The following is a 279,748-nucleotide window of genomic DNA, read 5'->3' on the forward strand; positions in this document are numbered from 1 at the left end:
TAAATTAATGCATTACAGTGATTATACTTTATTTCATTTCCCCACACCTTTCCCTGGCACTAGTGCCACCACTGTGTGATTACTTCTGCATTAGTGAGCCTTACCTGATCCCCTGGGTTCAAATGACGGTAAGGGTAAAGGAAAGGGCAGAGTGATGTAGACATGGGAAGGGCAAAGCATTGAACTGCACCTTCCAGTAAAGCTACCTGTAGTTAATGTTAGATTTCACAATATCTATACTTGTGAGTAGCAATGTAAACTAACATACCAGATACTGACCAAATCAAGTGCTGTAGGAAAAAGAGTATAACTAAATTTTCATAAAATAAAATAAGGTAAATGTCTAACAATTTTTATTTTCTTAGGCAGTACTTCAAACCAACAGAATATTTTCTAGAAAAGACCTCCACACCCTCCTCAGTTTAAAAAGCTTTAAACTTTCACCTCTCTCTTCAGGAACACTTCCTAATACGATTCTTCCACCTTCTTGATGCAGCTAGAATTCCATTTCATACACACACTGAATTCCATACATCCCATACAAGGGGATTTGATGTTGCCATGCACCCTGTCATGTTCTGTGCATTGCTTTCAAGACTATTCTAGAACTGATGTTTTCTTTTTTTCCCTGTATTTAAGATATGATATATGAAGAAACTGAGGGCAGAATCAAGATCGAATACCTTAACCAATCAGCCACTAATATTTACCATAGGAAAACTTGAATTACTTTTTTTCAGCCTGGAAGCTTTAGAAAAGTTGGGTGTCATGTGTGTCCATTCACTCTTCAGAGTTTCTGCAGAAAAACGCTAACCACAACACATGTAAGCATTATGGAATTTAAAGTGCTATTGGAATCATCACAAAATCCAATCTTTGTGGGATGAACACTAGCACGATTAAATCAATTCCAGCAGAATTAGATGTTTTGTAAGTATATGATAAAGTAGATGAGTTAAATCCAGTGTTATTTTCTCATAGGATTGTGACAGTTACAACCTTTCTCTTATCATGAGCATCCCACACACATTCATAAAAAGGATACCATCCTTGTCTGCAATAGTTTATAGCTAGTCAAACCGGCACAGTGAGAATAAAGAGATTATAGACATAAACAGCTGTGGAAATAGAAGTCTACATTTAGTTAGCCTGGGGAGAGTTAATACACACCATGAAATACTGTCATTCCAATTATTTTAGATAAGAAATTAAACCACTATTAAGGCACAGACCCATATGAAAAAGAAAATCAAATAAAGATGCAGCTGTGATATGAGTCAATAGCAGAGGTGGGCAATGGTATACAAAGAAGTTGGATGAGCAAGTCAGGCAACAGCTAAAAATCAAGAGACCTGCAGGTGTGAGATGCTACTGCTGACTCAGCATTCTGCTTCCCCACATTTAAGGTCTCGGATCCAAAGAGCAAATCCCAACAAAGCCTACAATGTGATAGTGATCTCACCTCAGGCAAAGATGTTTAAGCATAATGAAAACAACTGTTTGTGGGAGGGGAGGAAAAATACCAACATGAAATTTCTGTTAAGAGATGGTGGGACCTAATTCTGCTTAACAAGTTTCCAATAAATATTTTATACTTCTATGCATCACATCACATACCACCAGAGACCAAGCCCAGGATATCTCCTATGTCTGGAACAGAGGGGCTGTCCCTGTGAATTAAGCGAGAAATGTAGCCTGTTGGATGAAGCACTACAGATTGGCACATTGCTTCTTGATTTGGGCACATATCCGAATCTGCTTTTGATCAGACTCTGTCATGTCTTTCTGCCTCAGCAATTTGAAGGCATAAGGCTATCCTTTCTTCTGAGAAGACCTAAATTATGTGGTTTGAAGATTATTTTGCTGCCTAGAAGATGTCATGGGATTACTGTTTTACTCAGGCCTCAAACTGGTTTTCCAAGTTTCTGTTCACACAATTCTGTATGACTACAGTTATTTTCATTAGCTGTATACACTACATTTTTCATAAAATAGATCCCATTCGCCATTTAAAAGCTATTACAACCGTTTAAGGAGTTGAATGAAAATTGCATTATTTATCCCCTAATACTAATCTCTTAGCACAGAACTCACCAACCACTAACTTTATTCAACTGTCCAAGAAAATAGGAGAAAATAACAGTCTAGAAGCTGTAATTTTAACCTGAACTCAAAAAACATGAGCTAGTTTCATCCTCTGTCACAGAGATCTAGTAAGACTTTAAACAAGTCATTTAAGTCACCTGCCTCAGCTGTCTTTCAGAATGATAAATTACTTTCTAGCAGTACTGATAAGGCAAAAGTATGTCTATGTAAGCTGACTATTTAGTACAGTCACCATTTCTCTTCCTAATACCCTGCATGACAGATATTATCATAGCACAGCAGTCCATCTTTCAAAATAGATCCTCCAAAACTCTAAGATCCTCATAAAAGACACCTGAACTTATTACACAGTAGTGTCTGAGAAATTTTCAGAAAAGTGCTTAGAGTGAAAGAGCCATTCAAATATTTGTATTATGCAACTGAAAGATATGCTGGTAACTGATATACTGGACTGCTTAGATGTGATTCTGGGTACCCTGTTCTGAGTGTCTCTGATGGAGCAGGGTTTGGAGCAGATGGACCCAGAGGTCTCTGTCAACATCAGCCATTCCATGATTCTGTAATTACTCTACAAGCGGAACAAGTATATATGTATGTATGTATGTATGTATGTATGTATATATATATAAACTATTAAAATCTCTGCTGCTAGATACATGAAAAAAGGAGAAAAAAAATTTACATTTGTGAATGAAGTTTTGTATTTTCCCAAACTGTACATAAATAGATAATTCTTCAGTATATTTTCTTTAAAAAACAGACATAATTTGCTATTGTGAGACTCCCTGGCTGTATGAAGCAAAGCTCTTCTCATGAGCTGTGAACATGAGCCTAAGCTCAGTAGGACAAGACTTCTTCTGAAAGAGAGGCCCTTTTTCTTTGCATCAGATGGCAATGCAGAAGATGAGTGGTAAAAACAGAACAGTTTTATTTCTTTTTTTTTTTTTTCTAGCACACTGAATGAGACAGATCTATCTATCTATCTCTCTGAAGTGGTAAGGAGGTGGGAAGAAGAAACATGTTCATTTTTTCTAGATACATAACATTAAGTGCTCACTTTGATAACTCATTGAAAACCTCTCTCTACCTTGGCAGCCAACTGCAATGACACAGTTTGAAGGCACACATAATTCTGTAGCACCTTACATACTTGGAACAATTAGTTTGAGGTATTTTCTCAATAGAAACTTCAATGCTTGAATGAAACATTGAAAAAAAGTCTTAATATCTTCAGAAAATAAACTTTTTTTTTCAGTAACCTAGTGACTTCAGTTGATAATCCCAAACGTCTTCTTTAGATAAAGACAAGTTACTCATAAGTATTTGTGATTAGAGTGATAAAACCACAGGAAGAGATGTATAACAAAGCTAAAATGATTAGATTCAAAGCCTCATGAAAATAATCAGAACATCTCTTGACTTCAGAAGTTTTTCAAGTAGGCCTAATTAAGCTTAAACTTTGTGAAGACAGGTAAAAATGAGGATGGCCAAGATCTTACTGAGTTGCAACACAGATGTTAGGTTTTCAATTATATTTTCAGTTCTTAAGGAATTTGATAAATTCCTCATTGCTAGGAACTATCAATACCATAGAATCATAGAATGATTTGGATTGGAAGGGACCTTTAAGAGCATCTAGTTCCAACCCCCTGCTATAGGCAGAGACACCTCCATCTTGATCAGGTTGTTCAAAGCCCTATCCACCCTGGCCTTCAATGCCTCCAGGGAGATATGGGGCAATTCAGAAAGATGGTACAATGTAGAGACATCATAGCCTTAAAAGCAGACTTCAGGAAAGATTGCTTGAGAAATTTTCTACTTTATACACAATTTACATTATTTAGGGACAAGTATGAACCAGACAATTTTCAAGGAAATAAATGTAAGTGCTTTACTATTCATAGCTTTTAAGAATTAATGGGCTACTATTTGCACAGTTAAGTATTCTTCTCTTTAGTCACCTTTTTCCTGGTTTGAATCTCTCATGCTGCAATTTTAAACAATTAAACAAACAAACAAACAAACAAAAATATTAAACAATCTTTTGTCTATCTAAAGTGAACAAGGGAAACAGACACTGGCCTCCTCTTTGAAGCAGGCTGGTATCACCACTCAGTATTCTCTCTACATACAACACACGCTACCTATATTTAGCAACTATTTTTATTTCCTAGATCTCTGCTCCATGTTTTCACATCTTTCTTGAAACACCATATCTGAGAACAAAGGAAAGTAGCCCAGCCCAGAGCCTACTGACATAATGGAGTTGCTACAAAATGTGCTTTTAACAATTATATAACAATGCTAAGTTCAACTTGTGAATCTGGTATAATCTCTAGATCAGTATATGCAATTTCTATTTGAACAGTTCCTTATTCTATATTTGCACTTAAGGGCACTACATATATTGCACTTGCATTTATTAAAAATTTAACTTCTTTCAGGATGTTTTTTTCCAGGCTAATTCTTCACTGAACCTGCAAACGGCATCTCAGATCACCTGCATTTAGTGTTACCTACAAATTTAGTAGAAATATCAAAAGGTGGATTCTTAAGTCCTTCAAATACAACAGTGACAAATTTTACTTTAGAAAGTACTCTCCTCCTTCACAGCAGTACTTGTTTCAGATACGGTTCTGACTATGCATTCCATAGGCCGAGGACAGATTTTAACAGGTATGTTTCCCTTTCTCTCTTCCTAGATATAGATTTATGACTGAGCAATGCTCCATTTTATGTTACTGATACAAGCATTAAATTCTAACCTGGATATTTTTAAATTATAGCAAATTTATTTCAACATATCAACATTATTTTCCATTCTGAGTCATCATCAATTACCTGAAGAATTACCCAGGTTATCTATAATAGCATGATTTCATGGTATTTTTTTTTAGATGAATTGCTTATTTTTAAATATTAGTAATGTATTTGAAATGAATATAAATACATTTCTGTTCATAAACTCATGTATTTCTGTTCATGAACTCTATGAAACTGATGTTAAGAGAAGTCAGTTATAACAAAACTATGTAGTCTTTTTTTCCTTTAGAGAACTGCAAAACCAACAGGATTTTAACTCAAGTTACAAGGAAACATAGCTATTCCACTGCCTACAGGAGGGCTACCCTGTTGTTCCCAGAGAGTAATGAAAACATAATGAATTAAACAAAAAAATGAAACACCGATGAGAAGAGGACAGAGTTCAAAAAAAGTGCACATTTCCTTTGTTCACGGGAAGATCTACTGTGCATTCATAGATGTAGCCATGAAAAACAGACTTCACTTACTATTTAATTTGCTTTTTATAAAACAAGGAGCACTTCTTGGTAGTAAGCACCTCAATTTTGGGAAATTATTATGTAGCTTACATATTTCAGAAGAAGAGGAAAACACACCTCAGAGCAGTTATCAATTATATAACATAATATACACATAAAAACTGCTAAAAACAGAGCTCCCCAGATAAAAGGTATATTTAGCTAAAATATTCTTGGGAAGTTGAATGTTGCATTGTATATTGTCTATGTATTAGGAGATTTACTAAAATCCTCAAAGGGACTGTGCTATGACAGAAAAACAGCTGTATGACAGGTATTTTACTAAACTTCCAAGTGTAGACAAATTTAAAGAAGAAACTTATTTTGGACACGTTAATCTGTCTCAATTTTTATATTGATAAGAAAAATGTATTTCATAGTATTTATTTTGTGCTAAACATTGACTTTCACAGCCAGCTTCGTGGACTGTGACTTTCTTGCTACAACTGCTACTCAATGCAATTGCATAAACTGACTCATTTTCAGAGAGCAGTGGGACTAGAAGCTATCCTCATAGGTTTTAGTCCCTAGGCACAAAAACTCTTCCACTCTTATTGGCATTAAGGAATGCTTTGTTTCTGGATTTTAGTAGAACTCAAGGATGAGCTGAACTCAAAACTATTTCAACCTAGGTATTTCTCAGCATGCACAAAAGCAGAGCTATGAGATGTTGAACTCATCATAAGCACTGAGCAGCTCTCTAACGTTTACAATGGAAGCTTCTTACAATCTCTGACATGAGCTGGGGAACTTGTATTGGAATGGGCGGTGAAGTTCCACTGCTGTGCTTTTTCTGTTCCTATCCCAGCAAAACAGCTGAATTTCCCCTAAATCATTGCTGATTTCCCAGTACTTCTGAGTCCCGTAATGCTCCTTTTGGCTTGCCAAGGGCAAGAACAATTTCACAATCTCTGATGTTGACTCAGCAGATGTCAAACTAGATGACACTATAGCATAAAAAGATTCCCCTATCCTTTTTTTCCCAATTATGCTCTGAACAAATCTAAATGCAAGTTAATTGTTAGAATTCTGAACACTGAAGACTAAAATTGCCCAGTGAGTGGCAACTAACGCGATAGATCCAAGAGCTCTTAGCCCTACTGACTCTTCTGTTACGTCTTAATGACAGATATCACAAGAATATATTAGTCTTTTTTTTCACCGAGTTAAGCATAATGCAAGTCACAACCATAACTTTAAAACTACACATAGTGAATTTTGAACATTAGTCAGAAATAAAGACCTTTCCTTAAAGATCTCATGCATCTGCAAATCATAGAATCACAGAATCGCAAAAAGCCATCCAGCCTGGCCTTGAATGCCTCCAGGGTAGGGGCATCCACAACTTCACTGAGCAACCTGTTCCAGTTTCTCACCACCCACAGTAAAAAATTTCTTCCTAATATCTAAATCTACCCTCTTCCAGTTTAAAGTCATTTCTCCTTGTCGTGTCACTACATGCCCTTATAAAAAGTCCATCCCCAAAATCATATGATGAAATTACTAGTTGTAGAAGAATGATGCTGTCTCACTGTCATGTATTAAGAGATGTGATTCTGCTCCTGAATGCCAAGAAACACTGCAGTTTCCCCAACCAGTTTCCATCTACTAATGCCTGTTACTACCACATTTTAAGTAAATCTGCAACTACAGCCTAACTAGTTTCTGTACAGCAGAGGATTATACAATAAAGAAGACAGCAGAAGTTATCTGTCCATTTTCTGCTGTGTGCTGTGATTCCTGTAGCATCCATTCTACCATGATCTTCCAATGTGGTTGAGGTTCCTTCAGGAACTGTCTGTCTCTCAGTGACAGCTGTAATCAGAGAAATCCACTTTGATTGCTATGTTGTTGTAAAGGTGTTGTAAGGGTTTCAGAGCTGAATATACTCTGCATTTTAGATAATCTAGCACCAGTTTTATTTGTTGCAAAAGTGCAGCCAGTGGACTAAAAGCAGGACTAAAAATTGCCCATATCTGACTATGTTATCTTTCTCCACAAATGGTCAGTCAAAATGAGAGAAGCAACAAGCTGTCAAGAGTGGTATCCAGTTATGGAACCAGATTCTCCATGAGAAAATTTTGATAATGATATTAAAATTGATTTTTTTCCACCTTGATTATGACTAAAATCCCAGTTGGTTACTTGCATATGTATAATAAACTACCATAGATAATGTATGTAAGTCACCAGCATGATAATACGGATGTAAATCTGTAACAGTCCCAGCAAAGGGCACAAGGATGAAAATTCATTTAATATGTTACATCTTTGTCCTCTCAGATGCTTTGCTTTCAGAGCAAAAAATAAATATAGGGCTAGTTCTCTATAGTATACAGACACAGAGTGTGATCCAAATACTTTCCATGCTGAGTACAGCTCCCTAAAGCTGTCAGTAAGAAATGCTGAGCAAGGAATTGTCTGAAGACAACATCTTCTGGTGATGGACATAGAGAATCTAAGCTGCAGGAATCTAAAATATAGCGTTCCTACTTTGTAGGCAAATATTTTAGCTACTAAGGGGAAGCAGTAAGTGAAACTAGTAGTGCTTGTTACCTTGCTGTGAATTTCAAGCTACCACATCTACTGTTTTCTATGTAGTACGCTGAGTAGCTTTCACCTGCTCATTCTCTTGTGCTGTATCAATCTCATTTGGGATGTGGGAGATGCTAGTCCAAGTCTTTGGACCTTAATTAGTTTTATACACTTATTGCTTCAGATACAGGCCATTTAGAGCATACCACAAGGCAGAACCACCATCAGTTAGGGAATACTTATGTTCAGTAGAGAAGTATCAAAGCTGTTTAAGCAAGTATGGTATAAGAATCAATAAGAATGACTTTTTCAAGCTGCATCAGGGGAAGTTTAGACTGGATATTAGGAAAAGATTTGTCATCAAAAGAGAGGTTGAGTATTACAACAGGCTCTCCAAGACAGCAGTTATGACACTTAGTATGCTGGAGTTCAAGGAGGGTTTGGGCAACACTCTCAGAAATATGGTTTGAATTTTGGGTGGTCCTGTGTGGAGCTGGGAGCTGGACTCAATGATCCATGTTGGCTATCATCCCACTTGGGATATTCTGTGATTCTATGATTTTTAATTTTAGCTTTGAACTTTGCTGTTTGAAGCTTCTCCAAGCCACTTGGAATACACTCAGACATTACTGGAGATTTTTCAAGACATATTATGGATCTGTAATTTTTTATTGAAATCTGAAACATTGATAGAAATTCACATGCAAGTATACCTTAGTCCACAGAGACAAAAATCTTATGATAACACCAGTCATCACATACAGGTTTTTACTTCTAATAATGATTTTGGCTAACCAGGCTGATCACTCCTCCTCTGACAATGTTAACTTGCAGGAAGAACAACAAAAACTTTGGTAGCTATATCATTTAGGAACCAGTTAGCAACACACAGATTATATTCCAAACAGAGAGTAGTATCCCTTTCAGATCATACATACAATCATTAGAAAGCATAAATATAATTCCTTGATTCAATTTTTATTAATCTTTAAAAAAAATCACTGCTGGCCAACATAAATCTAGCATCTACAATCTCAATTTAATAATGACAGTCTGAAAACTTTTAATAGCATTTTTATTAACAAGTGATCTTGACAATTTCAATGAAGAAACTAATGGGAAACTTAGTATAACATCTTTATAGAAGCTAAAACAAATTAACACACTCTGTAAATAAAAATTGAAAGGGGTTTTTAATTCTATTAGTATTTTCTATCCTATCTAGGTACAGAACTTATCTTATACCCTTAAGAATCTCAAGGGAACTCACAAGCATCACTTTTGCCTATAGTCCTTCACGTTCTCAAAGGGAAGAAGTTCTTTTCAGAAGACAACAAAATCATACATCTCTGTAAGTAATTTTCCTACAATTCTGTATATCAAGGCAGAAGAAACAAGGGAATTGGCAGAATTTCCATTTTAAAATATTCCCCTTTAGATGAGAGTCACTCTGTCCTTATCTACATTAACTTCTAAACTAACATCTAACAGAACTAGATTGAATCATAAAATTTGGGTTGTGCACATAGACATTTATACATTGTGTGCGTGGAAACATACACTGCAGCAACACCCCTTCTTCAACCTCAGGCTAATAGGAACATAATAAGAATATGCACCCAGGTCCCTGCAGTGTTAGAGGAGAGCCATTTGCTGGAAATTTGAGCTCAGTATTTGCCTTTGAGAAGGAGAAACCTACAAAAATGGATCGGACTTCATTAACAAGCTTAGAATAACAAACATAGAAGTGGATGAAACAGGACAAAGCTCCTCAGGGTTCAAAGGAAAAGTATCTCACTTTTCATGCATCTCTTCATAGCTAGTGATAACATCAGGTTAACACATTCACTGAAACCTTCTGCCTAAGGGACTGGTGCTACTGAAGTGTCTAAATGGGTGTATTTTAGTAGAGTCCACTCTGTTCTAGCAACTGTTAACATTCAAGATATTCAAGAAAAAAAAAAAACCTTTTCAGTACGTCTAGGCTCCTCCCCACTTTCTCTGATCTCTTGAAGTCCTGAAACCTGGTGTTTCAAGTAGGATCTGTTATTAGAATCTTCTTGGGACATGAAAAACAAAACAAAACAAAAAATAAGATCAGAAATATATTATTATTTCCTGCTGACTATAACACCTGGAGCTTTTAGACTTCCCAAAAATATCCTCAAATACCTTGTTTACTTTAGAGTTCCCCCTAACTCCCACACAAAGCAAATAGTAAGACTTATCTTTCTGTCAAGACTTTTGTTGCTGTTGTTGTTAGATAACCTCTCTGTAGGTGTGCCAAATAACTCAGTTATCTGATCCTTCTCCAGACACATGCATAAATGTTCATTAAACTCATGGGTTAACTATAAACATTTTCTCCGCTAATGAAGGATAACATAAGGTTGACTTTACATCTGCTCAAATACAGCTTTATTAAACAAAAAAAAACCACTTCAACTAGACCATCTTCCTTACAAATAAGATCTTTTTTCTTTTCTTCAAGAGAAAAAAGAAAACAAATGAGATTTTAACATAGTACTTGATACACTGCAAGCTAGGAAATTCTTAGTTCAGCTAAGAAAGATGGGATCATTCTGAGAAACATATGGAAATAGTTAGAAGGAGAACAGTAAGTTATGTGAATGGAAGATGTCAGGCTGGAGGGAAGTTCTTAGTAAACATTGCAGAGGACAGTTTTAGTCTTGGTCCATTAATATTTCCATTCATGATCCTGATACCAAAAGCAGCAGTGTGGTTATGGAACTTTTGAAGATGAGAACATTACAGAAAAAGAAATGAGTAATCATGATTACTGGAATAATTGCAAAGTACTTCTTTTTGGGACCCATGAGCATTTCTGCTTTATCTTTAGAATCTCGTGGATGAAAATGGTTAAAAAAAAAAAAAGTAGATTAGTGAACCTCAGAGGAATTAGGCCATGAGAGACAAATATATTCTTAAAAAAAAAAAAGGTGTAGTGCGTAGTATAGTCATTGATCTAGTTTAAAAAGGCCCCATATATAATTAAGCAGATCATGATCAAGTGAGATGAAATCAAATTTGAGAAGATCTGAGCAAGAACTACGAGAATGAAGAAGTAAAGCAATATTTTATTTTATAACAGAAAGCTTTGATCTGTTTTGCTATCACATGGCAGGCTGAGGGACAGTTGTACAATTTGCCGGGTGAATAATTGGCTGGATGGTCAGGCTCAAAGAGTCATAGTGAACTGAGTTAATCTAGCTGTCAGCTGGTTCACCATGGGTTTTCCCAGGGCTCAGTACTGAGATCAGTTTTGTTTAACATTTTTGACAATGATCTAGTGACTGGGAAGTGGTTGTTTCATCATCCACTGGTGAGACTGCAGCTAAAATCCTGTGTTCAGGTTTGGGTCCCTCAGTGTCAGAAGGACATTGGGTTGCTCAAGCATGTGTAGAAAAGGGAATGAATTTGGTGAAGAGACTAGAAAAAAAACTTTGAGGAGAAGCCTGGGGAGTTGAGATTGTTTAGTCTGGTGAAAAAGAGGCTGAGAGGAGACCTAATCACTCTCTACAACTATGTGAAAAGAGGTTACAGCAAGGAGAATGTTAGCCTCTTTTCTAGAGTGACAAGTGATAGGATGTGAGGAAATGGCCTCACGATGTGTCAGAGGACGTTTAGCTTGGATGTCAGGCAGAATTTCTCCATGTTAAGAGCGATCAGACATTGGAACAGGCTTCCAGTGAAGTGGAGGAATCCCCATCTCTAGAGGTATTTAAGTTACATGTAGTTATGGCACCAAGGAACACAGATTAGTGACGGGACTTGGTGATCTCAAAGGTCATTTCCAACCTGCGGTCCTATATTACTTCTTTCTATAATTACAACAAAGAATAAACATGGTAAAAGATAGTGTCTTTTCAGCTATTGGATGATGCTGTAGGAAGCAAAATTGTACCTAAAGCAACACTATGAACATATGAAAATATCCAGTAGTTCTAGAGGATGGAGTTTGTGAGTTTACAAGTGAGATTAGGCACTACTGCCTGAAAAAGAAAGGTAACAAATGTATTGACATAATAATCTTTTCCAGTCTTATTAGAAGAAGAATTTGTTACAGTAGCACATTGATGAGCATAGTTTTGGAGTGAGTATGAACTGTATGAACTGGAGACTGTGGGCAGTTTCAGCCTAGCAATAAGAGTATTGTTACTTTTTTTCACTTCATCAAATTCTGCAGGCCATAGAGTTAGAAATTACAGTATTTATTTATTTATTAAATATTTATATTTCCACTATTCACAAAAATATGCTGTGAATATGAAACTGAGTTTTGACAAATGTTTAAGAAGTGCAAAGACCACAAATCGTGTACAGGAGCTATAAACTACAACCGATTTGAACTGTTGTATTTTCACAGTTGAACTGTGTAAACAAGGCGGCTGCGAATGATTTAGTAATGAGATCACGTGGACAACAAACAGAGAAGTATCATCTTCTCAAAAGCAGTTTCTGGCAAGAGGTGGGTTGTGCTGAAGTAATGGTATTTTTGTGACCAGTGTTAACGGTTGTTTCCATTGGAGTTATTGCTGACTTGAAGGTGTGTTTACAGACAGCTCTCCTTGAAACCAGGTACATGCATTGTGCATTTGTATACATATTAGTGTACTGTCACAGTATGTATGGAAAGATTACTCCAGATAAGCATACAAGAACTGCTTCTGAGATAAACCCACTAGTGTACTTGAAGGATACCATTTTCTTTTAGTAACCGAGCTTGCAGTTTCTCAAAAATTTTTCAGGATGGAGGTGCCTTAGCTACACACACAAGCAAGTACTATGGCAGAATATGGGTGTTCCCAGCTGTTGTATTTTATTTCCTTGGCCCACATTCCTTTAACCCTTTCTGCTCTCTCTTCTCATTATCCACCTCTGTGGGAGCATTCCTCCCACTGGCCCACACACACACACCAGGCAGTCAGGCCATGAACATGCCAGGTGTCACAAGAGATCCCTGGGCAATGCCAGCATGCTTGGGGTGGCTGCCTCAGGCATCAGCTCCTCCAAGCTGATGCAGATCCCCTTTTCGCAGCAAAAGCGGCCTGCACTCCTACACCACAGCGTGGGTACTGTGCTGAATAAAACCAGCCCCCTTTTAGCACATGTTGTGAAATATCTATTGTAAACGTGTAACCCGGAGTCCTCCTCCAATAACCCCAGAATGACTTCGGTTGAAAGGAACCTCTGGGCCCTCCCTGTCCCTAAGGCTGACCCTGCCTGCAGAAGCCCTACGTAAAGCAGTGACGGCGCGCACCGGTCTCTGCAGGCCGTGCCCGTGCTGGGCCGGCCCCGCTGGAGGGCAGAGCACGAAGGGAAAGGCGGCGCTGAGCGGAGCGAGGGGCGGGCACTGCCGGGGCCGCGTCCCTGGCGTGTGAGCATGCTGCGCCGGTAGGAGGGCTTCCTCGGCCGGGCCGGGGGAGGTTCGCTCTGAACTTAGGGACGGGAAGAGAGAACGCTGCCGGAAGCGGCGGAGCGGCGGCTCAGGGAGCCCCGCGGGCAGCATGTAGCTGGGTGACAGCACGCAGACAGCCGCCGCTTGCTTCCTCAGCCCTCGGTTCCTCCGCCTGCCGTCGCGGCTCCCCGTCGGCCGGCCGCCCGCCCGCCCGCAGCTGCCATGGGGCTGCCCACGCTGGAGTTCAGCGACTCGTACTTGGACAGCCCGGATTTCAGGGAGCGCCTGAAGTGTCACGAGATCGAACTGGAGAGGACCAACAAGTTCATCAAGGAGCTCATCAAGGACGGCAGCCTCCTCATCGGGGCCCTGCGGAGTGAGTGGGGCGGCGGGGCCGGGGGCGGGCAGGGCAAGACCTTCTTTTGTTTCAATGGGCGCCGGGAGCGGGCTCCCCTGCCGGCGGACGGGGAAAGAAAAGCTCTGTCCCAACTTTCTGCCCCGCTTCGCCTCTCCGGGGCCGGGTGAGCGGCGGGGACGGCCCCGGAGCTGCAGCTGGGCGCTCGGCCGCGCCCTGCGCGGAGTGGAGCGTGGCTGCCGGGGCCGGGCCGGCAGTTCGCGTTCCCTCGTTCGTCCTTCGTGTCAAAAGCGCGGCTCTTAAGAATGAAGGATTTAGCATTTGGCCGTTTTTACCGTGCGGGTAAAACGAAGAGAGAATTATTTTCGCTAGCCGGCGGTATCGCCGTTTCTCGCGTCTCCCGCAGGCGAGCAGAGGATGAGCGCTTCCATCCTTGCGAAGCTCCGAGTGGTGAGCGCTGGGCGTCCCGTGCTGGGGAAGCGGCTCTGGCGATTTGAAGAGAGTGAAAAAGAGAGCCGAGGGCTGCGGGAGCACTGCTGGGCTCGGCAGAACTGCTCTGCTTTGGCTGGTGCCGCCTACTTCTCGGTTTTTCATCTCTTTCATCTGTTGCCCGGAGCTTTCCTTCACGTAGACCGGCGGCTTGCAGATGCTTGTGGTGTGAGACGTGAAGTTCGAGGGAAAAGAAGTTACTTTAAGTAATCCTTAGAGTATTTGCCACATTGATACATTATGCCACTTTTGTGGCAAAGAGTAGCACCGCTGCCAAGGAACAGGTGTTGCTTCTGTCTCATTAGCTCAAGGGGAAATATAAGGGATGCAAACCTGGAGTCTGAACCCCATATCTGTCTCCCTGCCTTGACCAGGAGGTGAGGATTTTGTTAGACCAGCCGGAGGATTGAGTATTAATTGTATTAACTGTGAGGTGTTGCAGTTAAATAAAGCAACTGCTGGCTTTTTGAGACATTTCTCATAGAAGTGCACGTTTCCGGATTTGTCCCCTTTTTTTAGGGAGTAGCTGGATACATGTCTTAACATCTTATATAAATTTGAAGTTTATATTAAATTCAATAAATTCCTGTATCCATGCCCAGAGAATAGGATGTGATAGATTACACAGAAAATCTCTGTGTCTGAATACATGTATATTTCTATATGTATAAAAACAGAAACTCAGTGGTACCTTTTTTCCTACCAGAGCAGAAAAAAAAAGTTTGATTGTTAGGTTTTCTTTAAGCTATAAAGCTTTCTCCATCCAGCACGAAGATTGAGTTTGTTTAAAGTGGTTAATGTGTTTGTTTAATAAAAATTGACTCCTACAAACCTGGTTCTGCAGGGTAGTGCATACCAGGAGTAAGGGCAGAGGAGGATACTGCGTGGGTACTCTTTTGGCCCTGGAGATTGGCTGCTTCTTTTATTGATGTTTGATCTGGAACACCTTTCTTAAGGTGTCAAAGAGAATACTGAAGGATGAGTTTTCTTTATGAGAAGTAGTTTAGACCTTGATTTTGAACAGAATTTTCCCATTATCTTTGTGAAGATGACTTGAAAATCCTTGCTAGATTCAGACTTCTAACAATTCAGTCCCTCTTCAAGGACAAGTGCTATTTCTTTTTCACATAATTAATACTTAACCTCCAGGTTCCCTCAGCTTCAAAAGTTTTTAAGTCAAATGTTACAGTGGTTGACACAATGCTTGTTTTCTATATACAACTTTAAAAAGCTGTTTTGTAGCCTATCATGTCTTTCAGCCTTAAGAAAAAAGAAAAATAAAATCTGTTCTTGTGTAGTATTTTTCCCCTCTTATTCACTTCAAATCCCTTAGTTTCTTGATCACACATTCTACAGAAAGCTGCCTCTATTCCTGTGTTAGGACAACTGAGAAAATACCTGGATTTTTCTCAGTAAAATAGAAATCCTTTCTTTATACTGTACAGGCTCCATGCAGATGCTGTGCAGTGTTGTGTAAGTATCACTATCCTAGGATTTCTAAAGTATAGAACCTTTGACTCATTAAAATGCACTGTCTGTTCCTACCTTAGCATCAAAATCAGTGGAGTGTAAAATACTGTAATTTTAAAATATTTTAAATCATTTTATTTATTTATTACTATTTTTAAATCTAATTGAATAGTGTGGTAAATATTTGATTTCAGTGCTGAACTCTTGTCCTTTGGTCCTTATGATTTAATAACCCACAAGTCTTGAAGAACAGCAAGTATTTACCATGGTTTATCTCTTTAGGTGATGGAGGATTTTTCCTTTACATATCATTTTGGAGGATCAATTCTGTTAGGGGGAAAAATTCAAATTCCCCTGGAGGTTTAGTGGAAATGAGTTTTGGAATATTTCCTTCCTAGTCATGCTTAAGAAAGAGACAGTGAAGCTTACTTAATGCAGTTAGAAAATAACATAATCTCTAAAGTCGTCTGAATGTAAGATATTAATTGAATCTTTGATATAGGCACAGCTTTTCATAATTAAACTTCTATATTAAATAACAATTTGCAGGATATTAATTTGCTCACAAATCAATACCTAAACAATGACAGTAAAAATGTCAAGTTGAAAACTATGTGATGAGATGACATAAATTGAAGGTAGAACAAATATGCTTACTGTAGCTTGCAAATGTTTTACATTTTAATTGATGGAGTGATCCCAAGATGAGGTCACATTCTATCTTAATGTGGTTCTGCTACATTCATTCTGGAGAATCCTTCTTTCCAAAGGAAATCCTGGAGCACGGACTCATAGCGTTCTCTCTGAAGAGGCAGTTGACTGTTATGAGAATAATTAATGTTAGGGATGATGTCAAATCCTTAGCATCTTTTCCCTAAGGTATTTTGCACTGTCTCCTCATCTTTCTAAGTATCTGAAACTTCTGGGGAGTACTGTAGATCAGCATGGATTGTATGCTTTAAGTTACTTAGGTGTTAACTTCGCATTTGTGTTGCCATTGTGCTTACTTGATCCTTATCCTACCATTTATATTTGCAGTGATAGACTACATTTATTTTAACATGAACTGAGGTGTTCAATATACTGGTCTTTCTTGAAAAATTCATTCTATGCATATAAGATTGCGTATGCTGTCTTAGAAAATTATGTTTCTACAGAGACTTAACCTTTGTATGTAGGTGCAATTATGTAGGATCGTATATTTTCATTTGATGCATCTGTGGGAGGGTTTTCTTGTCTTGAACTAACAAGTTAAGAGAAAAAAAAACGAAGAGTAAAAAAAAAAAAACAAAAACCATGCACCAAAACCCACCAAAAAACCATGCACCAAAACCCACCAACACACTTTTTAGAAAAAGCAGTCTTGTCACTACAATTGACCTTCTTAATTATTGTTAACAGTTACCTAGCTGTTGATTTTGTAATTTCTTTGTGCATCTAATTTAAAAGATCTTTCAGAGGCATATTTAAACTGCTTATGCTTAAAAGCTTAATATAGGGAAACCTGTCTGTAGCTGGACTCATGAATCAAAACTGATTTTTTTTGCTTTTCATTGTTTTTTGCTCATTTTCAGTTAAAATTCAAATTTGTTTTTCTTGTCCATTCATACCCTTAGGATACTTTGGAATTTCATTCCTTATCATTAATTGCCTTTAAAAAAAATGTAGTCTAGTCTGGAGGGTTAACGTGTAGATCATATAGAACGTTTTGTTACATATATGCTTTTACTTTCTATAATAAGGCCAAGTGTTCTGACAGAGTTTTAATGAGTGTTGTATGAAACAGTCCAAAAAAGTAGCATGTGTTTTGTTCAGGTGATCTCATGGCTTATGCAGAAGCTTTCAGTTTTACTCTCTGGCCTTCTTTCTCCATTGTAAATGCTATTTTAGCCATGACTTTGTGAATTCAAGATTTGAACTGTGCAAGTTTTACTTTAAACTGTCAAAATTTCAGTGTATCTGTGGTTCATTTAAGTAAATGCAGTACCTTCTAAAATCTTTTAGATGGTAATGAAGAGCTCTAATGTAGGATAAGTAAGATTTAACAGATATCGTTAGAAATTCATGACTACTAGCAGTCTTTATTTTTTGGAGTTGTCCCATTTTTACAAGGAGAATTAGTAACTTGATGTTCACTGTTTTATTGTACTATATAACACATAGAGGAACAGGGACAAGGTGCAAATATGTTCTTTTTCCCCTTTTTATCAGTGCTTTTATATAAGTTCCACACAGAAAAGATTATCTTGCTAAGCTGTTTGGACATATGGTCTTCAGGAATGTCATAAACCTAACTATAAAAGTGCAGTGATGAGCTTCTCTGTATATACTGAAACCTTTGGGCTCAACTGCTTAAAAAAAAAATGGGGACAAAATTATGGCATAAAAACCTATGATCTTGTTATCTATCTTGGGAATTTTTTTCATGTTAAAAAAATCCTTTGTATCTTTCCAGAGAGATGCATTTTCCCAGATATCTTGGCCTCACATGTTTTCATGTGATTACATCTTTAAAATGTCTTTTCCAGATCCCAAATGGAGCAAGAGTGAGTTCATTGAACAATAACCACTGAATTTCGGTAGCAGTCTTTCTCATTCATTAATTCCAGTTCTAAGCAAAGTGACCGATGCTTCATATTCCTTATGAGATATTGTGGTGGTGAACATGGACTATAAAAGTATTGCTTCCTCCTGAGAATTTGAAACATGACTCACACCACCTTTGCAAATGGAGTACATTATGGAATGCTTAAGTCGCTCTCCCTAGTAAAATTTGGTGAGGCAGGGCACAACAGTTTACATTTTTTTAGTCTCTAAATAAGTGATTAATTCCCTTCCAAATGGAGGAAGAAGTTTCCTGCTAAGAAGTTAAAACTTGGTAATTCATGTTTATGTTTTGAAGTCATTTGCTCCCCCACAGTTCTGCTTTTTGCACTGTCCTGCTCAGCTCCTGCTGCTGTTTCAATATGGTCCACAGACGGTGGGTGTAATTCTTGAAAACCATGTCATTAGTGTTCAGACTTTCTTGCAAAGATACCACCAATAAGCTGGTTCTTGGCCAGAGAAAGAGCTTAGTTGCTTTCTCAAGTGTTTAAAGCAGCTGCAGTCTGTATTGCATTATATCATCTTTAACAAATATATATGGAGAAAGCAAGCACTGGCATGTAGTGGTCTGTTATTTTCTGTCCATCATATGATGTTTAATTTTGAAGCAAGGGTGCCTGCAAGGGAATTCCCATGCTATCAGTAACCACTACTGTGTTAATAAAGCCCTTAAGTGACTCAGCATGGGTGTTCTTGTGCCTTAAAACTAAAGCAAGTATTCTTTAGAGAGGCCTTGTAATTGAATGATGTCAGGTTACCAGAGGAGCAGTTTGGAATTTCAAGTGCCATATGAAATGATGTCTGTGCTATAAGAAAATTCTGTACAATTTTTTTTCTTTTTAAACTAGCATTTTCAAGCTTTTAGAGTGATATTTGAAAAGAGCAAGTTTAATTTGTTTCTTAATGGTCCAGTTGGCTTTTTGTCTATGACTTTTTTCTATTGCTGTGAATAAAAGTAATATATTCTATTAATAAGAAGCCATCTGCTTCATGAATATTGTCTTTACTACAATGGAAAATATGATGCTGTGGTCACTGAAATTATATAGATCTCTTGGGATTTCGTGGGCAGAAGTGCTACAGCAACTTGCAATTTCCTGTAATAGTAAATAACTTAGCATTTGTCCCCTGTCAAAAATATAAAGGACAATTCAGTCCTTTTTACTGAAATGGTACGTGAAGCATTGCTTTTATATTTTGTTCTGTAGTCTCAAAACTGCCATTATAACTACATTTCGAATATGGGGAACTTAGGCATTTAGGAGTGTGGATTTCTTTGTTGTTAAATTCAATCTCCTGCTAGTGTTATATCAAGTAATCTGAACTTGTCAAACTCCATTTAAAAAGTACTTTTTTTCCTTACTGTTTCTGCTAAAAGACTGTTCTAAAACCTTGTTACTCTTGAGGGCTGAGTAACTTAATAAAAATAAATGTAATCTGGAAATTCTAACTTGTTTATTCTCATTTTGTTTTCACTCAACCCTTCTGCACTGCTGTTTATTTGTATTTTCCTGTGGAATAATCATATCCTTTGCTAGACTGAACAAATTGTTCCTGTCCTCTCTGCTAAGAGTTTCTCTTGTTTCTTGGTCATTTTAGTAGTTCTTTTCTAAATCTGTTTGAAATTACTTACGAATGTGCAGGGGAGTAGAAGAAAAAAAAATAGAAGAAGCAAAAATAGTATAGTAATGTATACAGGTTTGATTCATCTTTTTAACTGTATTCTGTGAAATTTCAGTTAATGAATTGATATCATTGTTTATGGTCTTCTGGAGCTATAAATTCCTCAAACATGATGAAAGGTGAAAGAGTTTTGGGATGTTATAAGCAGTACCAATAAAGTAAAAATTAAACTTAAGAGACATGACCTCACCTTCTTCACTATTAATATGAGATGGGAGTACTGTTGGGTAGTAAGCTAACCTCCCTTTGATTCCCTTTGAAGTGCAAATAACTTTCATTAGAAAGATAACATATTTCACAGCACATTATTAACCCTGAGCTATGTTACAGTATGGTTTTCCAAGTCAGTCACGTTATCAGCTTAAATTGGTTCTCTGTCCTGAATTATGCAAACTTATCTTTCACAGGACATCAGAAGCAGCAACATGTTGCAGTAGTGTTTTTCTTAGTATAATTCAAGCATGGGAAAAGTGTGTGGAAATTCTGCACGCATTCCGTAGTCTTATCTCCTTTTAGTCTAATATTCAAGCAGGATACAAGGTGTCACAACATTGTATATCAGATATTTTGCTATGGTGTTGTATATTTGATATTTTTCGAAGAGCTTAAAGGAGTGAGGTTTGCGTGTCAGGTGTGTTATACTGTCTGCAATGGTACTTCTGTTCACTATAAGATAAAAGTGAAATTAGGTTATCTCCAGTAGGATTATTCTTCTGTAAAAGAGCGTGTAAGACAAATAAGCATAATGGGGACTGGGGAGGAGAAACCAACCAAATAACAGGTAGAAATAAGAAGCTTCAATGTTGTTCTTATAGAATTACAGGGATAAATAGGACTCTTTGTTATTGTTTGTGCTTTAGGTAAATCTTCCTTTTTCCCTTTGGTTTCCTGTAGTTGAGGATGCAGTGAAGTTTGTTCATATATCTTTTTGCCTCCAGTCAATAGCACAGATAGTCATCACTGATCAAATTTAATTTCCACATTTGCTGTTGTTTCTACTAGTTTTACTTAAAGTAAATCTGTAATGTGTGTAATCAAAGCCGTTTTCCTTAGCTGTGCATTTGAGCTTAGGTCCCGTGGAGCCACAATCAGTCCTGCTGATATTGTTTCATGAACACTGAAGAAGTGATTTACTTACTTTTCTCATTAAAGTTCTTACGCATGAGATGGAAAATTCAGGCATATTCTGTTTCAAAAACAGGTCAGAAGTGCTGAGCAAAGTTTGGAATTTAGAATCCTGTCTTCTAAGGGCATGTCTGTAAGTCAAAAGGGGATTTTTGCTTGAACTCTTACAGTAGACAGCTGAAATAGTGTTCATTCGTTAGGTATCTGTTTCTTGATAAATTTTGCCCTTTGTTTTCTCTCAACACACTTATACAACTACATATTTCTTTGATATCTGTGAACCATGTGTTTAAACAGCTCATATGCCTTATCATTTTGCTGAGGATCAGGCCATCTCGATTGGGCTGATAACAGAAGGCAAGAGGATGTTTGGAAGAAACAGGAGCTGCAGTATTTCTGCCCTTCTTCGTTAGAGCAGGAGGCAATCAATTAAGTAAGGATGGCTCTTCCTGTGCCATTCTGTAACATTGAGAATGGAGATTCAGGCAGTTTCCCCTGTTAGCTGTGTCATGCGGTATATAAATCCCTTCACCTGACCTATCTGTCTTCTCTTTATCTCTTGCCCAGCTTCCTCCAGAAAATAGCAACAGCTTGAAAAAAAAAACAGCCCAACAAACCACCCCAAGTACAGAATAATATAATTGCAGGGTTTGGGAGGGACTTCAAGAGATCACTGAGTCCAAACCCCATGCTAAAGCAGGTACCCTGCAATAGATCGCACTGATAGGAGTCCAGCCTTGTCTTGAACGTCCCCATAGGAGATTTCATAATCTCTCTGGGTAACCTGTTCCAGTGCTCTGTCACCCTTACCATACAAAAGTTCTTCCACATGTTAGTATGGAACCTCCTGTGTTCAAGTTTTAGGCCGTCACTCCTTGTCCTATCACTACACACTACCAAGAAGAGCCTGGCCTCATCCATTGGTATCCCACCTCCCCTTTAGGAATTTATAAACATTTATCAGATCCCCTCTGAGTCTTCTCCTCCCCAGGCTGAACAGACCCAGGTTACTCAGTCTTTCTTCATATGGGAGATGCTCCAGGCCCTTAATAACCTTAGTGACCTTTCCCTGGACTCCTCTCAGGAGATCCCTGTTCTTTTTTGAACTGAGAAGCCAAGAACTGGACATTCTAAATTTGGCCTCATCAGTACAGAGGGGGAAGATCACCTCCCTTGACTTGCCAGCCATGCTCTCTTTAATGCACCCCAGGCTACCTTAGCCACAAGGGGACACTGCTGGCTCATGGCCAACTACCAGGATCCCAGGTCCTTCTTTGCAGAGCTCCTCTCCAGCAGGTCATCCCCTAACCTGTACTGATGCATGTGGTTATTCCTCCCCAGGTGCATGACTCTACACTTGATCTTGTTAAACCTCATCTGGTTTCTTCCTGCCCAGCTCTCCAGTCTGTCCGAGTCTTGTTGAATGATAGCACAACCATCTGGTGTGTCATCCACTCCTCCCAGCTTTGTATCATCAGCACACTTGCTGCAGGTGGACTCTATCCCTTCATCCAGGTTGCTGATGAAACTGTTGAACAAGGCCAGAACCAGAACTGAACCCTGGGGAACACTGCTAGTTACAGGCCTCTAACTGGACTCTGCACTGCTGATGACAACTGCTTTCTTATGTGTAAATTGGAGCAATGTGGATTTGAGGGATAGCCAGTGTGGTGGATAAGGAATTGGTTGGAAGGCCACAGACAGGGGGTTGTGGTGAATGGCACTTACATTTAGGTGGAGGACGCTGATGAGTGGTGTCCCCCAGGGGTCTGTCTTGGGAACGGTGCTCTTCAACATCTTCATCAGTGATACTGATGATGTTCTCAAGTGCATCCTCAGCAAATTTGTTGCTGACACCAAGCTGAGTGGTGCAGTTGACAAGTTAGAAGGGATGCTATCTGGAGGGACATCGACAAACTTGAAAGGTGGGCCTGTAGGAACCTAATGAGGTGCAACCAAGAGAAGTACAAGGTTTTGCAATTGGTTTAGAGTAATCCCAGGTATGCGTACAGACTGGGAGAACTTAAGAATAGCACTGTGGAGAAGGACCTGGGGGTCCTGGTGGAAAAGAAACTGAACGTGAGCCAGCTGTCCACTTTTGCAGCTCAAAATGCCAATTGTATCCTGGGCTCCTTCAGAAGAGAGGTGGCCAGCAGAGACAGGGAGGTGATTGTCCCTGTGTGCTCTGCCCTCATGAGGCCCCATTGGGAGTTCTAATTCCAGGTCAGGGGCACCTGATTCAGGAGAGATTTGGAATTGTTGGAGAGGGTCCCGAGCAGGGCCACGAGGGTGATCAGTTCTGGTGCACCTCCTATGAAGACAGACTGAGGAAGCTCAACCTGTTCATCCTGGAGAAGAGAAGGCTGCAGAGACCTCACTGCAGTCTTCCAGTATGTAAAAGAGGGTTATAAACAGGAGGAGAATCAACTTTTTATAAGGGTAGACAGTGACAGGACCAGGAGGAATGGTTTTAGGCTCAAGGAGGGAAGGTTTAGATTGGATGTAGGGGAAGTTCTTCACAGACACAGTAGTGAGGTGGTGGAACATGCTGCCCAGAGAGGCTATGGATGCTCCATCCCTGGAAGTATTTGAGACCAGGTTAGATGGGACCCTGGGCAGCCTGGTTTAGTACCAGATCTGGAGGTTGGTGACCCTGCCTGTAGCATGGGGATTGGAATTTGGTGATCCTTTGGGTCCCTTCCAACCCAAGCAATTCTATGATTCTATGACAGCCCTCTGAGCTCTGCCAGTCAGACAGTTCTCAATCCACTTCATCACCCACTCATCTATCCCACAATTTCTAAATTTCATAACAAGAATTCTGTGGGAGATGGTGTCAAACATCTTGCTGAAATCAAGATTCACAACATCCACTGCTCTTTCCCCATTTACCTAACCAGTGATGACATAGAAGGCTACCAGGTTGATCAAGCATGACTTCCCCTTGGTGAATCCATGTAGACTACTCCTGAAAACCTTCTTCTCTTCCAATTGATTTGAGATGGCACCTGGAACAAGTTATTAATCACCTTTCCAGGGCCAGAGGTTAGGCTGACTGTTGGATCATTCTTTTTGTTTCTTTAAGATGGTTATATATTTCCTTACTTCTGATAGCATATTCTTTGATTTGATTAATTTATCAGTCTTGTATACCGCAAATTCCCTTGTTATAGGCTTCTTTGTTTTTGTTTTTCTTCCATTTAATTTTATGCTAAATGGGCAAGGGATTACTTAAGGTATTTTGTCAGACAGGTTTTTTTCAAGTTACATATTCATGAAACTTATTATGCAGTAACTTTGATTATTTATTTATTTATTTATTCTGTATTTCCTCTTCTAACACTTTAATCTCTACCCTCTCTCTCTCCCATGAGGAACTGTGATGAGTGGTTAAGCTGTCCAGGAGTTGTCCCAGAATTTCCATAATGAGGTTATTATAGATCATCCTTCTAAAGTTGCATTTTTATGTATAATTTTGAGGTGCAGTTTTTATCCAGGTCTATTGCTAACCAAGCAAACTTTAAACCTCCAGAGTCTTTTAAACCTCCTGTTTCTTTTTCTGCTCTCAGACCTTGTTTCCACCCACTCTTGTCCTGTAAGTGCTATTGGCATTGCTGTTTATTCAGCTTTGTGCTCCACTGGATCAGAGTAATAAGCTAACTGCTAATCAGGATAATTTTTCATGCATCCCAGTTCTCTGACTTGGTTCATTATACATGTGTATGGAAGTGCTCATGCTGGCAGAGAACAGGGAACCTGGAATTTGAAGCAACTACAGAAGTTGGTGAGTAGGGGAAGAACAGTGACTTGGCATGAAAATATTATCTGGTGGCAGTGACAACTTGCTTGCACTTCAGATTACAACCAGAGTTAGTGTACAAGTTACCAGTGACAGCAAACGTTTGTTTGTGTGGCACATCTGTCATATCTTCTGTAATACTTTTTGGGGGGGGGGGAAGGACTGTAGAAGCGTGACTTTAGAGCTTTGTTCTCCTCCCAGACAGGACTCTTCCAGTGATAGTATGCTGAAGTGCATTCAGTTACTTGTTATATCAGTACTGAATTACAGCAACAGGTTTGTGAATCAAGGAAATATATCCTAATATCCAATCTTTAAGTACATGCATTTAATACATCCTAGATAGAGATTTATGAGTCTAGAACAAGTTCCTCATGCATTCACAATGCTTATTAAACTAACTGCAGTGTTTCTTGTAGTTTTACCATCAGACTTGAATTGTATGCTGAAACTGTAAAACTCTGTAGTAGTAACTATTACTTTCAGTAACAATGTGTGCATGTGGTTAATAGAAATATGTAAAATACATTAAAAATAGAAATAAAGATAGTACTGATGAAAATGCCTAAATCTTCTGGATTGCCATTTTTCAGATGTGATTGAGATCATTTACTCATTGAACTTGAGATATTAATACCTGAACTCCTGCACAGAGATAGCTGGTCTTTTAGATCAGTTTGGTTCCTTCTATCATTACAAAGTCAGATTTTCAGTCTACCATCGAGTCTTCAAGTTTACATTACTTGAAGGTATGTAGAACTTGGAGATTTGGGGAGAATGAACCTTGAAGAAATTTTATAGTTCAATACTCATACATTATGATGCTTTCAAGAGAGACCTTAGGTGATTCTTTCTGGTACTCTCCTTACTTAGTGTCATTGTTGTGGTTTAAAAAGATGTTTTGCTGTAACAACCATCTTGTTTCCCCTTCCCTATTACGAAGCTAAACAATTGAAGATATCGTTACTACCTTTATTTCCATACCTACAGACGCTAAATAAATATGTTCAAGTTGCTATGCTACAACCATGTAAAGATAGCAAAACTAACATTTTTGAAAGTTCTTCATTTGCTGGAAAAGTTGTGTTACAAGTTTACCTTGTTAGCCTACTGATATACAGGTTGTTTGAAATACTTCAAACTTCACGTTCTAAGATGTTTTAAACATCTTAAAAATTCTCATATTTCATGTATGTATGTTATTTTTTCTTTTGCTACCATTACTGATTTAATCTGGAGATAGACAAGGTGATCTAAAAACTAAGAAGCACATCTCAAAACAACATGTTCTATGCACAGATGTAAATCTTGTCATTAGACATCATGAAGTTTTGTCACAACATGGTTGACTTTTTGCTATGTGGACATAGAACTCCTGCATCTTCATGCTCTTAAAATCCTAAGGTTATATGAGAGACTCAAATTATTTCATTAAATGAAGAGGGGTGTAGGCATAGAAGTACATTTCCTGCTTATGCAGCCAATAGAACGGTTTGGGTTGAAATGGACATTTAAGGATCACCTATTTCCAGCCCCCTTCTGTGTGCTCTCCACCAGATCAGGCTGCCCAGGGCCCCATCCAACCTGAATCTCCCTTTGAATTTAAAACCATTCCCACTTGTCCTGGTGCTATCTGCGTGTGTAAAATGTTGGTCCCTCTCCTGCTTATAAGCTCACTCCCAAAGTGTTGGAAGGCCATAATGAGGCCTTCACTTAGCCTTCTCTTAAGCAGGCTGAACAAGCCAGGCTTCATCAATCTTTCTACATAGGAGAGGTGCTCCCACCCTTTGATCATCTTTGTGGCCATCCTCTGGACCCACTCCAGCAGCTTCACGTCTCTCCTGAGCTGGGGGCCTTGGCCTGGGTGCAGTATTCCAGATGGGGTCTCATGAAGACAGAATAGAGAGGGCCAATCACCTGCTTTGCTCTTTCTTCTATCTCTCTTGATGCAGCCTAGGATACAGTTGGCCTTCCAGGTTGCATACATGCACTGCTGGATCAGGTCAAGCTTTCATCCACCAGAGCTCCCAAGTGCTTTTCTGCCTGTGACTTTATATTTATCCTTAGAGTATGGAACTGAAGATAAAAACATGAATGCTTAAGTCATTTGTTTAAAAACTTAAAAAAAAACTTTTTTAAAAACTTTTTTTGTTCACTTCACTGGGAAGAGAAAAAAAATACAAGTTTTAATAAAAAATTCTTCCTTTCTCATCCTTTTTCCTGTTTTTCCCAAGGGATGAGTTCTAGGTGGATTCTCTGGTGCTAGTAAATCTAATCCACAAATTTTAGAATCCCCTCTTAGTTCTTTTAGTTATCTTAGTTCTCCTTTACTTGAATCCTTTGGTTCAGAACAAACTGAAAAATTTCTGATTTTTCTTATACGCATTGATAACTATATATAATGTGACTATTTCTCTTAAGTGTTTTCTGTTTGAAATTGAAAGATGGCAGATTAGAGATCTGATGGTTCTTAGTTTATTTACATTGCTATGGCCTAGCAATGATGCAATTACTTGTTCTGTTTATTTAGTTCTTTTGCTCTTTAATACACATCCCTAACCAACCTGGAGTGGTAATCATTGTAAATTTTCAAAAATAACAGTGCCGATCATGTCTTTTCTTTTTATTTTTTTCTTCCCCAGCTTTCTGACAGTTTCCAAATCATTTGGCAGTAAAATACGCATTATACTCGGTGTCAAAATTCCTGGAGTCACTGGCAATCCAGAGCCTCTTCGACTTGTTTTCTATGCATGGCTCCAATTTTCAGTACACCTCATGACTTCAAGACTATTGCACAATAAAGCACCGTGAGCAATGTGTTGCTGGATAAAAAGCCAGACTTGCAGTATTTTCTTGAACATTTAAGGTACCCCAAAGAATTTCATGCTGTTTTGAAAGACCTTTCTCCAGTTCCTTTGTAAACTGAAGTGGCACTTAGACAACATTAATATCAATGGAATAAAACACATAATGGCAGTGGGTTTTTTTTCAGTGAACTATAGTTTGTTAATGCTGTTAGTAGTACTGTTCACGGTAGGAATGTTGTTTTTTATTTATTTTTAATTTCTAAATGTTAGGTGATTTGAATCTCAGTATTTTTCCTCCTTTGGGTAATACAGAGGGTTGTCAGTGCAATGCATAGGGATATGGACTGTGAGGGTCTGTAGTTGTGGGTTGAAGTTTGTCTGTATCAAATTCCATGTCTGGATTCTTGGCAAATATCACAAATTAACAATTGTTGTATGTCCAGTGATTACTTTCTTCATTATTCAGTAAGATAAAGAGTATGGTTTTGGAGGATTTATCTTCTTTAGCTTCTGCTTCTCTCTGTCTACACAGATAGCAATTTAAGTATGGCCTGTCTTTTACTGTATGCTTGTATTTATGGGGCAGTTATGTATTATGAGACATTTCATTTCTGTGTCAGTTCCCACATATGACTTTAGTTTAGAGTTTAGGAAAAAAAAAGTGACTATCTATAAAAGCATTAAATAATGTTTTTTAAAGTTTCTTGAATTTGTTTTTATTTCTGGTACTGTTTAAAAAGATATATATATATTTTCATTCTGGTAGGGAATCAAAACAGATGGATATTTTTCTTGTACTTTTTTTTTTTTTTTTAAGTATAACAGCAAAGGAGGAGCTCAGCAAATTTATATGAAACTCAGAACTTATCATGGTGTTGTATGCTGTTCTGTGCAGTAGAAAATTTGTCATACTGTTTGATTTAACTTAATTGAAAGTTAAGTTGGCTTTTTTAATATGACCTGTAGACACTCCTGTAATTCCAGATTTGTTACAATGTAAGGATTTTATTTGTGTCTCTTTGCATTTTTACTATTTGAGAGAGCCAGAGCTCCTGTGTGGAATTTCATCGCTCCAAAAGCTGATTTCTGCTTCTGAAAGGATGTCAAACATAACAAATTAACAAACCAAAACCTTGGACTGATAAGAAGCAACAATTCTACTGCAAAACATGAATATTTCCCTACGTAACATATTATTCACTCAACAAATAAATCCTTATTTTTATCTAAGTTTTCATTCCAGGGAGACTGTTTTACTTAAACATGGCTACATTTTTCCGAGGAGCCATGCACCATGCCTTAGACCTTCAGAACAAAACTGGCCAGTTGATGACCCACGCTGAAATATGTCAAAGGAGGAGGACTTCTCCATTACAGTAGAATTCAGCTACAGCTCCCTTAAGTGTCTTTAAATAGCCCTGTTTCAGGATGGTGTTTCGCTAACCTGCTTTTGAAACCAACTGTTCCGTTGGACTCCATGGCAGTCCATGAGAATGAGCAATGACTTTTGTGATTTAAGTATGCACTGCAAGGAGATAAGGTCTTTTGTCCTATTCCAAATGCTCATACAGTGTCCTATACTTAGTTATTTTGTCTGGTGAAAGCAATGTTTGCTCTATGAGGGAAGAAGTAGCTTTTCCTTATGTGTTCTTCATGGAAACTATACCCTTTTTGATAATGTGTATTTTTGTTAACATTTCTAATGTATACCATATTGCTGTGTGGATGTAATTGAGTAATTTTTTCATGACTTTTTTTTTTTTTATTAAATAGAGGTCCAAAGATGGATTATTTGGCATGAAAGCAAAATGTTAGTAGTGATAATGCAGAAGATCAACTAAACCTAGCTGTCATTAAAGGAAACTGCAAACAATTCAAGTCTTTGAGCACTGACAGTTGCAGCAGTGGTCTATTGGGCTCATTCTGTCAGATGCCAGCTCACTCAGTGTTGTCACAAGATCACAGAATTGTAGGGGTTGGAACTTCTAGAGACCACTGAGTCTACAGTTTCCACGGGTAGATATCTAGGAGGATCTTGAATATCCCCAGAGAAGGGGACTTCACAACCTCTCTGGGTAGCCTGTTTCAGTACTCCATCACTCTTACAGTAAATTCTTCCTCGCATTAGTATAGAACTTCTTGTATTCTAGTTTGTGCCCGTTGCCCCTCATTCTGCTGTTGCTCACAACTGAAAAGACTCTGCCCCCTTGACTTGACTTGCACACTTCAGATGTGTATAAACAGTAATGAGATCCCCTCTCAGCCTTTTCTTCTACAGACTGAAGAATTCCAGATCTCAGCCTGTCCTCATATGGGAGATGCTGCAGGCCCTTCTCTTTGAGCCCTCTCCAGGATTCTTTCTAGGAGATCCCTGCTTTTTCTGAACTGAGGAGCTCCGAACTGGACGCAGTATTACAAATTTGGCCTCACGGGGAAGAATGGAGAGAGAGGATTATCTCTCTCAATCTGCTGACCGCATTCTTTTTAATACTCCCCAGGATATCATTGGCCTTGGCCACACTGCTCGCTTGTGGCGAACCTATTGTACCTGTTGTCTTCTAGGATCCCTAAGTCATTTTCTGCAGAGCTCCATTCCAGCAGGTCAGCCCCTAACCTGTACCGATACATGCAGTTATTCCTCTCCAGGTGCAAGACTCTATGCCAGGCCTTGTTGAAACTCATCACGTTCCTCTTTGCCCAACTCTTCAGTCTGCCCAGGTCTTGTTGAAGGCTAGCACAGCCTCCTGGTGTCAGCTACACACTTTCTCTTCCACTTTTTGAGTCATCTTGGTGTAGGTATCTGCAACTATTTGAAAGGATAACATCAAAAATGGCTTTTGAGCTATTATTCTATGTTGTTTGAGGGATTTTCTTATTTGCAATCCTCAGGTGTGGTCGTTTCTTGTTAAACTGAAAGTTGCTGAAGGGGCAGGCTGCTCCATTTCTGAATTATTCAGATTAAGGTAGTAAAAATGGTTCCTGTGAACAGGTGTTGACTAAGCACGTATGTTCTAAAGAAGTAACACATCCAAGCATAGAAAACTTACTTTATCTCCTTATTTGTATATCAGTGAGATTTTCGGACTTATGTAATTTCTTCCAGAAGTCACAGAGAGAAACAGTAGTAGTGCTAGCATTTGAAAATGAAGAGATGTTTGAAAGGATGATGTGGGAGGTGTTCAGCAGGAGAGGAGATTCTGTGGTGCTTCTAAGCTAGCCAGAAATTGTCAGCCCAGATTCAGTCGTCAGGGTTCCATGGGCAGGGAAAAGGAAGAAGCATTGTGCTTTGAGCTTGTTCTTGAGATTTGTTCTTTTCAAAATGTACTCATGAGGAAGAACTATACAAATTATACCTTTTCAGAATCTGGTACTATTAGGAACTGAGTAGCATTGCTCATTTGTTTATCTTTTAAGATGTGAAATTTCATGGAAAAAACAAACAAACAAAAAACAGTCCGTGTAACATTGTGAAAACTCATTATGATAGTATGGACATATTTCTATCAAGTTCAAATTTTAACTTAGATTCACAATTGTCTGTATTATGAAATTGTTCTCTTGTGCGTGCAGGTGGCTGCAATGCTTGATTTAATGATCAAATGCTTTTTTTAGAGGCCAAGTCATAAATAATTCTTCTTTCCATCGCTTTTTAATGCAGACTATGTAGTGTGCCTCAGATATATGAGTTTGTTACAGCAGTCTTCATCTTATACTTTACTTCCAGTTAGTGTTGGGTGCATCGTTTTGTTATTGTACAGTTCTTACTGAAGGGAAAAGCTCTATCTTGTATTTTTCATTCTGTCTCTCGTTAGCTTGAGTGCTATCTGTGTTGCATAGCCTTCTGCTTTTAATTTTAAAATAACCTGTGTCGGTGATAAGTTTTATCTGGTGGAGGTTTAGCAGGGCCTTTCGCAGCCATGCAGACGATAGTGAAGAGGAAGTGTTCAGATAACTGTATTGTTTTGAGTTATTGCACTACATGTACTGTTATTTAATTTTTCTTGCAGTAGTCATTCACAAATACATTTGAAAATTATCACAACTTCAAACTAAAATCCTCCAGAAGCCAAAACTGTCTAAAGCTGTCCTGCTTTCCTTCTCTGCAGGAAGATAATGAAACCAGGATCTGACTTCAGTGCACACCCAGAAATTTGTTCTGACGTTTTTCTTTTATTCAGTAGCTAAAACCCATTAATTTTAAATTCACTTCTTTAGGTATATTTTTCAGAAGCTAAGTACAGACTTGTGAAATTCTGTATAATCTGTTAGCCACTGGGAAACTCAGTTCAAGGGTTCTTAAACTGAAAACTTTACTCAGTTTTGTTACTAAGGCAGAGTTTTTGAGGGTTGTTAGAGGATTGTTTTTCTTAGAGAGAAGATTCATTTTTCATGTTGAAATAGGAGGAAAAAATAAAAGCAGCCCGAATGTCATAAAATTTGGTACTGTTAGTCACTCTTTTTATTTGTTTTGAGTTAATTTGTGCTTTTTTATTTTTTTCCTAACAACTGTGTACGTTTCTTGGTGTCCTCCAAAACCAACAGGAAAATGATGTGCAATGAGGATATGTCATCCTTTGTATCACTTCTCTATTACATGCTATTTATGAATTACTACTCTCCACACTAATCATTAGCACAGTCTTACCCAGGTTGTAATTAATGTTGTACAGTTAAATATTTAACTTTCTCATCCAACCATTACAAAAAGTGAGAGCAGTACACACAAGATTAATTTTTGTATTTATCTTGAGGGTATGATATCAAAGTTAGCCTCCTCTTCTCCAGGCTGAGCAGTTCCAGCTCCCTCAGTCTGTCCTCACCAGAGAGGTGCTTCAGTCCCTTCATCATCTCGGTGGCCCCTCACTGGGCTCTTCCAGTGGAAAGGAAGGGTCACCTCCCTCAGTCTGCTGAAGATACTGTGCATGATGCAGCCAAGAACACCATTAGCCTTTTTAGCAGTGAGCACACATCACAAATGAAGGGGTTAAAAATAAATAAATTATATTTAATATGTTTAATGCTATATGTTTTTCCTCAAGCAGCAGATGTTTTAATGTGTTCTGTTTACTTATGTCAGTTAAGATGGGATGAATGCTTTAGGAAGATGTTTTACTTGTCTTCTTGTGCACTCTCCTGAGTAATGCAAAAAATTGTAGGCTGTTCATTGATTAATATTTACTTCTGTGTTTTGCTGAGGTTGGAACAACATTGCAATAGATGTACAGAGCACACTGAAAGAAGCAGCCCTTGCAGTTAAGCATTTCACATGCTGCATTTGGGGAGTAAGCTCCAAAGGCTAGACTATCACATTTGCCCTATAACTTCAGTTCATATTGCTCATTGGAAGCCATAAATATTTCCTGGAGTAAATGAACAATTTTTTCCCCTACAGAGAATTCTAGTTATGTTTTCAGACAAACTGATGACTTCAAAATTGCATCCCATTACAAAACTGTTTTATAATCTTGCTGAGGTTTCCCACTTTTTCTGATGAAAGTTGTAACTTCATGAAAGTATTCACACCTGTATTAAATTGAGGATAAAGAGGTTAGTATATTAAGGACTGCTGGGCTTTTGAAACTGGATCTGCAAATTCTTTAAGGTGCTTTTCACTGAGGATAGGGAGAGGAGAGTGTGCTATAATGAAAATCCAACCTATCAGTGAGCTGTGAGCCACGCAAACCTTATGCTACAAGCACAGGGTGTTACAGCATGCTGAAGGGAAAATAACTTTATGGTGACAACAGGGAAATTTTGCAGCCACTCTTTGGATAAAAGGTACAGTCTTAGGGTTAAATTTTGGATTTTACTCTATGGATAACTTAATAACAAATAACTGGTCCAGGCTCAGAGTATTGCTGTGTTATTGTTTTTTTCTTATGTTCTCCCAATGACCTGTTGACTTACTGAAGCTTTTCACTATATGTATGAACAAGATGGGTAGATATTCTCCCAGAGCACCATTATCAGCTATTCCAGTTTCATTTTGTGCATGGCAAGAAGTAACTTTTCCCTGGGAGAAAACCTGTCCAGGCTTCCTCTGGAACTAGTGTGCAACAAAAGGAATACTCACCTTTCTTCTTGATTGGTGAGATTAAGCTGTGATGAGCTTACAGAGTGAAATCTTACAGGTAGTGGGAATTACTATGATTTTGAGAAATAGGATTTTTGCATATTTCTGTGTTAAAGCTATTAAAATGTAAACCATTCCAATTAGTAAACATAAGAGTTAAATTGTGAAATCCTTAATTGTTCTGTCCTTTTTTCTAATTGTCTTTTTATTATAATAATAATAATATATTTTTTTAAGATACTTGAACTACATGTTACCAAGTGACTGTTAAGTAAGCTTGTTTGTGTGTGTTGTGTTCTTAAGTAAATGGATCAAAACCAGTTTTTTTGTTTGTTTTATTTTCTTCTTAATGAAGTTAGAGGATTCTTTTCTCTATTTAATGTAACACTTATTTTTTTAATATTATGTTCCTTTGGAAGAAACGAAGTTACATCTTTCATGTGGACAGGGAGGTGTGAGGAGCTGCATTCTTTCCAGCTCTGGTTAGTGTCTCCTGCTCTGAAGGAATGGCATGTGGAGCAGTGGGCATGAAGCAGGGGTCCCTGAGGGCCTGCCTAATCACCAGAGTGCTGTGTGGCCTTGGGCAATCTTGCTTTCAGCATCTCCATCTGTTAAATAGGGCAATGATGGTGTGTGTTACGTAGAAATACATTTATTTTGCTGTTTTATAGACTTGGCTTGCATGAAGGATGAGATAATTCTGTATTCGTTACAGGATTTGAATGGTATGCAGTAAGCAATACAGGAAGAAGAGGATTGAGGAATACTGAACTGTGAGGAAAGAAACAAGCACTGATTAGCTTTTCATTTGATGACTACCCTCATGCTGAAAGCTAAGTTAGGAAAAGTTTTGAAGGAAGAGGGTAAAGAAAATACATATACGTAAGCACTGCAGGTTGCAGGAGTGAAGCTGGGTGGGCAGTGTTCTCTAGCAGCCTTTTGAATGCTTGCTTCATCACCTAAATCAGCTTTTGTCACCTATTTATTTACTACTTACACATCTATTTTTTCTGCTTAAAATTTTGCTCTATAGAAGATTAGCAACCAAGCATCTGCTGAAGGATTACAAGCTTATAACATAACTAAAGGAATAGCAGTGCACTTCTCTGTGTTTGGAACAGTTAAAGATGATACATCCTCCATCTATCCATCATCAGTTACCCCCTCAAGATCATCTTCCACAGTTCAGCCAGCAAGATGTAACATCTTCACAATCCTTAGTGTCACAGCATTAACATAGCTTCTCCTCCTTTGTTGTTGTCTTTGGTTAAAGGAAGTGAACCCTGCATAGAAACAGTGGAAGAACACTTAACCATAGTGGGGAGTTGATTCAGCCATGGTCTCTTCCTGGGTTGGTGGAGATCAGCTGGTGGGGTCCTGAGTCCACTCAGTGTATTGCAACACATGTGTACAAATCTTCCTATGAAGAGTATAAGAACAGCCACGTTGGGTCAGGCCCGAGGTTTATCTGGCCTTATATCCTGTCTCTAAATATGAGTAAGTGCTGTGCTGTGATTTATATTTTTTTTTTCTCTCACACACAGCACTGATGCCTAGAGTAGGGTATAAGACAAGGGAAGAATGCTGTGATACTTCCTCTGCCTCCAGTGGTTTGCGGCTTGAAGATTTCCTGAGCAAGAGGTTATGCCTTTAATAGCTCTCCATGGATTTTTCTTCTGTGAACTTCTTTAGTCCTTTCTTGAACCCACATACATTTGTAATATCCACAGTATCTGGTGGCAGAGAGTTTGGTGATTTAGCTACACGTTTTACAAAAAGCATCTTCATATTGTTTGAGCTCCCTTTTTGCTTTATGAAGTAGCCTTTTGTTTTTACTTTTAAGAGATGGCCACCGTTGCTGTACTGCTTCTAATTTTGTTTTAAACTCTTACAACTCCTCAGCTGTCTTTTTCATCTTGTAATTGTTACTTCATTTCTTTAAGATTTTCCTACCATTTTTTACCCTTGTCACATATCCCTGCTGGGATGGTGTCAAGGAGGAAGACCAAACATATGCATAATGTTCAAATGCAGTCCTGTTGTGGATTGTGGCATTATGATATATATATTCTTTTTTTCCAATTTAAAATAATTATTTATGTTTTATTTGCTTTTTAACCAGACTTGATTATAAAGTAGTGAAACACTTGAGTTGTTATTTAGATGATTTAATGACAGAATCTCACTTGTGAGTGATAGGAGATAGCTCAGAACTCATTATGAATGCCATAATGTAAACAGTACTGGCACTAATGGATACTGAGATTATTAATTAAAGGCTATCTCTCTACCAGAATGGTAACAAGAGGATGTTGTCATATGTTCCTAAATCTTTTAATGACAGGAAAGCAGAACAAAATCCCAGAGAATAAAAACAAATAAATTAATTAAAAAATCCTACAAAAGAGATACGTAAATGCATAGCTGGTGGTTCTTAGAAGAGATTTGACTGGACAGACTTTGGCAGAAAAGGTCATTAAAGCTCTTTGTTTTGTTTGAGAAGTAGAAAATTTCAGTGAAGTGCATGTGAGAGATGCTTCTTTTTCCTGTGAAATATGAAGAACGTATTCCTTGAAATATTATTGTGCTTAGATGATTCTTGTACTTTATGGGGTTTCTTCCTTGCTCTCTATGACTGAATGCAGTTAAAACTGGAAAGTATGCAAGATACAGAAAGTATTTCCGAGCTGCAAAGGAAATAGCATCCATGCAAATTGAAGTAAACTGCAGACTTCTTGGGAACGCTTGATTCCTGTGCTCTACACACAGGAGCTTGTGCAATGAGACAGATTCGTGGATGTGCATTTCGTTGTTTAAAGAACCATGTTTGGTTTGGCTGTTTTTCCCCCGTTACTAAAATGCAGGGTTTTTTGGTAACTGATTTTTACAGTTACAATACTATGAATGAGTTTAAATTCTCACTAACTTATCTTTAAGGCTATTAAGTACTGTCATGACTCTCACCTTTGCTCTTCTCTGAATACTTTTCAGATATGAAAGGTAGAAGACAGCTTTAACAAGAGCATTTAACTTGTCTGCTGTATAAATCTGATGTTTCACTACTTAGTGAAAAGTAGCTAACTAGTGAGCCATTCCCTGTTGGAGTGCAAGAAACTTCTTCAGGCCGAGTTTGATGGAGACATTTAGTGCTATTTCAATTCACTGATCAATTGGTTTCTCAGCTCTGTCTTTCCAGTATGGAAGTGCGTATCTGAGAGTGTAAACAAACACTGCTTACACCCATGTGTGTTTTTGCAGAAAATAAATACGTGCTGTTATCTGCAGTACTCAAGTTCATGTGGCTGCGATATTAGTTGTCTGATCAAAGGGATCTAATCAAGTGTTGTATTCCTCAGTTCCAAGAGCTCAAAAGAATTTCATACAGAAAGTGTTTCATTTCCTTTAAAGTGAAGTGGTAGTATTTTTTCTTTAATGAGCTAAATATACACATTTTTTTTTTTTTTTTCCCTCTCTTCCTCCTTCTCTTCTTTCAAAATGTTTTACTTTGTTGCCCAAGTGCAGAAGACTTTGCCAGGAAGAAGGGTGAGCAAAGCTTCTGTTTCCCATGACCCTCGGCTCTCATGTTGTTCCAAGAGCTTGCTGCTCTCAAATGCCTTGATAAGTGCTTTCATGCCTCCAGCCCTCCCCCGCCGGCCCCGGCCCATGCTGCTGATGTTCCTTCCAGCAGCTGTCTTTTCAGAACTGGAGGAATCTACCCAGTGCAAGAATCATGGCACGTACAAGTAGTTAATTGGAGACATTTTTGCTGCTATAAATCTGTACATTGATGGGGTGATTGCTGCTGTGATATATTCTTGGTTTTCCTGGAAGCAGTTTGAATACAGCTCCATGCTCGTACTAGAACATGGCAAATCTATTTTATTTTCATTTTTATTTTTCTCCTGAATGTGCATTTAGTAGGGAAGATTCATCCATGTTGAAGGAGATGCAAATGGTAGAAGTAGGCTCACCTGTGTACTAAGGTTCCTTCTGAATGTGTTACAGCAGCTTTAAGTATATGATGAAACTGTATTATCATATACTGCTTTGTTTTTTTGTTTTCTATAAATAGACATAGACATTTTTTTAAATTTCTTTCTCATTTTGTTGTCAGATCAAGAACAGAGAAAGCTCTGTATTTTAAAATACTACTGAAATCAGACTCTGAAAGTAGATGCACCCATATCTTGCATTGTGCTTGGGATCTGGGAATTCCCATGTTTTTTCTGGCAGCCCTGGGGTTGCTAGACAGGAAGTCACTTTCAGCTTTTTCAGCCTCTGGGAGCATCTGGTCTTAGTTTCTGGGCTTTTTTTTTTTTTTTTTCTTTTTTTTTTTTTTAACTTGGTGATACTTGTCTGCCTGCTTGCATTCTCTGGGATGTGCCAGGAATGAGAAATGACAGCAGCAAGCCCGATAAAAACCATGCTTCGAGGAAAGAGACTGGGGGAAAGAAAAAGCTGGGCCGCTGCTCCAGCTCACTGGGAAAGGCTGACACTGCTCTGGGAAATAAACAAACATCTGTGGGGTGGAGGAAGAATGTGGAAGATCATAAAAGAGCGTGTAAAATCCCCAGAAGGAGCAAGAGAAAGTATGTTGAGGGTCAAAGCAGAACTGCAGTGAAGAAAGTTTAAGAACCTGGGTAGAAAACTACACAGAAGTTCATGTAAAATGATGTGGAAGAAAATATGAAAAAATTACAACAACAAAATTACAGGGCAAAAAAATTAACAACTTCTAGCCTTTTTCAGCCTTTGAGATTTTTAGTATGGTCCTGCTGCTTCAGGTTGTGTGTCTTTCAAATAATTGTTGAAATAAAATGGCAATTAATTGTATTTTAAAAAAAAAGAGAGAAAAGAAGTATGCAGTACATGAGCAGCTCTGAGTTGCGTTAAATTAATTAATCTGCTGTTGCACAAAGCTCTTATCCAGTATTAGCATCAATATCATTTTGTACCATAAGAACTGGTTTATGAACAGAGGATCTGCTTATAATGTGAATAGAGGTTCTGTGATGTGGGTCAGCTGCATCTTGGGGTCACCACAGCCGGGCTCTTCTAGCCTGCATAGTGAGAGGCTGTCAAACTGCAGCTCTCTGGAATGCATAGCAACATGTATAGGAAGGCAGTGTGAAGTGTGTATATAACTTTTCCACTGAAGTGAGCAGTGTGAATGTTAGATAAACCTGTAAACAATAAGGAGGGTCAGGGGCAGTTATTTACTATGTGCTATAAGCAGATAAAGCTTCTTTTCAGGAATGTTTCATGTCACGCTTTCCAGAGTGCTTAAACAGTTGGGCTCAGGAGTTGAGATCCTCTGATATAGAGCTATGGAAAATAGTTCTAACAGTGGGTGCAAGGGAAATACTGACTAGGTGCCAATTTTCTGTAATTTTGGAGCGGAAAGAATGGGGGTGTTCTTATATTCAGGAAAGACTTTACGTACATGAATACACAGTATCAAAAAATAATAATTATTTTTCTCTCACATACATGACTCTGCAAATATTGGAGTCTGTCCTGTGGCTCTTGGACGAGAAGTTCATTGAGTGAAAATGCAAAGTTGGCCTTGTATAGAAGTGTTTTGTTGGAGTGTAATTTAGAAAAATGTAGTAGAACTCCAGCAATATTACTAGTTTGTGCCCTACAGCCAATCTTTATAATTTAAGAACTAAATTGAAGCCAAATACATTCTGAAACTTCTGGTCATATTTGTGGAAAATATGCAGAAAATTACAATTGGTAGTGAAGGACAATTTTGACAATTTTCTGCTTTGAAAGTTATGATTAGTCACTTGTAAAGGTTTTATTGTTGTATTAACTCTGTGGATTTGGTTTTAGGCCTGGAAGGCTCAGAGTCCCATAATTCCCTGCGTAGTCACTTTGTTTTCTAATCAAATACTGCAGTGTTGTTGAACATTCAGTCATATGAACAAAAGTATTGGGAGATAAGGGAATTTGTAGAAGTGAAGTAATGAGAATTAAAATGCAAGGAGGAGGGAATATTGAAATGAGACAGAATTACATCACTTAATATGGCGAAACTGTCAAGCTCCATTTAAGCCTAAACTTTCGAGAAGCAGATTTGCAGAATGTACTGCATGGAGTCCTGTGGATTAGTGCTCACAGTACATGCTCACTAAAAGCAAAGGATTTTTGTTATGTTTTCTTTTTTTCATGTTTTTAACTGTGGCAAGTCTGAACAGTTAGTTGTATTGCCTTTATGGTTTTCATGTACCAAACTAAAATTCTTTCTGTTCTTCTACTTAGATGAATAAGGTTAGCTTTCTACATTTACAGACATGCAGAACTAGGGTGGGAATAATAGAAAGATGCATGGAGCATGGCCAATTTTGTCTTTTGACACCTTAAAATTGTTTGAATGAAAAGTTATACTGCTGGGGCATTTTAGTGTGATTTTATTAAGAGCGCGTATTTTAGTACAGCGTAAATGCAGCCAAAAATTATTCTGCCTCGTTAAACATCAGTGTTTTGTTCTTGGGGTGTCTTCACAAATGTGTTAGATTTAGCACTTCACCAGAAGAGAAATGTTAAGGAAGATTCCAAGTGCTTTGAAAGCCTCTAGCATAAGTAAGCTGGGTTTAAAATGTAGTAAATAGGTATAAATTGTTTTGGAGATACAGACTTTTCAGTAGGTCTTGCATCACAGTATTAAGAAAGTGGGGATTTTGTTGCGTTTGATCAAGGGGATTTCTCAGTGTTCAATAGAATGAGAATGTAAATTGTGCACTTTTCTCATGGAAATACGCATGAATAAGATGACACTGAAAAATTTTGAACTGAAGTAGTGCTTTATTTAACCCTGGAGGAATGCAGCAATGCATGGATTATGTGTTGACATAGTCTGCTGATGTCTTTTCCCTGAAGATGATGAGAAAGAAATTAGCTTCCCTGAAGTTAAAGAGCAAAACGTTGAGCCTAAGGTAGAAAAAGCAACACGGGATTGTTGGGCTGGAGGGCTGTTTATTTTAGTTGCATTGCCTTGTTCCATGAATAGTACTTTGGCAAATAACCTAAAAACCAGTGAAGATGGCAAAAAGAGGGGATAAAGAGTTCATTGACAGCAACAACAAAACTCTGTGTCAGTGCAGAGCAATGGCCCTTGTGCTGCGAAACCTTTGGCTCTGGTTGCTGTGCTCTGTATCCCATTGTGGTATTTTCTTGTGGCTTCTTTAGAAAGCATTATGGCCAGTGGCCAGTGTGATCTCCATGTGCCCTGCAGAGAGGCTCTCTGCAGTGCCAGCCTGCCCCAGCTTTGGCTGAATTAAATGCTTCTGCAGAAATTTGGAAAAAATGCAATTCCCCATAAGAGGATTGTTGTCTGTGGTTTTTTTTTGTTGTTTGTTTGTTTGTTTTTGTTTTTTTTTTTTTTCCTATGACAGTCAGAAAAGTTTGATCTGAAAATTAATTTGACTCAGCTATGAAAAATAACAAATGTATGTATGTGCATGGAAGTGTAAATAAATTCATCAAATTCACTTCTCAGAATAGAAGTGCCGCGGGCAATACCCCAAGCACTGGGAAAGACTCCAGTGATGGAAGTCACATAAAACTGAAGATGGCAGAAGCTATTTCAGCTGGTTTTATGGATTTATGTTTGTATTTTAAAGGAAGGTTAGCTTGCATTTGAATATGTATTTTAACTGTAGGTGATATGGGCATGCCTGGTGGTACTGTTGAGATGCTTTATTAAGCTGTGCTTACCTGTTCAGGCAGCAAAACCCAGAATTCTTTTAACACACACAGCTGAGTGAATTAATTGCATTTCTGAGATATGTGACAACATCTTTGTGCCAAGAACTGCTTCCTTGGGTGAATTTACAGCTCCTTTACATGTCCCCTTGTTTGGGCTGACCTGCGGTCATATGTATGAAATGGGAAATTTTTTCTGTATGTGATATTTACTTTGGCTGTTGGTTTTCATAAGTTCATAAGTTCATAAGGTTGGAAAGGACCTATAAGATCATCTAGTCCAACCATCCTCCTATCACTATCTCTACCCAACTACTAAATTAAGTCCTTTAGCACCTCATCTAAACGCTTCTTGAACAGCGCTAGGGATGGTGCCTCAACCACCTCCCTAGGCAGGCCATTCCAGTGCCTGACCACTCTTTCAGAAAAGAAATGCTTCCTCAGGTCTAATCTAAATCTTCCCTGGCGCAACTTGTGGCCATTCCCTCTCGTCCTGTCATTACTTATCAGGGAGAAGAGGCCTACCCCCTCCTCACCACAACCCCCCTTCAGGAAGTGGTAGAGTGCAATAAGGTCTCCTCTGAGCCTCCTCTTCTCCAGACTAAACAATCCCAGCTCCCTCAGCCGCTCCTCATAAGACTTGTGCTCCAGACCCCTCACCAGTTTTGTTGCCCTTCTCTGAACACGCTCCAGGGCCTCAATGTCCTTCTTGTAGTGAGGGGCCCAAAACTGAACACAGTACTCGAGGTGCGGTCGTACCAGAGCTGAGTACAGGGGGATGATCACCCCCCTGCTCCTGCTGGCTACACTATTTCTAATACAGGCCAGGATGCTGTTGGCCTTCTTAGCCACCTGGGCACACTGCCGGCTCATGTTGAGCCGAGCATCAACCAACACCCCCAGGTCCTTTTCCTCTCTACATTCTTCAAGCCATTCTGCCCCAAGCCTATAGCATTGCATGGGGTTATTGTGGCCAAAGTGCAGGACCCGGCACTTGGTCTTATTGAACCTCATCCCATTTTGCTCAGCCCAGCTGTTCAGCCTATCCAAATCCCTCTGAAGGGCCTCCCTACCCTCAGGCAGTTTGACACATCCTCCCAGCTTGGTGTCATCTGCAAACTTACTGAGGGTACACTCAATTCCCTCGTCTAGGTCATCAATAAAGATATTAAACAAGATGGGCCCCAAAACTGACCCTTGGGGGACACCACTCGTTACAGGACGCCAGCTGGACTTAACTCCATTAACCACTACCCTCTGGGCACGGCCCTCCAGCCAGTTCTCCACCCAGAGAAGAGTGAACCTGTCCACACCACGGGCTGCCAGTTTCCTTAGGAGAATACTGTGGGAGACCGTGTCAAAGGCCTTGCTGAAGTCCAGGTAGACTACATCAGCAGCCTTTCCCTCATCTACCTGTCTGGTCACCCAGTCATAGAAGGAGATGAGGTTGGACAAGCACGACCTGCCCCTGGTGAACCCGTGCTGGCTGGGTCTGATCCCTTTATTGCCATGCACGTGTCGTGTGATCTCCCTCAATATCATCTGTTCCATAACTTTCCCTGATACCGAGGTCAGGCTGACAGGCCTGTAGTTCCCCGGGTCTTCCTTACGGCCTTTCTTGAAGATGGGAGTCACATCGGCAAGCCTCCAATCTTGTGGGACCTCTCCAGATAACCAGGAATGCTGATAGATGGCAGAAAGTGGCTCGGCAATCACCTCTGCTAGCTAAAATTTTCATTGTTTTTTTTTAGTTTTAAAGCAATAGTGAACTATGAAGAGAGGAAAGAGGTGGGGAAAAAATGCATTTTAATGCTATTTTCTGAATTAAGATCAACAGCTATGAAGATGGAATTTCTAATGAGAAAGCCCTCAAGGCAGGAAAGAATGGGAAATATAATGGTGATAGACACAAACTTATATGATCACTGCTTTTAACTGCTTAATCATTCATACTGCCTAAATATAACCATGCTGCCAGCTGCTGTGTTTGCAGCCTGTGATGTGGAAGAAGTTGTCCCACTGTGACTTGTTCTAGTTACAATCAAATTGACTGTAGCAAACACAGAAGATGTTGAAGTTCAGTGCTTCTCAGTGGGGTGTTCTTGTTCCTCCAGCTTATTTCTGGCTGTTGATATAGCTTGCCTCCTTGAAGTTCTGTCTTGTATAAAGAAACAAAACCAAGGCAATTCCCGGTCCATCTGCACAATAAAAAAAGCATATCACAAAGTCTTTAAGGATTCATATATCTCACAACTATTTTCTTGTATAAATAGTGTTTTAAAATTTTGTATTTGTAATACTGCCCCTCCCCCCCCCTTTTTTTTTATTTTAATGAATACATAAATGTTTCCTTGCTCATGTCTTTTGGTGTGGTAAGAATGCTGCAAATCATGCTCATAGCTGCTGCTTCACAATAACAATGTCTCTATTATAAATCTGCTTTTTCAAGTGTTTAGATAACTTAGCCAGAATAATTGTTTCTAGGATGGGAATTGCTTATGGAATAAATCAAGAAAATGAATATGTCTGTTAAGCAATTAAAAAAAAAAAAAGTGATTCATTCATTTTTGGTTTCTGAGAAGGAGTGAAAGTCAGTGACCTCAGTAAATGTCTCTCTGTATTTTATCATGCCATTCTATCAAGTATACCAGCAATATCATCCAGTTTCTGCTGCTTCTTTCACATACTGCAGTTGCTTGGTGTTCTGTTTTATCTGTTTGTTCTGTTGAGGTTCTATTTAACCTCTATGTCAGTGTGTGCCAAATGAGAGAGCTGATAAAGAGTGGTCACCCAGTGCTTCTTCAGTCCTACCTAGCAGAGGAAACAAAGCCTAAAGGCTTGAAACACTGAAGGTAGCTCTGCTTGATCTCCATTCCAGCCTTCTGCCCCAAAGCGCAGCTGATTGCTGACTTGCCCCCGATACCCCACTTCTCAGCCATGGCCCCTTTTCTTCCGCTGCTTTGGGAGTGCAACAGCAATAACTGACTTCGTGTTGGGTCACCAGAGCTGCTGCTGTTATTACGTTAGCCAGTGTCAGCTCTTTGAAGTCCAGATTGCTGCATTCCTGCCTACGCTCAAGAGTTGACTTGGCCATCTTTAATCTTCTTGTTAGGTTTCAGCTGCTATTTCTCTTTATTAACCTGGTGAGAGACACTGAGTTTTTCCAGGATGATTGACATTAGTCAGGAGGAATTATGGTTATTGGAATTTCATTTCCTAAGGAAATCATCTTTGTAAGTAAACAAGTGAAGAGACTTAGCCCCTTGGTATGTGTGCTCAGAACATTTTGTTGTAGGCTGTTACTTGGGTAGGAACACGGGCTCTTTGTAAGCCCACCAAGCCTCTGCTCTTGGAGCTTTTTGGTCTCCTGTGTGGAGGTCATGAACTTGCTACTGTTCTTCCAGCTGACAGACTGGTAAAGCCAGCCGACCTTCACACCTCAACCAAAAGAAAATCTGTGTGCTTACCACCTTGTAGAAATCTTTTCAAGTTTTGTTATCTGTGGAACTTAACCTTTGTTGTGAAGGGCTGTGCCACAACTCAAACACTCAATCTTTCACCTTTGAGGTAATGGTATCCAGCATTTCATCGCTTTGTTGCAATGTTATCCCTTCTTCCTCAAGGCTTTGGGCAAGAATTTAGTATTTTAGCAAATCTAGGGTAAGAAAGTTGGAGAACAATTATAGCATGCAAGTAACAATATTTTAGCTTTATCTTACTATTCCCAGCATGTCAAGTTTTAACTGAAGCCAGAAGAAGTTATTAATAATAACTGTTATTTAGACAATAAATTATCTAAAACCTAAAATATTATAGTTCAAATTAGGTCCTCCTTTTTTTGGCAATTTGAAACTAAGTAAATCTTAAATGAACCTGACTTTTAGTGTAATGCCTTTTTTTCCTATCCTTTTGTTGTTGTTGTTGTTGTTAAATATGCATTAAGAAGGTTGATCAAAAGTATGATTGTCAAATTCCGGAAGAAGTGATTTGCAGTAGAGAAATGTGTTTCCAGCCTTCTCTGTGACTTTCCTGAATAAGTGATGGCATCTACTATTCTTTTATTAGTGTTGTCATAGAAACACAGAATCATCAAAGTTGGAAAAGACCTAACAAAGTCATCCAATCCAACCATCTATCCATCACCAGTAGTTCTCACTAAACCACGTCCCTCAACAAAACTTCTAAATGTTCCTTGAACACCTCTAGGGTTGGTGACTCCACCACTTCCCTGGTCAGCCCATTCCAGAGACTGACCACTCTTTTGGAGAAGTATTATTTCCTAAAATCCAGCCTGAATTGCTCCTGGCACAACTTGAGGCCATAATGGTACTGATATTTTGTATTATATATCTATATGTCTGTATTTAATAGAGCTCTTGTATTACCTTCATGTGGTTAAGCTGTAATTATCCTTTCTCTGTTTCCAGCCACACTGTATGTGTTCCTTTGAGCACTTTTCAGTATAACCTCTGAACAAACTCCACAATCTCCCCTGGTTGGTTGGCTGGCTTGATTCAGCTCTGCCAGAAGAGGCAGCTCCTCCTCAGTTGCCTCCTCCCCTAAACGTATTGGAGTGCAAATGGCTGCTCCAGACTACATACATCACTGCTCACTTGATAACAGTCCTTCTCTGTGACTGGGGAGCACAGGGCACATGAGGTGGGTGAATACTGCTGGAAAAGGAATGTGAAGAGTAGCTGAAAGTTGTCCCTGTTCTGGAAGGTCCGGGCCACCGGAGCTGAAGGTGCCATTTAGAAAATGACCCCTGCCGTAACCAAGGGATATTGGAGTGTATTTTTATTCTTTCCCTGGCATCCAGGGTACATGCACTGAGTGCCTGTAGAAGAGCAAAGGCAACAACACTTACATTATCATGGAGACTTTTGAGTGGCTGTCCTTCCCTTGATGATAGACTTGTAGTGTCAGTTATTGCCAGTCAATAAAGCTGATGAGGCTTTTGTAGTAACTTGGAAGATCAGCAGACTTTGCTCTAAAGAGATTTCTATCCTCAACTAAGTGAAAAATTCTAGTTAATGTGTAGTAGAAAAAAGGGGGAGATGGCTACTAAGATCTATGTACTAGAAGATGAGAAAGAGTGACTCCTGTAATGCTATACAGCTTGCAGGTCATAAAAAGCTGATTTCTACAGTGTGGTGATTGACATTTCTACATCCACAAGGAGAGGATGTATTGAGATTTCTCAGTGACATTAAGACTTGGGGATGTACGGTTATAAATGACATCTTGTAAAGCTGGAAAAGGTCTGTGCTCTATTCATTTTTTTCACGGTATTATTTGCCTGTCCTGAATTGAAGAGGCAACTGATCTAAAATCAGATTTAACTCAATTTTGAATTCTTGGATCTGTGACAGACAACCTGCTTACTTCCCAGCCTGTCCTTTTGCTGGGACCAGATGAATAGGTAATAGGTCAAAATGGTGATGCGTCTAAGAAAGGAGCTGATAAATAGAACTATAATTGCACTGCTTGGTCCAGTTTGGTAGCTCATCTGCTGTGTTGAGCTTTTGAGTGCTTACAGAACAAATCCTATTGCTGCCCCTCGGAAGCTGGCTAAGTAAGTCAGTAATTATCTGCAGAATAATATGTTTAATGTCTACAGGCAGAATGAACTTTGTACAAAATCTCTAAACAAAGTATTATAAGAAACTTCTGTCCATGGAACTTAATTTCTTCTTTCCAGTGCTTAACAGCTCTACCCTTAGTACAGTATCGTCAGAAATTTTCAACCTATTAGTACAGGTCTCATTTGGAGCCAGAAATCTCCTACTAATATAATTTTGGATGATTTGAGCAAGTTATCTAATGAGCCATGTAATTTTTAATACATTTTTCTTAGCTGATATTTTAAAGTCGGATTAAATGTGTTTTCTTCAGGTTCAAAACACAGACGAGCATTAACACTCTGATCTACTGACACTGTGAAAGATCAGCAGCTGTACATGACTAATCTCATATATAAAATGGAGACTCCACCTTGTTTATTTTTACTATTTGTTTTCCTTTCCCTTGGCCCTTGTTCCAGTGAGTATTGTACAGAAAGGAGAGTGACAGGGGAGAGTCCTTTCTATGAACATTTAGTAGATTATCCAGAGGAAATAAATCTGCATTCATATTAGTGATACTTCTATACTTTCATGGAAGAGCTAGCAATACAACTATGGTCCTTTAAAATCAGAGCAACATGTTGCATATCAACTAAAGTTTAGGCCTAACAGCTGTAGAATAGTTACTTACTTAGATATCAGAGATACTGTATTTGCATAAAACACGGAGTGGTTAAGCTCTTCAGAAGGATTTATTTTGTTTTCTTCTAAAGTAATAGTAGGAAACACTTTGTGTTTAGGTTCTGAATTCTTAATGCAGTGCATAATAAAATTTTCATGTACAGTAGGAATATGTTCAGTAAGGATGCAGTAATTTAATTCTACATGGCTCTTAATGGAAAATGTGATATATTTGCCAAGATGTCAGAAAACTATAGGTGAATTTGCATGGTAACTAATTCTATTACCAGTATTAGTATGTGTCTCTCATGAATAAAAACAGGATTTATGTAGGAAGTGGTGGAATGCAGATTTAAGGAAGCTTAATCAAAGCAACATATTTTATCAAAAGAAAATATGAAAACTGTTTCTTTTATTCCATGCCTAGAAATGATTCTATCTTCGAGATGCAGTTGGAATGTATATATATAAAGGAAATATATATTAAATTTGCTGTGCTTTGACTTTCAAATACTGTAAATAATTACTAAGCAATTCTTACAGCTCCCAATTTTCTTTTAAAGGAAAGATTTTTTCTAAATTTTAGAAAGAAACAATCAACTAGGACAGATATTTAAAAGTTTATGTGGTAATTTTATGTTCAATTGTTTCTTATCTTTGCAATTTTAAATATTCATGTTGGTTGAAGGAGAGGGAACACCTGTCCTTATAAGGGGTGAGAATTCTTTCCTTTATTCTGTCCTGTTTGTCAGTAAGATTCAGCTTTTGTTTACCCATTTCTATACATCCTAGCTATTTATCTGATATAACTATACATGGACAGATGCACTCTGTAGAATCATAGAATCTCCAAGGTTGGAAAAGACCTCAAAGTCCGACTGTCCACCTATCACCAGTATTTCCCACTAAACCATGTCCCTTAGTACCACATCTACACATTTCTTGAGCACTCTAACACCTCTCTGGGCAGCCCTTTCCAGTTCCTAACCACTCTTTCTGAGAATAAATTTTTCCTAACTTCCAGCCTGAACTCCCTGTAGTGCAACTTGAAGCCATTCCCTCTCATCCTATCACTAGCTGTGTGATAGAAGAGTCTGACCCTCAGCTCACCACAACCTCCTCTCAGGTAGTTGTAGAGAGCAATAAGGTCTTCTCTGAACTTCCTCTTCTCCAGACTGAACAACCCCAGTTCCCTCAGCCGCTCCTCATAAGACTTGTGCTCCAGACCCCTCATCAGCTTTGCTGCCCTTCTCAGGACACCCTCCAGGGCCTTGATATCTTTCTTGTAGTGAAAAGCCCAAAACTGAACAGAGTACTTGAGGTGGTGCCTCACCAGTTCTGAGTACAGGAGGACCATCTCATTCCTGCTCCTGCTGGCTGCACTATTTCTGATATAAGTCAGGATGCCATTGGCATTTTTGGATGCCTGGGCACACTGCTGGCCCACGTTCAGCCAAGCATTGACCAACACCCCCTGGTCCATATCTTTCATGCAGAAAACTGCATGTAAAATAGTTTAATAGAAGCCTTAGGTCAGAGAATGGTTTTTGGCTCTCTGCTGTCTGCCAGCCAGTGTCAGCAGACTGAGAGCAAATACAGGGGCAGGGCAAAATCCTGATAGGAACTGTAACCTTTGGTAATGATTACCTTCAATTACAGAATAATCTTTGCAGTCATCTTATTGCATGGATTCTGATTTGAAAGGATTTAGAAAGGTTTTCAACTTTTATTTTGTTTAGGATAGTGGCATGTTTTTTTTCTTTTGTTGGAGGTATTTAAATCTGAGCAGTCAGTATGTGCATATATCTTGATTTCAGACATTAGGCCAGTATCTACATTTATACACTATATTTTATTCATGCAAGAATAAAATATAGCCTTCCAGTTTTGCCTCAGCTTTGAGAGTATTGGTGCAGCTTAAAGAGTATTTTACAGCTTTCTAAGAATGTTGTATTAAGGTTGGCAGGGACCCTGGGTCCATCTGGCCCAAGCCCTGCTTCAGCAGGGACACTCAGAACAGGATGCCCAGGACCACATCCAAGCAGCTTTGAAAGATTTCCTAGGAGGGATACATAGTGCTCTTAGAACAGAGTTGGTGACTTGTTTTTTGTTTGTATCTTAACCTCACCATGTCTTTTGAATAGATTTAATGGATATCAGACACTTAATTGTAAATTTTTCTGGCTTCCAAACAGATACCATATATATGACCTCAAGAACATGGATGATTTTTGCTGCTTGTCTGGGCTCCTCTAGGCTGATAATGTCAAGTCTTGACTGCGTTTGTTACCACATTCATTTCTGCATTTGCCATTAGCACACCTGATGAATGAATAAACAGGTTTATGTGGTTAACATGATATTCTGTTTATGAATGTTATTTGGTAGAATGTATAGAGTTCTACTGAATTTTTATGCTATGAGGTTTGGGTTATTTTGGTATTTCATCGAATGTTAATCATCTTAATTCATATCTTATTCATCATTTTATTCATCTTAATTCATCTCTTTTTCTTTTTTACCTTTTTATTTATTTTTTTACAAAATGTTTTGTGTAATATTATACAACCTTGGTGTATTAGAATAGTGAAAATGTAATTTTTGGTAATGTCATGTAAAAGAAGATGTAATTTTTGTTTCAATCTCTGAACTAATCTTGTAGTATTTAAAAAAATGGTAGTCTATTTACATCTGTGATATACCACTAGACACTGATTTTTATAGTGTTTTTCAAGAATTCTAACAGTTCTTCATTTATCAACAAAATATATGTATTTGTCTACAAAATCTGGCATCTAGCATCTTTCTGGGTTATGTCAAGTGATTTGATTTTAAATGGTGATAGGAATTTTTAAATTAAGTTTTACTGTGCAAAAAAGTGTTACAAGAAAGGAAAGTTTGTAAACAAGATAAATTAAGCATTGCTCCAGTGATGTTGTGGTGAAGTAACACTGGTTTTCTTTTTTCTTATTCTTTCTCTTGAATTTTAGATTTATCTATGGCAGTGCAAAAATTTTCACAGTCCTTACAAGATTTCCAGTTTGAGTGTATTGGAGATGCTGAAACTGATGATGAAATTAACATTGGTAAGTATCTCCTGCAATACTTTATAAATATTATTGTTACAGTGGAGCAATCTACTATTTAATGGTGCATATAACCAAAAATGAAAAGTCTCATTAAGTGAAAACCATGCAGGTATGTAAAAGTACATGACAAAAGAACAAAACACCAACCTATGTATTCATGATATAGCTCAATTTTGTAGTTTGAAGAATTCAACATGAGTTTGTCAACTGAGTCAGCTGCGAATCTTCTAAATCCTGCTGCTGTTTTTAATTTACAGTTGTCTGGGATATGAAAATGTATGAAAGTTTCCCATGAGCTAACCTCGGTCTTCAAGAAACACTTAAGTACCTAGTAAGATGGAGGAAGTGTTTAAGGATCTAAAAACAGGAATATGTTCTTTACAACTTGTGCATTCCTAAGTATATAGTTGTCTGTGTTTTTGCCAGTAAAATTTACTAGCTGCTTAATGTTCTGTCTCTGCACACCCAGAACTTCTGCACTCGCAAAACTGAACAGCTCAGCTTGTCTTGAAAGTAAGTCTCTTAACTATCTTCAAAATATTCTTTCTTCAGCAGACTAAAGACCTAGTCCTAAGTCTGGCATTCAGAAATCCCACTGCTTTTTATTCCAGAGCATTGCTGTAGTTACTGCAATGCTTTTGGTCAGCTGGAGAGTTCTAACTTCTGTTGGTTAGAAACCTCTATACTGATCCATCTTCAAAATGCCCACATTCCATATTGTTAGTCTTAGATACCTTTTTCATCCCATGTGTGTCTCAAAACAAATTGTTAAAGAGTTGCTTCTAAAAATAAGTAATTTGTCAGTACAATAGGGAGCACGGGTTTAAAAATATAAAATAAAAAATAAGAGAAATCTTAACAGTGTTTTGGGGAAACATAAATGTATTTGCTCACTTACTGATGAGCTTAAATTTGGAAGTTAAAAACTATTTTTTGTTTACATTAAATATTTAATTTATGATTTCATACAAACCGATTTCTAAAATAGTGGTCCATAATACTGCAGTACACATTTGGAAATTGCTAGGAAAGTAAAGTACAAAACAGGTGAGATTTAGTATTAGAATTTAGTAGTTTAGTGGGTTATTGCTCTGTTGATTTTTAAATCATTCAAAAAAGTAGAACATTTTTGACCAGGACCACGAAGCACTGTATTCTAATTTACTAAATACAGTACTTTGTCCTCTGATTTCTTTCTTTTCTGAAAAGACTCACACGTATGCATTTGTTTTTTTATTGTCAGTCTATGTATTATTTCTAGTCTGCTAAAGTTAGCTTGTAGATATTTTATGCATTTAAACTAAATCAACAGCAACTCAGTTGTAGGTCTTAGATTTGGTTCATTTTTAGTTTTTTTAAAGACATCAATTTTGCATTTAAAATGAGGTGATTGGGGGCAAGGAAGGCTCATTTTACTTGTAGTCTAAATGTAGAAAAGACATTTTATTGTTTAGACATTAAACAGACATTTAAAACTGTTTAGAAAAAAGCAGAGTTCATGAAGCTTGACAGCTGATTTATTTCACTTGGAGCTTCAAAGAAAGGATTTCTAGCTTCTAAGGCAACCACTGCCTGATGGATTGTTGTGTGCATCAAAGAAGCTTATAAGAGTAAAAGGTAAACTGACAGGAATCAAATACAAGTCTAACTGAACGTGACTGATACTGTATGTTTTTATAGGGTAACTCTCAATTTTTGATCTCCCTGGAGCAGTGACCTAGAATTTGTTCATATCTTTAACACATCCCAACGAGCTCGATGTCATTTGTTTTTTTATTTTTATTTTTTGTTTGTTTGTTTTTTGTTTTTGGTGTTATTTTCTATCATCAAAGACAGCTTTGTATAGAATAATCCTGCTCTCTGTGATTCCTTCTGCCTTCACCTCCTGTAAGAAAATCTATGACTGTGAATGCTGCTGGGAAGTTTTACTTCAGTTTCCAATGATACTGTAACTTGATGAGTTTTGTACAAAAATACTATCTATGTAGGAAATACATTCCAAAGATTTAAAAACACATTTCTGTTTCAAGTATAGTATTAGAAATGCATGATAATATTACTTCCTGAATAAAGCTTCTCACGATTTTAAGTTACTTCTGTTTTCAAGAGTGAAGCATGAGGGCATACAGTTTAGCAATTAAATTGTAATTAATACTGGAACTGAGTTAATGGCTCTGTGGAATTCTTTTTTTTAAGTGAAAGCAGAGTTGAAGGTCCCTGGTTCATAGCTAAGAACATTCAGTATATACATAATTGTGATAGCATTTCTCATATTTATTTTTCATCCATTTAATATTTAATCCAGCTGTGCTATTTATTTTTTCTTCTAATTCTCATCTTTGGTTTCTAATTTTTATATTTTTTTAATATTTATTTACAGATGTTTAGCTATTTGATTGAAGTGATGCTCTTCTTTGACAGAAATGTGTCTATGGATGTATAATGCATTTTATGTATTGTTTCTACCTTATTGAAAGTTACCAATATTAATCTACTCAGCCAATTTCAGATGTCCAAGCTAGAATCAGATATTTTATGCACATCTTGTAAGCTGTTCTGATTTCCTTTAGTTAGCAGGCTGGCTTCTTTCTCAATTTCCTGTTTTTTTTACTTTCTTTATGTTCACATTAAAAAAAAAAAAAATCTGTACAATAAAGAGTTTTCTCAAATCTTCAGATATCTGCACGCAAATACAGTTTGCAATTAAAAAAATAAATTGCTAGCAATTATCATCAGTGTTATTTCTTCCCCTGTTTCGAAATGCACATGGCAGCATGTGATCCCCTGTGTTTTAAAGGTCACATTACTGATTAATGGAACGTGAATATTAGCTTCAATGAAGTGTGATTCAGCCAAGCATTATTTTTTTTGTGAGGTTGAAATCTGTGCAGAAAGTGGCATCTTAGCACTAAAATCATTAATCATTAGCACTATAAAGAGGACTTAATACAGTTCAATCTTACACAGGAGAGTTTTTCATCTTACAAACTGTGCATCCCTCTGTATTCAGTAATGAATGGCAGTATCAAGTCTTGCCTGATAAAGATGTATTGTAATGCACACAGTTTCTGCTTGATGTGCAACTAGAGAATACATTGACAGTTTTGTGCAGAAAAAGTGGGTTTTTTTATGCTTTTAGGTAACCTAGACTCACACAGATAAGTGCAAAAACTGTGTTTAATGATCAAGTGTCTTTCTTTTTTTTTTTTTTTCATTTTTCACTGTGCATGCATAAATAAAGCTCCTCCTTTCCTCATAGTATTCAACTTATGTCACATAATTTCCTGTGCGAAAATCTCCCTATTCTTATGTTCCTTTCCTCTCTTTGAAATTTGGATTGTCGCTGATACATACAAAAATAATTAATAATTGAGTAGAATTCTGTCATTGCTCTGTCTTGATTCTTTAACAAGATCTTGTATATTTTGTATTATGATTTATCAGAAATCAGTAAGATCTGATATCAGCAAGGTAAGACTGTGCACTTTGGAGTAAAAGGAAACCAAGACAAATAAATACACTGTTTTTTTGTATGTTTAGGCCTTCCACTGACTCTTCAGGGTAAAGCTAAACCTCAACCATGACAGTGGATACCATTTTTCTTTAATTTCTGTTTTATGTGAATGTGTACTATTTAGGAAAAAGCACTGTGCTGTGTGGCCACTGATTTTGATATATATTATTTTTTACTTGAAGACAAAAATATTTTCACAGGTTTATATTATGAAAAATGTTTCAGATAGCATCAGCTGCTCAGCTGATCCTGTCTTAGATGATGCTAATAGCTGATGCTATCCTATCCTTAAGGTAGGATCATGATGGTCTGTAAAATTCTTTTTTTTAATTAAGGAATAAGGAACTGGTCAGAAGTTCTGAAAATTGCTATTCCTTATGGAAACTAAAATGTACTGGGGAGGAAAGACATTTTAAAAATAAAAAGAACAAAATAAAAGAAAGAAGGAAACCTTTAACAACAGGTATTTGTTAGACTCCACTGATTTGGTCTTAAGGCTGTCTTGTTTTGAGTTAAGCAACCATGCCAGGAGCTCAGTTTTTGTTTTGCTTTTACTGGGCATTCAATACAGAGCTTGTCAGCAGACAAGCATCCAGTCATCTGAATCAGCAAATAGATCTGCATTCAATAATTGGTGTCTAGAAGTAACAAAAAAAAAGTTCAGTATGTTTCCCTCCTCCCATTTCTTAAAGCTGTGTGAAAGGTTATTGATATTTAGACCTGCCAAACTGCAGTTCTGATGGTACAAAGTGTACATCCAGTTAAAACAGAAAAAAAAAAAAAGAGAATTTATAGAATTTATAGGGGCTTTAGGCTAACCTAAAGTGCGTGAAAGCAAACACTGACAAATCAATCTCTGGACATTGCAATCTTCTCATTATGATGTGATCTCTTTTGGAACTACTTAGAGCTCATGAGGACCTTCAGAAAGCTTAATGAATGCTCTCCAGATAGTCAGAATTTTAAGCCACTGTATTTCCATTCATAGATTCATAGGTTCATTAGGTTGGAAAGGACCTACAAGATCATCTAGTCCAACCATCCTCCTGTCACTATCCCTACCCAACTACTAAATCAAATCCCTTAGCACCTCATCTAAACGCTTCTTGAACAGCGCTAGGGCTGGTGCCTCAACCACCTCCCTAGGCAGGCCATTCCAGTGCCTGACCACTCTTTCAGAAAAAAAATGTTTCCTCAGGTCTAATCTAAATCTTCCCCGGCGCAACTTGTGGCCATTCCCTCTCGTCCTGTCATTATTTATCAGGGAGAAGAGGCCCACCCCCTCCTCACCACAACCCCCCTTCAGGAAGTGGTAGAGTGCAATAAGGTCTCCTCTGAGCCTCCTCTTCTCCAGACTGAACAATCCCAGCTCCCTCAGCCGCTCCTCATAAGACTTGTGCTCCAGACCCCTCACCAGTTTTGTTGTCCTTCTCTGAACATGCTCCAGGGCCTCAATGTCCTTCTTGTAGTGAGGGGCCCAAAACTGAACACAGTACTCGAGGTGCGGCCGTACCAGAGCTGAGTACAGGGGGATGATCACCTCCCTGCTCCTTCTGGCTACACTATTTCTAATACAGGCCAGGATGCCGTTGGCCTTCTTGGCCACCTGGGCACACTGCCGGCTCATGTTGAGCCGAGCATCAACCAACACCCCCAGGTCCTTTTCCTCTCTACATTCTTCAAGCCATTCTACCCCAAGCCTATAGCATTGCATGGGGTTATTGTGGCCAAAGTGCAGGACCCGGCACTTGGTCTTATTGAACCTCATCCCATTGAGCTCAGCCCAGCTGTTCAGCCTATCCAAATCCCTCTGAAGGGCCTCCCTACCCTCAGGCAGTTTGACACATCCTCCCAACTTTGTTTCATCTGCAAACTTACTGAGGGTAAACATACATTGTATGTGACATGCCTCTTAAGTTAGTCTGTTTGACTCAAAATTAATTTTTAAGCTCCATAAAGTCATCTGCTGTCTGAATCACTTTGAATATCACCATCTTAGCTACTGGAGGTTAACTTGGAAGTTCAGGAAATTTGTTTTTAGACTTAATAGTCTTCCCACGTTTCAGTGAATTGACATTGGTAACCACGTTCCTTAATGACATTACCAAACATCAAATAAGTTTGAAATGAATTCCAGTGGCTCTAGGATACTGCTGCCTTACCCACACCAAGGAAAGAAGTAGATTTTTCCACCACTTTGAAGGTGGAGTTTCTGGAGGTGGATTTCATTACCATAGGCATCATCTCAATACTGTTCTTACTGCTTGAATTTGTTGACCTTGTGGAGCATTAAAGACTTGCATATTTACCAAAGGCATTTTTTAGACGGGTGTGGGAAGGGGTTGAGTCCTAAATTAGCATAGAAAACTATTTGCAACTCAGTGGATTTGCATTGAGCGAATGTGTGTATAGAGTGAATGTTTTTCCATGGTTACCTGCCAAGATTTGACAGCTTTTTTTTTGTCCTCTGGTTGGGAGAATGACTTTTGTGATTAACTTTTTAAGTGATCATTAAAAGCAACTATGTGCAAGATGTGAATCAGAGAACAGAATTTCCTTACTACTTCTAATGGACTATTTTTATCTACAAATGTTAAATAGTAACTGATTATGGGAGGTATTCAGCAAAATCAGGATGTGATATGCCTGAAGTATTTGTTTAAAATCTGTTTCTACCATTATTGTTATTATTATCCTATTTTAAATCCCTGTTGCATATTTAAATAAGCGCCACCTGCTTTCAGAACACTCTTGTTTATTGACTCCAAGAAATTATCTTTTGCTAGGGCTAGAATCCCATAGAGGCTTCAAAACAGCAACTACAACAGAAAGAAAAGGTTGGTTTGTTTTGGGTCGCACACACAGTGTGAAAAATGTAGGTAAATAAGGTTTACAACATGGACCGTGTTTTTTCCTTTTTTTCCAAAATAGAAATTGGAGAGTTGCTTCATTCTCTCTTAAGATGTTTATTCAAAAGGGAAATTTTAGACTGAGGTGACTGATGCAGATAGCACCCTTCCTATTTGTCCTACCTTTCTTTTGTGGCAGGAGGAGCTGAAGTTGAAGTATGAGATCTCCTGAGCTAGTGCAGTTTACATCCTGATGTGTTAAGGAAGTCTAAAATTTTTTACTGTATCGGATTGCAAACAGTGGTGTCTCAGACTGTCCCTTGTCATAGAGCTGATGCTGTTTACAGGGTTTGAGGCTGGTGATGAATAGCAGTAGCTTGGTTGTCCTAGTATGTTCTGCTAGGAAGTTTAAATGGGACATTAAACCAGAACAACTGACCAGAAGAGTAAAAAAGTGCTCATCAAGATGAGGCATATATTGTCCCTAGATATTAGGTTAAGCTTTTGTTCTCCTGTGAATGCTTTTTTAGTTTATTCTCCTCATTCTGTGACTACACCGCACCTCTGTCTCACTCCTTCCACTCTTTGCTGTGTTCACATTAAATTGTGTGTTTGTATTCATAGTCAATTTATATTATGATTCTTTACATCTTGCTGAGGGGAACACAAAGTAAAGCAGGAGGAAATAGAAGTATTAACTAATTTAACCAGAACCTATGTTTTGTTCTTATATATCCCTCAGTATTCTATGGTTTTATACCTGTATTTCTCCTAACTTATCATGGGTGTTAGATAGATCTGGGAAAGTCTGATCTGCTAAAGTCAAAGGTTAATGGCTAATTTAGTTAAGTTAAAGATTAATTCAGGCAAAATGGGCTTCTACAGTGTAGGAAATATGCCATCCAGGTAACAGTGACAGGATAAGAAGTGATGGCCTTAAGTTGTCCTGTGTGGGAGAGGTTCAGGTTGGGTACTAGGAAAAAATTATTCTCAGAGAATAATTTTCAGTTCCTCTAGAGTGGATGGAAGGGTAAATATGAGAAAAGTGACACATCAGTGTGTGAAATAGTTCTAATAGTTTATTGTGTGAGAAACTGGTGTATGGGATTATCCATTCAGTCCCATGTTTCTAAAAAACTAGAATAAATTGTTTAGATCATGAGTAATGTTTCTGCTGCCGCCCCATGACACCACACTTTGGGTGAGATGCTGTAAGCTAACTATCTAGATTTAGCTTTTTCTACTAGAACCCTACCGGAGTTGTACTCTACTTCATTGAAGGTGAACCAACACATCATTGTTCTTTTATTCTCTGTTCAGCCCTCTTGGTCTACAAACTTACAGGCCATAGTAAGTGTTTCAGGCTTGTTGGTAAGCTTCACCACAGAGAATTTCATTTTGAGGACAAGGCCTGTCTGCATGCACTGAAAGCAAAATTTTGATAGCTGGTACACAGAGGCTAGTCTGTCAACTGTTAAGGCTAAACTACTGATCTTTGAGATTAATTCACACTTAAGAAAGCAAATAAATCTTCAGATCAAATTACGTACTTTTGAAGTATTTGCTCCTTTCATAGAACACTAATATGGAGTAGAAATATTACAGCTGCTTTTTAAAAAAAAGTGTTAGAAGTGTGGTGGTAGTATTTGAATAATCAGTTTATTTTCCCTTTTCCCTTTTTTTCCCCTTTCCCTTTTCCCTTTCCTTTCCTTTCTTCATACCATGGGATAGACTGTAGTTATAAACATTAACAATCTTTCAGGGCTCTCGGAAATGTTTGGACTTTTATTGATCTCTTTGGAGTTTTCTATTTGTTTTTGCTTGTTAAGGTTTAGCATTAGTATTGGGACATGTCAGTTCACTGATATTAAGTCAAGTAATTGCATTTATTTAAATTGTGTAACACAGTATATCTTAAGAATGTCTCTCTAAGTATTGTGTTTGACAAATGCAGACATGGAAGTTCTAGATAACCTAACTTTGTTGTGTATGTGCTTAGCTGATAAATAAATGTATGTGCACTTTTCTGTTGACTGTTGTTGAAAAGAAGCGGAGTGGAAAGTATGAATGTCTTAGCTGAAAGTATTGTCTTAAGTTTTATCAGGAACTTATATTTTTTGTTTAAATATTTGTGACACAGTAGCTACCTTTAGTAGGAAAAAAAATCAAGTATGGAATTTATAGCTGGCTTTAGATATGTAACACTATCAAAAGTGGGTATCAGTAAAATTCTACATTGAGGAAAAGTATTTTTCCTTTTTATGCTTTACATATCTTTATACAAAATAAATCATTAAATACCTTAATATATTTATTAAATTTTGCGAGATGAAAATATTCTTGAGTTAAAATTCTAGTTGCTTAGTATAGAATGCATGTTATACTGTGCTTGCAAATGCATCTTGCAGAGTTTTGGGCTTTGATGAGGGTCAGGTCTTGATTCATTCCTTGTTTTGGTTTGATTTAGATGTGCATGTCCATCATGCTTGTTCAGGAACTTCCATGTGCACTTGTTGGCCTTCTCTGCTGGTTTTTTGTTTTTTTTTTTTGTAATTTTCTAGTGTGACCAAACCCAGAAGAATGTTTAGATGAGTGCTTGACCTGGTAGCCAGCCAGCAGCAGAAAAACTTTTAAATGTCTTCATGGGGAACACTCTCTTAAAAAGTTAGAGGGATGGAATGTCATAAACCTGTGGAGGTCAAACAGTGGGAATGTTACTAAATCTGTGAATGTTTAATTTCTGTTTTTGTTGTCATGGGGAATGTGGAGCACCTTAGTCTGAACATTGCAGAAAGACCATGTGCTCCAAATTCCGATACAGAACGAAACACCAGAACATATACCTTTGAATACAGTGCTTTAACTCAAATGAAATACAAAAAATAGTATATATATTTGTTTTATTTTTCTTATGGGCATTTCTGCATTAAGTCATGATAAGCCATCCTTGAAATTGGGTGGAATCTTCTATTTTGTTTCTAGTTTATTACTGTGAAGAATTCCAAGGGTGAGCTAGGTAGAAATTACTTGAAATCCGAATTATGAAAATGAAAAGAGTGATATTAATTGATTAAAAAAAGCCTTTGGGTTTAACATTCACAAGTTTGCTTAACGTATCAAATACTAAGTGGAGAGGATGTTCACTTATTGAGTTTGAAGTAGCCTCACACTGTCCATTCTTCATAGGTCTTGATTCTGTTAGAGGAGTACAGAGCAGATCAAGTTGCCCATGCCTTTGTGCATATTCCCGTGATGGAAGTCTTCAAAGCAATTTGTGGTTATTGGGGTTGTGAATTTAAACCTTTTTCTGCTAGCAGAATTTGCCCTCAACTTTAGAGTGTCTGTTAGTACTTCCATTTTATTTTAAAACCAGTACACTTCAGTCTTTCCTGCAGCCCATATCTTTCACTATGAGAAGAATATTTCTTCGTGTCGTGAGAAGATACAGATAGTGTTTCTATTCATTTTGGGGCTGTGGTAAATGTAAATACAGACCAAAGGAATGCATGAGGTCCTTATTACAGATTCATAAGATCTGATACCCAGATTAGGGCAGTAGGAGAAACCAAATGATGAATAAGGAAGCTATTCCAATATTGCTTTTTCAAACTTAAACAACTGAAACCCCATTAAGAGATGAGCCATTATTTTGTTGTTTAATTAACTTTTTTTTTCTCCTGTCCCCTTCTCAGTGGAAACATCTGACATAATTTTTGACACCACTTTTGCATGCTGTTGGCTTACAAACTGAAATTAGTATAAATACATAAGCAATATTACCTTAATCTGAAAGAAAAGAGAACAGTTACTCTGTTTCCTTGAATATTTGGGACCTGAAACCCAGAAACAGTGACAGTAATATGAAAAACAACAATTTCAAATCCCTTCATCTTGCCCTCCCTTCTCCTCTTTTGTCTTCTCGTCTGTTCTACCCTTAGATATTTATGGTACAGATCTCAGTCTTCTGAACTGAAGTTTCTCCAAAAATATCGCTACTTTGAAAGTGAGGGAAGTGTAGACCTGGGGTACAAAAGTGGTGGAAGAGATAATAGCAGTCCACAAACAATTCTTTATTCAGTAAGCTTGCAGACTAAGGTGCTGATCCTGCAACATGTTCCCTTTAGGCTAAACTGCATTTGTAATTCTGTTTAAAGCTGTGAGTAACTGTGTGCTGTCAATATTTTATAGGCTTTACTCAGTGGAAAAGAAAGGGTGAAAAGGAATTCTTAACCAACCTGTCCAGGTTGTGATGGTGCTAAAGGAAATCTCTGCTCTGTAAGAGGTCTATTTAAATTCATATTAAATGTATTGAAAAATAAAGTGAATTTGGGGCTTTGGGGGTTGTATTTCAGGACAGTTCTCTGGAACAGTCCCAGTGGTGGCATTTTGAGACATGCAGTTTAGTTACCTTCAGAATGATGCTACATATCCCATGTTGCTTTAATGACAGCCACAGTTCCTGCTGTGTATAAAGTACTGAGACAGCAAACTATTGAGTCTTTATTCCAGATACTTGTGGTGGCTTCTCAGTGTTAATCTGAAATCTGGGAAAATTTTTTTTTTATTATTTTTATTTTTTGTGTCTACTGAAGAAACCATCTGTTGCTCCCTTGATCCTACATTTCCCCTCCCCCCTTCACACACACTTTTTCAATATGGCTTAAAGCCACCGAAAGAAATGTGGAAATTTTATTTGATGTTGTGGCTTTTGAAAAACTGCTTGAAATAGCATTTGTGTCTGCAAATAAGAGTTGTCATTAAAAGCTCTTGAAATACTTCTGTGAAATATTAACTATTTAAGTGTACATTTAGTTGCATTTCAGAACTGGAAATGAAAATCTTATCTCCCAGCACTCCCACCTACTCTTATATTTGTTTGTATTTGTCACTAAAGTCTAGTAAACTAGTGTTAGTCCTTAGGAAATTTCCTTATGGGTCTAATGTCCATTTTGATTTCTGATATGGTTATATATTACTGGTAAAAACTGCCTTGGAGGCAATAGTTGGTGCTCATGCTCCAGCAGGAGTTCAGAGCCAGCTTAATGTCTGTGCTAACATTGACTGGTCTTGGGGGGGCATGCACTTGGCTGTTCCTCCTGCCAGCAGGGCTGAGTGCAGGGAGCTGGCATTGCCCCAGTCAGTTCATGAAGATTTAAATCTCTGCCAATCTTGCACATTTGCTGAACTAGATTCTCTATAAGACATACAGCACAATGTATTTCTGTCGGTATGCTTTCTCTATCCTGGCAGTCACATACCTGAAGATAATGGTAATAGATGCTTGAAATACTATAAAATCTTGTTTGGTGTGTTGTTTAGAGTGTTTGAATATTGTCTACTTATTATTTAAAATGGCCTGTGTAATAATCACAGCATTGACTGATAGATTAAGAATATATATATATATAAATATATGTCACAGAATTGTAGGGGTTGGAAAGGACCTCTAGAGATCATCTAGTCCAACCCCCTGCCAGTCACATTAAGCCACCTGTCCATTTCACAAAAAAGAGTATTTTAATTCTGTCTTCTGCAGTAATTTTCCATTTTTCTGGTTGAACATTGTCTTTCAAACTTGACTTTATGTCTTTGAGTTCACTTTGAATTAGATTATTTACTGAGTATATAGATTATATACTGAGTTGATTTTGAGTTAGATTATGTAACCATATATACTCTCACTCATTAAATATAGACAGTATCATACCTAATGTGTGTAACATTTATCAGTGCACCTCAGCATTGTACTGTGGTATTAAGCTAATTATTAGTATTGGTTCAATAATCTACCTAAGCATGTTGTTTCCAGGTGATGTGTTCTCTACATAAGTATATAATGAAAGATTCATAAAATGTATTGTTATTGTTTTCCTTGGGAACTCAGGATTGATTCTAATACAGCAGATGAGAATTCTAAATCATAAAGGAAGCATATTCTTAATAATATATTTTATAAATTCAGACAGAGGAATTGTTATCCTTTTTCTTCTCTCTCAGTCCTACATTAAGCTTAAAGATCTCTTTTGAATATGGAAGTGAATGTGTTTATAGAGCTGTATGGTATGTTTGATATGTTGAGAATGAAAAGAACAAACACAAAACACTCAATTTTGGAGAAGAAAATGTTGTTGTTCTTTGTAATCCCATTTTAAACTGTTGGTACTGTTTGTTTGCTTCTTTGTGAAGCAAATGAATTAAAAGACTTTTAAAAAGTAAAGTAGTAGGAGCTACTTCTCCTGAATGAGGAAAATTTTGCAACAAATTACGGCTCCAGAGGAATTAATCGGTGACATGTTTTAATTGTGATGAATGAGACGTAAGTATATAGCGGGGTAAATATACAATTGTTTTTACTTGTTGTCAGTTGGCTTTTCACAGACATCACTTTTGTCATAATATCAAGCATATCTTACAAATCCTTTGTATCACCTTTAATTCAGAAGCAGACTGTTGGACTACGTAAGCTAATGATTTTGCAGGAAGAACGTCTTAATAAGTTGATTCAGGCAGAACTTCATGTTACTTAAAGCAGTGTACCAATAGCAATTGCTTTGTGAAAATAATTGAAATACATTATATAAAATAAGTTAGCTTACATATTGTACTCTGCATTATCAGTGTGTTTTCAGTATTTATTTCTTAACAGTGTATTCCCATGACATTTCCTCTTAAAGTAATTTTACTGTTCCTCCCTCCCACACCCTTTTATATTTACAAAGTTCACTTTAATTCCTCTGAGCATATTCTGGTTAAAAATGGCATGTTGTAGTTGTAAGAAAGGGTTGTGACATTTGGGTAGAACTCCTGGACTTTCTGACAGACAGAAACAGGCCACGTTTAACACTCATGATTCTGATTTTGAAATCTTCTATTTTTTTTTAATTATACCGCATATCTCAAATTATTATTATAGGAACATTTGTGAGTCCCTTGTTCACTGTGGAGCTAAACTGCTGAGCTCTTCTCGGGAAGGCCCAGCACCCTGTTTTGAGGGTTGTGTTGTTCATCCCTTCATTGCCCATCAGAGTCCCAAAATGAGATGGAATTATCACATATATGCAACCAAAGGAGGTTTGTATAAAAAGAAGGAAGAGAGATGGGAAAAGGGGCAGGGGCTCCTAAAGGACCTCCTGCTGCCTCAAACACAGATGAAGTTCTCTGAGGACACATATACTCTGCTTATAATGGTATCAGACTCATACATCCTAAGGAAAGAAGGGTGTACTGTTATAAAAGATTCAGAAGTGCTGCAATACTGATTAGTACTGTAGGTAGATTTATTTGGACACTTGATGTTTATGCAGTGCAATTGCAAGGACAGGAGAACCACTGAAGCCACCACCCTGTTGCTGAGCTCCATCTGTGTACAAGCACCTCATTGTTCAGTACTCTCTGAATTACACAGTGTGTTTGTTATTTTCCCTTGTGTACCACCTGTGCTGGAAAGGGATCCTCAGAATAAAATGAAATGTGTTTGAGTTCTGGGCAGTGTAGTCAGTACTGATGTGAAGATGCCTCCACAACAACATTTCTAGGGTCAGGGATATACGTTGCTTTTGTGCTGCAGTAGTGTGAGTTCTGTTTTCCTAATGAAACTCTGACCTTTAAAATCTACCCTAAAAATGAGGCAATGGGTTAGGAGGATGTCAACAGCTTCTTAGTCTTTTATAGCATTTTATAGGGGTTATATTAGTAACTTAAAATTTTGCTTGATGTGTATCATACTGCTATAGATTTGTACACTTAGAGAACATATTTTTCATTTGTTTTTTTCTCTGAGCTGTTTTTATTTATGTCCTGTGCAAAAGTTTTGACTTAGAAATTAAAAACTCTCCAAGAAAGCCACTGCTTTTATTTTAATTATTTTTTCTTGCCATCTTTCTGCTCAGTTTCTGGTTCCAACCATTCATTATTTACTAACTTTTTGTGCTTTAAATACTGAATATTGTTTCACCAGAGAGCATATTTTCTTTTCTTCTCACCTATATTACTTTTTTCTTGTCTATTCCTAACCTTTTCCATATGATTTACATGAAGACCTAGTCATTTATTATGGAGCTGGGAACTGGCAGTTTTTGTGCTTGGCCAGTAAAAACTATAAAGTGTTAACTTTCTCATTACAAATGATGCTGAAAGAAAAGGTCAAGAGACTCTGTTGTAATAAGGATGGTTTTAATGATGTGATCAGAAGCTTAAGTGAAGAGTACCATAAAGTTTGATGTGGGTAGGGAAAACTGTAATTTCGTTAGATTTTGGTCTGGTGTCCTCAAAAGGATACGATGCTGAGCATGATAATTTTTCTTTGAAATATTTCTGTCATTATAAGTGACTCCACATTAAAACACAAAAAAAGGAGAGAGGGATGGAGTTTTAACATGTGACTGTAGTAACATGTCATCTTGCGGTTAAAAATGACCAATTATTTCACTGAAATAATCTGGAAACAATTTATCTTGCTTGCTTTACTAGAATTTCAGCTTTTTTTTCTACAGTGCATCCTAATTCCTTGAGTAGGTAGTAGAACTCAAACATTCTTATCTAGTTTATTCAATTTTTTGTTTGTTTAGTTGGTTTTTGTGGTGAGCAAAGAATCACTCTGCCACAGGTGTAAAGGATGAGCTGGCTCTGTCCTGTTTTCTACTGGCAAGGATAGTTTCTTTTTAAATTCTGGGGAGTATTAACAAAAACAGTAAGTAATTTGTATGTTGCTTATTTTAGTTTTAGGGCTGCATAAATGGAAGCACAGATTCTTTACATAATAATCAGCAGATGTCATAGAGTCACAGAATAGACTGAAGGACCTTGAAGCCCATCCTATTTCAACCCTCTGCCATGGGCAGAGACACCTCTCACCAGATCAGGCTGCCCAGGGCCTCATCCCACCTGGATTTGAACACCTCCAAGTGTGGGTCATCCACGGCTACTCTTGGCAGCCTGTGCCTCACCAGCTTCAGCTCTCTGTTACTTTCTCATCAGATGACTTAACCAGTCAGTTAGCTATTTCTTTACTTGGTTTTGACAGGTGAGATATTATGAGTTGACTGGAGGTGATTGAGCTAACTCAGTGGACAGCAGACCAAGTTCTTGATGTCAGACATAACTCCGAGCTAAAAGGCTTGTACAGGAGACCTAGAACTTCTGAAAACATTCCAAAATTTATTTTCTGGCACGTGTAATCTGAGGGAAAAGCCTTATAGGAAAAGGCTTGAGACCCAACAGGATGATTAGCTAACTCACAAGGTCTATTTGTGCTGAACTTGAGAGAGCTCGTGAGGGATGATGGGAAGGATTTGTCTGCAAAGAATGAATTGAAGAGCAAGATATTCAGGTATAATGTTATAGCTGCAAAAAATAAACTATGTGAGGTCTTGGCAGAAGAAACTGGAACAAACAATAAGGCATTCTTTTGCTGTAAAAAGTTAAAAGAGAACAAGAAAAATGCAAGGTCTTATTGGGATAAAGCAACAGTCTGGGGATGATCCAAAAACAATGTAGCAATTTGTGCGCTCACAAAAAATGCTTATGTCAAGCTAGATACTGACTCCATTTTAGAAAGTAAGAGATTGCAGCAGATCCTCCAGAAAAATTACTTAATTGAGTTTTTCAGGGATTAAGCCATATTATTTGGGCAGCAAATTTGGTAAAAAAAAAAACTTAGGAAGATGGAAAAAGTATTTGTGATGATTTCGCATTGATAGGTGACTAAGATTCATCATTCTGCTCTTTCATTCTCTCTTCTCAATGGAATAGAGGTAGAAAATATAATGAGACAAGGCTTTATAAGGAAAAGGAGATCTCTCACTGATTACCTTCAACGAATTAAAAGAAAACAGGCTCAGCATGAGAAAGATTAATGGAGCAGTAGGCAATAAGTTAACAAGTTAAGGTATTGAGAACCAGAAGCAAACTAAACAGGTTCCCATGGGTGGCAGCTCCCCCAGCCCTCCTGCCCCACTGCAGGCTCCGCTCCAGAGGGGGCAGCTCCGGCCTGGGCTGCTCCTGCAGGGGTATCCATGGGCTGTGCCCCCCCAGGCTTCATCCACTGCTGCCCTGTGTGTTCCTCCATTGCTACATGAGATGAGCTCTGCAAGGTACTCATGAGCTGCAGGGGAACATCCTGCTCCTCCTTGGGCATCTACCGGGCCACAGGGAACTGCTGCTCTGCACCTAGAGCACCTCCCAGCTGCCAACACCTTGTCACCTAAACACAGTACAATAGTAAAGAAGACAACAGTTTTGTTAGCATGCCCTCAAAAGCTATGAAGACTTTTTTTTTAATACCTTTCAAGCCTGTTCTATCAAAAATTCCCAAAGTTTTGTTCCCATTTTTAGCCCTCATTTATCACCACACCCCTCTTAAAAAGGTGGTTTAGATCATGTCAAGTTTGTTGAGGGAAGCTTTTGGGAGAAGGTCAAAGGAGATACTTTGCTTTCAAATATTGATTGCTTTATGACATTTTTGTCTGCGGAACAGTGAAGCTGAATTCTGAATAACCCATTTTCCCTTGAAAAGTAATATAAATAGCCAGGCAGGAGTTTTGTAGAGAGATTTGTACCTCAGGTTTCATGAGAATGAAGCCTTAAGACTTTTTGGAGCATTTTCCATTTTCTCACTCAGTTTTATGAGTTAAGCTTTTCATCATATTTCAGTTGATATCCAGAGTAGCCCTCGGACCGATACTTGAAAGCAATTTTGAGCAAGGCTTCTCTCACAATTGTAGCAGATTCCTTCCCAAATCTTGACTTTGAATGTTTCACCTAAATATTTATCATTAATCTTTGGAATTTTTGTTTCTGCACTGTGATAGGAGAGACTCAAGATTTTTCTTCTCAGTCTCTTTTTGCAGTCTTATGTTGTGGCTGAATGTAAAACTCTTTGTTTTGAGGCCGGTCTTGGCATCTTTCAGAATAATCTGTTTGCCACATTCCTTTCAAAATGTCTTTTTTTTTTTTAATACCTGACAGTGCTCAGATTCCTTTCTTCTCTACTGCTGGCCTGCTACTCATTTCAGTCTTTGCTTCATTTAATGAATTCCAACTGTAGGGAACTGCTGTGTAAGAATTGCATCTTATAGCTCCAGCATCAGTCCAGTTAACAGATTTGCATGTTCTTAAATATAACAGTGACCTTTTTTTGTGGTTTCCTTTTCAGCTCAGTCACTGAAAGAGTTTGCTCGGCTCCTGATTGCTGTTGAGGAGGAAAGGAGACGATTGGTAAGTTTGCAAGCAAAATTTGGGCCTCCTTCTTATGAAATAGGCCTTTTTCCATTCCTCTCAAAGTGCATTATTTTATTTTTTATTTTTTTAATTTGTGCAGTGAGTGTTACATATTTCTAAAGAATCATTTGAAATTGTGCAAAGACAGCAATGTGCTAACTCATACTTCACGTTTTTAATGGGTTGTTCAGCCAAATACATCTGCACCAATCAAAAAAATGTTTTCTTTTTTCAGAGTAGGCTGTTAATGCTGCTGTGCCTTTCCTTTTCTCCATCCTGTCATAGGAATCGCAAGGCACAATAAACTAAACTGTAAACAAATATATTGGAATGGAAATCAAGATTGGTATTTTTGTTTAATGAAATAATTCTTAGAGTATTGGCCAGAGAATTCACAGTAGTAATCAAAATATGATATGTTGAGAAGAGAAACCAGATTTATCACCTGGGAGACTTGTGCACAATATATTATAGAGCAGACCTGTCAGATTTGTCCTTTGTTGAATTGTTTGCATTCCCCTTGTTTCCATACTGATGAATCTGCAGTATACTTTCATTTACATTTCTCTTCTGATGTAGCTTTATTTAAGAAGTTTGAAATGTATTCTCTTATAAGGATTTCTTTCTTTTTAAGTTCCTCATAAATTACAGAACTGCGTTTTTCTTCCATGGAAGTCAATCATGAATAAGGAGGTTTTAAGGATTAACCTCACTAGGGGGATTTTTTAAGATATTGTGAAAGATGAATCATCAGAGATCTGTCCACTGATTGTGTCTGTCCTTGTTTCGCTTTTAGTTACAAGTACTTAGGGAGGTGAAAAAAAAGATTTTCTGACTCAGATTCTGGGAAATTTATTAATCCAGGAAGAACCTTACTTAAAACTCTCTTGTTCCTGGGAGAATGAAAAACAGTGGGTAGGTCTCCCACCACTTCCACTTATATACATTTCTAAAGTGGCAAATTTATTTTGGAAAGGTAAGTGTTCAGAACTGACCACCTTAAAACATGTTTATCAGGATACATATTAATGACCTAGTTAACCAGCTTTTCAAATGAATAATTTTCCAATTTAAGTTAAAGATTGCTTGAGCTAACTATTAGAATAAAGAGAAGCAATTAAAAGGTGAAGGTTTTATTTTTCAAACCGGTTAATCTTTCACAGTATATGTACGTAATATCCCTTGATTTTATTATTTTCTTTATTTTTTCTTCCTTGAAATGCGTCACTTTTTCACTTTTAGAAGTATCTGGCTTCTCTGTATTTTACAATTTGATATCTCAGTGAAATGTTTATCTTGTAGAAAGACCATTAGAGGGGAAACAAAACCCTTAATGTTCTTAAGTGAAAAAGAAACAGTCAAATAGATACTTCTCATTTTATTTTGCTCTGAATCCAGTGAGTATGCATGAACTGAAGAGCTGACCTGTTGGATCCCATTGCAGGGTCAGAGATCCAAGTGAGATTTCGGTCCAAAAATATTTTGCAAGTTCCTACAAACTTAACAGAATGCAGTCGTCAAATCACTGTAATTAAGTGGGAAATAGTTCACAAATAGGGACTGTGTACTTGATGGCAAATCATTCACATTTCAGCATTTTGAAAGATTTGAAAACAGTACCACTCTTTTTCTTTAGACTGAATGCACGTGCTGAGATCTTCATGAACATACAGCTGTCACGTCAGTGATAATTGCATAGGAAAATTCAGCAAAAAGAATTTGTCAGTTTTTTAAAAGTGTGGTCTTCCTGTTCTGGAATTTGCTTAATTATTCTTGCAGTGAATCTCCCTAAAATAGTTGGTCTTGTTAGAACCAAATGCCAAAATAGGAACGTGAGGCTTTAGAAAATTACATGCAGGATATATTGTCTATATTGCTGCATAGTTTTTGTGCTCAATCTATTCTTCATGGGTAACTTTCATAAGTGGAGAAAAAGTTAGTTTGCTCTTTCTTTGTTTGTTAATTTATTTTCTCAGTTTATGCTCAGCATAAATTGTAATGACATTTGCATCACAGAGATATGATGTAAATATACTACTGCATGTACTACACCTGGGCTGCATTATTTTTTGTTCTGCCCCTAGATTGACAAGTTCTAAGTACTCTGCAGAAGTAGGCAAAGCATCACTGACATATTGGCAATCTGGAAAAGGCCACCTATGTCCAAGATGCTTAAGATATTTGTTTGTGATTCTCCAAATTTCTTCTTAGTGCAGTTATGTGCATCATGGAATCCAGAGGTTCTGTTGGGATAGCGTGCCATGCTAGATGCTGAACAGATAGCTTGTAATGGGAATTTTTCTTCTTCAGAACTTTATGATTTGACCGTGAAATCTTCAAAACGTTTCTTGACTATTTCTGAGGAAGTCTGAAGCAGTAAGTGTACACTTTGATTCCTCAGCTGGAATCCCTTGTAGCCAGCCAGCCTGCAGACTAGTGATGATTTCAGAAAATATCGATAGTCAGCTGACGGGTGAACTTGAGCCAAGGCACGCAGGACTCTTAAGCACTTGATTTCCTTTGTTTCTGCATAAAAAAAGAATACTTGCAGAATTAACTATAAATATGGAATATAGCTCATTCTTTTTGACATTTTTTTTGGAAAAGAATTGGAATAAAATAACTAGCTGGAGTAATGACTGTTTATAGACAAATTTATTTCTGCCACTTACAGCTGCTTTCTAATCTTTGAAATGTATGATAGTAAAAGACAGTGTTCTGTCAGCTAACACTGAGTGTAGGGCAGTATGGATTGACAGAGATTAATTTTACTTACTAGCTAATGATTTTCTTACTATGAATTTGATGTATTTATGATTCTGGAAAGTGTGTCTATAAGAGTATAAATTAGACTTGAATGTGGAAAGTTTATTTTTCATCTGAATGGCTTTGGTAACTGTTAAATTCTTCAGAGAAAAAATTGGTTTTGTTTCAGTGAAAGCAGAGAGAGCAAGTGGAATTTGGTGGGGTTTTTTTTTGTTTGTTTGTTTTTTGGAAGAACCTAATGAAACAAGATAATATGGACAGTATTACTGGGAAAAAAAACATTGAAGTATCAAGTGAAATATAACTGTCATATTCTGTTGCCTAAAGCTCTGTGGCCATTATTATTGGCAGCAGTAATAAATCAGTGATTATTATAAGTAAATTTCTCATGTCCTCGGTTTTATTTGCTGATGCAGAAGAACTGCAGTCTTAGAAATAACAGTGGTTGTGCACCAAATGCTTAGAACACAACTAGAGGAAATAGTAACTCATAAGACACGTTTTATATTGTACAGCATTGCTGTTTATCATTCCACATTGTTAATCAACCGATGCTGCTGGCAAATGTTGGGTTCTGACTTCTGGGATTCATGTAATGTACCAATAGAACAAAAAGCCAGAGCTATCTCTGCTACCTCTCCAGTGTCTTCAACAGCAATCCACCAGGGAATGTAAAATAATGGTTTCTGTTTCCTAGTGATTATTGAGGAACAATAGAGATTTGTAATAATTTAACTTCATGTGAATGTTTTGGTCTATATCAAGGGAACTTAAAATAATTTCCTTCTGGTCTTGTTGAATTTGCAATGTTTTTCATTAAATAAATGATACACTTTTTTTTTTAATTTTAGTTATTCAGGCATTATTTATGTTTCCTATACATTCCATACTGTTAGTAAAATATATAACAAACAAAAATGTACTGGGAGTCATATAAAATAACAGTTCTGGTTTCTGTCATAGAATTAATTCTGTTTTGGTGATGTAGATGGATTGGTTCATGTTACTGACATCCTCTTTTTTGAGATCCCTAATAATTTGAAGTACTGAATGTGTTATCTTGAGTGTTACGTTATCTTTAAAGTAGCTCTGTGGTTGTTTCACCCTAACAGGCAGCTGAACTCCAGCACAGCTGCTCTCACTCCTCTCCCAGCTGCTGTTTACTTCAAATTCTGTCACAAAACCACAAAATTGTAGAGGCTGGAAGGGACCTCAAGAGATAGAGTCCAAACACCTCTGTTAAAGTGGGTTCCTAACAATAGGTTGCAGAGGTAGGCATACAGATGGGCCTTGAATGTCTGCATACGAGCAGACCCCACAACCTGTTCAAGTGCATTAACACTTTTACCGTAAAGAAGTCCTACTTTCTGATCTGAGTAATTTGCAGATACATTAAGAAATGTTAGAGAAGTCAAAAGGAAAAAACCTTCATCTGTAATTGTACTCCATCCAGGCTTGGGGCCCCTTGCACAAGAAAGACACAGAGCTCTTGGAACACATCCAGAAGGGATACACTAAGATGATAGAATCATAGAATCACCAAGGTTGGAAAAGACCTACAAGATCATCCAGTTCAATCGTCCACCTATCACCAGTGTTTCCCACTAAACAAATTTCCCTCAGCACAATGTCTAAAAGTTGCTTGAACACCTCCAGGGTCGGTGACTCCACCACCTCCCTGACAAGACCATTCCAGCACCTGACCACTCTTCTAGAAAAGTAATATTTCCTAATGTCCAGCCTGAATCTCCCCTGGTACATTCCCTCTAGTCCTGTCACCAGTTACACAAGAGAAGAGGCTGACCTCCAGCTCACTACAACCTCCCTTCGGGTAGTAATAGAGAGTGATAAGGTCTCCCCTGAGCCTTCTCTTGTCCAGACTGAACAATCCCAGCCATTTCTCATAAGCCCTGTGCTCCACACCCCTTGCCAGCTTCATTGTCCTTCTCTGAACACACTTCAGTGTGTTGATGTCTTTCTTGCAGTGAGTGGCCCAACAGTACTTGAGGTACAGCCTCACCAGTGCTGAGGACAGGGGACTGTTCTGCTGTTCCTGCTGGCAGCACTATTTCTGATACAAGCCAGGATGCCATTGACCTTCTTGGCCACCTGGGCACACTGTTGGCTCATGTTCAGCTGAACATTGACCAATGTGTAATTCCATAAATCAGTGTAAAGCGAGAATGAACCACATTCATATCTGAAAAGTTTCTGCTAACAGGTTAGAGAAGATCCTGGGTGTTTTGTCTGTACAGATGAGATTTGTATAACCTATACTTGTTTTTACACTCTAGCTGTATTTTTCCAACATAGACTTGTGTTATGTTGTCTCTGTAGAGAAATGGACGCTTGTCCATGTATATGAATATACACCATAGACAAAAGTAGATGTTTTAAAAAGAACTGAAAATTAATGTACTGACGTTGAATGTTTCTCTTTGTAAGTTTTTACCTTCTAGATAGTCTAGGGGAATCTTCAGTTTTTGTAGAACATGCTTATTTCTTCTGTTTTAAAGATTAACTTTTTGCTTATGCTTTTTGTCTGCCTCTTCTGAAGAAAAATATGTGTACTTACCATATATAATATGAATTCTAATTTCTAAAGCATATAGTACTGTGTTATTCAGGTTTTTGCCTCTTAGCCTTGGGAATTTTTGCTGAAGACAAAGGATGTGAAATCAGCAATTTGAGTTTTTCTGCAGTATTTTCACTGTAGATCACTTGAAGTAACTGACTACAAAAGCTCCTCACTCATGAATGATGCCTGGTACCAGATTTCAGCCCCAGTGTGAGTCAGCTTCCTGTCTGAACTACCGTCAGTGTAAAAATTGGGAGGGAACTGGAGGGACACCTAGAAAAATGCTTTTGTGTTCATATTTAGAGTTTGTATAGTATTTCTTGGACCATTTAAGAAGACGTCAAGTCTCCTCTGTTGACTTGGTTCAAGTGTTGGTCTGATTGTGTAGTGAACATAGTTGGAGAAGTGATCCAGCTAGAAAAATAACTCCTTTGATTTTGACTTTCTATCAACTACTTCCTCTCACTTCAGCGCACTCAAGGAAAATGACTTTCTGGGCCAGTATTACTGTGAAGGAGATAGTAATTTCTTAGATGTAGTTAATATAAATGAAGATAATATTTTAACTCTTCAGTTGTCTACATGCATTATCTGTGATCACTGTAACTGAAAATGAAATCAGAGAGTAGCTCGTTTCTCTCCTGCAGGCTTCCTGGGGGCAGATTTGCAATGTGATCTTTAGTTTGCTCGTCAGGAAGAATTTGCTGTGCTGCTTTCCCTCTTGCTGTGTTTCAGCCTGTTGTGATTTAACTCAGCAGGTTATAAAGCACCACACAGTCATTCTCTCATTCCCTCTCCCAGTGGGATAGGGAAGAAAATAATAATAATAATAAAAGAAATAAAGAAAGTAGAACTCGTGAGTTGAGATACCAACTATTCATGAGGGCTGCTCCAAAAGTAATGCCTCCTGTTTTATTATATTGGCCCATGACATCAGAGGTAGGTGTTAGTAGTATGAAAGCACAGGTTGAATGTTCCCACCAGTAGACTTCATTTTGTTGCTGTATGACAGATGGAGCAGAGGGGCAGTCTGACAAATAGCGTCTGACATGGAAGTACATATGAAGCAAATGTGTGTCATTGAATTCATCCATATAGGAAAAATTGCACCTGTTGACATTCATTGATGCTTGCTGAACATTTCTGGGGACCATACCGTGGATATAAGCACTGAGAAGCGGTGGGTGGTGCATTTCAACAGTGGCAGCAGTGTCAGGGACGACAAACCACTTCCTGGATGACCACGCAGGCCATCAGTTCATTGCTAGTGAAAATGCTCAGCTAATAGTAGTGACTGTGTTGAAATCCAGTGTTTTGTAGCTGAGAATTTGCTGAATATTAATGAGTGTTATTGTACTATTTGTATAAGTTGCCATTTCCATGGGAAAAAAAATAGGTGGCATTACTTTCAGACCACCCTATAAGCTAAGACAGAAAAGAAAGACAGAAAAAAAGATAGTAGCAGTGATAATAATATAAAGAAGCAAGAGATGCACAGTGCAATTGCTCACCACCCCCTGACCAATGTGCAGCCAGTCCATGCCATTTTTCAAGGCTTTTTTCACGTGATGTCATATGGTATGGAATATCCCTTTGGCCAGTTTAGGTCAGCTGTTCTGGTTCTGTCCCCTCTGAACCCCTTGTGCCCCTTCAGTCCCCCTAATGGCAGAACAGTAGAAGAAGTTGAGAAACTGAAGTGTCCTTGCCTCTGTGCAGTACTGCTCAGCAACAGATAAAACATCAGTGTACTATCAACATTATTTTTCTCTTAAAGCCAAACATAACATCATACTGGATACTATGAAAGAAAAATAAACTCTGTTCCACCTGAAATCAGAATACAGGCTATCTATCTCAACACCACTCAAGTACCAAGATGCACCTGTTCAAGGAATGTTTCTTAACATCTGTGCTCTATTTAAAAACAGAAATGCAATTCAGAGTAATCAAAGTGAACAGCTCACTTTCTGTTATTGCTAATGTAGTTTAACATTTAGTATCTATATGTACAAATGGATGTTTCTGAATTTTCCCCCACATAAAAGACACCTACTAGGCCAGTTTGGAATGAAAATTAGGTGCTCTTCATACCTACTCAACTGTCTCTTCCAGATGGTAGTGTCTGCTTCTATAAGTTTCTCAGATGTTAATCTTTAGGAATACATATGCAGCTCTTAATGTTATTTTTCAGTTGCAGAATTGGTTTGGTAAATTCCTAATTTTTAAAGTATATTTCTAAATTTCTGTAATCATTTTCATTCTTTAGAACTGTTTTCTCCAGTGTTTATGTAGTAATAAAAAAAATAATAAAAAACCAACATTAAATCATTCTGTGACTTTTGGTGATGACAATATTTAAAAGATCAAGAGAGTAGTTTTAAATAGCGCCATCTTTAACTACTGCCCACCTGCAGACTTCTGGTGTGTAAATACAGGTCTCTTTAAGTTTGCAGAAAGTACTTCTGGAATACAGAGTTTGCTCAGAATTTTGCTATTGTGATGAAATAAACAGAAAGCATGCAGTCCAGAACTTACACCGGATTTCTATCATCTTTCTTTTTACTATTTTCTTTGCCTTTAAAAAAGAAGATTTTTTTCTTCTCAGTATAGATGTACATGGTTAAGAACTGTAGCACGTGCAAGGTCTTTTGCATCTAGTCCTGCTCAGCTTGGCCCTCGCAGACACTGTTGCCTCCTGAACCTACCAGCTGAGAAAGAAAGCTACCCAGACATTTTTTAAGGCAGACATTGCTGTGTTCCAAGGTGGACACCATTGAGTTTGAAGCATGGCAGTTATTTCCTGTAGAAAACATTTTTTTTTTGTCATAGATGCCAAAAAATGTATACAAAACCTGAGTGAAAAGGCTTTGATAAATAGCATCCTTTAAACATTTGCCCTTCTTCAAAATGAAAATAAGGAATTTCCATCCTTATTTAAATCATGATGTTTGTCACAGGAGTACTATACTGAAGATTAATACAGTTGTTTCATTTACCTTCTAAAATTTCTTCTCTTTTTTGTATTTGAGGCGCTTGGATTTTCAATTACCTCCCTGTATACATATAGTTGGGAAGGTGCTAGGGTGATTTCTGCTTATTGCAATATAAAGTGCATCTTTAATCTTTGTATTGTGGGGCATTTTATTAGAAGATTTAACAGCTAGCTGTGAGCAATCTCATGATTTTTGCAGTTTCCCAGTAGGCTGGCGTGGTGCCTTAGTAGCTTCTTTTTGTGCAGTTCCAAATAGATTAACCAGCAGTGACTACAGATAAGAATAGAAAGTGGTTACTGAAAATTGTTCATTTAAATGTAACTCATTGGCAAATTTCAGAGAATTTCTGGTGTACTTCATAGCATTTTTTTCAATTACAAGAGAACTTTTATAAAATAGCATTTCTTGTCCGATTTTGAAAAGTACCATACAGATACTGACATGAAACCCTTCAGCTAAAGTGCAAGGTGAGTGGTTAGAAAGCCACTTGGTAATTCTCATTTTATAGATTCAGTCTATTCTTGATTTCATGTACTCATTTCATGTTCTCTGTGTTTCAGTGGATGTGATGTTGCTTTACAAGACAGTAACTTCCCAAAGTGCTTTGAGAAGCATTCACTGAACAGTATCTGGAACGATTTTACTGTAGTGTCATTTTAGTCTCCACAGTAATTCAGATAGCTGTGAGTTCAGCTTGTAGATGTCTCTAACCAGTGTCTTCTCAGGTGATGTTTGATGGAGTAAGGAATATTTCAAAGCAAGCAGATCTTTGCTAGACCAACCAACCCTCCAGCAATGAAGTGATTTACTTAATGTGTGGCTGTGAACTGGAATGGATTTGCTCATAGCAGAGAGCATGTGCTGTACTCATTACTTCTCTCTAATAATGTCAGAATATGTCAGACCATCTGACACCTATTTTTTTCTAAAAGAACTCTGGTTTTGTCTGCATTTCTCTGGGTAGTATGAGACAAGGTACTTCATTCCTATAAACAATTCATTTTAGAAACTTTCTTAGTTTTATCTGCTCTCTGGAGTAATCTGAATCCCATTTACTTAATCCCCATTTTATTAATTGTCTTATATAGGTGATCAAAAATGGAAATTGATCAAGTATCTTAGAGTACATACAAACAAGGATGCCTTTATTCGAAAACAAATCAAATAACAAACATCTTTTAAGAAGAAAGCTAGTCAATAAAGATGTTTGAAAGTTAGGGCTGCTCAGTATTCTAGTTTGTGGAACTACTGTAACTGCATGAGCCCACAGCCGTGGCCCAGCTAAAGATGTTTCATTTGAAGTCTTCTTATTAGGATGCTGTCTTAAGGTTTGCAGAACACATAGATTGCTTTTTATGTTTTCAAGTGTTCATAGAAGCTCCAGTTAGTGTTACATTGAACAATTCTTCTAGAAGCCTGTCCCTGAGGTAGTGCTCTTACTTTGAATTAAGACTGAAAGTGATGAACAGTTTTGTTTACTTCCCCAGCAGCCATGCCAGTTTATGCACCCACTCCAGAGGAGTGACTTAGCAGAGAGTAAAACAAAAGAAGATTTCTCACTGGTTGTTTTTCAGTCACATTGCCAAAAACTGTTTCAGCATTACAAAGGAGGGCAAAGGAGAAGTCAAAGAGAGCATAAATAAGCAATGCGGCATCAGCAAATCCTGCTTAAGTTAGCATGACCACCAAAATCTGTGCCAGTAGTCTATCTCTCTGTGCAGTGTTCATTGCAGCCCCTCTGATACAACTAGCTGTGGTCAAGGGAATAAGTTGTTTTTCTGATAGTTGAAAGAGATCACAGCAGAACATGTGGAAGAATTTCCAGAGATGAGGCTACAGCTACAGCCTCCTGCAGCCATATAGATTAAAAAAGTGGTGAGTTCTGTTTCTTTGGATGTCTGACCTTCTTTAAAAGATTGCCTTTAAAGAGAGAGCATGCTACGCCTTTCTCTCACTCTAAGCTGGCTCTCACACTATGTTGGCTAGTTAAATGAGAGCTTTCTAAATTGATTTCTGCTATTAGTCACATTCCCATATGAGCAGAAATAAACAAAGAACGGAACTGTTTTTAGCCCTTTTGCTCTAAGTGTCTTGTCACAATAAGTGCTATCCTATTTCCTGCACGTCTTTCATAATCCCGCATCCTGTTCCCAAATCACTTATTTTAAACTTTCACCACAGACAATTGGCAGAACCTTCTGAATTATAACTGTTAGGCATTTGAAACTTAACTTCTGAGCAGCTTTGAGGCTTGAATAACCTTAGCTATCAGTAAACCTTTATGTACATGCGGTTGTATTTTGTTGTATAAAATCAATTTAAAACTATCTATAAACTTATGGTTTGTTTATCATTAACACCACTTTTTAAGGAAAATTATGACCTGTAGTTGGAAGGAATTGGCATTGTCAGCTACACTGTACTTTTCTAATCTTCTCTTGAAATTTCTGTTGGGTACAGGAGTGTGTTATATGCAGAGTGAGGCAGTGCTGTCGATAGTATGGGCATAGAATAATTTTCCCAGATTCAGCACATACAAAAGTTCATTTATCTCTGAATTGTTCAAATCTGTAGCTAACCTACTTTTCCTCTGAAAATACTTTGTATGTTCTTACACGTGCTTTTTGTTTCCTGAGAGAGTACATGCTTACAAGCTGAGAGTTAAGGGTTCTTGGGCATAGGACCATTACAAACACTGTGGCTGACTTTGGCTTTGTGCCTGGGCATATTCATTCATGAATACTTGTTAAAACAAAATACAACTTCCAATTGCATTCGGATCTTAGATTAATGAGTTTCCTCAGATTTTTTTTTTTTACGATGATTTTAGAGGTTTGTTGATGTTGATTAGGTCAGGAAGCAGGCACAGCACAAAGGCAAAGCATTCAACCACCAGGCTGACTATCTCAGCATTTTATTTTACAGCAGCTGTGCTGTATAACACGAAGTGATTCCCACATAGTGAAGGTTAGGAGCTATTAACCCCACTTTTGCAGTTATTGGAATTGACCCATTTACCCATAGTGACCCACAGCATCTGAGAAGGTGAAAATTCTTTTTCATACAGGAGGGCAGCACAGATTGTTCAGATCATGCCTGCAATGACAGCTCTACCAGCAGCACAATTTCATGTAGCTGCAGTATCAGTTCTCAGCCTCTGTTCGTACAGCAGACAGGTGTTAAATGATGCCTCATGAACTACTGCCTACTTACAGGGATGAAGTGTTCAAGGTTGGGTTGTTGCTTAGTCCCAGTGTCCACCACTTATCCACTTATATGACGTTTTTTAATTTGGTCTGAATATACCTAGTGTCTGAATGTTTTTTTTGACACCTTAGAGATGACACAACCAGATTCTTCATCTCTAGTTGACAAAAGAAGTGCTACTGAAGGAGAGTGTTGTAGGGACAAGTGATGTATCGATGGTTAGATATTCCTATGTCAAACATAAAGGCTGGTGTCCCTGAGCTGAAAATACAGGAGACTTGGCTGCCTAAAGCCATCAGAATGGTTTGCTGCATTCACTTTTACAGCATCCCAGATTTTTTTTTTTTTTGCTTGAATTTTACTCTGCATTTCTCAGCATGAGAGAAAAGGTGCATGAGAGGTTTTCTTTGTCTAAACTTTTCTCCCTCCCTGTATTTGGGAAATGATCTTCTTATAAACACAAATTTCACATAAAACACTTTGAATATTCAAAATATCTCTAAAGACAGAACCCAATTCTAATCTGTCTGGAATATCTGTGGATTGGCAGGTATTTAAAAAGTATATATTCAGGTTCACTCATTTTGTACTTTGTGCAATAGTAGTGATAACTTTCTATAAGATCAGAGAATCACAGAATTGTAGGGGTTGGAAGGGATCTCTAGAGATCATCTAGTCCAAAGTAGCTCCCTAGACCAGGTTGCACAGGTAGGAGTCCAGGCAGATCTTGAATGTCTATAGAAAAGGAGTCTCTACCACCTCTCTGGGCAGCCTGTGCCAGTGCTCATGTGCGGAACAGGCTCAGCCAGCATGGGTTCCCAGAAGGCAGGTTCTAATCCAACCTGATCTCCTTCTATGATCGAGTGACCTGCCTGGTAGTGGATGAGGGAAAGGCTGTCGACGTAGTTTACCTAAATATCAGCAAAACCTTTGACTCTGTCTCCTACAGTATTCTTCTGGAGAACCTGGCAGCCCATGGCTAGGACAGGTACAGTCTTTGCTGGGCAAAGAACTGACTGAAGGGATGGGTCCAATGATGGAGTTAAATTCAGCTGGCGACTGGTCATGAATGGTGTTTCCCATGGGACAGTGCTGGGACCTGTTCTGTTTAAAATTTTAGTGATGACCTGAATGAGGGGATTGAGTGCACCTTCGGTTAAGTTTTCAGGTGACACCAAGTTGGGAGGAGACATCAATCTGCCTGAGGATATAAAGGCCCTTCAAAGGCATGTGTACTGGCTGGATAGTTGAGCTGGGGCCAATAGGATGAAGTTCAACAAGACTTTGGTTGAATTTGTTCCGGGTCCTGCGCTTTGGCCACAGCAACCCCAGGCAATGCTACAGGCTTGTGGCAGAGTGGTTGGAAGACTGTATGGAGGAAAAAGACCTAGGTGTACTGGGTCAGTGTTCTGCTGAACATGAGCCTGAAGTGAGCCCAGTAGCCAAGAAGGCCAATTGTATCCTGGCTTGCATAGAAAATGGTATTGCCAGGAGCAGGAAGGTGATTATCCCCCTGTACTCAGCTCCGGTGAGGCTGTGCCTCAGTTACTATTGTCAGTTTGGGGCGTCTCACTACAAGGACACTGAGGGCCTGCCGCACGTCCAGTGAAGGGCCTCACATTACACCAGGGGAGATTCAGGTTGAACTTTAGGAAATACTCCTCTGAGAGAATAGTTAGGTGCTGGAACAGGCCGCGCAGGAAGGTGGTGGTGTCACCATTCCTGGAGATATTCAAGAAACGTTTATAGGTACCAAGAGACCTGGTTTAGTGGGAAATATTGGTGGTGGGTGGATGGTTGGATTCGATGATCTTGGATCTTCCAACCTTAGTGGTTCTATGATTCTGTAACTATCACAAAAAGGAGCAAAGCCTCCACATTTTTTTTTCTCTCTAAGGTAATTGAGAGCTATTATGGTCTGTAACACATAACAGAAGTTAAATTTGCAATAAAGTGGAAGGAAAACTAAGTCTTGTATAGCATCCTAAAAATAGCGTAAGGTATTATGGGATCATCAATTCCAGGAATATGGTCTTTTTTTGAAGTAGCTTCTTAATATACTGTGATAACACAATTGGACTATCTGCTGTAATTTGCAAGGTCATTTTCCAAATCATCTTTAAAGCTTCTTAGGTTATTACCTGAATGTCTAATGCTATTTTCCTTAATGGACATTAATGAAGCCACAGCTAGAGTGATAAGTTCAGTTCTGAGCCCTGCAGGTAACAGGGAGACCTGGACATACTGGAGTGAGTCCTTCACAAGGCCAGGGGATGAGGGGTCTGGAGCATTTCTCCTGTGAGGAGAGGCTGAGAGAGCTGAGTCTGCTCACTCTGGAGAAGAGGAGGCTTAAGGGGATTTCGTCGGTGTTCATAAATGCCAGAAGTGAGAATGTAAAGAAGACAGAGCCAGACTCTTTTCAGTGGTGCCCAGTGTCAGGACAAGAGGCAGTAGGAACACAAGAGATACATCAGGAAGCATTTCTGTGCTGTGCAGGTAGCAGAGCATGGGCACAGGCTGCCTTTGTGTATTTATTCTCATACTTATGGATTTTCAGAAACTCTGGAGTTTAAAAGTAATGAGATAAGGATCTGATACAGCACTTCTCATATTGTCTCTTTTGCATTTTTCTGTAATTCCTGAAAAGAGAGAGTTTTAACTTCTCCTTTTGCACTTGATGAGTAGAACTGTTGTTTCTTTGTGTGGAATGTATGTGCACTGCTTACATCATCTGGCTAAGAAGAGGCAATCATCTGACAGGAAGATATTGGGAGAGAATTTACGTTGAATGTCAGGAAAACTTCCTCAGGGTGAACTAAATTGTGAAATGCTGTGCCAAGGAAAACAGAAATGTCTAAGGCACAAAATGAGAATGAGCCCATTGTGAAATGTAATATAGAAGAAGAGTAAGTACTTTCTGTTGTTGCCTTATTCCATGACCGTAGATCCTTCTTAGCTCGAGCCACAGTTTATCATATTCTCATGAAATATTGTTTAGTAAGTTATTTCAAAGATGTCTGTTATGGTACTGAGCTATGAATACACTTTTCACAAAGACTTTTAGTCTTTATTTTTTTAAGGGAGTGGAATTCTCAGGAAGAGGCAAGACAGTCAGAAGTTGGACAATCTCTAATGAAAATCTGCTTTTTTTGTTTGTTTGTTTTTAAGAGTTAGCTATGACTTTTTACCAAGACCCCTTTGTGTGAGGCTATAAGGAGATAGCTTTTATTATTTAGGAGCCTTAATTTTTGTGGAGAGTTCTGAAGTTGGCCAATTTTCCTGTTCCTCTGTAGAAAGCAAGGAAACTGCTAAGTCAAATACTGTTGTTTCTGGCCATTTGGAAAATTTAAAATAAAAACTTAGCTCTAGTAATCATATTTCTGCCAAAATGTCTTGGCTTCCTTCTTGGGGCATCCATTTACTGGTTTCTATTGCTCACTGCTTCACTATTAAATGTTACTTTTGATTTTTGTTTTGTTTTTTGGTTTTGTTTTGTTTTGTTGTTTCTTTCAGTTAGAGACTTGGGATGTTCCTGTTTTGGTCTGGTAAGAATTTGCTGATGACATTCAGGTACTCAAGCTCCTGATCTCTTTTAGAAGCCAGTTGCTGGAGAGCTGCCTACTTGTCCCATCTGCATTAATTTCTCTATGTTCTCTCTCCAAAGAAGGCACTCACTTTCTTTTTATTGAAGAGAGCATATGAAAAGTCAGCTTCAGCATTTCTGACAAAATGAAACTTTTTAAAATAAATTCTGTGGTGAGTCTGACAGCTCAGTATCCCTTAAGGGATAATGTGCAGTAATTAGAAAACATTGTTTTCACTTTACATAGTAAGTCAGTAAATTCTTGCTTTGGATAGTGAAGTGTTTATTTGTGCTGTTACTGATTTCCAACTTTCCCTTCACATAGTAATGGACCTCACAAGGAGTCTGGCTAGTGTGCATTTGCTGAACTTTGGAAAAGTTTTGTTGACATCTGCACAGCGATAAAAACACGCTTGGCCACATCATTTTCAGATCAGGATTTGAAATGGCAGAGAGACAACTAATAACTGTGCAGAATATATTTGGGGTGAAATTTACCTAGCTCTACCAGCCAGCATGAAAGTGCCTGGGAAGGTCTGAAGTGGGCACCTTGTAAAGTAAATCTTGTTGCAGAGATTTGTCTTCATCATATAATTCATGAAACGGTGAATATTTTGAATTTTAAAATAAAATAAAAATGATTATAATAATAAAACAAACAAAGAATACCCACCACAACTCCTCCACTAAGACAGGCATTCCTACATTTCTTGAAATAGAAATTTATCCTCTGGTACAAGAAGGTTTGTGGGGTTTTGGTTGTGGTTTTGGTTTTTATTCATGTGGAAAAATACTTTTCTTGAGATACATGTAAGAGGTGAAGGATATTTTTAACATAGTAAAATAGCTGCACTTATCAGTGTCCTTGATAGTATAATTTACTATTAAAAACATTGTGAAGCATAGGTATATTTGAATTACAAGTCTATTTTTCTTATTTAGTTTGGTGCTCCAATGATGCTGTTTATTGTGTTTATGCAGTCATTTCCACCATTATAGTATGCAGTGTAAACACTCAAGCTGAGTATATTTTGTTTGTTTTGAAAACCATAAAGAGAAGAAAAAACAGAAAATTTTTCTTTCCCCTGATTTTCTGAAATGACATTCTCACATTTTCTGTTGCTTTCTTTATGATTTGAACTCTTAGCCTGGAAAAGGGACATCAACTCTTTGTATTAGGGGTAGTGATAAATAAATACCTAAACTTGTAAGTACACAGTGGAGCTGTTTTTCCTTCATTGTGGTTGTGCTTGTGATTACTTTATCTTTTACAAATTTCACTGGGACAAGCCATAGAGTAAGCCATAAAAAGAAATGGCATCTCTCACCAGATGCTTAGCCACCCACCCTGACGGTATTCACTGCTGATTTATTTCTGTCTGCTAAATATTTTCAGGAGGATAAAAGCAAGCTGAACTGTTTGTTTGTTTGTTTTTTATTGGAATTTATTTGTTTGTTTTTCTCTGACACCAGGCAGTGTTCAATTTGTTGAGAGACAGAAATTTATAGTTCTGTTGGAAAACAAAAAGCTAATATGAGAAAATGCTTCAGATGTCTTTGTAATTTTTCACAAATAAATGCATTCTTCAACAACTTATAAATTGATCTCACTTATGTAGAAGGTTAGAAATAATTCTGCAGGTAGAAATAAGAAGCAAGATGAAGAGAGAGAGGAGAGCAGGAGCTACCTTGGCAGCGAGATGGGCAAAGCTTCTTGCAGTAACTGAGGGCAGTGACAAACACACTGAGCTTTTGCCTACTAGAGGAAGAAATGGAATATAGGACTCACACAAAATAGAAATACTTTAAATATGACTATGAACCTCTCTTTGTACAGTGAAGGATTGGTTGCATGCACATTCTTGGTTAACTGAAAAAAAGATTTTTAGGTATAAAATCAGAAGAACATCCCTGTAGAATGAAAGCAAGTACAAAGCTACAGCCCCAGATGTGTGCAGCAAACTTGACCCAGTACATTGTCTGCTGGTGGGCTCTTACAATAAATTACATGGTGGAAGTTAGTTGTTGTTTTTCTTTAATTTTTTACTTGTTAGGTAGTAAGTTCTGTAACTTAAAGTTCACAAAGGGCATTGTGGTGATAATGGCCAATGTTGTGTTATGGTGAGTCAGTCTTTACAAAACTCAGCACTGAGAAGAAGCAGTTCATGTCTTTTCACTTTCTGTTTCTGAACAAGCTGAGGATGAGTCTCTCCAGAGCTTTGTAAGATTTTCATTGTCAGTAGGTACAATAAGGTTTTCTTAATCATGTTCATGTGAAGTTTTCCAGCACATCCTAGAGCCTGGCCTGGTATTGGATAACCTTTTCATTGGCCAAGAACACTTTCGAGGCAACTTTTTTTTTCTTTTTTTTTTTTTTTTTTCTGTCAATTATATGTAACAATGTCAGAGTCCCTTCCAGTTAAGGAAAGACAGGTTTGAACATCTCTCCCTAACTCTTTGAGCTGAAGGAGTGATTGCTGTTCCTCTGTATGCACTCTCCAGGCATCTTTGGTATTTTTATAATGAGCTAACGTCCTGAGTTCGGTCTTATTTTTGAATGTTTGGAGCCTTTGACTTTAGGATACAATAGTAGTTCTGAAAGTTACAGAAAAGGAAGTCTGTGCTGTTATGACCCCCCATCTGGTAAAGATTGTTGCTTGTTGTAGACAAATTTGTAGCTTATCCTGGTTAAGTCTGAATTCCTTGAACCACACTATTGTGAACATTTTCTAAAATGGATTTAGGTGCCCAGTTGTAGCTGTACACCAGTGGCCCAACAGCCTGAAGTAATGAGAGCTTAATAAAGGACAGTATTATAGGAACTAAGCGTACAATTCTCTTGATCCATAACTTCCTTTAGGTAGATAGAACATGGCTCTTTTCCATATTCAGTCAGTGTCAGTAGTTAAATGGCATTGCAAAGGTAACAGTCCTCAAAATACTATCAGGAAGATTTCTGAATTACTCACAGATGTTTTCCTGGCCATAACCACTAGACTCAAGACACAACAATACCTTAACAATACAATTTTACACAAAAGCTAACAGGGAACAGATAACAAAGAGTTTAAACATCAATACTACAAATCTCCCTAGCGCTGTTCAAGAAGTGTTTAGATGAGGTGCTAAGGGATTTGATTTAGTAGTTTATTGGGTAGGGATGGTGATAGGAGGATGGTTGGACTAGATGATCTTGTAGGTCCTTTCCAACCTAATGTATCTATGAATCTATGAATCTACTTACTGCAGAGTTCCTTCCCAAGGCATCTCCAATCTGAGCTGAACATATCTGGATAACTACTGTGGGTGTACAGTGATGGAGAAAGCTGAAATCCTAAGCTTTCATGTCATTGCCTGGAGCTGTCTCTTTGTTGGTGTTCCCAAAGCAGGAGCAGCAGTCAACCTAGGGAAAGTCAGGCTCTGGGCTTGATTAACCCTGCTGACAATCTGCAAAGTGCCAGTATCTATGTACCCTTTGGCAATGTGAAGTTCAAGTAGCTCTTCCATCCTCCCAGGTTTTATTGCTAATGAGGGACCTTTATTCAAATCCATTTCTTGGCAAGGAGTACTGTGAAGTGGATGAAGTCAACTTTGTTAAAAGTTACTATGTAAGAGCAATAATAGTATTGTTAAAATCCATGTCTGTGCAATTCCCTCAGTGCCTCTTTTGAATCCTAATTTCCTCATGAAGCCTAATTAACAGCATGCTACTATTTACAGCCTTATTTGATACCTGTAATACTAAAGATAGTATTTACCATTTGAATAAAGACACACAAGAAGAGCTTCCCATTTTACTGTTTATAGTCAGGTTACAAAGAGAGAAGGGAAAAAATATAAAAAAAGAGTATGTAGGGAACAAGCTGAATTTTAAAATGAATGATTTTCATATTATGTTTATTTCTTCATTTTTTTTTCCCTAATCACTTCAACTATGTTATAAAGCTTAACTTCTCTGAATGTATTTAGGCTCCTTTTGTACACAGATATTTCTTCTGCAGAATGCTTCAGCAAGCACAGGATTCCTTTACCAGAGTGTGCCCATGAGAGAGCAGTTTTGTGCTCAGTCTGCAAACACTTTGAAGTCTAAGTTCTGATTTCCTTCAGTTTAGCACATGTAACCGTTGTGTGTTTATTAATCATCATAAAACTCATCATACCCTTTAATAATTCAGCTGGATATTTCTTCTTATTACCAAACTCCAGTATTCACTTTCTTGAGAGCATTATATATTACTATGCAATCTCAGTTTAATTTATGGAGATCTTACGAAATGCTGTTTTCTGTCTAGCATCCCTTTGTTTTCTGTACTGCTGGGCTGTAAACAGAGAGTGATCGTGTTTTACTTTATCCTTTGTAATAAAGATTTTTCATCTGTTCATATCCCTGTTTAACTTGTAAAATTTAGTTACTTGCCTTTCTTGAAGGCTATTTTCATTCACATTTATATTAGTTGTAGTTGGTAATGGCTGAAAGCGTACATTTTGTTATGTGATCTTATTTTAAAATATGTTCTAAATGTGAATTTGTGGTATAGTATAATTTTAAAAGAGCAAATATATTTCAAAATCTGTAGCAAATTGTTAAAGACATTGTGAAAGTTGGCATCGTGTACTTTTCAGACTGTACTTTGAGTTCATAAAATACTATTGAAACTGATGATAGCAAAGAGCTATGATTTTACCTTCTTTGGCTCAAATTTTGAGCTATTTAGCCTATCTCTTCGTTTTAACTGTCTGAAAAGAAAATTAAATCTAGTATTTTTTTGAAAGTGACAATAAAATATTTTCAGAAACTTGTATACATACATTTTTATTTATATGCATATATTTATAACAAATACAACTGTTTTCAGTAATCCATTTTCTTCAAGCATTATTTTGTGCATCTTGAAGATGTAAAATAGAATTAATGTAAGCATTTATAACAATTTCCTTACAGCAATTTAGAATGGTTGTGAAAGGCATGGATGGAATGCCCCTCAGAGATCAAATCTACTTTCTGCATGCAGTTGACATTACGTGGTGTAAATAATCTTTAGGACTGCCGATAAAATGTACAAGACATCTCATTGCCACTGCACGTTACCAGAAGCAGCATTCTTTCTGGGTACCTGGCAGGTTTGTAGCCCCTGACTTATTGCTTGTTGGAGTGATGGATAATGTGCATCTGCTGCTCAGCGCCGGCTCAGCAGGACAGCCTGAGCCTCAGCTATCAACCTGTCCTCAGCTGCTAGTACGGGTTGGCAAAGACTGATGCCACTAGTAGAAGCTGGTTACAAAAAATGGTATTTCTGACCCACATAAAAACAGTAGTAATTGAGCAGGTTCTTCTTGGTGGTGTTTAAAATTGTGCTTCAAGTGTTAGTGATGTGTCAGTACTACAGAGTCGGGTGCTGATGACTGAAACAGATTGGTATACAGACATTAAAACTTAATTACTCTAAAATAACAACAATTCTGGGACTTAAAGTATCATGATATTTTCTCTTCAAATATTTATAAGGTAACAAAGATGTTTAAGCATACTACAAATTCACAAATGTGGAATTTGAAACAGATGGAACAAGTATTTAGCTTTTCCCTTCAGAGGCATCATGTGCAATGAATGTGAATGAACAAGATAGATAAAAGGAAATAGCATTAGGAAGAAGTATTAAATGAACACGAAGCATACTTTATCCTAGATAAGCCAAAACACCATTTTTCCATCTTAAAGAAAAAGAAGTCATCTAATATATGGGAATTTTGTAGCCAGCTTCAGTCTCTTTAGCTTACAGTGATACATTCAAAGAGGACCGTCAAGATGTACGTAAAGTTTTTGGCATAACTTCATGGTACAGTTATTCTCATCTAAGAACACATCCTTCCATCTGTGTCCTTGTCATTCACTGAGAGATGTTTAAAGTCAGAGTCTGGTCACTGAATATTGTTTGTTGTGCTTGCTGTTCATGAGGAGATGAACAATTCATTAAGCAAAGTAATCATAAAATATTTGAACTGAATGATCACTCTCCTTGTAGTGCTGTTAAATATTTTTTTTTTCTGTCAGGAACTTGTCCAGTCCTTGTGTAAAACCTTGCCACTAGGTACAGCAGTCATGTTAAAATGTTTCAGTAAGAGAGTTAAGTAAACACCATCAGGCGGTAGGAAGATCTGATTTCTGAAGACCTGGATATTTTTTTCCATGACTCAGTCTTAAAGTTTGTGTTTCTTTGTTATGATTTGGCTCTAAGAAGGCTAACCATGTTAGTACAGAGAATTCTCAAGCTCAAGTCTTCAAATCATAGAAGACAAACCTTGTCTTCTGGGAGAAGGAAGGAGAATTCTGTTCCACAGTCATTGCACAAGAAAGGATATTGGTTCCTCTTTTCATAGCGGAAGAATCAGGTTACTACTTCTGCTGGGCTCTGAGGTCTTTGAGTAGGTGAAGGACCATAAATGTTTGCCACGGGGATGGAGATACTGCCAAAAAAAGGCAAGATGTTTGAGAGTGATTGTACTTTATTTGATAGGTACTCACTACATCTACTGACATAATGGAAATATTATAAACAGCAAGTGTAGTTCCAGACTTATTCCTTGAATTGCCTTCCCTCTCTGAGGTCCTTGGCTTTTTTTTTTTTTGTTTTTGTTCCATTAGTACAGAAAATGGTGCTTCTCTCACTCAGGAGAATGATGAAATGTTTCTCTTCCTTCTCAGAGTAGGAACCTCATTTCCTTCTGTTAGTACTGCTGACATGGCATTTTCCACCTGATGTGCCCTGTAGCTTACTTGGGCTGCAGATTGGCAGGGGAAAGAGCAGCATTAAGATTAATGCCACCCACTAATTTTGTGGGTTCTTATTCTGTATGGAAACAGTGTGAGAAAAACTACGAAAATATTCACATTTTTAAAGAGCAGTATTATTATTTTGAATTGTGTGAAAGATGCATTGCCTTGCAATGTGCACAGTAATATAAATTTCTGTAACAGCTTACTTGAATGGAAGGTTTTAACAGAACTGAATGTCTGAGTTTAAAAATAGCTTTCAAATCTGTACTTCCCCTTTTCTTTCTGCTACTGCAACACACACCTTTTAGAATTTTCTTTTTCTTTTCTATTGTAAGTGAGGACAGTCACATGTCTGGAAGGGCAGCAGGGCTCTCTGAATGCCCGGCTAATTGTTGTGGGATTTGACTTTACTGGGGAAAAAAACTGTGCAGTTGGACGTCTCCTGCTTGCCTGGAGTTTGCAGCATCCTGAAGGAGGACTGAGGGAAAAAAGGAAGACTTGTGGAATGCAGTAGCCTGGGGAGGGGGGGGGGTTGGGGCACTATTGCCTCCAACGAGGCAGTCCTACAGAGATGGGGATGAGGCACATCTTAGTACTGAGGCAGAGAGCTCTGGTAGTGTCAGGATCATTCCTGAGGTTTCCACTGGAAGTTTTTGCATTCCAGAGACATTTGAGCTTTGCTGGAGGATCTACTTTTGCTCAAGATGTGAGATTGTAAGAATTCCATCAAAAGGATCCTGAACTGTTTCAGATCCTAAGGTCTTATCAAAGATTTCCTTTTCAAGATCTAATTTGTTTCTCCATAAGTGAAGTTGTGTGCTTTTTAGCAGCACTTAATCTCTCTGTCTCAGAAGTGCTCAAAAGATAGGGTACACCAACAGTTTCTCTTCAGGTGAACATGAAAGGATGTCACTAAACGTATGAGGAAGAAATAAGGGTTGTTGTCCTGCTTCATGTAAAATTGTGTGTATCTCAAGCTTTGCTGGATATATATGTATATATATTTTGTTGTAGCTATCCAAACCTGATAATACCATAACATCGCTAGAGAACATAGAGATAAAAAGACAGACCATTCTTTATGTATCATACAATCACAGAATGATTTGGATTGGAAGAGACTTATAAGATCATGCAGTTCCTACCCCCGGCTACACGCAGGGACACCTCCCACTAGATGAGGTAGCTCAAGGCCCCATCTAGCCTGGCCTTGAATGCTTCCAGGGAGGAGACATCCACAACCTTGCTGGGCAACCTGTTCCAGTGTCTTGCCACCCTCATAGTAAGGGATTTATTCCTAGTATCTAGTCTAAATTAATCTTCTTCCAGTTTAATGCCATTTCCCCTTGTCCTTTCTCTACGTGCCCTTATAAAAAATCTCTTCCCAGCTTTCCTGTAGGCTTCCTTCAGGTACTGGAAGGCTGCTTACAGGGTCTCCTCAGAGCCTTCTCTTCTCTAGTCTGAAGATCCCCAGCTCTCTCAGCCTGTCCTTGCAGAGGAGGTACTCAAGCCATCTGATCATCTTCTCAGTCCTCCTCTGGACCCACTCCAACAACTAGAACCTTGGCATCTGAAATATGGTGGTTTCTAACAAAAAAACGTATTTTACTTCACCACTCCAAAATAAGTATTTCTGAAATAACAAATATTCCTGAAAGAAAGAAAAAAAACAAAAAACACCTAAGAATCTGATGGCAAATACTTTGAAGGAAGCTTTCAAATCTAGTTTACGTGTCTCAAATTTGACATTCTGGGGGGAGCTTTTATCCACGAAAACCCCTGCCAAGTAATTACAACATCAAGATACATAAAAATAGCATTAATGATTATAATTTTTTTTTATTATGCTTACATACCATATTTGTTATATGTGGATATATGCACCTTATATCAGCATGTAATTTGTAGAATGGAAATACTGAGTTCTAAAAAGCTGATGGTAGAATGTGAGTGAGGGATATTCATGAAGACTGCCTACTCAAAGATGGCTGGTGCTTCTTGCCCTGTAATTTGAGAAGATCCTTGAGCTGATGTCCATTCCTAACACAAAATCACGTAATGGCTTAAGTTGGAAAGTATCTTAAAGCTCACCTAGTTTCATCCCCCTGGCATGGGATAATTGCCACTCACCAGCTCAGACTGCCCAGGGCCCCATCTAACCTGGCCTTGAGCACCTCCAGGGATGAGGCACCACAGGTCTGGGCAGCCTGTGCCCGGGTCTAACATCTGAAGTTCAGTTCCTGTTTCACATTGTTCTTTGGAGGAGTCTTATGTCCTCTAATGTTTTAAGAGTACACCATAAGAATTATGATTAAAACTGTAGAAATCTCTTGAACCTATGTTAACATCATCTAAATTTCAGCTTTGCTTGAAATAACTGGCACTGGTAGTGACATTTTTTAGAAAATGAACACAAGTTTGAATATTGTTCCTGTAAAAGTGAGAGAGATTAAAATAAACTTCAGATATATTTTTTTCTTTGTATGTATTTTCTTTGACTATGTACAGTTATCTGTACAAGCTGTAGAAATCTTTGTTCTACTTAGGTCAGTTAGTAGGTACAGGCACATTATTAAGTTTATGTAATATTTACAGTTTTTATCTTTCAAAATAAAAACTGAGGTGTTAAATACATGAGTAGTATTTCACAATGACGTTTACATACTTTGTAGCATGTGAACCTGATCTATAACTAAATTATGTAAACGCCTAGTTGTGTGTGTTTGGTCTCTGTTGTTGCATTTGAAGTTGTACTGATTTAGAGCTGTTGGTACATGTCACGTACTCAAAGAAGGGTGTTTTGTTGTATTTTTGTTTGTTTTTTTGTTGTTTTATCTGATAGATCATGATGTTGTGAATTATTAAGATTTAGGGAAATTATTCCAAATTCTGTTATTTATTTCTTGTCAAGAGTATGCAGTATATTTCTACATTAGTAATGCATTACTGTGAATATATTTGGTATTAGATTTGTTTTCTCGTTTGAGTGATTTTAATTGGTATTTTCTGAGAGTTATATTAATGTGAGACAAATCAGTGTTTGTCAGCATTCAGAACCCATGAGTCATTCCGTACTTAAGGGAAATGTGTTTTATATCCATTATGCCAGCATGTAATTCTGTGCTGTAGTGAAAATACTTGTAGAAGATTTAATGCAAGTAATAGTATTTTTTCACCTATGAAAAAGATACCCATTTTTTCTTAGTGAAAGCATCCTACTATAATTCAGATGAACTGGTCTAATCCTTCATTCTGTCACTCAGAATTGCCTCACTTGATGTTTTTACTGCCTTCTGCCAGTTGGGAATCCTGTTAGTTACTTCTCTCTATAAGCTACTTGTAGTCTTTAAACCTTCAAATACAAATCTACAGCTTAAGAGGTATTAGTTTTCTTTGTTATACTGTAATTCGGTATTTGTAGTTTGTTTGATGAAGCTCAGAGTTTGTTAAAAACTTCAGAGTTTAAAATTTCTGCATCCATATTGCTAGTATGGAATAATGAATAAGCAACTGTGTCAGTGTTTTTGTGAAATTTCTGTTTACATCCACTGGCCCTGAATAAAAGATGAAGAAGACTAGTGGAAGAACAGACTGCTTGTCACAAACAATCTAAATGTAGAAGTAGAGCTGATTGTGTTCTGTCAAAAAGCAGGCCATCAGCCCTGGTCCTTACAACACTGTCTACTTGTATGTTTTCCCTGAGTAGATGCAGTATGGTACAAATGCACTCCTGCATGGTTCAGGTAGTTCGTGTTGCAAAATCATACGGTCTACTGACTATATATATTTAAGTATATATGTTTAACTGAAGAGTAGCAGGCAAATGGCAAGAGGCAGGAGGAGGAGGAAGGCAAACTAAAACCAAAGATTCACACTTGATGTGAGGAAATCACACCAGGAGTTCGCTCGAGCACTAGGGGAGGCTGCCCAGAGAGGCCAGTGTCTGTCCTTGAAGGTTTTTGAGACAAACCCCAGGACAGTCTCATTCACATTCAGTACTGACTGTGACTTGAATACGGGTGCTGAACTAGAGAACCTCCCAGGGTACCATCAAAGTAAAATTTCCATGTCTTTCTATGGAAGCTGGGAACACAGAAGTCAAAAGTTAATTTTATTCACAGTGGTAAAACAGAAGAGACAAAAATACTCAGTTCAAAGTATTCTGTGTTATAAAGAGAAATCAGAGGCATGATATCATAGAATCACAGACTCATAGGGGTTGGAAGGGACCTCAAGAGATCATGGAGTCCAACCTCCCTGTCAAAGCGGGTTCCCTACACCAGGTCGCACAGGTAGGCATCCAGGTAGGTCCTGAATATCTCCAGAGAAGGAGACTCCACAACCCCCCTGGGCAGCCTGTGCCAATGCTCCCTCACCCTCACCATAAAGAAGTTCTTGTGCACATTCGTGCAGAACCTCCTGTGCTGCAGTTTCTGTCCGTTCCCCCTTGTCCTGTCTCCACACACTGCTGAAAAGAGCCTGGCCTCACCACTTTGTCCCCCACACCTCAAATATGTCGTGCTATAAGAGTTTTTATCAGAGTTTATTTTGAATTACTTGCATAAAATGTCTTTGTGCAAGAAATCATCTACCTCAAATACAAATTTGCATAGTGCTTGCACTATAGTGCTTATATTATCCAAAACATTAATTTGAGTTAAAACAAATACATACAAGCAAAATAAATTCAAAATTAGAACTGTGACTTATGTAATGCAATTTGTTTAATACAGTACGTCACAGAAAACTGGCAGAAAATTTGTTAATATCATCATAACTTTAGGAAAATCTAAGAAAGGAAATGTTCAGATAGGTTTTCAAAAGACTTTATTCTTCACTTTCTAACATGGTATAACAATTCTGATTTCTTTATGTTAGTTGATGTTGATTTTTGTTTTCTTCCTTCTACTGCTGATGGAAACTTCTAGTGAGTCACAGAATTGTAGGGGTTGAAGGGACTTCCTGTGTTCCAGTGCCTCTTGCCCCTTGCCCCGTTCCAGGACAATACAGAAGAGAGCCTGGCTCCATTCACTTGATTCCTGCCCTTTAGGTATTTATTATAATTGTTCAGATTCCACCTCACCTTCTCCTCTTGTCCAGGCTGAACAGCCCCACATCTCTCAGCCTTTCATCACATGGAGATGCTGCAAGCCCCTAATCATCTTTGTGGCCCTCCCTTGGCCTCTCTCTAGAAGTTCCCCGTCTTTCTTAAACTGAGGAGCCCAGAACTGGATACGGTACCCACATGTGGTATCACCAGGGCAGAGTAGAAGGGGAGGATCACCTCCCTTGACTCTCTGGCCACATTCTTTATCATACACCCCAGGATAACCTTGGCCTTTTTGGCCACAATGACACACTGCTGGCTCATGGCCTGCCTCTTGTCCACCAGAACATCCAGGTTCTTTTCTTCAAAGCTCCACTCCAGCAGACCATCTCCTCATCCAGACTGATACATGCATTTTTTTTCCCCAGATGTAGGACTTGCCCTTGTTGCATCTCATCTGGTTTCCCTTTGCCTAGCTCTCCAGTATGTCCAGTGAAATGTTGCAGCTTTCCTGGCTGAAGATAACCTCATATATTGTCAAAGCTGGACAAGTAGCTTTTACAAATTCAGTGTGATTTTATTGGTACTTATTTTAGTGCTACTTTTTAGCAATAATGATAAATGCAGGGATATATATATAGCAAACTTAGAATGTTGATTTAATATTTTTAGAAAAAAAATTCTTTTTGCTAGGTCTATCTAATGTAGCCTTCTCAGTTGTCAAAGTATATATATATTTGGGAAATGTCAGATTGGAGAATGATGTAACCTTGCAGTTTGTTCTACTCAGACTGATGGAATATGTTGAATACAGCAAATACTCACTGAAGCCATTTTGCCCTTAAACCCAGGGCCTGATTTGTAATTTTAATATTGCCCATTTTGATCACTGCATCATCAGATATGCCAAGTGTTGCCTGCACTGTCTTGGGCATAGTGATATCAAGATGTCAGAGGGAGTCTGACTTCCAAAGATCTGTGGCAGTGTGATCTTCCAAATTGTAATTAGGTTTGAGAGGAAAGAAAATGTGTTTTGATGGTTTTGTTCTATATGTTTATTATTGCAGCCCTTTGGGAAGTTTTCCTGCTCTAATGACAACGTAACTTATCAATTATTGGAAGAGTTACAAGAGCTTTATTCATTCGCATTTGGCTTAGATACACATACAGTAACTTTGCCCAGACCTGTAGATGTGCCAAAGCCCCAGTGTGAGGAGTGTGGTGAGGTCCGGATGGGTGAGGAAGGAGCAAAAGAGCTGCTCATGCAAAAAACCTGAAGTTAGTACAATAGAATATTGTCATGTGTTTTGTTGTGCTTTATTTTTGATGTGTTAGCAGTTTTCTGGGTGCATGTGTGCTTGTACAGAAGGAGGCATTTTGGTGGAGATGTGGTTCTTTGAATATGAAGCTGGATTACAAAATGTAGAGAACTATTCTTCCTGAAAAAGAAAAATATGTTTAAAGAAAAATATGTTTAGAGAAGAAAATTTTGATAGTAATTATAATAATTATTGTCATCAGTAAAATAGTAAATTGGTGCAAAGTTGTTTTAAGAAGGAAAAGAAAGTGAAGACACTCTTTGTAGGGAAGGTCTGTGTGACTCAAATGTGTCATAGTCCTAAAGCCTGGATTACATGTAATGTTTCTTCTAATTTATCTCTGGTAAAATCAGTTCATTTGATTGTTCTGTCATTCCAAAAAGGCATGAGGTTGAGTCAAACTACAGTTTAGGGTTAGGTGCACAGTGTCTTGACTGACATTAGGATTGTATTGCCTGTGCAAGGCCTGCCCAAATGGCCAGGGACCATTTAGGGAGGTCAGGACTGTGAGCAATCTTCATAGAGGGGCTCCCAGAACTAGATTTGTACAAAATACACAAAAACTGAAGGGCAAAATTGTGATTCATCAGTAATCCTGGTACAGGTTAAAATGATAAAGATAGCTGCTGGACATTTTAATTTAAAACCAGAAAATAAAGGTATCCAATCTGGAGTATTGTCCACTTTTCTTTTTAGAGCTATCTGAGCCATTCTCCTCTCCTCGGGATAACTAGATATATAATCCAAAGAGATAAATGAAAAGATTCAGCTGTCAAAGCTTCATGCTCTGAAAACATTAGCTTTTTTAGGAAATAGTGTCATTCCTATTATGTTTGTCTTCTCTGCTCTGCCAAAACATGTTCCTGGAAGTTTTCATTTGCTGATCTTAGGCAAGATGCGAGAAGTGGAAATAAAATACTTGGAAATCCTTTTATACGTTGCTGTAAATGTAATACATCATTCATTACAACTCATTTCAGCATCCTAGAATCTTTTTTGTTGGAAAGGACCTTTAAAGACCAACTCCCCTGCAATGAACAGGGACATCTACAGCTAGATGATATTGCTCAGAGCCCTGTCCAGCCTGACCTTGAATGTTTCCAAGGACGGGGTATCCAGCACCTCTCTGGGCAATCTGTTCCAGTGCCTCACCACCCTTATTGTAAAAAACTTCTTTCTAACATCCAGTCTAAATCTCAATAGTGGAGTTGCCACAACACAGGTTCAAGATGTTGCACTTGGATTTGTTGAACCTCATGAGGTTCACCTGGGGCCACTGCTGAAGCCTAAGTCCTTCTGGATGGCATCCTGTCCCTCAAGAAGCGTCAACCTCACTCCACAGCTTGGTGTCATCAGACAACTTGCTGAGAGTTCACACAATCCCATTGCCAGGGTCACTGATGAAGATGTTACAGAGCACTGGTCCCAGTACTGACCCCTGAAGAACGCCACTTGTCACTGTTCTCCATCTGGACACTGATCCATTGGCCACTATTCTCTGGGTATGTTCTTGCAACCAATTCCTCATCCACTGAACAGTCCACCCATCTCATCCATATATTTCCAATATGGGGTGAGGATGTTGTGGGACACAATGTCAAAAGCCTTACTGATATCTAAGTTGATGACATCAGTGGCGCTTCCCCATCCAATGACACGGTTATGCTATCATAAAAGTGACAAGGTTGGTGAGGCAGGACCTGCCCCTGATGAAGCTGCGGTTATTCAATATCACTTCCCTCTCTTCCATGTGCTTCAGCTTCCAGGAGGTTCTGCTGCATGATCTCCCCCAACACTGAGATGAGGTTGACAGATTGGTAATTCCCTGAGTAATCTTTTCTGCCCTTAAAAATGGGTGCTACATCACTTTTTTTCCAGTCACCAAGGACTTAATCTGACTAACACAACTTTTCAAATATCATTGAGAGTGGCTTGGTGACTACATCAGCTAATTCCCTTAGGACTCTGGGATGCATCTTATTGGAACCCATAGACCTATGAATGTTCAGGTTCCTCAGGCTGTTGCAAACCTCATCTATACTTACAGTGGGAGAAGCAATGCTCCCCCAGATCCCACCTTCTGCACCATCCACTCAAGAGCTAAGTGCAGAGCAGTCATTAGTGAAGACTGAGGAAAAAGGTTGTTGAATACCACAGCCGCCTTCTTGTCTGTTGTTACCAGCCTACCAGTGTTTCTCACTAGGGAGGGTACACTCTCCTAGGCTTTCCTTTTCCAGCTGATGTACCTGTAGAAGTCTTTCTTATTCTTCTCTGTACCCCTTACAAGTCCAGCTCCAGTTTGGCCTTGACCTTCCTGGCCCCATTGCTACACAGCTTCTGTCCCTGCTTCCACTGCCTGTGCATTTTTTTCTTGCTCTCCAGTTTGACCAGCAGGTCCCAGTTCAGCCATGCTGGCCTCTTGCCTTCCTTTCCTGACTTCCTACACTTGGGGATGGAGAGCTCCTATGACCTTAAAACCTGCCAACTCCATTCCACTCTCATGTCCATTAGGACAGATTTCCAGGGGGTTCTGTCACTCCTTGAGGAGCTGGAAATTGACTTTCCTAAAATTAAGCTTCCAAAATTCCATGGTTGCTCTAATTGTTCGATGAAATGTCACCTAACAGACAAGTGAGCACATATGCACTAAGTTTTGTGTAAAGAAGTTAACATTATGTGAGCTCTATCGTATGCTGTTACCAGGATGTTGTGGACATGGATTTTCTCATCTAGTACGTTGGCAGAAATACAGTGACTCCAATTTCTGTAAATGCTCTATATTGAAGAGATTTGCTTTGTGTTTAACTTTTCAGATCCAGAATGCGAATGATGTGCTCATAGCACCACTGGAGAAGTTTCGTAAAGAACAAATAGGAGCTGCAAAAGTAAGTGGTTGTTGAAAGAGTTCTTTTTGATTTCCTGTTTATTTATGAATGTTTCGAAAGCTGGACTGACAGCAGCCATATGTATTGGAATATATTTTATGTCATCCTCATAATTTCTAGTAAATTAGATGGAATTAGTTGCTTCAGAGAAGGAGATAATCTAGATTTGGAGTTAAAGGTTGAGTATATGCATAGGATTCAGCTCTTGCTGATATTGTGAATACTGCACATTCTTACCATCTGAAGTTGCATTTCTTTCTTAATGCCTATATTTGTGTTACTTTGCACCTCGAGTTATCACAAAGTATTTGAACATTTACCATGGCTGCAGTGACTCTGAAGTGGATTTCGTGTAATGACGAAGAGAAATAGCTGTGCTGTAGACATACTCTTTGTATCTGACTTCCTTCTCCACCTTACACAGCTGATGCAACACGATGATTCCTATCTGTATATTGCCCAGAGATTTTTGCCTCGTGGAAGTGCTGCAGTTGGTGATTTCAGTCAAATCTTATGTGTTAGTGAAATAGTACTGACTGCCTCTATGAGGGTTCAGTAGTCAGAAAATAAGATGTTTCTGAGCAACGTAATGTCTAAATAAACTTAGACTAGAAGAGCTATTTTCAGTCTGATCCTGGATTTTTAAAGTGGTTTTCTGTGACTACTTTGATCACAGAGATGCATAAGGTCTGTGATAGGCAATTAGAGGTATGACTAATAACATGTCCTTCTGTCTACACAAATATGCAAGTTCTGAAGCATTTTGCATCACTCCTAAGATTTTCTGGGAAGCTTTCCATCTCTAAGGTTAAATGGAAAGCTTTGATATTGTAGCTCAGGTTGTGTCTGTGCTGTGCTAAAGCAGCCTCAGAGGGAGAGCAGAGATGTTGGAGAGTGAGGCTTATGGTTTTTGTACTGCTGAGACTGCTGATGGGAATGTGTAGAAAACAGATGAAACTGCTTCCGCACAGGAACTGAGTAAACGTTTGAGAAGAATTTTTGCAGTGAACCCGAGGTCAGCTTTCTCTGAAATTGATGGGTTTTAACTTCTCACTTGATATGTTTTTGTGTACAACAGCATTCTTTTCTTGTCCCACCCTGCTGCTGTAAGATGCAGGGGTGGGCGTTTATTTACTGTGCTGCACAAATCAAAATGTAATCACAGCATAGAACTATTTTTAGTTCTCTGGAGGCTGTAGTTGCATTGTTCAGCTCTTTGTGCTGCCATTTCATTTTGTATTCTTAAAGCTTGAGGGATATCATTCTTCTCTGCTGCAGACTCTGTTTGAAGCTTAACCTGCTGTGCTGGTGATGGTCCTGGTATACCAGAAAGATCTTCAGGCAGATCATATAATGCAGAAATATATATAAGACAATTCTGTCTCTTTGTATTGCATCACTCTGTAGATATCCGAATATTTTAATGGTCTAATTGAAGATGATTTCTTTGTTTTTTGAATCAGCAATTGTTCAACATTAATTCCAGATCACTATAGAACACCATGTCCACTCTGTTCAGTTTATTACAAGGGCTAGATTCTCCTCTGTATGTCTGCTCCTGTATGTATATAAAAGTATGGACATTTACATATTGTATAGTATTTGGGGAAACAGTTTAATTTATCAGTGGTCACACAACAGTGCACTGATTGAGTACAGGAGAACCTTGATCTACTACTCACTCTCCTTCCCATGCGTAATGCATTTTATTATGCAATGCTATGTGCACTTTGTACACTGTAGATATTGTCTTGACACATCAGTACCATATAGAGTCCTCCTGAAACTCATTGTTTTATAAAATGTCAAATAAACTATTTGCTTTCACTGCTCATGGAACTCAATTTTCAAGTTAAAAAATGAGAGATTCAGGCCACCCACAGAGAATCATAGAATCATTAAGATTGGAAAAGTCAACTAAGATCATGTAGTCCAACCATCCATCACCATCATGCTTCATAAATCGTACCCCTCAGCTCTATATCTCTACGTTTCTTGAATTCTTCCAGGGATGATGACTCCACCGTCTCCCACGGCAGCCTGTTCCAATGCATTACCAGTCGTTCAGAGAAGAAATTTTTGCTAATATCCAATCTGAACCTCTCCTGGCACAACTTGAAGTCATTATCCCTCGTCAGTTTCGTATCTCAAGCAGTTTCATACATATCCCACCAAAGTGATTTTTACCTACAGAAACAAATTCAAAACAAAGAAATGGGTGATCAATTTCATTTAATGCTGTTTTTCTTGTAATTAAGAAATACAAACACACAATCAAGAAATAACAAGACCAGTTTGGAATATAGAAGATATTTGGTTTTTTTTGTTTGTTTGTTTGTTTTGGGTTTTTTTTGAAACTCATTTTTAGTGAAATAGAAAACATGACCAGAGTACTTACCTCTGTTGCTGTTCGCTTGATTAAAGCCTTGAGAATTTATGAACTCATGTAGGCACAGGACGAGTTTATGCTGCTATTTATTTATCTGCAGTTATGAAGACTTGTGCAGAGACTCAACTCTTAGATCTCCTCTGGGGTGATGTGAATTGATATCAAACAAGAAACTTGAACGTGTTCTTGTTATTTGGATTTCAGCAGCAAGCTTCACAGGACACAAAGAATGTCATTTTTTATTTGAGATCTTCTGTAATTGCATCTTCTCTAAACAAGTATTACTTTCTGCTCTATAATTTGAGCTTCCTTTTCTCCATTATTAACTTAAAGCAGTGTAGAATTGTACAGTGAAACACAAATATACTTCTATTTCTCTGCCACCTCTCACCCTCAAAAAACCCTACCAGTAGATCTTTCTTGAGTACTGAATTTACAAGTAATTTGCATTGTACCATCTCACGGACTGTCATTATAGAGATTTAGCACAGATCAATAGCATTAATTCTATATAACTTTGGAATGACAATTTCAGCAGTTAGAAATGCAAGCAGTTGGTCTTTGTGATCAGCCTTACATTGTGAAATCATATCAGCAGTGAAATTATGCATTTCTGTACTTTGTTAAGCTGTGTTTAGAAACTTCTTTTAAGGCAAAGAGTTATTAGCTATCTCACTAAAATATGTAATAGGAAATGATGTTAGTTATCACTTTCAGGTTTTGGTAATGGAAATGTGAGCGGAGAGAATGCTTTAGAAGAAGTCTTTCTCAGCTTCTCTCTTTCTAAGATACCGTGGGATGCTCAGCTGGAGGGAAAAACAAGTAGTCCTCCCTTGCTGCCCCACCATACACATGCACACACATACACACAAAATAAATTAAATAATGATGTCTTTCACTAAGATGTTCACCATGTTATTATGATAAAAAATAGCTTTGAAAGATTTTGTTGCCGTAAATGTCACGTTTAATATGAAGAATGGAAATACGATATTCTTTTTGAAAACTACATGAAGTTTAGGCAGATTGCAGAAATCAAAGAGAATATGAAGGATAAAATATATTTTGTTGACATTACAAAGCTATATTTCAAATACAAGGACAGCATAAACTTAGAGTGCAAAGTTCAAGTGTAGTAGAATGCCACAAGAATAACATTAAAGGCCAATTATTCATAGGCACATCAAAAAGCTGAAGGTATGCAGCAAATTTGAGAAACACTTCCCATTAATACTTCCCATTAGTATTTGTAATCAATCTAACAATATACAAATCTGCATTACTTGCTCTTCTTGATTTATACTACTCACTGCTCTGTTTTCATTGCACGTATTTCAGTTCTTCCTTTTCTGTACACACTCAGTTTAAGTAAAGCTGAGTTGTCTCCAGAGACTACACAAACGCGGTTCTGCATTGGATAGCATGTTGATTTACTCCATCTGAGCATGAAAAAAAAAGTGACCTCTGCAATTATTGTACAAATCCTAGCAAAAGCCCGGTGAGCTAACTGGGAAAAGATTTCAAGCATGAAGAACTTGGCCTTTTTTGGTAAATGTGGTCTGCAAGTCCCCAGCTGGTAACGGTGGTGAGATCATAGTGCAATGGGCTGTGTGCAATAAAGCCAAGCTTTCATGGCTCTTTTTGTTCATCCAGTACAGTATTTAGCAATATTTCTTCCGATGTTTGTTGACCTTTAGAGTAACTTAAATCAGATCAAAGGAAACAGAAGCAATTTTGTTTTGAAGACTTAAAAGAAGCATTTTGTTTCTTCCTTACAGTTCCATCTGTTTGTTTCATAAAGATATTTATTTTGGCCTGAAGGGTTATTTTTTTTTATTATTATTTACTTTCATTCATTCATTCATTCAAAGCTGTGAATTCCTTTCTACTTGGGAAACAAGGCCATGTTCATTGCTGAATTAATTTTCCTGCATCTATGTTTGCCTCTCTGCTCATGTAGCTTATGTAGTTGTGCAGCCTCTGCTTGTTACATTTAGGGGCTCGAACCTGAGGAGCATAGCAAAACAAACAAATAATATATATATTTTTTTTTAAGTTTGTCAGAGAGCTCTGAAAGCAGGGTTCTAGATAGTTATCCAAGATCTATGAGATATACCAGAATGCCCATTTAGTGAACTGGTTTCCTTGATACCTAATCAAATAATAGCAATTGTTGGAAATCCCAACATTCCTTTTGTGGGGAAAAACAAATGACCTTGCTCCAGTGGGTAAGGCAGAATGTGTTTCATTACAAGCTGCATCTGTTGCTCACGGTCTGGTCCCTGTGTCCCTTGGTTTTGGAGCATTTTACTGTCAGCTGGAACTGGAGAGGAAAGGAGACCAGGGAGCAAGCAGGAACAAAGCCCAGGCCAGGAAAACTGATGTCCGAATGTTTTGAGTTGAAATGCAGCACAGATTTCCAAAAATGGATTGTGCCAGAGTTATATGATATCCTTTTTGATAAAATAACTGATTCTGCAGGCAAGGAAATGGAGTGGATTAAACCTCTCTCTGTTTCATCAGGGCATTTAAAGCACGCTGCCTGAGCCAATTTAGCTTAGTTAGAGATTAGTATAAGAAACATGATACATGAAAGAAACTGGCTAATTGAGGAAGAGCAGTGCTTCTTGTTTGTGAAGGACATTGTCTGGTGAGAAAGAAGTTAATAATTAGAAGATCCCAAGGGAAAACTTGAGATAGGGTTTTTGTTTTACTTTCAGTAATGGCCAGGTACCAAATCCATTCGTGCTTGGGATTGGTTTAAGTCGTGGGTATTGGCAAAATAAAAAGGAGAACTACCAGATTAGAGAACAAGGTGGAAGAAGAAATCAGCAGAAAATCAGCTTAAGTGGTTATAACATGCAAAAATTGTCTTAATAAATTCTGCTAATTGCATTCTTTCTCTTAAAAATTACTATGACTGGTTGACTAAAAACAATTTCTGAAGGTGTACCTTTTTTTTTTCACTTTAAGTAAAATCTGATTTGCAATGAGAATCAAACAGACTTAAGTTTAGGAAGATTACGTTTTCTGTTTGCTATAGAGGGATGATTTAATTTTCAATATTCTGCCATAACATTTACAAATTAAAACTCAAAATAAATCTACTAATTTGTGAACTTAAGTACGTAGTGTATTTTAGCTGGCAAAAAGGATAACTGGTTTTAAAAATGTGTGGTTAGTAAAACAAAACTAAAAAAACAAGAGTTATGAAGAATAGTTGAGTAACTAGAGGCTGTTTAGCTTAGAGAAGAGAAGGCTGAGTGGAGATCTCATTGCTCTCTACAACTACCTGAAAGGAGATTGTAGAGAAAAAGTGGTTGGTCTCTTTTTTCAGATGAAAAGTGATAGAATGCAAGGAAATGACTTCAAGTTGCCACAGGGGAAGTTTAGATTGGATATCAGGAAGAATTTCTTCACAGAAAGGGTGGTCAAGCATTGGAATTGGATGCTTAGAAAAGTAGTAGAGTCCCCCTCCCTGGAGGTGTTTAGCAGTTGCATGGACATGGCAGAAAGGTACATGGTTTTGTGATATGACTTGGTAGTTCAAGTTGATGGCTGGACTTGATGATCTTGTAAATCTTTTCCAACCTAAATCATTCTGTGATCCTGTTTATGATTTCATGAAAAAGATGTAAAGCTAGGTAGCCTGCACCAGCCCTTCTTTTGAAAAATAGCAAGAGAACACAAACGCGTAAGCTAATATGCAAGTTTTCTAATTAAATTAAGGCTTTTTCCTTGCTAATTTAAATCAGATCACAATAATTGGTGTCATACTGAAGGATTCAGGGAGGTTTCATCCTGATCCCACACAGCTGCTGGGAATTCTGCTGCACTCCTCCTGTGCAGTGATTAAAAGTACAAGCAAAGGCATCTATTACTGCCTCCAGACTTAATTTCCAGTTCACAGGGGAACCAAACCTCTTAATCTGTGCTTAGATGCAGGAAAGATTTAGCAAATGTTTTCAATTAAAAAATAAAATAAAATTTCCTCAGTCTCAGTAGGATATCTTGGCTAGGCTCATCTGTATGTCCTTTCTTCCCCCGCTCCTAGGTGGGAAGTGGGCGCATTAGGGAAGGATGACATCCTACACCTCTGAAGGTTAAGGAAGAAAAACAGGTCTCAAGGTTATATTTTGAATGAGAAGCCTCAAGAGTCTTGAGTAAAATTTAAGGGAAATACAGGAAGCGTCCACTTGCCCGTGTCCTTTTGCCCATCACCTGGAGTAGGACAGGACTCAATCTGTTACTTACATTCTGTTATAAGCTGTGGGTTGTTTTTTGTTTGTTTGTTTGTTTGTTTGTTTGTTTTTTCAGCAATCTTAGGCAAAATGACAATATCTTTCTCCACTTCCTTTTTTTTTATTTTTTTTCTGTGGATTTTTTAAGATAATAGCATAAAAATACTCTGTTATGTTTGGGCATTACTCAGATGAAGTTAAGTCTATGGGTCATTACTCCACACATATGATAGAATAGTGTTTCACGTTCTAAATGGAAACTCATTTTATTGACACACTTGGCTGTTTTGCCACGCATTTGCCTCCATAATGCATGTTTCTGTGTTGTTATTTTTTATCCAGAATTTTGTTCTCTCTGTGGAGCAGGATCTACAGGGCTCTGGGCATTTACAAACATGCATTCTTTTACCATTTGTAGCAATTCCGGGTTTTGCACAATGAATATAAAAATAGATCCACTCCAAAGTTTAGTGGTGATAGCAGCTAGAAAAGTAGGCATCATTATTTGAGATTTTAATGCCTCTTGAATAGATATGGGAGGTCCAACAAATCTTTCTGCCAGATGAACCAGATTTGTTATTTGAATCACAGTCATGGAATGACGGGTTCTGAGGATCACCTAATTCCAGTCCTCTGAAATGGACAGGGTTGCCATCCATTAGATCAGGCCTTGAACAGCTGCAGAGATGGAGCATCCACAACTTGGACTTCTGGGCCACAAGCTTACACTGCTGGCTCATGCCCAGCTTTTCATTCACCAGAGCCCACGAGTCTATTTCTGTAGGGTGTACCTCAATGAGTGCTTTTCCCAGTTTCTACACATATCTGGGTTTGCTCTAACCTGGAGGCAACACCTTGAGCTTAGCCTTGTTGAGCATGTGGCCCCTCTTTTTCAACTTGTTCAGGTCCCCTTGGGTGGTATCCATTCTTTCAATTGTGTCAGCTGTACTTCTCAGCTTAGTGTCATCAGCAAACTTGCTGATGATGCACTCAATCCCACAGTGCAGATCATTGATAACCACTACAGAACAATTTGTGCCTGTCAAGCTGGCCAAGAAAGGGTCACTCCAGATGGATGCTGTGGTGAAGAGATTGTCCCTCCCTGCAAAATAAGCTGAGCATGCTGGCTGAATTTAACTTTGGCGCTCGGGAGGGATGGCTTTTCCCCCCAAAGTGAGAGTTTGTATTCCTTTATCAGTGTTGCAAGAGAGACTCAAAATAGCTGCTTTTAAAACAAAACAAAATCACTTCTGACATTAACCCCAGTCTGTTTCCTTTATTTATTTATATTTTATTTTTTTTTTTGCTTTTCCCATAATTTTCTCATAACACACCTCTAGTTTTCTTCAGATAAGAGCTGTGGTCACATTCCGATGACGTGGCAAGTGTCATGGGAATGCAAGCAGGTTTGAATGTGTGCTGCTGCCTGGAGGTCAGGGTTGTTGCCAGATCACTTGACACAAACACTAGAGATCCCTAAAGAGTATTTAAAAACAGAAATGACTTCTTTAGAAAAAGATATTTTTATCTTCTGCTTTTAAAATAAAACAATACATGACATTGAAAAATAGTCTTTCTGAATCAATTTATCTGTATAACATTACAGTCTTTGCAGTCTTTTTGAGGGTGAAATGGTCTCTTTGTACACTTTCTAGATAGAAGACAATCAAGACACTGCTGAAAAACACTTTATTTGTAGGGTAATCTAACATGTCAAGTAAGGCAGGAAGAACTTTAACTTGACACAGCACTGTATGATAGGACTGTATGATGACTGAAATTGAAGAACAGATATGTAGCTGTCTACACCTTGGTGAAGCTGAGAGGTTTCACTTTACTTAGGCCTGTGCTAATGTGTAAAATCAGGACAAAATTGAAGTTGCCTGTTCCTTGGGATTGAAACCAGTTCACTTAAGTATTGTCCATTGTAAATTTGTTCTTTTCCTCTGTCCCTGCAAACACCTGTGGCACTTTGATCCAGTCAGCTCATCTGAGCTGAGCTGAATTTTGTGTATATGCACATGAAGAGGAAACAATAAAAGACAGTGTATCCTTTTAATGGCTGCAGGAAGCTCTGTATTTTCAAATCTGAAATAGGTGATGAGAAAGAAAATGCTACCGCTTTCTACTTGGGCAGAGCTCTCCTCTCAAATCTGATTTTGTAAGCATTAATGGTAACAGATTTCTTTGAATAGTTTCCATTTTAAATATTCCAAATCTCAACATGTCTTATTGCTGATTGCTTTTTTATTTTTGAAGATTCATATGCCCCAGACCTGAGCTGGTTCCTTACTTTTTATCATGTAAGTTGTATCATTTGATGTAATTTCTAATATATAGGTGTATTGATATATTTTAAAATATCTGTATGGCTTATAACATAAACAACTTATACCATACAATTTTTGATAAACTGTACAGAGTTAATTCAAGCTTTTTTCTGAATTCCTGAACAGGTTAGGTAACTAAAATCACTAAAGGTCGCTAGCTTTTGGCTAGGAATGGGAGACCCTCTTGCTATTATAATAAAGCATTTTCAGCTTCAGAAAAGTCTTCTAGAACTGCTTGAGTCTTAAAAATCACTTTCTGCTGTTCTAGAAGTCTTTGTAGCAGTATTCAGTAGCGTACTGAATAATAAACTGAGCATGTTACTCCACCAAAATACTTTGTATTTAGCAGACAGTAAAAAAAAAAAAAAACGGATTACGTGTGTAGTCTTACCAGTCCTGCTGTTTGGGCAGGAATTTAACAGATTCCCAGACATCTAGCAACTACTCCTGGAATAGACAAATGCCAAGTAAATTCACAGCAAATCTGCAGCTTAATAATAGGGAATCTAACGTGTCCTGCTTTGCAACCTGCCAGCATTGGCAGGTTTGTATGCCTTTCTCACAGCAGTTCTGGGAACTTTGAATATTGTTTTTCCATTTTGAGAGACATCTTTTTGGAGAGAAACAAATAGCTTCTTACAAACAGAAGGGCAAATGCTTTTATTTGTTCACTTAATTGTAGCTGCTTCATAGTTTGAAAAGAATTCTAAATTTCATCAAACTAGTAAAATTTTTTGCCTTTCTTCATCTTATAGTTTCACCAGTAAGAACAGTCTGTATACACACATCTGATGTAATTAAAAAGGGTATTGTGGAATGGCTGTATGATTCTCCACTTCCAGAAAAAGCTTTGAAAATTACCTGATAATTGGATCTGTTGTTACAGAAGACGTCACAAAAGGGAAATTTTCTTGAGAACTTTATGAACCTGAAAATTAATTATCTCTTGCAGGGTTATTAAGTATTTTAAACAGCTTTGAGTTTCATCCTAAGCTTAGATTAGTTTAGGGCATTTTAATATACGTTGCTAGTTCTATACATCTCATACCTGAAATGAAATGAGGTTATTTTTTTAACTGCCAGTTTTTAATATCTGTCTTTGTAGCTTTAGTGCTGCTGAACACTCCTGTATTTCCTGTTTATTGCCTTATTTTTTTCATAGTGGCAGTATATTCTTTTTATTATAATTATTTGTGTCTTACACACCATATTGCTTTCTGCATTTTCATAGTTTGCATATGGTTGGTATTTTAGTAAAGACTTGCTCTGAAGATTTATAGCTTCTAGGTAATTTAATTTTTTACATGATGAAACTGGCTTCAGTTTGAAAGATTTTTCACTAGCAGTTATGAGTAATGTAAGTCAAGAATTATGTCTGTGTTAACCCTATTTCATATTAAACAGAAATTGCTTCTTTATAATATGGCTTTGTTTCACTTCATACTATCTGCTAGCAATACATAAATAGATGTCCCTGAACTTCATAGCTTTCTCAAAATCTTGGAGAAGCTCTGCACTCTAATTCCAGTTGTGAAGAGCAGAAGGGAAAAATTTTTGAGTGCTCATTTTATTGTTCCTTTTCTTGGCCATGTGAGTATTCACACTACCAACCAAAATGTCTATCAAAAAGAAATCCTACCACCTGGACATCTATTCAAATTCAGTTTGTGTTCTTAGGTACCTATGAGAATTACCATTTTATTTAAAAAAGAAAAACACCATACAACCTCCATCGTCCATGAGATTTCTCAGAAAGACCTAAAGGGACAGGAATTAAGATAATATAATTTTCTTCTCATACACTTAAGACCACAACCTCACATCTCCCATGAAATCCACATGATCTAAACTCCTATCAGTCTTTTCAAGATTCAGTTTACTTCATTTTGCACTCTGCAGTTCTTTTCTTCGTCTTGTTTACTAATAAGAGATGATCCCCAAAATCCCCAACTCCAAACAAAATACCAGAATGACACTTCAAATTTCTGTTTGTAAGGTAATGATAAACCAGATCGAAGTCTAAGATCCAAGCAGCAAGCCGTCTCCAGTGTTCCATATTATTGCCCTTTTTGTGGGTTTTGTCAAAAAGGGAAAGGAACATGGCTTTACTGAACTCAGCTGAGCTCACGATTGCCTTCAGTTTCTTTCATCAGCAAATCTATCAGTTTTGTCTACTCATGGCACTACTGCGCCATTTCCTGCAGTTTCTGCATCTCAGTTTGAGACGATGAGAAGTATGTACCAATTGTGGGAAGGAAAACAAAATAAATGTCACATATGAGTTTCATAATGTTTGCTTGTTTTCTAGTTAAGAGATTCTCACTGAATTTTTTTTCTCCAAATGATTTCTTTGTGAGGTTCTCATTTTATTTCTTTTTTTTTCTTCTTTTTTTCTTCTTTTTTAAAATCATCTTATACAAAACATGCTTACTGAATGGTTACACAAGGATACTGGTATTGAAAATGAGTCAGAACAGAATGTGCAGGGTTTCTTTACATTGTGAAGATTCTCATGCTAAAACTAAGTATGAATTCTGGGACAAAGAGTAAAAATACTTTATCTAGGAAAAAGTCTAAGATTAGCCAAGATATGCTAGCACCAAAAGTCATTGCAACTAGAGTAAATTGAAAGAAAAGGGAATGTTGTCAGCAACTTTATAAAAATGAAGAGGGATAATTTATATAACAATTTTGGTGGTAAATATAAAAGTTTTGGCACAAAATACTGGACACAGAATAATGGCAAACAGTCCATTAAAAGAAGAATCTTGACATTCCTATGGGAAAAGTGAAGTCAAAATATAGTATATCTTTCTGCTTCACATCCAAAAACATACTGTTTAAAATCTGTGGGAATAATGCCATTGATTAGTTGCATGTCTATATTACTTACAGCAGGGGATCAAAATCTTTCTGAACAGGAAAAACAAACACGATTCAATTGAATCACCTGATTGTCAATTTACATCCAGTCCTTTCACATCTATAGAGTAAGAATGATTGAAGAACATCTCTTGAGTTAAAATTCTAACTGAAATGTTTATAATTGAGCAAAATTTATTTCAAAGAAGATAATTTTCACTTTTTGGAGATTGTTTAATCAATTTCCCAATGAAATTATAGTGGTAGTGGAAGGAGAAAGTTGTTTTTTTTTCTTTTTTAAAGAAGTAAATCTGGATCCAGCAGTATACAACTTGGCTTTGTCAAGGATGTCAAGGAGTTCTGGATGTTAGTGGGACTTCCTCCTATGTTAGAAGCTGACTGGTTAAGGGTTTCCCTAATAATATTGTTGGAAATTTGAGGCACTTAGAGATATATGTATATTTGTGCTGATTTAAGTCCATAGGTTCATAGGTACATTAGGTTGGAAAGGACCTACAAGATCATCTAGTCCAACCATCCTCCTATCACTATCCCTACCCAACTACTAAATCAAATCCCTTAGCACCTCATCTAAACGCTTCTTGAACAGCGCTAGGGATGGTGCCTCAACCACCTCCCTAGGCAGGCCATTCCAGTGCCTGACCACTCTTTCAGAGAAAAAATTCTTCCTCAAATGTCATAGTGATCTGACCCATCTGATGATGATGACAGTTAAATAGCCGCAGACATTTACAATGCTTAGAGTCTGCAGAACTTGATACAATTTTTTTTTATTTTTTCTTTTTTGTGTATTTTTATAATTTTTAATCGCACCATCTGAATTATCTAGAATTGTCTATTTTTTAATATATATTTTATTTCATATTTTGTCAAAAAAGATCATTACATTTCCAGGTCAGAGAGGTTGTATAAGGATTATGAGCAGAGACTTCAGTACATTCAAGTATGTGTTTTTATTGGTATGTAGGAGTTCTAGGGATCTCACTTTCTCCACTTACACATTGTCTTTGAAGTGAAAAAGTGTTAAAATTTAGTAAAACATAAATAAGCTAAGAACAGTGTTGTACCTAGAGACATGGCTTTCACTAGATTTCGTGTTATTTAATCTTTTTCTGGGTCATCTTCTGTCTTTTCTGTATGATTTCTGTAGAAGATATTTGAACATAGTTCTGTGGTGAAGTAACAACTCTAAATATATACGGGTTTTTTCTTGCAGATCTTTTTTATACTTACCACTGTGAACTTCAGTTACTAGAATTAACCAGATGCTGTTACAGCTAGTCGAGAAGATTTTATTCATGACATTAAGTTTTTTTCTTCTATCTCTTATTTTGCTGGCTGACCTGACTTTCACACAATATGTCAAAGAAAAACAGGGCCAACCTAAAATGGAAGCTCGTTGTTTGTTTAGATCATAACAATTTCTAAGGAGAAAGGAGTCAGGTGAAGAATTGCTTAAGCTCTGATTATGACCTGATGTTACTGTTGTGTCCAGTAATTAGTTTTTCCACGATTAATAACTTCTGCACATGTGTGAGTGGGACCGGTCACATTGACCTTTCTTTGTTTTTTCAATGTGTTCAACTTGTTAGACACCAGAAAGAATCATTAGTTCTTACCTAAGATTGTAGAAGTCACTGGCAGAGGGTTGTTTTCAATTAAAGGATATACATTTTTAATAATTCAAAATTATATTATAAGGGATCTCCTGGAAAGAGTCCAGGGAGGGCCACAAAGATGATAAAGGGCATGGAACACCTCCCTTGTGAGGAAAGGCTGAGAGATCTGGGTCTGTTCAGCCTTGAAAAAAGAAGACTCAGAGGGGATCTGATCCACGTCTATTAACATCTAAGGAGTGGGAGGCAAAGTGACGAGGCTGGACTCTTCTCAGCAGTGTGTGGCTGTAAGGGAAATGGCCATAAACTGAAGCATAGGAAGTTCTGCACTTGTGCTTGGGAGCTTCTTCACAGTGAGGGTGATGGAGCACTGGAGCAGGCAGCCTGGAGAGGTGGTGGAGTCTCCTTCTCTGGAAACATTCAAGACCCACCTGGACGCCTACCTGTGCAATCTGGGCTAGGGAGCTGCTTTGGCAGAGGGGTTGGACTTGATGATCTCTGGAGATCCTTTCCAATCCCTACAATTCTGTGATCTTGTGATATTTTTATTAGCAGTAATCATATGGTTGCTTTAGTTCCTTTACCTGTTTCCTGAAATTTGGTACTTAAAAAAATAAAAGATTTTGAGAATGCTGTCTGCTTCTTAAACTTCCACGAATATCAGATGTAAAATTTTTAAATACATAATTAAATAAGATTACTGAAAATAACGTATTTCTTAATTTACTTTTAGCAGTAGCTCTCTTTTCTATCATCACGCATTAAAGAAGACTCATGGTGAAAATGTGAGGATTGTCTGTACATGGTGAAAAGCTTAAGAGGACTAGGAATGGAAAAAGATAGGATAACTCTTTTAAATGAGACAAGCTTAAATATTCAGACATATCAAAAAATTATTGGAAACAGACTTTTGGACCAATTTCGTTTTGCAACCATATATGTACTTTTCCATCATCCACATATTTTAAGAATGTGGGTGGAAAAATAAGTATATATTAGTCTTAAATATAGATTATAGGCCTCTATCATCATCAGATATGCTATACTCACCCACCTATTCCACAAAGACAATATGAGACAGGTGGGTGTATTTATTAAGCTTGGAAAAATGCACTTAATCAAAATACCCCTCTGTATACTCATTATGGGAAGCTATGCAAGTCTATTGTCTAGGTTTATTACTTATTGGAAAAGTCCTGCTTGATACAGCATTTACTAATTGGATCAGTCCACTCTCAATTCATAACTGATCAAAAAGGTTTTATAATCAATAATATTTTTATATCTATTCTTTCTTTTAATTTGAGTAAGCTGTTATGCTTAATCAAATGCTTTACTTGATGGTGTTTTGTTTTTCAGGATGGGAAGAAGAAATTTGATAAGGAAAGTGAGAAATATTACTCCATCCTAGAGAAGCACTTAAATTTATCAGCAAAGAAGAAAGAATCTCATTTGCAAGATGTAAGTTCTTAGAATTATAGAATGGGATGAGTTGGAAGGGATTTTGAAAATCCTGTTACCCAGTTTCCATTACTCAGTTTCCAGTCTGCACAGAGGTCATTACAAGACATGCTGTATTTTATTTATACAAAATGTGATGGTTTCTTGTAGTTATTCTTGGTGTGAATATAAATTCCTTACTGAGATTAATTCTATTTTAATACCAGTTAAATGTTTTAATAAGGAAATATTCTACATCTCCAACTCACTGTACCTTAAATTGCAAAACTAATGTTTATTGATTGCAAGAACATATATGATTTATATTACTACCATCAAAATGTGACTTTTATTTTATAAAATATATGTGGAGTACTTGAAATTCAAATAATGAATTTTTTTTTATTTGGTTTATTACTCAATGCAATTATGATTCTGTTTCACATAAATTTTAAACTGAAATGATTTTAATGATTTTTTATGCTTTTTTTTCACCTTATTTTGAGATTGCAGCATGTCTTGAAGTAGTATCCACAACTTCTGCTTTCAAGAGTCAGTATGCCTAATTCTTATCTTTAAAAGAAAGAAAGAAAGATGTGAATGCTTCTGGTTTAGTAGGAGGAGGCAGACTGCACTAAAAATTCCAATTTGATCTCTCTGATTTTTTTCCCCAAGAGTAGTTAATGTTTTATCAGCTGACCAATATCACAGTGACTCTTCATCCTGGGAATAATTCTGCTGGTGGAGTTTTCACAGAACATGTGACTGTCATGCAGTCACAAAATATAGGGTTTTTTTTCATGTTTAACAGTTATTCTGTAATTTGAATGAAATGAAGTTCAGTGATTAAAAATTCCTAATAAAGTTTACAATTCTGAATTACCATAGCTCTGTATGTAATCATCAGCTTACATTGGACACTATTTATACGGGATTGGTTAATTGTTCCACTCGTATATCAAAGATCTGTATATATAGCTTTCACTTTTCCTAAGTATTCTGTGTATTAGTGAAGAAACAGCTGTTAGAGTATAAACGGCACCAGAGAAAAATACAGTTTGTTACCAAAATTTAGAAAAGTGAACTTAAGCACTGCCTTACTCAAAATAAATAAAATATTTTGCTCTTGAGACAGGAGAATGATTACATTCTAAAAACAGAAACCAAAGTGAAAAGTAGCAACTCTGAATCTAATAAACTGTGGTAGAATAACAATGGATTTGGCTCAAGTATGTAAACTAATGGAAAATAAGAGTAAATTTTTCCACTGTGTCCCTAAGTGACATCTCAGGATTTAAAATTTCATACAGAGGCTGATGGTTTTTGCTTTTCCGTATATCCCACTTGTAAAGCTCATAGAACACAGCTTGTTATTTCTATCTGTTTCAATTTCATGCAGATATAAATGTGTTGAATCAACAATACAGACCTACCACATGCAGAAGACAGCATAGAAAAACAGTACCAAAAATGGTAGATTCACCAAGGTTGAAAAAGACCACTAAGGACACGTAGTACAATTATCAACCCGTGCCCACTAACCACATCCCTCTGTGTCACATCTCCATATTTCTTGAACACCTCCAGGGACAGTCACTCTACTTCCCTGGGCAGCACGTTCCAATGCATTACCACTCTTTCAGAGAAGAAAGTTTTCCTAATACCCAACCTGAAATCTCCCCTGGCACAAATTAAAACAGTTACCTCTTACCCAATCTCTAGTTACATGGAAGAGGAGACCAACCCCCACCTCTCTACAGCCTCCTCTCAGATAGCTGTAGAGTCTCCTTGTTGACTAAAGAGTTTAGATTTACCCATATCATAAATAAAATGCCAAGCACCATTTCCTGGCCTGGAAGACAATATTTGTTGACTTACCCTGAGTGTTATCACACCAAAAGTACTTTTCTTTAAGCCCTCTGCTCATTTTAATTGCTCAGATTTCTTGATACCTCATCACATTACGTGGATTGGTGGGTAGAGGGATGGGTACAGTTCTCCTGCTGATTTAGGCTATTTTACATCTCTTATTCAGGTGCCATTGAGAGCACCTTAATTAAGCACCTGAAATTTGATGATTTGAACATACTTTTTAGAGAGTGCTTTGCATTTGTTCATGTAATCAAAATATGCTGGGCTTTTTAAGAGCCTACAGGACTGATGACACAGTTTATGTAGATATTTTGTTGTTGTTTTTTTTTCCTTACCGTCAAAAAACAGCTTCAAATTGCTCTTTTCATTGCTGCCACAGAGGGAAGAGCTCAGTGCTGCCTCTCCACTTCCTGTGAGGAGCTGCAGCCACCACGAGGCCTCCCTTCAGCCTGCTCTGGCCTGGGCTGAGCAAACAAGGGTCCTCAGCTGCTCCTCATATGTCTTCCCCTCTGGATGCTTCATCATATTTGTAGCCCTCATGATTTAGTCCCTGTGCAGTCATAGTGTATATGGCCTTAATATAGGAACCCATCAATATTTCTGATAGCCTTGAGTTATCATAAGTATTGGTACAATCTGCTAAAATGCTGTCCAGAATAGAGATGGACTTAATTGGGTCTTTAAATACTTTCACGAGTTGAAGAGCTCGTTGCTGAAACCAAATTATATTATTTATTTAAAATTAAATGTGAAAGCTGAAATCTGTCTTCTCAACTACACCTGTGTGACTTGAGTGCTTCTCAACTACACTTGTGTGACTCAGGATTGTGTCCCAAAGTAGTAGCACCTGGTTCTGCTGATATCTGCAGTATTATCTTGGTGATATTTTTTTGGAAATTAGAATTATTAACAAACAGTACAGAAGAAAACAGCAGCTGAAAGGGCTATACAAATGTGCTTTGAAATAGTGCTCAAAGTACTGGAGAGTGGATCTGTATTGTTAAGAAATCTGTTCCTCCAAATCATGATAGAAGCATTTCTTTAACTAAATAAACAGTGTTAGTCATGTATGATGCTATTGATGATCAAGTCCTGCTTACAAGTACAAAATCTCTTTTTTGATATGTTTATTGTGTTAATGTACACTGCCAAGGGAAGACAACACCTAGCTCTTCCATTTTCCCATATTTGTTATTTTTAATGCCAGAAATGATCTAGAGAATTTACAGAAGTACATGGACATATATAAAAAATAACTAAACTAGTTATGTACATGTGTTTGAAACTTGATTAAAATCTGCTTTTGTCCCAGTACCAAAACCTGACAAACAGGCTAAAAGGGGTTTGCTTGAGAAAATGATTTTTTAAGGTAAAGGGCAATTAAAGAGGAATCTGCATCTCTTCTTCAAGCATTATCCACATTGCAGTACTTGTCTACTGTGTTTATTTCTCATGCCTTTTGTAAGTTGAGGATAAACTCTTATCTTCTGGTAAGAGTTAATTATTCAGCAGTTTAGGCAGAAGTATTTGCTTTGGACCTGGATATTCTTTTTCAGTGGTATTATTTAGACATCTCTTACAAATTTTCCCATATAGCTCTGTCACTTGCAAATTAAAATGTGAAAAATAATTGATATTAGAGGGTAAGAATTTAAATATGTTTGTATTCTCAGAGCATGAGACCTAGGCTGTGAAGTAATGTTTCAAGATTTCGTTGTTAAAGACACTCTATTTAAGAAAATAAAACCTTAAGAAGATATTTGAATCTGAGAAATAGATATAGGCTTGGTCCATGTGATACTCAGACATTTCAATAGAAATATTAATATTTTGTCCCTTCTTGATTACTATTCAGTCCTCTTCTTCAAAATTCTTAGTATGCCACGGACAGAGTTCCTTCTGCTGCCTTTCTTTCTTTCCTTCCTTCCAACCTCTTCTCAGAAGTAGAATACAAAAGTGCAAAAAGAAAGATGAAAAGAAAAAAAAACACCATGACATGAGACAAAAAGGAATATTATTTTCTCTGTATCTTGCATTTAACAATTTTAAGTGGGTATTCTGTTTTTCAGGGAAAAATGAAAACCATCAAGCTTGTAAATTAATCATGTGGAAGATCACTAACAACAAAGTGTGGTTTTAAAGCAATCATGAGAGAGTAAGCTAACATCATATTTCATTTTGTCTTTTAGGCAGACACACAGGTTGACAGAGAACATCAAAACTTTTATGAAGCATCATTGGAATATGTATTTAAAATTCAAGAAGTACAAGAGAAAAAGAAATTTGAATTTGTTGAACCTGTAAGTTTTATGTTTTATTCTTTCCAAATTCATAATGCATGTATTTAATGATGAAATTTTAATATAAAATTGTTATTTATCTCCCTTTTTAAAAATTGTAATTGCAGTTCATTTGCATATAGACAGGCATCAGCGTTCTCCATGGTTATTAAATTTTTATGTAAGAGTATCATATCTACTGGGAATTGAAATGCCAGGTGATTTGGAGTGTGTAGACCATTTTAATGGGACATGTAATGTTTTACCTGTGCAACACATATGTGATATTTCCCAATATTGTGGTTTCATGGATGAAATTCTGACATAGATTCTGGATTTAAATATTCCCTATAGGCAGCATATATGTATGTTCTTCTAATTTACACATGAAATAAAGTAAAAAATCAGTTCTTCTGTAAGACAAGTGCATATATTTCTTGTTGATGGAGTCATTTGCCTTTAGTCTACCATGCATAAAAAGAAGGCATACCTTGACATGCCAAAAAAAAAGGAAGATGAAGTTGCGCTTTACAGTCATTATATAGATCTGGGATTTTACATCTGAGATTTCCTCCTGGACCACATCACAACCTTGAGATACCTTCTGGGACAGTCAGGACCAGAAAATGTTCAGTGTGATGTGCTAGCATATCTATGTAGCATATTAGTAGTAATCATACTGTTCATGTCTTTTGGGACTAACTTGCCACTTGCCTTAATTTGCACCTGTAGCCATTGACAGACAGCTTCCAATGTCATATGTCCCTTTCTGTTATGCATACTGAGCAGAGCATCTTTTGTGAAGGAGTATGACAAGCATAACTTTTCATTCCAACTTTCTTGTGACTAACCGAAGCAGCACTTTTAACTGAAAAAGGATGAACTGCATGTTAATGACATGTTGATGACCCAGTGTCATCAAGAAGAGCTCCTCAGATGCCTTCTTTCTATGAGATGAGAATGTATTGTATATTGAATGTTTGGCATGATGCGAGCTAATTAAGCTGGTTTCAGCTTGCAGTATGTACAGAAATCCTTTCCTTATGGCATACGGCTGCCAAGTCTTTGAGACTAAAACTTTGCTTGGATTCCTAAATAAGAACATTTTTCTACCTGTCACAAATTAATCCAGACTGTCTCTTTCTGTCTCCTTCTGTAAAACTTTCACATCCTGGAAAAAAAAATAATCCTAACCTAGTTCTGACCCTGGTGTAGGAGGCTTTATGCTGCTTTAAAGTAATGGAAATGCTGTATTGAGAAGAAACTGTACATCAGAAAACACTGTTGTGCAATTGCATGTAGTTAAAATAGGGCATCTTTCATCCTATGTGCTAGACAGATAGGAAAAATAAATCTAATTATGTACATTATAGCTTGAGATATTGAACTTTATCCTTTTGACCAGGAGCTGTCTGCACGCTTTGTCAGCCACCACAGCAGCAGCTATGAATCACCAGAATGAAGAAATGATTTATTGGTACAGCAGTGCTGATACTGAGCAGGCAAACAGGGGAGGTTGATGGTAGACTCCATGTTGTGAACTTGGGTATTAGTAAGGAAAATTTGCTTGGAGTTGCTCTCCTGTGTCAGATCAGTGGGCTGCTGAGTGCAGTAGGTTGTTTTTTGCATACAGTCCATTACTGGATTTTCCAGATAAAGTTACGGGAAATACTGTGCTAACTGGTACTGATTGCCTTTGCAGGAAATATCTTCTGGCTACAGCTGTGTTCTTTTGTAATCAAAGTGAATATAAATACTGCTTAAGTTATAATGTCACTCATAAAATTTTGAACCTTCAGAATTACATTTGTTTCATTCTGTTTTTTTTTTTAATGCTTCGTACAACATCTTGGAATAAAAGCTTTTACTAAAACTCATAAGGGAAACTATGCCAAGTGAAGTATAATGGGAGAAAGGAAAAAAAAAAGGCTTTAAAATAGTCTTTCTAAAATGCCTAATTTATGTAAGTGATATATGAAGTATGAGCATTTGCTTCTAGATGCAAGTAGATAAGCCAGATGTTCAAAATCAGGTATAAAAAAAATTACTCTGTTGCTCATTTTCCTTTCTGTGCTCTAAAGATGTTCAAATGATAGAAAAAGCATAGTGGTGTGTACATGTATTCCTCCTCATGAGCTCTGCTGGCTGTGGAACGTTTTGATGCAATGACAAGGATCTGGGAGTGTTAGATGACAATCCTTTGGACGTGAGCTTGCAGTGTTTCCAGGTGCCTAAGAGGACTGGTGGCACCTGGTGTAGGGAACCTGCTTTGGCAGAGGGGTTGGATTCAATGATCTCTTGAGGTCCCTTCAACCCCTATGATTCTATGATTCTATGATCCTGGCTTGTGTCAGAAGCAGTGTAGCCAGTAGGAGCAGGGAGATATCATCCCTCTGTACTCAGCTCTGTTGAGTCCACACCTCAAGTACTGTGTTCAGTTTTGGGTCTCTCACTACAAGAAGGACATCAAGGCTCTGGAGAATGTTCAGAGAAGGGCAACGAAGCAGTGAGGGGTCTGGAGCACAAATGCTGTGGGAAGCTGTGGAGGGAAGTGAGACTGTTTTGTTTGGTGGAGGATCGGGGAGACCTTATTACTCTCTAATACTACCTGAAAGGAGGTTGTGGCAAGCTGGGGGTCGGCCTCTTCTCCCAAGTAATAGTGATGTGACAAGAGGCTTTAAGGTAGGATGCCTGTGGAAGAGGGATAAGTTCATGATATGAGAATAGAACTTGAAATTATCTGCTGGTGATCACACCAACTTCTTCAATTTGTCCGTACCAAAAGATTAAGATATTTTGGGTAGCAGAGTAGGAGAGGGCAGTGGGGAGGGACTGTGAGGCACAAGGTGTTAGTGTTTCACTGATTTTTACATGGGTAAACAGTTATAGGACAAGGAGAAGTGGTTTAAAACTAAAAGAGAGGAGGTTTAGATTAGGTAATAAGTGGAAATTATTTACTTGGAGAGCAGTGATGGACCGGCATAGGCTGCCTGTAGAAGCAGTGGGTACCACATCTCTGGAGGTGTTCAAGGCCAGGTTGGATGGGGCCCTGTGCAGCCTCATCCCCACATCAGAGGATGGGAAGTGTATGATCTTTAAAGTCCCTTACAACTCAAGCCATTGTGTGATTCTATGAAGAGGTGGCTACAACTTTGTAATTCTCCTAGATTTTGGACATTCCAAGGAAAAATAATAAGCTTCTCATACAGATCATGAATTTATATTTTTTTCTATTTCAAAACTAAATCAGTATTAAAGCTTACCTTGCAGCAAGTTAAAAAGTAAAAAATTGATAGCAGTCTCTGCTCTTAGCTTTGCTTGTTTGGGTCCAAAGCAGCTTGTCAGAAATGGTGCAGTTTCAGGAGAATGCTGCACTCATTAAGAAAGACCCTCCTGCTCAGAGCTCTGCTCTGTCCTGTGATAATGGCAAGACCTCACTGGCCTGGAGGAATCAGGGCACAGGATTCGTAAGCAGTAAGTAATCAGAAATTAGGGGTGGTCCATTAGCTGTCACAAAAACACAGAAGTGTTTGTTTAAAGTAAAAGAGCCACTTCCTATAATTGCATGCATTTCCATGAAACTTCACTTTTAATCTGAAGAGATGGTGTTAAACTCAATTTCACCTTTCTTGGATTTTCTACATTATTAACAATATTCATTTTAATCTGATAGAGAAATACCTTATGGAACGATCTATTTATAAATAAAATGAAACTGAGGAGACAGGGACTTCTGGCTGATGTGCTGCAGGCCAAAGGTTAAATTCCTCTCCTATCCGAAACCTAAGCACAGTCTCCTTCCTGTGAGAATGAAATGACCAGGCAGTCTCGAGGTCACCAGCTCTACGTAAAAATAAATAAAGTCTGAAGAAGTAGCTGGATTTTGTTTCAGGTTCTGTGTTGAAATCCTGGCAGCCCTCGAGTGGTGAGTAGCGTTGTGTTACTGAGCTCAGGCCTTGCTTTTTGTTTACGTGACTGATTAGGTACTCAGAATGAGGTAACTGTAAGGTATGTGTTGCCTTTCAAACTGATGATGTGAACATTCCATGTGATGGTTGGTGTTACAAGTCACCTCTTAACATGTGAAGACCACCTTGAAACACAGTGGAGACAAAAATAAGAACGAGCTGATTTTTTTTTCCCCATCATTTAAAATAAATACCTTTAAAATTATAAGTTTGGACTTAGCAACAGTGCCTCTTGTAACATCAGCAGAAGAAAACCCCACTGTGACCATAAACCTGGGGCAGAAGTGCTTGGCTTTTAGATCTCCTCCATGCAATGCTATGCCGATGCCTGTACTGATGGAAGTGGTTAGGATAATGCCTCAAAGCACAGGCCCACTGGGTGCTTTTTGTTCCCCTGTCCTTCCACATACATCTGTAGAAGCAAATACCATTTTCAGTATCAGTTATTTCAACAGAACTAGAATAAACTGGAATAGGACTTGCAGAAGACAAGCACGTTTTAACTTTTATTGTTTCTTCTTTATTCTTTGTGCAAAGAGCATTTGACCAGGAGATTCTCAAATCCAGGTGCTCTGCAAGACACAGCTGCCAGGATACCTGAATGAGGCTTAAAATGTATTCAAACTCTCCCCTTTTTTTTTTTCCCCGGCTTTTTTTTTATATTATTTATTATTTATTTCTAATAAATTCAGCTTTGCTGCCATCTAGTGTTACATCTTTTTGTCCCCAGCATTTTGTCATGCAGTCATTAGACCTGCTTATATTATGGAAGCTGGCATACTGCATCTTTCCACCACTAGGTCTTTTGCTGAAATTTAGTTGTGCTTTAATGTTCTGCTCTGGCTACAGTTTTGCTGGGTGCTTACAGTATTCCTGCAGTTCTTCCTAAGCTAAAAAAGAAGGGGTGATCGGCAGACTCTTGCTTACCCATGTTAATCCTCTTCCTTTTTATTTAAACAAGGTAGAGTACACACAGGAGTAGTTCTCAGCTGTACAAGCTCTAGTTGGGGATGGAAATGAGTAACTGGATCTAGACTGTGAGCAGGGCTTTAGTTATAATCTCTACTAGACTTTTTTCATAAGAAAATGACAATTGATTTTTTTAAATGAAGTTGAAATTATGTTATAAACATTAAAATTATGGAACTTTTAAAAGTTATTTACATAATGTGAGCTTTTTAGGATAAATAATCATCTCTGCACCATCTTTGGAACTCGTTAAGTAACCAGTAGCAATCTTTCAGGTCCAAATCTTTGACTGAGATAATTTTAGATGGTCAGGTGCATATTACAAGCTAAGGCAATTTACACAAACTGTGAAGCTCTTTGCTGGGTTGCCTTCATTCTTTGGTAGTGGAATGTGGTTCAGAAATTCACATCCATTGCAGAGAACCCTTGGCTTTTATGCCAAAGGATTTTCTCAGTACATTAGACTCTGTGACTAACCTACTGTTTACCCATGGGATTTCACCATCTTTGCCAGATGTCATGACTTTATTTGATCCTAGAATACCAGTAAAAAAAACAAAGGAAAAGTCCTTCACCCATCCATGCATTCACATTTTTATTTATCACAGCACTGATGGTCTATAAAGCTGAAGCTGATTTAACTTACTAATGTGGCAGATCTCACTTTCTGAGTCAGTGATGTTCACTGAAGAGCTCAGTGATAACCAAGGACACAAGGATGTGAGGAATGTAGGATGAAGTCATCATGTTAGCTACTCTGCCTGGAGAGCTGTATCCTTCACCTCTCATCCATCGAGATGTGGTAGTTTCTACAGAGGGTGAAAGCAAGGACAAGTAGCCTCAGAGAAATACAGGAACACTCTCTCTCTGTGCAGCTAGAGATCAAGCTTGGAAAAGTAAAGAATAGACAAAATTGAATCTGGCCATGGACATCATGGGTAACAAGGGTTTCTGCAAGTATCTCAACAACAAAAGGAAGACAAGGGAAAATTAAGGCTTTCTCCTGGGTGGAACAGGAGACGTGGTTACCTGTGACAGTGAAAATACTAAGATACTGAATACCTTCTTTTCTTCAATCCTTACCAGCAAGACCAGCTTTCAGGAATCCCAGGTCCCAGAGGCAGAGGCCAGGCTGAATGGCCAGGAAAAGAAAGATGTACTCTCAGTGGGAGAGGAACAGATCAGGGAGTAGAAGAGGAAACTGGAAATTGGGCCCTGCTGGGATGCAATCACAAATGCTGAGTGAGCTGATGTGATTGCACAGCCACTGTATAGTCTCAGCTTGATTGTGGCAACTGAGAGAAGTGTCCAAAGGCTAGAAGAAAGCAAATGTCACTCCTGTTTTCAAGGTGGGCAAGAAGGAGAACCCTCACCTTTATCCCTGGGAAGAAGGTGATAGCACAGCCTATCATGGAAATCATTTCAAAGCACATGAAAGAGAAGAAAATCATCAGATATAGTCAGCATAGATTCACCTAGATGAAGTCAAGCCTAACAAAGCTCATGAGCTTCTATAATGAAATCACCAGGCTGACAGATGAGAGGGGATTATATCATATTCCTGGGCTTCAGTGAGGTCTCTGACTCTTTCATCGTAAGATCTTCATAGAAATGCTGTTGAAGTATGGGCTGGATGAGCAGGCAGTGGTGAGGACTGAAAACTGACTGAACTGAGTAATCATCAGTGGTACAAAGTCTGATTAGAGGTCATTAATCCATGAAGTACCCCAGCCAACTATAGTGAGTCTTTTCCCATTTAATACCTTCACAAGTGATTTGGACAGTTCAGTAGAGTGCACCCTCAATAATCTCATGGGTGAACATGAGGATACAGTAGACAGTCATAATGCCATCCAGAGGGACCTTGACAGGCTGAAGAACTGAGCTGACAAGAATCTCCTTAACAAGTAGAAGTGCAGAGTCCTGCATCTGAGGAGAAACAACTCCAACATGGGGACATACTGGTGGTATCCACATGGAAAGCAGTTCTGCAGAAAAGGACCTGCATTTTTTTATACTCTCATATTCAGTCATCTATGATACTTGTAATACAAAGATAAGTGCATTAAAAATAAACTATGGAATTTTTGTTGCCTGAATCTAGACCACTTCAATCATTTGTGGACAGTGATAAATGTTGGATTTTTCATCCCATCTTGAGAAAGAAGTCTGAGGGAACAAGTATTATGCTTTTGAATACCTGTGGTTTTTTTACTGGTTAAGGAAACAGCCTGGACAGCTAGTTATGTAGTTGAAGAGATTTTTGGTGGCTGTAATGTACTCAGATAAATCTGTCCTGTTTGTGTATGCTTTTGTTATTGTACATCCAAGTTAATAGCTCATTTGTGTTGTTGTTTTCTTTACTTGGGAATTTGCAAGCTAAATTTAATATACAAATTTTATATACTTCATAATAAAAAAATAAATGTTTGTAATAGTAATAGCTAGGACAACTTACTGAAATATTTAAGCATTTTAATTTAGATAAGAATAACTAAAAACTTAATAGATGGTAGAAATGTATTAAGTAATAAAATAAGTCTTCAGAAAATATAGTTGCACTTTTTTTTTTTAACTTAAATATTATTTTTAGAACAAACTTTAAAAAGAATGTTCATCTGGATCATATAGACTTCAGCTGGTCTGTTGGAGTCAGTCACAGACATACCAGATAGAACTCACATCTTGTTCAGAGCAGGAAGAAATAGTCTGGACTTCTTGTGTTGCATTAAGCTGTCCAAAACTTATTTTCAAGAGCCTCATTTTGGAAAATAGGTCATGGCCCACACAATTACTATGAAGAAAGTGAAAAAATATTTCTAAGAGTAATAGAAAAAAAAACAACATTGATCTCTGATATTATGAGCTTGGAAAGTGCACACCATCAGCTAGAACATTGGACAAAATGACTGGGACTGTGAATTAAATTATTATAAAAATGACAATTTCATGAGGCAGAAGCCTTTTTAACACCTCTTTTCCTTAAGGTCTGACCGCAGATTTCTTGCTCAGCAAAGCATTACTACTGCAAGTAATGAAAGCTCAGAGTGTTCCAGGAGTTAAGAAGCAGGATGGTTTTGCTGAAGGCTTTCTATGTTTTCCTGCTGAAAACAAATGGAAAATCAGCTTTTCTCAGTTTTTGCTTTCTAATAGTTACCTGAATAGATGAAGTGTGTAGCAGCTAAGAACAATTTTTCACTATTGCAGTCAATGCTTATTTCTTATTTACAAGTTAGCATACATTCTGTTATCTTTGTGTTATTAAGGGTACAAGTTAAAATCAGTAATGCTTTTCAATTTTACCTTTCCAGCTCTTGGCCTTTCTTCAAGGATTGTTTACATTTTACCATGAAGGATATGAACTGGCTCAGGAGTTTGCACCATACAAGCAGCAGCTTCAGTTCAATTTGCAGAATGTAAGAAGTACTACATATTTGCACCATTTTGCTTGGTAAACTAATTCTGAGATAATAAAGCAGCCTTGTCATACTTTTGGGGAATTCTACGTCTTAGAATGTTTTAGTGAGCTGAAATCAAATTAAGATATGCATAGATACAAATTATTTTTGTAAGGCCAATGTAGCAAAGCTGCCAGACAGGAGAGAACTTCGGAAAATTTAATCATCATGTAGTTAATTTGTGATTTGCAAATCATAATTTTGGGAGTTAGAACCAGAAAAGCAGAGCAGCAGACGAGTTTCGATTAAGAACACAGTAGTTCAGATATGCTTAAATATTCACTAACTTGAGAGTGAGACCTGTCTTCTGAAACAAGTGGATATCCCAGAAATGCTCCAGATGGTACAGAATGCTGCAGCTTATTTCTTTAAGATGACAGACTGCCATGAAAAGCTTTTCCTACTGTCTAGTAGCTTCCCATTGTATGTAAAGCCATGCTATCACTGTGCCTCACATGTACACTGTCAGTTTTGGAGAACTGGTGAGGCCTTTCTCTGTGGTGAGCAGCTCCCACGGGAATAAATTTTCACTTTACAGAAGGATCTGTTAATGCGTTGGCTTTTGCACTGACTTTTTTACGTAACAGGTCAGGGAATACAAGGACACGTCTGTGTCCAGATCAGCTGCTGGTCTCTGTGTGTTACTGGAAGTAAAACAATGCCATTTTCTGTGTAGTACTGGAAAACAGCACTGCCTTGGCCCTGTTAATATGTCTGTTCTCAGTAGCAGTGCACTCTCCCAGTTTTCACTGCAGTTAAATATTTTCTCTGCAGCCCTTCCCTTCTGTATATGTTGTTCACATATAGATATAGATTCCATTTAAATTGCTTCTTGGGAAAATCAGGCAAAAGCTCCTTTTTGATTGAACTATTCCTCTGGGATAAAGTGCAAGTTTTCTTTGTAGACCCTCCCAGACCTTTCTGTCAAGTTTTGCATTTGTTAATTGTGATTTGCTGCTCAGACTCCTAGATGAAGGCACAAGGGGTCACTGTTGTTGCACAGGAAGGGATGAAAAACGTGCTTCAGTTCAGAGGCTGACTGAAGTACTGATAGGAACATAAAGCACAGACCACAGGTAGCTTTGTAAGTCTGTGTCTGTTAGTTTGCTCTATGCACATGTCAGTGGAAACAGAAATATTAAAGAATTTTCTAAATTTCTATGTTAATTAAGAAATAAGTAAACATATTCATTTGTTAAACTGTACTAAAGTACAGCTTGAATATGTGAATAGGCTGCAGAGGTAGTGGTAGATGCAACATTGGACAGAAGGAATAATATGTAATAATTATTTATATATATATATATAACAAACATAAATATCCAGTGCATATAGTAATACCACTGCTACACAGAAGTTTGGAATCTGGCTCTAGATGTAGGTCCTCATCTGCTTTTATTCATCTGTGCTATCTAGATTTTGAATTGCCCCTCAGAGCATCACCCAAACACACAGTGAGGTGAAACACAGGGAAAGATGAGCTGAGGATAGTCCTCAGGGACAACTGTGTTCACGCTGTCTGCTGTAGTTGTCAGAGGTACTCTCTATTGCCTTGGCTTTTAAGGTCTCACCATTTTGCAGAATTGTTGGCCTGATATTCTGCTTCTGTTCTTAGAACTTTCCTACAGGTTAAAGTATCAGCAGTAAAAGCTGTAGGAGGAGCAGAGGAGTGACAGACCCCCAGCACTTAGCAGGTCACTGTGACCTAACACAGCCTGGGATCACTTTTAGTGTGTAAAAAGGCCAGTGGCTTACTTCAGATGTCAATTGGGCTTTATTTTCTATAATTTCATACAAAGGCCTGGCTGCTTTAAAGAATTAAGACCTTAGTAGACAAACATCCTTAGTATAGGAGAACCCCTCCATTCAGTAGCATAGCATGTGACCTGAAGCCTCTTGAAGGACTCAAAATGACCGCTGTTAAATTTGGTCAGAGTTTGGTCCTTCACCCTAAAGATGTCTTTGGCAAGGTTCAAAGCTGAGTTTTAGCTCCGCTTCTGTTTAATACTTAAATTATGTTTGTCTTCACAGGAAAGATTTAACATGCTTTTTTTCACTACTGTTCATATCCATGAATGGCCAACTAAATGGAGAAGTATAAAGTCCAGAAAATATTTTCCTGTCTAGTTGAGATTAGAGTCCATAGTAAAATTTTACAAAAATATTACAATAATCTTTATTTTTTTGCCTTTAGGAACAAAGTGTTTAACATGTGGTATGGTGGTAGCAATCTGTCAAACCTCTGGCACTTCATAATAATTCTCCCTTACTACGCCATGTTAGCTATGTGGAGGGAAATCCTCATCCCTCTGAATTCAGTAGAAAAAACCTACAGGTACATGCATTAGAAAATATAACATACAGGCATTAGAAAATATGAATTACCCACCTTTGTACTTAATTATTCTTTTGGCCAGCTGCTTGCTTGTTTACACACTTGATTTTTAGGGCAGACACAGCACTTGTTTCCATAATTTTTTTACACCTCTGCAACTTGTGACCTGGTTGTTATCTAACATAATTAAGTATCAACTGTGGTGTTTGTGTCAACCTGTCAAAAAATGATCATTAGTATGATCTGCTACCCTGAGTGTCAGCATCCATAGTATTACTGTGGGTATGGACGCCAGCCTCTGAACCATACTGCTTTCACATGTGGAGAGACCTCAGCTGTCTGGAGACATTATCCTGGCATTAACCCAAACCAGTGTATTCTGCACTTGTCTTAGTGTTTCAGTGAGACTTCAAGTTTGGGTTTATGCTATCAGCACCTTCTAGTTTAGCCTGGCTTTTGTCTGAATATTCTAGAGTACATACAGAACATACCTGAAAATGTGAGTTGGCATTGTTTCTGTGGTTAGTGACCTGCAGACTTGTGTGCTTGAATTTAGTTCTCCTTTACTGTGTTATCCCCAGGCTTCTAGTGCAAGAAATAGTATAATTCTGCTGTTCACTCCCATTTTATGTCTACCACAGACGCTTCTATTGGTCTCTTTTTGATGCAGTCTTGCTCCTTGGCATTATGAGTTCCTCATTTAATCATTATTTTTGTACTTGCATGAAGTAATGTGGGTTGATTTGATTGTTCGTTTGTTTTGTTTGTTTGTCTGGGGGGGTATTAGACCCGGAATAACTTTGAAAGCACAAGGCAGGAAGTGGAGAGACTCATGCAAAGAATGAAGTCCGCCAACCAAGATTATAGACCACCCAGTCAATGGACAATGGAAGGCTATCTCTATGTGCAGGAAAAAAGTGAGTAAAGCAGGTGTACCTTTTCATTTTATTTGAAAGATGCAACAAAAACTACAAGGATGAGAAAATGGCTTAGCTAGCAGGATAAAACAAAAGCTCTCTTGCTGAATGTCCAAAGACTTCTCTTATTATTACTGCTCTAAGGATGGAAAATTTCTAAGGAAAAATAAATAACTGACCCTTCAAAAAGCACACAAGATAGCGTAGGCCAGAGAGAACAGTGAGTAAAACACATGTAAACACCTTGTTTCTTGCTCCCTGCATCCTAGAGAGTAGGATGCTGCTTAGTTAGGTCCCTTGCATGTGGGTCCCCCTCAGTAGCAAACTCTTCAGTCTCTTTACACTCTGCTCTGGCTGTCTGCCTTTCTCCTTGTTTCAGAAGCTGCAAGAACTCAGGTCTCTGCCAAACCCTGATGTATCTTGAACTTTCTCTGCCTGAAAAAATCTCCACAGTTCACCCAACAGGAACCTTTTAGCTTTGGGCTCTGTTGACTCAGCCACCTCAATGAGCATGCACATAATAGAATAAAAAGGCAGAAGAAGAAGAAGTTACCTATGTATGGTCTGCCACAATTTTAAAATAGTTGCCAATTTGTACCTAATTATTATTCATGTCATGAGACACAAGAATGAAGCAATGTCCAAAAGGTATTACAGAATAGAACTGAGACACTGTTATCTGTGTCTGAGATTATTTGGAAGATCCTAGCAATACATCATGTTATGAATGAAAACAGGGCCAGGAAATACTTGAAAAGTCAAAAGTGAGAATTCAAAGCTATATGTGATGAGAAATATCTGCTGCCACTGTTTTGCACTCTGAAAAGTATAGACCAAGCCAAATTAGCTGCATTTGGAAAGGATCATTCAAAACACTTAGGAAAATAGTCTTCATTGTGTGGGTTAACCAGATTTCTTTATTCTTTTATTTGTTATGGAATCCTTCTGATGGATGAAAGTATATAGCAGTGTTCTGAGATAGTGTGTATGTGCTGTGTTCATTCAAAAATGATTAAATACAACTTAGCAATTGATTTCTCAATCTAAAAATAAATAGAAGGCATCTTGATACAGAATTCCCATGTTAGACTTGGCCCTACTCAGCATCACTTTTGAGAATATCTCCTTCTCCTTCACTGTTTTTCCTTTAGACAATAAATTAAGAAACTACATGCAGTTATAGTTGATTGATTTTCTAGATGACATCATGAAATCAATTTTTATTCCATTATGTGAGCTAAAATAAAGAAACCTTCATGTTCATCATAGTTAACCTCAGCCTTTTTTACCCTCAGTCACATTGAAAGCTTGAAGAAGATCCTCTGTGTTTTAATTGTGTAATAATGATAAAAGAAACCTCTATTAAGTGGAAATTTCACTGAGCCTTGCTAATGGGGGAAGGGAGAACAGGAGTGAAACATTGGGCACATGTTGTGCTTCATTAAATGGTGAGAGGCCAACTTGACATCCTGTTACTGAAAAGATGTTTGTTCGTTAGTGCATTCTGGAGTAAGGATAACAGGATCTGTAATCTGTGTGTCAATGAGAAAGGTACTAGTTGTGTATTCCCTTGTCATGGAGGCTTATTTTCCTACAACCAGCATCCCATAGGCAAGAGACAAATTAAGAATAACTGACTTAAATATTTACTGTTCCTGAGAGGAAAAGTAAATCCTGTATATATTTATTGGTGGTAAATATGTATTTTGGAGAAAAAAGTCTGCTTATTAACTGCTTTTACTTAGCTGTACAGTCATGAGTAACAGAATTGAAGTTAAAATGTAGGTATTGACCTACAAAAAACAGATTACTTTTAAATTCATTTAAAACTTCTTTGAGGTGACTCATCCTTCTTTAAGAGTTAATGGTGTTATCTGAGGAATACTTGAATTAGAATTGGACATTTTATTTTGCTATGTGAAAAATGAAACAGAAGAGCTGACACTATTCTGAGATTGGGTTAACAAATGATGGTCAGTTCATAGCATTTCTTCCCTGCAAAGAGTTTGGGAGAATTTTCTCTGAGATTATGTGATAGTCCCTATAAAATTCCACAGCCCCATTTGTGGATTGCCATGTATCTCACTCTTATGGCTGATGGAAACTTTCACATGTGCACTACCTTTGTGGAAGGCTGCATTTAGAAGGCAAAGCCATTGCATCTGTAGCAAAATTTCTAGGTTTGTTTTTAACACCTTCCAGTTTGATTTAACTATTTACATTTAATAAATATGCACAGGACCTGTGAATTTGGGGGTTTTTGTTTGTTTGGTTGGTTGTTTTTTTTTCCTTTTTTTTTTAACTCAGAACTCCTTCATTTTAAAAAGAATTAAAAGGTTCAGGTGGTCTGTACTTCAGAAAATCAATATCATATTTTTCCCATTCACTCCTATTGAAAGGACTTGGAAATTCATATGTGGATTAAAGTGCTATTCTGAATTTGCATTATAGTTAAAATGCTTTATTTTATCTATCGATCTATCTACTTAGTTTCTTTTTATGCCTTCATTTTAATTGCTCTGTGGAGGGAGGCTGTTTTCGAGTGCCAGTTTCTGAAGCATAATGTTCTCCAAAAGGAAATACTTCTTTGTACCACTTCCACACAGTTTGTTTCACCTCTGAGTACCCATAAGCTGTGTCAGTGCTAGTAAAATAAAGGGGACTGTAGTCTGCTACTGCCAAAACTTGCAGAAAATATCCCATCCTTTCTTCTATAGTTCCTGTCGACAAAAATCAGAAAGTCATGTCCAGGTTCTCTACTGACTTTCCATTGCACCACCAGTGCTCCCAGGACCATTTTTGTACCAGTGCACATACAGCCATTATGTTCTGGACCAAAGGAGCAGAAGTCACACTGCAAAAGCTTGAGTTATGCTGTCTTCTGCATGGCAGCACCCCTCTACATTTACGTGTAACAATTAGGGAGCTTATCTTGTTCTCAGTGCCATGTTGAACAGTGGGGTTGTTTTGTTGTGGGTTTTTTTTTAGCAAAACATGGAAAACCCTGGCTAGACTAGGATGTGGAGAGAATTGTGTCCTCACAGCAAAGAATTGTAATGCAGGCACTATACAAGGCTGTATCTGTCTAGGTTAGCTGCCACAGTTTAAAATACCACTGAGTTTAAGTTCAAGAGGGTTTTCTGTTTATGTTCACTGACGATTCATAGCCAGAGCAAAGCTCTGTGTAAGCCATGGTTGAAAACATCTTCTACATCAGAAATTCTGTATTTTGCAGTTGGATTAAGGAGTAATGTAGTATGACCTCACCAGGATAAATGATGTACCCACTTATTTCGGGTTCATTGTAGATTTCATGCACGGATTTTAAAGTTTAGTGTATTCTGAAGAACATTATACCACAAAATTGTTATTATGTATAATTGTCAGTTTGTGATTAGTTTATGAGCATTTATTAAGTGAGCATTTATTGTTTTCATTTTTAAAATGGCCCTGTAGCTCTTTTTTCTGAGCATGGCCAATTGTCCTATGGATCAGTCTTCCTTTCAGTCTCAGTTCCACTGTTATACTCACCTCTTCCCTGTCAGAAAACTTTTCCAAAGGATAGAAGGCCAATGTTTCTTGCTGAAGGTGCTGCCTCTGCCATTCGGAATTTTATCCCTCATCTCTAAACCACTATTGTTTTAGAGTCCACTGCTCCTTTTCTTCCTGCCTATTCCTATAATGATATAATCTAGTGTTCAACTCCATAAGATTAAATCTATCTCTGAGTCATTGCCATTTTACTCTTGTGTCCTAAAGCTAACAGGTAGAGGAATAGAGTTGCTATGATGTTACCTAAAGCATTTCTTATCTTTGATGGGAACTCTGAAAGTAAAGAGAAATGCATTCTGATTTCATGACTTTGTTTAATTTTATAAGTCTAGTACTAGATTTAAGGTTTTCTTCAAAGAAAAGAATTCAATACTGAATCCTAGTGCTCCACATCCACTGATAAAAATCTATAGATGTATTTTCTAAGCAGAATAACACTCAAGATCTGCATTGCCTATTTCTCTATTGTAACAGAATGCTGTTACCCATCTAGTTACTAAAGAAAATCAGCCAGCTGGAACATCAAGTTGAGATATATGAAAATTAGACCTGAACATGGAAGTTTTTGATTTTGTATGCTACATGTAGGCACTTATGTTTTATCTCTCTACTGTATCTAACTCCATCTGAAATAGTGATAAAATGTCAAAATAATTATTCATAATTCTGTCGTTTTAATCCAGGACCACTTGGATTTACATGGATAAAACATTACTGCACTTACGATAAAGGAACAAAAACATTTACAATGAGTATAGCTGAAACTAAATCTGGTGGAAAAGTGGTGAGTGTTGCACAACCTCTAGCACATGCATGAACTTGATATTCCATACTTTTCGTTAAGCATTCATCAGCTGTAAAAAAAAAGGTAAAAAGAGTATAAAACTGCTTTCAAACATGAAGTAGTGTATATTTTAGATAGATACGTAATGTATTTAAATAAGAATACTCCTTATATAACATATGAACATATTAAATCGCAGTCACAGAAGGAACAAGATTTGAAAGAGAGCTCTGAAGGTTGCTTAGTTCAATCTCCTTGCTGAATGCATGTCCAGAGCCAGAACAGGTTGCTTGGGACCCCGCCCCCCCAGTCAGGTTTTAAATATCTCCATGAGTGGGGACACCTGTAACCTCAGCAGGCAACCTGTTCCAGACTTCGAGTGGTCCCATTGTGAAAACGCTTTTTTTGCATTTAAATGGAATTTCCTGTATTTCATTTTGGGGCCGTTGCCTTATGCTTACACATGGCATCACTGAGAAGAATCTGTTTCCATCTTCTTTAGTTTTTGCTATAGCTATCTGTAAGCACTGAAATGATCCCTGGGAGACTTATATTTCAACAGTCATAGATGTTTCAGCCTGTCACTTTTGTGGCCCTTCTCTGAACTCTCTCCATGTACCCATGTCTCTTGTACTGGACAGCCCAGCACTGGACACAGCACTCCAGATGAGTCTCACCAGGGCTAAGCAGAGGCAAAGTAGAATCACCTCCCTTAATCTGCTGGCATCACTCTGCTTAATGCAGCCCAAGGCTGCTAGCCTTCTGTGCCACAAGAGCACAACGAGCAGGATTATGGCCTGCTTGCTGCCACCAGTCTGAAGGCACAAGCCAGGCTGCTTTCCTGGTGCCTGTGGTTATTCCTTCCCCTCTGCAGGACTTGGCATTTCCCTGTGGTGAGCCTTAGAAAATTCCTTTTAGCCCATTTCTCCAACTTTTTGAGGTCCTTCTTACTGGCAGCACACCCATCTGGTGTATCAGCCATTCCGTTCAGCTTTATACTCTGTGAACTAAATGTACTCTTAATTTATATGTGGAGAAATTATTGGAAAAGTTCATAAACATTTTTAAACTCTTATCTTAGAGCATGTTTTTTGTCACTGTTCATACAGTTAAATTTTAGATGTGTAGCCTATAACGACGTATTGCCTGTACTTATTTTCTTTGGTTTTGTTTTATAGAATGGCCTTGTCACAAGCTCACCAGAAATATTCAAGCTAAAATCTTGTATCAGGAGAAAGACAGACTCAATTGACAAACGCTTCTGTTTCGATATTGAAGTATTTGAGAGGTTTGAATTCTTTTCATTATCTTAACATATTAAAAATAATATACAATTGTATTGTATAATAATTGCACTTGTAGTAGGTACACATATCTCTCAGTATACTTGCATCTATACAAGCCTAACCTGACTTTCAAGACAGTACTTATTTGTTCAAGACTTTTTCTGACAAAAAAATTGCGTATGTATTCTCTTAAGTATATTACATTTGCACACAGACACAATGTGGATTCTTAAAAAACTTGTGGCACGATTATTTTCTTTGTAAGAGTATTTATTCTTTCAAGGCTAAGGATAAAAAGAGAAGTATTAAATGAAGCTTTTCCTTTAATTATGGCAGAACACAGTGCCTTTTCTAGTTTTTCTCTAAGAAATATTTTGCGACTGTTACAATCCTTTCTGCACAAGTTTCACATATTAATCATGAGGTTTCATTCGGTACTTTCAAGAACATTTTTATAAAATATCTTTTGAGTAAGATAAGATTTAAGAAGCAGAAATACTATGGTCACCTTCTTGTTAAGTAGAATTGAGAGCACCAAACAAAACTGTGGTAATGTTATTGTAAAATATTCATAAGTGGGTGTTGTTTCCATCATGTCCCCCACTCTATTAGGACAACCACAGTTCAACAGAACTGTACACAGCATTAGTTCTATCTGCAGTTTTCTCAGTTCTCTACAGAAATCACCATAGGCTCTGTTTATATATCATTTTATTCCTCCTGTCCATTTTGATTGATTTCAAATGTAAATGGCCTGTTAGTTAAAGGCCTTCCAGAAACTAGGACATTATGTTGAAAGATAAGTAGAATGTAACATTTCTTAGTCACTATTATGAGCATATACCTTTCATAATTTGATATAAAGTTGGCTCCTGCAGCTTGCTTGATATTAAGCAGGGAGGTAGTGAATTCTCGTGTGTCAGCAGAGCAGATAAAGCCCAGCCAACAAAATACCTAGAAATATTTGGTGGGAGTTCATAAACAAGGATTGCATTAATTTCTTCAGAATGTCATGTTGATAAAGCTTGGTGTTGTTTTTTTTTTCCTATGAAAATAAAGATACTGTGGTTGTTATTAATGTTGTCAATGGGTAAAAATATATAAATACGGAAGCAGTATTAAAAAGCTGATATTTCAAAACAACTACAGTAATGATTATATTTAAATAATTACAAGCTAAACTTAAATTAAGGATGAATAGTTGTTTAGGCATCAGCTGTAAAGTACAGACAACCTTTAAAAGTAATTGACATCTGCAAAATTTCCTTAGCAGCACAAGCATACAGCTTTTTTTATGGGAAAGAGCTCTTTTTGCCAAATATGCAGCTACAACAAAGTCTTGAAACTGGTTTCCTCATCTGTTCTCTGGTTCCAGTGAATCTTATTCTATGCAGTATCAAAGTTTCATCAGCAGAGAATATATCATTTTTGACCTTTTAGCATAGCAGTTAGAGCCAACATGAAGAATAAACAAGTTTTTGAAATCTCGAAGTTAGAAGCAATATACCTGCACCATGGCAGTACTCAGCAAAATTGTCTTCAATCTCTATACTTTCTAGGCAGCACTTTCAGAGGGCAGATTTCTTTTGATGTCCATTTTAGGATTTGACGACTTCAAAATCTTTGTCTCTTTTATATATATTTTCATATCAGTATGTGTTTGGGTTTTAATTACTATTTGGGAAAAAACGATTAGTAACTTCAGTGTATGTATATGTTTTTGACAGACCTGGAATCATCACACTACAAGCTTTCTCAGAATCCAACAGAAAACTGTGGCTTGAAGCTATGGATGGAAAGGAACCAGTAAGAATATTTGCCTTTTATCTTTATAGCTTTATGACACTTGTGTTGAAGAAAGAAGCTACTATACATTTCAGACATAGAATTAGTTACCATACAGTATAATAAAGGCAAATGTAGCTCTTCTGTTCTTCATAAAATATAATTGCAAATGCACTATGAAGATAGATACTACCTGGTGAAGAACTACTAGTATATTTAAAATGTTACTTATAAGTTGGAGGGGGGAGCAGTTTTTTTTTATATATTTTTATATATTTTTATATTTATATTTATATATTATGTTTAGTGCGATAGCCTGTTGTCATATAGGATTTGTGGTTCCGAAAAAAATTGAATGAATGGTATTTTCTGCACTGGTCAAGACAAGCCATCTCTAGGCAGTACTGTGGAGCAGACAATAAGTACTGTCTTGAAAATCACTGCAGAGAGCATAAAAATGTGCTGAAAGCTACTAAGAGACAGGCTGATCTGAGATTTCTTCTCACTATTAATCAGCTCTTGAAATCATCACTGAATAAGGTGATGCTAGTGTGCCATCCAAGGGAGAAAAATTGTTGATAGATTTTATGAGATAAATATTTTTTTACACAGCTTAGTGCTTGACTGAAAAAGTGCAGAAATGAAATCACTATTTCTATTAATATTTAACCCATTTGCAGTGTTCCAATCTGCCTTCTAAAGCATTTTATGTGCCTGTAAACTCATTGTGAATCCCTAGGCAATCTATAATCTCAAGGCCTGAATAGGTTTTCAAGACATGTCCCGCTGGCTGGCTGCCTTCTCCCTTGAGGTGCAGAACAGCTGTGTATCTTAGCCAGAGTTGAGCTGTGCACTGTTGCCCTCTCCAGCTGCTAAACCGAATAAGTGCTGCTGGGAGTGAACATCAGAATGAGATGAAGTGCTTGGATGGTTTTCCCATAGCAGCACATTGCACTTATATTCAGCATACTACAGATGGTTAAGAACTGTCAGCAAACCCAACAATAGAGGACTTAAACTACAAACATTGACCTGTTGTCTGGTATTTTTTTTCCAGATCTACACACTGCCCGCCATCATTAGCAAGAAGGAAGAAAGTAAGCACTTTATGCAGAGTTATGAAATATTCCCTGGTTTATGTAATGGCTTGGTTTCTGGATCTGTGTGGATACAGTATCTGTGGATACTATGAAGTATCACTAGCTACTGTTTAATGGATTATGTAATTGGATTACTTCAACACATCCTAAATTATGTAAACTCTTAGAAAGCCTTCGATTTTTGTGTTACCACCAAACGTAAATTGGAAGAAAAATTGATTGGCCCCAAAATAACAGTATATTTAACAAATCTGCAGGAGATTTCCATCTACAGTCTTATTTAAATGTAAATGCATGCCCATGTGTTGAAATATCATCTCTGTATGGATCACACATTTTCATTTGTAGGTATATATACACCTATTACACAAATGCAGAGTAATAAAATGAGTATATTTAGAGATATTCTGACATATATCCATGTGTAATTGTATTATGGTAATGTATGTAAACAAATGCAATAAAATATTTAAAATATATTTGAGTACATAAAGTAGAGAGATGTGTCAGATATGCACAGGTGTTTTCACAGAAGTTAAATTTGAGAACAGAAATCTAAAATTTAAACCAGTAAGTCTGTTTAGGTTTGTTTGTTTTTTGTTTTTTGGGTTGTTTTTTGTTTGGTTTTGGTGGTATTATTTTAATGGAGGTACATTTGCTGCTCTAAAATCTCTATTTAGCTAATTAGAAGAACGAGCATTGAATATCCAAGAATTAATGCGTACTGTATTCACTTGAAATAGCCTTAATGACAGGGATTGTTTTGCTTTGTTACCATTCTTTGAGCAGTTATGCATGTGCAAGAAACAAGAACCTTGTATTAAAATCAGTGAAAAATATTCTGGTCATTATGTTAAGTTGTGAATTCTTATAAAACCTGTTTCCCTCAGCAAAGGGAAGAGAGTTCAGTAGTCTTGCAAAGCAACAACCTTTCAACTCCATGTGTGGAGTTACTTGTTTCTAATAAAGGCAGAATAATAAAGGTAGATTATTCTCGTAGTCGAGAAAGTTGTGTTTTTATTGTGAAATGTATACCTAGGTGACAGTCTTACAGAATAAGTATCATAATCTCATGAATGAATGTGTATCAGCCTTCTTTAGATTGAAATGTGGTTATAGCAAAACATGGAGATTTTGTGTACTGATGAGTTAAAAAATGATTTTTCCTTCTCTTTATAGTGTTCTTAAATGAAGCAGGTTTCAACTTTGTGAGGAAATGTATCCATGCTGTAGAAACAAGAGGTGAGTATTAAATTACAGATGATTTATGAGATTACTATATATATTTTTCTCAAACAGTGCTTTGTTTCTAAAGCTCTGTTTTAGAGTATGTGTATCATTCAGTTTGTACTTTCTGCCTTTTGTGGATGTGCTTTATGCATAAAATCATTGCCACAGATTCCAGCAACAGTGTGGAATTTTAGTTGGGTTCTTTTGATTTTTATTATTTTTAACATCATAGTAGTTTCATGTTATTTAGATAGCTTAATACACTGTTGCACACGTACTTAGTTTTGGTCTTTTATTTGTGTCCACTGAATTGTGCTTTTGGTTTCTGGCATGAAACCTAAACTCCAAAAAGTACATGGTATGAACACTCTGTGCTGGAACATATTTGTTGATGAACCTGATCCCCCATCATTTCATTTAGTCATTCTTCACATGACTTATCCATTAAAAAAATGTATAGAAACCAGTGTTTGGTAGTGAGAATGTACAAAAAGAGAGTAACTGCCTATTGATGAGGCAGTATCTTGTAGCTCACAGTACATTGTTTGACGATTCCCTTTCAGATTTAGCTGTGTGGTCTTCCATAAGCAGGAATGACCTTTTCTTGTCTGTGCACTGAGCTGTCTGGATGCAAGTCTCTTCTAATCCAGAAGCTGCACAGTCACTCTGTGCAGTGCTGAGCCCAGTACAATTCCTCTTTCTCAGGTAGCAGTATTGTATAGCTTTAGAATTGCTCAGAGCTTGCATTGCTCTGTAAAAAAAACAAGTAATAAAATTTAATAAAACAACACCTGCAGGTTATCTAACAGAGATCAGATGTTAGAATATTTTGAAATGAAAAATGTCCAATTTCAAAAGACCTGAAGAAGGAAGAAGAGTGTATTGACACACCAACATTAAATATACAAATTAGGAATTACAGTTTTGAATGCACCCTGCTAGAGATAGTAAGTTGGTACTTGTGATGTCTAAGGAATAAAGGAATAAACTGTTCCTGGTTTTGTTCTCTGAGTCACACAACCAGAGTGAATGTGCAGATTATTTTTCTGTATTTTTCCTGTGATATCAATACAACAGAACATATGTGGGGTGAGAAGAATATATCACATCAAAATCTGTATTCTACTTTGGACTTCCAAGTGCTCTTGATGTTAAAAAAAAAAAGTTTAAAATGGTAAAATTATTATGTGTCACACTTGAAGCACTATTTATTAGTATCAATGCTATCAAAAAGTAGAAAACTGAAACCTGAAGCTAAAATGGAACTGAATTTTTATTTTGCTTTGAGATCCATACAGAACTTAAAATTCTGAACTACAATGTTCCAGTAGTACACAATGGAAGTTTCTATTTTGAGTAGAATCATTACCTCTCCTATAAATGTTAACCAAGCTTTAGTTGGAAGGGGCAATGTACATGCATAATATTTCCACTGAAATCTGGGTAGGATGCAATTGTAGATGTAATATATTTTAAGTCTGCTTCTTGGTCTTCTTTTTCACTTTTTCCAGTCATTCTCTGGATGTTTTCTGATATGAATCATTCCAGTACAAGGACTTGTGTTAATGTAAATATGTGATCAGAGTATGGCATGTTGTGGATTCTGTGGAGTGCATTTATTAGGATCTCAGAAATAACTTAGTAAAGCAAAGCAGTACTCGATAATAGAATTTTTCAGTTTTCCTTAAATAAATGTAAGTGTTCTGAAACATAGACAAGGGATACATGAGTGTAATTGTAATAACTATCTCTTCCTTGCCAACATTATTCTTGCTTTCCCAATATAGGCATTACCATCCTGGGGCTGTACAGAATAGGAGGTGTAAACTCCAAAGTGCAAAAGCTGATGAATACCATATTTTGTAAGTGTCTTAAATATACCTTTATCTATAGCATGCATCACATATTCCATGAACCTTTTGTGTTGTGCCCAGAAGAGCATATCTTAATATCTGCTGTTTTGAATGTATACGCTTACTACCACTAAACTGACTTTGCAATCTTAGAATGAGTAGTCAATATAACTAGATTCTTGTGTGCATTATCATTCAGTTTTCTACACTGAGTCTTTGATATACATGAGCAAATTACTGATAAAACACATTTATTCTTTTAGCATTTATATTTTATTTACTGGCATCTATCAGGCATTTTACAATGTTCCAAAGCTTAGCTCTGTAACACAGCATAATTCAGTTTAATAGACAGTGATTGTATTTCACATTTTTTGTTAGTCTGGCTGTCTGATGCCTGATTTTCAGTGTCCAAGCCAGATAAATTATGAATTCCCTTTTTACTTGGTATTACTTGTACTCTTTGGTATAGTGCATATGTTTACTGTTTACAGGTGCTAAATATGAATGCTGAATTATTTTTTATTAATACTCTGTCAGAGATTAAAATACTTCGAATTGATCAAAACTGTAATTAATCTGTCTGTTAAATAACCACCTGAGCTAAATAAATCTATTAGCTTCTGTTTGCTGCTTTTCCCATTTTTATGTCAGTCAAAGTATAACAGTCATAATTCAAATTTCTACTAGCCCCTAAATCTCCTCCTGATATGGATATTGATATGGAAATTTGGGACAATAAAACAATAACTAGCGGACTTAAAAACTACCTCAGGTAAGTATGGTGCTATGCTTATCTCAGTATTCCTGTTATGGCTCATTTATCTTTTGTTTATTAATATTGTATTACATTTCTTTTACTCATTAACATGGTAGTAATTGAGTATATTATCTTCTTACCTAATGTCCTTGCTAAAGTGTGTAATAATCTAAAATTTGTCACACTTTTCTGCCTTGTTTAGCTACAGTTTTGGCAGAATATAATTAACTGCATGCTTTTATTTAAAATATTTTGTGTAAACTATAAAGCATGTTTTGCTGAGCCTTTATTTTCTGAATCCCTTCTCTACAATGATTTTTCGTGGCATTTTCATTGTTGGAGCAGAGTAAATCTCCACAAAAATGTTAATATTCTGTTTTTCTCCTATGGAGTTGGACACAAGGTAGCAGTAGCTGTGTTTTTGCATCTTTAAGACTCTTCCAGGATCTCTCTGATTAGATTTTCAGTATAAAGTTTAATCATTTGTTTGCCTTGCCTGGACAGATTATTTCTGCAGTCCAGTGTGCCATGTTCTTTGGTAGTAATAGTCCTCTTCCACAGTATGATAGTCAGAACACAGTGAATCTATGATGCAGTGCTGGTAATGTTTCTCATATGAATTTCCATGGTGACACCATCTTCAACTCTAAGAGATTTTCAGACTTTGTATGCAACTGAGTTGTATATTATGGTAATCAGTGGATTGGGTTTCCTTGGATGTACCAACATACATTATCAATATATTGAGGGCTATGGTAATGATAACTGTAAAACCTAAGAAAACTTTGAGTACTGCATTTTTTCAAGTGTCCTCTTAAATATTTTTTACAACCAGGTGTCTTTCAGAACCGCTGATGACATTTAAGCTGCACAAAGATTTCATTGTTGCTGTTAGTAAGTAAAGTAATTTATACACTTTTACAAAAGTAATCTTTTTTCTAACCTCTAATCTCCTCAGTCGTTATCCCTGTTTTTCTCCTTGGTGTAGTATTGCTATCCAGCCAAGGGTCTGAGTTCTATTTCGCTGTATATGACGGCACAGTGCCACATGAAAACCTTCAAAACAAGAGAAGTCATACTAAAAGAAGCTGTTCAGTGGTTTGTTCTGATCTTTTTAGAGCTTCTGTGACTGCTTTCTGCATCAAATTTTGAATCTTGATTTGTTTGTTTTATACAGGATGATAATTACTTTATTTTCCCAGCTTGCCTTGTGCAATCGGAGAGGGATGGTAATATCCCCTTTTCATAAATGGGTAATTAGATAAAGAGAAAAATTATGTTTCTAAGAACTTCATTTAGAATTTGAATTTATTTCCTCGTTTCCTCTTACATTTTTAAAAAGACCCTCAAAAGTTATGGTTATTTTAAATAGCAAGTGATGAAATCTTGGATTTCACTCAAGTGCAACATGGAGTCAAAACTGCCACAGATTTTGTTGGCTTTGGTACTGGCAGTAACTGCTCTTTGCGAGTTACATGAAAACCAGATTCCATAATGTTCTTGGAATAAATAAAATTGAATTGCCCTCATCATTTTGAGGGCTAATTGTGTTTGGTTAACTGCAGGGAATGTGTGTGCTGCCATACAGGCAATTCTGACATTTTTAGTCTCGTTTCCCCATGTGTTCCAATCTGTCAATAATTTCTGTTTTCTGTTTAATAGAATCAGATGATCAGAACTACAGAGTTGAAGCAGTGCACGCACTTGTACATAAATTACCAGAGAAGAACAGAGAGATGCTGGACATCCTTATCAAGCACTTGGTCAAGTAATTATGTTTTACTTTTGTTTGGCATTATTGTAAAATGTAATCATTTTCACATTTAACTTGTCAGTGTTGCCTATTCCTTTAAAGCAGTTGCGTTAAGACAGTGCCACTTGAAATTATATTTGATTTCTGAAATGTAATTTTCAATGTTGCTGAAGAAAACTCATAGAAACAATGTAAAAAACAACATGAGGTATATACAATATTCTGTTAAGTTTTCATTCACAATTCCTACTTATTATAGGAACTGGTACTAATTAAACTGGAGAAACATGTGGACTATGCTAAGGCTGTTGATAAGAGAGTGTTAATTAAGTCCCAAAACTGTTAAAAAAAATGTAGACTAGACTAATATAGTATAATTTACCTTCATCTTTGATGTTATTTTTATCTCTAATATCTCTCAGGTGTACTATTTTTTGAAAATTCTAATTTAAGATGTTTATTGTTATTCTAGATAGCTCTACAAATGTCCAAGCCCACGTTTGAATCTCCCTAGATTTTTCAGCTTCCCTGAGTTTTAATTAAATGTCATACAGAAAATATTTTTTTCTTTCTTTAAAGTGATGACCTTTTGTCCCCATTTAATTACTCTTAATGTGCATTCAGACCAAAAAAAAAAGACAAACCTTTCTTCTATTCTGTCTCTATTTGTCATTACCTGTTGTTACATGTTTTTATTACATAACTGTATATCCCTCTTTTCATCAAACCATAATCATACGTTTTACAATTCTTCAGTAGATTTTGCTGAATATTTAAATGAATACATTATTATTTATGAGTTGGGATGCTGTGTATTTTTTAGTATATTTATCATTGATCTTGGAATGTGAATACTGAAACAGCAGTTGGTTAGATAAGGCCCCCAGATGACATAAGTAGAAGATGTCATAAAGGTCTCCATACTGCCAGAATACAGGGAGCATCTGGACAACGCTCTCTGAGATTTGGTCTGATTTTTTGGGGTGTTCCTGTGTGGAGCCATAGTTGGACTTGTGATCCTTGTGGGTCCCTTCCAATACTCCTTTGTGATATTCTGTGATGCCATGATTTTATATATGAAGCGACTTATTTGTAAGCACAATTTGTTTTAGGCAAACATTTCTCTCTTGTTTTCATTCCTGGACTTTTATTCTCATGATTACCTCAGATGCATTTCCAAAGAGAACATGCCTGCAGTATTCCTTTCATTAATTGTTCTCTTTAGCTCTTGCCTGTCTCAACTTTGATGTAGTTCTCATTTCTGATAGATTGAAATCTTTGATATTTATTCTGAAAACTTTCAGTTCTTCTCATTCCAACATTCAATTCATCCTTTCTAATTTCTCTTGTAATTTGCCAGCTGTTGTTTATGCTAGCAACTCTTACAAGATGAAGTTCAAGATTAGCCTTGTGATTAGCTGTCTTCTCTCCTCCTCTTCCTCCTACCCATGTGGAATTTTTTCGAAGAGCAAGTCATACATGTATAACTTTCTTTAAATGGGGAAATTAAAAAATATATTTTTTCTTCATTCTTTTCTTTTTGAATCCTTGAAATTTTTGAGATTGTTTTTTTGATTTAGGTCTTAAGGCCTTTAGTTCTCTGCCTACCTTGACTTCTGTGTCACTGTGCACAACTGAATAGGTTCTAGTTGTTGGGGGATGCAGCTCATGCTAAAAACAAAGCAACAAATCCAGAAAATCCTGATAAGAGGTGGTGCTATATATACTCAGCAGCTAGGCAAGAACTGGAAGTTCGGTGTTATTTTAAGTTAGGTAACTCATTTTTTGTTTTTAAACCTTCCAAATAAAATTATTTGCTTGTCTCCTTTAAAGAATGAGTCATTCCTTGGTATGATTTGATAACACTATGACTTCCTCTGGTCAACAGTCATGAATCTACAAACTAGTATGAGAAATTTACTTTTCATTTTCATTTTACTATCTGAAAAAATTATTGGGAAAACTAAGATTCCAAATTCTACATTATGAAGAAAATGACAGAAATAGTACATTAGGCAATAGCAGACTATACAGAAGTACAAGATTAGTGCATTTTAAAGACGTAAGGTATAATTATGATCACCTACTGTTATCTATTCCACAGAAGCAATGACATTGACCCCACTAATCTTGTACTTTGGAAATATTAAGAGATCCCATTACAATTTAAGTGTTTTCAGCAACTGTATTTCTTTCCTTGTCATGAAACGTAGGTATATAATTGACCTCTGTTCTCACCTAGTGCTTTTTTCATTATATAATTATATAATTGTATAATTATTGGAGAGAAAGAGGTGTTTACCCTATGGCTTCTAAAATTTAAATGATCTGGATCTCTCTGTAGAGACATTCAAAGAAGATAGTTACTTTTCTCTATCAGTTTCGTGGGAAACTTAGATACTTACTCTAGGAAGACTTGCTCATTGTCCATTAAAGTATTGCAAGATTGGGGTCTTAATGGAGATACAGTGGTTGTTCTGCACTGCATTTTATCTCTAATAAGTGTGAATGCTTTTAAAATGTTTTAAAAGAGAAAGCATAAATGTGAGACGTTCACCTGTTGGAATTATACTTTAGTGCAATTATTTAACTTCGTATTGTTTGTGTTCATTTTAAGGGTATCATTACACAGTCAGCAAAACCTTATGACAGTATCCAACCTTGGTGTTATCTTTGGACCAACTCTTATGAGAGCCCAAGAAGAAACTGTGGCTGCTATGATGAACATTAAGTTTCAGAATATCGTCGTTGAAATTCTTATAGAACATTATGAAAAGGTAGTAGAAGATTATCTGAATGTTCTATTGATGAATTGAAACTGAAATTTCATTTTCATTATCGTCATAAAGTTCTTAAGAATGAGAAATTTAGCATTTGTAAAAGGTTACTGATTGAAAAAAAATACCTTGTTCTCTCCTCATGCTATGGATAAGTATTCCTAACAAGGCTAAAAGGTACAATTCCAAGGCATAATCTCCCATGCTTTGAAGAAGTTGCTCTGAATCTTCATTACCTTTCTGATTTTTCCATTCTTCTCATATCTAGAACCAGAATGAGAAGGTCATACTTTGCTTCTTTGCTCTTCCATTTCTCTTATGTGACAATATATTGAGGTTCAATCTGGTGAAAAACATGGATTCTCCTCTGTGTGTACTTTGTGCATCAGATCAGAGTCTTTCTGACAATTACTGTCCTTAGGGGATATGTCAGCTGGAGATCAGTGGGGATCTGGTCCCACGTAATGTCATGAAACCCCAACCAAGTTTCACTTCCTCTTTTCACAAGCAGCACTGACGTGGATACCCAACACAATCTCCAATTCTGTACCTTTTTTCAAATGTGAAAATACCAGATTAAGTATGTTAAAAATAACAAATGTTCCTTAGAGGAATTTTTATCCCTAATTACAGATTTTTAACTCATCAATCTTTGTGATTTAATAGTTCTTGACTACTCTGTAACGCAACATACAAGCAAGATCCTTTTTTTGTTTTCAACAGATACATATCTGTTGACTGCCTGGTTTATATTGTTTTCCCCAAAGGGACACATGAGGTACATCTCATACTCTTTATGGGAACACTAAATAAGAACTTTTTCAGGACTTGAGAAGGAAAATCCATGAAATCACAAGAAGTTATTTTCAGTCAATTTCACTGCAGGTATCATAGAATCATAGATACATAGAAACAACAAGGTTAGAAATGACCTCCAAGATCATCCAGTCCAACTGTCCACCTGTCACCAATAGTTCTCAATAAAACCGTGTCCTTCAACACAACATTTAAATGTTTCTTGAACACCTCCAGGGTGGTCACTCCACCACTTCCCTGGGCAGCCCATTCCAGAGACTGACCACTCTTTTGGAGAGCTATATTTTCTAACGTCCATCCTGAATCTCCGCCAGCACAACTTGCATCACCTTCACTGGAAAGCTTTCTGAGTTGTCTTCGTTGGTGGTGTGGTTTCTTTCCCTTCAACTATAGAACTCAGCAGAATAGTCAAGACCTCCTTTACTTAACCATCAAAAGAGGTAGTATTTTGGGGATATTTTGTTGGTTTATATCACCTTCTCTGATGACTGACAAAATGAGTTGATAGAAGTTTGATTTTATTCTATTTACTCAGATGTGGGGCAGTTCCTTGTCATTATCAGGATCCCCTGCAATGGCTGATTAGTAATTGTTGACAGTATTGCTTGTTATCATCAGTTATATTTCACTGGAATTCCTCAGAATTAATATGATACTGGTAGCCCCCGTGCATGCAACTCCAAAATGTACTTATTACATGTTTCCACCACTGAATTTCCTCTCCAGAAACTAGCAGTTTATTCAATACATAGAACAGGACTGCACAACCAAAATCATCCTTGCTCTATTTCTTTGTCTGCAGGCATGTTTTTGCATTGATGTGCTACTTACTAATTACTAATATGGTATTAATTTATTTTAAGAGCATCTTAAGAACTCATCTGAGGTATTGTCTGAGTAAACATCCACTTTTCCTCCACTTTTTAAATAGCATGTAGATTTCTTCTCATACCTGAAAAAAATCAAGATTCTCTACAGCATTACAGCACAAAATAGATCACTGGTAGAAGTGGAACATGAAAGATATAAATCAGAAGATGTTCCAAACCTGAAGATGATCCTCATTAGGCTTGACTTATTTAGGAAAATAAAGTGGTTTTCTGAAATCCAAATGGGATTGCAGCTATGACACCTTTCTGGAACATACAAAAGCTCTCCCAGAAAAGCATAGAACAAAATTCCACCTTTTCATAATATTTGAAAATATATAATTCTTGAGTAGGTGTTAGTAGTAAGCACCTACTGTGTGTTTCACAATTTAGGTTGTTAACCACTTTATAACTGGAACTAGAAGATAAAACAATTTAGATAAATATTTTTATGTAATTGGTGTAAGTTTTAAGTGCAGCTTGTTGTTCACTAACCCATTCTTGCACTGTAAAATTAAATCAGAAGATATTCTGTGAGTTTGCTCCTTTATCATGTGTGAGACTATTACAACATTTGAGTGCAGAGATGAGGAAGATAGATGTATTATTAATGGAACTGTAGGAGTACCTCGATTATTTATTTCTTTCTTTTTCCCTTTTTTTTTTTTTGCAGATATTTCACACTGCACCAGACCCCAATATTCCTCTTCCCCAGCCTCAATCTCGTTCAAGTTCAAGAAGGACAAGAGCAATTTGTCTCTCCACAGGTCCTCGTAAGCCCAAAGGAAGATATACACCATGTCTAGCAGATCCTGACAGTAAGTTTGTTCTTGTAGAATGACTGTCTTCCTTTTCATGTCTTGTCCTTTTGCTATTCCTCAACAATATAAAGTAAGTGCTGTATTCCAATATACATTTTAGGTCGAGTTTCATCAGCTATGAGTCACAGCTGAACTGTTGAATGACTGTATTCCTTGCTTCTCTCAGAGGAGGAAGGATAATTAGTTTTATACACATCTTGTATTAAGTAAAAAAAAAAACAAAACAAAACGAAACAAAAACTTTTAGAGTAAACTTTATATTCTAATCTGAATATAGCCTGCCTTGAAACTCTGTGAAGTTCACTGTATGACATTCACCTCATTGTTAAGTTTGAGAAGCTTTAACTCAGTCAAGGTCAGGAGATTAAAAACATTACTTGTCTGTTTTCATATGCATGAAACTGTGGTCATTGGTTCAAAGCAAACTACTGCCGAGGATGCCAAAACCACTGAAACTTCATTAGTCTTACTGGAATAGAAACAAACTCCTGTTTTGTGAGAAACTGTACTCAGCAGATGATCTGCTGTTTAACAACATGAACTCAAGTTTGCTATTACTTGCTGCTTAGAAAGCTTTTGCATTTTCTCGTAAATATGATTTTCTTGTATTATGTTAAAAAGGTGCATTTCATTTTTCATCAGTTTTTACTTACCTGCCTTTCCATTAAGAAGTATAGAAACTCTTGCAGTGTCTAAGTTCCAAATTCCAAAGGAGTTTCTGTTTCCTAGTTCCTCACAGAGACTTACATGAAACAGGTACAGTAAACTAATGCACAGCAACACTGAATGAGAGCAAGAGCTCCCTACGCTTTGATTGCCAATGTGAATGGCATAGCATCCTTAGATTAAGAAGTTATGGAAGAACTGTCAGTTACATACACTAGAGGAGAAACTGGGCAAGTTTCAGCTGTTTTTCACTCCGTAACTAACTGCATTTCTGTATTTTGCTGGGCATATGCAAGCACAGGCTTTGTAATTCACTCATAGCTTCTGCTGGTAGCTAGGTCTGACCCAGGAGCTCTCCATGTGGAATTTGCTTGCTGGCTCCAGCTCAGCATTTTCTGCACAAGTTCAGTTAAGATCTCACTTGTGCCTGGGAGGCTGAGTCTGGAGCAAAGGTATTCTCCTTGCCAAGTATCTCTAGGTGTGGCAGAGACCATCAAGAGAGAGCCCTGGATTCTGGCAGTAGCTCTTTTTTGAAGCACTAGGTGGCTTTATGTCATCATTTAAACAAAGAACGGACATTTAATTGTATTTCAGAAAGTTAAGGAATTCTATATGCCATGAGAAAATGAAATATAGGTACCAAACTGTAGAGAATGATAGAAAATGCACTTAACAAATTTAGATTCCAGCCAATCTTACAATTTTCAAGAGGCTACTGATCTATAAGGAGGGAAACGGTGCATAATCTAATCTGGAATAATCTGAATTCTGTTCGGAAGTAGACAGAAAATTTCAGATTACTGTACCAGCAGCACTACTGTTTTCATATCCAGTAGGCACGGTGCTAGTATTTGAGACCTTATTTTTAGTATTCTGTGGCTATTGTCACCTATTTCCAAGCATATCAAAACATACAGAGGCAAAATCAATGGCATCTAGTTGGTATCTTGTAAATACTGTGTAGTTCAAAAATACACATTGTCTTTGTGGAGTTTTTGAACTGCATCTCCTAGCTTTTGGAAAAAAAGATGTTACTAGAATCTAACATAGGACTCACTAGAATAACTTTGTTCTTATGAATCCAGTCTAAAGATACTTCAGCTCTCTAAGGCCAGTGCCTCCTCAGTTCTGACATATGCTGCTTCTCTCATATCATCAACAAATTTCTTTAGCATATTTCCATGGCTGGTGGTACAGGTTTGGCTCGTTGGTCTAGGGGTATGATTCTCGCTTAGGGTGCGAGAGGTCCCGGGTTCAACTCCCGGACGAGCCCAACTTTTGAGCACCAAGTGGGCAGGGGTGGAACTTCTCTGTGCCTGGCAAAGATGGTGGAGCAGATCCTCCCAGCTTTATGAAGGCACATGGAAAACAAAGGTTGGTGGTAACCAGCACAGCTTCACCAACGACAAGTCATGCCTGACGTACTTGGTGGGTGGAGTTGCAGCCTCAGTGGATAAAGGAAGAGCAACTGATGACATCTACCTGGACGTGTGCAAAGTGTTTGACACGTCCTGCATGACATCCCGGTTGCCAGATTGGAGAAAAATGGGAGTGATAAAAATGGGTGTGGTGAAAGAACTGCTCTCCAGATAAGGAGCTGGCTGGATGGTCACGCTTGGAGAGTTGTGGCCAACAGCTCAGCATCCAAGTGGGGACCAGTGACAAATGGTGCTCCTCAGGGATCACTGCTGGGGCCAGTGTCATTTAGCATCTTTGTCAGTGACATGGACAGTGAATTTAAACTGGAAGAGAATAGATTTAGGCTAGATATTAGGAATAAGTTCTTCACTATGCAGTTGGTGAGACAGTGGAACCTGCCCAGAGAGATTGTGGATGCCCCCTCCCTGGAAGCATTCAAGGCCAGGCTGGATGGTGTTGTGAGCAACCTGGTCTTGTGAGAGGCGTCCCTGCCTATAGCAGTGGGTTGGAACTACATGATTTTAATGGTCCCTTCCAACCCAAACCATTCTATGATTCTGACAGTATCGCTGACAGTAATTATGGCAGCACAAATATTTCTGTGTAGATAGGTTAATTTCTCTAATAACATTCTGTTTAAAGAAATGCATAAAATGTTTGGTGTTAAAGTTGTAAATAAAGGAATTAGTTATCCTTCTGCAGAATAGATATTTCATGAAAGACACAATGATTCAAAAAACAGCCAACTATAGACAGACTTCTGCAGACTCTTACAGAGACTGAAAGGTTCCTCAGCAACTCAGTGATCAACGTAAAACTGACAGTAGAGTCATGCATTTCAGGACATAAATGAGGCATGCTCTGCAACCCTTACCTTGTGGTCAAAATCCAGTAAGGTGTTTGTTAAAAAGATATAGCAGAATTGGAACTGACAAATTTCCTAACAATATTTATATTGCAGGCATCTTTTTGAAAATGTGACATTTAAGTGAAATACTTTCACCTGCAACGCATTATGTTTGTCTGCTCTAGAGATGTTCAGAGGTGCAGCTTCTTCAGGTTAAATATGGGAATGTGTGAAACTTAGAGCAACTGAATTGCTATTTTGTCTTGAGAGTGACTGTCCCTAAAACTATGGATAACGGCAATCAAATCTGATGACAAGTGGTACAGGGACTAAAGATGGCATGAGAGAAATGCACATGGTTAGACAATGCAGTTATCTTGTTGTTTCTCTGTTTCTTCTCCCCTCCTACCTAGGTGACTCGTACAGCAGTAGCCCAGATAGCACTCCCATGGGCAGCATCGAATCTCTCTCCTCTCACTCCTCTGAGCAGAACAGCACCACCAAATGTGTACCCTCACAGCCCAGGGAGAAGTCAGGAGGGATTCCGTGGATTGCCTCTCCCCCTTCTTCAAATGGACAGAAGAGTTCAGGCCTTTGGACCACAAGTCCAGAATCCTCATCAAAGGAAGATGCAACAAAAACAGATGTGGAGTCAGACTGCCAAAGTATAGCTTCTGTCACTGGACCAGAGAATGCCTCTCCACCAACAGATCTGACCAAGAAGAGTTCCTATAGTCTGTCTGGCCTGAAAAGAACTTCAGGTTCTTCCCTCAGATCAATTCCATCCGCTGAAGGTAATTTCCAGGGCTTTTTGTGACATCAGTGAGTTTACTGTGAGGCATCAGAAAGCAAGAGGTGCTCGTGTCACTCTTTAATTTTGTTTATTTTTTAACTTTTGAGATGTTATTTCACTTTTCAGACTGCTCCTGGCATATTTCTGTTGTCATCTGTACAGTTCACAATACCAGCTTCCCTCAGAATTTAGAATACTCTCTATTCCTGCAGTGCCTCACAGAGGCTACTAGCTTGTGAGACGATTTCTGGCTTATAATATGAAGGAGTTGGTATCTATGTTATTACTGTGTCAGAAGAATGAATACCTGTAACGGAGCACTGGCACAGCTGCACAGAGAGGTGGTGGAGTCTCCTTCTCTGGAGATATTCAAGACCCTCCTGGATTCCCAGCTGTGCAACCTGAGCTAGGGAGCTGCTTTGGCAGGGGGTTGGATGCAGTGATCTCTATCAGTCCCTTCCAATCCCTACAATTCTGTGATTCTCTGAAATTCTTGTTAATAATCAGAATTAGCATTTAAATTTATAAAACCCTAGGCTTAATATATCAAGTAACAGCTTTGTTGATTCTTGTCTTTGACATGATTTGCATGTCTGAAACCCACTTTACTTGTAATCATTAGTTGTTGTTGTTTTAATTTAAAAGTTTTATGAAGCTTCTGTCAATACCAAAATATTAATTCTTACAAATTAATACTATCTCATTTCATAGTGAATGCTAATTTTAGCAGGAGTTTGGGCTGTATGTCTGCAATATGGCTTTTTAGCATACACTATTTTAATGTTGTTTCTTCATCCTTGCTGCTGCTCCTTTTCTCCTGGCTTTTTTCCTGTTTTGTCTGTCTTACTAAATACTTTCTCCCTAGTTTGCTTCTTAAAAAAAATAAAATTAATTTGCATGATATGTATGTTGTAAAACGTCTTCAAATTAGCTTCAATATTGCCTATTATTTGGTTTCATTCTTTAGGTAACAAAAGTTGCAGTGGATCTATACAGAGCTTGTCTTCAACAGATACAAAAGATACACCAAAGACTCCACTAAATCCTGATTTGCCTCCCAAAATGTGCAGAAGATTAAGATTAGATACTGCATCAAGTAATGGCTATCAAAGACCAGGATCTGTGTAAGTTAAGACCCTTTGGAGTTCTGAGTTCTTACAATATTGCCTTCTCTGAAGTGGTCACAAAGCTGTACAAGTAGTTGAAAAGGCATTCACGAGCACTTGATTTTAAAATGTCTTTATTTATGACTTACTTATGTAACAATTAAAATTCTAAACAAAGAAGACATTGATAGTCTAAAGTCAATTGAAAGACACCCATTTACTTCATTAAGCTGTAGATAAGGTCTATAATGAAGACTTGGATTTTTGGAAAGTGATTAGTATTATCATCTCTCATTCTTCTGGCGAATAGTGATTCAAGGAGCACAACTGACGTTTACTGTTCACGCTGTTATGTGAGGAAGATCATCAGATTTTGTTTATGTGAGACAAAAATTGGAGCAAAGTTAAAAAACACTTCTCTGAAATTTCTTCTGCTGTTGTATGATCAGTGGTTTATTCTCTTACATTTTTTTTTCCTTGAGAAGAAGATCATTCTAAGCAATAGAGGTTAAAATCTAGGTTGTTGAGATTTTGCTTTCAAATGTTTCTTACTGTTTATAATGTAACTTTAAGAATGTGTTTCTTAAAAATGTGATTTTGCTGTAATCCTGTCTGTGACACAGACGTTATGTGTTCCTGTGAGTAAGTGATTTCCAGAATAGTAGAGCACCAAGAGTTCTCCAAACACTAAAGGACTCCATTCAGTCTTCTCAATTTTTAAACTGGAAGACATTACTGCTGTCATTTCACAGTCTCAGCTTTTCATCTTAAACAGAAAATCACCTGCACAGCTCAGAGTTCAAAGCAGACTGGCAGTAAAAGCACTTCCAGTGTATCTCTATTGAGCATTCAGGAATATATTTTTACATGGAGAATGATGAGGTTTTCCTTCTTGCTGAATCAGCAAAGCTCTGGTGCATGTGGAATTCAGTGGCCTAAAATAGGTTATGCCCATAAAAATTCTGCTAATCAAGCTCCTAAACGGAGCTTTTGAATTTCCTCTAGTTTTCAAAGTGAGTACTTGCAACAGTCTTAAAAAATAAGATGTTTGCAAGTCTTCAGATGGTTAAAAGTAAAATTAGTTTGTGACTTTAATTAATAGGCAAACTATAAATCAAGGTACTTCCTTATTTTCAGAGTGGCTGCAAGAGCCCAGTTATTTGAAAGTGCTGGTTCACTTAAGCAAGTTTCTTCAGGACGGTAAGTGCTTTGTACTGTTAAACAAATTGTAAAATCTTTTGTATTTTCCTGGCTCCAGAAATTGAAATTGAAGTGTTGGAGCTTTGTTCTGTGTCTTCTGGACAGCATCATGTGGCATACAAAGCTTTTGTGATTTTTTAAACTCACCCTTTTTATGGAAGAAAACTAAACCTAATATATAGTAACAGCCTTTCTGGCTATTCTGTCCCTTACTGAAGTTGCAGTGAGAGATGCTTGGGTTAGTAATCTGCTTAAGGACATGGCTACAAGAGAAAATTAACAAGATGAGGGCACTTTTTACTAATTCTATACAGCTTTGTTATATAAGTATTTTCAGCAGAGTAATAAACATGCTGGTTTATGACAATTTGTTTGTGCGTGGTCAAGGACTGAATAACATCTGCTTTAGAAAGCTCAGGATTCATTTAATCAGGATCCCTGTCTTTCCCATCACACATCCCATCCCTCAGCACCTGTCTGGAGAAACAGCTGCCCTTTGTTCTTGGTAGTCTGCATCAGGAATTATTTACCTTTTCTTCATGATTGTACGCATTTATTCAGTGGATTTGATCCATTCGTACTTTGAATGAAGCTAGAATGTTCCGAACCATGTTCATCTAGGGGGCAATAATACTTTCTATTGCTAACCAGCCTCAGTGGTTAGACTGAAGACAAATAAATGTATGTGGGGAAAGTTCTGTCTTTTTACTGTCTGCATCTCAGATCTCTTGAGACAGAATGTATGTTTTGGTCCATCATTTTACTCTGATACAATAATCTTACTGGAACTGCTGAGCAACAGAAAAAATAAATAAAACATAATATTAATCCATGAATCTAAAGATAATAATGAGGTAACATAACTGTACACAAAGGTGCCAACATGTGCTGAGATGTGCAGAAGGGGAATACAGCTGCTTTCTCTGACAAAGAGAGAGAAAGTGGACCTGAAAAGACCCACTGGTTTTGTTCAAGGGAAACAGTTTACAGGAATCAAGGCCATTCTTTCTGTGGAGTAGATGAACTTTGAGAAGACTAAAAGAGTGTGTTAGGGAGAGGAATGAGATGAGAGGAGGAGAGCATAAATTTAAGGAATGAAAGTATAAAAGATACTGGAATGTTCCTGGGCCAGTGACCTGAGCCAAGAGCAATGACTGCCTCACCAGTGCTGTATCATTTCACTTCCAGCTTTGTTCTTTCTCTTATAAGTGTTTCTCCCTTCTTGTAAACTCTTTCCTGACATTCTCCTAGAACCTGTGCCATCTCTACCTATATACAAAAAGCATGTAGGAAGCCAAAATCCAACAAAGGAAAAATGTAGCAGTTGATAATGGATATGAGGAACAGATAAGATAGCAGAAAATACTGAAAGGCTTAATAGCTTCTCTACTTCAGCCTTCCTAAGAAAGCAGAAGAGCAACAGTAACAAGAAGAATGGAAAACGAGAGGTCAGCAGGCAAAATGAGGAAGAAATAAAAGGTAGCTCGGCTGTTCTTGTAATGCTGCTCAAGTCTGACTGAGGTTTTGCAATTCAGAGCCAGCTCTTATTTCCCTTTCATGCATACAGTGAGCATAATGATTGAATTAAGTAGTCTTTTTTGATCTGAAATCGTGGTAATTACATTTGATCCACACAGTAGACAGGCCTTCTAGATTCCTAATGTTCCTAGCTAATGAGTATATGCAAGCTAGAGTATAAGACAGAGAAGTTATTTTTATGCTGTCTGGCTCTATAACAGAAATATTTAAGTGAGGACTGTGACAATCTCCATGCAGGGTCAATTTACCATGGTATAAATAACTGATTTTGAAACGTATAGCAACTGATTACTTATACATAGCACTATCTAAGTAGTTTCATCATCGCTCAAAGCATTTATTGCATGAAACAGGTGATTCATAATCACCTGTACAGGTCAAAAGTACCTTTACAGCTTTGCAGTGTCACAGTGGCTTATGTATTCCAGCAGATAACCTCTCACTTGTTGATTCATCACCACAGTGTCCTGGATTTTCCTAATTCATTCTTTCAAGTAGTCTTTGCACCACCTCTTTCTGACTTTGCATAATGAGCTCTCTGTACTAGGAAAGTTGCATCCCCACACACATTTTATTATTACCTTTTTAATGCTGATTCATTATTTGAGGCAGTTTTTATCTGTCTTTCTGTACACCAGTACGTACCTCCATGGATGCACTAATTTGAAAAGGTTTATGCTGGTTAGAAAGTGACAAAATGAGAGGCCACTGTACACTTTAGGATTGGGTCTGGGTGCACCAGGCCTGGATGCAGTACTCCATATGGGGTCTCACAAGAGCTGAGTAGAGGGGGACAATCGCCTCCTCTCCCTGCTGGCCACCCCTTTTTTAATGCAGCCCAGGATATAGTTGGCCCTCTGGGCTGCAAGCACACACTGCTGGTTCATGTCCAGCTTCTCATCCATGAGGACCCTCAAGTCCCTCTCTGAAGGGCTGCTCTCCAGGAGTTCTTCCCCCACTCTGTATAAGTATGTGGGATTGCCTCAGCCCAAGTGCAGCACCTTGCACTTGGCCTTGTTGAACCTCATTAGGTTCACACGGGTTCCATTTTTCCAGCCTGTCCAGGTCCCTCTGGATGGCTTCCTTTCCCTCCAGGGACTGCACTGCTCAGTTTGGTGTCATCTACAAACTTGCTGAGGGTGCACTCATTTCCATTGTCTTTGTCATTGATGAAGATGTTGAAGAGCACCAGTCTGAAAACCAACCCATGGAGAACACCACTCGTGGCCTCCACCCAGACACAGAACTGTTGATCACAACCCTTTGGCTGCAGCCAGCCAACCAGTTCTTAAGCCATCAAACAGTCCATCTTTCAAATCCATACCTCTCCAATTTAGAGAGAAGGATGTGGTGAGGGTCCATGTCAAAGGCTTTGCAGAAGTCCAGGTTGATAACATCCGTCGCCCTCCCCCTCTCCACCAATGTTGGTAACTCCACCATAGAAGGCCGCCAGATTGGTCAGGCATGACCTGCTCCAGGCTCACTGGCCTATAGTTCCCTGGGTCATCTTTGATCTCTTACTTAAAAATGGGAGTAATGTTTCCCTTTTTCCACTCACTGGGTATTTCACCCAATAGCCATGATTTTTCAAATATGATGGAGTGCTGCTCAACAATCACATCAGCCATCTCTCCCAGAAGATGCATATCACCTGGCCCCATGGAATTACATACATGCAGTCCAGGCTGCCTCCAATCTTAACCTCTCTAATGCTCTCCTCTGAATTGATGAGTGCCAGGTCCAGTAGGGTTTCACCTTGGGCTGGTCCATCTAGTACCTGGACCAGGAACTTATCCTCAGCAGACTCCAGGAATCTCCTGGATTGTGTGTCACCCACAGTGCCACTATCCCAGCAGATGGTGGTTGAATTCCCCATCAGGACAAGAGTCCATGAGCATGACACCTCCCACAACTGAAGCAAGAAGGCCTTGTCAGCAGGCTCCTCCTGATCAGGTGGCCTGTAGTAAACCCTAACCACTGTATGTCCTTTATCTCTGACTTTAATCCATAAGCTCTCAACCTGGTCATGGCTGTTAACAGACACAGCTCTTCACAATCTATCCACTTCCTAACATAGAGGGCAACTCCCACTCCCCTCCTACTCTATCTATCCATCCTGAAAAGCCCATAGCCCTCAGTCATAATATGCCGGTCATGAGTCTCGTCTCACCACATTCCCATGATAGCAACCAGATCATAATTTTCCAACCACATCACAGTTTCCAACTCCTGCTTATTTTCCATGCTGTGTGCATTGGTATAAAGGCACTTCAGCTGGGCTTTCTGGCACACTACATTTTGAGAGTGGCCCTCCCGCAAACCTCTGAAAGAAGTTTTAAGTTTTCCCTCACTGCTTCCTAGAGGGACATAGGAAAGTTTTGGACAGGGGGTTGGCAACATCACCTCCTCTGAGGAGTCCCTAGGGGATCCTACAGGACAGTTTGGAGGTTTTTCTCCACAATCTCCTGGTGTGACAGCAACTCTGAGCCTTTCTTTGTCCCACCACCCTCAAGTCTCTTTCCCCATTGGATCTAGTATAAAATCCCAGAAATCCTTCTGTCCTAGCAAGCTGCATTGCATCCCCTTCCCCCTTCCTACCTAGTTAAGAGTCCTCTCAAAGTGCCCCACAAGCTCTTGGGCTAGGATCCATTTCCCTCTTAGAGACAAGTGACAACCATCTGCAGGTAAGAGGCAAGTAAAGAAGCTTTTTCTCATGTTGAGTTTTAACTTATTGTGTTGTAGTTGTGGCCTCCCCAGGGCAGAGTAGAGGGGGAGGATCACCTCCCTTGACCTGCTGGTCACTCTTTTTTTGGCACACCCCAGGATGCCATTGGCCTTCTCAGCCACAAGGACATGCTGCTGGCTCATGGTCAACCTGCAGCCTATCAGGACAAATAGATTCTTCTCTGCAGAGCTCCTTCCCGGCAGCTCATCCCCTAATCTGTACTGATGGTGGTTATTCTTCCCCAGATGAAGGACTCTACACTTGCTCTTGTTGAACCTCATCACGTTCCTCTCTGCCCAACTTTCCAGCCTGTCCAGGTCTCACTGAATGGCAGCACAGCCTTCTGGTGTGCCAGCCACTCCTCCCAGCTTTGTATCATCAGGAAACTTGCTGAGGGTGCAATCTATCCTGCCATCCTAGTCACTGATGAAGACATTAAACAAAACAAGACTGATGTGGCACTATTGTTGTATGACATGACTGTTATTTCACTATTCTGGGAGGAAAGACAAAACAGATTATGTCACTTGCATATGCACGCTGTTGAAAAGTGTGTCTAACATTTGAAACTTCACCAAAGTTCATGTTCTGGGTCACTGAGATAAAGACTGACTGGGAGGAAAGTTGAATCAGCAACTCCCTGTCACATTAAACAAATGTGAAATGATCAACAGCTTCATCTTTGCATGGCATAATGTGGTCTTCCAATAACAGAACTCAGAAAAGCTGGTGGATCATATAAAAATTGCTTCCAGGGTATAAAATAAAGTCAGATGTTAAGAGTTCTAGATAAAGCATAGGAATCTAGTGAGAACCTGTAAATGAGATAACTTTATGTTCAGTCCCTTATTTTGTGTTTTGTAGAATCATGGTGCTAAAAGCCTCATCAAGCCCATCTGTCCTCTTGCTCTGGAACCAAATCATGATATAACTCATCTGTTCTTTTTACAGATGTCTGTGTAGTGTCTCTTTTTATTGTTATGTTGCTTTCTTAACTAATCTTTAGTAGCGAGGATTCTTCAGATATTTTCCGATTGTGTCAGTTCTAGTGCTTCTCTATTCTGACCAGGAATATGGTTTTACAGCTATAAATTAAAAGACTTAAGTTGCCTATTGTTCTATTCAAGAAAATATGTTACTGAATGTTTCAGTACAGGCACTGGAACCTGGAAAGCCATTTGTTGCATTTTTGAGTAAACATCTGCCAGAGCAGAACTCAGACCTTGAGAGCCAGCTGAGCTGGACATGTAGCTTATTTATCGATAGCTGAATTAGGTGGCTTAACCTGAAACTCATCCCAGACACCTCAGTCTCTGATGCTGCAAATTAGTCAGCCTGGAGGGCACATTACTCCTTTTTTGTCTCATATTTACCTTATATTTATGATTTTATTCTGAACACTATATTTTTTCTCAAATCATGGTTTTGAGCCTTTGATGACTTGCTGATCTCTGTAATTCTCTCCACGTAGTTCATAACTTGCTTCAAGCAACTTGCTCAATTCATGTACATTTGAAGTATAGTTTCAAGTATCCTTCAACTGTTTTAACTGTTATGATGTTCCCATTTTAAGCTTCTAAGTAGGACCTAGGTCTATTTTCTACAGTAGCATAGTTGGTAACTCCTGGTAAACCAGGAGTTATTGTCTGCTGAAATTCTGCTCCTCTGAACTACTGTGTATTATGTTGTTATCATTCTGTACTTCTGGAGGAGATTATTCCTACATTTCCCAGGTTTTAATTTTTTTTTCCATATTTTTTTTCTTATATTTGCAAACCTTTTATCTTTTTCTTGCAGACAAGCCAAAGCCATGTATTCCTGTAAGGCTGAGCACAGTCATGAGCTGTCTTTCCCACAGGGGGCAATATTTTCCAATGGTAAGATGTTTCACACTCTGTTTACATTAAATCCAACAAACAAAAACAAAATCTGAACTGTATCCACAAGATAAAAGTGCAATTCCCTTTTTAGCTCTCAGTTTTTGCCTGCTTTTTATATTGCTCTTGAATAAATGCTATTTAAATAAACATATGAACCACGTCTAGGTTCTGTTAACTGTAAATATTTCTTGTCAGCATAATTTGCTTTATTGTTTTGTTGGTTTTTTTTTGCAGTGTATCCATCAGTGGAACCAGGCTGGTTAAAAGCAACTTATGAAGGCAAAACAGGACTCGTTCCTGAGAATTATGTTGTCTTCCTCTAGTAATCTTTAGTGGACAGCAATATCTTCATGGTATCCATGGTAACAAATAATAAGCACTCTGATTTTTTATCTGACACAGATATGGGATCAGCCCGTTAGCTGAGAGTGGTAGATTTCCTTCAGACACTGCAGCTGCATGTTACATAGCTCCCTATCAACGGAACAGAATGTAATGAAACAGTTAACAGTTACTGTACTGAAGACGGTACTCTGTTTAAATAACTTCCATTGTTTGCAAAAGGTTGTTCTGTTCTTCTTTTATGGGTAAGGAACACTAGAGCAATAAAATCAAAGAAGTTGCCATTTAGCTGCAGACCTTCAGGTCCTAGGGTGTTGCTCACGCAAGTGTGAAATTTAGAGGGAATGCACTCTCTGACATTTCTTGGAATCCATATTTTTAAGTATGAACATTTTCATAATGTAAGTAATGCACTGTGATTTGAATGCTCCCTTAGAAAATTTGATTCTGAGATTAGTCCTGATCATTTCAAGTAAGAAACAAGTCTTCCATGAACCAGAAGTTTGACTTCCTGTTAGTTGCGAAGATCACAATGTGTTACAGAATGTATGTAACTGGTAGTGAAATCAGATTACTGACAGAGCAGTAAATGCTCATTCAAAATGTGATGTTTAATGAATGTTTCATTCAACTACTTCTTAGATTTATTTTGTCCTTTCTGTACGAATATAAATAACAGTGACTTGTGTTTCCATGTTACCAGTCAGGTGGGAGATAATCTCGGTGTATCTCGGAGCACCAGATTCAGAAAACAAGGAGATATTGAAACTGGAATGATTGGTAGATACCAAATGAGCAATGAAAAAAAAGTAATATGCTTTCAAACATGAGATAAATTATAACTGAATCCTTTTCAAGTTTTTCCATTGTGAATAAGACAAGCAGCCTGTGAAACAGCTGGTTTTATAAGCTCTGGATGCTGAAAGCTCCACATAGCAACAAAACTACTTAGCATTTTAATCCCGACTTCCACAAAATTATTTGCCATATGTTTCCCCCATTCCACAGAATAAAAAAGCTTAGCTGATATGTTTTTTGTAAATACCTGTTGTTTGCTACTGGTGGGACTGGAACAACAGCAACAACAAAAAAAAACCACAGAGAAAATAGAAGCGACTTTGTAAATTGGAGCCTCTTTCTTGCAGATGGGGAATCTGTGGTATTAACCAGGCTAGCATGAGTAAAGCTGACTGCAGGCAGTTGAGAACAAACTGCTTGAATTAGTGACAGACTGATCTGGGTCCTTTCTATACTCTAAACATCTTCAGAGGCGAGGGTCAGGTTGGGTATCAGGAAAAGGTTCTGCACCAGAGGGTGGTGGGCATGGAGCAGGCTGCCCAGGACAGTGGGCACGGCCCCAAGCTGCCAAAGTTCAAAGAGCATCTGGACAGCGTACGATGATTTTTGGGCAGCCTTGTGTGGAGCTGTGAGTTGGACTCCATGATCCTGGTGGGTCCATTCCATCCTGGGATATCCTGTGATTCTATGATTAGGTCCCAAAGCTGTGTTCAGTACATCACAGGCAGTGGAGGCAAAATCCATTGCATTTATTTTTCAAACCTGTGCCCGCAGCTGCTTCTGCCCTAAGAAGATCAAAATGGGTTTGGTTGTGTCTTTGCTTTATTTCATAATGCAAAAATTGAAGAATGCTAGAAAGCATACCCTTGTTGACTTGTCCAGGAGCAGTGCTGCTGCAGGGAAAGGAGCAGGGAGGGAGACAGTTGCAAGCAGAGACTTGAGGCCCTGTGTGCCTTTCACCCATGTGGATAAATGCTGTGCCCCAGGTCTGGCAGCTGTACCAGGCAAACTGACCTCTGCTGAACATCATTTTATGACCCCTCATACCTGTTAGGAGGCATTTAATTGTGAAATTCTTGAGGAACTGTGAAAATAGGAAATCCTTGCTCTTATTTGCTTTGCTTCAACCCGTGTATTTGTTTGGATGTTCTCAGTAGTAGGCTCTGAAGCCGGCTGATCTGAGTGCAAGGTAAAGGACTCAAAGATGCTAAGTTCATATAAAACAAAAATTAAAATGCCAAGTTCAGTTACAAAGCCTGTAAGCATTGAGGGAGAGGTTGCAGAAGTACTGGGAGGAATCCCTGTGGAGGAGGGTTGCTCTGTTCCCATGCATTCATCTCATGTTAGACACAAAATTCAGCTGTGGAAGACAGCTTAGTAACAAAGTGGATTTCATTAATTCTCCTATGCACTGAACAAATCCATCTTCTCCTCTGTCAGGCTGGGCACTTTTTCAGGCCCTTCTTCTGAACCAGCCACAATGATCACATAAATAATTTGAAAATAGCTTGGATTTAAAATGGCATTTCCATCTGAAAATGTTACATCCTTTTTTAATTGCAGTTAATATTGACAGATGCTGGAGTTATTTCTTCCTTCTCTGGCACATAACAAGCATTTTCTGTATCACCATGATGCTGGGCTGGGGATGCCTCAGCTCTTCTCTGACTTGCCAAGAGGGGGTTTTTCTCCACAAGGAGCTGTACTGTGATCTGGAAAGTTAAATAACAGTGCCCACAGACTGGAATGGGAGGGAGCAGTGCCGTGGCTCATCTCGTGATCCCTGCACAAATATCCCTTCTCGTAATTGCAAAGGAGCAAAAATCCATATAACATTTAAATGAAGATACAATACTCAGATAGTGCCTTACCAGAAAATTGGGCAAGCTGAACTAAATTAGTTCACTGTACTGATTTACTGTTTGTTTTATTATTATTATTATTATTAAAGTCAGACTCACTCTACAAAGTCTATTTTTTTTATTTTCTCTTTATTCTCCTTCATAAAAGGATGTGTCAGTTTTCTCTGAATATCGCTGTAGAATTCAACGTAGATAACACACGATGGCTGTTTGTTTGTGAAAATGTTTGTACCCAGATCTTATGTAATTAACCATGTTTATTCTATGTTAAACTTTTGGTACATGTTGCAGCACAACATGAATCAAATTAATAGTGTGAAGGACTGATATATTGTATGATAAATATGTAAAGTATATTAATATTTTATATTCACACTTCTTATCAATGATGATAAAGATGAAAAAAATATTTTGATGCAATTTCTGTGAGTTCAGTGTTATAATGTTTTTGCCATATTTTGGCATTCAAAGTTCTATGTAACAAAACTCTTAAATTAAGCCGTAGCTGTCTTAAGCCCCCACCCAGTCTATCAAGTTAATTAGTTTCATTATTTCTGGAAGAAAATGACACACAGATATGCTGACCAGTGCTACTCTGTGACAGTAATAGTAACTTATTTCCTCATATATATTTTTGTTGATAAACTCTATTCTTTGCCTGTAATTGGATTTGTTTTAATATGCCTTTAGGGAAGATTCATTAGGAAGAGAAGGTGCAGCAGTTCAGAACAGTACTTACAACAACAAAAGCATTATGTGGCAGCAATAGGATTTTTGCAACATTCTTCCACTCGTCTCCTTTCCACTTAATAAGAACTGAATAAATGATGAACCCCAAAAGCCCGTTGTTGTTCATGATTCTTTTATTAGGGTAGTGGTTTGGGACTGAGCAGGGGTAAGGCAGTAAGGAGGCTTGTCCTCAGCTTGGGAAGATGTCTCAGCTGATGAAAGCTCTGAGAGCCCTAGTGAACTCAAAGATAGACCTCTGGCAATTTATAGTGAGGTTTTGCTGAAGCCCTCATAAAATCAATTGAGTATTCTTATAATGGGAAAACACGCTTGGCATTATCCTCTTGTTTTCAGCAGTGCCCTGTGTGAATCATTCAGTTACCAGATAGAAGCAATAAGCAACATTCAGTCCCACACTCTGCGCTCATGCAGCCACTGGGGCTGCTGCCCTTCCAGTTGCTGTTCATGCAGAAGTCAGACTGTTGTCCAGGCTGTGGTGCTTAGTATCCAAACAGCCGCTAATACAATGTTGTAATTCAGTCACTGAAGATAATAGCATTGTTTTCCTTGTCCTGTATGTGGCAGTATTTAATAAGCCACTGGCTAACCTTTGTTACTTTAAGTATAGAGAATGGTGCTTTAACCCTTGGATGTCTCAGCTTCTGCAACTGGGCTTTTTCTGCAAGTGTTGTGTCGAGAGCTGCCATTAAAGTTCTGTCACTAAAGGCCCCAAAATGATCTCAGCACTGCAAGAGTTTATGTTAGAGCAAAGGGCAGAGCAGCTGGAGAGGGCAAATATATAGTTTCAATTTTCCAAGCATATTTATGGCAATTTTGGAGGTGTTAGAGTTTATAGGGGTTACTTTAGATACTTTATGAATTTAATAGGAAAGTATATACAATCAATTACTATAAATATATATATTTAATAAAGTCCTACTAAATTATCTTATTGAACTCTCTGTTTATTTTGTGGTGTGGTTTCAGTAATTATCTGCACTCTGTATATATCTACATGTAAATAACTGACATGACATGCATAAGCTGATTTGCAGACATAGTTCTATGTTGTACTTTACACTGTATTTTGAAAATGTGATAAATGTTTTTTAAAAATAAAAAGCCTTCCTACAGAGACTGGTTTCTTTATTATTTTTACTCTTGGACTCTGATTCAGCCTATTTTTCCCCTCACAATAATAACACTCTCGTTCTTCAGGGAGGTGTGGTCCGTGGCTCAACATCCAGGTGCAGATCAGTAACAAGTGCTGTTCTTCAGAGCTCTGAATTGAGAATGGTGCTACTTAATATCTTTGTCAGCGACACAGATAAAGGATCAAGTGCACCCTCAGCAAGTTGGCTGATGATCCCAAGCTGAGTGGTGCAGTTGATACGACAGAAGGAAGGGATGCCACCCAAAGAGACCTAGAACAGCTGGAGGTGTAGGCCCAGGTGAACCTAATGACAGTTGAAAAGGCCAAGTGCAGGATGTTGCACTTGGATCAGGACAATCCCAGGTGTTTGTAGAGACTGGGAGATGAATGGATTGAGAGCAGTACTAAAGAGAAAGAGCTGAGCATACTGATGAAGGAACATGAACTAGCAATGTGCACTTGCAGCTTTCTGCCTGTCACACCCTTGGCTGCAGCAAAGGAAGCGTGGCCAGTAGGTCAAGAGAAGTGGTTCTCCCCCTTCATCCTTGAGATCTCATCTGGAGTATGACATCCAGCTCCAATCCAAAGCACTGTATGATCCCATGACCTGATCCTCTTTCACCAGTGATATCAAGACAGCCCTGATGAGGTAGCCATCCCAGTAGCCCTAGGAAAGGAGTTGTCTCCATTGCCATCTGTGCCAGAGCCAGGCAGAGTTTTGAGGTAACTTTCCCAACCTTTCTCCCAGTGGGACCCCCCAAAAACTCAAGGTGCTTTTAACCTCCTGAAAAGCCAGGCTTTATGAGGATATTAACTATATTAGCAATGTTTCTTTAACAAGGACACCTCAAAAATTCTGAAGGAAGATATAGAATAGTTCGAGATCAGGTTCAAAACCTGAAATAAAATGGTCACTTTTTCTGTGAGTTTTCTGCCACTGAGTTGCAGACTCCTTGGCTTTCGGGTCCTCTGCTCTGCAGATGTGATTACAGCCCAAGATTGGCATCTGGGGCATAGACTAAGCCCTAAAACAGATCTCATCATTTTTCCAGTGTCTGTAAAGCCATTTTACTTGGCATCATAGGACAGCTGTACGATTTCTGTCTGAGAAACAGATGTTCTGGCTTTCTGTACTTTGACATTTCAGCGAGCATTTAAATATAAAAAAAAACTTAAATTCCCATTAAAGTAGCACAACATTACCACCTTACCCCCAGTTTGACATCCACCAAGGAAGGAGGCAGTGTGTTTCTTACAAGAAAGACCAGAGGGATGTGGTTATTTGGTTGCATTGCATGGTTGGGGCACTTTGCTGTGTGGAAGCTCAGTGGTGGGGCCCATCAAGCAGTTGGCTTATGGAACATTAAGGTGTGAACAGAGATGCTCAGGCACAGTGGTTCCAAGCCCTGTGGGGTTGGGCTGATGTGAAGTGGATGGAACTGGGGCTGGCGGTGCTGTGGATATGGCTACAGACTGACAGGCTGCAGTGCTTAGGTCTGAGCTGTAAATCTTTTTGTTTGAGCTGGGTGTGGTTCGTGCCCTCAAAACCTGGCTTCCTTTCTAGCATGAACCTTATGCTTATTAAACGTGATATGCGTGTGTTTGCACTTTTACTTGCTATAATTTCATTTCACATGCATAAAGCTATGTAATTCTGATTAAACACCGATATGGAAAGAAAAGTATTGAAAGATATTCTTGACATTTTTGCAACGGTTGGCTGGTTTTCCATTGTATTTATGGCAACAGGCTCGAAAGCTGAGCTAACCTAGGGCAAGTGGCTTTGCCAAAGATCATGGTGTGCTTTTTTAATGTAAACATGCAAGGATTCATGGGAACGCTCAGTGACCTCCACAGCCAGCACAGAAAGGAGCCTTAATTCACTTGAAAGTACTTTGGTAATTGGAATACATCTCTCTGCCAGTATAATTGAGGAGCTGATTAGTTAGACTTACCTTTCATGGGTATATTTCATTTAAAATTACCGTTAATGGCTCTCAGGTGCCCTTATAAGGGATTAGAGTCTACTCTGAATGAAAAGCATTAGCAATTTATTTTTGTTGATGAGCATTGCTTTTGTCTTCTTACAAAAAAAAAAAAGAAAAAGAAAGAAAGAGAGAAAAAAAACCACATTCAAAGGGAAATGTGCAGCTTATCTTGATGGTGGAGATTTTTCAGACATGACTGGAAATCGCAGGGTTTGCATTCTGAAAGTGAGGGGCTGTGGGCAGGTGGGGATGTAGGGGAGAGAACTGAGTCTGGGTTCTGCACAGGGCTGCAGGGAGCAGAGGGAGAGGAGGAGAATGATGAAGATGATGATGAGGATGACAGTGACGATGAGGATGGGATGCCCTCTCCCAGAGTGACTTTGAGCAGGAGCCCACACTTACACCTCTGCTAGAGAAACAGAATCATAGTCTGTAACCAGATGAGATAGCTGTACAGCCCCATGAGAAACCTTTCAGGGGACAATTCACAAACCCAGGCGGAAGAAAGATAAAGAAACCTGAGCTTGATAGATCTCTCCAAATAAATTAATTCATGTGCAGGATACAGCTGGTTCCCAGCATGAAACAAGTGCTGTTTGCAAGGACCTCATGAGAAGATAACCAGGATTAGTATTTCAGAGTGCCTGAACAGTGAAGCTGAACACAAAGCAATGGAAACAGAAGCAGTAACAACTATGGATGCTGAATCACCACAAAACAGGCAGAATTCCTATTGGCAAGGAAATTCCACCAAAAAAAGAAGTGGAAAACATCAAAGGGGGTTCTGGCAGCACTTTCCAGGGCCATCTGAGAAACAAACAGAAGACACCATATTGATTTAGGTGAAATTAAGTTGTGTTGGGCACTGCAAACAAAAACAAATGCAAATACAGCCATACATGAAACACTTCAGTCATTCTGTGCTGTTCTTTTTGTATGAGGGATGCTGATGCTTGATCATAAGAAATAGTGTTTCTACTCTGCAAATATAAAAAATAGTGCTGCCTTAAATGGGATAAAAATATCATTCTGCACAATTTCCATCCTCTCTGTTACAGGTTTGGTATAAGGCATATCCCATCAAGTTCCTTGCTCAGAAGTTTGCAGTGAATGCTGCACAGGTATTTCACTAAGCTGTCCTGTCTCCACATAGTTCAGACAATGAAAAACAAATAAGTGCAATTAATTTTGCCCTTGAAGCAACACAGACACCATCAAGATCTACCACGATCTACTACTGCTAAAGCCTTTCCTTAATGTATTGTTTTTCTCATCAGTGTTTGAGATCACTTGAACCATTTCCTGGATAAATGAACTCAGAAACCTAACGTCTGTATATCTGCAAGTGCATCCGCGTGGGAACCTCAGGTAAGGGTTGCTATGACTTTTAGGTAATGCAATTAGCTCTGCTGGACTCATTGTATCCAAAGAGAAAATGAAGAAATGGTTTTTCTTTCCCACAGCGTTATATGTATACATCCCTCATACAGAGCCCATCTCAGTGCAGCAGAAACAAACACAGCTTTTGCCTCTCCACCATTTGCAAGGCACTGCCCCTGTCAACTTCTCACCATGGGACACATGGAAAGATGCAGCCAGCAGCTACAGTGCCTGAGGACAATCAACCCTCTGAGCCTACTCAGTGGATCAGTGCCATCTCCATGGCCTCAGCCTCTTCACCACTGGCATGGAAATCAAGGTTTGTGCCTGGGTTACTGCACAGTAGTAGGACACCTTGCAGGGCTGTCCTCGTTGCCAGTGGCAGGTGGTAGCCTAAGAACCTAACTTTGTATTTAAGTGCAAGCTCAGCAGTGCTACACAGAGATGAGTAAATCTCCACAGCACCTGCATTATTGCAGACTGAAATGCAGTGAGCAAATACCTCTCATTGGCAGGCTGTTAACAGTCAAAGCCTGAAGCAAAGGCTTCTGTCTCAAAGGGCTTTAACATCTCATCTCAACTAATGGGTTAAATTCTCTAATCCTCATAGACTTTCCAACACCATTTCTTGTTAAAAAACAAAATCCCAAACCATTTCTGAAGGAAACGATGTTTTCAGACTGAGATTAGACACATACACAAAGAAACGATTGCATTCAATCCAGAGGAGCATCATTGCACAAATAATTGAGGACCTACATAAAGATGTCAGTGCAGGTGTCCCTGGCTGAATGCATATTTTGTAGGAAGTGGGACACATTCAGAAACAAAACCAAAATGTCGCTTTCAATATGTAGTGTACTATGTGGAAATAATGTGGAAAAATATCACTGTTAACGGCATGGTCAGTGCTCCTCGGAGAATCACAGAACCACAGAATTGCTTAGGGTTAGAAGGGACCTCAAAGGCCACCCAGTCCCAACCCCCAGCCATGGGCTGGCTGTCGCCCACCAGATCAGGACTCAGGGCCCCATCCAACCTGGCCTTGAGCACCTCCAGAGATGGGGCACCACAGCTCTCTGGGCAGCCTGTACCAGTGCCTCATTGCCTTCTGAGTAAGGAATTTCTTCCTAACATCCAACCTATATATCTCCTCTTTTAGTTTAAAGCCTTTCCCTCTTGTCCTATCATTATTAGAATGTGCTTGGATTGGAATGAACCCTAAAAGTTACCCATTTCCAATCCCCATTGTAATGTGTCCTGAGCACAGAGCAACACCTAATTCACCAGTCAGGCCCTGAGTCCCCAGGGTTGCCCTAGGACAGGGAGGTAGGAGGTATGGGCTACAGCCTGGCCTGTCGAGGCACAGTGGGGCCACCCAACAGGCCTGTGGGGTCAGGCTGCACAGAGCTGGAGCTTCTGGCCTTTATCTTTTGTGTCAGTAAGCAAAGAAAGCTGCAGCCAAAGTTGGTTTCCCCAGGTGCTCCATGGCAGCTCTGTGAGCAGCAGAGGCTCTGCCAGAAACCTCAGAGCCTCAGTGACTCACTGGCACAGCTGCACAGAGAGGTGGTGGAGTCTCCTTCTCTGGAGATGTTCAGGACCCGCCTGGACGCCTACCTGTGCAACCTGGGCTAGGGAGCTGCTTTGGCAGGGGGTTGGACTCCAAGATCTCTAGAGGTCCTTTCCAGCCCCTACAGTTCTGGGATTCAGTGGCTGCCAGCACATGTCTGGTCACTGCAGCCAGGCGCCATTTTGCAGCTCTGCTTTCAGTCCAGCGGTTACTGAGGACTTAAGCACTCCTCATGCTGAAGGCACTGCAGATCTCCAGTTTATTGCCCGTGACACAATGTAGCTAGATAGCACCTCCACAAAAGTACTTGGAAGCTGTGTCAGATGCACAAATATAGAGATGCAAGCTCCTCTTCACTGGAAAATACAGTATCTTATACAAATCTCCTTTTAAAAAAATGAAAGAAATGCAAGAAACCATGCATTACATCTTTCACTCTCTCGAGTGTTATACAGAGAAAAGCCAACACCAGTCCAAGTATGCCTTGAATTATTTCACTTTCCACAAAACTTTCCACCCAGGATTACACTGCCTCCACCAGCCTGGCAATCTTTGGGACAGAAAGTTCTTTGTCTGGGGGAGAAAAAATGTTTTGTAGTACTTCCAAATTTTAATATCTGATAATAAACACTTTACAACTGTACTTAATTTATTAAAATTAATGGCTGTCTTCAGAGAAGGTGTTGAGGACTCTTTAAATTATTTGCTAAAATAATATTTTCCTATTTTCAGACTTCTTTTTTTCAAATGACAGGTGTTGATAACCTTGCTGTGTGGTCAGACACAGAGCTTGCCTGAGGGCATCTGTTCCTCCCTCCCACCCAAAGTAAGGTGACTGCAGCTGTCCCTGCCAGCTGCAGGGAACAGCAAACCCGGTGCCAACACTTGCGTGCAAGGGTAGGAAGAGAATTGGCCCATGCACAATGTGTCTATACTGCAGAACTGTGGGATTCAACATTTCCGATTACATTTTTTCAGTGAAAAGCCTGGTGATCCATGATGGGCCAGCCCACAGTGCGTGGTGCCAGAGCTCCCAAAGGGATTTATTTCCTCATGGCCTGTGTTTGATGCTGGCCTGATAGACCCAGCTTGGCTGCAGTGCTTCAGCCGCCCTATGCTGACTCCTTGGGCATTGCAAGTAATGTGAAACGTTTACCTGATGCTGTCAGCACACTGCTTATGCTTAATAGTGTATTATTTTTAGCAAGTGTCATACTTTGCCGACAAGAGTGTGCTTATGTGGACCAGTAAAATCCAGATCCTACTGTCACAAATGTTGCTAGCATCTAGGAAAATGGTTGGGAACTTATTCTTTCCTCTTCTGAACTCACCATTCTGAAGGCACAATGCCACATTCCAGAGATGATATCTCCAAACACTTGTAACGAAAGGACAGCTCCTACTGGTCACTGACTGCCAGCCACTCCTCCCTGACATTTCACTTCAACAAAAGTTGTGATCTTAACTTTCTCTGACCTACAGTGAAAACCTGAGCGTTTAATTCATAATGATGCACTCAAAAATAAAGTGATATGACTTCGTAATATTTCTTTATTTATACAAAATATAAGATATATGGACTTATAGCAGGGGCCTTCCTCACACGCACATACATACAGAAAAAGACCTCAAATAAAAAGTATCCTTAACTTGAGGGCTTTGTAGATGACGAATGTCTCACACGAGATAACAAAAAAACAAACAATATGGTATGTAAAATCATTACTGCACTTTTATCATGTGTATGAGAAATGATAAATGTGAAAATGGTGCATCCAAGAAACGACGATCCCATCTGTAACAGTCTCACCTGTGTAACACAAAGCTCCCTGCACTGGGCTACCCAGTTATCCCTGACAAACCTCAGTAGCAAAGATACTAATTGTGCCCACCAGGTGCTCCCATCCAGTCTGTCCCCTCTCCATTTGAAAGTACACAGTCATAAAGCCCACAGATTTGGAGTCTGGGATTCCTGGAAACTATATATTTCTTTTTCCTCAACACAGCAAAAAGAATTTCTAGTTCTAGCCTGGATGGGTGGGTATTTCAATTGAGCTGTGGGAAAAATGCAGTAGAGTGAGACCATGTAAATGACACTGTGAGAACCTCCTCACTGATCTGCCTGAATGCTGAACTGGGGGAACTATTGTACGTGGTGAGGTGAGAGGTTAATTTAGTTTCCATGGTCAGAAAGACATGATCTACGACTATCAGACTTGTAATGGCGCTTTCATAATGAGCACAGAACATGGTTGCAAGAAGCTGAAATGTTGCCAGCTTTAAATGATGAACTAAAATTCAATGACATTTCACCACTCCTTGATAGTCTTTAGATAGACGTTCCAGTCTTTACACACCTTTGTGTGGAGTACCATGGGCTCAAACCACCTCAACGTAAGCAATTAAATACATGTGATAAAAAAATGCATGTATTTTTGTACATTTTGTATTTAAGTACTTGAGTAGCACTGCTCGTACTCTTGAAAAGTTCTGCAGCTGCTGCATTAAGGGCTTCAGTTCCAACAGCAATGGTGCCTTCTGAGGGTGATTTTCTCTTTTAGGACTACAGACAGCTAATTTTTGAGTTATTACTACTCACACAACCACCTTTTACTGCATATTTCTGTCCAAGCATCTGAAAAGCTACATCATTCTACATGCAAATAAGAGCAATCTAACAAATCAATAGCACACATCTAAAAAAGCAACTCATAAATTTCAATATGAAAACATCTAAAACATTACTTTCTTCTTCTTCTTCTTTTTTTTTTTTTTCTTTTCATCTTCCAAGGGGGAAAAGAGAACTAAATGAAAAACAGTTCCTCTGTTCAAAAGTCAGGTCACCGTGACACAAAGCAGTACAAACCAATAAATCCAGCAGTGCTGACAATCCACCCTGGCAGTATATATACACAGACTTTTGAGCCATGGAAGTTTGGGAGGGCTTTGGCCATTGGCTCTGTGGCTGAAAGCTGATTTATCCAAAGGAAAGGGAGGTCAGTGTGCCACAAGTGGCACACGAGGCAAGAGAAACAGGGGGAGGACAACCCACACCCTTCTGCTTGGGCACAAGCTAACCCAGCCTGGGCAGGCAGGAGACATGGGGAGGATCTTGCAGATATTACCACGTATATAACATTTACAGTAATCCAGATATTACCTTTATCATACATATGCTATCAATAATTTGTTTTAGATAGGAACACAGTAAAGCAGAAAAACAGTAAAGCTCTAGCTCCCCTGAAAAGGAATGCAGAGGAGTGTTAAGGTAATGTCAAAGCAGTGACTGAGCAGAAAACGATCTATGGAAAAATTGGTCTATGAAAATACTGAGTGAAACATCAGCTTCTCTGTTTTAGGTACAACACCAGGGAGCACAGCTGAAGGAACAGCCGGAGTTCTGGACCTTCAGTTTATGGTTCACACACAGCCAGAGCACTGCAGAGCCCCAGGAAATCTGCTGCAACATTCTCAGGCTGTTTGCCTCCATCCTGGACAAACCAACATTTGTGACATGGTGACAGAAAGACTGATTGAGCTCATACCTTTGTCAGCAAAGGTCTTGGGCCTTTCTGTATTTTTTTGGTCTCAGTAGGCACAACAGGGAAACAAGTTGGTGTGAGCATCTGCAGTGCTCATGGCCTCCTGTGCTGTGTCCTGCAGGCAGCTCAGTGTTCAGAGCTGCCCTAGAAATGACAATATTTGGAGAATGTGATGCCTCTGCAAAGCTGAATGATAACAGTAGGAACCGAAGAAAGCAGTGGGCTTCATGCTTCTGTTTGCTCGCTTCATTAAGTTAGTAGCAGAAGGCAATGCTTAAGGTTTTGTGTCAAAAACACTTGAATTGTATGAAGTACAAGGGTTTCGGACATAGCTGGTGTTTTTTAGTGTAAGATAAATAATGTATGGTGTCATTTGGACAAGGTGTCTGAGAACAAAAAAGTCTTCTGCAGAAACATCTTTCTGGAATGCAAATGCAACATAAGAAAATCCAGCATTTCTATGACTTATTCAGTGCAGAGAGAAGTAGTGTAAGTTGGTTTATTTATACCTAGTTGTAAATCCCAGGTCAAAAAAAAAAAAAAAAAAAAACCACAAAAAACGTAATTTTTAAGGAATTATTAATGCAATGAAATAAAGGCAACTAAAAAGCCTCTTCATCCCTAAAAAATCCTTAAAGAAAGAAAAAAAGTTTGCAGATAGACTCGCTGGACAACAGTGCAGTGCTGAAAAGTCACAGTAGAGAGATTTCCATGGGAAAGGAAATAATCTTGTGTCTTCATTACTGCTAATGGCATCTGAGTAATCTGAAAATGATGGCATCAAAATTGAGACTACTGCTCTTCAGACACTCTGTTCTCGGAGATCTCAAATTAAAATACTTCTGTCCAATGTCAGACAATCAAGTAATAAACACAGGATTCTCGATTTAAGAACCAATCATATTTAGCCAAACTCGTCCTATGTTATGCAGTGTGTAATTTAGAATGACCACGAAGTTCAGGGATTTTTTTCTGTGAGTTAGAGATCTTTAAGATCCAGGCCAAGTGCCGGGTCCTGCACTTTGGCCACAATAACCCCATGCAATGCTATAGGCTTGGGGCAGAATGGCTTGAAGAATGTAAAGAGGAAAAGGACCTGGGGGTGTTGGTTGATGCTCGGCTCAACATGAGCGGGCAGTGTGCCCAGGTGGCCAAGAAGGCCAACAGCATCCTGGCCTGTATTAGAAATAGTGTAGCCAGCAGGAGCAGGGAGGTGATCATCCCCCTGTACTCAGCTCTGGTACGGCCGCACCTCGAGTACTGTGTTCAGTTTTGGGCCCCTCACTACAAGAAGGACATTGAGGCCCTGGAGCGTGTTCAGAGAAGGGCAACAAAACTGGTGAGGGGCCTGGAGCACAAGTCTTATGAGGAGCGGCTGAGGGAGCTGGGATTGTTTAGTCTGGAGAAGAGGAGGCTCAGAGGAGACCTTATTGCACTCTACCACTTCCTGAAGGGGGGTTGTGGTGAGGAGGGGGTGGGCCTCTTCTCCCTGATAAATAATGACAGGACGAGAGGGAATGGCCACAAGTTGCGCCGGGGAAGATTTAGATTAGACCTGAGGAAACATTTTTTTTCTGAAAGAGTGGTCAGGCACTGGAATGGCCTGCCTAGGGAGGTGGTTGAGGCACCATCCCTAGCGCTGATCAAGAAGCGTTTAGATGAGGTGCTAAGGGATTTGATTTAGTAGGGATAGTGATAGGAGGATGGTTGGACTAGATGATCTTGTAGGTCCTTTCCAACCTAATGTATCTATGAACCTATGAACCTATAAGAAACGCCATCTGAAAATGTAGTAATCTTTGTAATCAATTCCCAAAAGACATCTATTCTTCCTTTTTTGATTATGTCTTTGAAACAACTGTAGAGCATTTCAAACTAATCTTCCCTATTTGTGGGACAATGACACAGCAGACAGTTGGAACAAACTTTAGGGCTTGAACAAAGGCAGGTGTTGATTTGTCTAGAGCATTCCTAAAGCAAGCATAATGTCTGCTTCATCTTCTGTCTTCATAAAATCATAGAATCACCAAGGTTGGAAAAGACCTTCAAGATCATCCAGTCCAAATGTCCACCTATCACCAGTAGTTCTCACTAAAACACGTCCCTCAACACAATGTCTAAACTTTCCTTGAATACTTCCAGGGTCAGTGACTCCAACACCTGCCTGCGCAGCCCATTGAAGCACCTGACCACCCTTTAGGATAAGTATTTCCTAACATCCAGTCTGAAACTCCTGACACAACTTGAAGCCATTCCCTCATCCTATAACTTGTTACAGAAGAGGCTGACCTCCAGCTCCCTACAGCCTCCTTTCAGGTAGTTACAGAGAGCAATAAGGTCTCCCCTGAGCCTCCTCTTCCCCAGGTCTGTTTCCTCCACAGTCTTCCAGCCACTCTGCCCCAAGCCTGTAGTGTTGTTGCCTTGGACTGTTGTGGCCAAAGTGCAGGATCCAGCACTTGGTCTTACTGAACGTCATCCCATTGGCTTCAGCCCAGCAATCCAGCCTGTTCAGATCCTCCTGCAGGGCCTTTCTACCCCGAGGCAGATCAACACTTTCAGCCAACTTGGTGTCATCTGCAAACTGACTGAGGGTGCACTCAATGCCCTCATCCAGGTCATCAATAAAGATATTGAAGAAGACAGGCACCAGCACTGTGGGGAATACCACTCGTGACCGGTCACCAGCTGGATTTAACTCCACTCACCACCACTCTCTGGGCCTGGCCTTCCAGCCAGTTCCGTATCCAGACAAGAGTGTACTTGTCCAAGCCATGGGCTGCCAGCTTCTGCAGGAAGATACTGTGGGAGACAGTGTCAAAGGCTTTGCTGAAGTCAAGGTAGACCACATCAACAGCCTTTCCCTCATCCACCAGATGGGTCACTAGATCATGGGAGATCAGGTTGGTCAAGCAGAACCTGCTTTTCATGTAACCATGCTGGCTAGGCCTGTTCTCCTGGTTTCCCCATACATGCCTTCTGATCTCCCTCAAGGCAATCTGCTCCATAACCTTCCCTGGCACTGAGGTCAGGCTAATAGGCTTGTAGTTCTCTGGATCCTCCTTTACGACTATTGGCAAGCCTCCAGTCTTCTGGGATCCCACCTCTTCTGGGACTTTCAGAATTAGGTTGTTCCATGAGCCAGCAGTGTATCCTTGTAGCCAAGAAGGCCAATGTTCTCCTGAGGTGCCTTACAAAGAGCGTGGCCAGCAGGTCAAGAGAGATGATCTCCTTCTACTCTGCCCTGGTGAAGCCACATCTGGTGTACTGTGTCCAGTTTTGGGCTCATCATCTCAATGAAGACAGGAAACTTCTGGAAAGAGTCCAGGGGAGGATTACAAACATGATTTAGGATCTGAAGGAGCTTCTTCCTTATGAGGAAAGGCTGAGAGAAGTGGGATTGTTTAGCCTGGAGAAGACTGAGAGAGAGGGCATGGGGCCAGGCTCTTTTTGGTGGCTCACAGTGGCAGAACAAGGGGCACTGGGCACAAACTGGAACACAGGAATTTCCATCTGAACATGGAAAAGCACATCCTTACTAAGAGGGTGACGGAGCACTGGAAAAGGCTGCCAGAGAGGTTCTCTGGAGATGTTCAAAACCTGCCAGGACATTTCCTTGTGTATCCTCCTGTAGGGAACCTGCTTTAGCAGGGGGTTGGACTGGATGATTTCCAGGGGTCCCTTTCAGCCCCTATGATTCTGAGATTCTGTGTTGCGGAACATTTTTAATGTGGGAAGTTTCTGATAACAGTTAAATTTCAACAGTGACATAGAAAGTATAGTTATTTGATGGTAAATCAAATGGCAATGCTTAAACTCCAAAGGAATGCATGGAAATATTGCTGTTATACAAAAGATGAACAGTCGAAATGGACAACTGAATATATATATAATATATATATATATATATAACTGAATGTAAATACAAGAAAAGTAAAGAAAACAAAACTTTGGTATGTAGAAACAGAATTTTGTCTTTTTTATTATTAAAACACAATTGCTTTAAGGATCACAGGTAAAAGTCAAACTACTGAATAAGTAAGAAATATCTTGTTTTGGGGCGGTTAAAAGCTATGAGCGTAGTAAGCAAGCACAGAAGTCTGCTTAGACCATTTCACATTGGGCCATAACTGTGTCACTACTCCACTGGGCTTTGTACTACTACATGGGATCCTTTTAATCCTATCTTCTTCATGGGCCTTCACCTACCTGACAAAGATATGTCCATACATACCATGTTACACACCATAGCAATATGCTACCATGATGGATGCATTCCATGTGTCTAATGGGGAAGAGCAATAGTGTATGGCCAGCAGTTATCCAAGACTTTCAGTTTCCTATGCTGATCGCTGGAGAAGCTGGGTATCATTTTTAGTGACTGCCAAAAAAGTGTCAGATTTTAATAATCTTAATTCTTCTTGGACTTTATCAATTCCTGTTTGTTTGAATATATCAGCAGTTTACTGTCTCAAATATGAGTTGCTTCATCTCCCTACCAAAGGAACAGCATCCACTACATTATCACTTTTTAGTCAAATATTTCACTTCCATGATAAAGCATGACATTCTTCTTGAATGTGTAACGCTAGTTTAGCCCAACTCCTCATACAGTTACTCCCATTATAACAGCATGCCTTTAAAGTATAAAATATGTAGCTTCACTAAATGGTATTAAGATGAACTTTATATGTACCAAAACGTTTGTAGTCATATTTTCCACTTTTTGTTTTTAACCTCTCTAAAACTTGATGGCACTGATTGTTTAAGTAGTCATCAATGGAATTCAAAACATCAAGATTATTGAGAGCTGCAGGCAGGGAAAACATTTCTATTTAAAACTTCTGAAATACATAATTTTTAAGTTGCTAAAATTAAGATTGCAACAATGTGCTTCTGCCTTACTAAATGCCAAACTTTAAAGGAAAATAACACAAATCAAAATTGTGTGGGTTTACATACATCTTACCTTTGGTGTAATATATACTGAAATTTGCCTATGCTTCCTGATTCTTGAAGGAGAACTGCACTGAATGATGCAGAAAAAAAGCTTGCTGAGATCAGAATTTCCATACAGCATGAGCACAGAGAAGAACATGAATCCACATTTACATGTTTTGCAGAGAACACTTCAGTTTACTCATGAAGGTACTGCAGTGATATCTATTTAAACTTGCACAGTTGACTTTGAAAGCATATTTCTGTGAAGCAGATTAGTAAATAAAAAGTCAAATATCCATGAGAAAGTGTGGGCAATATACTTTTAATCCCCTCAAAATCTTTAGGACCATGCACATGCCCACATGTACACATGCACACAATGTATTAAAAAGTTTACACCATGTCATATCAGAAATTTGAAAGTGTGTAATATGTAAGAAAAATGTATAACTGTTCTTAGAAATCTGAAAACGCCATTCATTGTCATTCTTATGCATATCTAAAAAGCAATCTACCCAAGTTTACAAAACATTTCTTATGACTGTTGTGATTTTTGCAGTTAAGGGATCAGGAACTCACAATATGTACATCAAGCTTAAATGGCTTGTGTATGTTACAAGTATAAAGCAATAGGCAGAGTATGACAAATACACTGAAGTCCTGACATTGCAAAATCTTGACCAAAATAAACAAACAAAAACCGACCCAGAAATCATCTCTATGATAAGAGAAAAGACATTTCACTTCTTGTGAAAGAGGAGAGGTTTCACCATCCCTGCCAGAATCTTGGGCAGCTGGGCAGCAATCACCTCTGACATCATCTCGGGGAATTCAACACTCAGTGCACGGGACTGGAGAAATGTGTTCAGACAGAAGAGATGGAGCTGTTTCACTAGCTGGATTTAATAAAATACAAACATAATAAATAAGGCTAACAGCGACACAGCCAGATAAGCATGCTGTCAATCACTTAGCTCACACATCCATCAGCTGACATTGTTACTATATCATAACATTATTCCTTGAACTAATAATTAGGATAGCTTGCTACTCCCTACTGAAATATAATCTCAAGGCAAAAAAACCCATAAAATATTGCTAAATGACATATCCTATAAAAAGACTAACTCACTAGCATGAGAACATGGTATCATCCTCATTTATTACATGTGCCATGACCAATGGAGTTATAAAAAATTATTCAAGCTTTCATTTCATGCTCACGTTCAACATAAGTCTCAGTGCCTTGTTTACTAGATGATATTCAACCATTGCCCTGAAGACAACATCCTCTATTTCTTTTTTGAGGTTTCCCAAAGTTCTGAGTACGATCACATGTGGATAGTCTGATAACATTAAATTTCATAGGCCCTTGTTCCTAGAAAGCAACTGCTAAATATATGTACCCTTTCACCTACCTTCTCTAGAAAGTTCCAATTTTTTGACAGTTTTTCTTAAAGATCTATAACCTTTAGGATGTAGAATTGTATGCTGTTGCCTAGCATCCTACTTACTGTCATCCTGGCTTTTACCAACTTTTACCAATTTGTCTCTCCTTGGGGATGGCCTACCCTGTATCACCTATTTCTTTCAGTCTGAACTGCAAGAGGGACTTGCACTCAGACACCCTACATTCCACTATCCCAGCCATCACTTTGCTGGATATTCAGGAGTGAGGAAGCCTCACTCATTTGCTTCCACTGAGGTTATTTTACTATGTTTAAGTATTTGAAATTAAGTACTCAATTCTTCTCTGGATGTTGTGAGATGCAGACTGAAAATTCTTATTCCAAGTAAGGCAGGAAGGTCTTTTAATCCAAGCAAGACAGATGCAAACATCAGATGACAGATTCCTTAAGCACCTGGCTAGCATGAGTAGGATACTGGCCAGGAACTGTTTTTGCAAATAAAAGCTGGCTGACTGAATTCCAGAGAAGGGTTTAGCACTGACATTCCCAAATGATGAGTTCAACTACCAGTATAATTTGTAGCTAATCTCAATATCCTCCCTTCAGAACATTCTGTTGTCTAACTTTGCGTGTAAGGATGATTAGGGTGACAAAGATGAGACAGGGGCTGAAGCATCTCTCATATGAGGAAAGGCTGAGAGAGATGAGTATGCTCAGCCTAGAGGAGACTGAGAGGGGATCTGATCAATGCTTCTAAATATCTAAAGTGCAGGAGGTAACTGGATGAGGTCAGACTCTCTTATAGTGACAGGACAAGGAGCAATGGCCAAAAATGGGAACACAAGAAATTCCACACAAATGTGCAGAACTCCTTTACAGTGAGGGTGAAGCAGCACTGGAACAGGCTGCCAGAGAGGCTGTGGTGTCTCCTCCTTTGGAGATATTCCAGACCTGGCTGAATATTCCAGACCTGTGCAACATACTGTAGGGTAACTGCTTTAGCAGAAGGGTTGGATGTGCTGATCTCTAGAAATCCCTCCAACCCCTGCAATTCTCTGATTCTCTGATCTTTATCCTTGTCCCATTCACCTTTTGATTGTATCTGAGAAGATGTAACAGTTAAATGGTCAGTGTGATTTCAATGGATAGCAAAAGTTGATGGAGTGGTCTGTGCAGTGGATCAGAGGATTCCAGACTACCTGCTGAGCCACAGAAATATCAATATTGTTACTTCTCTTAATCTTCATAAATAGGATCTTCAGTTTTTCCTCCATCAGAAGGAGGAATTATTGACAAGGAAAGATTTATATGAAAAAAATGAATTTATTTACAAATAAAATGCACATTTTAAAGTGCAAAAGAATACAAAGACCTCATCTTTCCCTGAACTCCCTATGAGCTTGTCACAGCCATGGAATTCAAAATCACTCTTCAAAGTATCTTAGTGCCATTTCATCAGCCCTTGTTCAAGCAGAGGTATGGCCTTGTATCTCTGTTTCTCGCCTCTCTTGCAGAGATACACAAGCCATTACAAAACATTATTCCAATGGGTAATTGTAGAGAGTGTCATTCCTCACTTAATTCAGATATATCTTTTAAAACACATATGAAATTTTAAATCACTATTAGAGATCTCTGATATTAATCAGTTCCAGAATATGGACAGATACTGGGAAAAAACAGCATACAATATATGTGTAAAATAGTTGAATTAAGGATGCAAAATCAATCTTGGCTTTCTTTTGAATTCCACATTCTTCGTATTTTGTAAATATTTTTATGAACATGCACACACACATACAGACACACAGAGTCCTACAAGAATCTTAACTGTGCTAGATACAGAAATAATGCAGAGGTAGCATTCAAATGCCTTTTCTCAAATACTTAAATCTTGGATACAATATGTTTTGATTACTAAATATACAGCTATCTAGTCACACATTAAAGGAGAAGTGTAGTTATATATTTTTTAGTTTAGAAATGTTAACTAGCCACTTACCATTAAATTTCTTTTAAGAAATTCTAAAAGCTTCTGACTTAGAAAACAACAACAACAACACAAAGTAACAAGTAAACTTACATCATGCATGGAATCCATCAGTTTTGTAAGCTGATAGAAACGCTGAGAGTTAGCCACGACACCTTTCTGGCGCAAACCAATGGCCTTCACCAGTTCTCTAATGTAACTCGTTCTCATCTCATCAAATTGGCTTTGACTTCTTAGACCTTCCAAAGGAACTAAAAAGAAAGCACCATTTGTGTTGCAATGTATTCTTAAGGCAAAAAGAGATTTAAAGTAAGGGAACAGTGTATAGTGCATTTCACATCGTGCAGTGTAATTTGTTATTATATGCCAGGTACTTCCTCCTGTTAATCAGTTTCTCCAGAAATAGTCATTCAAAGTCAAAGGATGCACCAGCAACAGCCAATTGTGCTAACTTCTGATGTCTAGAAAATAGGTATAGATGAAGTTTAAGGCTATGTGCTCAAAGAAGATGGCCAAAAGAAATGCTCCTGTCCTTAAGGAACTATGCCATGGGCTGGCTCACCATGCACTGATGAGAGCCAGTCCTCCTTAGAGCACATTTATCCTAGATCTAGCTGTAGTGCTTCGAAATGGAGTCATGGAATGAAGTAATAGTTCTTAGGTAATGTAAACAGTAAAGCATCCAAGGTTCAGGCTTCCTATTTGGACCTCTTTTACTCAAAGGAACAGATGTACACTCTCAGAGTTGTAAATGTTTTTTACATAAATTAGCAAACGGAAGCGAGTGGCTCAACTCACCCTTCCCTTAACGGTCTGTTGTTATGGCCAAAATGAAGGCATACAGGGAACACCAAAAATGAACTCATCAGTGACTCCTAGTGGTAAGATCCTATTTGAGCACTGATTGTTCTGTCAGCATTGTAAAGAAACACTGATATGCTCTGAACACTACTTTCCATGACAGGACATATATAATTCATGTCGTTGAAGACACTGTGGTATGAAAATTTACAAAAATGAAACTTGAAAAAATATCCCCAACTGGCACTCAAAACTAAATCCTTGCTGTGCTAAAATAATCATATATTAAAATATAAGGTGATTTCAGAAATACTGTTTTGAAAGAAAAATTCCTTTCACCTTTCCTTTTTCTTTTCCCAGGTACATTTAACATTGTAAAGTCACATTTAACATTTCATCTTCTGACAGCATGTATACAAGGAAGGACACTTCACAACATAGGCAACTTCATCCTATCTAGCTACCACAGCCACCTGTATTTTCAGTGGAAAAAATCAGATAAGTATAGGGTACATGACATATTCACTGTTGTAGAAGTAGCTTTAGAAAGACATGAGTTATGGTTATTCTCTATGGACTCTAGAAGACTGTTGTGGGCAGTAGCTCACATAAATACTCTAGTTTCACTTCAGATTGTATGAATCTATGATAATTAAATAAATAACATGCTAGGCAAGTTATATACCTTTAGTCTGGTATCATGCTGTGGCTACTATCTGTCCATAACTGAGTTCATTTGAATCTCTCTATATATATAAAATAAATAGAAGTTCAGTTCATTATGACATTAATATATTCAACACTGTAATACCAAAATTTCATGTCATTTGTTGCTCTCTGGAATTAAAAAAAATAACAGTGTGCTGACTATAAAATGCACAATATTATTAGATACTCAAGAGTGGAAATCTAAAACCAAATCCACCCAAAAGGAGACAGCTGCACAGAGGCTGGACATTCCCTAAAAGAGAATCAAATAATAAACCCTTTACTCTCCTTAGAAGCCATAAACTCCACTCAGAAATCAACTGCCTAAGTCATGTTTGTCTCCTCAGGAGAAGGTAAGGCAGATAAAGACATTGATAATATATAATGACCCAACTTGACATTGACTGCTCATGTTGGCATTTCCTCAGACAAATGAACATCTGAGGGAAGGATGGAGAAATACATATATATAAAATAGCAAGTCCACCACAAAGACAAGTGTCCAATGACCAAACTGGGCTACAGAAGTCACATCGTGATTCCAACCCAAATATGAATTTAAAGAAAACCAGACAATAGAAATTGTGGCTGCTTCCACATATCTAATAATAGTCTGGCTTTTAGGGTTGATGTGTCATGTTTGATTTCTTTTGGCAGCTGACGAAGATGAAATGCTGGACTAAGCATGTTGTACTCTCCATAAAAGAGTCCTGCTTTCTTAATAGCATTTTCCTTCTGTACCTATTCATAGTATGAGTTCCCACATGTGTGTGGCTTCAGTTATATGAAGAAATATTTAGACCCTTTGAGTATTATTACAACAAAGCATATAACATATGTCTATATGTAAAACATGTAATAAATAAGGAACTAGAAAATGGAAACAAATGCAGAAAATAAAGAAGTTGGTCTACTTTTTGCAAAGACTAATTCTATTTCTGAGACAGTTTTAAAACTGTCACAAATACCGAAGAAAAAAGAAGTCATTTAAGCCACAGTAAAATCAAAGGAAAAATTGTAAAATTCAAAATGTTAAAAATAAAGCCAGGGTTTCCATTCAGAATTAGAAATGTATTGTGACTGATACTCAGTTATGTGCAACAGACATTACTGTTTCTTTAAAAGTAAAGCTAGTTGATCTAAATGACACGTCAAATAGTAGAACGAGAGACTAAAAGTTGAGACATGATTTACTGTTAGTATATGACAGTTTGAAATGGCCACACTTTCACATTTGAAGAGGATTAAGGTGAACAGCATGAAACAGAAATGATTTTAGAAAACATTTTACAGCAACGATCAGGTTATATGTTTTTTGAACACTGTTTTGTGGAAAGTATTGTATTTATACAGTACCAAATATTTACTAAATGTCTCAGCAACAATGGTTAGGTGTGTTCCTTTTCCAAAGATCTGACAAACTGTTTTTTCCTATAAGACAATAAGTACAGGAATGATCAAAAAGCAAAACTCATGAACATAGGCAAAAATACTTTCATATTTTTAAATTAATTTCTTGCATACATATAAGCACATGGTCCTAAAAGTGAGTTTATAAGGGAAGCACAGTAGATAAACAGTGGTGACTTAGTGATTACTGTTAGACTGATGCACTCATAATTGAGAGGGAGCAAATTGCTAAAGCATTTTTTTTAATTCTTTCATTTGACCTTAATGGTATGTAGAGTTAGAATGTCACAAATGTATCTAGACCTAACTGAAATGTAACATTTCCCTCCAACATTCACATAGATTAGGGAGTTTAAAATGTGATGGAAAGAAGATGGAAAACGTTTAAAATGGGAATGCATTCAAAACTTTGATGTAATTCCAAGAAAGCAAAGAGCTATATTGCAAAGGGATTGCTTTCCATATTATTTTCATTGCATAGCAAAGTGTATCCTATTATTTTCCTATTATGATAACAAAGTTTATATTCCTATGAGCTACTCTTAATCTTTACTGTCTATACTCTGCTGATGACAGACTTTTGAAAGCATGAGCTTATACAAATAGGCAAGAACAGCTTAAGAGTGAATAAATTTTAATTCCTTACCATTTGTTGAACCTTTGTATAGCAAAGAAACAGGTTATGCAGGAGTCACACATCTCTTCTCCCACACGGTTAAGTGTATAGAGATCCAAACATCAACATTCTTCCATTTCTAGTTCTAAGTGCTTAGTTTTACTTTTAAAACTTTCTCTTTGTGGACTGTTTAAGGTATCAGCTGATGACTTTCTTACTGTTTTAGAAAAGGCTTCAGACAGGAATTTCATCAACTACCACATTTTCCAATTAAAGTTTAATGTAATGTTGGATACTGTATTCACACTAAGTTGTCTATGATTAAAGTAATCACAGACTTTGTACTCAAGTAAACAAGTAGAAGTAGTTCATTTGTTGATAGATGTGCTAAATCTTGGTTTAAGTAGAAAATTTGAATAAATATTAATATTGTTTGCAATGTCCACTTTCCTAATTCTCTTGAATAAGCACACTTTAACTTCTTGGCCAGAATCAATCCCTCTACCAACAAACCTAAAAGTTAGTGAAACATTTGTATACATATTTCTAATGCTTGAAGATTTTTATCTATGTAGAGTCATTTGAAGTCACTCTGCCTCACAAAAATACACACATTTGTTTTGAAAATGTATAATACAGTATTCCAGTACATTAAAAGGGATCCAACATTTCCCTAGTGTCTTTATACAAAATAAAGACAATGATGAAATGGATTATTTGTTCCTAATAAACATTACAAACATATTTTTAGGTCTTGAAGTACTAACACTATCCTCTTGAAGAAGTTTTCCATTTGTTAAGCCAGACAGCTTAGCAAATGTTAAGTCAAACAATATTGTTCCAAACAAATATTTTATTAGTGGTTAGACAGAAACAAAAGAACTTACTTGTATTGAGAAGCAGTAGTGCTTTCATACATAGGAACTCTTCTTGGCTAACCTGGAGTCTGACAAATTCCTGTGGGAGTTGCCACATCGACAGACACAGTGAATAGAACGATGATTCTTTCATCCTCTGTCTTACACCCAGAAAAGGCAAAATAAATAAATAAATAATAAAAATAAAAAAACAAAAGCATGAAAATAAAGAAAAAGAGCATTACTAACTGTTTCAAGGAAGTGCCTTGTTAGCAGTGTAATTATCACAGTGTTGAAATTAAGAAAAACATACACAATTTCTTTACTTTTTTGCACTTACACTAGTTTTTGAATTATAAGTAATATGCTATTATTGTTTAATCTGTTAGTTCTGGTCAGAAAAAAAAGCTTGTAGACTACCACACATGAATGCTAATTGACAAAAAAGAAAGCTTTCTTATTACTTTATAACAAACTAATATTTATGATTATGTACTTTTGTTTAAAATTTGGTATAGGTTTACTTGCTTTGACAATACACCCTAAAACTGAGAAGGCTGAAAGTTAATGGAAACTTGTTCATAGGCTTTGCAAAGATGTCTCTATTTAATGTACATCGAAATTCTTCGTTGCAAGTGTAAAATTTTTCTGCAAAGAGCAACTGAACTATTTTGTAGCATTCTGTGCCATTATAGAAACAGTTTAAACACATAAGTGTATACATATTAAAGAAGTACTTTAAGTAAAAGTAGACATTAATACAGCCTTATCTAGACACCCGCAGCAGCAAATAAGTCATTTCACAAGGAAATACATCAAATTATCTCATCTTCTGCAGCACTTTGATCTCACATTTCTGTTTGAGATTTTGGCGTAGTGAATATATTTTATTGCATTTATTTATTAAAGGCAGTTTTTAACAGAAATGGTGAAAACAAGAGCATTTTAAAGTTTGTAAACTAAACTGAGTTCATTCTACTTTCACTGGACGATGCAGTAACATGGAGATCTTTTACAAAGCTGCATCCTGATTCGAATTAATGAGGTACAACAATTACAGGCTGATAAAATTTTGCTCCCTCTGAGACCAATGGAGTTTTATCACTAGTTACAGTGACAATTGTAACTCTAAGGAAAGTTCAGACTAGTATTGTCTGACTAGAGATAGCGCTCCAAACAACAGAAATAGAAGATATTTTCCATTAATAAAAGACTTTTCTTAGTGCACTGAGGTTTTTTTTTTCCTTATGTTATTTGAAGCATTACTCTTATCTTAAATGCAATGTTTTCAGTTTTGTTCCATTTCCAAAATTTTCTATCTGCTCTTTGATGAGTCAAACATGAAATTCTGATCTGCTAGATCTAGCTGCATTTATTTCCAAATCCACTTTAAATCTCCCTTAGTATTCCTTTCATAGAATCACAGACTGATGTGGGCTGGAAGGATCCTTTAATATCACCTAGTTCCACCCCCCTGCTACAGGCAGGGACACCTCCCACTAGACCAGGTTGCTCAGAGCCCCATCCAGCCTGGCCTTTCTGATAGTCCTTAATCACAAACAGCATCTTAGACAGCAACAGCTTTCAAGGTGCATTAAATGCTGCTCATAAGCATATATTCAGAGAACACAAAGTGTAAGTAACAGTAAAGTCTTGTAGTGTCTTAATACGAGTCCATGAAACCACTGTCAACCTAACACTGCTCGCTCTCTTGGTCTGAAATTCATGCTGCTGAGCAAGTCACTCTAACAGAGCGTTACAGTTCAGTTCCAGACAAATTGAGTAAATAACAAATTGGCTGCAGAACAGTCTTTGGACTGTGGTTTTATGGTCATTTCAAAACAACCTAAGTGTGCGTTGCCACAGCAGATGGAACTTCCATGACCTCTTCCCACCTTTAGGTGTGCATTCCTACTCTGCTGGCATTAGTGCCTCCCTGCCCACATGGTGAATCAGATCAGGGCCCAGCTCAATTGGCAAGTTAATGTTTTTTCCTAGGGTATTTTACAAATACATCATTTCCTTATCTGTTTTACCATGCATCCAGATAGTGTTTGATCCAGCTTTAGTAAAAATTTTAGGCATGCATGACCAAGGCAGGGAGGCAGGGAGGGTTGCCATTTCTGCTAGTGTTCAGCAGTTCCTTTTCACTGATCTAAAAGTTAAAACCCTTTTTTTTTCAATAAAATAGTGGCAGCTATGATTTAGTGTACAGTTCTCTTCATGCTTAGCTCTTTGTTTATAATTTTTCTGACACTAATCTGATGAGATGTTCTGCAGCTGAGAGATTTCCATGTGGTCAGTCCACCTCCTTCTCAATGTAGATGGCCATGAGCTGCAAACAAGAAGCCACCTACAAGGAATTATAAGCAGGGCTCATAAATCTCAGCACCCTTCTGGAAGAAAGTACTCAAAGTCTTCTTCATGAAGCATGCAGTGGAGCACACACAGGGTAATACACCAAGACATACCATTACTGCCTGAAGTCATTATTGTGTATTTCTGAATATAACCATGAGACACATCCCAGAGTACACTAGGGGACACAATACAATTTGAAGCTCTCTGAGTCTTATCCCTGCAAAGTGTTTCAATTTGTACAGCACAATTAATACATATGGGAGATGAAAGAATTTCATCTACATGACTTATAGTTCATATAAATATAAGAAGAAAAAAGATAGGAACTACAGAGCCTGCTCTACTGAACATCTGGTATGAAGAACATCACTGGTAACAACCTGGATGCTTATTGATTTCAAATTCAAAATCTGAAAAACACTGAATGAAGGTTATCTGAATTCACCAACATAGTGAAGGAAAATCCAAACCAATAAACCCACTCCAAAACCAGAACAAAAGAGCCTCTTCTATCCTTCACATCAACTCGTTCTTGATAGATTATTACAGTTTTATAACAATGAATGTAACTCTACAATTCAGAGTTTTAGCAGCATGTCAAAACAGAGCATTTTTGATTCTATGCAAATGATTTGCAAAACTCATCCAATCAACAACAACCAAAGAAAATCCTACTTAGTTCCACTAATTGAGTATGAACTTCTGAGTTATTCATTTGAATTCATATAAATTTTCTGGCAGCATCACTCTAATTCTTTTCTCTTAGTTAAGTAAAATACTATTTGAACTCATTTTGTTTGTCCACATCAATAAAACATTTGAGATTTCCATACAATCCTTCTGAAGGTTACTGAATTTTTTGTCATCAGTGGACTTTGCTGTTAATTTTAAAACAGAACAAATAATGAATGAAATCTTGATCTCAATGAAGTCATATTCCCACTGACACTAAGAAATTCAAAATATCATTCATATTGTGCAGCTGTAGAGTCTACTTACTCATTCAGAATCAGATCTGGTGCAAAATACAACATCTGACCACTGACATGTTTGTATGATCTCCATCCCATTGCAAAAACCATTAGACTCATCCAGGAATACTGGATGAGGGTTATCTGATCATCGATATGTAAATTCCGAAATCCTGGAAATGAAATCAAACAACAGAGTAAACACCCACTTATAACAACTTTAATGCATTTAAACTCAGAGAACATCAGTTATTCTATGATAACTTTTGCTCTTGAATAATTTTAAGGATTGCAGCTAAGTATCAGAGACAGTCTAACAACTTCCTGTTACCAAAAACTGTTCTGCACTAGCTGGTTCTGTTACTTTCTTCAAGCAAGCTCTGGAATGCATCCTATGCCACTGGTTTAGCTCATCAAGCCAAGAGAAAATTAGACTCAGTAATAAAAGGTTTGTTTCCTTCTCAATGAGATGAAATATGACAGAGCACAGGATCATTAATGTTGGAAAAGACCTCTAAGATCATCTAGTCCAACAATCAACCCATCACCATCCATTTGCCCTTTCCTTGAACACCTCCAGGGACAGTGATTCCAGCTCTTTCTTGGGTAGCCTGTTCCAACACCTCATCATTATCACTGTCCTGAGAAGAAAATTTTACTAGTATCCAACCTAAATCTCCCCTGGTGCAACTTAAGGCCATTCCCTCTCATGTTATCACTGGCTACCTGGGAGAAGAGGCTGGTCTCACCTCGCTACAACCTCCCTTCAAGCAGTTGTAGAGAGCTAGAGCTATAAGGTCTCCCCTGAGCCTCTTCTTCTCCAGACTGACCGATCCCAGTTCAACTAAGAGGTCTGACACCTTCCTGAAGGACAGAAGTGTCAGTTGAGCTCAAATGAAATCACATTTCTAGGCCTTCAAATTAATATACTGACTTCTATAGATCCCAGCACGAGGCCTCTAAGAGGCCATACAGAGAACATATTTATACATATAATCATGATCTTTTCTTTTCTAATTCTTTCTTCCTCAGAAATTCAGTAGCTTCTCACTCATAGGGTATTTCTGAGCTACTTAAGTATTAGTATTCATTGCAGTTTTTCTCTGTTTCTTTTAAAATTCATTTCAACAAGAGAAAGAATGCAGAATATGCAGAAAAGAAAAAAAATATATAAACCCAAGGTATGAATAGTAGAGTAGGAGGGGTCAGGATGGAAAAGCTTCTGTAACGATCAAGAGTAGGAACAATTTAGAATTCAGTTGTTTCATTTTAGAATAAACATAAACACACTTTAATTTACAAAGGGCTTCCCATTAAAATGCATTTGATTAGTGCATATGTTATCTGATGGAGTGGAAACATAATCCTTTAACAATTTCTTAAGAATTAAGTAACATGCAGACAATAAACAAGCAATGTTCTCTTTTGACTGCTTGTCTTATGACATATTTGCTTAACTAGAATTCACTACAAAAAGAATCGCTATTACCTGGTAGCAATTTTGACCACTTGACTACACAAAGAAGTTGCCTCTCACAAAGATGATTTAGGCTGGTCAGCAAGGAACTTGGTGTTTCAGGTTTTGTGTTGTCATAACCAGCATAGACAACTTCTGGCTCAATGCCTCGCAGAACACTTATCATTGGGGGAACAAACTGTATTTCTTGATTTGGAGAAAAGGACAGCCTTTGCGTTAGAGATTGGCCTTCATCCTGAAGAGCTGCTGGCTGCTGGAGTGCAACATCTAATGTCCTCACAACCTTAATTTTGTTAAGCTTTTTAAATTTTCGACCTGAAACAAAAAACAAAACAAACAAACCAAAATTGCAGCTCTGTTAAGTATAACCAGAAACATCAATATTTTCCAGTAGCACTAGATTATACTTTCCGCCTACAACACATAGAACAGTCTTCTAAATTTATTTTTTATTTGTATAATTAAGAAATAATCTTGGAAAATTCTTAAGAGTTTATTCCTCCATAACCTCCTCCCTGCACTATGAGATGAATGGAACCCACCCACTAAAATTATTGCATGAATTCCAGGTTACTGTAACCTCATGAAGTTTTTTCTGATTCAGTTCCCACTGTTCCATCTGACAGCCCAGCCAGCTGGCTCTACAGTTCAGTTGCTATTCAGTGTTAATTAAGGACACTGTTTCTTTTTTCTTACTAATATTGAGAAACAGAAGTGCAAGTAATTATTACTTGCAAATTCCTTTCCTTCAATTCTAGAAAGGCATTTCAGTCTCGTAGCTAAATTCTATTTTGGTAACCTTTAATGTAATATTTTCCTCTTGTTCAAAAGAATGAAGATAGACTCCAGGAATGACTCAAAGGTCAACATATACTGTAATTCATGTTAACTCTTCAAAAACCCTTCACTTTCTAGAGTGTAATGGTTTGGAATAAACTAATAAGAAAAACAAAACAAAGCAAAACTTAAACTGCTTTCCCAAAATAAACACAAAGAGACTACACCTGGCATGACATTGTAAATACACAGAGCTCTAGGTAGCAACTCTCAAATTCATTCAGGACAACATGCTGGAGTTGCACCATGTGGACACCAAAGGCTCAAAGACTCCAGAGCTCAAAGACAACACTCAGTAACAAACTACGGGTTTCAAGGAAAAGTCATATCCATGGTTACATGGAACACTTTAAACATACCCTCAAAGGTAAAACTTGCTGCTAGATCATTACATTCCTCAGTGCTGCCAAGTGTCAAGTCTTCCTTAGTAAAGAAAAGTATGCCATAACAAATAAAAAAATGTAATAAAGAAGCTGGTACTTATATCGGTGTAGATGACACTGAAACAGTGAGAGAGAAGCAGGCTGACAGCAAGCATATAGTAAGTCATTCCCTCAGGAAAATTAAAAAGGTCACATGTTTCAATATTAAAGAAAACAATAAGGAAAGAGAATGTCCTGTTAAACAAAAAAAAAAATCACCTTTATATTTTTACTTGTTGACATGTTGCATGTTTTAAAAAGTAGAAAAGATGTGTCAAATTTCACTGGCAGAAAAGAAAACCCCTGTCTATCAAATTGCTGAGCCATTGAGAAATTGTATTGTAAAAAGGTTAAATGCAAATAACACTGTAAGAGTAAGAGAGAAGTACTAGAAGTGTAGCACTGTGTATGCTTTTGTTTGAAATAATGCATATCAGATTATCTGTTGAGAAATAGTATTTTTTATTTATAAGTGAAATATTTGTTACTGAAGGAACCTAGAGACATAAGCAGTGTCAGACTCATCTATCACTTTCCTCCCTGGAAAGCTTCTGCCTCCCAAACAATATGCTAAAACAGAAGGTTTCAATAAAAATGGCTTTATGTAGGAACATGTCTATTTCCTTTTCTTCAGATGTTCCCATATACTAAAAGATACCAAAATTTATCAAAATCCTATGTCTCCATTTTGGAATATCTAAGATGGATTCTCCAGAGAGTTGCAATGACCTTTTCAAAACATTCATTAGTACATTAATGTCATAGTATAACATCAAGGAAGATTAATACATCAAACACAGAAAAATCCCTTTTGTTCTTTCTAAATACTTAATAAAGACACAATTCTATGACTTTAATTACTCTTGATATACACTGGCATAGCTAAAGACATAATCAATCACCTTGGTTTTGAAGCAGACAGGACTGAGTAGATAAAACTTGCTTAAAAATGAGAAAGAAGTGTCTTGTGCTTTCCTATCACAAATACGAATACTTACACATTCATATACAACACAGAAAGCCGTACACAAAAGCACAAAACTTCCACTTCAATGAGAACAGTAGTCAGCAGCAGTCATCGTCCAGTGAAGTCAGAGGTAGCACTCCCACTGACCTAACTGTGAGCACAATTAGCTCTGCATCAAGTTCTGTGACAATCTTATGCTCATTTAATCACTTGTAATAAGGATAGAAATATTTCTGATCAGTGACTCCTTTCTAAAGAACCCAACACCAACTTACAAATTATTTTATAGCTCAATGAAACAAAATTAATTAATTAATTAATTCATTCATTCATTAAATAAAAGCATAGACACTTGGACCAATTTCTACCATAAAAAATACATATATAACCCTAGATATGCTGAGAATTTCCCATTAACTATTGTTTAGGCATGAAGGAAAGCCAAGAGGAAGCAGTGCATTTGGTAGTTCACAAATAATGATTTCAGGTATTTTGTGAAATAATGGTTTCAGATACTTTTACAGTTCAGAGAACATGTAAAGAAAGAAACCAGACAGAGTGTTTATCATGTGGAAATGTAAGTAGTTAATAAGTACCCATGTTTCCAAGTGATTAAATGTATCAGAATCAATGTTGCACTGGCTTGCAGAATTAGGTATGTGTTTATTTCTCATTATGCTCCTTAACAGATAGCAGTACAACAAACCCACTTGTTACCTATAGGTAAGTCACTGTAAACTTTCCCATCCACCATGAGGAAACCATCTCAAATGAATGCAAACTCTTAAAGACATAGGGAAAACAACAAAGATTTGACAAAACAGTGTTTCAATTGTAGCTTACAAATACACTGAAATAATTTCCTGTTTTAAGAAAAGAAAATGTCTCTACTAGGTTTTATAATGTGTAAAGACTACAAATTCACTCTGGCAACTATTTGTCTTTGAGTAAGATCATTCTGTGCACGTCTTTTCTTTCTGTGATTTTCACTAATCTGCTTTAAATAGGATGGCCAGCCAGTCAAGCAGCTTCCCAGTCAAGCAGGTACTCACAGTTCCCCTGATTTACTACAAGGAGCAAGTGATATAGTATTTGGGTAGTACGTGTGCTTAGAAGACAAAGTAATCAAGAAAATAAATTCTCAGCATCAAATATACTATGATTTCCTCCATTATACGTAATTCTGTATTTTAATACTCTCTTAACTAGGTATACAGGATCAAACAGCCAAACAGATATTACCAGTAGCAGAAATTTTGTATTAAAATGGATCAATTTCTAGTAAAAGTCTAACATCTCACTGTCCTTCCTCACACCCTGCAATCACTCTAATCAGGTGAAAAATGTCAATGATTTTTTATTATTCTTGACAGAACACTGTGGCTCTGACTTTAAGGTCACTCTGCTCTTACGTTTTGTGTAGCAGAACAAACTGTGTACACCCTAGGAGAGTGTATACAAAATAGAGGAACAAAGCAGCAAAGCAGAAGTAATACATCTTGATTTTAATAAGCCCCCTGACACCTCCCTCATAAAATACTAGCTGGAAAATTAATTAAGATTTGTCTGCATCTAATCATTGCAGTGGGGACTGAAAGCTGACTGAAACAATGAATAATGTGATCATTCAGCAGTAGAGCAGAACAAGGAATCAATGAAAGTCAGCCTGGGAAAATTACAAATCCACTGATAGGAAAAAAAAATAATAATAATAATAAAGCTGTTTATTTCAGGACCTGACACAGCCTTCTGCCATCCTGTTAGGTAGAATTAAAAAGGAGATAGTCTGAAATAACAGAAATTAACATTCCTACAGAGAAGGAAAATCAGGGTATTATGAAATATATGCTTCCATTAGTATTTTCTCTGTATTCAGCAAGAAATACCAGTTGCTAAACCTATCTCTTGCAACTATGTAATGGACTGACTACAGTTACTTTTAAATACAATGCAGTCGCATTGCTGTGAAGTCACATTTAACTGGTGTGAAGTAGGGTCAGAAAATGGAGTTTCTGTCTCAGTAATATACTATTAATCTATCTATATGGTTGCCACTTAGTAACTTTCAGTGGAAGATAAGAGCACTCCCAACAGTAGGATTAATTTCATTCATTTGGAATCTATAGTTGAACATCCTGTAAAATCTTAAAGCCTTCCTCACCTTCATTAAGTACTATAGAAGGTCAGTTACAGAAGGCCAGTGTTAAGAAATCAAGTAGAAGTAAAAGAAATTCTGGCTGAAGGACAGAAATCACAAAATGCACAACATTCTTAAAGGCCGTAAACATGGGAAAAGATTTGAAGTACCAAACAGTTCTGAAAAATAGCTCACGATGTATCCAAGTATACAATTTTCTCTATGAATTGGAAATCTGCTTATGGATACTTACTCCCTGAGGATAATTACCTAAATAAGCAAAGTAGTACCCTCAAATATGTCATAGTGTGCTGATGAACACTGCAAGATGTGTGAATGTAAAATTGTTCATGTGATACAGCAAATGAAGAGCAAAAAATGATAGAAGAGCAGAAGTAAGAAATATGAGAGTAGCAGGACCAAAGTAATACAGAGGGTGTTTTTGTTTTTTGTTTTTGTTTGTTTGCTTTGTTTTGTATTTTAAATACTCATTTACAAATAATGTAAGATCAATCCAGTCTTCCTCTTCTTTTTCTACCTACATTTGTCTCTTTGGCCCTTTTTAGCATTAATTGCTCCACTTCTAGTGGAGCAATTAATAGTCCACTTATGGTTGGACTAGATGATCTTATAGGTCCTTTCCAACCTTACGAACTTATGAACTTCAATCTTTGTAATTCACTTCCTACTTTCCCCAGAACTATTCACATCACTAAGAGCACCTGAAACACTATACTCAATCTGAGCCAGCTAAGAAAAAAAAAAAAAAAAGAGAGATGCCATAGTTCTGGCTCCATTTGATATTTTATTTTCTTTATTCCACTGCATCACTGCTTCCTTCTTCTTTCTGTTTGCTGCCACATTACAGGAGTGGGTAGAAATAAATAGGCAGAGATCACATGCTCCTCCAAGAACTAGAGGAACTTCAATCTTTGTAATTCACTTCCTACTTTCCCCAGAACTATTCACATCACTAAGAGCACCTGAAACACTATACTCAATCTGAGCCAGCTAAGAAAAAAAAAAAAGAGATGCCATAGTTCTGGCTCCATTTGATATTTTATTTTCTTTCCACTGCATTATTCCACTGCATCACTGCTTCCTTCTTCTTTCTGTTTGCTGCCACATTACAGGAGTGGGTAGAAATAAATAGGCAGAGATCACATGCTCCTCCAAGAACTAGAGGAACTGGACTGGAACAGCCTCCTCAATAAATGAAAGACAGCACTGCTTAGGTAAATTTATTAAAAGAATAAACACCAACACAAAAAGGTTAGATAGAGCTACCTAGCACTAATTACAAAGAAACTATTTATACCTTCCTAACACTAGTTTGGAAAAAAAAAAAAAAAAAAAAGGTCATCCAAAGAGAATGAGGAAGTATATATTCTCCCAATACATGATGATAAGGAACAAAGTCTTTGAGCACCTTCACTACCAGGTTGTTGTTTTTTCAAGTATGAGAATATAGAATTCTCACATGAGAACACACTAATGAAGACATATTGTTTCACCAATATTGATACCAAAATTGTCCAACTTTTTACATTTCAGAAACCTGTGTAAAAAACACAGTAAAATGTATGTTTCTTGCATCCTGGGAATCAGGTTGGGTATAAGAAAAAAATTCCTCACCACAGGGCAGTGGGCATGGAACTGGCTGCCCAGGGCAGTGGTCACAGCTGCGTGCTGTGTTCAAGAAGCAATTGGACATTCTTGGTCTAAGATTGTCCTGTGTGGAGTCAGGTGTTGGACTTGATGATCCTAATGGATTTCTTCTAGCTCAAGATTTTATATGATTCCTCTCCCAGTGCTAAAACAACGCCTTTCCCTGAGGGGAAGGGACATGTGTTGTTCTGTGTAGTTCTGTGTAGTTCTATGCAGAAAGGTTCAGAAGTGGGAAAACTGCAGGCATAGCTCTGTGAGCAGCACTCAGCAGTGCCCCATGTCAGAGCAGAGCAGCTCCAGCTGCTCCCACAGGGACTCACTGCTGCTTAGAGCAACACAGCTGGGAGAGAGGGGTGAGAGATGGGGAGCAGCGGCCCTGCATCCCCCAAGATCAGCACAAGAGGAAGGTAGGAAGTGCTCCAGGCATGGAGTAGCAGTTCTCTGCAGCCCAGGAGAGGCCCACATAGGAGCAGGATGTCCCCCTGCAAACCACAGGCACCATGCAGAGCACATCTCCACATGCAGTCACAGAGGAGCTCACGGGGCAGCAGTGGATGAGGGCTGAAGGAGGCACAGCCCATGGATATCCTTGCAGGAGCAGCTTGTGCTGGAGCTGCAGCCTGTGGAGCAGAACCCACAGTGGGGCAGGAGGGCTGGGGGAGCTGCTGTCCATGGGGCTGTGCTGGAGTGGTGCCTGAAGGGTGCCCCCCCTGGGATGGAGCCGTGTTGGAGCAGTGCTGAGAATGCTGTGGCTGTGGGAAGCCCATGTGGGATCAGTCTGGGAGGAAGCCAAGTGGCAGAGATGAAGAGTTATGGGTTGACTGCAGCGCCCATTCCCTGTTCCCCTGCACAGCTCGGGAGGAGGAATTAGGAGAGGGTGGGAAGGTGTTTGTAGTTTGCTTTTAATTCCCACTGCCCAGGACTATTAGTGATAGGCAAGAAATCAAATTAATCTCCCTGTGCTGAGTCTGTTTTGTCCATGATAGTCACTCGTGAGCAATCTCTCTGTCCTTATCTCAACCAAGAGCTTTTTTTTTTCCATCAAATTTTCTTCACCTGCCCTTCTGAGGAAGGGAAATGAGAGAGAGGTATTGAAGTGCTGAGCTACTGTCCACATGTTCTCATTTTGATCCTTCCCCAGTCTCATGCCACCAACATGCTTGGCAGCTCTGTTCCTTTTACCAAGAGGAGGCCAAACAATATGCAGCAAGGGGGGGAAGACTGATGGCTGTCATTATTCTCTGTATCCCCAGTGCTGTGAGGTGAGAAGGAACAGGACTCAGAGAAGCTCAGGGGCATGACACAGAACACAGCCCACCCTACAGCACTGCCTCTCCCTCCTCTTATCACATGGACTGTTCCCTGCAGCTGCAACACTGTCTCTAAAGGAGGCTAAAGCCCAGAGAGGCAGCAACAGCTGGCCTCTGATTGGGAGTAACTGATTTACATCACTGATAAAAGCATAAAATGTAAGAATGACACAATGACCACGTGTGTAAAGTACTGAAACAGCCAAAGAATATTACAGAAGCTGAAAACATACAGCTGTGCAATCAAACTGTCAGCCTGAAAAAATACATACTGAATTAATGAACAGACACAGACACAACAAAATAATGAAATTACCAACTGTATATAATGCCAGTCCTTCTTCCAAGAGCAAAACAAAAAACAAAAAACAAAAAAAAACCCACAAACATAGAAAGAGAAATGTTTGATTCACTAAAACACACTACAAAAATATTTTTTTGCCTAGTTATATTTTTTTTTTACTAATTTCATTTGAAAACATACTCTTCCTTGCTTTCTGTCATCTTCCTATCACCTTCAGCCATATATTTCTTCGAGCCTTGTGTTGGTCTAAAACATCATACACCTTAAGTTCACACAAAAAATAAAATTAAAAAAAAAAAGAGAGAAAATATATATCATAATATGTATCATTCCTGCATATTAGCACAGCAAAACTTGCCAAGTAACTACTTGATCTTTGACCATTTACTCTCTGTGCTTTTGAAGATGGAGGACTCAAACTAGATAATGTTATGTTAAAAAATAAATCTGTTACACCAAGGTATAATATGAAGACAGGAATTCCCATCAGCCAGTATGCAAAATTCCATAGTGTTGCTGCAATTGCTTCTTAAGACCTCTTGGTGGAAAAGAAGGATAAAATTTGTTGAATTCTATGCAAAGCATCTATACAAAGATGGAGAGCACAGCAGAAAAGAGAGGGGATAGTACTGATTTCTGACTTTGTGTTGATCTCAATTTGCTTTGTTAACAAATTTTCTGACTCAGAACTATTAATGAATAAACACAAAAAATACAGTTCGTCCTGTTTCAAGAAGATGAGTGTAAAGATACATTATACATCACAGGATCATACAGAAAGGCATTTTTGCTCCAGGATTACCAAACTTCCATTAAAGAAAATAAAAATTATAAGGAAGATTTAAAATTATTATAAACATAAGGTAATCCTTCCAAAAATACAATTTTAATGTGGTTCTTTCCTGACAGCATCAAAGCAATATTAAACTCAAAAAAATGAAGTTTCTTGTCTGCCTGTTTATCCGAGTGAAATGTGAAAAGCAGCTCACCTCCCAGGACCATTCCAGCCTGACAGCACTTCCTCAAGCGACACGCTGGACAATTCTTCCTACGAATTTTATCAACTATGCAGTCATTTCTTCCAGCACATAAATAGTTGTGCTGCCCTACAAGGCAGAGAAAAGCAAGATTAATACAATGTTTTTTTAAAGACGACAAAATTACCTCCGTGTAAAAACATTCTAAAATAACAGAGAATTCAAAAACAGCATATCTGACCAATCAAAGTACCCTTTCATTTTACATTAGCTTTTAAATAATCACCTGAAACTATCTAAATATAATAATCCCTTTGGTTTGTTTAAGACTGACATTCCCCATCTGTATAAACTGAAAATAATAAACAGGCAGAACAAGCCACTTAAAGTAAGAAACTATCAATATTACTCATATAAATCAAGGAAGAGGACAGATTTCTTTCTGTCAGACTTGTTTTTTTTCTTTTACATTATTGTTCCTTATTGTAAAGTAATTAAAATTTCTTGGATTGATAAGAAATCTCCTACAGACTGAATGAAGAATTCAGGTATTACACAATACCAAAGAAAGCAGAGCTAACTATCTCTGCTGGACAATCTTCTGCACAAGATCCATTGAGGTACCAGTCAAACAGAGAGCCAGTAAGACCAAGAGAAGAAGGCTGTACATTTTTGGTTTAGATTAGCTTTCAGGAATGGCATCTCTAGCTTATTGTTCCACACTAAGGCACTTAGTTAGGAGAAGGCTGTTATTAGTGTGTCAAAATTGAATGTTTTAAATGAAATTGGCTTCTAGCAGAGCAGTCATCTTATTAGCAAACCATGAAATCCAGCTGATACACTAACATTTTTCTCAAAACAAGCTTCAATGATACTTCTTAATTCTCTTCAAGAGAAATTGGAAAGTATATTTTTATTCATTTGTATAATACTGATGACCTCTGTGATTCATTTTGATTTTGGATGAGTAAACAAAGCTATAATAAGAAATCAAAGCAAATCTTCAAGTTAGGCTGAGTTTATCCTTTGAGGCTTAACTTTAAAAACCTTCCTGTTTTCACACATCACCCTCTATTCGTTTCTCTATTTTCTGTTTCTGACACGGAAGCATAAAAAAAGGTTTTTCCTTCAAGAGTAATAAAATGGATCAAAAAGATATAGATAAACTACAGGAAGTACCAACATCAGGGATGCTTCTCTGTGGAATACTGTAGAGTCGACCTCCAAATACAAAAGACAACATCATAACTTTCAGATGTGTACTTATTTCTAGATTGGTATTACTCTGAGCCAGCCACTTGATGCTTCCAGTAACAAACAAATCTCAGGTGATTATTCTGAGCAGTTGCTGTTATTGTTCTTTTTATTACCCCATTCCATCTTTTATCTGCACACAGTAACGTAAGAAACTGTTCACCACTAAGTTTTTTGAATAAGAGAAAGACAAAAAGAGAATGAATCCCTCAGATGAAAAATCAGGAGATGAACACAATTCTGTTCTAACAAGAAGAAAAAGACGTGGTGCCAAACCACGTGAAAAGAATATGTTTGCTTCTGTGGCAACACCATTCTGACAATTAATTCTTACCTTGACTTTTAAGAACAACTTGTCTGGTTTTAATGAAAGAAACCTAATTGCTTGAAGCTCATTTTTGTAAGTTTGTTTTAGAAAAAAAACAACAGGTAAATAAAAGGAATTGTCTCACACATTGCCTGGCATTTTAAATGTATTTATTAATGCTTTAAATCACAAGACGTTCTCATTCAATTTCTCCCATTACTTCTAATCTTGGATTCCTTTTCACAGGAAACATTACCAAAATGAACCAAATGAATACAAATCTGTCTTGCTTTTGGCAGCAGACCATGAACAAAACACTTATTTTGAACACATCTTCCTTGAGATTTATTTGCAGTCTTTCCCTCATCTTACTTCGCTTTCATTAGCTACAAAAGCACTCTTCTGTCTTCTGATAAGTCTTCTGATAAGCAGAAACAGCTTGAAGCCTCTGTTGCTTAACATAAAATCTATGAAGTGTGAGATTCTCTCTGCACTATCATATTCTGATGCTTTAATGAACAGTTGATTTCCAAAGCGATGCTTAAATATAAGGTTTAAGTAATGTTTGTGGGTGTTTTGTAGTTTTGTTTGTTTTTTGTTCCCCAAAGAACATCTCCCCTGGGCATCTTTATTTGGGAATTTTTTTCAATTTATGCACCGTCTGAATCCATTTAGCCCACATCCAACACCAAAAATAGATTCTGTATTTCCAGTAAATGCTCATGAGCAGCTCACGATGATACAGACGTTTGAGTTTTACTTTTCCTCCTGCACTGACACAAAAATGCTGATCAACCAAAGCTAGTGTAATAGCATGAAACATTACTCTTCAAACACTCAAAGTGTACATACACATGCTCTAAAATGATGTCAGTATGTAGAATATGCTCTTGATACCAGTATGTGATATGCTTACTCAGCATCCCAAGAGTGTGCTCTCACTGCTAGAGGCTAAAAATCTTGAGTGGAAGCAGTAATGGCAAGAGAATGATTTATACTTCTGCAATTTAAATAAAGAGTGAAATATATTGTAAAACATAGAATTCACTGTTACATACATTCGAGGTTCACTACAGTTCTTAAAACCTCAACACAACGTGGGGTTTATCAATAGATCCAACTTCCTCTTCAACTGAAAATGAAGGAACTACTTTAAAGACATAACAGCCCACCAACCACTTATTATAAATCCAAAACAGAACACATATTTTCATTTCTGCAGAACAAACTGTATATGAATGATAATTATGAAAACTGCTCTTCAGTGGTTCAGTTTTCTAGTGAATATAGCACTCCATGTTTGAGTTTAAGATCAGAAAGGATTAAAGAATCCCTCTGTCCAGTGTATACTGTGAAATAAGAATTTGCTTTGATACTCAAAAAGCAAGTATTATTTCATTCCCATTTAATACATCATATTTGCAATGTCCTAAAGATCAATGATGCAGTTTTTATTATGTTTACCTAGTTTGTTTCTTCCACTAAGAAGAAACCAGCATTAAAAAATAACAAAGGAAAAAGCAACACCCTGCCCACTAAACCCCCTTGTAAGATTACAGAGATAGCATCATGAGTTTTAACACTTGTCAACCACTTCCTTATTTGCAGGCTATAAAGAAGCCACAACCATATCCTGAGTTTGAATTATACTTTACATAATTTTCCATTCTGGTCGCCACTATCCTACCCCTCCCTCAGCACCTCCCATCTTTCAGTGTACTCCATTGATTGTGATTCAAAACACGCTGTTCATTCAGTATTTTGTATTGTTTTAAGTCTGGGCTTTTTTAGTTATCCCAGTCACCTGGTTGGACCTCATACTGATAGAAAAATCTGCATAAATAGGCTCATCTGAAACTGCATATTTTCTTTTACTATTTTCCAGAGCTGTATTCTAAGAAATTGTTACTTGCTCCATATCCCTATTTAAGTACCAGCAATCACCTGACTGATTGTGTAAGAAATAGAAAACATGAAGAATGTGATTTATTTCCAGATTATGGTCTTTAGGATCACCTACATATTAATTGATTCACTTTAATATTAGTATTACAGTAATATTAAATACACTGATGAAGTATCCAAAGATCCCAGTCAAGAAAAAAATTCATATTCAATTGGTAGCTTGTCACTCAGTATCTTTTATGCCATTTTAACTGGGAAAGAAAAACACAAAGACCAAGACAGCAGTGTAATCACAAGAGCCCAGGTTAGAAAAAGAAGATTTAAATTTCTGTCTCTTACTAAAATATGAATTTGAAAACTTTCTGGCAATCTCCTCCTCCTAGGAATTTTTCTCCTAATGTTAAGTTTCCAAAACACATTCATTTTTCACCTGTCACTCCTTAAAAAGTACACATTATAGTTTTCTCTTGGCCTCTCAAAGCATCAGCTTCTAACTCAGATATGAAGAAAACATGGAGATTTAATCTGCTATTCATTACTCCAAATTGTCATAGGATAGCACTCTTCTTAACTCCCATCTATGTTCATTTATGTGAGTAAAGGTGGAAGTCCTAATGCAAACAGGCAATTACAACTGTAGATCTGCACTAATAGCACAGAGAAATTCTGCATGTACAGTATCTTTAAAAACTACACTATTTACTTAGCTGACTGATATACCTTAAGTCACTTAAAATTATTTGAATGAACTACTGGAGTTACTGAAATTTTGCAGATATGCAAAATATGGAAAATGTACCTGCACTGAGAGAATCACATGCAGGCAGACAGTTATTTGTGTGAGTACATTTGTGCTGAGATGCTGCCGGTCTGCACAGAAGCAACATAATTGTTTGAGAACTGTCATTTCCTCCTACCTGCAAACAAAAGCATTTTCTCAAATCTTCTCTCTCCCATAGCTGATTCTGTCTCCCTGTACCACTCTTAGCAAGCACCACTATCTTACAGAATCAGCCCATAATCACCACTGAACAACCACTGTTCACAACACACATCAGTGTTTTATCTAATCTGTTTTTTGATTTCTATCTAAAAACAGTAAATATCTAGCACATCTCTTTGTAAATTATTTTATTGCCAGACACTTCCCAGCATTAACTTCTGTCTTCCCAAGAACCAGGTTCTGTGCAATAATTTACTCTCAATATGGTCTTTACCTCTTAAAGTATTCTTCATATCCTAAGAACTATAAAAAATTATTAAGAAAGTAGATATAAAAAACAAAGGAATTAGTTGTTCACTAACCTATAGTCAGAGGTTCCCATGGACCACAAAAATGGTTTCAAAATAAAATAAAAACAGTTGCACTTATGTGTACTAAACACAATGCTCCAGATTAAGTTTCTGAGTATACCTTTGACACCTGAAAACGAAGCTAATATACTAGCTAAGGATTACTCTGGATTTGGGCTGACTCCATCAGTGTTTTCCATAACCAGGGAAATAGTGTATGCTCGTTCCTCTTCAAAAATAGGAAATACAGCTAATCTGACCATTGATCTGATCTGAAAACACCACTTGTACACTGTTTCCATGTGCAAAACAGCAAATGTGTGCTGAGCTTGCCTTTCACTGTGTGCGTTTATGAGCATGGGTCTCAGAGAACTGGGAATTTATACTGCAGAGTTTGTCATATTAAAAACACGCCCTTTACGTGTCCCTGTACATCACTGCGATCTTCAAGATTTCACACACCTCAAATAACACTTCTTAATTATTTAATAACAACTTCTCCACTGTGCTAACATTTTTCTCTAAAAGATGAGACTGAAGTGAAACCTAGTATCAAACTACTTAAGAACAAACCACATCCCTCACTGATTTTCCCAAAAATAATCTGTTTACTAAAAGCTCAGTGCTTAGTGTGGGGGGGGGCTTCCATTAAATTCCCCTCTTTGACCATCAGAATCAAAATTCACTTTTCCCAAATCTTAAGCAGGTGTCCTGACTATAGCTCTATAAAGCACTTTTATTTGCAGACAGGAAGAAATGAGAATTTTCAAACAAGTGTATAGCTTCTGGGTAGGCCGGCTGCATTTCAGCACATATGCACTCACACAAATTATCAGCTACTCTGTAAGGACTAACTTTTCATACACGTCCAGTAACTATCCTTGCTTTTCTTCTCTTTAACAAAACGCTTCCAGTATTTGCAACATCCCTGATCCTTCAGCTTTATCCTGATCTGAAAACTTCACTGCCTTCTGTTCTGAACACTGCAATGCCGTTGTCTTCCTCTTTCCAAAATTACTTCTCTAAACAGCAACATACACACACAGTTTTTGTCTCCAAAACAGAACAATTAAGTGTAGCTAACCAGTTTTCATTCACTTTTAGATAGATAGAAGTTATAACCCTTTTTAAAATCTTTTTTATTTCCTCATCTATTCCACCATATACAATTGAAAAAGAAAAAAAAACGTCAATTATATTAACCATTACAAACTGAAAAATCAGGATTAGTCTTTCACATTGATTTTAGCTGCTTCTTTTCAGGTAACATCCTGAAAAACATAAACACTTTCTGTCTAAATAAAAAAAAACTGATAGTAAAAATTCTGCACAGCCAATACGTTTCAGAAAATCATGCTGTATCATACAGTATCATTTTTTCTTCTTATCCCTGACTGTTGTACTCTTCTACCAACATAAGAAGCATTATATGAGAGCTGCTCCAAATGTAATTCCTTCTTTGTAATGGTATTGGCCTACAGCATCAGAGGCAGATGTTGGTGTATGTCAGTAGACATTGAACCTCCCTGCAATATTCCATTACATTTTGTTGTTGTGTGACAGATGGCAGCAGAGGAGTGGTGTGACAAAATGGCATCTGATGTGGAAGTGCAGACGAAAAGGTTTGGAACTGAATTCCTCCATGAACTAAAAATGGCACCCACTGATACTGTTTATGGAGACCAAACAGTGGATGTGAGCACAGCGAGGTGCTGGGTGATGTGTTTCAGCAGTGGTTACAGCTCTTCTGATGCAGGCTTTTGTTCATTTCTGGCAAAACTGCAAACCTAATGGTGATGGCTGCATTGAAAAATAGTGTTTTGTAGCTGAGAATTTGTTCTAACAGAAAGTATTATTGTGCTTTTTGAATCTATGTAGTTTCTGTGGAAATAAATAGGAGGCATTACTTTCAGAACAACCTACATATTTGCATTTCAGTCATCCCAACATTCTGATTTCAATTAAAACATTACAGTATATTGCCCTGATGAAGTCTTCAACATATACTTCCCTCTTATTCTTCGAAGTGTCCTAGAGTTTAACCTGTGGGACATGGTCACTCACTCTAAAAATAAGAATATTAGTAGAAGAAAGTAGTAATGTGCAAAACAAACAAACAAACAAACAAAAAAAATACTGCTGCCCCTTGATCAAAATACCCAAAGGACAAAAAACTGCTGTAAATCTTAAAGAAGAGACTCATCTGACTAACTAGATTCTCAAGTGTGGACACCCAGCAGAAGAAGTAACGTACACTCCATTCCCAGGCATTAAAAGAAAAATAGGTACTTTAATATTTATTTTAACCTTGAGTAGATGCCTAAATTTGGGTTCATTAATAGTCTCTCTTCAAAGGATGCCTACAGCGATTAACCCAAATGAGGACGTCCTCACTGTAAATGCCTTCAGCTCAGTGAAGCAATTCTCAGGTAAAACATTGTCTTTGCAGACAATGGAAGATGATGCAATTATTTGACAAGAATAGGGTAGTATTCTCCTGCGTATTCTCAGCGTAGCATGTAACTCCTATGTTTTAACCACAGAAGATTCCAGGTTGTTGAGATGTTAAGGGATATTAAGCAATAGCCACTTGTCAGAACAGGAGTTGCCACCAGTGATAAGCAAGAAACCCCTGAAGTGCAACCATGTATCACTGTGCACAATGGCACACTAACAGACAAAGGACACTTCGGTAAGTCTTTCCATTGGTAGCTTCTGCAGAACTGTTCCTTACCAGTAAACACTGGTTTTGTGGAACAGATAATACAGAATGAAGAGATGGACACTGCCAAACTTATATGCTTGTTTAGTAACTAGCAGTTTGACTAGAAACTGAATTAGAGAATGGCTTAGGTTGGAAGGGACCTTAAAGATCATTAAGTTGCACCCTCCCTGCCATGGGCAGGGCTGCCACCCACGAGATCATGATGCCCAATGGCTATTTAAAATAATTGTTACATTTATTATATAGTCTAAAAATGTATTAGCTGCCCTGGTGGCGTGGGTGGGATTCGTAACACCAAGTGCAGGCTGCACACATCATCACCTGACACTGCCTTTAATACAGAGAACAGTTAGTGTTAGAGTACTGTCATTTTCATCCTAACTAGATATCTGAAATGTCAGTGAATTACTTCCTAGAAGTTCCCACTTCTTTCCATTCACTGTAAAATGAACTTCAGATGAGCAACCCAGGTTACTCCTATTGTGCAGATCTAAAGTTAGAACAAAGCAACCTCAGCAGTACAGAGCAGTCAGGTGCTGGTGCTCTGTACAGGAAGTGTTTTTACACTATCTGAAATTACTTCTATTCCACCTGAAAAGATTCAGTATTCAATACTGCTTCTAAACAAGCCATGTGAAGTTAAGCCCAAAATGTGGCTAATTGACATTACTGCAGCTGATGGCATTCTAAGCAGTCCCTATCAGGAAAGCAGTATGAAGGCACGATGAGAACAGCAAGCAGCATCAGTGCTGCATGCACATCAGCACATTGCTGCCTGCCAAACGGCTGAGCAACTTGTATTTGTATACAATGAACATATAGTTATGTATCAGCACAGATCTTATTTCACTTTTCACAAGGCAAATTCTTTGCTCTCACAAGTGAGAGTTTTCAGTTGATGTTTAGGACCTTCATGGAGGCAATTTCATGTTTGAATTTAAAAATAAATGTACTGCATGTTATCACATTTTGGTTACATGCAAAATAAAAATGTTTAATAAAACTGAATAGATTGAGTGAAAAACATCTGTATTTCTCAACATGTATTATGCATGCTTTCTCTGCTTCATGCAGTGTTCACAGCTTTCAGGTACACAGTACACACTGCAACAAATTTCGATCCCAAGACTCTGGAAAGTGAGATTAAAAAAATTGAAACTGCTGAAGAATAAAGAGAATAGGAACTTCTTATAGTTGATACCCTCATTACACAGATGAAAGGGTCTGTACAGTACAGCACTTTCACTGCCTTTCCAAAGAGGGTTTTCTATCACTGGCTGGGTTGTTTTAGTCAATGTTTGGCATGCTGTGCTGTTCTCAAAGCTATGGAAAAGCACAATTGTAGCAATATTCCTTATGCACAGTATTTCAGTATGGATGTAGTGAATCACACTGCCATCATAAGCTGCTTGTACACAGCACAAGTCAGATAAACTTTATCTTGTAGCTTGAAACCATGGTCAGCCTTTTCACTGTGTATATATAGCTCATCCTTAACTCAGCACCCTCCTTAACTCAGCACCCTCTTCCACACATACACAGAGACAGTGAAAACTCTCTGGAAATCACTTTTTATCCAGCAGAATTTGCCAAATTTAGGTCTCAGAGAAAAGTCTTTATTTCACCAGCCAAGCATTAGCTGCTGCTGCAGTTGAGCATTCTCCCTGACGCTGCTACTCGTACAGTGCTCTCACCCTGAACTTGAAGCACATATTGAAACTAGTCAAATCTCTTATATAACCAGTTGTAGTAGGTCCCAGACATTTAAACAAACCAAGAGTTAGTTCCTAACTCATCTGCTGCAACGCAATGTATTTATGTTGGCCTCAAACACTTCTGTCTCACACAACTACCTGTTGCTCTTTGTCAAAGGGCAAAGGAAGACAAATGTTTTCATAAAGATAATACAAAAATTAACAACAGGTATAAATTTTTTTCAGGATCTAGGTGATTTTATTGCATGGCTTTATGTGAAGATATCTACGTAAGACATTAAAGACCATTTGTCAATTTAGAGAAAAATAAGGAAGAGCTCAATCCCAAAATTTCATTTTCTTATAAGCTCTGCTGGCAATTTCACACCTATTTTTTTTTTTTTTTGTGACTATGAATTAGATACATTGGTAGCACTTAAAAATGTCTGACCACCAACAGCAAATTACTTTGAAAATACAGTAATTCTGCATGCTTTTTAGACTCAACTCTGAATATTCTTTGATGGGCACTTCAAACCGCCTGGCACCCATAGCTCACAAAAACAAACGTTACTCCCACATCAACTCAATGAAATCAGGCTTGTGTTTTCAGTGTCCTTCTCTAAGGATAAATAAAATTAATTATATCATTTTCTTGATAACCGAGAGAGATCTTTGAGTATTGTTAAAAAAGCTCTGTAATTGTACAATAATTGAATCAATGGATTCATAGATCAATCCTCTGCGGGTAACCAACCAAAACCAACTACTTCTGAATGCAGAGAAATACTTCCTAAAAAAAATATGCTATCTATACTCCTTATCTGCATTTTCTCCTCCCCACCTCTAGCACTTCCTTATTCCAAATCTGTTCTACATTCCATCCCCAACAAAAATACTTGCTGTTTTGGGATTCTGCTTAAAACAAAATACACTTATCACACTGAGACCATCATTTTTTATGCATATAGGGACAAATAGGAAGCCAGGAAATCAAATAACAAAATCTTTGCTAAATCTTATACACGTAAGAATTTATTGGCAGCATTCTAAAATAATTTAAATCCATACTTTCATCTTAGTTATCCTTGTGCAGTTCTGGCCCACTGTCACAATAAACGGATTTCTGCTAGCTCTACTCAAATTAAATCATACTTAGCAAAGAAAGTTTTCTAAATTCACATGTATCATTTGTACAGCTTCAAGTACTTATTTCAGAAACATGAGATATAGAAAAGTTTTCTGGATAACATACTGATCAATTTCATTCCTGTATTTTCAGTACACCAGGGATAAATAAAATGGATGGTGTATCATAGTGAGTTTTCTTGGGAAAAAAAAAAAGAAAAAAGAACAGATCTGCTATTAAATTTGAAATAGCCAACATATCTGAGATTACATAATTAATTTAAATAGAAAGTAGGAATTTTCTGACCAAATAAATTGTACCATATTACGTCCCTTGTCATGTATGCACTTGACAACTGTGTATCAGAACGAAAGAGAAATCCAAATACAGAAAATCCAGGAGGTAGCAAAAGTAATCTATTCTGAATCGTTCTTTTTTTCTTAATTTCTAATAATGATCACTCATTTATGGGAAGTTACATAAAAAGTAGAGCTGTGACCATAAATTTGCACTCAAAAAGTTTAATACCTTATTTGCACAAATAATTCTTAAAGAAACACGCTGAGTAGTATTAAATTTTTAAAGATACATAAAGTATTCCTCCAAAAAATGAAGGGAAAGGAGACATTCTGTAAGAATCATTTCTATACTGAACTTATTAATTTGTCCCTGTGAATTTTAAGCACTATTTTCACTTGTTTTAAAAAAATTTTCTTTTCCTTTTTAAAGAGGAGTATTTTGTCACCTTTATTTCTTACTAGAAAGCAGTGAAATGCTTCAAGTCTAAATGGAAGTACTTTAAATGAAATTAGAGATTTATCTATAAATGGGATTATTTTGATGCTAATAATTATACTCTGCACTTTAGTGAAAATAAAGGAGTCCATTGTTTTAAACAATTCCTTTGTTTAATGGGACTTGCAACTAATGCCTAAACCAGGTAACTCAATTTGTTCATTTAGCTCATGTTCACTAGTCATTCTTCCCCATAAAACTTAATGTACAGATTCTGTTGTCACAGTTCAGCTTTCTGAGGCTGTTCTCCTTTCCTTTAATATTCTTACTAAAATACAAAAAGACAAAAAAAAACCAAAAACTTATTTCTTCAACATCAGATCAGACTTTGGAAAAGACTTTTAAAAAATGGTAGGTAAAACCCAACCTTTTTGTTTTTCTAACTGTACTGATTTCCTCTGTAAGTCCATATCAATGAATACATCTTTTTCAAGAATATTCAAGGAAAACAGCCTGAAAACATTTCTGTCAGAAACACACGTGATCTGCTAACGAAATTAAGATTCATTAAAATACGTATGTGTAACAGTAATAGGATACACGTTTGAGTTGCTCTATCTTCTGCACAAATACAGTTGGATATGAAAAGCAAGAAAAAATTACATGAGTTCAAAAAGTAAACGATGCCAAAATAAATTACCTGCCTCTGATTAGTTCATATCCACAACATTTTCATTTGAATCGGAGATACGCTTTTTAGAATTTCTGTAATGTCAAAGATTTTTATGAAATTCTGACTAAAGTTTAAATGATAATAAATAGACAATATTAAAAAAAAAATACTGGTAATGTCAATGATGAAATAATTTAGTTAGTATTCACTGTGATACTTAAATAGAGTTGCCAAAACAAAAAACAAAAGTAATCATGTTTTCAAAGATTATCAGTAAGTCAAGGATACATTATTTGCAGAATCTAGAAAGGTCTGTGTAAAATCATTAGGAACAATGGTATGATATAGTACCTTCCATTGCCCTTTTAAAGAAGACCTTACAGCTCCCACAGGTGAGTACTCCATAGTGGCAACCAGAAGCCTCATCTCCGCAGATGAGACAAATCTTCTGGGGTAGTGATTCAAAGCTGTACTGGGAACTTTGGCTGGTTTCTGTATCTGGCCTTGAAAAGAAAAAGAAGAGAAATGAAACATCCAGATTTGCAACAATTAGCTACTCACGCGAATTAACCAGTTTTATAATAAAAACTTCAACTGTAGAAGATCGAAAAAAACAAGCAGCACTGCCTTTTTGCTTAAGACTTTCTCTACACGAGGATAAAAAGCACGTTTGTAGAAAGTGTCTAGTCACTGAAAATGGTTTTGATAAAAAGGCACAATTTGGGAAACTGTCAAAATGTTCCATCTTCTTCAGATCAACAAGTCTTCTGAGCAAAGTCATACTGACATATCTTTTCCTCATCACAGAATAGTACAGAGATGGAACCAATTAGAAATCAAAAGTTCAAAACTCCCTTCACGTGGGAAATGACAGAGTTCTATCTTGGTTAGAAAAATCCTCAGTAACCAGCTTGTCACATCCCAGTCAGCTGCAGCTTTTGATCACCATGCAGTTCTGACAGGCAAGTGACATGTAAAAGCAAAAAGGGAAAAGTCAAAAGTCAGAAGTCAAAAGCGAAAACTAAAAAGTATTGCTATATATCTTGTCAAGAGAAACAAACAAACTAAAAACAATCTAGCTAAACAGGAAGATAAAATCCAGGTATTCACATTGAAACGGCAGTACTGCACATAGTATTTTCACAAGTGTTTCTAGGTAATGAATAATGCCTTGGCATACAGTAAGCCATTTCATTCTAGCAAATCAACGTGCACATTCAAAATGTTTCACTTTTTTATGTGAAATGGACTACTTTTTCCCAAATCGGAACTCATATTCTGAAGAATATTTGTTTTTTTATTGACTGCCGGCCTGCTGCTTCAGACATCAGCAACACCGACGTTGTTCCTCCCTTCTTCGTGGCTGGCTAAGACATGGCACTGAGCAACCGTAACAGAAGTGCTGTTTTTCACAGATCGTAACTGCACCCACAAGAGCACCAGCTGCAAAATTAAAGAATTAATATCCCCCGCTGGCTTCGCACCAGCACTGGCAAGCATCAGCGAAGGAGAAAAGGGAAATATAGCCACGACGTCCGTTTAAACACGGAGCCGAGGGGCTGAAACGCCGTCCTTCCAGCGCAGACCGGGGCCGCGCTATAGCCCGGCTTCGCCGAGGAGAACCGCGCAGCGCCCGCGGAGCTCAGCCCCGCGCCCTTACCGCACGTAGCCCAGGTAGGGCGGGCACAGCTGGGGCAGACCCTCCTTCAGCACGGCCGCGGGGAAGCCCAGCGCCTGGTGGTGCCCGTTGAGACCCAGCGGCGAGTAGAGGCCGGGCGGAGCGGCCGAGGTGGAGGGCAGGCTGTCGGGGGCCGCGGGCGGCCCGAAGGCGCCGGGCAGGAGGGGCGGCTCGGCCTTATAGAGGACGCACTCCAGCGAGGGCTCCTGCCCGGCCCGCGGGGGCTGCGCGAAGTCGGCGGGGGCGGCCTTGGCGCCCAGGAACGGGGGTGCGGCGGGCAGGACGGAGCCCTCCTCCTTGATCTTCAGCGCGCTCTGGAAGTCGCCGTAAGCGAAGGGGCCCTCCTTGCCGTCGGGCGGAGGATAAGCGTACTCCGCCAAGTCCGCGGCGGGGGCTGAGGGCGAGGAGCGCGGCCCGAAGGCGTTGCCCTCGTACGCCGCCTCCACGTCCAGCAGCTGCCGCGTGCGCGAGGCCAGGAAGGCAGAGTTGAGCGGCAGGATGGGCACGTGCAGGTAGTCCTGCCCCGCGCACGGCTCCACCGCCGTCGGGGAAGCGGTCGGGGCGGGCGCCGGACCGCCGCCCCCGGGCCCCGCGTCCCGCTCCGGGAAGCCGCGCTGCTGTGCGCCGGGCAACCCCGGGCCTTTGCCCTCGCCGGGACACTCGGCTCCCGGACGCGCTTTGAGGGCGACGCTCATGGAGTCGGCGCCCGGCCACGGCGGAGCCCCGGATCGCGGCTGCGAGGGGCCGGGAGCTCCCGGAGCGGTGTCCGCAGCCTTCTGCTCGGGGCCGCGGCTCATCGGGGCGACGGGCAGCTCCGGCAGCTCCGGCCCGAACAGGGACCAGGGCGCGGCATGGGCTGCGGGCGCCAGGAAGGTGTCCAGGACGCTGTCCAGACAGTCCTTGGAAAGCGAGCCGCTGCACGGCCGGGCCGAGGGGTAGTCCTCCTCCTCCCTCCGCTGCGGCCCTTCCTCCTCCTCCTCCTCCTCCTCGTCCTCCTCCTCGTCGCTGCTTCTGTGGTAGAGCAGCCCGTCCAGGGCGACGTCGATGCCCTCCGCTTCCCCGCGGCTGGGGGGAGCCTGCAGCAGGACCGCCCCGTCTCGGGCGGACGGAGTTGCTCGCGGCTCCTTGGCTTTCACCTCGGTCATGCTGCCCGGGGCAGCGCTGGACGCCGCCGAGTCTCGGGCGCTGCCCTTTGCGGCCCGGACGGGGCTCCCGCTCACATCGCGTTGCGTTCCGAGGGGCCGCGGCCGTGCGCTGCCCAACGCCGGGACGCTCCTGCGGAGGGGAGGGCGAGCTGAGCGTCTGCCGCCTTCCGACGGGCAGCGGGAGGGCGGGGACGGCGTCTCTTCTCCCGGCCGCTCCCCGCCCCGCAGCCCGTACCGCCGAGCGGGGCTCGGGCTCGCCCCTCCCGTTCCCTCGCTGCCCTCGTCCGGCAGCCGTCTCCTCGCCCCTTCGGCGCTCCGCTCTCGCGCACCGGCGGCTCCCTCCAGCAGCTCCTGGCCCCTCCTCCGCTCCGCCTGCCCCGGCCCTCCCACCGCTCCCGTTCCCTCCCGGCTCTGCTCCCAGCCGCCTCTTGCTTTCGCAGCCCCGTCTCACCCCGTCCCCCGGCTCTTGCAGGTGTCCGTCCTGCCCGAGGAGTGCAGCCCCGGCTGCACGCAGGGTGGGCAGGTCGCTGTTATGGAGCTCACAGAGGAAGACAGGTCTTAACTCCCTGGTTTTTAACCCTCTCTTTCAGACGTTCATCGTATTTTTCAGGGTTAAGTACCTTTACGCCCTGTTAGCACGGATACATATTTCATTTTCCAGTAGCAAAGAGCCCAAAGCACCGTAAAACACTTTATACCACATTATGGGATCTGAAAAATAACCTACAGCAGAACAAGCAAAAGGGTTTTGGAAGAAAATACCGGAAAAAAAAAAAAACTAAAAAAAACAAACACCTGAAGCATTCTGTGCTTCTAATACTTTAATTACATTGTTGAAGTGAAGAAAGGACATTTTGAATGGACCTGGGGCTGGCCTTGCAGGGCTGGCTGGCTGCCTGCCCTGTGTGCAGCAAGTTCCAGCCGAGACAAATTAGTTAAAACCAAGAAGTTGTCACCTGCTCGTGGCTGCTTGTGTGAAATGCTCACTCGGTGGAGGAACATGTTCAGCTTGATAATAATACTAATTCAAGTACACACGCATGCACACGTATATAATTTGCATTATATAGCAGTCTCAGAAAACAAGATGGTGTGTAAAGATACAAATAGTAAATTAGCCCAGGAGTCGCCCTCCTGACTTTGAATAGAATCAGTGTATTTTTGATTCAGAGACGTGTAAATTGTTACAAGTTTGCTTGTGCTCTCTGAGTAGAACATGTTTCTGTGAAAGGACATCCTTCTCAAAAATTCTTATCACCATGAAATAGTTCCTACAGTTGTTTTACTTTCAGAATATTCTCAGATTGCAAAGGACTGCTTTGAGGGGAGGTAAACAACTTCTTGAAATTATTTCAGTGTTCTGAAAGCTAACATAAGAATGCAGAAAAAGTGGCTTCAAATAAATGTTATTCAGAGTAGTGTGTACATTTTGTATTATTCTTGGCAAAATACTACCGAGTGATATTCTGCTTTGGATGTCTGTCTTCTATTCCTTTTAGGAATAGAAATACATTTATAGCCTTTCTTTTTTTCTCCCTCTCTCTCTTCCTCACCCTCACCCTTACCTTCTCCCTCTCTTTCTCCCTCTCCTCTCATTATTGTATTTTGACTATAGCTTACATTTAAAAAAATAGATGTCACATGGGCACCTCTCTGCATGTTCCCAAGATTCAATAGTCCGATGCACATCGTTGCTATGTATAGGAGCATTTCTCAAACAGAAGTGCCTCACTCTTTTGGTACTGTGAAGCACTGCTTTACCAGCAAGCAGCAAGAACCAAAGGCGATGTCTTTGAAAAGTCTGTTGGGGAAATAGATGTTCAGAGACTGCTTCCAGGAGGCAGTCCTGTACTGTTATGACCTGATATTAAAACAGGTAATTAATTTGAAGTGCTTCTCTGGCTACCAAGTTTCTTTTTTAATGCTACAGTATTTCTCCCTTCTCCCAGTCCTTTTCTCAGTATAGGCAGAAGTTCATCTCCATAGCTCCACTTTTCACTTCATTGCCCATTTTGGTTTTCCCACAATATTTTCAGGCTCAGTCAGCTAATTGTCATGCCTTTTTATTCCCACTAGCGTGCTTTCTCATTTCCACTTCCCCAGATGCATGCCACACTCATGGCTTGCCTCTGTACTCCAAGGAAATGCGCTTCTTGTGTCTGTACAGTGGCCTCCCTCCATGCCTGTGCTTCAAACTCATAAAGGGTGAGGTGGCACTGAGTTGGGTTTCCTGGAAGGAAAGCAGGACCACAGATGCTTCCCACAAAGCCATCTTACTGCTGCTGGTGACTTGACTACTACAATTCAACACTGACTAGTCCATGTGACTCTAAACACCTGAAAATTCACCAGAAAGATCAGTGTTTATCACTTGCATTATTTGTCTAAATGTGAGCAGCTCAGTACTGTCCATGTTTTCCATCCTGATTTTCTCTTTGTGGGTTACTAAATATACTCAATTCTTTAATGCTGAATTCTAATTGTTTAAGGAAAACTTGTGTTATTTATCTTCAGAACATTGGTAGGGCTTTGGTTTATGTCAACTCCATTCATATAGTTCCATTGAACTTCCACTGGCAATTTTTTCAATTTTCCTCTATATTTTTCTGCCCATAACCTTCATTCATTTCGTTTGGCCGTGTTCTCACATCACTGTGGTGCTCTCCTTGCTGTTACTCTGGTATTACAAGTCTTTCATTGAGAACGTTTAACAAACACCTTGTCAAGTTTATTGACATTATATTGTCATTCCTTTTGATATTTTGATTTATGCATTTTGTTTTCTCATTTTATTGTTGTGGCTATCACTACTATGGAAAAGCAGATAGATCTTGTTATAGTATTTCCCCAGCATAGCTGATTTGGTTTTGATTTCAGCACCATTATAATTGATACTGACTGATAATTTATGATTTTTCACTTTAGACCTAAAAATGACACTTCTTATAGTCAGAATATTTTCTTTTACCAAACTTAAGAATTCTAAGAGGCAGAATGAAGAGACTTGTACTTCAGAATAGCCCTATTTTGAACTAAACTGTAAAACATTGCAGGATTTGATTGACAGTGCTGCATTTCTTGAAATTCAACTAGAACCTGCAAATGTAGTATTTGAGATCTCATTATTTGCTGTGACTCTTTCTTTGCTCTGTTCAAAAACTATAGGAATAGAAAGAGATGCTCTTAGCACAGCCTCTCAGCTTTCCTGATTTGCAGTATGATTCCTGTGTAAAATGTCATCAGGAATGGTAATAGGTCTGTACTGGCAATTTTCATGGTCAAGCTGCAAGTTTGCACTTAGTTCTTTAAGCAGTACCTGCAAATTTGAGCATTCTAATGTTGAACATATGACCTCCTTGAACAGCTACTATTTATTTCAAAATCCTGAACCTTTCCTTGAAGCATGGCCTGGAGGTCAACAAAATCCATTTTTCTCAGCTCTATTTCTCAGAGTGAAGTGTAGCATTATTCTCAAGAGTGCTCCGTATATAAACAGTGCCATAAATTAGTGTCTTGGTGTTTATATCTGGAAAAGGATAGGTTGATTACACTAGCAACTCCAAATTAGAGCCATAGGCCATGCAGACATTTCTTACATGGCCACAATGTCCTGCACAGGGTTTTTGAGAGCAGAGTTTAGTAGTTAAAAACACTGGTTGATTTTTTCATACTTAATCAATGCCTGACAATTTTCTTATTATCATTTGGGTTTTTTTTAGGGTGTGGCAAAACTAAAAGCATGTTTCTTTTTTTTTAAAGAAAGAGTAAGAGAGACTGTCTGCTACAAAAATAAAGCTCATGAGCTCAGGAGAAAAAATTGTGATTTTCCTAAGTGTTGTAGGAGAGGCATAGAGGTTTCTGCTGCTGTAAGAGAAGCGATCCAACTTTTCAGCATTTACTGTAGAAGATAATAAAGCAGTTGTGTCATGGAAATAACAGCACATTCTTGGTATGTTATAGTTTTTCAAGAAATGTGCTTCTGTGGTTGCATCTCTAATCTGTAAATATTTAGAGACTGCTGAATTCCACTTAAATTAGGATAGCAGCAAACATTAAATATATCAGTCTCAGAGCTCATCAGTTTTGAAGTAGCACTAAGTAATGAGAGCATCTAGCACTGGGGATGTGGTCTGATCATAAACATTCTCATTTTAGCTGGGCAATTCAATTTCTGTAGGTAGGTAAGAGTCATAAGCATCTGTTGAGATGGTTCAGTTCAACTTCAGAACTCTTCAGAGACAACTATGGGTTATTATCTTTGATAGATATAAAGAACTTCCGTGATCTGAAGGACTGATTAAGAGCCAGGAACCTGGCTTTTTTTTTTTTTCTATTTTTATTTTTTTGGTAGTGCAGTGTCTTGGATTTATGTATAAAATAAAAGGAATCAATATGCTCTACTATAGGAATAGTGGTTTTGGAAACTGTACATTGTAAGCATACTTTTTTTCTTCTAAGCAAGGGCCTACTCAAGGTAGTTAGTCTCGGTGGTCTGTTACCCGGTGTTTTGTTAGCTTAATTTAAACAATCAAATTAAAAACAAACAAACAAAAAAAAGCTTTCAAAATTGTTGGCTCACTATATGCAAAAGCAAATGGGATCTGCAAACAGCAAGGTATGAGGCAAAGAAAGCAAACAATGGAGTTATAAAAGGAGATGAGGAAAAGGAAGTGAATCACAGTGCACATTAGTATTTCTCACACTTGTGCACAGAAGTTTCTGCAGGGTTGGTATGGATATGGAAGATGAAGTGGACTCTGAGACACTTTTATCTTTATAAATTGTCCAAGGGGAGGAAATAAATGTGCACTGAGTTATATTCATGAAAGTGATAGCTTCTCCTGAGACAGAAGCCATATATTTTGTTTTATTTGTCTGTTTACACTTTGGAAAATCTTTACTTAATGGCAGATTATTATACTCCTGTAGCTGAGGAAATAAGCAGGAGCACGAGAAGTAAGAAAACAAAGGAAACAAGAGACATCTTCTGATGTTTCTCTCTACAGAGAGTGCTTGCAGAATGACAACCTCAAAGCCTTTCAAAATACTTTATCCTCTGGCTTTCATTTGATGCATCACCTCAGGGTACTGAAGGACATGTAGAATCGTAGAGTCATTAAGGCTGGAAAAGACCACTTAGATCATCTAGTCCAACCATTAACCTATCCTAACCATGCCCACTAACCACGTCCCTCAGTGCCACATCTCAGTAATTCTTAACTCCTCCAGGGTCTGTGACTCCACCACCTCCCTGGGCAGCCTGTTCCAATGCCTCACCACTCTTTCAGAGATAAAATTTTTCCTAATATCCAACCTGAAATGCTGTATATCCAAGTGCTGTATATCCATCAGGGTGTAACTGGAAGACCTTCACCCAGACACACTAAATTCCTTAAACTGTCTTTGTTGCTGCATTGTCTGGTTGCTTTATATAACATATGATATTAAATTTTCAATATATGTAAAATGTATTTCAGTGTATAAAGCAGTTTTGCACAGACAACTGAACCCGGGTAGATGAGATAACTAGCTCCCTAGCACTTCAACATTCACAAGAGTATATTTTAACAAGATTTGTGTACTGGCTGAAAAGTAGGAAGTTGCTATCATTGACTCTTAACAGATTTTAGTGTTTCTGAAAACCAGAAAGGAAGTCAGCCATATATCTTCAGGAGAAGTATTAAAGTAATGTTGTGCTTAAACGGCGAGTCCTAAGTAGTCACAAGAACTGTATAGAATCTCAGGACATGCTGAGTTTGCTAGTGAATTTGGAGATTCAAATTGATGTGAAAATATCAACAAGAAGAACTGAATCTAAGTGCAACAACTCCCGAACAGCTGGCTTAAGTGAAGTTGGCCTTGCAGCTGAGCTATAATATGAGTAGAAATAAGCCTGATGTTTAGATTTGTGTACCCATTGTTAGCTTATTCTACTAGCAGGAAAAGTTGAAACTTTGTGTAGATGTTACTTCAGATTCAAATCTTCCTAATTTTTTATTTTTTATTTTTTACTTTTTCCTCTTTGTTTGGTAACATGAGTAATGGTTGGATCAGTAAGTTATCCAGTTCTTCCTTTAACTGTATAAAGGTAGTGAAGCACTGGAACAGGCTGCTTACAGAAGCTGTGGATGCCCCATCCCTGGAGTTGTTCAAGGCAAGGGTGGATGAGATGTGGCAGAATAGGAGGCATTATATTCAGAGCAGCACATAACAGGTTGGAGGGAAGGGATGCCATCAGCTGGCTGGAGAGGTGGGCCAATTTATGAAGTCCAGTAAGACCAAGTGTAAGGTCCTGCACCCAGGTCAGGACAAACCCAAACATGAATACAGGCTGCACAGAGAATGGATTTAGAGAAGGACTTGGGGGTGTTGGTGATGAAAAACTCAGCATGACCTCACAATGTGCACCTGTGGCCCAGAAAGATAACTGTATCCCTGTCTGCATCAGAAGCAGCACAACCAGTGGATCTAGGGAGGCGATTGTTCAGCTCTGGGACTTCAGGACACGGGCCTGTTAAAGCAAGTTGAGAAGTGGGATATTAAGATAATTAGGGGGCTGAAGCATTTCTCCTGTGAAGGCTGAGAAAGGCTGTGTTTTTACACTCTGGAGAAGAGAAAGGGAGACCTTAGAGCAACCTTCCAGTAACTAAAGGAATCTACAGAAAAGCTTAAGGGAGGCTCTTTACAGGGGTGTGTAGTTATAGGAAAAAGAGAAATGGGTTTAAGCTAAAAGAGAACAAATTTAGATTAAATATAAGGTTGCCCAGAGAAGCTGAGCGCCCCATCCCTGTAGGTGTTCTAGACCAGGCTGGATGGGGCTTTGTGCAATCTGGTCTAATAAGAGGTTTCCCTTCCTATGGTCTTTAAGGTCTATTCCAACCCAAGCCATTCTATGGTTCTATAAAAAAAAGAATATGGGGAGTTCATATTGTGAAACAGTTGGCAACTTATTTGTGCACAAATGATTTACTCATTGAAAACAAGTGTGTCTGTGAGTTTCTTTTGTGTGGGTAGTAATTTTGTAGTTTCAGCCATAGACATAACTTTATACTGACAACAAGCTTTCATCTAAGCATCCTTTCCTTAGTGTAATCAAGAAAGAAATTACTGTAGGAAAACAGTTCTTTGATTTCTTTTTTTTTTTCTGTGTTGGAACAGCTCTTCTGCTGTGTGTTAGCATTCTTGGCTGGGCTTTTCAGATCATGTCTTGCAGTATTCTCTGTTCTTATAGTTAATGCATCCAACTTTCTCATCAGGTTAAATAATTTTGAGTTATAACTTTTGGTTTATACAGCACCATTTGAGAAAAATGGTTATCGAGTACAAGATTTACTTTCCCTGTTTTCTAATTTTAAGAATCATAGGCAAAACAGTGTGTATGTCTTCAATTAATATCTCCAGAAATTAATTAATTAATGGTTAAACCTTCCTCTATCTTCATTGCTGGGCATACGATGTAAAGAATAATCTCTGGAGGATGACAGGAGGATGTTTTATTGCTGCACAGAAAGGAGTGAAGGCTGAGTTACCTGATAAAATTAAAAATGAATTATTATCTCATGATAGGTAAGGTAATATTTTTCCATAAGTTATAGAGGACAAGGCAGATTTTTTCTAAGCTCTAAGCACGTGTATATTGTCAGTTCAACTGTGTGCTGAAAAATGGAGTGCAGTCTACATGGATTTGCTGCACACATGCCTGCCAGCTCAGCAGCTCTGCAGTAGAAATATTTGGATATGAAGGAAAGTGCCCTGTGATGTTAAAAGTAAACAAAAAGCAAGGCAGAAATACTCTACCTCTTGAACAGTGGCATCAGTCTGGATGATACGTGGCAGTAACACTGACTCAGAGTATTGCCGATGGCTTCTAAGTTAGCCAGGCATTCAAGAACCAAAATATTAAACTCTGCTTTTTGTATGAGAAATTCTAACCGAACCCACCTGGCTGCATTAGATTCAGTGAAAGTGTTCAACTTGAAAGCTGTCAAGGGACCAACATTCTTTCATTTTTCCACTTCTATAGTTCCTTCAAATAATGTCCTCTAAGGATAATGAATGCCAAGTCATTATTTAAGGAGCCTAAAAGAATATTTAATGTTAACTTTGGGTCTGGATAATTGTGTCAGACAAAGCTAGTGTTTAACATCTAGCTGATTGAAAAGAGCTAAGAAATGCCAAATTCTTGGAAGAGGAATCATGACCCCATACTGAGAACAGCAAAGAGATGGTCAAGGAGCCCATAGGTGGAAATTTGCTGAAGGCTGTAATAAACCCTTCTTTGCACCCTTAAAGTGCTGATATCTTATAGACCCATGGAGCTTAAATTGGATCAGAAGGGCAGTGCAAGGATGTGAGGGTTACACTTGGTTGCTTGATAATGTGAGCAGTCACTTTAAACCTCATCAGCTTTTCATTTATTGCTCTCTGGTCAATTAAAAGAAGAGCCAGACTTGAGCCATAGGCCTGCTAGGCACTGTTTGCAACTTGTGATACTAAATAACAGAAAGGGAGGGAAAGATACAGCCATGAGATGTGATGGCCTCTCAGTTTCTTAAGTGAATCAAAATGCAGTAAAATTCATCATAGAAATAATACATCACAATATGACCTTTGTAAATGAAATCAACAGTTGAATTGGTGCAGAATAGGAAATATGAGAGGCAATCATTTAATTTAATCCCACCTAAGGTGAACTGGAATAAATCCTAGGTTTAACACATTGAAGAAGTAATTACTCCAGACTAAAATCTTTAAATTGCACCAACTTTGTTCAGCTAAAGTGTCAATATGGGGATCAGTTCTTTAGTTAGTCATGGAAAGACAAAAATGACTTGGTTGCTTGTACTGTCTACAAAAAGAAGCAAACTTATTACTGTTATTGAAGTTCACAGACATTTTCTTCCTTAATTTTGGTAACTATGGCTATATCATCCTTTAGTAAAATGTCCTTCCTAATTCTGGTATTGTTTGTTCTTTCTCGAGCTGTGTTCACCCGAAAAGTCTCCATTTCTGTGGAAAGCTTTTGACCAAGTAAAGTGTCACCAAAACCTCTGAAGGAGAAAATGATTCAGTTGATTTTAGAATCATACAACGGTTTAGGCTGGAAAGGACATTAAAGATCATCTAATTCCAAACCCCTGCCACTGACAGGGTTGCTATCCACTTGATCAGGCTGCCCAGGGTCCAGTCCAGCCTGGTCTTGAGCACCTCCAGGAATGGGGCATCCACAGCTTCTCTGGGCAGACTCTTCCAGTGTCTCACTGCTCTCTGAGTAAAGAATTTCTGCCTGACATCAACTCTAAATATCCCCTCTTTTACTTCAAAGTCATTTCCCCTTGTCTTATCACCACTAGACCATATAAAATGTTGTTCTCTGTCCTTTTTATAAGCCCTCAAGTACTTGAAGGCTGCAGTGAGGTCTCCCTGGAAACTTCACTTCTCCAAACTAAACAAGCCAAATTCCCTCAACCTTTTCTGTGCAGGAGAGGTGCTCCAGATCTCTGTTTATCTTTATGGACCTCCTCTGGACTCACTCCAACAGCTCTGTATCCTTCTTTGGACTTGGATCACAGTACTCCATGTAATACTGGATGCAGTACTCCATATGGGGCCTCACAAAGGCAGAGCAGAGGGGGAGAACAGCCTCCCTCCCCCAATCACCCCTGTTTTGATGCAGCCTAGGATACAGATGGAATTCTGGACTACTACGCTGCTGACGAGTGTCCAGCCTTTCATCCATCAGGACCCCCAAGACCTTCTCCACTGGCCTGCTCTCAGTGAGTTCTTCTCTCAGCCTGGGATTGCCCTGACACAGGTTTAATACCTTCAGTTTGGCCTTGTTAAACCTCTTAAGTTCACATGGGCCCACTTTTCAAGCCTGTCTATGTCCTTTTGGATGTCATCCCTTCCTTCTTTTGTGTCAACTGCACTATTCAGCTTGGGATCATGAGCAAACTTGCTGAGGGAGCACTCGATCCCACTGTCCAGGTGACTGATAAAGGTCTTGAAGTCCACTGGTCCCAAGATGGACCCTTGGGGGACATCACTCATCACCAGCCTCCACCTGGGCATAGGTCCATTGACTGCAACACTCTATCTGTGACCATCTAACCATTTCCTTATCCACTGAATAGTCCACCCTTCAAAACCATCTCTCTCCAATTTAGAGATAAGGATGTGGTGTGGGCATGGCAAAGGCCTTGCACAAGTCCAAGTCGATGACTTCTGTTGCCTTTCATTTATCCACTGATCCCATCACTCCATTCTAGAAGACCACCAGATAGATCAGGCACAGTTTGCCTTTGGTGAAGCTATGCTGGCTTTCTTGGATCACCTCTTTGTCTTGCATGTGCCTTAACATAGCTTCTAGGAGGATCCACTCCATGATCTTCCCAGGCACAGATATGAGGTTCACCAGTCTGTAGTTCCCCAGGTCTTCCTTTCTCACTTTCATAAAAATGGGAGTACAGAGCATTTCACTTGACAGCCATGACTTTTGAAATACTATGGTGACCATCTTGACAAACACATCAACCAGTTCCTTCAGGACCCTGTGACATGTGCCATCTGTCCCCATAGATTTGTATGCATTCAGCCTCATGAAGCAGTTTTGGACTTGCTCTCCTCTTTGTGGGAGGGATTTTTCTTCTTCAGTCCCTAACTAGAAGTTCAAGAATGTGAGAGATGTGGGAAACCTGCCAGCCAATGAAGTCTGAGACAAGGAACTTGCTGGGTACCTCAGCTTTCTGCACGTCTGTTGAAGCCAGTTCTCCCTTCTCATTCATCAGAGGGGATACAGTTTTCTTTGCCTGCCTCTTAGCTTCGTTCTGTTCCTATGTCTCAAAAAACAGCTTCCTAGGGCCTCATCCAATAATTTCTTAAACAGCCTGAAGTCCACTCTCCTGAAGTTAAGGAGTTCTGACTTCACTCTTGCCAGGTCCATGTTCCTCAAGCTTGTGAACTTGACCAGATCATGTTTGCTGCAACCCAGTCTACCTCTGATCTTAACTTCTTAAATGATCTCCTTCACACTGGCAAGCACCAGACCCAATAATGTTTCACCTCTGATTGGGCTATCCAGTATCTGGACCAGGAAGTTATTCTCGACAGACTCCAGGATTTTCCTGGATTGCTTGGAGCTTATCTTGTTTTCTCAGCAGACATCTAGGAGGTTGAAATCTCTCATCAAAATAAGCACATGAGATCATGATACCACTTGTAGCCAAAGCAAAAAGGCCTCACCAACTGGCTCCTCTTGGTGAAGTGGCCTATAGTATACGCCAGACACCAGTTGTTCTTTATTGGTATGGTCCCTTGTTTCAACCCTCAACCTCTCAGTCAGAACATGATTGTTTCTCAGGGGCATCCTTCACTGTCTATCCACTTTTTAATACAAAGAGAGACTTCCTCACCTCTTCTGTCTTTCCTATCCCTTCTAAAACCTTGTGATTCTCAATGATAGTATCCAAACTTGTGCGATTCCACGTTTCTGTGATAGTGGTCAGGTTGTAGTTTTCTAATTGCACCATGGTTTCTGTCTCCTCCTACTTATTTCCCCCTCTGTGTGCATTGATGTAGATGCAATTCAACTGAGCAACAAACCTTCTTGGAGGAGCCCTCCTAAATTCCTCTGTACCTAATCTGAGGTTGAAAGATAAATGTTAAGATGATGGTGTCATTGGAAATAATCACAGATACATGTCAGGAAGATCTTTTTTTAACATAACCCATGGAGCCTACTACAGCTGTTAATCATTCTGCTCTGAAATTAATCTCTACATATGCTGGCTTTGAAAAATCCAGCTATAACACATCTTCTTCTACCATCCTGTTATTGCTCTTGGCTAAAGAACAATTTCATTTTGTGGGGCCAGTGCTCTCACAGAGAAATGGGAAAACAAAGCATTACACAGTGAGGTGCAGTCTGTAGTTAGAATTTTCCCATAAAAGTAAGGAAAGATTATAACTTGTCATGGAAAAATCACAGAATCACACAATGATTGAAGTGTGAATTGTGGCCAGCAGGGAGAGGGAGGTGATTCATATAGGCGGATGTCAAGAGAAAGGCCACAGAAATGATCCAAGGGGTGGAACACCTCTGCTATGAGGGCAGGCTGAGAGAGCTGGGGCTGTTCAACCTGGAGAAGAGGATGTGAACTGACCTGAGAGAGGCCCTTCAGTATGTAAAGGGGGGCAATGAGAAGGAAGAGTACAGAGTCTTTAGCAGGGTCTGTTGTTATAGAGCAAGAAGAAATCTTTTCAAACTGTGAGAACAGAGATTTAGATCAGATGTAAGGAAGAATTTTTTTACAATACGGGTGGTAAGTACAGGTTGCCCAGAGAGGAGTGGGATACACCATCCTTGGAGACTTTCAAGGTCAGGCTTGTTAGGGCTCTGAGCAACCTGACCAAGCTGTAGATGCCCCTGTTTATTGCAGATGAATTGGACTTGATGATCTTTGAATGCCCTTTCCAACTCAAACGATTCTTTGACTATGAATCTATGGTTCTACAATTCTATGATTCTGTGACCACATCCAAACAGCTTTTGAAAATCTCCAAAGAGGATACCACAGTCTCTCCAGGCAACCTGTACCAGTGTTCCAATCACTCTGATTTTGCCTTCTGAGATTACTTCTCTATGGTCTTTCAAAACACAGTGTTCTGTTCTGTTTTTTAAGTAAAATAAATAAAGAAATAAATAAAACAATAAATAATAAATTAAAAAGAAGAACCAGTACATTTGTGTGGAGGTTCCCTATCACAGTGGATGGAAAATAAGAAGCATGAAGAGGAGCTGATGCTTCTGATATGACAGTCATCCAAGTCATTCATGTCCTGGAAAATGAAGTGCTGTGATTTCTGGTAAACAGTATGTGATACTGTTTACAGAACACTGTTGGTGCAGTATGTGTGGCTTTTACAGTATTTTTTTTACAATACTTGTGCTGTTCCAAGTCTGTGGGGAAAATTAACATGACCAAAACCACCATATCCATTCTAAAGAAAATCTGAATTGGACCTACATCTTCATGCTTTGGGCATCACTGTGAAAATCAAAGCAAAAATGGTGGTCAGATAGATGAATAATAGATACAAAATTAATCTTAAAATAGAAGATGATATTTAGCTGCTTCTCTCAGACTGATACATTTAACATGCTCTCTGCTGCTGATGCAGGACTTCATTCATCAGAAGTAGTTTCTATCTCTGATAGAAAACTCAGTAGATGTTCCAAAGCATTAGTAAAGAATATGAAGAATGTTCTATCTCTGCAGAACATTAAAAAAGCTTTCAAACAGTACAAAACACAATTGCTCAATTAAGAACCAGGTCACAGCAGAGAACTGTTGTTCTGACCCATGCAAAAGCAGTTTTTCATTTAAAAGATGATAGGTATTAAAAATATGATGTAATGACTCGCTGTATGTGTACTGCACAAGAGCCTGACAGAAAAATCAAAAGTCACGTTTAAGGAGAAAATTAAAAACATGAATTAACATTGAATTGTTGTATGTCTTTGTCACTCTTAAGCTCTGTGCAATCAAAGAAAGGGAATAAGTAATCAAGAGATAATTTAGTCTACTGCAATATTGAGGAAATGTAGCATAGAAAGAGAGAAGATGATGTATTTCTTTGTTTTCCTTCAGCCTACTCATAGATCAGCAGAGACCAGGGTCTGAGTTTTGAATCTGTGAGTTTATGGCACTTGTGAAGTGACAACAGTTTTTGGTTTGCTCAGTTTTCTTGAGGCTGACTTTGTTATTTTAAACAGACGCGAAGTAATTCTGACTAGAACCTGCTCACATGCAGTGGTGTGTGTACATGTAGCATATGTAGACAGATCATCTGTGTGAACATATGTAGTACACATACTAAGGCCACATATGCGGATGTACATTCTAGGATAGGTAGAGCTGCAATACGCTTCAAAAGCAATTTCCACACTATCACTCTGATAGAGAACTGTTTGGTCTTCATTGTGTAAAATGAGGCAAAGGCCGTCAGATGCCTGTTGTGTCAGCTGAAGGGTAATGTGTCCATGCACAGAGAGCATAATATTTAATTTACCAGATAGGGAGATATGGATAAGGCTGTGGTGAAATGTTGATCACCTGATCAGCCAAGATACATCTTGCCTTGCAAGGTCCAGAATAATCTTGCAGGTTCTTTTGTGTGCCCCTGACACATGCTGAGTTCATGTCAGGAGGAGACCATGTACTCAGTTTTTTTTCTATTGGATGAAAACAGGAATGTGAGCAGAGAGTGAGCCATGGCATGATTCAGAAGCTTGGACTGGGAGGCGCACTGTGGTCCTGCAGTTTCATTACAGTGCAGGGAACATGAATACCAGCATCAAAACAGGCAAGTCTAAATCACCGTTAACACATTTATGTGGTGAAGTTATGGTCTTCCTAGTAGTTCTGGGACTAAGGGAACTTGTGAGAAGATGTAAAATTTTTATTTCATTTCGAAGCTTAAATAGGATGCTTATTGCAGGTTTAACAGTAAGGCAGACTTCTAAGCTAAACATATATTTCTAATATGTTCACATTATCATCTAGAGGTCCAGTCTTACTTTGTTATTGTTCTGTGTATCCTGTTCTAGACTTTTACCTCCTTTATTGAACTCAGTGATTCTACACTCGTGATCAATTCAAAAAGTGCTTAAGCAACTATGTACATTTGCAGTTGCTAGATTTTTATTTTCTTTTATGTGCCTGAAGCTATCCATCACCTATAGGAGATCTGACTATCCATTTGATTCTCTAATTGCTGAACAAGTAATAAATACTTAGTTCTTTCTTTGATTTAAAAAAAAACATCTTCAGGTAAACAATTTGAAATCCGTTTTGAACAGTACACATTGCATAGAGTTTGGTAGTCAAAAAAAAACTGTCAGACTTTCTGTCCAGAAACCAAAAATTAGAGTTGCAGTATGTCTAGCAGAGAAGCACCACGGAGAGGAGAGGTATACCTCAAGATGTCAAAAGGAAACATAAATGCATGTGTAACTAGAAAGACTTAAGGCTTCAGAATGAAAAAAGCTCAATTAAATTTTGGTGGCTGCACCTGGTTATTCAGATGAAACTGAGTGGCTTTCTTTATTTTTAGTTTCATTCTTTATTGTTCAAAATTTAGGCATCATCCCCATGTTGAAACTTCTTATTCGGAGATTAGACATAATGCTAAAACTAGTGGAGTTAAATGATGGAGGGTCACTAACATATGACATGACATGGATTAGGAGAAAATTCACACCTCTTCCCTTTTCCAGACTGGAAAAATGCTGGGAAAGTCAGAATACAAAATTCTATCATTAAACTGTGAGGGAGATTTGAATCACCAAATTAATTTTGGCAGTTACAGTGGATGATCCTGGGAGCTCATGAAATTATTTATGAATTTAAATCATATTGTGTTGTCTTCCTTATATTGTTATTTCACTATTGTTTAACTTTTAAATGCTACACTGAGGATCCTAAGAACGATGTACAAAAAAAGTCTTCTAATTATTTATTGAAAAATCATAATGCTTTTTCAGAAATAGGCTCTCTGATATTTATAACAATTCTTCCCTTTTCCACTTGATTTCTATAAATTCCCAAAGTAAAGAAATATTGTATATGCTTTTCCATTTTTAATGCTTACATTAAAGAGCTTTTTGTGGCTAAAGAGGCAGTTAAGTTCTGCTTTCTTTTGCCAAAGGAAATAGCTGGGATTTTTCCCTTATTTAGCTTCTTCATACAGATGAGTTGTTTTTGCTGTTGCAAACTTCTCTAAGTCAAAAAATATGTTAGAGAACTGTGATTCTTTCTACTTGCAAGAAAACATGACAGAAAACATCAGAATTTGCACAAAACATACTCCAAAGTAACAGGCCAATTCATATGTCTGCTTTTCCCCAGGGAACAATATTCCAGAATATACAGTATAAGCTGGTGTATATCATCTACCTGAATTCCCTGCTTTCAAATTCATCACCTGAACCATATGACCTTCTCAAGCTTAGAGTTGAAATGCTTTTGCAATTTGCCATTTGCTTCATTATGTTTTCATTCTTGAAATATAATCTGGTTAGAACTGCAGTAAAAAAAAATAAAGTAAGTTAACTAAATGATGCTACAGTAGAAGCTATGGAAATTGTTGACTAACAGTAGCTTTTTTGTGGGATGTCTTGGTGTGTAATTATGAGAATATGTAGGTGTTTTGAACACAGAGGAGGAAATGAACTTGTCTGGTTTTCCAGATTCAAATCTAAGAAAAGTGGGTTGGGAGTCACTAAAAGTTAGAGTTTTTTCCATATGTATGTTTGACCTAAATGATGATCTACTGCTTTCAGCATTTTTCCATAAGTCTCATCTGACTCATGTCCTCTCATCTGATAAACGTGACAATCCTGGTTACTTGGTCTCTTAGTACAGGGTTCAAATATTTTAAAAAACTGTTATGTGGCAAAAATGATGATTGAGTGTTCTTGCACTCATCTCTTCTCAGTCATAAAATTCAAGTATAACAAAGGAGTGTTATTTTATAATCTAAATATTTTGCCCCTGCCTTATTTCTTTTTATTTATATTGATGTAGGTTTAAGGTCAATCTTACACTTTTACTTTCTGCAATGTAAAATATATAATTTTCAGATTGGGAAGTATGCTATGAGCTAGGAATATATGCTGTGCAGCCACCCATCAGATATTCTGTGGCTAGAACACGTGGCTACCTAGGAAGAATGTAATTTGTTTGTACAGGAGTACCACCAGGTCCATCAGAAAGAAGCCCATTCTCATGGGCCCTCCCTCCCAGGCCATCACGGTGTTAAGGATCTAGCATGCTCAGCAGACGCTAGTCCCTAACCCTGGCTGTCTTGGCAGCCTTTGTTGTCTCATCTTCAGTATTACTGGCAACTAGCTGGTTAGATTTTGCTAGTTAGAATCCACCTACATAAACTATAATCATACCACACAGTATGAATACATACTCTAAAGTATGGGCAGATGCTGTTGTTCATTTTCACCAATCAGGAAAGCAATATGTCTTTGTCTTTTTCATACATGAGGGGAAATAAACATCTCACTGAAATGTGTGAGGGGAGGCACCTATTTTTCTGGTTAAAAGATACAGTGTGGTTTCAGCTGTTGTGTTAAAGTATGTTTTCATTTTTTTCTGGACGGTAACTTAGTCCACCAAACTCTTTGGATCTGATAACATTAACAGAGAGATTGAATAAGACAGCTATGTAGGAAATGAAGTTAGAAATATTTGCAAGGTACATATTTGTGAGTAAGAGCAATGTTGAGTGTTTTGGAAATGAGGTAGGCAATGCACATACAATGAAGTATTCTGTTTTCTTAATGGAGCGTTGCACAGATAGAAATCAAATCACCTATACCCATTTTACTATCTTTGCACTCATCGGTCCAGGTCACTTATATTTTCACTTTATTTTGAGAAATAGAATAAAGCAAAACAATATGACTGCAGTTAACCAGGTCATGCCTTCATCTCTGTAGTCTGGAACATCAATATCACTCTGATACTCTGCCCAAACCAATTTGAAAAGTATATTTTTTTGGTAGTAGCTGAACATATTCCTCATTTATATAGTGCTTTTATCTGAGTCTACAGAAGTATATTAATAGCCCAAACACTTGCAAAAACAGGAAGCTCAAGTACAGACTCCACCACCACTTACTGTCATGTAACATCCCCATTTTTTGGACATTCTCATATGAATGCTGCCATAATTCCCTATTCATTTAATTGTTTATGCCTTTTGTTTATTTATGAGCTGTTTTCCTACCTGGATTTGAGGTGTCACGTTCTGGTTACTTGACCTGAGTCGCATGTCTGATCCTGGGAGAGACAAACTGCCTCTGCTTAGACCAAACTAGACCTCATATTAGGCATACTTGCATTCAGATACTTCTTTGAAATTCAGAAAGGCCTCCTTATACTGCATCCTTTCTTATATCACAAAGTTCATTTGCTGAACATCTGAATGTTGTATTTAGATGATAAAGCCCTAAGCCATCTCTTATGAACAAACAACTGTATTTCATTTACTGTCGCTCATGGCTTATTTTACTGTTCAGCCTTCCTGTGACGTTAGAAAAGGATTTTCCATGCTAATTATCTTCTCCAGCAGAACATTGTTCTCTTAAAGAACAGTAACAATTAGCATTTTAACATACAGGTTTCCATTACAAGATATTAGACATACTTTGAAAAATGTGAAAAAGGGACTGAATTTTTTAGGAAGAAAATCCGAAACAAAAGAGATCTGCAAGCTGTTTTCTCCCCTTTTAACTCTCCAAAGGAGTTTTTATGAATTTTAAAGGGAATGGTATCACAAATACTAGTATCCTCAGTGCCTTCTTCTCAAGGGGGTAAAAAATTATTTCATTCCATTTTTTCTCTTTTAGTTTATCATCAGGCTGGTGCTTTCCCTATCTTTGAAGGTAGTTATTGGCAGCTGTTCCTAATTGTTTTTGGATTTAGTGCAATTTTGCAAATAGTAATAGATATCTCCAAGAAGCATTCTGATCAGGAAATGATGAGGAAGTATACAGGAAAAGTGTTTGAGAAGGTGGGTGATGAAGCAGCAGCACAAGTTGCCCAGAGATGTTGTGGACTCTCCTCAAATCACTAAAAACAACCTGGATATGGCCCTGGGGACCCTCCTCTGAGTGTCCCTGATGGAGCAGAGGGGTTTGGAGCTGATGGACCTAGAAGTTCATTCCAACCTCATCCATTCTGTCATTTTGATTCTGTGAAGCGTGGCCTGGCTTATGACACCCTCCAGGTCAGGAAGAAAAGGTGACAACTGTCACCATATACGCAACATGTACAAAAATCAAATTGTTTTTTACAAAAACATGTCCTATTCCAAGTAGTTTTTTCTTCTTTTTTATATCCTTCTTCTTCACAGATTGTTATGCCTTGATGATACAATAAATATGAACTATTTCTTTCACTTGATACCATCCAGATACCTTATCCCCAGCTGATACCCTCATTTTACTTTTTTCCAGAAAATGTGGACATTCCAAAATATTACCCAGAGTAAAGATAAAACCCAAACTCTACTCTGAAACTGTCCCTTTGGCCAGCAATACTATTCTGTCTTCGTAGAAGTTTGAATGTGCCATTTGGTCTCTGTCACTGAAGTAGTTTTCCAGTTGGCAGGGTGTGATGTGAAGCACTGACCTGGCTGGCTTTGTTTCATTTGAGTGCTTGTTTATGCACTAACAACACTGATAATGTCAGCATGGCTTTAAGAATAGTGTTTGCTAACTTGTTCTTATTCTGGAACAACAGATCATAAAACACTAGCATTTCATAAACTTCTATTTCCTCATTCAACAGTAGAAAGGTGTTGTGGAAAGTTCAAAAACAACAGGACATTCCTCACTTGTTTAATTATCAAAAATAGATGGGAGATCTGTTTGAATCTTGAAATGCATAACTAGCTTATGTATTGACTAGTTGTGTGAACTAGAAAGAGTTGCATCAGCTTTGTTCACGCTTTCCAGAATGCAAAAAATACCAGCCAAAGGAGAACTGCTGTTGGGAGAAATCTGCATTTGTGAATTGTAAGGATTTGGGGGGAAAGGTACTATTGAACTGTCAGATCTTATAAACTGTTAGTATCTGTGATTCACTCCAAGGTGTAATCTTACTGCAAATCTTACTGCATGAGTGATTGTGCTTTTGTTTACATTCTCACTGGACAGTAACATTTACATGCCTGCTTTCATTACCCTGACTCTTCCTGTTTATTACCCGTATAACAGCAGAACAGTGGGAGTCTTCAGCTAGCAAGGTAGAGAAACTTTCTTTAAATGTAAGCAAACAGAATGACACTGAAATCAGTGATTCTTGTTTTTGTTTTTCCATTATTACATTAAATTAGAACATTAGGAAGAATTCAAAATATACTTTTTGTTCTCTATTCTTTTAAAGTTTTGAGTGTTAATTTGTGCTGCCTTGAAGTAAGCATAATAGCAGATGCCACCATTTGGGTGATCTGACTGAGGGTAGGAAGGCTCTGCAGAAGGACCTGGATAGGCTGGATTGATGGGCTGAGGCCAATTGTATGGCATTCAATAAGGTTAAATGCCAGGTTCTGCACTTAGGTCATAATAACCCTGTTTAACAATACAAGCCTGGGGAAGAGTGGCTGGGAAGTTGCCTAGCAGAAAAGGACTTGGGAATGTTGGTTGACTGCTGGCTGAATGGAAGCCAGCAGTGGGTTCAGGTGGCCAAGAAGGCTAATGGCATTTTGGATTGCATCAATAACAGTGGTGGCCAGAAGGACTAGGGAGGTGATGGTTCCCCTTTACATGACCTTGAGTACTGAGTTCAGTTTTGGTCCCCTCAGTACAAGAAAGGCATTGAGAAGCTGGAGTGTGTCTAGAGAAGAGCAGTGGTTGAAGGTTCACAGAACAAGTGAGGAGAGGAGAAGCTGAGGGAACTGGATCATTTAGTCTGGAGAAAAAAAGGCTCAGAGGAGACCTTATCACGCCCTACTGCTACCTGACAGGAGCTCGCAGTGAAGTGGGGGTCAGTCTATTCTCTCTATTCTCAGCAGTAAGTGACAGGACAAGAGGAATTGTCCTCAAGTTGCACCAGGAGAGGTTTATGTTGGATATTAGGAAAATATTCTTCACAGAGCATTGTGAAGCATTGTAAAAAGCTGTCCACGGAAGTAGTTGACTCACCTTCCCTGAAGGTATATAAATGATATATGCATGTGGTGCATAGAGGCGTGGTTTACTGGTAGACTTGTCAGTGCTAGGTTGACAATTGGACTTAATGATGGTCTTTTCCAACCTAAACAATTTTATAATTCTATTCCATGATAAAGGAGGACAGTCCTTAAAGTTTTTCTGGGAAGGGAAAACATCAATTTAATTTAGTATATTTGGTTGACACCAGCCTATTTAAACTAGACTTTTTGAGTAAGAGTTTGATTAATAGAGGCTGTATGAAACTTTATACAAGAGCGGACACAATGAGCTAATGTAGGAACATCATAAAAAAAATACATGATTCTTTTACTCTCGTGCATTAATCTGTTAAACTTATAGAAATTCCCTTCATGGACAGCAATTTTACGCATGCATTCACCTTAGCTGAACAGACAGTTTTTCTCTATATGTAACTTTTGTCACACTTCTGAGAAAATGAGTGTTAGGATGTTAATTTTTTCACATTATATTCAAGTAAGTTCTTCATTTTTGTGGTAGAATGTGTATTCAGAATCAATAAATAAAAAAGAAATATCAGTCTGAACTTCTGTACAGAACTGGGAATGAGAAATCTTCTGCAAAGCTTAACACAGGAGTGTAAAGCAAACATTAGCCTGACACACTGCTCCAAAATATTACCAAAAGAAGTCAGTAAAATAAGTCTATAGTGGTGGGGGCAGACATAATGGCACATATGAACTATGTGGTCTGGAGGCATTTGAGAGCCGTCCTAGTTTTATCATAAGGGACCTACTGGTGGGAACAAGCCTAGTGCAGAGGGAGAGATGAGATGTGCAGTTTTAATTTGCTATTCAAATGACCCTTAGGGACTGCAGTGATCTAATGGAGTACAAGAGGGGACCTGGCAAACAGTATGGCAGCTCACACAGTGGAGAACATGTAGGAGGTCTAGGATTGAACATGGGCTGATGATGGTGTTTTGAGCAACAGACTCATGACTCACAGCTTCTATGCTTTCTTGGCCTTTTGTGAACAACCTAGAGACCTTGTGTGGACTCCTGTAGGAATTTCACGGTGTTCAGAGGAGCTACCAAGATTGTGGGATCTGTATACCTTACCCTATAAGGAGACAATGGGAAAGCTGGGCTTGGTTGGCCCGGAGCAAAAATATCTTTTAGGTAAGATCCTTTCCAGTCTGAATCCCAAGATTTGTCTCTTCCAAAATCTCACCAGTGCTGTTGAAATTTTTCAAGAATGCATGGACATAGTCATACTTCAATTGAGACAGCATAACACATAGTGTATTCCAGACCAAAGATGAGAAAATATAGCACTGGATGGATTTGCAGCTGTAAGTGGCAGGGGGTTCATAAGGATGAAGCTGACAAATGATTAATTTTCTATTAGAATAATACTTAGAATATAATTATATATAGAATATAATTAGATAATATAATTAATTATTCTATAATATAATTACAGAATATAATTAAAGTTAGAATAATGTTTAGGTGCTCAAGTAGCGCGACAAATAATAGTATAAAAATCTATATAAAAGTAGGTTGAAGAGATAGACCACAATTTACCATACTCAGACCATGGTCTATTCTCCAACAAAAGTACATTTGCAAGCTCAGCTCTATGCATTTTGGAAATAATTTCTATTTTCCGCTTGAACATGTGAAGATATTGCTGCAAAGAGGATTCTGGACTAGATGATCAAGTAATCTGATCTGAGGCAATTACTGTGATCCTGAGACTCTGAGTGAGGTCTCAGGGATCCAGTGCAATATGCTTGAGTAAATATAAATGATGTTGCTAGACTGTGTAATCTTCACACTATCTGCATACTTAGATCATAGACTACAACTGTAGTGCATAGTAAACAAAATGCATGAACAGTCCTTGCAATTACATAAAATGTATTGGATGGATTTGGTTTTGGTGTAAACTAATGTAATCTACCAGTTTCTTGAAGTGAGGAAAGTTTGCACTTAGGATTTAGCCTTGGTTTTCTAATAACAGTTCATGTGCCTTGTCCAGCTCTTTCCAAATATGGCCACAATGCTAACCTCTTAACATCCTCCATATGACCTCTCCTACCTGTGTACTTAATCAGGTCACTTTTTTTTCCAGATCACTTCTCAAAACTAGCCTTTTCCATGATGCCTTTTTACAAACTAAGAAACCTTTATATATTTGGAAGAAACTACATGCATTGTTTGAATACTGTGCGTTTGATCTGCAGACCTTGTGTTTTAGTAGACTTCTGGGAACTTAAAGACTTTGACAGAATTTAGTACATAATTCAAGAGGAAAGCTTCCAATTAATTATTTTACTCAGTGAAATATCAGCCTTGAATTGTAGATTTTGGTTAGGGAAAAGCACGCCATAAATTGGTAATATTCTGACATTGGATAATATTATTTTACTCCAGCCTTTAAATGTCATACTTCAGCTACAGCCTTGTGTTTATTTAAGCATATATGTGAAGGACTGTACACCATGTGCTTATTGAATGATTAAGATAGGAACTCTCCAGTGTGCAAAAAGCACCTTTAAATTTTATTTTGGATTCTAATTTGAAAATATATTTATATTTACATTGTTTGAGAAGTATTCCAACTTATTTATTACATAGAAGTTATCTTGAAAGAGTGCAAAATACTGAACAAAGCAATTTTTTGTTCATTTTCTTGTTTATTGTATGAAAGGAACTCATCAAATCACTCAGATGTCAGATGAACATTTAGTTTTTAAGTAGTTTTCTATAAACAGAATTAACATCAGTGATAATCTTTTCTTTTTCAGTCAAGAAAATGAGTAAATAATCTTCATCGAGCATGATTCAAATGCAAATTTCCTCATACTATGTAATCTGCTGGCATACTATCTTGTACTAAGGAGTTCAGCTTGTCTAACCTTGATTTAATTGTGCTCTGTGCATAAGCAATGACCTCACTTGGATCATGAATCGCTGAATCAATGGAGCAAAAAGTACCATGTCTGACCTTGCCATTAATGGCAAAGCCTTAAAGAGTGCTGGATTATGTTCTCTTTTGTAATATGTATTTTTTTTCTCTTTTGTAATCTGTATATTTTTTTCTCAATTGACAGTTTTCACTTGTAGAAAATATGTATGCAAGGGGCACTTTAGACTTTCCTCTCCCTCTCTTTGAACCCAACAGGCAGACTCTAAAGAAAATCAATTTCATGAATTAAAAATATTATTTATAATATTAACTTTATTTTTGATGTTTTACAGTTTTGTTGCAGAACTTTTTTTGAAGGAGTTGTATTAAAATCAGAAGATACTGGTCATATAGCAAATCTAAAATTGTAGTTATAGTTTTCAGTCTGTTTGTCAGTTTCACTGGAGTGGGATTATATAAACATTTAGTGGGTCTATAAAATCCAGGCAGACAACAATGAGACGACTGGGAATACTGCTGCTGCTGTGCTGCTCTCTTAGAAATAAAACTATATTTTACTGTGCAACTTACCTTACTTACACGTTGATAGGTTCTCAACAAACATTCAGATGAAAAATCTCTTTCCTCCCTTTCATGTGTTTGTTATTGATAATGGGCAATAATTATCTTAAAGCTTAGGTGCTGAGCACTGCAAGGCAATGGCTCACTGAAGAGTAGTGCCATACCACGTACAAAGAAGCTGGAAAACTGAACTAAAACTTTGAATAAAAATACTATCTACTACTGCTACTTACTAGTTACTAGTTACTAATGAGTTTGCTACCTAGTAAAGACTACATTTCTCCACATAAGAGTTCAAAAATATGAGAGTTTTAAATATATGTTTTAAAGGATGCCACTGTATTTTACCGATAATAGGGTTTTACCTAATGGAAATAAATTATTTTTGGTGCAGAACTGATGAATATTTTAATTAAATTAGTTCCCATCTGGAGCAAGAACTATCAGATACATAAAGTGCATGTAAGTGGAATTACAGAAATGCTGATGAAACTAGCTATTAGTTTTTGCTTAACCGAAGTGGGGAGATTTGATACAATTGGGATTGGATCATATCACTTTGGAATTAAAAATAAAAGCTTTAAAATAGAACTTCAAATATTTTAAAATAAATTTAAATCTGGAAAACATCTTTTTTCTAAATTGTTGGTTTTGACTTTAGCCAATTTTTTATATGAATTACAAACTAATTAACACAATAGAATGGAATTAAACTTTCTAAAGAAACGCTTTTCCACCATAGTTTCTTCCAGCAGCTTTTGTGACTAAACGTGATCTGATTCAGAGGCCCCAGATATTTCAAGGGTTATTTAAATAGATCAGAAAAAAATTACAAAAAAATCAGTAGTTAAATCAAAATATGTCCTATTGCTCCTGAGATTCATAAAACATCATCTGAAAGTGCACAGACATGTACAATGGGTTTCAGAAATGCAGACTAATTGAAAGATACTTAATCAAATTACTAATCCCAAATATAGGGGTATTAGGAATGGAATAGAGTATATTTAGGTGTTTCTTTCTCTTCCAGAATTTGTTAGATAATATTAATATTCGGGAGAATCAGGCTTGTCTAACTCAGGTGCTATATTAAGATGTAGAAAACTTGCAGTAAAAATATACCTAAAATCAGAAAAAATATCACCAGAAAATAAAATCTTTAAAATTAGGAAACACGATGTAACACACCAAAGAGTAACACTGCAAATTCTCAAGTGAAAACAGTAGGTTACAACACTGAAAACTTTATCTCTCACTCTTATTATGTATTTCTTAGGTTTCTTCAGTAAGCTGGAAGCTGGAAGGTTTCTTGTGGAGAGGAACATGATTGCATTTGGTGAGAAAGGCAGTAAGACCACATCAATGAGCAGGTAGAGGTGTATGAAGTGTTTGGATAAGAATGGAAGACTATGTGGGAGCAAACAGTGCCAAATCTGAAGCATTCTGGTCTGTGCTATTTACAAGAAACAGCTGCCAAACTGAAATGCACCTGAAGACACCTCTGGATTTTGCACTATAGTGAGCTCGGACTTCACCCTAAGAGATCCCACAGCATGCACAGTCAGGAGAGGAGGTCCAGCCCCAGAAATTATCTCAGGGGTTAACTCAGAGATGATGAACCCTCACAGGTCACCCACTCTGCATTGTGCAAGGCTGTGTTTTGCCTCATTTAGCAGGATAAAATCCAGGGCATGTATATAACAGAATGGAGTCTCTTCCTATTGGTTCAAGTGCATCTGATTACTTCAAATTGTGTTTTCTGTTTTGGTTTTGGGTGACCCAGCAGCATGTCTGTGAGCTGACACTGCAGCAGGGGAAACACATTTAGACTCTTTGAGCCAGTAAGGAAGTTTGAAGAAGATTTCACTTTTATTCTTCTCCATTTGATCTATTAAAACAGTCTTCGACCCAGTTCCCTAAGAAAGTTCTCGGCACTGGGCATCTCATGTTTTCCTTCGTATTATATATTGAATAATGTTATTGCCCAGTTCCTTAACTAAGAAAGTTCTCATCTCTTAGTATCTCATGTTTTTCTTCATATTATATACTGAAAAAATGTAATCGCAGTGTTATTCTCCCAGGACAAGCTGTAGCAACTTCTTCTAATCTTTGCTTTCTTGTCACATGGTTGTTTTTAGTACCATTCTGCCCTGACTGATTTTATCAGATGAAGTAGCTATGCTAAAATATTTGAACCAAAAAAGGTAATAAAATAGCTCTCTGATGATTTTTTTTTTCTGGATTTTAAGTCAGACTGAGATGTTGTGTACTTTTATTTTTGTACCCTTGGATGCACTCTGTGGTGAGCAAACCATCTGAGAGAAGGTGCTTTCTTAGAATAACATTTTGGTGCCACACCAAGAGAATGCATAGTCCAGATCAAATTAAAACCCACTGAACTGAAAATGTACTGCTAAAAGGCAAGAAATAAGAAAGCTTCTCTTCTCCCTCTATTATTACAGAATATTAGCTGTTACAAAGAGTTCTTTGTAAGCATAATACCCCAAGCCCCTCTCTATTCCATCTTATCACTTTAGAAGAGTGGAAATGAGTAGAATTCTTTTCCAGTAGTGATGAAGAACTGTTCTATTTTAAGGATTTTATTGCATTGTAGAGGTCATGCTGGCATTTTTAAGAGCTACTTCAGACTTCTCCAAAAAGTTTTCATTATGTTGTGTTCTGTTAGGGACTATAATTCTTTAAACTAAAAACAGGCTGACATTAATGCTCAAGAAAATCATGGTCACAAAATTTATATTCTTATGGTAGGTCCCCAAGATTTGCCATTGGAATGCTTCACTGTTATCAACTGAAATGTCAATTTTTAAAAGTTTGTTGTCACTCAGTTCAACTTCTGTAAATGTAGCTATCTTTATTGTAATTTTTACTGTAATTTTGTTATGAAGTTATTTCAGAGTAATCGTTAATTATCTGCATCACTAAAACAGAATTGATTCTCAATGGCATTTTTACATTGATCTGTACATAGGAGGTAGATGATTACTCTAGGTAAATGGAACATTAAATTCACGGTTAACTCTTTTGTTTCTATTTTTGAGATGAGCTCATAAATGAAACTTCAGAAATGGATAAAAGTATTATTGTGAAGTATATTATAAAATATATACAGGCAGTCCGGAACCCTAGAATTACTTTCTACAAAAGCACCAAGTTCTTTTCTTTCTCCCTCAGCCCCTCTTTTTACACAATAGAATCTGCTCATTAACCTGTTCTGCAAGAGAAGGAAAATTTTAAGGCTCTAGCACTGAAGAGAGTTTAGCAAGGCTGCAGAGACCACAATTTCTATTACATAATTTGCTAGTAGCAGAAGAGGACAGAAGACTTTTTTTAGGTCATCCAGTGATGACCAGCATTTGATGATTACAAGGTAAGGTGACTTTCATTTCAGTGCTACTGATGCATGCATGTAACTCCATCTTTGCATTAGCTGAGTTTTTATCAAAGAAGTGTTCCACCATCCCCCTTGCAGGTTTTCCATGTTTACCAAGCAGTGATAGCAAATGCACATCAACACAGTCATAACTTTGCTTATAAACTTAATATGTCTAAGTTATATACAGATATATATCTATTGTATGTATTTCTCTTTTGGGAACTTATTTAATATTCTCTTTGATCCCATATAAACTTCAATGAGCTATGATCTCCTCCAACCTAAGTTTGTTGGGCCTATTACTCTGCTGTGAAGAACTTCTCATTTTGAATGCAGATCCTCCCAGCCTCCCTTATTCTTGTACTGCAAGAAAATCCTTCCAGACTCCTCTTGGTTCCCTCTCTGTCACGATCATCTTTTAATAGATGTCTATCATATACCTCTCTCCCCAGGTCATACTTTATCAGTCTTAGTTAACTTTTTGATGAAACTGTAGGATCTCTTCACAAAAAAGTCTTTAGAATCACAGAATTGTAGAATCACCAAGGTTGGATAAAATCTCCAAGATCATCTAGTACAACTGTCCACCTATCACCAGTATTTCTCCACTAAACCATGTCCATTAGTGCACCTAAATACTTCTTCAACACCTCCAGGGACTGTGACACAACCACTTCCCTGGGCAGCCTGTAACAGTGCCTCACCACTCTTTTGGAGAAGAAATTTTTTCCTAATAACTAACCTGAACTTTTCCTGGCACAACTTGAGGCCTTTAATTCAGATATTTAATATGCTAATGGTTATCCATTTATATGTTTTACAGGCTTCTTTTTCTTTTCCTTGTTCACCCAACAAAAAATTATCAGTTCTGAATTCCTGCACTCCAAGTTACTTTGTGCTTTTTTCCAGCTTCTGATTATTTAATTTTTTTAATTTATGCATACTGATTTATTCTGATCATTAAGAAGGCAAATAGGAAGTGTCATAGATGTTTTTGTTATTGCTGTTGTTGTGTAGTTTTTTTTCCTTTACCACTGAACAAACATGAAATAAACAAAAATCAGTATGAAATCATACTATAAAACTCAGAATTCAAGCAAGCACTCTCATATGTCCATTTCCATTCCACAGTATCAGTCTACTTGTTTATATTGTTCCTAAAAGTATCAGCAGATACAAGCAATGATATCTATTAAGAAAAATAAAAAAATCAGAAGTTTTCAAACTTAAAAGATAACTCCACAGCTATTGTCATTTCTTTCTCCATTTCCAAATCTGCCATTTAGCTAAATGAACAAAAGAGAAAGGGAAGAACCCATTCTGAAAGGTTTTCTGAGTCAAACCCTTCCCTTTAATTAAAAGCTGTTAATCCGGAGCACTTTTAACATCACTAAGTTGGTTCTTCCCTTTGTGAAATAGGAATCATTAAGAATAATTAAGAATTTTTTTTTTTGTCCTAATTAAACTGTGCCATTAATTTCATCTCTTGCCATGGTGGGTAAGAAACTTTCCTCCTAAAAGAGCATCTACTCAGATTATAATGTTTTGTCAGAAAGAATTAGTCTGACTACTTACCTCTAAATTAATCATCAAATGTGATTAGAGTTTATCAAATCATCAGTTCCTTTTAATAATGATTTTGCTTTTAAATCCTACCAGGTTTAACACTTGCTAAAGCAACAATCAGTTCCTATAACAATTAACTATATGCAATGTATTTGGTAATTTTAATAATATCAATGTAATAATAATAATAATAATAGTAATAATATCAATACAGTGAGTAGCTCTTTGGGCAAATTCTGTTCAGAGTTTATATGGTATTCAACAAGGAAATTCTTACTTTATCTGAGAAGCCTAGGCCTTTCTGTAACAAAAGAATAAAATGAAGTCATATTATTTTAACATATCCACCGTGGAGTGGGAAAGTAAAAACGTAGCATGCACCCACACTATTTTTTTGGAGCATTTTCTAAAATTTGAAATATATACTCACTTAATTTTTTAGTTGTTAGAATCAATGATACAATGCAGTTTTTCTTTTGCTTCAATGTGAGCCTGCATCTGTATATTAAAAATATTATAGGCAAGCTTATTCTCTATGCCAACTTGTTTGCTGTACTACTCCATCATCTATTTATTGTTAAGAAAAGTGAAAATTAAAAATTCTTTCACATTTTGAGGCTGTATACTTTGAGGTACATACCGATCATCTGCCCGTTATTCCATAGTTCAATTAGAAAATGTAGTAAATTCCAACAATAAAGATGCTACCATCTTGTTTTCTTTTAGCTGCCAATGCCAGCCTACTAAGACTGTTTATCAGGGCTGCAGTATGATTACAGCTTTAGGCAGCTAGATGATAGCAATCCTTCAATTGAGTCCTCAACTGTGAAGGGTCAACTCTATCATGTATTAATGGTTACTTATATGACTTCCACTGTTTTACGTGTACTCCAGGATGCTGTGGTCTTAGTCAAAGTAAATTTATTTCTTCCCAGATATCTTTACTCTGGTCAGAAATCTGGGTTTTTATCATTCTCTGTCTGTGACCAACCAACCAAACAAACAAAAAAACAAAACAAAACAAAACAAAGTAAAACTCCTATGAATTAGATAAGATTCTGTTCTGAATCATTTAACTGAAAAAAATAAAACATAATCGACATGTTCCAGAAATAAGAATTGGCAGCATTTAGTAGTACATCACCCAATAAAGTAAATGACTAGCACTTAATTTTCCCTATGATTTTAACTGCAGATTATTTTTGCATAAACTTTTTCATCTGGATTTCCCCTGAGATTTCTTACTGCAGATGCCAGGATAGGGGCGGAGGTTTGTGACTCAAGTTCTGCCAACTCTACATTAATGTGGAGAGATGGATTTCAAATATTTTACAATAACAAAATGGTTAGCATTTCTTTACTTGACTCTGTCAAGATGAAGGGACTGGGAATATCTGGTGTCTGATTATTCTCTATCAGTCTATGCAAGATAAAAGTCCATTGTCTATTTTTTCAAAGGCGTTCACATTTGTAAATTCCATTTGCTAAGATTCTAACATTACTATCCAAATTTGCATTGGGGTTGAAAATCAAAAATAAGGTCACCCAGGGGTTTTGCTTCTAATCAGTCAAGAGGAAACTGATAATAAAAGTGATTGTGCACATTTTCAATATGAACTATAAGGGTTGCTCCAAAAATACTGCCTTTTATTTTATTATATTGATGCACAATGTCAGAGGCAGATGCTGGTGGTATGGCAGTCAAGGTTGAACTTTCCTGCCAGTATTCCATTACATTTTGCTGCTGTGTGACAGATGGCAGTAGAGGGACAGAGTGACAAAACTGTGTCTGACACAGGAGCATGTATGAAGCAAAGGCGTATCATTTAATACCTCCATGCAGAAAAAATTGCACCCACTGACCTTCATTCATGCTTGCTCAGACTTTATGGAGACCTAAGTGTGAATGCAGATTTTTATAAGTGCAGTATGCAGGTTTCTGTTCATTGCTGGTGAAAACGAATGGTTATCAGTGGTGACTATGCCAAAAAAGAGCATGTTGTAGCTGAGAATTTGCTCTATTTAACAGTGATAAAGTGCTGTACGTATCTGCTGTAATTTCCATAGAACTAAATAGGAGGCATTAATTTTGTAACAATCTACCTGCATTCTGAATTCCAAAACAATATTTCAAAATAACAATAGTCAGATGATGACGCTTAAATATATGTATGAGTTACACTCTCTTTCTTGAGGTATATTTTAACAACTGCTTTAGCTGAAACTCATCACCAGTAATCTTACAATGTACAGCTGTAATACCAGACTGATCATTTTTTGTCTGCAGCTACTGAAAGTAAATAATCTAATCTGCAGAGAAAGCCATAGGCCAAAGGTAAGAGAAATGTATGTCTGTCTGTTTCCATGTAGAATTGTAGAATGTGTGGCTGAAAGATCAGACTGACAAATTCTACCCATGACTATTTCTCAGACATTTCATTGCTCACATTATGGAATTAGATGGCAAAAAATGGCCTCTCTTCCTTTTCCTCCTTCCCCATTATAGGCTCTTATTCGTATCTAAGTATTACTAGCGTTATTTTCTTTTAACAAAATTTCATTCTCCAAGAGCTTTAAATTATCTTCACTGCTGTTTTGTTACCTGCAGCTAGTATGTGAGTGCAATGAATTAAATGTTTCAGAATTAATTTTTTTTACTCTTGCTTCTGTCAGAAGACTCTCCTCACAGATTCACTTGGCATGATTGCTGCTACCAAATGTTTAGATGTATTTATTTCTGATCTTCAGTTTCTCAATTCATTAGTAATATTTCCAAGTCTGGAAAATGTAAGTTTAGGGTAATTCAACAGAAGTTTAAATCAGTTCTGGGAGGAAATTTCATAGACGTCACAAGCAAATTTTAAAGATTATAAAGGCAATGATTAAAGACAGATCTTGCCTTATAATGCCTTAGTCTTTGGGCTAGACTTAAGAATCTCAGAAAATCCTGGAAACATCCTCATCGTAATTTTACATATTGACTGTCCAACTGCCTTGGAAACCTGAAGTGAGGCTGGAGTTATGCTGCAAATCTATGTAAATGTGAATCACAGGCAAATTCAGCTGTGCTCCTGACACTGATCTTGCTGTGATTTAAGGATAGCATGAGCTTTTAGGGCATGATTAACCTCATCCTAATGTGGACATATGTAATAGGACATGAATCACCTGCTCCAGGTGCCAGTGTTTCTCTGTTGATTGAGAGCCTTGGATAACTGCTCAGGTGTTAGCTTCTGCATTGCAGGCACTTGAAGCTAAGTAATATGAATCCCAGCCCAAAATGGTAGCTAGTCCTTGCAAAGGATGGGAAGAGACACAAAGGCAAAGAGCAATGAGTTGATTTACCCAAATAAAAATGGACATCTGTGTAAGTGTGAGGGAGAAATAAAAATCTGCCAACCTACTGCTTAACTCCCTAATGACCAACTCAGCTATCAGGCTGTACACGTGTTCTTTCTTTCTTCATTCATGAAGTGAGACATACTTCACATTCTAAGAAAGGGCTAGTGATGCATAGTGATTAAAACCATCAGACCAGACCATGGTCACAAAAAATCATTCCTTAATCTGTGTGTTGCAAGTCTTGACATAAAGATCTGAAGACATATTCCTCTAAAATGAGAAGAAATTTTGCTTTCCACTTGTATTCTAGAAAAGATTTATGTGAGTCTGTACAAAGTAGAAACTTGTATAATCTCAAATGTATTTGGTTATCATTTCTGTACCATTAGTGCTTTTGTTGTTTGTTAGTATCTCTTTACCTTAAGCAGCCTTACCTTCTACCATGCTTGCCTCAGAATATGCCACTGTCTAGTACAGTGCATGTACAGCCTAGTACAGTACTGTCTATTAAAAGCCTCCCCTTCGTGTCTTGCATTGCCTCCTGGTGAAGATAACATAAGCTATTTTATTGTCTTTGAGAAGAACCTTTACAAATTTCATATAATTTGATACTTTGAATTGTTTGCCTCAAGATATGAAATGAAGTGTGAATACTTGAAGGTTTAGTGTTTGAAATAATGATCGTATGTGGTTTTAATTGGTTATATTTTATTTCTTGTACCTGTAAATTTTATTTAATTGAATTATCTTGTGAGCTCGGTCTCCATGTAATAGTTATATCCTTGATATTCTTACAAAAAATCATAGTTTGATCTGTAGCCATCTCCTAATTCCACACACCGAAGAAAACCAGGATATTTGTCTTTGAGTGGAATGCTGAAAATGTACAGTTGGGCAGAAGAACAAACCAGAAAAAACATGCTTTTTAATTTATTACTTTGCAGTTTAAGTCCCAATGAGATTTGAATAAGGTCTTTAGTATAGTTTATGTTGAAAATTATTTTAATGCAAATTGTTTTGTTTTAAGTAATGTTTTGTTTTTAAAAACACTCAACAGAGATCTCAAATTACCTGTCCTAAAAAAGTAATGTTGGTTTGCTTATAAGTAAAGGTTTTAATGCTATTTTAAGCTGTGTTGTTTTTGATCTTCAGCCTTAACAAAGAATTGTTATTCTAACTTCTAGGTTTTTTGTTTGTTTGTTTGTTTGTTTTTCCCAGTTGTTTTGTCACATCCAAAGCAGGCAACTTACTGCTTTAAACCTTTCAGTCACACTCATTTCTCTGGGAGAGTGAGAATACATATAACAGTTTGTAGGAAGAGTATGAAATAAAGGGAATAAAGGCAGAAGGGTCCTATCATGGTTCCTCAACACTATAAAGCATAGGAAGAGATATACATGCATATGTCTTCAGCTGGGACAGAGAGATCACTTATCACTGACAGGCAATGGAAAGCTATCTTCTTTTTCTGCTCTGCTTTCTGTGCTTGTCTCAGCTGAATGAAAGCTGAGGACACTTCGCAAAAAATATTTGCTCATTGGGAGGTCAGGAATGGGTTTGTGGAGCAAAAACTTCTCCCCTCCTTTTAGCTGAGTCTGTGAGTAGGGGCTCACTGAATAGAGAGATGGGTTTTGTCCTGGACCATCTGTCCTGGTGCCCTCAGGGCATCAACTTCAGGAGCTGTGCTCTGCCTGTTAGAGATGAAAAGAGAAATGGCCTGGGTGGGACCTCTGGCACTCTACTACTGCCACAGGTATCACGTATCAAGAGCCACAGAGGCTTGGAGGAAATGATGGCACTGAGCTTTCAGAGGGAAAAGCAGACTGAAGTGCCCTGTTCTGCTCCCCTCCAACTGCCTGTTTTATGGGCAGCTGCTTACATTACATGTACCCCAAGCTGTAATTATATGCAAATATTTGCTCATTTGCTGCCTACTTGCACCACTTTCTGAAGGATGTTAATGCAACACATTTCATTTATGTGTTCATTTCATTTATTAATAAATACAAATGGAAAAGTTTAATTTTAAAATAGCGGTGGAGCCTTTCACACAGCACATATTTGGAAGGCTGTCATGTGTCGAGGATGTGAACCTGCCAGAGGGGTGCTGCAATTATGCACAAAAGATGCTTTTGGAGTTGCTCTCCAGCTCCTGACCCCTGTGCTGAGGGGCACTGTAAGGGCATCTGCTGCTCAGCCTCTCCAGAGGCCTGGGGGCTGTGGCCTTGCCAAGGCCTGCAGGCAGCACCAAGCTTCCCTTTGTGTCCCGGCTGCCTGGCAACGTCCGTGCTGACCTCCCCAGGTTGCTATGGTGACACCTCCGGTGCAAGTGTCACCAGGAAGGGGATCGGAAATGATTTTCTCTTCAGAAATGAAGTTCTGGTGATGCTGACCTCAAGGAGCAGGTAATTTTGTTGCTGTCGCCAAGGAACTGTGCCTTTTAGAGATGAGGCAGCTGACTGAGTTTGTCAGCAGCCAGTTGCCAGTTTTAAAATACATTTGTACTCAGGATGACAGTCTCTCAGGGATGTCCCAGCTCTTCTGGGCCTGAAGCATCATCGGCAGCGTGATCCCAGTCCTTCATGGATGTCCATTTATTCCTTTTGTTTCTGCAGGTTGCAGGTCTGGTTTGAAGCACATCTGAGAGGCACGAAGTGGATTGTGACTTCTCGACTCACATCAAAACAATCGTTCCTGGATTCACTTTTGTACCTTTGTGCATTATAAGCGGTTTGTCAGCCTCCTCACAGTGAGCCTGTCTCCACATCTTTGCCTTAACCTTGTCTGAGCCTTTCCAAGGTTCACAGCCACGATGCCCTTCAACAAACTTTCAGGGGAGTTTTCTTCTTGTACCCAACAGTTGGTCATCCCCTTCTCAAACCAACTCCAACGGGAGTTTTAGGATTTGTCCTTTTCCTAACTCTAACCTTAAAACTGGCTCAAATCCTGTTCTATCCATAACATAAATACACAGATGCACTCTTTGAAAAGAAGGATTTCCTCATGAGAACTTGCTTACAAGGTCTGTGGCTGAAAGATATACGCTAAAGCTCAGCTATTGTCAAGAACGTTGTTTATGTGTAAGGTTATTATGAATGGTAGAAGTTGCAAAAGGGATGAAAAAGTAGGAAAGAGTTACAAGGTCCTGGGATAAATGTGTCCTTCTACCTTGGCTAACAAGGATGTAGCTAAAGCTCAGCCAAAGGCAAGAGGTATGGCTCCAGCTGGAGTGTCAATACAAGGGGGATGCTGAAGAAAGGGATGGGCTGCAAAAACTTCAACAGTGAACCTGTACAACAGGGTAATGGTTCATGGTGCTGAAATAGGGTCTCAAGACAGGACAAGAACTACAGCTAGGACAACAAATAGAGTTAGAAGAGAAACAAAGCCTAGGGCTCCAGATGGAGTGGGACTGCAAAGGGAAGGTGGGATGCAAAGTGAAATGTACACTGATAACATCTTCAAGAGGAGCAGAACTGGGGATCTTGGGATAGGTTTGAGGCAAGGCCAAGACCTTATTTTAGAGTTGGACTAGGTTCAAAGTTAGTATTAGGTTAAAAATTGCATATGGCTTCAGGTGTTGTTTCAAAGGAGCTGTTAAAAAAGTAGATTGCAGTTAAATCATTTGTGGGAAATTCTTTAATTGTGCTCTAGATGACATTATTAAGAACAGGCTCTGCAGAGGCCAAAATCTTCCTTTACCTCACCATCTTGGGTAAACCCTATCAAAAGATACCCAGCCATAGCCCTCTTTAACAAAATTTCAGAGGACTGTTGTAACGTTATGCAGTAATATTTATGTTTCTGAACATTGTTTCAGAGTATTCATGGTATTTCTAATGATGTCCATCTTGCCACACTGCATTATTTTGATGATTGTGAATGATGAGCTGTCTATAGAATCCTGTGGCCTCTGCATTCCAGTGGTGCAAGGATGCAGCTTTTAAGGAATTTTTGCCTAGAGCAATAACAATGAAATACAGAGTATTTCCACAGCACTTCTCAGCTTCATGAAGATAAATCAACTCAAGTCCTTTATACCAATTTTCTTATAAAAAGATGCTTCAATAATTAATCTGACCAGCACTTTTGTAACTTGCATGCTCACTGTGAAGACAATGATTGTAGCCAAGCCCCTAACTAAAGCAGAATGTATGAGTAACTCAGTCACCACCTTGATAGAGGCTCTTGTATGCAAAAGGGTCTCTTGTAGTTATGGCTGGTTCTCTAAATGTTGACTGTACAAAGGAGCCATACGTCTGTGGTGGCAGATAAACCAAATAGTTATTGCAGCAAATGGACAAAGTCTGTGAAGATAGGAAGCAACTGGAAAGGAAAGGAGAAGAATTCCTGGATGATAGAAGATTGAGAGTTTGTGGGGGAGAAAAAGGATCTGTGTGTCATGGACTCAAAACTATCTCACTGAGGCCCCTGGCAATTACATTCTCCTCTTGTTTCCTTTTACAGGAAAGTACTGAGTCCAAATATAGTTGTTTCTCATCTAAATTAGGTATGTGCCTTTTCTCTGATTAAGAGATAAAATTTTTGAATAATTTGGTTGAAGACTGAAGACACTACAAGGAGAAAATAATTTTAGTGAGAAAATGAAGCAACAGACATAAGGTAAGTTGATTACTTTACTACAAATGCAATTTTTTTTTAGCCTACACATCAGCATCACCGACTTTGATATATTTGCTGAGAGCTGGCCTTAGTTTTACTTTTATACACCTCAAAATCACAATTTTAGAGAAGCTCCTATGGTAGACTTGTTAAATTTGAAGCAATTATAAGAAATATCTTGTCTTGCAGTTCTTAAGAACTGTAATGTTCACAACAGACTACTGTTTATACTTGCTGTGCAAGAGCTTTTGATGCTTTGCATCTTGAAAGCTATGCTTGAAGGAAATATATTCCCCTCTGTCGTTAATTTATTCTGCAATTAGAATCAGAATCACAGAATCACCGAATCACAGAATGGCTGATGTTGAAAGGGACCTCTGGAGACCACTGAGTCCAACCCCTGCTTAACCACTGACAATCAGAGCAGGTTGCCCAGGACAACTTCCAGATGCTTCTCTGAACATCTCTTATCAGGAGACTCTACAACTTCTCTGGGCAACCTGTGCCGTTGCTCCATCACCCACACAGCACAGAAGTGCTTGCTGATGGTCAGATGGAACCTTCTGTGCTCCAGTTTTTGCCCATTACGTTTTGTCCTGGCACTGGGCACCACTGGAAGAGGCTGACTCAATGGTAGGTAGACCAAAAAACTTCCCGCCTTGAATGCCATTCCTGAGAGATCACAGTGTAGTTCCAGTAAAGCTGATAATATCATAGGCTGTCATTGTTAAATGCCCACGCTGAAAGCTCACAGACCTTACTTATTAAAAACTGAAAAACAATAATTCCAACAATCTTATTATTTCTATACAACAGTAATTTTATACAAGAAGATTATTGCATAGCAAAATAATTGACTCACTGCAATATATATACTGCATTTTATGAACATACTACTCATATATATTACTAAATAACATGCCAGGAGCCAAACTACTTTAAAACTTTTGAATGTACCTAAATTTCTATAGTCAAAATATTTAGTCTTTTAACAATCTGTATCACTCTTACCACTTTCTATCAATCCAAAGTCAAGGAGCACATCAGAAAATAAACATTTTGAGTCCATTGAAATATCTTACCAACTACTATGTGATGCTAGAAATACTCTGATGGAACGTACCCACAGTTCTATCTCTGATAATCACTGCCTGAAAATAATCTACAAATTGTAACGTATGGCTAAAATATTCCTGCATGGTTTGATACTTAAAGAAAACAGTTAAGTGCTTTATGTTGGTTGATAAAGGCTATTCTGTCAGATTTTTCACTGAAAACTAGGAAAATAAGTCAAAATGGGCACAGCTTAGTGCTGCCATAGCAAGAATGTTCTCAGTACATGCGTTTGTTTGAAGCTGTCTCACACATTTCTGTTCTACCTGTGGTATGCAGGATTAGCACACTCAGAAGTTTATACTGCTGAAAAAAAGGACAGGAAAGAGGGAATATGTGTGATTTCCTGGGAATGCTTAACTATGAGCAGTGAAAGCCTGTGAACAGTATAGCAAAGGAGGTTAGAACTAATCTCTGTTATATGTTTTATTAACAACTATCAATAAAAGTTAGAAAACAAATGTCAGGAGGTGAATGAGTTGAATTTCAGCTTAGCGTGTGGTCTGTGCTTGTAGGCTGGGAGAAGCATTTGGATTATTGCTTCTGGACTTTGCCAAATTCAGCTTTTACGATGTGAAACTGAAAAGAACTTGACATGGATGATGGAAGAGCAACAGCAAGTTTATTGAAAGTTCTAAGGCAGCTGCAAAGCTTGGCTTTAGTCCTGTAGAAACAGCAGAAACTGTTCCAGCAACAGATGGTCTCGGAACTTTCATTTATTCAGGGACAGTTAGTGTGTACCTGCCCATTTCTGTCTGTAGTGGAAGGATGTCACGAGGACACAAGAACAATTGTACTGGGTCAGAGATACATCCAGCCTTGTATCCTGTCTGACAGTGGCCATTGCTCTCAGAAGAAAAGCAGCAAAAACAGTTCCAGGGAAAGATCTTTTTCTCAGTATTTGTCTGTGTCTGCAGCAATTTGGACTGAACATTTCCTGTCAGTTCACTCCATCATCTACATTGCTCCAGTTCTTAAAGTAGTTTTTGTAGGGAAACACATATTTTCCAGTGGAAAGCAAAATGAATGTTATTTCTGCTAACTGCCCTTCCTCAGTAGCTGAGATGCATAGAGATGAATCCACTTATAATAGCATGTGATACTTGTGATATCTGTGAGACTGCAGCTGTTGGGAAATACTGCAAGAGCTCTGAAAAGCTGAAGACTTACTGGCCAGCTTCCCAGGAGCTGTGCAGGTGATGAGCAAAAGGATGTAAATCTCACCAAGCCCAGCCATCTGTACTTCAATTGAATACTCAACTAAGGGTGTAATGTAATTTCAGCTGGGCTGACCCTGTATTACTCTGCAAGAATGAGGATTGTAGAATCAGATATGTAACTCCCACTTTGTCAAGCTTTTAGGGAAAAATCTAAGTCCTGTTGACTTACATGAGAAATAAGAGTGCGTTTAAAGAGAATGCTGAGCAAGAGATGCTATCAGGAAGACATACTCTACTTTCAGACTTTATAGGGAGAACATGATTGGCATGAATTGGAATACTGAAGACTGAGCTTATGCTGAACAGCTTTTCTCACCAGTCTTAAAATTGTGTAAGATAGTCTCTTACAAGACCCACTGGCCCCAGGGGTATGAAACGTGGGCAGTGAGGAAGTGCACACAGCCTCTGCTAGTGAGGTTCACTTCTTTGACTGGTGAGCAGGGCCATCATGGGCCAAGAGGCATGTTCTGCCTCTCTGCTTCTCACAAGCCTAATAAGTTGTCCTGCTGCTGTCATGTATGGACTATTAGTTATGTATCCTTCTATCTGATATGCTTTTAGAGCAGGGCAAAGATCTCATGATGGACTGTGGCTCAGAGGCAAAACACTTTAAATGCTAGGCAGAGTGCCATGTTTTTGTAGTGAGTGCTGAACAATCATCAAGAAAACATGCCATGAATTATCACCAACAGCTTTTCTCAGCATGGGATCTAAATTTTAGAGGTAGAGATTGGCTAATAGTTTATCATTCTGAATCAGAAATCAAACATACAATGGTCAACAGGTGAATTCCTTTAAATAGAGGGCTACATCCAGGTGGACCAGACACTGTACCTGAGAATCCAGAATACCACAGAATGGGGGGAAAAACTCAGTAGCCCTGTGCTACTGAGATGATTTCTAAATTACACACATGATGGTGTAAAGTTCACTCTGAAGTCAAGGTGATGAAAATCATACAGAAGGAAATAAAAATTATAGTTTTATCAAAGGCTGAGTCTATGGAAGACAAAGTGGTTCATTAATTCAAATGTCCTCATGCTATGTCTGCCATATATCAAGATAGACAGGATGTATTTTCTTAGAAAAAGAGCTGAATATCTCACGAACTAGTCTGATACAACCAGTTCTACATAAAGCCCAGGCTAACTGCTGTTTTACATTAAAAGGTGGCTTCTCTTCCTTCTAATGACTAGTCCTATTTCATCCAAGCCTTTTTCAATGCCTTTCAGAGACTATAATTTCTGATTGTATCCAGCTCTGGGGTCCTCAGTACATAAAAGACACAGACCTGCTGGAGCTGGTCCAGAAAGGAGCAGTGAGCATGATCAAAGAGCTGAAGCACCTCTCCTGCGAAGAAAGACTGAGAGAGCTGGAGCTGCTCAGCCCAGAGAAGAGAAAGATTTGGGGAGTTGTTATTGCAGCCATTCAATATACAGTGGACACTTACAAGAAAAAAACTGAGATAGATTTTTTTACCAGGATCTCTAGTGACAAGACAAGAGGCAACAGTTTTAAAGTGGAAAAGAATAGATTTAGATGAAATACTAGGAAGTTTTTTTACTGTGTGGGTGGTGCAATACTGGAACAGATAAAGATCTCAAATCTAAGAGATTTCCCCAGCCACTGAACATAACAGATGCTATAAAACTAATTTCCGATCATATGTTAGGAATGAGTTTAACTCCAGATATCTTGCACAGACTCATATGGATGGACACAGAACTTCCAGAAAAAAAACTTCTGATAGAAAAATTTGACTTTATTTTAAAAGCTAAGTGGTAGCAGTGTCACAGTCCTGTTCTTCCTTTGTATTTCTAGTCTGAGCATCTTACTCTTGACATCCAGCAAAACTATTTTGTTAGCTAATTTGTTAGTGTCAAGGTTTTGTGGTTTTTGTTTGTTAACCATGACAGTTAGCTTATTAATGTCCCTATTTATAATTTTGAAAAATCCCATGTGACCCACAGGAAAACACTTGTTGGTTAGGATCCAAGACATTTCTCAACCATCTTTTCAAGACTCAAACAATACTGTATTCCTTAATCTTACATCAGTTCATGACCTGTGTCTAAGTTCACTCGAACAGGTGGATACTGGCTATACAATCTTCTTCAGTTTGAAAAGTTCTTCTATGCCTGTCAGAAAGGAAAAAAATTACAATAGTAAATTTCACAATCACTTTCCTAAACCTGATTTCCTAGAAACAAATCATGAATTATAGATAAAATATAGTTTATGTGATCAGCAGCAACATCACTATTCCTGGAGTTTCTACATGTCCTTTTTCATCTGACATTTTCAAACATGCATGCCTGTGATTGCATGTGTTATTTAACAGTTGTCCTCCAAAGTAAAGCAGTTCTGGAAACACCTTCGCGATTCACTTAAATTCACTTTGTTCTTTGAGTTTATTCAGTGAAAAGTTAGAAGGCTGCATGTTTGGTCTTTTGTTACTTTGGTTTTCCAGTGTGAATGTAATGCTTTGCTTAGTGAAATTAGAATAAGTAGATCTATCTAATTTCTTTTGCTTGCGTTTAACAAGTTTAAAGTCTGAAAGGAGTACTTAAGCTTTGCCACTTTCCCTCTTGCAAATACTCCTGAGTGAATCTGAAAATTATAACAGCAATACATGATGTACACAAAATTGTCTAATCCATGGCAACTATCAGAAGTATCTTCTGAGTCAGACTTGAACTTTAAGCCACTCTCTGTGGCCTTTCATTCTGACTGTGTTCTTGTCTGGTGACAGTTTCACTAACACTTGCACACAACCTTTTCCCAAATTTCTGCCTTCCAAATCAAGCCTTTTAAAACTTGGTGGTATAAGCAGCATAGATAGTTTTCAGACAATTTGTCTGACCTCTCAATGAAATACATTTTTTTTTTTTTTTTTGCTTGGTCACTATTTAGATGATGGCTTAAGAGTGGGCAACCTGATCTAGTGGGTATCAACCCTGACCACAGCAGGGGATTTGGAAATAGATGATCATTGGGGTCCCTTCCAATCCAACCCAAGCCATTCTGTGATTCTATAATTCTATTAACATTGCTTTCTGCTTTGTCATTTCCAGCTAACCTACTCACATGTCTATCGTGTTTTTGTTGGCTGCTCAGCAGAGGTTTGATTCAAACAGGTGGTATCTTTCCAGTGTAGTTTCTGCTTTCATAATTTGCATGCATCAGAGTGTGCTGTTACTGTTTCTCTGAGTGCATGATTTAGTAATTACCTTCACTGACAATTCTGTTGTATCAACTTCATCATTTTGCATGTATAGAGGACTTGTTTTTGGGTTTCAAAAGCTGATCTCTCTTGAGATGGACCAGAATTCCTTAATGCTTCTGAGTTCAGGAGCCAGCAAGTAATGAGACATTAATCTTGGAGGAAGAGAATAGCTCCAAGTCTTTACGAAAAGGCCTGGACACTGGCAGTGAAGGAAGCCAGTAAAGAAATAAAAATTAAAAATATCTTATTACATTGCTAGGTACGGCAGTTTGCATATCCAAATTATGTTACAGAACATACTCTTAAATTTTGAGTAGCTGTGATATCACTCCTTTGCTTTGCTGTTTTCCCAGTTGACAGACTCTGTTATCTCAGGTTACAAAGGCAATATCTGAAGTCCCTTTATCTGAGAAGTGTCTCATAGTTCTGCTAATTTATGAGACATCAAAATGAATGCATGTGGCAACTAAGAAAAAAGCAATTTCAAAGACCTTTGCTTTGCAGAGAAAACAGAAATAGGATGATTGTGCTGAGTGTTGGCTGATAATTTCAAATATTATTCAAGCATGTTCAAGAGATGCTGAAAAAGATAGTCAAGATAAATTAATGACTGTTTTCTCCTTCGTTGGACTTCTTACTTTCTGTTGTGAAAATGAAACAATAGTACTTGTCTGTTTCTCCTTCCAAATCTTTACAACACCACGAAAAGCTTTTTGAATACTTGGAAATTTTCAAAACTAAGAATAAAGTTCAGAGATTCAGAGGTTAGGTAGGCCTCCCAGAACTGAATTCTTTACTCATTCTCTTCTGAAGAAATGGGTAACTGCATCTGTAGAAGCATACACTGAGCATTCATTTAGCAATCAGAAAGCAGGAATCAGCAGTCATTTATCAATCAAGATCTCCTAGCAGTCATTAGGCTGGCAGATCTGGTTAGCTACATGGGCTATAGTGCAAAGACTAAAGTACGTGTCAGCAGCCAGGAGCTGGTAGGTCAACACTGACACCAAAGTTTTGCGCAAGAACAAAAGCAGCTGTTCACTCCAAGCTCACAGGTGTATGCTGATGCTGGAGGAGTTGAGACGTTGTAGGTGAAACTCTTAGGACTGTCACAGTTAAAATAAGACTGAAATGGCACGTGCATCAACTTTTGAAGTTAAAATCAGATGTGTCAAGAATTCTCCAGCCATACTTTGTGACAGAGATTAGGGTGTTGCATACATATCTGAAACCTGTGTTGTGTTGGAAGAAGAGGACTTGTGAAGCTGGAAGCTGTGTGCAACTTCTCACACAGCAAGACTGCTCTGGATAAAGACTCCATGATGTCATCTTGAAAGCTGGGACTTTTCTAGTTGCTGGCTGATAGTGGTATGATATCAATTGAGTGCTGGGCTCACTGACTCGTAAGTGAGGGACAGGAGGACAGACTGAATGATTTTCCTGAAGATATGTGTGATAGTGCCATGCCCTGTGTATGATAAGAAGCAGAAATAGGAGTGCTATCAGTCAGCCTTTGGATGTGAATCCTCATGCTATAGGAGGGCTTTACCCAGGCAAATTCAAACATATATAATTCAAACATACATAATTCATTTGTAATTTCTCAACAGAGAAATTTGCTGGAAATAATTCAAACATAATAGCAGTATGTAAGTAATGCACAGTTAAAAGATTCCTGGCCTCAAATGAAAAGACAATTTTTGAAAATTATGTGCTTTTTATAGTTAATGTGGTAGGAGAGGCAATGAGAAAATAGACCAGGAATGAGTCTAATCTTCCTGTGCAAACAGATGGGCTTCTGTCAAAATGCAGGCATTGCACTCTGGCTGCAATACATCAAGGTGCTTGATTCCTTGAATGTCTTGACTTTGCATTTACAACCTCTTTAATTTCATAGCATAGGTGCTTATGGGCATATAATTAAAAATAACTCATTAAAACAATGTGTTTTACTGACAGCTCAGTTTTCCCAGGCCATATAAATTAATCGCTTTCTTATCATTCTCTGACCTTGTTGTTGTAAGTAGGTAGGATGAATTCATTTGACATTTACTCTTTGCCAACTTCACTTCCTGAACATCCTCTACAAAGCAGCAGATTAATTCTTCAGGGTTAAAGTGTGATGCAGACGACACAGCTGAACAGGGGACTGAGAGGATAAGAAACCTCCTTACCACTCAATCCACCAGCCACCAAAATATCAGCAGCAAGATCTAGCAAGTCCTCTTCCTTTCAGCATGCATCAGAAGAGGAAAGAGTTGTCAGATTATTCCAGTTCTCTCCTTGAAGTATCACGGCTTAAACAAGGTGGAAAGGAGGAGCAGTGCTTTTGAAGGACTGTGCAATTATGCACAGATCATTGCTCAGAACTTTCCCTACACTCACAACAAACACTGCGCGCATGAACATGGCTTGAATGCACCTTAAAATAAGATAAACAAAAATAAAAATACAGATGAAGACTAATGGAAACAGTTCTTCCAGTAATAGCAGTTTGATACAATTTTAAAACCGATGAGGCTCTAGAAATAACACTCCTCATTTTGTTTTCCCAATTTTGCCTGGGAAAAGAACTGCAGTATGTAATAGTAATGAACTATTAACAATACCAAGGAAAAAAAAAACAACACCCACTCTGTCTGATGTTTTGCCATGAAGATCTACTGGCTACCAACACAAAGCTTTTCAGGTCACCGTGTTCCATATTTTCCTCATGAAGTGCACTGTACACTTTGGTCACTCGGATAAATCTGTGTATGCAGTTTCCTGATAAATTTTTTATTTTATTGCCTAATAAAAGGGACTTTAAAGATCACATGTATCTGTAATTGAAGATCCTAGTTTTAAAGGGAGAACAATTTTATAGCAGCACGAGGGATGTGGTATTTGTTCTGAGAGTAGAGCTTACTTGCATCATATTTTTCGCACAGCAGATGCAGAACAAAGAGATGCTGAGAATTTTTTTACAGACAGATGCCAGCCAGCCCTGGTTCAGTGCATAGGCAATAGGAATACAACCACAGACAGGGTGCCTTTCACAGGCTGCGCTGTGTGCAAAAGCAGCTGCCCTCCCTCCAGCCCTGAACACCAGGGTCTGCGGGCTTGGCCTCCCACTCCTGCAGCAGCAGTTCTGAGGGCCATGTGGTGCCCGTGGGCAGCACAGCACTGACCTGACCAGGATGTGACTTTGGTTCAGCCTTGGGCTGCCCAGGGCAAGTACATAAAAGAGGATATATTTAATCACAGTCAGGAAGTGTGTGAACTGTTCACTTGTGTATGCATCCTTTAAAAAAAATGCACCAAAGCTAGCCCTCATTATCTCAGCTTGCTAGCCTTTAGCTACATGTTTTAAAGGTTCTGCTGTCCAGGGTGTGATTGACTGATGAGAAACTCCTCCACGTGTAATCATTTGTCATGGGATATTTAATTTTTTTTTAATCTATGCATACTATACAGTTTTATGGCTACTGGAAGGAGGAGAATTTGTGCTGCATCTTACTTCCAGGAAAGCATAGAGTTATGCACTAGATCACACATAAACCACACATCTATTATTAAAAAGTCTTGGTTACTTTGTATTTCTCCAGAATTTTCTGATCCTATCCTGTTCTGGAGAAATCTTGATTGATTCAGCCTCATAAGCTAAAAGATGAAAAGCTGCAGTTTCAGAATGACTTTAAATTAAATTTGCTGAAATGGGGAAATATCCTTTAGATTTCACTCTGACTTTTTTATTGTTCCAGTTAACAGTTGAAAGGAAACATCTGAAGGGAGAAAAATACCCTTTCAATACTCTCTACATTAAAGGGTTACCAGCCTGGTAACCTTATCTAAAACAAGAAGATCCAATAACACAACAGCTTTCAGTATGAAAAATTTATGTCTCAGATCAGAGACTATTACTAAAGTGGAGACTGTATGGACTGGGCATCAAACAGAAATTTAAAATTAAAGAGAATTAAAGATGAAAAAAAAGCAAATTCTCTAAAAATCTGTTTAAAGTTTTTTCATAGAATCATACAATCACCAAGAATAGAGAAGACCTCTAGTCCAACCTTCCATCTACTATCAATATTTCCCACTAAACCATGTCCCTCAGTACAACATCCAAACATTTCTTGAACACCTCCATGGTCAGTGATTCCATCCCCTCCCTGGGCAGCCTGTGCCAGTGCCTCACCACTATCCAAAAAGTATTTCTTAACACACAACCTGAACCTCTCCTGGTGCAAATTGAGGCCACTCTCTCTTGTTCTATCCCTAGTTACATGGGAGAAGAGTTTGACTCTCACCTCACCACAACATCACTTCAGGTAGTTGTAGAGAGCAATAAAGTCACCCCCAGAGTATCTGCTTCTCCAGACTGAACAATTTCAGCTCCTTCAGCTTCTTTTTTATTTTTTTATCCAAATTCTGGCAGATTTGTAAAGAAACAGAAGGACAAATATATGCTATAGTCCATTGAGGACAGAAATTTACTGAGAGAAATATACTAGCAGAAAAAAATACAGGCACGAAAGTCTCAAGCACAGAGAAATTTGCTGGAAACTGGCAGTACATTGGTGGGAGGAGAGACTTCAGAATGTTATTCAGTCACTTTTTACCTAATTCATTTGTGTGTTATAATGGAATAGAAAGAAAATAGGATTATGAAGTGTGTCATACAGAAGTTTTCAATATCAGCAGCAGTGTATGCGCAGTGCAGGGGGCACTGTTACTACACAGGATGGGAACTGAATTATCATGACAAGTGAAAAAGATTATGAGGCTGTTGTAAGGAATGGAAAGCCTTTTGCAGGACAGCAGCTAGTAGGGATTAATTTCTTTATCACAGATAAACAAAAGCTGAGGGAACGTTAATGTTTTTATAAAGTTTGGGGAAAATCTAAGACAAATGATAGTGTGGACACAAGAACAGGCAAGCATAAATTCACTGAATTATAGTCTGCAAATTCGAAGGGCATCTCTGATCATAAAACCAGTGAGGAGCTGGAATAACCTGCAGTAGGGAATTATGGAGACAAGAGAATATACACAGTTTCATATTAATGCAACAGATGTTGTCCACTATCCCCCACCACCTTATCAACTAGAAAGTATAAAACAGTTTTTCCCATGCAAAGAGCAAATACATTTATTGAATATTCTCTCTTTTATTAGTGTCATTCATTATTGTCTTCTTCTGACAAATATTAGCATTAAGATTCTGTGATTCTATCCCTTGCACAGTTGAAAATCAGTCTCGTGTCATATTAGTGTCTGCCAGCACATTTTCCTACCTGACACCTTGTTCTCAAGACATTTATTGTCATCATATATTACAGACTTTGTTCTATCTTATCTTCCTGCTTATTTGGGAAAAAAAAGTCTCCAAATATGTGCTTTGGTGATCCAGTTTACTTCCTAATAAAATCAATTGATTAAACAATAAAAGTAGGGCAAGATAGGTAGGCAGCAGGATGAACAAGCAGCCAGAGATTGGAGCTTCTTTTGTTAGCCTCCGTGCAGCACAATCCAAGGCTATTTGTGGGTACTGAGCACTGCTACTATGATTTCTGTGCCAAGACAGTGAAGAAAGAAAACAAACTTTCTCATCTTTGCCTGCCTGTCATAATGCCTGCCCTGGCACTCAGAAAATTAACGTGATTCATCTCAAGTTAGAATACCCTAAAATAGTTTGCAGATCATTCCCCATACAATGTCTGCGAATGCTTTGTTGGTGACTACCAGTTCCCTCTTGATGCTGCTCTCTATTCACAGTTGTCCCCAACATACTCCCTTTGAATGCAAACAGAGATGGAAAGACAGACCACAGATGCTTACCTCACATACAACTGTGGCTTAAGGACATTAAAATAGTATCCCTGGCCTTCCATCTTCATCTAGTCATCCAGGTTCGTCAGCACCCACCAGTGTGCTGGTTTGTGCCATGCACTGAAAATGATTTTGGCTCAAACATGATTTTTCTCTCTTTTCCAAATTTTGGCAAGGTTATTTTTATTTATCTCCGCATCCTGACCTTTTTACCCTATGGTACAGAAGACCTATACCCCAGAAGAGCTGTAATCATACATGAGAAGGAGAGACAAAAGGAAAGGAAAAGTTGCTGGATCAGGGCTGCTACTACCACAAATGCCCACGGACCACTATAGTAAATGAGATGATCGGGCTCTGACAAGGACCGCATCCATAGCCATGAGTGTTGCTTCATGCCTGAACACATGGGCTGAGCCTCTACAACCTCATTCTGGGCTCTGAACATTGTCTGGTATTGCTTCTTCAGCATAAGTTGTCCCTAGCTTTAAGTTTACTCTTCTTTCCCACTTGCCTCTGCCATGTTTCAATCCCATCGAAATCTTGGAGAAAGAAGTTTCCTGAATTTCCCAAAAGATGTACTGAAGTATGCTGCCAGTATGCTGTGCTGCATCTTCTGGGCATTCGTTTTAAAAATGTATATGTTGTTTATGTCTTATTTGGAGTCATTGCTCTCCAAATCCAAAATTATTCTCTAAAACACAGCTAACTTCATATTGAACAAGAAATAGAGGAGCCCTCCTGAATTTCTGAGCAAGGAATCAATCAGAGCAACATGCTTTGTCCACTTGCTGTAAAATAACTTGCCCTCACAGAAGCAACTATTCTGATGTTGCTTACATGACTGATTTGCCAGTGAAACCACACAATTGTCTCTGCCTAGTGAGCCATGTGACATTGATTTGGCGAGTCAAATGTGAGGCACTGCAAAAATGTAACCCCTTCGACTGAATAAACTGAGCAGCTTTCCATTTGTTGGTTTGGGTCAGTGGCACATGCCGTTAGCTATAATTTTCAGGCAATGATCTATTTGAAGTTTTAAGCTGTACATCCAGGAAACTTGCCACAGGGAAGAGATTATGCCACCGAGGCAGCACTCCCAGAAGTTGTTTTGTGTAAAACATTAATCAAAGCAACACTATCAGCTCCATGAGGGTAGAGAACTATGCTCTGTCAGGTGTTGCTCAAACCAATACTGGCCATCTACATTGTCAGGTGTGTACACAAGGGCAGCTCTTGCAATTCCAGCAGCTAATGAAATGGCCAACTGTTCATATAGACAAAGCCAGGGTGCTCTGACAACGAAATTTCCTGCGAATTTGAGTTTGTCAGAGGCATTCTCCTTTTTTTCCTTCCAGAGGAATGGTACTGCATACTTTCAGCAATACCAGTTATTTGAAGGATGAGAAAAATGGTTTAAATTATCACATTATGTACATAAGAAGGAGAATGTGGAAACCAAACTAGATTTGTGCCTCATTAAATGCCACTGACCTTAAAATGCACATGTTCCTTTCATGCTGGTGTTGCTAACTGGTCCTCTGTGCATCATGCTGTCCATTAGAGGATAAGCCTCCCGAGGTGCCCATAGGTCACACACTTGGAAATAATTTCAGAGATTATTGTCCAGCAATCATTTTTCTTCATATATCATAAAGCAAAGAGCAATGAGCAACGGTTGTGCAAGCCAGGTTTTCATTGCTGCTTTTTATTTCCGTGACCTGCTGTGTATTTGGCAAACATTTCACCCATTTATCCTTAAAAGATCTTGCCACATTCACCCACATCGGGAGAGTATAACGAGTATTATGGACTCTTAAGAATGCTACACTGAAAGCTGTGCCTACATTCCCCTTATTTTCACTCACTCATATCCTTCTTGCAGTTATGTTTTGGAGGAAGGCATTGTTCAGTAAAATTTACCATTATACAATTTATCACCCTGAGATACAGGTGACATTTAGCTGCACTCTGCTTTTCCTTTCCTTGTTTGTTTTCTGTGTGGAAAACATAAAACTACTTTTACTTCTTTACCTTCTTACATGTGATTATTTTACAATACTTTAGAATGCCCAATGATGATATCTCAGGTTAAGATAACTTAGGGACTAAAATGTGCCTTATTTTTTTGCTTTTTATTTCCTTTGTAAGATTGCTGTACCTTACTGTCCATATGGCAAGTGAGTTGTTTGTTGCTGCTGCTTTTGAAAAAGAGAAAAGAGGAGAGGAGAGTGATTTAAGGATCAGGATATGGGGTGAGACTCATAAGAACCCAATTGCTATATTGCCTAGTCTTCTTTGGTAGCCTGGAGGAGAACTGATGAGCCAAATTGGAGTCTTGCTCCTAGTGTAGATTTCAGATTCAAAATTTGAACCTTCAAACCTCTACCACTGGCATGGATATATGAAAACAGAAGATACCTTTTCCAGAAGAGGCATCTCCAGATTGTATCTGTCGGAACAGAGACTATAATGTACCATATTCTAAAGATACTTTTACTTTTTTTTTTCCAAGCTGAAAATAATATAACAAGTAATATGTGATTAATTATGCTTTTCTGCCTGTTGTTTTGATGTCAAAAATCAAGACACATGAGGGGATATTCATGTTTTAGAGGCAGTTCTGTGAGGCAGATTATGTTACATTTATCTTTATGTAAAATATTTTTGGTTTGCAGTTTAATTATTTGAACCCATTTAAAGGAAAGGGCACTGACTTGATAGTATGGCACTGAAAATAATTATATCATTTCTGAATCTAATCCATTCACAAACCCACTCTTGACACTCTCTTTCATTACCTAACATCAGCAAAATAAATAGACAACAAAAAATAGTGTTTTTCTTAGCATCATTGTTAAGCCTTTAAACTTGTTACGTGAAGCTTGCGCTCATGACAAATGTGGTGCCTCATCATCCACTTCTGGGATTTCAAGCATTCTGCTGCTGTTTTTGTCAGTCTAACTTTCTTCTTAGAGCTTCCTAAGTATCTTTTACTGTAGCTGATCTGTATATATTTTTTCCCTGACTTCCAGAAACTATGTCAGGCTGACCTGAGCAAATATGAAACTGGATTCTTTGCAGTAGCTCTCTCTGTTAAGAAGGTGTGGTAGAATTTTCAATAGATATGATTTCCAAATTCTTTCTGCCTTGTAATAAATTGAAGTGCTTTTTAACATATATGCAGTCCCCTCTGCTACTGTGGTAGATGTCTACAAAATATCTGCCTGTCTGTCTGCTTTTATCTCCATTATCAGAGTAACTGAGTTCTTCACAAGCACTGAAGAATTAATTTTTCCTCAGAACGCCATGTGGTTTTGAAGTACTAACTTCATTATCTCTGTGGGGAATTAATAGAAAAGAGAGATTAAGAGCTAAAGCCTAAAGGTACTCAAGGTTTACAGTGCTGAACTGAATAGCATCTGGAGGCACTGAACCTGATGTATTTCCATCTCCAGGTCAGTCAGTCCTGGGGAGAATTAGGAGCTTGTGGAACTGATCCCAAAAAACCTTTGAAGCTATCCAAAATTTAAATACAGGAGGTGAAACTTAAGCTAAACACCTCTGCCTGTTTCTGTTCTAGTGAGCAACTACACTTGATGGGAAAAAAATAATAATAAATGATTTGAAATTATTGGAAAGCAATTAAATATATGAAGAAATAACTTCAGGGAGGTGGAAACCTGGTTTTAAATATTTCCAATTAGATAGAACAGGGATCTGAGCCAGATTTTCTGCCTATCTCAGGTCTGCCCTGTTGGCAGGAAGTTCCTTGTTCTTCCCCAGTATTTACCTACTTGTTCTTAAGGTTTCCAAGTAAGCATTTCTGAAGTTCACAGTAGGTCAGGGTGGTAAGATTCTATCGGTGCTTGTAGTACAATAACTTTGTTCAGTCATCAATATTTGGGATGCTCAGATACCCATGGAGTTAGGGAACTAACCAGTACTTCTTCAAATTGTCACCTGAATTCTGATCTTTGTTGTCAGAAAAGATATATCAGAAGATATATATGCCCCCTTGTCTATGGGAACTGAACTAAGACTTAGTAGGGTCACCTACCTTACACTTGAGCACATATACATAACTATCTGTGCAAGCAAAGACTAATAGAAGGAGAATCCAGATTCCTTATAAGTTCATAAGATCATAAGTTCATAAGGTTGGAAAGGACCTATAAGATCATCTAGTCCAACCATCCTCCTATAACTATCTCTACCCAACTACTAAATTAAGTCCTTTAGCACCTCATCTAAACGCTTCTTGAACAGCGCTAGGGATGGTGCCTCAACCACCTCCCTAGGCAGGCCATTCCAGTGCCTGACCACTCTTTCAGAAAAGAAATGCTTCCTCAGGTCTAATCTAAATCTTCCCTGGCGCAACTTGTGGCCATTCCCTTTCGTCCTGTCATTACTTATCAGGGAGAAGAGGCTTACCCCCTCCTCACCACAACCCCCCTTCAGGAAGTGGTAGAGTGCAATAAGGTCTCCTCTGAGCCTCCTCTTCTCCAGACTGAACAATCCCAGCTCCCTCAGCCGCTCCTCATAAGACTTGTGCTCCAGACCCCTCACCAGTTTTGTTGCCCTTCTCTGAACACACTCCAGGGCCTCAATGTCCTTCTTGTAGTGAGGGGCCCAAAACTGAACACAGTACTCGAGGTGCGGCCGTACCAGAGCTGAGTACAGGGGGATGATCACCTCCCTGCTCCTGCTGGCTACACTATTTCTAATACAGGCCAGGATGCCGTTGGCCTTCTTGGCCACCTGGGCACACTGCCGGCTCATGTTGAGCCGAGCATCAACCAACACCCCCAGGTCCTTTTCCTCTCTACATTCTTCAAGCCATTCTGCCCCAAGCCTATAGCATTGCATGGGGTTATTGTGGCCAAAGTGCAGGACCCGGCACTTGGTCTTATTGAACCTCATCCCATTTTGCTCAGCCCAGCTGTTCAGCCTATCCAAATCCCTCTGAAGGGCCTCCCTACCCTCAGGCAGTTTGACACATCCTCCCAGCTTTGTGTCATCTGCAAACTTACTGAGCTTACACTCAATTCCCTCGTCTAGGTCATCAATAAAGATATTAAACAAGATGGGCCCCAAAACTGACCCTTGGGGGACACCACTCGTTACAGGACGCCAGCTGGACTTAACTCCATTAACCACTACCCTCTGGGCACGGCCCTCCAGCCAGTTCTCCACCCAGAGAAGAGTGAACCTGTCCACACCACGGGCTGCCAGTTTCCTTAGGAGAATACTGTGGGAGACCGTGTCAAAGGCCTTGCTGAAGTCCAGGTAGACTACATCAACAGCCTTTCCCTCATCTACCTGTCTGGTCACCCAGTCATAGAAGGAGATGAGGTTGGACAAGCACAACCTGCCCCTGGTGAACCCGTGCTGGCTGGGTCTGATCCCTTTATTGCCATGCACGTGTCGTGTGATCTCCCTCAATATCATCTGTTCCATAACTTTCCCTGATACCGAGGTCAGGCTGACAGGCCTGTAGTTCCCCGGGTCTTCCTTACGGCCTTTCTTGTAGATGGGAGTCACATCGGCAAGCCTCCAATCTTGTGGGACCTCTCCAGATAACCAGGAATGCTGATAGATGGCAGAAAGTGGCTTGGCAATCACCTCTGCTAGCTCCCTCAGCACCCTTGGGTGGATCCCATCTGGCCCCATGGACTTGTGGCAGTTCAGATGGAGGAGTAGATCTCTGACCACCTCTGCTTGAATCACAGGGGGTGCATTATGCACCCCGTCCCGGACTTCCAGGTCAGGGCAAGTACCATGTGGATAACTGTCCTGTCTATTAAAGACAGATGTGAAGAAGGCATTGAGAACCTCAGCCTTTTCCTTATCATCTGTGGTTATATTGCCTGCCTCGTTGAGTAAAGGAGGGAAATTTTCCTTAGTTTTTCTCCTACTGTTAATATATTTGTAAAAGGGTTTCCTGTTCTCCTTTACAGCAGTAGCCAGCCTAATTTCAAGCTGGGCTTTAGCATTTCTAATTTTCTGCCTGCAGATCTTGGCCAGTTCTCTTGAACTTCTGATGTCCTTCTCCAGCTTAATTGTTGTGAATCAATGATGGTGTGTTTGCCAGTTGGATGATTTCTCATCAAAACCTAGTGTACAAATCAGAGAATAAGATAAAAGTAGAGTCTCTGCAAGAGTCAACTGTTTTTAAGTGCCTAATAGGTTTCAGCCAAGAATAACGGCCCCTAATCATGGCAGAAAATGATAGTAGAAATGATATTATTGAGTAAAAATTAACTTTATTTTTTTAATTGACCATTGCATAACAGAGCAAAAAGCTAATGAAGCAGCTCATGATCTTTTTCCTACACAGCCAAGTAGTTTTTGTTGATGCCAAGAACATGTCATGTAAACAACCTTAAATCCAAGAGATGTAATTGAACAGCATATTCTAATGTCGGCTTAGGAGAACAACCCCAGAAAAGGATATTTAGTTCTGGAATAGTGTCCAAAGAATGAAGGAGAAAACCAGAAAGAAAAAAAAGAAAAAAAAAAAAAGATAAATTGGGTGCATGGAAGCAGCAATTGGATGTTCATTGTTTTCTAACATTTCACAATGCATATGCCATTACTATGCCTACTGACAGGAATATTCTCTCTGCAATACTACATGTTTTATAACTGCCCTTTTACTGAGATGCATTATTGATGGGACTAGTATAAATATGCATTTGGGAAGTGAACATGGATTGAGAACAAGTTGTTTAGGAAAACAACACTGAAAATATTTGCAAGATGTAGAAAAATATCTTCTAAGTTTGTTGAGTTCTTACTCTTTAATCCAGAAAAGTGCATAGATTGTATGTTTCATATATCCATTTTAAGAATTAATAATACATGAAGTTTCTAACCAGAAAGATATCAAAATTTGCCACTTCAAAATGCTCCAGCTCGGAGTTTGATACAAATTATCTCTCTAGGAAAAATCTGTTAAAAAGGAACTCACATAACTTATTTGGATTATCTTGGTTATGTGGCAATGTCCTTTTAAATGGATCAGAAACAGCAGCTAAAATAAACACTTTATTTTCATTCCATGCATCCTCTGAAAAGACACTTTTTCTGTTCAGGTCTAGAAGGTACATTATATCACAAATTAACATTTCAGTAGCAATTGTCAACAACTCTCATTACCATGGTTATGTTCATCCATTGTAGAGCAATGAGAAGTGATAAGAAGCCATTCCTGAATCAAAGTGAGCATACTACTCATATGAGAAAGAACATAACTCATCAGACACAAAGGAATACATGCAAATCCTTCAGCTTTTTTCCCAACAATACAAGCCAGGTCTAATTTAGCCATATCAGTTAATTATAGTTGTTCTGCACTGAAATATTCACCAGTGTGAAATACACTGTAGGATGACAGTCTTGTCTTGGGAAGGCTACTTTTGTTTCCAAAGACTATAAATGAGATAATGTGACTGCCAGAAAGACACCTCAGACAAACAAGTAGGTGTCTTAAGGAGGATGGATGCATGAAATACACAAGAGGCATGTAAGGCAAAAACTGTATGGGAAATTTTCCTCATCAGTTGCAGGTTGGGTACTTGATCTAGTGTGTTTCTATCCTCTGCAGGATCTGTTTTTACGTTAACAGCAGTATACCCAACTACATACACATTGTTCCTAACCCCACAGGGGTGGAAATTATTCTGAAGGGCTCTCTGGAGATTTCTGAGGTGAACCACCACATTGTGGGGGCATAAGTGGGGAGAAAATGTTTCCTAAAAGTAACTCAGCCCCTGCAAAATTGCATCTGAAAATCTTTATGTAACAATTGGAACAGGTAGTGATACATTTATTGCTCTACATGCTTACATTCAGTTACAGGAACACTTGCCTTAGAAAATCATTTCTGGTGTTTTTTTGTCCCGTCCCCTCCCCCCACCTTCCCCCCCCCCCTCAAAAAAAAACAAAAACAAAAACAAAAACAAAAACAAAAACAAAAACAAAAACATAGACTCATAAAATTATAGAACAACCATGGTTGGAAAAACCTCTAAGACCATCCAGCCCAATCGTCCACACATCACCATCATTTCCTCACTAAACCATGTCCAATATACAGAGATTTCTTGAACACTCCCAGGGTTGGTGACTCCACTACTTCCCTGAAGCTTTTTCCAGGGCTTTCAAAGAAATGTTTCCTAATATCCAACCTGAACCTCCTCTGGTGCATCCAAAGGTGATCCTTACAAAGATCACTAATTTAAGAATCCTCACAGTTGTGTCATAGGTGAATGAACGCGGATTTGGTGAAAATACTTTTCTCATTAAAAAATATTGTTATGATATATTTAGGCTCTCCTTGAGTGATCTGATGGCTTAAATTGACTGCTCATTTTCTGTAAAAATACTTGCATAGTCCATTATTCAAGAAAATGATTTGGATTTGGAAAGAGGTAAACACGCTAGGGCCGTAGCAACTTCATAGGGCTTCTGGCCTCAGCTCATGGTGCACAGAAGGGCAGCACAATATGAAAGTATTAGTGCAAGTGAGACAAGTACCTTGTGTTTGTTCCCTTCAAGCGAAGTTGAATAGAGAGCACAGAGAAACAGTAGAACATGATGGACTAATGGCTTTCTCAGAGATAGACCTGTGGATAAGCAAATTCCTCTGAGGAAGGTGCATGTAACCAGATAGTTTGACAAATGAGAAAGACTCGGCGAGTGATGATAGATGTTATAAACTTGCCACATCATTGTGTTTCTAGAAATGTGTACTCAAGCTACTTTGCAAAGAGAGGCCTTGAAAGAATCCAAAATCCATGATGCATCCCTGAAGCAATGCACTGAACAGGAGACATTCCACGTGTAGCAGAAAATCATGATGTCCACTCTAACAAAATCTGGAGAAAATAAAATCTTGTCTTCTAGTGTTTTCTCTTTGTGTGTTGCTTCTACAGGTGAACCATAAAATAATTTCAGTTGAAACATGCAGGGAGGATGAAATAAAACCTATTTGTGTTTGTCTAGATATTCAGCGAAGTCAGACATTCTTGCTCTAGTCCAGATGGAATTAGTACCACAATAATGCCTTTCATTTTAGTGGTCCTGCTCTGTATATAAATAAATGCATGCCAGTGATATCAAGAGTTCATAAACCAGTTTGAGACTTCTCCCCAGGAACTAGTGTGCATCTCCAACACCAAGAAAGGGGCAGGGAAAAGTCCTCAGTAAAGAAAGAAGCTGTGAAAACATCAAGGAGCAGTGTGAGCATTCAAAACTATGCAAAATCATCGCATACATTCCCACAGGATAAAGGCCCATTTGGCCTTTGTACCAAATATTTTGCCTACATCATGTGCTGGAATAAGAGCTGCTGGCAGCCAAACTCCTACAGCTGCCCCAGCCTTGTATGGGAGGAGAGGAGTTCCTTGGGCATGAGGACCACATGGTCTCTCACAAAACCTGATTTATGGACAGCAAGCTTTGCGCTCGACAGCATGAGGAACAGCAGGCTTTGGCTGAAGTCAATGGTCTTACAGCAAGGAAGAGTTCTTCCTGGAGTCAGGAAGGTTCTTGAACATAAACACTGCAAAAAGCAGAACTTTCAATGAAAAGAGACCTTTTCTAGGGCTGAAAATACATTGGGAGGCTGAACAAATGCAAAAACTTGTTGACAAACTAAAGAAATAATGTGGAAATACTCTCAATAAAATATACCTCAATGAAAGTATTAGCAGAAATCTGTATTAACTGCAGTTTCATGCTGGGAAGCAACAAGCTATGCAGGAGATCTGCAAAAATACTGGATCCAGGGGTTATGTTAGAGCAGGGATTAAATGAAAGTCAGCTGTGACATGCCCTCAAGAAAAAGAGCAGAGTAAGCTGAAGGTCAGCTTGTAAGAGAAAGGCACTGCAGCTCTGTTTTGTGTTGGCAGGATCTCAGCTGGACAGTCACTTTTAGCATGAGACATAAAAAAAAATCAAAAAGAAAAAAATTAGAGAAGTCTAGAAAAGATTATTTTTAAGGAAAAGAATTCAAAGAGCAGGTGTTTAGTCTGAAGGAAATGACTGAAGTGACAATAGTCCTCAAATTCACAGGAGGCTGTGGAAGAGAAAATGAACGATCTGTCCTAACTCACTGGGATGGGGTGGGAAGGCCTTAAAGGAAGTAACTAAACTTCAGGTCACAAGAGAAGGAGGAAGATACATCTGCCTAGAACGGCTGCAGAGCATGGGCTGTGGATGCTGTGGAGTCACCTGCATCTGAGTGTGTGAAGACAGACTCAGGCAAAGGCTCCTACAAATCAGATCCCATGGTGGGATGAGGAGTAGACTTCTGAGCTTCACATTTTTGTCAGTGGGTTTCTAAAAGAGCAGGCTGATTCCTGGTTGCTTTTGTTGGCCACCAACAGACATAAAGTTTTCATATAGTTTTGAGACCTGACAGAAAGCACTACTTTAAAGCAAAGATGACCAAAAACTGTATGTAGCAAATGGGCAAGAGCCTGACCCCATGGAAGCAGATTTTCAGTAGATTTCAGTGATTTTTATAATCGCATTCCCACTGAGTTCTGCAGGAACTTACAGATTTTAACTAATATAATGCTTATATTCATCCAGAGAGAAGAAAGGTCAGGTGAAGATTCTAGACAGACACAGGGAAATGCAAAACATTCACTCAAGACTTAATGGGGCAAAGAGACAGGAGGGGAATGGAAAGCAAACTGTTCTTACTTCTCCAGCATTGATAAGAAACAGGCAAGGAAATATCAAACCTTTTGTCCACGTGAAACCCTGCTAGTGTTTTCTGGCAAGTAGGCTAACTCTTTTTTTTTTTTTTTTTTGAAAAGAGTTTGGAAACCTTTTCCATAAAAGCAACCTCTAGCAGTTCAGTCAATAATCGCATTTCTATCTTGTGCTGGAATAATACTGATTTTTGCCATAGGCACATGAGGCACATAGTTTCAGTGGTCACTGACAGAATTGCTTTGGGAACAACGGAGTGATGCCATTGATTTCATTGGGAGCTCAATGGGGAAGAATTTTTAAGACATTTTAAGAAGTTACATGGTTTGTGCTTCAGACTGGAAGAAATACTCCCCTCTAGTATTTGGACTGCAATATATCTAAGTTATTTTAGAATGTACTCAAGATGTAACATATTTAGTGCCCAAAATACAGAAGCTGTGTTTTTATGAAGTTAATGTCAGGTTGTTTTTGGACAAACATTTTATATCCTGTGGGGTTCAGTCACTTTTAATTTATCTACATCATGAGGAAAAAAAAATCTTTTGACAGAAGTATTATCTTCTAGCTTGGCCCTTGGTTTGTGATTTATAGTGATGGATTTATAAGGGAAAAAAAAAAAAGCTGGAATTCAGGCTTTTGAGTTTTAATCTGTATTAGCAATCTGTGACTGCGGATGAAGTCAGTGAAGCAGTGGCAGCTCAGGCTTACAAGTGCCAGAATCCTGTGAGCCAAATGTCTTGGTGACATTTCAGGTCTAAAAGAATATTTTTTTCTAACCCTTTACTCAGTGGAGACTGAACTCATAGTTCTTTTAGTTCATACTAAAAACGGAAAATGCATTCTTTTCTGGGTCTGGATTGACCAAGACATGAAAATTATGCTCATTGGGCACTGACAGCTACTGAGGCAAATCCTGTACTTTTAAACAGACTTATGTGCCTTAATATTGTAAGTGGTGTTGACATTAAATTAAATTAAAAGAAGGTGTTTGTATGTGCACTAGTGGAAGCACGTATGTTTATAGGAATTTATGTGTACTTTGTGCATTGTTTTAATATGGATATGGATGCATATAAACATAAATTATATTTTATAGATGTATATATGCAGAAAATACATGTAAGGTATATATATTTATTGAATGTGCAGTTTTCTAAATTTATAAACAAAGTGGGAATTGAGAAGACTAAGATAGGAGGTTTGAGAAAGAAGGTATTTTTTCCAATTTGGAATTCATTCCAGCGTAGTTATAAATTTTCTTATAAGAAAATTTCTCTCATTTCATGTACAGAAACAGTAGATGGTATTGGTCAGGAAGAGAAAAAAATGCTTTCTTCTCATATAAAAAAGAAGAAAAAAGAATAGTTTTCCATTTTAGTCTACTTTATCCATTTTCATACTAAAACCACATAGAACACTTCTGAAGTACTGCCATTCCAACCCCTCCCTTGTCATTTGGATGCTTTCTTTCTGAGGTCAGACTGCAGGAAGTTTGTACAGAAGTTCAGTAAATCACCATACAGCCAGTAATAATAAGTAAATAAGATAGTTTATTTCATAGAATCCTACAGCTATAGAATTATAGAATCAAAGAATGGTTTGGGTTGGAAGGGACCTCAAAACCATCTCTGTTCCAACCCTCTGCTGTGAGCTGGTTGCTCCTGGTCCATAGACCAGGTTGCCCATGGTCCCATGCAACCTGGCCTTGAGTACCTCCATAAGGTTTTAAACCATTCCCTCTTGTCATCTCAGTATCAAGCCATGTAAAAAGTTGATTTCTTTCATATTTATAACCTCTCTGGAGATAATAACTAATAATTGGAAGGCCTCCATAAGGTCTTCCACGAGCTTTCTCCAGGCTGAACAACCCAAACTGCCTTACTCCACAGGAGATCTGTTCCAACTCTGAAAAAATACTATAATTTTTCCCCATATACTGACCAGAACAATAACATATTTTGTATTCAGGCTTTGGAAATCTAAATCTAGGATGGCAGGTAGGATTCATTTCTTCTCCCTGGGTTTGCCAGGAGGAGCAGGCCAGGTGCAGGCTGCAGTGCTCAGCAAGCAGAGGTCGATCAGTTCATGACTCGCATGGGGCCTGGAGTGGGAAAGGACGGAAGGACACAAGCACTAAAGATGGTGGAGGCGGGCGGTCATGTTGTACCTTGGGTACAGGATGGAGCTTACTATTTTGTTTAAAAGTAGAAAGATATATTTTCTGTCCCCACAATGAAAGCCTTTCATGGCTCCTTATTTTGCTCACCACAAAACACTAGAACCAAATACCCACAAACCAGCTCTGTCTCTGGGTTAAAAGTTAAAAGGACACTATAGCCTTTGTCTTTATAGCTGGGGATGTGATATTTCTCTTCCCCGCTGAGCACCAGTGTTGTGCAGAACGTAGAACAGTGAGCCCTTCATTCAGCATTCAACCAGGAGAAGACTTCAAAGGCACCTGTGCAGATCTATCAGACATTACTGCTTAGCTGTCCTCCTGAAAAGTAAAACAAAAATTAGCAGTAAAAATAAAAACATTTCCCAATCACTAATTGAGAAATGTATTTGTTTCATTCTCCTGAATTAAAATCTTCAATCCTGTACAATTTCACAGCCTACATGTTTACAGCTACATACAAAACTCCGGAGAATTATAATACAATGGAAAACTTACAGTTTGACAAAAGGCCACCTACTAGGTCAAGAATTATCACTAAAACCATAAAAAATACCTGTTCTTTTCCAGACTGCAGTGTGTGGAGATTCTAGCATTGGCTTTAGAGAAAATGACTTATGAAAAAATGGGTTAAAGTACGATACAGCAATAAATCGTGGTGTTTTTTTTTTCCCCAAATAACTAGCATTTTCAGCCTAGCTTTTAAGAGGCATAGAAAACTTGCAGTCAATTTACTTGCATTACTACTCAGACTCTCAAGTCTTGAGAGCAAGGGAATGAAGAAAATAGATACAAGGCTGTATAACCTAATCACTCTTCTGCAAAATAAAACTCACTAACTGAAGTCATTCAGCCCTGGTGACCCTGTCAGGATGGCAATCTTGCCAGCCCCACAGGAGGAAATTAGACCAGAGATGGATGAACGTCAGTCAGAAGGACAGTGAATATTAAAATGAGATGTCATAATTATAACCAAGGCATTAAAGAGTCATTGAGCAGGTGTGGAGCTGGAGCAGTCCTGGCCCTGGACAGGGTGTGGGTACTAGGGCTTCTGGGTCCAGTTCTCCACTTAAACTCAACATTTTTCAAGCTGTTGCATACCCATAATGGGCATCTATGAAAGGGAATGCACCAGAAACCTCTGTTTCCATCTGTTTTGTGTGAGAAAAATATAGCAGGAGACATGTGCAGAGTAGCAACACTGACTAGCAGCTGGAACCAGGAGATATTTACTCTGATGAAGAAATACTAATGAAAACTGAGAGCACAGAGGCATTTCTTTGTGTTACGAAATCTGAATAAATCTCACAAAGCTCCAGGAACAAAGGAAAGAAGGAATCAAGACATATTTCTTATTTTGTAACCCATTAAAGCTGGTCCATAGCAATTAAAACATAAAAAGTCCAATTCATTTGACCTTCTGCTGTAAATCCAGAGCAGGTTCTCTGCTCACTTCTCATGGTTCCTGACACACAAGTGAGCTCTGTCAGTCCACTGCCTCCACCCAGCTCTTCCAAAATCCACACCAAACTCACACAAATATTTAGTGGGGAAAAATGGTGCAAGGTAGGAAATGAGACAATGATATTGGAAAAGAAGCAGAATGAGATGAAAATAGCTGAGGTAGGTTGAGCACAACACAATTCTTAATTGAATTATCCTTATGAATGGCAGCAGGTGTATCTTATGACTTTAGAGTTTCTTTGTTCAGGGATTTGAAGCATTTATACTGAATGTTATTTGAGGGATGACTTCCTTTATAGGGCTTCATTTTGATGATACTATAAAGAATTGATACATTTTATTTTTAAAGAACTGTTAGATTGTTTTCTAGGCAATGTTTAAATTCTGTTGCATCAGGGAGGAATCATATTCTGCTAGATAAAAAGGTTACATTCTGCAATCTCCAGCCTTCCCAAGTTTGCCTATATTGGTTTTTCTGCTTGGAGCTTTTGTTTGACTGCTTGTTCCTTGTTTATTTTCCTTGTCTGGTAAAACAAAATAAATACTAAAAAATTTCTGTGCTCAGGTGAGATGGAAGTGGTTAATTGTAGGTCTGGATGTCATGCATAATAACTGATATATTTCCCAAACTCAACAAGGGAAAATTGCAGTTTTGAGATCTCATAAGGCTTCTTTATGCCTCCAATTACTGGAGTTCAAACAAGAGGCTAAGTTAGGAATTAAGTCAAATGTGCAACTACAGCTGGGGAGATATTACAAATACTTGTCTTGGATAAGTATGAATAATACTTTCAATCACTGAGTCTTGTGAATGTGTATAAAGGTATCCATAATAGAATCAGAGAATCAGGAAGGATTTTAGTTTTGAAGGAAGCTCAGAAGATGGCCTGGTCAAAGCAGACCCAGCCCTGCAAAGATGGTTCAAGGCTTTGTTCAGTGGGTCTTTTAAAGTCTCCAATAAGACCTCTGTGAGCAGCCTGTGCCAGTGG

The 279,748-nt window shown here is 38.2% G+C and overlaps 2 protein-coding genes and 1 non-coding gene across 8 annotated transcripts; 2 read left to right on the forward strand and 1 right to left on the reverse strand.

Moving 5' to 3' along the window:
• Positions 1-13,354: 13,354 nt before the first annotated feature.
• Positions 13,355-163,238, forward strand: ARHGAP42 (Rho GTPase activating protein 42). Of its 3 annotated transcripts, XM_065730016.1 has the most exons (25): positions 13,355-13,756; positions 50,731-50,826; positions 68,345-68,406; positions 99,491-99,562; positions 114,381-114,482; positions 118,523-118,633; positions 126,861-126,965; positions 130,130-130,259; positions 134,495-134,595; positions 135,774-135,883; positions 137,609-137,687; positions 138,724-138,763; positions 139,946-140,008; positions 141,784-141,858; positions 142,540-142,624; positions 143,445-143,503; positions 144,272-144,377; positions 146,980-147,139; positions 149,498-149,642; positions 152,991-153,371; positions 154,338-154,494; positions 155,614-155,676; positions 161,738-161,817; positions 162,055-162,182; positions 162,866-163,238. In XM_065730016.1, the coding sequence occupies exons 1-24, from the start codon at positions 13,603-13,605 to the stop codon at positions 162,141-162,143; spliced, it is 2,625 nt and encodes an 874-aa protein (XP_065586088.1). In that variant the 5' UTR covers positions 13,355-13,602; the 3' UTR covers positions 162,144-162,182; positions 162,866-163,238. The 3 variants fall into 3 exon arrangements, with proteins under 3 accessions (XP_065586088.1, XP_065586087.1, XP_065586089.1); XM_065730015.1 differs by having other exon boundaries at positions 162,055-163,238; XM_065730017.1 differs by lacking the exon at positions 114,381-114,482 and having other exon boundaries at positions 162,055-163,238.
• On the forward strand, positions 151,513-151,584 carry TRNAP-AGG (transfer RNA proline (anticodon AGG)). Its single transcript has one exon. It is a non-coding gene; the product is annotated as a tRNA-Pro (tRNA).
• Positions 163,239-180,070: 16,832 nt separating the features above from the next.
• PGR (progesterone receptor) lies at positions 180,071-215,972 on the reverse strand. Of its 4 annotated transcripts, XM_065730020.1 has the most exons (9): positions 214,720-215,972; positions 213,411-213,562; positions 201,357-201,473; positions 192,735-193,037; positions 191,274-191,418; positions 187,944-188,074; positions 183,615-183,772; positions 180,828-181,018; positions 180,071-180,382 (listed from the first exon to the last, which is right to left on the reverse strand). In XM_065730020.1, the coding sequence occupies exons 1-8, from the start codon at positions 215,880-215,882 to the stop codon at positions 180,863-180,865; spliced, it is 2,325 nt and encodes a 774-aa protein (XP_065586092.1). In that variant the 5' UTR covers positions 215,883-215,972; the 3' UTR covers positions 180,071-180,382; positions 180,828-180,862. The 4 variants fall into 4 exon arrangements, with proteins under 4 accessions (XP_065586092.1, XP_065586093.1, XP_065586091.1 ...); XM_065730021.1 differs by having other exon boundaries at positions 180,071-180,973; XM_065730019.1 differs by having other exon boundaries at positions 180,071-181,018.
• Between the last annotated feature and the right edge of the window lie 63,776 nt (positions 215,973-279,748).

The sequence above is a fragment of the Cyrtonyx montezumae genome, unplaced genomic scaffold (assembly GCF_038088225.1).
Source record: "Cyrtonyx montezumae isolate F1298 unplaced genomic scaffold, pur_monq_1.0 scaffold_12, whole genome shotgun sequence".
NCBI lineage: Eukaryota > Metazoa > Chordata > Aves > Galliformes > Odontophoridae > Cyrtonyx > Cyrtonyx montezumae.

Excerpts from the sequence above, each read along its gene's own strand:
- ARHGAP42 (XM_065730015.1), top strand. The coding sequence starts at position 13,603 with ATGGGGCTGCCCACGCTGGAGTTCAGCGACTCGTACTTGGACAGCCCG. Across the intron at positions 50,827-68,344 it reads TGATGATGAAATTAACATTG|CTCAGTCACTGAAAGAGTTT; the intron begins GTAAGTATCTCC and ends TTTCCTTTTCAG. Across the intron at positions 142,625-143,444 it reads GGACTTAAAAACTACCTCAG|GTGTCTTTCAGAACCGCTGA; the intron begins GTAAGTATGGTG and ends TTTTACAACCAG.
- PGR (XM_065730020.1), bottom strand. The coding sequence starts at position 215,882 with ATGACCGAGGTGAAAGCCAAGGAGCCGCGAGCAACTCCGTCCGCCCGA. Across the intron at positions 183,773-187,943 it reads ACTACTGCTTCTCAATACAA|TTCCTTTGGAAGGTCTAAGA; the intron begins GTAAGTTCTTTT and ends CTTTCTTTTTAG. Across the intron at positions 181,019-183,614 it reads TGATGGATTCCATGCATGAT|CTAGTGAAACAGCTCCATCT; the intron begins GTAAGTTTACTT and ends TATTAAATCCAG.